Consider the following 286,970-nt stretch of genomic DNA (forward strand, 5'->3'; position numbering starts at 1 on the left):
CTGTGCTGCCATGTTCTCTTAAGAGGAAATAGGCATCTCCTCGCCACCCTTCTAAACAAGTCATACTTCTTCAGTCTTTTTTCTCACTTAATGATGATTTGGTAATCCAGTGTGTTCAATTAGCGGCTAATAGTTCATACGCACCCTCTTAATTCTTATAGAGCCCTGTGAAAGCTTTCTCTTTTACATTGCTTTTCCTACAAATTCTGCACATTCATGTCCAGATATCAGGATACAGGATGCTACTTTCTTGGAGACAATGATCAAAACAGAGCCTTCGAAATGCTTATTTCTTCAGAAAATTTGTGCACGCAATTTGTTGATTTGGTAGCTTGGTTGAAATGCACAACCCACTATTTTGTTTTATTAATTTGAGTGTGACGGCCCCTGGGCTCTGCGCTGTGGCAGACACACTCGAATTAAGCTACCACATTTTACTTTCTAAGCTCATCTGTGTTCTGCTAGTTTACATGTGACTAATTCTCACCTTGAATATGAATTTTACATTCTAGCGATACATCTTTAAATTAAAAAGAAATAAAGGATTGTTTGAATATTCATGGAAGCCATACCATTTGGAAGCTAACAAATTCACGGGAATTAATCAAGTTTAAATGTTTCCCAGTGGCGTGCACGTGTATGAAAACCTGAAGAGGAAAATTCACTGTTGGAGGGCAGTGAAACACACAAAGGGAAGTCTCTTTCATCTCTAATGGCTGAAGGACGGCGGTGAAATCCAGCAGAGACATAGCCCATTTCTCACTCAGAATTACCTCGGGCCATGGCGGTATCTAAGTGACACCTCGCTGCCTGACAGGTTTTCCACTCATCTCATTGACAGCTCCAGCCCCCAGAAGAGTGACTCACACACGCACACGCACATTTTATCGGCAGGGAAGAAATCGATGGCTGTCGCTGACAGCACAGAGCACTTGGCGCTGCATATCAGCTACAGCCATCTTTCACATGTTTAAATGAATCCAGCAGAATGCACGCACTGTATCTTTGATTCACCCTTAATCAGAGCAGCAATTAATTACCCCCCAATTAAATCTGGAGCAATCTGTGTTTAATTCGATAGCAGATCTGAATTAATTACCATCATTGCTTCCCTCTACAGCTGAGGTGAAATGGAATATCTTAATGAAATTCACCCCCCGGTGCACAGGCTGCTCTTCTCAACGCACACAAGAATGTGCAAACGAATGCTCATGCAACAGCAAACATACCATATGCATGCACCTGGTGATTGTGAGCTTATTCAGAGTCTGAATCACTTCTGGACTGAATCAGAGTCAGAGTGGAATTTTATAGGACAGGATGGTGAACAAAGGGGAAAAAATGAAGCAGCAACATCCTGAAGAATCAAGTCAGTTTTTCTCTGTTTTGTAGCCAGTCTTTCATTATTAACACCGTCAGTTATATACATGGTAAGCGTGGTTTAAGAATGGAAGGATTAAACATTTTGAAGGGAGTGCTGTTGTTTTTTTAAATATGCCAGTGCCCCCTTTAACCCTCAGATGGGCATGTACATGCTTTCTTAAACACACTTCCTAGGTGAATGACTCCTTTTTCCACCAGCTTCTTGTTTATTTTCTAGCCATGTCCTTATGCAGGGTCAGTAAATGACACAATACAGCATGAAGGTCAGTGACCATGTTACAGGAGATATTCTCACTGTGTTTTCCTTCAGCCTCACTCAGACCCAACAATGTTTGAGCACTGCTTTAACAAGGACATATGGAATTTGTGGCTGGGATCATAGAGGGTTGTAGAAGGTACTGATGGAGGCAACAGCCGCCCCTACGTACAATTTTGATCGTGGCTCAAGAGTTGGCAGTTTGTCTTGTAATCGGAAGGTTGCCGGTTCGAGGCGCGGTCGTTGTGTCCTTGGGCAAGACACTTCACCCGTTGCCTACTGGTGTTAGTCAGAGGGCCCGGTGGCGCCAGTGTCCGGCAGCCTCGCCTCTGTCAGTGCGCTCCAGGGTGGCTGTGGCTACAATATAGCTGCCATCACCAATGTGTGGATGACTGAATGTAGTGTAAAGCACTTTGGGGTCCTTAGGGACTAAGTAAAGCGCTATATAAATACAGGCCATTTACCAATTTCTGTAGAAATACAGAGGCTGTGGAGTCACTTTAGACAGGAAAGAATTGTGACTGTACCCTTTCCTGCTGAGGATAAAAGCCAGATATTAGTGTATGTTAGCAGGGTTTTGTTGTTCGGCGAGCCTCAAAATTGCTATAGTCGCTGGAACGGTTCAGGCTTTAACGTTAGTCTAAGCTAAGAAGGAACTTAATTTAAAGTGAAATTATCCAATCATATGGGAACTATTGTTCCCTAAATGTAAAGAAACATGCAGTGTAGTGCTGGGCAGTTAAAACAAGCAAACATTCCTGTGGCGTTTTAGTTTACACTCACAACAATAAAGTCTGCTTAAATAAAAGTTGATTGCAGGCAAGACAGGACAAGTTTATTTATAATAGCACCTTTCAAACACCGCAGTCATTCAAGGAGCTTTACAAGATAAAATGAAAACACAAAAACAAGAAGCACTCCAGGAGCGCAAACCTCCGCCCAGGCAGCTCATTCTTACTTTTGAGGGATAGTATTATTTTTTTCTATATAAATATTATGTAGGAGTAGATAATGAATAAAAGGTACTGATAAATAAATAAGTGGACATAAATAACTTGAGTGTATTATAAAATGTTGTACTACAGTATGTTTCTAACTAACTAGGCACCTCGTGCTCTTTCTCTCGACACATTTTTGGAAAAAAATATGTGAAATCAGGTAAAATGTGACTCGTTATTTGGATGCAAACTATAATGTGACATTTAGAATCCCCATATACCTGCATCATTGCCTAAATGTTGCCAGTACAAACAATACAACATGGTTTTAAATAGCTTTATATAGCATTATTATCACTTTGACCTTCAGAACAGTCTGGTGACCGTGACGGAGAGCTCAGCGGTCAAATGTGATATATGTTAAATCTTTATATGGTGTTTTCCAGGTGTTGGTTATACTCACTACACTTGTAAGAGTCATAATTTCAAAGTTATACAACTTTTTTGTTGATTTTCAACCAAAAGCTATTATGTTATTGTTGACCTGAAAGACTGTGTATGTGGATGTGAGCCAACTGTTAATGTAAACATGAGGTATCGTATTTACAGACAGAATAAGGACGTGCATGCAGGCAGAAGCTACCAGAAACACCTGGTGTAGGAAATAAAAGAAGAAAAAAAGAAAAAAAAAGGCAGAAATAATAGAAATAACACAGCTCATCTAAAATACACTTCTTGGTGACCATTTGTGTAATTACAGCAACTTTTAACAACATAAAAATGTCTTGCTACAGTGTTACAAGGCTACTTGTTGCCATGTTTTGATTTAGTATTCATTAAGTTTGAATCCTGACTTTGAATAACAATAGACTTGACAAGAATCATATTTGTATTTGCTGTAAACTCATTCCTTCTTTCTATATTATTGTGAGTAAGGTTGAAAAAATTGGCACACGACTCTTTGCATTCCTTTGAAAAACCTGTACATCCTTGTCTCCTAATTAATTAAGGAGCTAAGTAGCACAGAGCTGCTGCTAATCAAATGCACTTGATTATCTGATCATCAGCGAGTGTGGCCATTTCTATTAAAGCAGATGATTTGAGAGTTTTCTCGTTTGGAGCATTTGGGTTCATGCTACATCTACCCGGCAAATTCACCCCAATTTTAGACCACACAATGTTTAGAGAAAACCCAAGAACTACATCTCATACTCCACAGGCTTCAGTTAGCATGCTAAATGTTAAATGTTCAGGACAGTACATTTAGAAAAAGACTGAACAAATATGCCTTGTAGGAAGGGCTGCCAAAAGAAAGTCTGAACATGGCAGCATGTTTTAGGTTTGCAAACAACCACAAAACTTCTAGAATAAGGTCCTTTTGGACAGACGAGACCAAAGAAGCGATATCTGACCCAAACCAAATACAGCATATTAGCACAAAATGATACCAACTGTCGAGCACGGTGGTGTAGGAGGGATGATCTGAGCTTGTTTTACAGTCACAGGGTACCTTACAGTCACTCAGTCAACCACGAACATCTCTGTACACAAACGTGGAGTCAAATGTGAGGCTGTCTTACTGTCAAAGTTTGAGAGAGCTATGCATAAGTGAATGCCTGCAAATTTCAATGAATGGAAGTAATGATTTAACCCTTGTGTTGTCCTCGGGATTCCCATATACTTGTTTGCCATTCACCTAGGGGTCATTTTTGACCCGAGGACAACACAAGGGATGTGGGCCAAAATTCATCCACGGTGATGTGAGAGGCTGATAAGGTCACACAGAAAAGAATGACTTCAAGTTATTTCAGCTAAAGGTAGTCTTACAAGCGACAGGCTATTGAATCAGCTGTTGACACTTCATTTGCCTTTGTTTAGTTGTTGTTGTGCCACTTTTACAGCTCTTTCTTGCGTCATAAATGAATAAAAAAATATAAAATATATGTGTTCAAGGAAAGCAGGTATAAACCAGCATCCACAACAACATTTCATATCAGAAAATCTCAATATGAACTGTGGCTCTAGTATCCTCACCTACTCGTGTACTGTAGTTTTTGATTAACCTTCCAGGCTTCTTTCTTCTTTTTACACATTATCATTTTACAAAGCACAAAGACTGTAAGTAATGGGTTACACACACACATCCCGTTTTTAACCCATGCTAGGTGTGGCATGAGGTGTCTCAGAGTTTGCGGGAAGCATGCCGTGACTAATAGACTGTGACTGTGTCATTGTGGCCATCCGTGAAATAGTGGCTCAACCTGTGGCTGAGACAGGATGAACTGTTGCATAGTAACCAGGATAATTTTATTCAGTGAAAGAAACGTCTTTAAATTCCTGAAGTTTGTGAGTTTCACCGTAAAGGTTCTCGCTTACTGAATACTGACCTCAGGCTTCAGCAACACGCACTAGGTTATTGAAAAAGAGGATTTAGTGTCTGTTTAAAAGCCATGTTGAATCATGCTGTGATTCACAGTTTATTCTTTATTCTATTAGTTTGCTCTGCATCATACAGAACAATACAGTGGTAGGCACAGGACAGGAGTGGTCTGCGCTGGCCGTCCCACAGAACATTTACAGCCTTGGGTGGAGGCGTTTATCACCTAATAAAACTGCACGGATTCCTTTTCAATTAAAGATTAACCTCTGTGTTATCAAAGGCTAATCCCAATACTTGAAGCCTCTAAATCAGGTTATTCTGTGATGCTATTTTTTAGTATGTTTTCTCCAATGGAAAAAATAAAAATGCAGGCGTGACCAAATATTTTTCATAAGGTAATAAAAGCTCCTCGTATAATATTACAAGATCCAGCTGTGGTCACATTAAGGATGTATGACAGAAACAGGAAAGATATTCCGTTTTTAATAAAATGCCAAGACCCATATGGTCCAACCCTGAATAACTATGTTGTGAAACACAGCAGTGCTGTATGCAGCTCAGGGTTTGACTCATCCTGTAATAAAAATACCACATCTGCTTTCTTAAAGCTGCCCGACAACTCTATCTGTGCTTTCTCACCACCACTGTCAAGGGTTGCAGGATTAGGACCCAAATGCAGACTCTGACAGACAGAATAACTAAAAGCGAGTCCTTTATTAAAGCTGGTGAAAAATCCACAGAATACAAAAGTCCACAGGCAAAGGAAACCAGAATTTAAAACAGACAGACCACAGTGGATGGAAAACAGATGCTCTGTCAAGAAGTAAAAGGAAAGAGAGGGCTTAAATACTCTGGCTGACAGAGCTGAAAGTGAGCTTATTAAGAGCTAATTAAGTAAAATGACAAAGGAAGTGAAACTAGACACTAAATACAACTCTACAAGGGAACAAGGTTACCTTCACTCAGGGAACACTGGAAGACAAACAGGCAGCATCTAAAGGAATATCATGGAAATCAACTTAAAGCAGCAAAGCTTTAAGTTGAATAAAGAACTCATAAAGACCTCAAACAAGGAAACTACAAATTCAAAACTCCGCATGGCAACAACTGCTTCCTCACTGCAAATGTGTCGATGTACCACCCTCTCATCTATTTAATTCATTTCAGTTATTTTATTTATATACCCCAACAATCAGGTGACCCCCCTCTGAGGGAGCACTTGGTAACAGTGGGAAGAAAAAACTCTCTTTTAACAGGAAGAAATCTCAGGAGCAACCAGGCTCAGAAAAAGAGAGTAAAGAACATCCTTTATATTGTCTGATTTCATGAGAAACATCATTTGAGAGTTTTATTCAGCAGAACTTGAAAGTAGAGAAAACTCTGTGATTTCTGGGGTCAGAGAGTAAAGCGGTCGGTGGCCATTTTCCCATAAACTTTCACACAATTGTTTTGAAAGCAGAGGAGTTGCCCCCTGCTGGCGATTAGAAAGATTACAGGTTTAAGGCACCTCCACATCACACCCAGAAGTGATGTCGATTTTGTGTATATATATATATATATATATATATATATATATATATAGCTTCTAAAAAATTTTTAACTATTACTATTTTTTTTCCTGCTGGCCACAAGATAAAAAAATGATTTTGACTTTTTTTTTTGTCAATTTACTTAACAAGGATGAAACTTTGTGATGCTTGCTCCACAATCCTCAATCTGAACGGTATAAACAACTCAAGCATAAGAATTATAACTGTATACTTTTATTGTGGGTGTTTGTCAAGGAATGAATGATCACAAGCTGCACTGCTTTGATTGGCACAAATACTGCTGGTGGTGATGCCCACTAAACATAATCATGTTAATCGTTTTTATGACTACAAACTCGAGCAAGTGTCACATCTGCAGCCACATCCGCTTGTTTTGGCGTTTGACTGCACACCTTCACTTTTCCTAGTCACACATTTGCTGCTAACTGTTCATTGCTGCAGTCTAGTTGCACGGCACTTCCCAAATGTCATCTGTCAGTCAAACTAAATGTGTGCACTGTGACATTTTCCTTTCTTTGGATTTTCTTTGGAGAAGGTACGAACTTCTCAAGTCGCTGGATTTTTTTTGTTTTTCTTTGCCTCCGGCACCGATCAAGGCTTATGTTTATCCAGCCTTTTTTGTGTGTTTGCGTTTCCACTTATGATTTTCCTATTTCGTTGCTGTGAATAGCTGCAGAGTTGCAAAGTGAGCGCCTTTATTCGCTGCTCCTGAAGTCCTTCTTGATATGCAGATATTTCCGCTTCCATTGACAAGTCTCCAGGTTTGGAAGGACAGCAGGTTATGGTGAGAGGTAATGATGTGGAAAGCCGTGCTGGAGGAAGTGGCGAGGGCGAGAGGGGGCCGTGACAGCTGTCACGCAGTAACAAACGCCTCCCTCTGTGAATGGACACTCAGAGATGAGGAGTGGGTGGGGGTGGGTGAGGAGGATGGGGTGGTGTGTGCGTTGGGGTTGGGGTAGGGGGGCTCCTTCACTGCACAGCTGCCACAGACCTGTCACTCAGGATGTTATCTCGCCCCCTCCTCTGGTCTGGATAATGGGCTTCTGGTCAGTGTGGGCATTAGCCACACATCTCTGCAGTGACTCCTGGACACCAGCCATTACTTCTCAGTGATGCCCCTCAAAAGCTGTTTAAGTTACCATGAATCATACTTCCTGAAAGAACTTCTCAGTCCTTACTAACGAGTGAATAATTTATAACCGCACAGTGGTCCATTTGTCTTGACTTTAGGTTCACAAGGACAGCTAATAGTAGACTGACTGAATTCAATCAATACAATCAATGCATGCAGTGGCGCAGTTGCACCCAATTAAATGAAAGTCTTCACAGCAAACCACAGGTCTTTCATCAGCCAGTGGATGGTTCTGAGTAGGTCCAACACTGCCACCCAGTGGTACCACAGGGACAACTGACAGGTTCAATATTTAACTCGATCAGTCAACTTCAAAAGCACATGAGCACACCGTGCACAGCACTAAATATGAGTTTAGTGTGATAATTAGCGCGACATTAAAACCAGCTCACAGCACTGGCCTCGCCGTCACAGCACAGTTCTGCTGGGAAATGTTGGGTCTTGGCGTTACTTTGACACGTACCACGCAGTTCAAATACCTTCATAGCACCGCCACAGAAGTGGCACTCTCCAGCTCCCACCAGTGTGTCCCACCACAAAAACCCAAAGGTGTTTGAAATACTTAGATCCCAATCTTCAGAAGCCAATCTGCAAATTACAGGAGAGCAAAAAACCCACTGCCTGCCTGATGCTGATGCTTTGCTTTACTTGGATATCAAACCTGAGACTTTCCTCACCAGATGTGTTATCTGCAGGAATATTGTTCACTTTGAACTAACCCTTTTTTGAGTTTTGCACGTGCAAGACATCCACGTAACAGTCCAGTCTTTAGATTAACGACTATAGTCAACTCACATGGTAAATAGAAGGAGCTGTGTACACTGACTCTGACTCAAGTCAAATATGTGAATAAGAGCTTTCACAGGGCACTCTGCAGTCATCTAAAATAATAAGTACACCAAATGATTCAGCAGCTTGTGGAACAACATTAGCACCAATAACATGAAGCATTAGTTTTCTGAATGACTTTATTAATATTTTACATCATTGTAGAGGAGTCTCGGCGCACTCTTCTTTACAGTTTTGCTTCTGTTCAGTGATGTTGGTGGAAATTCGTTTATGCACAGCTCTCTACAGGTGCAGCCACTGCAACACTTTCACTCCTTTGAGCTATTCTGCTCTAGATTTGCTGCTGTGCCTGGGATCAGTGTTGTGCTATGTGACCAGTTACTAAAAGATGCTGTTTTTTTTCTCTCCTTTTAATTCAGTGCTCATTTTAAAGTTGAGTCCTTCAACGTGTGGAGGGGTAACAAAATAGGAGAAAAAGTAAACACTTGGTGAAACATCACTTTAGTATCATAACACTAAAAAGCCAAATTTTACTTTCACTAAAGGCCTTCAGCATGATATATATATATAAAAAAGCCTTTCACAGCGTCCACTCACAAGTAGCAGCAGACATAAATATGTGTTGAAATCTGCACTGCTCAAGAAATTGAAGGAACATTATTTAATCAGAATTTAGCATTAGGTCGGTTAAACTTCTGGGATATTGATCTGGAGCTGCTTTGGTGTTAGTGAAATTATTAACAGGTGCAGAAGAGGGACCACAGTGAGACAACCTCAAAACAGAAATGGTTTCACAGGTGGAGTTTACTGACATTTATTTCTCTCTTCATCTTTTCTGTTTGTTTCTCCAGTTTTGCTTTTGGATAGATTCCTGGACCCTGCAGAGGTTGCACAGCTGGTCCATGGAAGGCCATGGAAGGTCTTTAACCCATCAGCAGGACTCGTATCTGCTCCTTTGTGCAAGGACGAACAGGATGAGCCCTGCCAGAGCTACAAAATGACCTCCAGCAGGTCACTGGTGTGAATGTTTCTGACCAAACAATCAAAAAGAGACTTCACGAGGATGGCCTGAGGGCTATCCTCACTGCCCAGCACCGTAGAGCCCAGCTGGCATTTGCAATAGAATACCAGCATCAGCAGGTCCATCACCGCTGTGCTGTGCTTTTCACAGATGAGATCAGGTTCACCCTGAGCACGTGCGACAGACGTGAAGGGGTCTGGAGAAGCCGAAGATAATGTTAGAACATCACGGTTCATTGTTGGGTCAGAGAGACACACAGACCTCTGAAGGTTACGATGAACTAGTCCGCTGGATCATTTTTTCACTTTAAATTCAGCCCTCTCTCAGTTGATCACTTCCATTCCCATCAAATGATGTGGCATCTTTTGTTCCTAGCACAATATCCATATCAGAATAGTTGTCCAGCGTGATTCCCCCCCAAAAGAGATCTGATGTGTTTACAAAGTGTTCCTTTAATAATTTTGAGCAAACAACATTTTAAAGAAAGCTGATATACTGTGTAATGTTTAAATAAAACAATAGTGAGGTTATTCACAACTCTTTCACACAATATATAACTGGAAAAAAGTGAAAAAACTGGGACATTATATTCGACAAGGGCTCAATGATGCTCTTGTTTTTAAAGTAGGTTTATCAGTTGTTCCCTGATTTCAGCTGCTCTTGAAGTCCTCCGTTTTTGATATTGTTCACATCATAATGTGACAAATATATATGAATAATGACAGGTTTGCACTGCAATCCAGATTAGCACCTGAGGTCGTGCTGTTCAGAATGCCCGAGGGCCTGAAGATCACAGCTGTTAGTTAAATGTTCAGCCTCGTCTCTTGCATACAGAGACGGCTCTGTTTAAAGGTTGGATTACAAATATCATCAGTGTAGGAAGATAATCAGACCTCATGTGGATTCGTGCTCTTTTCCCCTATATAGCCTGCTTAACAGTGAACGACAGAATCATTTGGAATCGGGGGGAATTCTCCCACACCTTGTAGAGAGCCTTGATCTCTACCGCCATCTGCTGGGAGTAGACAAGAATGCAAGCATCAGCTTTGTTTTAAGCCTGTGTACCTCTTGCCTTACCTTTCCCGATTCTGTGGTAATATAATGGACAGTTTCAGCTCCTCCTCTCAATGCCCAGTTGTGCAACGAGGGGCAGCCCAAAGTACATTTGCAATTTCCATTTCTGCTGAATAGTTTACATTAGCAACCTTTTCACACAAGCAACTCCCAAAATGTCCTTGGAAAGCAAACACCTGTTGGTCACAGCGTGGAAGTGTGATCTTTTCCAGTTGGGCCGAGGCCACCGGTTGATGTCAATTAAGCCCCGCTCTGCCGGGACATTTACATAAGGCTCTGGAGAGCAGCACAGAGCATGGTTTGTTTCCCGTTTTGGCAGCAGCCGTTTCCTAGGAACACACAGGCCTGTTTTCAGCACCTTCAGGAGCTTTGTGTTTGACAAGCAGCATAAAAAAAGGGCCTAATCCCAGCGGTTTATATTTAGTACAGTTGTCTCATTACAAGTCTGAATCACGGGGTTGTTTGCTTGACATATTGCCAATTTTAGTTTGAATTAATGCTGGAATGAGTAAGAAAGGTGAACTTGGCCCTGAGAGCAACCCCCTCGGTGTTTTGGATGGGCTGCTGTTGCTAAACGGCAGTTGTTTTAGTGAGGTGAATGGCCCCGAGCCTGTGACGCAGAAGTACTTATGAGTAGACACTATTTAGGGAGGGGAGAAAAGCATGCCTCTAACACGGCAGTTTTGTGACGTAAGCCATCATCACAATTATGATGTTACGAGTAAAAGCGAGGCGTGAGATGACACCGTGAAACTTACTACGTGACATATTTCGCCCTGTTGAGGAATATCAAAGATCTGGTTTGGCAAGTGCTTCCACCTTGGCCAGGAGAAGAGAAGAGATTCAGTTTCATGTTTGATCTTTCATCAAGGGTAAAAAGATCACTCGAAAATATTTATTGGTTTCTTCAATAACAAATGGTTCCCGAAGGCTCGTGCAGAGAGATCGCCTGGAAAATGATCATTTAAAGCCCCATTATGTCCATTTGGGCCAAACATACAAAGACAATGCTGTGATATCATCCTGTGGTGAACATGTTGGTAAACCTTTTATTGCCTCATAACTTCAGCTCGTTATGCACTCTCCTTTGAGCTCTGTTTTGGTCTCCTCCAGTTCCTAAAGAGCATGTCTGGTTGTTGCTAGCAGTTTTGGGAACTACTGCGAGGTCACTTGGAACTATTTACTTCAAAGACATTTTGTTTTGTTTTTTCCAGTTTCCAGCTAATAGATGATGAAATAACTGGTAAGTGGTTGATAATGCAATTCCACTTCTTGTTTTTGTCTCACTTTCTTGTAATCACTTTTCACAGCCTTGATGTATCTTAGCACGTGGCGGCACGGCGGTGCTGTGGTTAGCACTGTTACCTCACAGTTTGAATCCACCATCAGGACGGCAGCCTTTCTGTCTGGAGACTGCCTTGGCTCTCCCTGGGTACTCCAGCTTCTCACTACAGTCCAGAGACATGCAGTTAGTGGGGTTAGATTGACTGGCGTTTCTAATTTGGCTGTAGGGGTAAAATGTTGTTTTTGTGTGTTAGCCCAGCGACACCCTGCCTCTTTATGATGCTGAACTGGATAAACAGAATGAAATGGGTGGACTGACATTCCTCTGCTGTATGGAGGACCCCTATATTTCCATAGTTTTGACCACTTAACCTATACTTGGGTCTAGACCAATCACAGTAAGGCTACATCACCTTGAGTTCCTTTGGCTCTAAGTGTGGAGTCCTTGTTCTAACTCTCTGCAGTTAGTGTACACTTTGATAATCAAAACTTTGCCACTGCTGCAGATGAAATGCAGATGTCATGAGTACAAAGAGAGAAATAAAACAGGAAGCAAAACCAAAACAACAGGATGAAGGACACAAAAACGTCCTGCAGAGTGGAGACTACACTATGTTCACTGATTGCTACAAGCAGCACCTTTCAAATAGCACAAATAGTTTGAACCTCTGCTAATATGAAATATTATGTTTCGATTTTAAAGCTCTAAAAAGTTTATATCTCAGGACTCTTTTTTATCTGCTTTTCTGCCCTGAAGTAGCTACAAACCTTCTAATACAGCTGCATCTTTTCAGAATATATCTATCTAGTTTGAAGCTACATATTTAGAATCCAGAGCAATGTGCCAGAGCAGGGAGACGTATATCAATCAGTCCCGCTTTAAACTAAAAATGATTTAGGCCATCGTTCAGGCCTCTTTCAGAAAATAACTGACCTTTGTCCCAGCAGAATAACATGCTCCAAATTAATTGCTTAGGGAAGATAAATTGGTATGGGGCGATATTATAATGCACCCACTGGGAGCTCCAAAATAGGCTTCCTCGCAGTGGGATCCACTCTGGCCAAGAGGAGGTGGAGAAATATGCCAGGGCACAGTCCAGGCAGGATATAAAAAAACCAGAAGAAAAATAAATTGAAAAAGCTAATTTTATGTACTGACCCAACTGAAATAATGTGAGAGGGTTACTTGAAGCCACCCCCAGCTAGCTTTTCTGCCCTGTATGTTCTTATGTTCAGAACGTGGCCGTGTTTTCCCCACATTTCAGTCTATTCACTTACTCACACTTGGCTTTACAAGTGAGGATGTACAGGATGAAATGAGGGGACACAAATAAAACAAATGATATAAGCTTTCAGATGCTCCCTTATTCACAGGGGGTCACCACAGCGGGTAGCTCCGCATGTTTGATTTGGCAGATTCTCACGCCAGATGACCTTTCTGACACAACTGGGAGGAAGATCCAAGAATCTGCTTAATATCATGTTTTCTATTTTAATTATATGTACTTTCCCCAGTAAACATTCACTGGCCATTTCATTAGGTATACCTATTCAACTTCTTGTTATTGCAAATCTCCAATCAGCCCATTACAAAGCAAATCAAGTCATGTAGAGATGGTCAAGAGAAGCTGCTGAAGTTCAAACGAGTATCAGAATGCTGATTTAAGTGACTTTGAGCGTGCCATGTTTGTTGGTAACAGATGGGCTGGTGTGAGTATTTCAGGAACTGCTGATCTGGTGGGATTTTCCCACACAAACATCTCTAGAGTTTGCAGAGAATAATCAAAAAATATCCCATGAGCAGCAGTTTTCTGGGTGAAAATAACAACAATAACTCAAATAAGCAGCCAAACCACGCAGAAGAGCATCTCATAATGCACAACATGTCCAGCCTTTAAGCACATGGCCTACAGCAGCAGAAGACCACATACTGCTCCTGTCAGCTAAGAACAGGAAACTCGGGCTACAACTCGCGCAGACACATCAAAATTGGACATGAAAAGATTGAAACGTGGTTGCCTGGTTTGATGAGTCTTGATGATGTCAGGGATATTTTCTTCGACCACTTTGGGCCCCTTTCTAGGGCTAGGCATCACTTAAACACCACAGCCTACCTGTGTATTACTGTTGACCATGTCTATCTCTATATGACCACGCTGTACTCATCTTTTTATACCTGCTTCCAGCAAGTTAATGCACCATATCTCAAAACTTAGGTTATCCCAAACTGGTCTCTTGAACCTGACAATGAGTTCACAGCTCCACAGTCACCAGATTTCTGCTAAAGCAATCAAATAAAGCTCCTGTGGGAGATGGACATCATGGATGTGTGCTGTCACATTATGCTATCACATCAATATGGAGCAAAATCTTAAGGAATGTTTCCAACACATTATTGAATCTACATCACAAAGATTTAAGGCAGTTGTAAAGTCAAAAGGAGGTCCAATCCAGTACTAGCAACCTAATACTTACACACCTAATGAATTAGTACATATTGGGATAGGGTGCAAAGCTGTATGGAACAAAAACATGATGACACAATACAATTAAATGCTAAACTTTCTTTTCTACATAATAACTGTCAAAGAGTTAAATGATAGAATCCATCAGTAGGGTCTTTTGTCCCCTTGGGTAACTTTTTTCATTATGCATGTAACTGAATCCATTGTGCATTTTAGAAATATCAATTATTGCAATTTTAAAGCTGCTTTGATCAGTGTTTTTACATTGTTGCTGTATTTTTTCCCTCTCTCTGTGCCCTTAATACTTATTTTCAGCAGCACGCAGCTATTTACACTGAAACGTCTGACAAACTCACTCTACTTTACCTACCCAGCACCACACAGCAGCCTGACAAAGTTAGGTAGTGAATGCAATCCATTAAAACATCATTTATTTATTTTGCTCCAGTCACAGACTACACCAAAGAGGAGTCAGTGTAGTCTTGTTGCTCTCTGATTTAAACTCTTATTGATCTGGATACAAGAGGCAAAGCAAAAAAAGATCCTATATATCCTGTCTGTGGTTAAATTATTTGTTATTTAAGTACAGCTTACACACTGTTTACTATCCTAGAATAACAGATAATCAGTTGCCGTTTGACCCTGATGTTAAACTGGAACTCTTTTGGCTTGTCAAGTGGCCAAACCAGGTGAGATGAACTGGAAAGGTTGGAATTCATAGTTTGTTTTGTCTATGATGACACACAATAAAAAATACACAGAACATATACTTATGTCTGCCCATTAAAGCAGAGAATTTCCAGATGAGGAAGGAACGTGGATTCTAGGGATTTCACAACCATGTTTTGTTTAGTACATCAAAAAGGTAGTATGCACAGTATGCAGTATATTTTTATGATGAGTTTCAGTGTGTTTTCAATAGAAGAGGTTCAGGTAATAGAGTTACATTTTTAGTTTTGATTTTTTTTTTTTTTTCAGTTCCTTGTTGAAGAGCTGAGCGTAAAAGTGAAGTTCTTGATTTCCCGGTAGTGTTCAAAAGTCTCAGGCAACCACTAATTCTTGGTTTTACTTGGAAAATGGAAAAACATGTGCAAAAACATTAATTAGACATAAATGTGCAGACCTACATATAATTAGAGTAAATAGGGCAAAAACAATCTTTCAGCTTCAGCCAGCATCTGCTATATGGTCACTAATATTCTTCAACATAACCTGAACTCTCTTAGATACACTTTCTTGTTCATATTTTTAATCTTTAGGAATAGTTCTACAGGCTTCTTGAAGAACTTTTAAAGTTTTTCTTTGGATTTTGGCTTCCTTTTTTTCTATTCTCTGTCAAGATGATCCCACACTGCTTCAGTAATGTTGGGGTCTGGGCTCTGGGGAGGCCAGTCCATGACTGATAGTATTCTATTGTGTGTGTTTTTTTATCCATTTCTGATGAGGCTTCAATAAACTGATCAATTGCATTAAAATAAATAAATTGGGTGGTTATTACATTTACAAGAGTCTAACTTAATTAAATTAATTAAATCACCTACGATCTGCATGAAATTCAACAACTCAATTTATTGTTATTGAGATGACGTGATAAAATGCCATAAGAGTGGTTAGTTGCCTGGACACGTGAAATTCACAAGATCACACGAGATTTCAAACCACAGGAAAATCAGCTCGTGGTGCGGTGGTTATCTCTGTTACCTGACAGCAAGAAGGGCCTGAGCATCAGGTAGTATGAATAGTATGCATAGTAGGCCCCAACCTGATGCACCATCAGGCCGGGGCCTTTCTGTGTGGAGTTTGCATGTTCTCCCTGTGTTTGAGTGGGTTCTCTCCTTGTACTCCAGCTTTCTTCTGTTTCTTCAGTTTGGATTCGGGAGACAGACACTATCTCTACTTTTAAGATTCGGCTTAAAACTTTCCTTTTTGCTAAAGCACATAGTTAGTTCTGGACCAGGTGACCCTGAATCCTCCCTTAGTTATGCTGCAATAGACGTAGGCTGCTGAGTTTTTCCTTTCCAGTCACCTTTCTCACTCACTATGTGTTAACAGACCTCTCTGCATTGAATCATATCTGTTATTAACCTCTGTCTCTCTTCCACAGCATGTCTTTATCCTGTCTTCCTTCTCTCACCCCAACCGGTCGCAGCAGATGGCCCCGCCCCTCCCTGAGCCTGGTTCTGCTGGAGGTTTCTTCCTGTTAAAAGGGAGTTTTTCCTTCCCACTGTCGCCAAAGTGCTTGCTCATAGGGGGTCATATGATTGTTGGGTTTTTCTCTGTATTGTATTGTATTGTATTGTATTGTATCTTTATTTGTTTCAGACATATAAAACAAAAAACAATATATACACACTACATATATTTTCATTTACAGATACGAATATATATGTAGATATACACACACACACGTATGTGTTCAGATAAACAAAAAATATATAATGAAATAAAACAAAATCGTCTGACATAATGTAACAATGTTTGGTCTGAAAAGGAGTAGGAAGAAGTATGAACATACTTATTAATTCCTACCCCTGCTCAACATCTTATTGATCCCACATAATTCACATAATGTATCTATTATTGTACGATCTACTGTACAATATAAAGCGACTTTTGTTGTGACTTGGCGCTATATAAATAAAATTGAATTGAATTCTGCAGTCCAAAGGCAGATAGTGGGGTTAGGTCAGACTTTAGAGGTGTAGGTGTACCCTGCCTCTCAGCCCATGACATCCCCCCATAACCCTGATAAAGATAGGAGATGGAGTGACAACTATGTGAAAGTTGTTATAAATTAAACATTTATGTTAGACTTAACTCTTTAAATCAACTCTTTATATGAACTTCAAATAATCATGGAAAAGATTAATAAATGGTTTTCTATCAGCATTTTTGTTGGACTAATGTAATTTGCATGGGTTGGATCACCTCAGTTAAATTAACTAGTAAATAAGTTGAATCATCATTAATTCATTAATTAAGTTGGTCCAACTCCAAGTACATTAAGTATCAGGTGCATGCCTTGGGTCCTATGTGGTTGCTGGATTTCTTCCTATTAGTTAAGGATTTCTTAAGGCATACGGATTCTGCACAGTACTTCACGTTCATATGCTCATCTATGGCCACAAGTTCTGGACAGGGACCAAAAGAATGTAAGCAGCAGAAATGAGCTTCCTCTGGGCTCTTCTGTAGAAACGGGGTGAAGAGTTTGGTCCTTCTGAAGGCAATCAGAGTAGAACGACTACTTCTCCGCATCAGAAAGAGCCAGCTGAGGTGGTTCAAGCATCTGGACACCTTAGAGGCCAAGGACAGAGTCAAAAAAATATGTGAGAAGTTGATGAGAAAACAAACTTCCTTGTAAAGCAGATGAAGGGATATTAATTTTTGCAAACTCTCCCCAATAAATGTCATTACTCCCAATAAATGTACTTACAATTATTGAGTACAATCAAACATTTGGTGACAGATATTCTTAAAAGTTGGCAGCAGTGTGTTCAGTGTTTTGTTTTTTAATTTTTCACTCATTTGAGTTTTTCAAATACTTTTGCATAAAGCTTACAGGCTTAGTTATAACATGTAAATGAACTTTATCCCCAGTCAATACAAATTATGGTTCGGTAAATGAAACATATAACAGGCTTGTTCAAACAACCTGAGAGCCCTGTAGTCAGATGTTTTATGCAAATCATATGGAAATATATCAGAGAGACATAAACTGTCCCAGGAATGAGTCAGAGATAACGCCGCATACACACTCAATCTCTGCGTCCCTCTCTGTCTCTGGCACAAAACACCACACAGACACCCCCCCACCCCCACCCACCCCCACCCACCCACCAAATGAAACAGCTTTCTCATGCTAAATTCCCATAGTCACAAAGCAGACTCTCTTGGGATACATACATACAGTGTGCATGACTGCTTTCAAAGTCCACTGGAGACAAAACGTCATGTTGATTGAGTGTTAATCCATTATTACAAGGCCAAATCCCTGCTCCTTTAGAGACATGTAAAAAAACACTGATTATTTCCAGGTTTGCCTATTTTTAGATAAGTGAATTGAAGCCGCAGAGAGCTCAGGGTCAAAGTGCGCATACTTGCTTGCAGTCTGGAATTCCAACATAATTTTTTCCATTACCCAGAGCGCAGAAGGAGGGGCTTTTGGCCGGCGCGTAGAACTTCTTTATCAGCAACGGGCAAAACACACGCACACAAATTTTTATTAACCCCTCCTTACATTCTCCCCTTGGGGTAAACCTGCCTGGAGCTAACGTGGTGTAGTATTTACTGACCCTCGTGGAACACATTACCTGTGCTGTTATCTTTGTGCACACAGATCTCCACACATATTTGTTCTGTTATTTTTATGCCCATTTCTACTCGTTGACTAGCTGTGAGAAAACTGCTGCAAACTTTAGCAGAAATAGTCCGATAGAGCATGATGACAACTGGCTCTTTCATGTATTAGCAGAAATACTTTTGAAGGGACGGTCTTCTGAAAGATGCTCCATGGCTTACTGGTTAACATATTCCCCTTACATGTGAAAGATCCCTGATTAAATACAGGGAGGAGATGTAAACCCAGACTTAAGGAGTCACAAGCTAGCGTAACCAAGCGCCAGTCCCAGGCCCACACAAATGGGAGGGTTGCAGTGGGAAGGCCATCTGGTGTAAAATGTAATGATCCCTTGGGAAATAAGAGAGCAGCTGAAAGTACCGTCACTTTTTTCACAACATAATTTAGTCCCTTACAACCCACTAAAGAAAGAAATTTAAGTGTTGTGGCTACAGTGAGTCTACTATAAAAACATTTATTGGTAGAAATGGAGCCTCTGGTGCTACAAGTCTGACTCTGCAAATGTATGAGATTTCCCTCAGCCTTTACATCTCTCCGGCTCCTGGGAACAAAATGAGCCTGCTCTTTGCATGTGCAGTGTGTTAGCAACAGCAGATGCTGGTTTGTGACCTGAGTACAGTTTGTATTTTGTTTACTCTTGTCCTTTCATGCATTTAAAATGAAAGTGACGTTCATATTTCCACACTTTGGAAGTTAGAATGAGGAAGGTAGCAACACTTACCAGCTTTTGAGGGTTTTGGGTTTTTTTTTTTTTTGCTACTCTTGAATTTAATAATAAAACTGAATCCTTAGTGTAATGGAATTATGGGGGGGGGAGCCTTTCAACTATAAACAGTATAAAGCATGGACATACTTACTGTTATGTCATCCACTTGTCACCATCTTGGTTTTAAAAAGCTGGATGTGCCAAAAAGGGCTAGGTCTGACTGTGAAACCCGCTCACTCACTGGCTAACAATCACAAATTGTTACCGATGATCATACCGTGGATAATTCTCGTTTAACAAGGAGGATTATACGTGGCTGATACCATAAACTGAGCAGGAAAGTGTTCATCGAGGTCAAGTTAGGAAGCCATTTTCCCATATATCTCTGTGGAGGTTCCTCAAATGATGCCACATGCACACTCCTCGACTCACTAGGGAAAAATATGTAAGTCCCAAAGGGTTGGCGAATGGTTGCTGGAGATTTTGGTGTTGCTGGGTGAAATCAGTCGCAAAGATGGTGCATCAAAAACCTTCACGTGTTTGTGTTGTTCCTTAGCAGACTGCTGTGGTTGCTGCAACTACTTGTTAACCATTATACCAAAACATGAAAAAGTGCAAGTCAACATCTTTGATGCTACTATGGGCAACTTTGGCAATCTGTTAGCAATCAAAGCAATCATAAGGAGGTTTCTGCCAACCTGTTGGGAAATACACATTTTTTTTCCTCACATTTTCCTTTCTTTCCTCAGTGGTTTCCAGATGGTTGTGGACCAATCTCCAGCCCTTTAACGTGTCAAAAATGGCAGACAAGTTAACATTATGTGATTAACAGTTATGTGATTGCAAAACCTCAATAGGATTGGTCGTTTTTTTTGGAACTACTGCTATCGCCAACCAGAGAAGTGGCCACTTCTGCATTGGAATTTATTTTTCCAGCCTGAAAGCTATGTCCATCTGTCTATAATTGTGATGCATCAATGCTAGCATGTTCTGGCTGGCTAGTATGTCAGTGGTGACCTCACAGGCTAATGTAATTTGCTAGTTCCACAAAAATCAAAAAGCTTCTTATAGCATTGGCCTAATTTGTCATATCATAATAAACCTGCTTAGCTCTGCTTGTAGGAAGATTTTCACTTAATTTTCTTGTTCTACAGCTTTCTACCTTGGTTTGTCTCCTTTTTTCTTTTTTTTCTACCTATTAAGGGAGCCACTAACTTTTTAAAAAAAAAAGCTTTGTGTTCTTTAAGGCTTCCCCTGATAAAAAAACTATTAACTTTCAGTCAACCAAGCCGAGCCTTACGTCTTCTAAACACATACTGGAGAAAAAATGTGAACTTTATGATAAACATTAGCCAGTCAGACTGTGAATGTTCCAGCAGTCGACATAGTTTAAATGCCCAAAATGCTACTTAGCTGTCTGCAGTAGTGTGGTTATATTTTTGTGCAAAAGTTCGGATTGTTTTCAAGGGTGCTCTGAGCCATTATTTTTAATTAAAGCCGTGTGAACACACACACACACACACACACACACACACACACACACACACACACACACACACACACACACACACACACACACACACACACACACACTTCAGAATACGCACACACACAATAATACTGGTACTAATTTCTTCCTTTTGAATGTTATCATTATCCTTCTGTGTGTCTGAATGACTGATTATGGTTATTTTGTGGCATATCATGTTCACGAATACAGAACATGGCGAGACTCCATAAAAATAAACATACAATCATGCAAGTAAATGACAACAGGGGAATCGCAAAAGCACACACACGACAGAGACACACACACATACACACACACCCACGCACTCTCCCATGCCAAACACAGCTGTGAGCTCTCTCGTTTTGGCAATAACCTCTCTCCTCTCTTTTAAAGACCATTAGTGATCCGTGACCACGGTCCCCCTTCCCAAACACACAGCCACACTAGCTTGATGCTGTTAACATAATAACTTATGAGCCATCCTTTCATCATTTGAGGATTGCCCCAGTTCCCTTGTGTTATCTCTGCACAGCTAGATGCTCAGTAATTGCAATCAGATGCAACATAGCATTGTATGTGATTTTTTAGCTTACTCAGTGAGGTTAGATCTTACTCTACTTCTTCTTAGAGAACAGGAGCTCATTGAGCTGTTATCCAGCATGTCATGTGCCTGCTCTAAGCTGTTGACCTCAAACTACCTTTGAGTAGGGTGGGCTATTTATGGTCCTGGGCTCCCTCAAACCCATCAGGGGAGATCACATCATGCTGCGTGAAAAGAAAGCGTGTAATTAATACATGATGATCTGTGAGTGATGCAAAGGAGTCTGCTTTCTGTGTTTCTGCCAGATGTTTCAGAAGCTAAAAGGTGACAGAAAGAATTTCTCTGTCTCCAATTTTGGATGATGAATTGAGCTGCCAGCCTGGTGCATGCAAACAAGCGTGCACGACCCTGTCATCTACACTAATTTTGTTTGACTTTTGCTGACTTGAATTGGGGGGTGCTTTTCAACCCAAAGTAGCAGTCATAAGTGACTTTTCAGGAGAGCTAATGCTGTATGAATCCCAATATGTGGTCAACAAACATTTTTTTTGTGATTCCAGGGAGGAAAAAAGCAAACTAATATAAACTGTTCTCATTCGCAAAAATCTGTTATATGTGGGTTTGGCTGTGTGTCTAGGACCCCTTGGCAAAAGGGTGATACACACTTATCTGGTCGGCAGTCTGTTAATGTGAAATTTTCCAAACTCTTTCTGCCAAAACCCAAATACGAAATCTTTAGATCAAAGAGTGAGTATCCGCATTTGGCAAGGGTTGTCTCTGTTTGTGGAAAGATCACACACACAATGGAAAGAGTAATTATAGTTTCAATTGTGTAGCACAACATGTTAGAACATGACAGGTTAGAAAAAAATTTGGTGCCTGACTGTGGCTGCTAGCAGAGCAGAGTACACTTAATGTTGGATGTTTAATTACAGTCAAGCAAACTACAAATAACAGTTATTTAGATTGTTTACTAAAATCATTCATTTTAATGGTCTTGATTTCAGCTTCGAGACCAGCTTTCAGTCATTTACTATACAAGAAACCATGCTCCATATGCTCAGCTTAGAGACCTATGATCAAAGATAATCATCATCATCATTGTCATCTCCTTCTTCTTTTAGCTGCTCTCTTTAGGTACAGGTATAAACATACCTGTACAGATATAGGTATTTAAACTCATCCGCTTGCACTACTTCTACTCCTTCCAACTTCACCTTTCCACCTGTCCTCTTCTCATTCATATACATGTGTTGCTGCTTCTAATGATTTTCATTAGTCTTCTCTCCACTGTATACCTCCACCTGCTCCATGCTCTCACTACAGATCACTATGTCATCTGCAAACATCATAGCTGAGAGACTCCTGCCAGACCTCATCTCTCAACCAGCACATCGCCACTGCTAAGGTTGAAGACAACCACAAATGTTGATATTAGCAATGAATAACTATAGCATTATTTTAGCATAATTTTTAGAGTGACTATATTTAAATGAGACGGTGGAGTGATTAGTTATCAAATTAGCATAGATAATCTGATTAAAAATGCTCCAAAGGACATCACGGCACAAACATGGTCAAGAGTTCAGTAACTTGGTTTAATTTGCGTTTTTGCCCTCTAGTGGCCAAAAATCTCTCAAAGTTACTTTAAACTTATTTATAGCTATGAGTATATTATTGCCACCCAACAGTTAAAATTTAAATTCTGTTAGATTGCCAGGTTGTGTGTTCTTGTTGTCCAACTCTTAGTTTATTAGGCATCGCAAACTCTTTTTAGAGAGTAAACTGCCAGCAGCTGTTTCAAACAGGCTTGACTGGCCTCATGAACCAGTGCAACTCTAGCCTGTGAAACTGTGATGAACTAAGTAGGCTATATGTTTGCAAATGTGCCAATAAAGTTTTTTTTAATGATATTATGATATAGCAACTAAAAAAATAACTCTGCAGATTAGAAGTAGCAATGAAAATTCCAACAATATACTGCATGTTAATGGCTCTGTTAGTTACATGTTAGTTACACCTGGTTTGTGGTTTGAGAGTAGCCTGACATGCCTGAACCTTCCTCATCCTCTCTGCCAAAAAGGAAATGCATGCCTAGTTCAGGATGATTGGAGTCAAATGTTACATCACCAGTCAGGGAGCTGTATGGTAAGATCATTGAAAAAGCAGTTTCTCAACAGCTCAGTTACTTCTTAAAACAGAATAACTGCTGCCTTCCAGTCAGGTTTTAGACAGAACCACAGCACTGAAACCACTCTGACCAAAGTGTTTAATGACATATGTCTGAATACAGACAGTGGAAAAATGTCAGTCTTAGTTTTGCTGGATCTCAGTGCAGCATTTGATACAGTTGACCACAACATATTACTCAAACGACTGGAGAACTGGGAAGGTCTTTCAGGAACTGTACTAAACTGGTTCAAAACATACTTAGAAAACAGGAAATACTTTGTATCAATACATAACTTCACATCTGAGCAGACAAGTATCACATGTGGAGTTCCCCAAGGTTCCATCTTGGGACCCCTTCTGTTTAACATTTACATGCTCCCACTTTCACAGATTATAAAGAACAACAAAATAAACTATCATAGCTATGCAGATGACACACAAATATATATCACAATGTCTTGTTGTGGGCAGTCTGAGGTACACCTGTGCACTACTCATGATGTCAGATCAGCATCCTGATGTGGCACACCTGTGAGGTGGGATGGATTATCTCAATATAGCAGATGTGCCCACTACCACACATTTGGACTGATTTGTGACCACTGTTTGGGAGGGATGGTTATATTGTGTATCTGGAATGAATTTTAGGTCTCTACGTCCATCCCATGGGGAATGGGAGCAGTAACAAAGGTGTTGCATTTATATTTTTGTTGAGTGTACATTAGTGACCTCCTGACCCAGTACGAACCTTCCAGATCCCTCAGGTCATCTGGATCCGTTTTTTTATCAGTTCCCAGAGTCAGAACCAGACACGGAGAAGCCGCATTCAGCTTTTATGCTCCATATATCTGGAACAAACTCCCAGAAAGCCTCAGGTGAGCTGAAACACTCAGTTTATTTAAATCCAGGTTGAAGACTCCCCTATTCTCAGCTGTATTTGAATAAAGCACCAAATCCACACTTTTAAGCTTAAATTTCAAAACGTATATTTTAACTACTGATTTTATCTAGTGTTCTGATTTTATCTACTGTTTTTTTTAAATCAATTTTAAATCATGCTTTTTATTGTTTTTGATTTTTAATGTCTCTGTAAAGCACTTTGAATCACCTTGTTGTTGAACTGTGCTATATAAATAAACTTGCCTTGCCTTGCCTTGCCTATGGTTGGGCATGTCTCTGCAACATGCTGCACTTCATGGGAAACCAATTTTCTTTTTTTAAATTAACAGAATATGGCTATTTCCATTGTAAATATTTCCATTGTAATATATTTTGTTAATTTTGTTTCCAATGAACTGCAACAAGTTGCAGAGAAAGAGTGATGTAACATCTGACTGCAATCATCCTGAACTACGCATAAATTTCCTTTTGACAGAGATGTAAGGAACAACAATGGTTAAAAAAAGAAACAAAACAAAAAGGGAGTTTTTCTAAATTGCAGTAAATTATACAAAAAGCATATCAGGACAAAGTCAGAAAGACAAACAGTCGCTCAGAGATAGACCAGTTTAGTCCGATAATGGGTGCAGTGACGTTAGAAGGCAGAGCGGTAGTGTTTTCTGTGCGCTGGCCCTTTAAAACGCGCCGTGTTTTCATTGGTAAGGTGACGTCAGAGCACTGAAGGACTCCAGCCTATCCTCTCTAAACAGTGAAGGCAATGGTCCTGGCAAAGCGTCCTACCTTAGGAGGGAGACTTTTACACTGCACAAAAGCCAGGGAAACACTCGTCGCTGGAATGAACCAGAGCCCTCCTGCACTCGCCGTGGATTAAAACCGAAACTTTTACGATGGCTCTGAACGTGAAAAAGTAGCGCGAGAAACAGCACGCTAAACCGCCACCGCCGCCACCACCACCAACGGACCTTCTACTGCAAAGCAACTCCTAGTAGATGTACGGCCACTGCTGAAAAATATGCTCCAGCCAAGCAACCTCAACCCGGGCTCCAGTCGCAAATTCGCAGTGTTTTAACCAGTTTCGTGAGACATTCACGGGCCTCTTCTTCACGTTGTTGTTGTTGTTGTTTTTTAAAGGTTCTTACCTTTAAAGTCCGCTATACAAGTCCACAACCCACCTGAGAGAGAGAGAGAGAAATAAGAGAGAGAGAATTATGGCAGGGAAGCTGACAGCAGCGCAAGGCACAGGAATACTGCTGGTGACAGCCAACGTTGGATCCCTGTTCGAGGATGTGAGTTTCCCCATTGATAAACACAGTCTGTCAATGCTGTCTCTTCACGCCAATGCTTAGTTCTAGCTTCGTTATTTCTCCCGCCACACGGTCAACTCCGTGTCTTTTATCATGCTAAATAATATCAAAGCTGGTCACGACTCGTGTATGTGTCAAGTCGCGTGCGGTAGCTTAAACAGCTACTGTACCGTTATACCGGGGGCCCTCTGACAACCTTAAAAACACACCGTACACCCGTCTGTCTTTACGGGTTACGTGTTCAACATATGCAGTGACCCACTTTTTCTCTCATGTTTCTTGGGTTGGTTTCTTGCCTGCTGTGTATGCACGGCGGGAGGAAGATAACCCGTAGCTTGTTATTACTGTAGTATTGCCACTGACTGTAACTTGAGCTAATCAGGGATGCAGTAGCTGTTTACTATTTGAAGACTCACCCTCTAGGCTGATGTGAAGCAGTCTGTGTGCATCACAGTCAGTAAAAACCAAACATGCATCCTGTCTGTATCAGAACTGTATTTTTTATTATTATTTTTTAGTTGATGTGATACAGAGTGTATAAAATAGTCGTTATTCAGCTTTTAAAAAAACAAGTGCAGCAGCAACTGATGTTTTGCTCCTTTTCTCCATTCATGTCAAATGTGTCCTGCAGCCAGTGTTATGAATAACAGAGATGTTAGGAGAGCAGGCAGCATTCAGATATCCACTCTTGACAGTGCCACATGCACATGTCAAGACAGCAGAGACGTCTTATGTCTAAAATAGGTGTGTCAGGCCTTATTAGGCGTGCCAGTTGAAGTTGTTGAATGACATCTGTTTTGTCATTATTATGTAATTATCTTTCACTTGGTCTACGAAAGTAGTCTGGTACCTGCTGGCACCAAGTTGAGGGGCAAACACTTTTCTGTCACTTTCAGTGTTGTGTCAGCACTGAGTACCCCCTCTTCTTCTTCTCTCACTCTTGTGAAGTGCCGATCCACAACATAAGGAAAGAGTTATCTCTCTGACTGGAGTAAGCCTATAAATAGCCTGCCACCACTCACAAGCACCAAGCTTTGGGTGTCCTGTGCTATTTTTCTGGCTTTTTTTCCTTACTAAACTCTGAATTGAAATGTAATATCCATGTTTCCTGCTTTGAGTGGGTGTGCAGGTCATGCATAAGGCAATCTAGTCTCTGATGTGTTTGCATCCTTATGATGAATATGTGGGCTGAATGAAGTCTTTGTTAACTGCTTTTAATACCGTTTCCACTTTTAGTCTGTTTTAAATTGCGCGCTAGGAAATGCAGCCTGACACTAATTCGCCAAGATGCAATATAAACTGTGTCAGGCCTTCAGAATATGCATGTATAGTACGATATCATCTAACTGAGTCTTGTCTTGAAATGGCAGATATTCTTTTTCGACCTTGCACTGCTACTGTAATGTTGCAAACATTACAAATATAAACCCATCACTAACAGATGTAACATGCAGTTGTGGTGTGATTTTAGCACGTAGAGCTAATCTGCAAGTATTGGTTGATACGCTGATTGTTTTTCTTTTCTTTTGGTAGACTAAAATTATAGGTGAAAGGCTTAAAAATAAGAACTAGATGACCGTGGATAGTTGACAAGATTTGCTCAGTAAGGTGAGCTGATGGCAGCTGTTAGATCACGTCCTATTACGCCTGTGGGGAACCATATGGAAGGAAGCCTATGTCGCATTATTTTATTAGTCTTTCTGTCTAGTGCACAGTGGAGATGATCAAGGCAAAAACCCATATATGTGTAGTTACTATTATCATCATTATCGTTATTATTACTGTTATATTGTTATTATTGCCGTTAAGACAAATGTGCACCCTAGAAACCTCAATGTTTTATGTTCTTGTACATAAAGACAAACACACCTAAAAATTTATATTCTGTCATCGATTCAGATCAGTTTGTTCCTATGGCCCAATCACATGTGATGGTTCAAAAGGGCTTGACGGGCACATATATATAGACATACACATATTTTTAAAAAAAGGAGGGAAATCATGTCCTGAACTAGAAAAATGGTTTCTGACACTTACAGGCAGTTCGCGCGAGAAAAAAGTGGGGCTAAATAATAGAAACACAAAAAACAGTATAAAGCAGTACCTGCTATAAGCCTAATTTTTATTGTAAACAAACCGGTGTTGCTGTAATGCTGCTAACATTATGTTATATGGTCATCAGTCATTTTCAGACATCAACTTTTGGCCAGTGCAGTCTTTCTCACATGCATCACAGAAGGAAACGGTCCACTTCAGCCATGCTCGCAGTACTGGAAATGCTCTGTGCGGTTTAGGCGAGGAAGTTGCCCGAGTAGGGGTGCAGGATGCAGTGCTATAGCCCGCTCGCTAGCGGTGAATGCTGTACTATTTGCTGTACCTGTATTATTCGCATATTGGTACAATGTGACTTCACATTTTTTACTTGGGGAGCCGGCAGGCTGAATATCTACTATGATCCACTCCGACTGCAGGTAATATTTCAGTCCTTGTGTGCACCTCTGTGCTGTCTGCAGTGCATGTGTGAAAACAGCTCGAAACACCTGCCTACAGCCGCAGTCCCATTGCCAAGACTTCAAATGAATTTGAATCATTTTGATCTTGACATTTTACATCGAACAGGAACTTAAAAGTGTTTGGCTTTTTTTCAAAGCATCTAACAGTATTCATTTGGGTCTCGCAGTTTAAACCCATTCTCGTGGTCCATGCGATTAAAACCAGTGTTTTCTTGGTCAGCCTCGGTGTGTAATTAAGCTGATGCGATAACTGTAGTTATCAGTTATTGTTTGATAAGCATTACAGAATCGTCCTCGAGCTCAAGCCATTCGCTGTCGGCCTTGTGAACCATGCTCAGTGAATCCAATTATGGGAGCAAACACTGGTTTGTCCTGTGTTTAAAACGACCATCAAGGTTTACCCTTCATCTGTCTTTTGTTTTCTCACACGCTCGCTTTTGTGGCTCTAAGGAAGCATCCCTCCCCCCGTGGTCTGTTTGCCCTTTGACTTTTGTTGTGAATTGACCCCAGCACCACATACAACAGGACTCTGAAGTCTTTCTTCTTATTATTTATGTCCATTCAGTCCCGTGCTGATCCCTGTCCCGTGTCTGTTTCAGTCAGGTATTTTTTTCATTAGCATCGTAAAGCAGTAAAGTAAAGAGCCGTATTGAGGTTTCTGCCACTGCAGCTCAAATGCTGGCTTCCTGTGTAACAAATTTTCTTAATTTATCTCAACCATATATTGATACATGTTGAACTTGAGCATATTAAACTACTACCAGAAAAGGAAGCTATCATTACCGTATACGGGACCTGTTCTCTCCGGGCTAGGTTTTTATAAACTCTTCCCTTCCTGAAGCCACAGTGTGAAAACACAGTAGGTGTCCCATGGGTCCTGCTGGATTCCTGAGCCACCCTGTTTTGCATAATTAAGCACAGATGGAGATTAATGATCCCACTGAAGTGTAAGCTTGGTGAAGACAGGATAAAGGGGGAAAATAAATGAACTAATTGGTAATTGGTTTTCTAATTCAGGTGGAACAAGTCAAACTGTAGAAGATGCTGTAGCTGCACTAGTTTGGACCAATTCACACTTTATGCTTTTCTCTTTGCACCTTAGAAATAGGTGCCATTGTGTCTGAAAGGGTTGATGATTGGTTAGAATTAGTTAAGTGCCGGAGCTGAGCTCAATTATCATTGGGTAATCATGTTCAGAAAACCCTGGAGTGTTTAGTCTCTGTCTGTTAAAGGGGGACACTGTGCTGGCCAGACTTTGTTGCCATCAAATTATCCCGCTGTGACCTAGAGCTGGGCGATAGAACGATAACGATATGTATCGCGATATAACTTTTACTCGATAGAGAAATTAAGCTATCGCGATAGACCTCGCCGCTCTTGTCCTCTTAAAATAAAAAATAAAAAAAATAAAATAAAAAAAAGGTCAGCCAATCCAAACTAAGTAGCGCAGAGCCGAACCAATCACAGCCGCAGCGTCACGTCGCGTGACTTGTTACGTACAGCACAAGTGCCAAGCCGCACGTGTGTTTGTTTGGGAAGCAGCCAGCGCGTAATGGAGGAAATGAGTGTGCCGACTAGAAAAATCAACCGAGCGTGACCGAAGAGAAAACAGATGACGGTTCCAATGCCGGAGAGATTGTCGAACGGAAGAGCCATAGAAGTTCCGTAGTGTGAAGGTATTTCGGCTATTTCAAGTCTGACAAAAACAGAGTAGCGTGCACTGTAAATTGTGCCGAAAGCAAGTCTGGAAATACAATAAACTGGTGCATGCGTCACACTGTGCGCCACGTTATTGTTTCGGTGAAATGAATTTCTACAATACTGTTAATTCTACTCTCTGCAGTGTTTAAATGCTTACATATACACACAGTTACTGTCCCTCCACACACACGACTCTGTTCTGCTTCTATGCCGCAGCTTTGTTTACTTTTTCCCACCGAGGCTTCTAGACTTCTGATTGGCCAACATTTCTGCACGGTTAGGAATCTAGCGCCACCTGCTGCTTTGGCATGTTCATAGCAGCGTTTTTCTTCATTTCTGCCTTTACGTGTGGACGGGATTATTTTTTAAAACGAAAACGGAAAATCTCCGTTTTCAAAAATACCCGTGTACGTGTGGATGTAGCCTCAGTCTCTGACTGGAAGAGCTAATTCGTCATTCGGCTTTTGTCAGACTAAAGTAACTGTTAAAACTGTTTGAAAAGCTCAGCTATACAACAAGGAGAGATTGAGAATTTCCTTTTAGTTCTCAGTTTATTTGATATTGACAAAAGTTAGTCAGTTTTCTCTGTTATTCTGTAACACAAACTAAGATTTATTTTTAGAATTAATAATTTCTAAGTGGAATTGACAATTTAGTCTGTTTCGTTTGTTCTATTTTGAAACTTAAACGCTTTAGCGGCTGCCTTTTGTGTAGTTTGCAATATTTGCCTTTATTTATCTGAAAAAGTCTCATGTTCCTTAAGTACATCTACCCTGTTGAACTTATTATGGGAAATAAATATTTAAATAAAAACAAGCTGCTGATTATTTCACATTTTACTTGTGAGCAACGGCACATTTAAATCTTACAAATATAGTTATTTGGCTTATATCGTGATAGATATCGTTATCGCCTGAAATGAAAAAAACATATCGTGATATGAAAAAATCTCATATCGCCCAGCTCTACTGTGACCTCTCACAGCCCTGGTTTTTAATTTTTTCAGAGGGCAGACTTTTACTCCCTGTTGGGTAAAAGAAAAAATAACAGCAGCAAACTATTTCCAGAACATAACTCAGGGTTTTTTTTCTGGCTCAGAATATACTTTTGGAGGATAACTGCACGTGTAGACATGATCGATCCCAATTGTTGCCATTTTAACCCCTTATGACATTAAAACAAATTATGTGTAGGGGAAGTCTAAGGAATAAAATACATGCACTTATTTTGCAGGGAAAAATTTGGGATTAAATGGGTTAAGCACTGAATTTTTTTCCCTTTATTTTTGGCCATTTGATAAACCAAAATAAATGCTACGCTTGGGTAAGTAAGCCAGTATAAAACATGGTTTGAGCTTCTATTTCAGTAGTTCTGCCCAAATATGCATTAGACATGAAGAGTGCTACATAATATCACAAAAATGCAGTTGTTGAGCAATTTTCACAACCACAATATAGGCACAAACAGCTTTAACTTTGAAGACAATCTATATGAATTTACGGTTTGCGTCACACTTTTAAAAATTTAATCTACTTCTGGGCTAACATTATAAATTACAGGCAGCTGTGGAGGTCTTTAGGAGGCTATTGGAGCAGCAACGTCTTTGCACCCAACAGCCAGAAACCTCCAGGAACCACTGGCAACCATTTGGGGAGGTCGGGGTGGTCGTATCATTTCCCATTTGGTGGACAACTCAACGTGTTTCAAGATGGAGGATTGTCTGCAGTACAAAACTGCACACTCAATGGCATCACTAGTCGTTAGCCAATGAGCATGCAGTTTCAGGGTCAAGCCTGCCTCTCAATAAAGAATAGCTAAGTTTGTCTTTCCTAAAAAGAAATAACAGCAGCAGTCCACTTTTATCAGTGTTTTAGTGAAAAAATCCAATATTATGTCCTAATATAATATTTGGACATTAGCTGAACAGGGCTGTCTTTCTGTAATCTTTGTTGCTTTGGATGTTTCAATTTGACCTACAGCTCAACAGGAGCCCGATCGCCTCCTGTGTAGACACTGACTGGGGCTTCGAGGCTGCTGCTCAGCTAACGCGCTCCTCCTGCCACGCCTTCTGTGTTGACATGGTGTGTAATCGTGCTGCTTAAAAAAGTGAGAGAATGAAAAGGTTTCCGTTACGGTTCGGAGGAAACAATGTAGGTGTGACTTGAGTGTCCTTATCCAGTATTTAATCTCTGGTTTAAACTGAAAGTAATAGTAACTGAGAGATCATATCATGACTTCTGAAGATTTGTCCTTGGAGAGCTCCCTGTGATTACGCTAAATGATTAAAATCTGACAAACAGATGCCCATTTTTCAGCTACCTTACATGTAGGGCAGAGTTGTTACTGTACTTTACTACTACTACTATTGGCTCATCTTACTGTAGTTTTCATTCAGTTGAAATCCGCTCTGTTTTTGATGACATATACATCTTTTGTTTACTCAGCCAATATAACCATATGGTGAAGCAATAAATTACTATGAATGTCCCCTTTTGTGGGTTCTGTCTTCCAACTTCTTTTCCATCTCGTCTCTTGTTTCTCTCTGTATCTGTCCTGTCCACTGACAGACAGCTCATTAGCTCAGGCTTTCACAGCTTGGATCCCACTGAGCTGGCATATTTACACCACTAAAAATGGAACAGAGCAGGAAAAAAAAAGCACCTGCCTCAAACCAAGAGGCTAGCTGCCAGTATTTTCAGTAACTATTACATCAAATGTCTGGTGTGGTGAGGAAGTATTTTTTGTTGTTACCCCACGCAACCTCTGCGTCTCATTAGAGGTGAGAAGCAAAGTGGTTAAAAATGCATTTTTCCTTCTGAACAAGTGATGATTTTGCTGCAGCCCACATAGACCCTGGAAGCTAAATATAGCTGCCAGTCACATGGCAGATGCTAGTGAATTCCCAAACTGAATAATGTAGTTGTGCGTTCATGGTGTGTATTTATAGTGTTGGCAATAGTAGTGCGAATGTGTGATCCCAGACGTGATGCAGTGTTGATAAGAGATGGAAGAGGAGGAAACTTAACGATGTAGGATGGGGGGTTTTCTTCTTAATATCGGATCCTTTTTGGTGTAACCCGTGTTTTACCGAGGAGCTCAACGGCCCAGGACTGTGACTAAATACTTAAGCTGACTGCTTTATTTTTTCGCGTTTCTTCCGCTGCCAAAGTCTGTCCCAGTGTGTTGCTGCAGGAGTGGAAAGGTTTATGAAAGAAAGATCAGATGATGCTATTTTGGTGTTCTCCCTGCGCTAACCCTGCTCCATCCTGTCATAACGTGGAATTAGAATTTCAAAAAGGAAAAGATGTTGGAAGGAAGGCTGAAAGATGGCACCAAAAGGGAACAGCAGCCCAGACTTTCAAGTACCACATTTCTCTTATAGCACCAGTCATTGGTAAATGTGCATCTTAATATTAGTTATAGAGCATCCATTGTTGTTGTTGTTAAAACTTTACGATGAGAGTGCAATTTCTTCTTTTCAGTGCTACTATAAGAAACATACTTTTTTGGGAGGTGCAAAAGCAGATGCTTTTGTTGCAAATTACTCTTTGGTGGTACTGACAATGTATAAGGGTTTCGTGAGCCTGGTATCAGCAGAAAACCTCAATGCAATAAATGAGTGTTTTGCATGTTGTGAAATTTTACGCAATATTTGCATTAAAGCCTCATTTCAGAAGTGGAAAAAGTTGCTGCACCACAGACTGAAAAGGTATATCAGACATGCACGTTTGCCTCCTGCAAACTCTCCAGCCTGACCTGTTGAGGTCTGATCACTCGGACCACATTAAGAGGTGGTCTGAGCAACATATGGCCACATTCTTTCAGCACTGTGTGCTCGCTCACTCAGCTGACGTCTCACCTGCTAGTGAAAATCAGTGTATTTGTTTTTTATGCTAAGGCAAGAAAAACTAAGGCTCTTTAAGTGGATTGGGCTGCTTTTGTGGTTTAATAGGCCTGGATTGGACTCTGGACAGGTTGCTACTGAGTTAAGAAGGTACGGATGGAATTTCAGGAATCTGGCATTTGTTTTTTTTTTGCTAGAAAGAGCAATGTATTCCACAAGTTTGGAACAGGGAAGTAAGATGTGGACACCCATTCTGATGCCAGCGAACCTGTCGCTGTCCGCACGTTATCAGATCAGCTGAGGCGCGTGTGAATTTCTGGTATGAGCGCTAATAAACGATATGCTCATTTTGGTTTCCTTTGCACAGCCAGTCAATGCCAAGATGGAATGTTTGCCAGTCTCACCGCCTTGTTTCAACCTATCACTGTTACAGTGGGAACAATAAGGGAGTTGTGATCTGATTTTTTTTGTGTGTTATTCTTTGATGCACAGTTTTAATGGTTTCTTTTATTTTTGGTGCTTTGTTTGAATTTATTTTTGGAAACCACAAGATTTAATTAAAACCACTTTGGTGTGGTTTTTGGGGGGGTAGGGGTGTTGTGGAATTTCCACTAGTTCATGCATTTATTACTTCCAGGCTGGACTACTGTAATTCATTATTATCAGGATGTCCAAAAAACTCACTGAAAAGCCTTCAGCTAATCCAAAATGCTGCAGCAAGAGTCCTGACAGGGACTAGAAAGAGAGAGCATATTTCTCCTGTTTTGGCTTCCCTTCATTGGCTTCCTGTTAAATCCAGAATTGAATTCAAAATCCTGCTCCTCACATACAAGGTCTTAAATAATCAGGCCCCATCTTATCTTAATGACCTTGTAGTACCATATCACCCTATTAGAGCGCTCCGCTCTCGCTCTGCAGGCCTACTTGTTGTTCCTAGAGTATTTAAAAGTAGAATGGGAGGGAGAGCCTTCAGTTTTCAGGCCCCTCTTCTGTGGAACCAGCTTCCAGTTTGGATTCGGGAGACAGACACTATCTCTACTTTTAAGATTAGGCTTAAAACTTTCCTTTTTTCTAAAGCATATAGTTAGGGCTGGACCAGGTGACCCTGAATCCTCCCTTTGTTATGCTGCAATAGATGTAGGCTGCCGGGGGATTCCCATGATGCATTGAGTTTTTCCTTTCCAGTCACCTTTCTCACTCACTATGTATTAATAGACCTCTCTGCATTGAATCATATCTGTTATTAACCTCTGTCTCTCTTCCACAGCATGTCTTTATCCTGTCTTCCTTCTCTCACCCCAACCGGTCGCAGCAGATGGCCGCCCCTCCCTGAGCCTGGTTCTGCCGGAGGTTTCTTCCTGTTAAAAGGGAGTTTTTCCTTCCCACTGTCGCCAAAGTGCTTGCTCATAGGGGGTCATATGATTGTTGGGTTTTTCTCTGTATCTATGAAGCGCCTTGAGGCGACTTTTGTTGTGATTTGGCGCTATATAAATAAAATTGAATTGAATTGAATTGAATTGAATTGAATCCACTGATCCCCTGAAAAGTCTTAAATGTGGTGAAAGTAAAATATCTTATTAGTAGCATTGCAGTCTTCAGTTTTATTTCGGGTGCCTTCTCTGCTTTTAGAAAGAGGTTTGAGACAAAGATGACCATATTTGGGAGATTCGCTGCTGCTGATGTCATGCGGCTTAAACAGTAGAAAAAACTCCCAGAAACCAGTCTGAAGCCTGAGTTTTGGATCACAGGGAGTTCTTGGCCATATGCAGATGTCATTATTTGAAGCTTTGCCTGTTTAATAAAAACCCTAAACACTATAACCACATATGACAGAAATTAATGCGTCTAAAGCAACAGTTTTGAACAATTAAATAAACCAGCTAGTCAGTAAATCTGCCCCAAACTCTGTATGAAAGTTCAGATGAAATTCTGACTGTGTCATATTGAATTTACTTCTTCAGCTAAATAATAAGCTAGATAGTGCTTATTTTTAGTTTTCAGATAATAAAGTCTTCTTTTTGCTGTTTAATACCAGGTTTGGGTACCTGAGCAGGCAAGTCAGTTCAGGCCCAAATCAGTAAAAGTACATATGATCGTGTTGCTCATGTGGGGAACATGCTGTTTCCACCTAGTTTGCCTGAACAACAGGCAAACTAGACAGTAGAGTTTATATTGGGGTTCTCTTGGGGGAAAGGATGCACTCACAGTCACAGCCATATATATGAATCCAGATACAGGCTCTCGGTAACACATACCAGGAGACAGGGATTTTACAGTGGCTTGAGATGGCCACTTTTTTTTCTCCTTGAGGTCATTGACCCTACTCTGGAGGATTTGATAATGGTTTTGTGAAAAGACCTGGACAAAGAATGGCCAGGTCCCACTGGGCCCAGATAAGGGATAAGGGTGGGAGTGTTGATGCGGTGCAAAGGAAGTTTGGGTTTACTCCAAGAAACATAATTATCCCAGCTGGGAAAGCAAGTGAGGGGACAGCTCCCCACCCAGCCCCTTGATGAGTCTAAAGACTCATTCATAAGATTCCCAGAAGATACAAGAGTGATGGCTCATGAAACTCCACTCAGGATTACAGTAGGTTATGTGCAATGGGAGGAAAAAAGATCAATAATGTCAGATCCCAAGAACAGGAGACTTTCGATTTAGTGCAAAATTTCTATCAAGTCACTGTGCAAGTCTTATTTTTGCTGACCTGAGCCAACAGGTTTATATTAACCACAAGGTAAAAAGTAAACCAAATTTAGAGAGGTTCATATTAGCTAACTAGTTTATGATATTTACATGGTGAGATAACCGGGTTCTTTTAGCAAGCTGGGTTAGAGGGTTGGTAAGCTGGGTCATGTCCCACATAAAGTGTCCAGATGTGCTTCTTCTGCACATATTGACATTTTTCTGCAAAAGTAGTTTGATAAATAGTTTGGTTTTTAGCTGAGTTGGCGTGTTAAACTGTGGGTTAGATGACAGAAGGCATTTTATAACTACTACTAACTATTACTACAACTACTGCTCGCTTAATAGACAAAACAGAATGATCAGTGATGGAAAAAATTTGTTGTAGCATTAGTTCATTTTCCAAAGCAGCTCCGTGTCCAGACTTGTCTGCCTGTCGAGATATTGTATCAGAGGATATACGTTGCATATTTAGATAGTAACTCTGAGGTTTCTTTCTTTCTTCCTGTAAGTGAAGGTCGTTGCCCAATAATAGAGATACTAAAAGCTGGCACTGATTGCAGGTTTTGTATAATGTTGCATGGTAAAGTGGTAAAGTTAGTTGCTAATCTGCGGTATGATATTCTGTTCAGCGTCAACCTTAATAGTGCGTTTATCCAATTGAAAGAACATCTCACATTCCTTTATTGACAACTTGTGATGCAGATACAGCAGCTTTGGCTTTATTTGTTCAGACTTTGAGATAGCTGTCTCTGAGAAGCAACACAAAGAAGATGAATTGTCCTTGTGCAGATTGAAGTTTGAATGCTAAATCACAGGGGCTGACAACTGTGAACTAACTGACACCTTTAATAAGAGCTTGACTACAAAAAATGGATAAAAAAAGTAGTCTGTTTTGATGTTTTCTGTGGAGTTAATGAAAACGTGTTTGCATCATTTTGACAAGGCCAGTGCTGGCGTGCAAGAAGGCCAACAAATGAGAGTAGGAAATGCAGTCCAAGTAAGGTGTTGTGCGAAAGTCATCTGCCACCTCGTATTTCTGTACGCTGTGTTAGACAAGTGGGAAATAGGTGCAGCAGATTATTGAAACTTGTGCAGATTATTAAGATTATTAGTTATTTTTCCCATTCTTTGTCAAGATGATCCCAGATTGCTTCAATAATGTTGAGGTCCAGGCTCTGGGGAGGCCAGTCGATGGCTGATAGTGTTCCATTGTATGTTTTTGTATCCTTTTACTACATTGGCAATGTGTTTGGAGTTATTGTCTGAAAAAATCAAGCTGCTGCCAGTTAGGTGCTTTTCACATTGAATTGCATGGGGGATCAAACTGTGAAGGTACTGCATGCAAACTTCTTTCTATTTTTTAAGGACATAACATACTGCTCATCTGCTGTAGATAGTTTCTAGATCCCACATTCCTTTTGTTGTCCTCCACTTGTCCAGTTTCCTCAAGTATTTCAAGGACACACTGTACATCATGCTGAGACGTGCCAAGTTTTTGGCTAAAAACTCTCTGGGAATCAATTGTTGGTAGAAAAATACTATTTTATGCCTGTCAAACTGTGTTATTCTTTGGCATTTTTCATAATTTCAGATAAAGAAATGGAAGCAAATAGTAAATAGTAATAGTGACACTTTCTAGTAACAAAGCGCCTAAAGTTGTCTTTTATGCATATGGACACACTGGTTCTTCCCTTAAATTAGGTGTCTTTTTTATATTTGAATTATTCATAGGCCAGTGTTAAGTGGCATAAAAAACAAAGACACTAAGAAAACATTCTTCTGATAAAAGCAACCAGCAAAACTGAAAGACTCTCAGAAAGCCTGGAGGTCTGGCAGTGAGGGGGACACAAGACTTTTGCACAGTACTGTATATAATACATAAAGTACCAATATGATGATTTCTTAGAAAGCTCATAGATGTTGAGCATCTCCTTGTTTTGCATGTGATATTAGACATCAAACTTTTAACATCAGCACACGTGGGTTTCAGTGGAACCTCTTTCTCACCTGCTGTCTGTAAGTTGATAAAGGTGTTGCACACAGGGGATTCTGTCCATGCACCACGTGAACGGTTTCTTTTTTCTGTTGATGTGGTCGGAAAGTTCACAGCTCCTTGCTGACTCGCCGACCGTGCGCATTGTGTAGCAAACTGGGATCTTCTACACTCGATAAACATAAACCCAGAGCCAGGATTTTCTCAACATTTGTATTTGTGCACTAAAAATGTAGCAGAGTTTGCTGTAAGAGGTTTATGTTTCCAACAGCTTGCTGTGAACATGTTGGTGTTTATACCTGGAGTTGTGCGTGCAGTTTATGTTCAGTATTTTAGCTCGCGTCAGTGGTGTTTATCAAAGGAATTTGGCTGACTTTCATCTTGTAAACCCAAAGAGTGTGTTTTAAAGAGCTTGCTTAGCAACAGCAGGCCTTCTGTCCACTTATGCTTTTATCTATGATCCACATCCACTTCACTCACATGAAACTTTTACACTTACTGTTTGTTATAGTCAAACACTCACAGCAACACATGCTCACGTGTTTCTCTTCCCTGCTGCGTTTTCTCTAGGCTGTCGCGTCTGCTGAGGGAGACATACAAACTGAATGATTACAGAAGTGTTCATACCTCTTTTGTCACCACAGAAGCCAAGCGTCTTGAATAAAAGAGCTGTGGTAAAGGCTGAAAGGCAGGACCTGGAGTTTAGTCTGTCCTCCCCTGCCCTGCCCCACATCACCAGAAGCTGTAGGGTTAGGTTTAGAAATGGGATGCATGAAAATTGTGTGTTGGTCACAGAAAAGCTTTGCAGTGGATTCTTTTTTTTTTACATACCCTGTCTGATTATATGTTAGGGTTAGTAGTACTTCATTTTGATTTTCATTTTTTAAACAAAAATTATGTTAATTGAACTCTGTTTTTGTCATTACAACTTCTAATGTCTTCAAAGACAATTATGTCCTTGCCTCATCTTGTAATTTAACTGCAGCAAGCTGCAAAATTAAGGCCTGTATCGTGTGTTGTTTAAATGATTTCAAAGGTCAGTTGAATGTGTTGACTCTTTATAAGCCACAGCAGGATAGTCAGTCGGCCTGCAATAAAACATCAAGGAGTGAATGACTGTTGCCTGTCGTGACGATGATGGTGATAACCAAACTGTGAAGCTGCGGCTGCTAAAATTGGTTTGAAGGAGGTTGCTGCTGCACACACTGATGAGTAAAAAGTAGGTTAAACGTTGTGATGTGAAAGATATTTGTAGTTCACTTTATTAGAAGTTAGCTGACGTTTTTTTAAAATTAGGATTTCTTTATCTACTCATTTTGTTTTGTTTTTTTGATGGCATCTTTGCCATCAAGATAGGTGAGATCAATACCCCATCTCGTATTTTTGATATAAATATAAAGTTAGGACTGGAAACTAGAGGAAACTGTCAATATGTATATATAAAGACAGCCCTCTTGCCTGGGTGAAGGGATATTTAAACAGAAGGCCCCTTCAGAAAGCCACATGGGCATGATCATCAAAATCAGAGTTTATTTTATATTGAATAAATACCCGAATTCAGACTTCCCCATTTTGGACGACCACAGCTCCTGTGAGCTCAGGGTATTGTCACATGAACTATTTCTCAGCTCAAAGCCGATATCCTGAGCCAAAAGCATAACTGTAGCCATAAACTGCAGAAAAAGACAGTGGATTGGAGTATCTCCTACCGAAATGCCGGCACCTTTTGTCAGGCGGGGTGGCGTGGACACCCAGCTTTGTGAACACGATAACTCAAGAACAAGAGAATGTAGGACTTTTAATTTGATACCATAGATGCATCGGCTAAAAATCTCAGGCGAGCGTTGGTGGTTTGATCCCTGGCTGCTCAAGTCTGCAGTTTGCATGCATAAGTATCCTTAGGAACATGCAGAACCCCAAGTTGCTCACTTGTGTCTACATGCCTCACCAGCTGGGTTGTGCTTCTTCTCACTCGCTCTATGCCCTACAGAGACCTCTCCACTCACCATTTCCCTTTATCCTTTCCCCCCCATATACAACCAAGTGCACATTCCCAGCAGGACAGCTGTTTATTTAACCCAAAGCCTTTGATGGGAGAGCTCATTGTCTCTGATCCATGTACAGTTCGTGGGTGAATATTTCCCTGTTAAGGCCATTGTTTTTTTTTCTCCTATGGTACAAGTACAAACTTGTCTGGCCTGCTCAAGTCATTAAGCGGGGCCTGGTACTAACTATGCTTATGACCGTACTCTTCCTCCAGACTCTTAGTTCTTAAGGATTTCCTGCTCTGGAGACATACTGTAATGCAGAGCACCTGGATGCTGTTACTGTATGCTGTGCTTTCTATAAATATCAGCTATGATTAGGTCACACACATACATTTGAATGAAAATGCCTGTTCATGCATGAGTCAGAGTATTGCGTCAGTTAAAAGTGGATCTTCTGCCACTCACAACTGTGTCTGGTTTGCCTCAACAACTTGCTTGGCCATAATGGAACACTGCCTCCCAGTGAACATCAGTATCTGGCTGCTTGACATCCTCTGCTTCCCATTTAAGGCAAGACAAGAAGTACACTGATAGCACAATAATACACAGTGACGCTAATATGCACTCGTTACTTACTCTCCATCTCTACTGACGTAGCTTCTTTTACATTTCATCTTTCAAACAGGTTTATCTTTGCATCATTTGACTCTGGACGTTTGAAGACACGGCACAATGAAATATATAGCTTTTGTGGTTTTTGCCTGGTCAGTTGTCGTGCTGCATCCAGAACCTTCATGTTATTTCCTTCCCTCACATGTAAATTGAGAGCCAGCTGCAGAGGAGGATGGCATTGAGCGTTACTCCTCGGAAAGCTGCTGTGGTGTCGGGAGCTTGGCGTCTGCTTTAATTACTGCATCATTAGTCCTCCCACTCTCAGCCTCACTTCTGCAGGAAAAAAGAAGACCCTCAATTACTGTAGACCTGCATGCATTATTTGTTGACATTAGTGAACGTCACAATATTACTGTATATATAAAACTCAGACATTCTTTGTCCAGAAAATACTGATAGATAAACTAATAGATTATTAGATCATCTATTTGTTAATTATTATTTGGTTATTGTTGTTTTTTGTTTTTGTTTTTATCTCCAAACAGCATTACAGTCTGTTATAATCAGTTTTCTGTCTGTCTAATGGCTGTTAATGTATAGGGATGTTTAAAACAAAGTCTTCTCTTCTTTTTAGATTTCTTTGCATTGCAGTCACTGTTGCCACTGTGACTGATACAGAATCCTGATTTTTTTTTTTTTGTATTGATCAGTAATCCTTTTGTACAGAAAGGTGCAAATAATTGGATCATGGGGTATTTACAGAGTAGTTAGCAACTTAAAGGTAAGAGACAGTCCCAGCTGCCGCAGGGTGAGAGGTGGGGTGCAACCAGGGCAGGTCCCCAGTTTGTGGCAGGGCTAATGCAGAGAGAGAGACAACCATCCACATTCACATTTACACCTATGACAAATTTAGAATAACCAGTTAAGAGAGCATGCAAACTCCACACAGAAAGTCTAAACTAATCTGTTATTTCACTACATGTTACTGTCAAATGTTACTGCCAGATGAACTACTTTAACTGATTTATGAGCCCAGCAGTGTTACCTATCTCAGGTCTAAGAAAGGTTATTCACACTGTGGAATTCAGACATTACATTAGTTATATTATTTATTCCCGTGCTTTTCTTTTTCATGAGGTTTTCACACAGTAATAGTCATCCTAAAGCAATAATGAAATAACATTAGATGTGACACAGGATGCAGCATTTATCACACTAATAGTGGTCACACAGCTGAAAGCAGGATCATCTGCAGCTCTGTGCTGATGTTTCTGAGCTGTGAAGGACTAAGCTGGAGTGTGACCACTCCCTGCAGATTTCCCCTTTGTTTCAAAAAATGGTCACGGGGGCTTTGCCAGTTTTCCATGTGTGCCTGTTTGTGTTGCTTTTGTGTGTGTGTGGTCCCCCCGCACTGCCTTATCACTCCCGGCCTTTCCACAGGGTTATCACTTGGTCTTCCACTACCGACAGTAAAGTTTCCACTGCGGACAGCTTGAACAATACAGACCCTCCCTCATCTCCCCACCACATCTGCTCTCCTCTGGAAGATATATATAGACCTCGGCAACCACAAACATATCTTTGTCTGAGACATCCTATTATTATTTCTTGTCTTGAGTCTCGAATGTCACAAAGATTTCCTCCTGCAGCAACAACGGGGGAGAAGTTAATAAAGAAGTAAAAACAATCAAGCAAGGATTAAAGTCTTATTGGACTCTAAATAAAGCTGCTTGTGCAGTTTTTATGGCAGTTCTCTCTGTGATGCATTTTAAATTGAGCTTTATTTCAGTAGCAGCATTTGGATCTACACCTCTGCTTTATCAGAGCGCCATCACCTGCTTCAGTGGGCTTCACTGATAGAAGAAAGATTTGCCACTGGAACATTAAAGAGGTGTTTGTAACATGGATGTGAGCAGCACTGAATTGACAGGTCACAGATTAAAAAAAAAAGACTAGACAGTCACACACATACTTATGTGAAGGGTTCTCCTGGCTGTTTGCCTGCTGCCTGTCAACACTTGCTGGCTTGTAGACAGGCATCTCTCAGGCTCTACGGGCAGGCCAGGTCTTAGGTGCCAGTTCACGTAGCAGCTGAACAGATGGTACCGTCTCCACCTTGCCTGCTTCACGGATTTTTATTACCCAATTTGGCCAGCAAGAGGCTGGTTAGAAAGGGAGACAAATGCCTACTAAAAAAGGAATACATTTATTCACCTGCTAATGCTGCTCATTTAGATTTTATGGGTATGTGCTTTAGCTATAGCACAGGTGGAAACCTTTTTAAATCTTGTAAATAAAACTTTGAATGTATGTTTCTTTCCAAAGTCTGCTCAGCGTATCAGTTGGGATACTGAAAAACATTCCACTGATGGCAGAAAAAGAAGAAAAAACACTGCTCGTATCATATAAACTGTCCAATGGATATAAAATTGTCTAACACAGAAGAGCGCACGGGTTTACAAGGGCTGGCATCAGTTTGGTGATTTTGTCTTGTAACACGTTGTTAAAACACTTTCCCTGGCTTGCTCTGCATGTGGCCTATCATTCTGATCTTTATATGTGCAGCAGCTCTAGAACAATAATATTTTACAGGCAGTGTGCTTTGACCTTTACACCTCTAGCTTAGTTCTGTGTCTAGTTAAAGTCGTTTCTCGCACTCGTCATTATCTGCGTAACTAGCTGATGTTATTGGCAGAGTGTAGCTGCAGTCACACAGTTGAATTTTGGCCTAATAAAGCACCTGTGTTGATACTGTAGCTCTATCTAGGCTATATGGTTTTAAGGACACAGTTTTGGGGCAACAGTGCTCACAGAGAAATGAGCAGAGAGATTTTTAAGCTCCTCCGCCCTGCTGTCATGAATAGCAGCATCTCTAGTCACCAGCAGACCTTTGTTTACTCACTGACTCTTTTATTACCCTAAAACAGGCATCGGGCTACTTTAAGACCATAGTTTTGTACTGGTCTGTTAGTGCCACCGTCACTCTGAGAGGCAAGATTTACTTAACAACCTTCAAGGAGTGCAAACAAAAGTTGTTGTTTGATTTTTTTTTGGACATTCTGTTATATTAATAATAAGTTGATTAGTCATACAGGTAAGTTGATAATGATGAGAGGAGCAGTATAAGAGACGTGAAAGAAACTTGTTTTTTGCATTTCATGCCCGCGCAAATGTATCTGCAGACACTAACAATGAGAGGTGACAGCCAAAGACAGTGTCTTATCTGATTGGCTGCTGACAGAGGTAAAGTAGTGCCTTGAAGGGACACTTAAGAAGATAGCTTCCCGGGAATGGTGATCTGCTTCGCACCCTTACTGTCCAGCCTATTTTCTAGTTCCAGCTTTGCAGCTAGGAAAGTGAGCACCAGCAGCTCTATATCAAGTGACTGTGCAACTGCACCGCCTTCTGCCGTGGCAGATTAACACCGACGCTTTATCCTAGTCGATGACTGTTCCAGTGTAACTGGAAAAGTGTAACCAGTGTAACTGGAACAGTGGTTAACTGCATCTGTTTGAATGTGAATGTATAAAAAGTAGACATTAGACATATTCTGAGAAATTCAATGACGTGACCTCCTGGTAGAGGTTATAGGGCTGCCTCTCTTTTGGAGAAGATAATTGTCCTCTACAGCAGCGGTCCCCAACCTTTTTTGCGCCACGGACCGGTTTATGCCCGACAATATTTTCACGGACCGGCCTTTAAGGTGTCGCGGATAAATACAACAAAATAAAACTAGTACCGGTACCGAAAAAAAGAAGATTTATTCATAACACACATGAAAAGACCCAGGAAAACGATAAAAACGATAACAAAATAACGCTGAAAACCGATAAAAACCCTGAAAACCATACATTTCACACCTGAGCCTCAACTCTCGCGGCCCGGTACCAAACGAGTCACGGACCGGTACCGGTCCGAGGCCCGGGGGTTGGGGACCACTGCTCTACAATAAATAAAGTAAATAAAGTGTGCGTGTTAGTCCCCATAGGGAAATAGTTCCTCTGCATTTAACCCATTCACCCAGTGAGGCAGTGGGCAGCCACCAGTGCAGCGCCCGGGGAGCAGTGTGTAGGGACGGTACCTTGCTCAGGGGTACCTCAGGGTAGCCGTTCAGTGGAGTCGAACCCCCGACCTTCCGATCATGGGGCCACCACTCTACCTACTGAGCTATCCCTGCCCCTGATATTTTGGGGCAAGTGTTGTTGGCATGAATTTTTAAGGCGTTAAATACTCACATATAAATATACTTGATAATATTCTTATGATGTACTGTATTCTAATATTTAATAAGTTCTAACACTTAATTCAATCTTCTTCACCTTGTTTGAACTGAAGCCATTAGTAGAAATTAAACCAGATTAATTAAGTGTCACACTAGAGGAGCGGGGCCATAGCTATTCTTACTGTTCTCTAGCACCTAATGTTATTGTGATTAGTGTGCGCTTAGTCATTCATTGATTGTGTTAAGAGCTTCATTTTTGCTCACTGCACTGCAGCGGGGGTGAAATGACACTTGGCTGTAGGGTCAGTGTGAGAAACAGTCTAAAAATATTGGCTCTATAGCCTAAACCCTCCAATATCAGAGATTAAGGGGGCTTCTGTGCGTGTATGTGTGTGCACATAGGCACATCTAGTGTGTTTTTTTTTGTGTGTGTGCCTTAAACTCACGTCCACTGAGGTGAAATGCACGTGGTCAGTTTTAGTCACATAATGTCCTGTGTATGTGACTCAGTGGAGATCTTTGCCACAGGCTGTGTGAGGTGGCTAAAACGGTTTTATTTTGTTAGCGATAACAGTCCTTGTGTCTAGCCAAAAGCTATTTGTGAGTTTGTATGAACTTGGCATCTGGAGCACAGAGATTACATGGAACTTTGTCTCTCAATTCCTGTTTACACATCTCTCATGATGACCAGTGTACACTCCTCATCCTGTCTGACTGTGCACACATTTTCATCTCATATTAATATATGTCTGCATTCTGCTGGAAGGCCACCAGAGAATGATGGGACCGAGCGCTAGACATGATTAGATATATTAGATGACGAATGGGACCAGGCTTAGGTAAACAGGAAACCGAGTGGTTGAATCTGTAAAACTGATGAGGTGTTTTGTGCTGTCTGATGGGCGATGCAGCCTGAAAAGCAACAGGGGCAACACAGAACGCCTTGAAATGGTGAATCATTTTAAAGATAGGAATAGAAATGAGCCAGGTCAGGATGCAGGTTTTGCAGCCTGCTGTTCCTGGGAACTTGTTTGCCATTGTTCAGGTGAACATTGTTGTCTTTGCATGTTCACATCACAGCTCCCACTCATCTATACGATCCAGGAATATGTGTGTCATGGTCATACTTTTCTTGGAAAGCGAACATTTCTAAATAGTATGCAAAATGTGAGTACTCTTAATTAGGGATGGGTATCGTTTAGGTTTTATCCGATACCGGTGCCAAATTGGTACTTTTGAAACGGTGCCGGTGCTCAAACGGTGCTCAAACCGGTGCTTAAAGAATGGAGAACACAAAATTGGTCCAAAAACCTCTCATGTTCAGCTGTTTTTTGTAAAAAGATAACAATGTTAGCCTTTTCTGCAGCTATGGGGCATATATGGTATCACTCTTGGCTGGAAGCAGTGCTTAAACAATGGAAAAAACACAAACTTTGTCCTAAACCTCTCATGTTTAACTGTTTTCCACTTTTTCTTTGGTCATTTTAGCCTTTTTGTCCAGGGTGAAGGGAGTATCTGCCATCAAACAAGAGGACAGCCGCATGTAGCTATGATGATGTTTGCTAGTTCACCTTACGTGCATTAATGTAATAACGTGGTTAGCCTACTCAACGTAAATTACACACGAACATTAAGCTACTCACGCAGAGAAGAACGGCTGCTGCTGCATCATCATCCTCATCATTTCTGCTACACTGGCAGGGCTAGGGGCCAGGACTCTCCTCTTCGTGTTTTTGGGGGTAGTAGATGCGCTCGGTGTGAGGTCTCGCAGCAAGCTATCAAATACGGCGCATTTCTGGGCTTTTAAAAAAAACCGCTATGCGTCGCCAGGTGTTTCATCGGATTCTTGGTGTTACCTCCTTTGACAGTATCACAGTATCAGCTTAAAGCACTTGTTGCTGCTGAGTTTACATATTTTGCTGTGAAGTACAGCCAGACTTTTGACCGCTTCGCCTTGGACATTTTTAATCTGTAACTCTGCTTTAAAAGAACGTACGTACCAGGCTACTACTATCCTCGGAAACGTAAAATGATTGGCTAGAATCTAAAGTGTATCACAGCTCAGGAAAAAAAGGCACCGAAATAAAGCACCGAAATGTGCGCTGCTTTTCGGTCTGGTTACTACCGTTTATGTCAGAACCGGTGCCATCATGGCACCGGACACCGGTACCCATCCCTACTCTTAATACTCTTGGGATTAGAGTAAATTGGATTGAAAGAAAATGTAGTGTAGAAAACAGCAGTTATTTGTATTCAGATTTTACAGGAAATACTGGCTTGAGTCTTGTTCTGAAGGCTGTGATAGTGGCACAGCTCTGTTAACAGTATTGTTGGTTGAGTGTTTTCCTATATATAGATTTTGGTGTGGAGCTCAGGCATATTAATGCCCACCAAACTCTATTTGGCTGTTGCAGCAGTGTTTTACATACATTGATTTTTTTTTGTCATGGTACCCCTCAATATCTTCTTTAAAGCTACTGATTTTGGTTTTTTACTATTTGAAATGTTATATTTTAAGTTGATTGCGGAACACCGATTTCACTCAGAACCTCATTATCCTTTTCTCACTCCTTAAAACAGCTCCTTCTGTCTGAACACGATATGTGAATAACAGGAAGGATTGGAGGCTTTATAGACTGATTCTGTCAGCTACGTTAGAACATATATTAGAATACTGATACATTTAGCAAATAGCTAAATAAATATATCCACACACATGCACCCCGTCTACCAGTAGCTGGTGTTTTGTGCCTCTGGTATACTTGCCAATTCCTTTCTGTGCCCCACTCATGTATGTGCCGGTCCATGTTAGCCACCATGATGCCTGACAGGAGCTTCCATGTGGTACTGAGGCAGGTTATTAGCCGGTAGTTGGTTGGTGAACCTTCAGAGGGTCTTTGTCGACTGTCCGGCCTCCGGTTAGCCATTGTGGGTGTCCCTCATCGACTGGCAGCTGGTTCATTTGTACTGCCAGACACTCACGGAGTGCAGTCAGGTTCTTCAGCCAGTAGGCGTGAAGACAACACCATGTCGGGGGCCTGGTGCCTTCCTGGTGGAACACTGAGCTACTAGTTGTTTCGTCGTTAATCTGGATGCTGGTATGCTAAACCAAATATAAACAGTACCGTGGAAATGCCTATGTGAGGCTCTCATTGTAACTCTAGTGCAGATACAATGTTGCAGGTGAAAGCAGACCTACAGATTGTAATGTAGGCTATTCCAGCAAGACAGCACCAGACAATGCTTAACCTTGTTCATATACAGTACATTATATGATTAAGCCAATGTTAAATTTTCACTGTAATTACAGATATATACTAAACAACTTATTAGTATTCATAATGTCACTATTGTTTTTTTCCAGCTTCCAGCTCAGGTTTGGTAGGCCACTGGGTTTGCAGTACACTGAAAAAGCTTAACAGAGATGGAGATAAGTTTATATTTTTACAGTTGACCTTGTGTCAAAACTCAAGCCACGTGTGAGTTGACTCTGCATGTAAAAATGTGTGTGAAAAGCCCAAATGAGCGAGGCCTTACATTCTTCTGCACAACAGTGCCCTTGCTTTCATGGCAGGACTTTTCTTCATCACGAGAGTTTCGTAACTGGGCAAAGATGCTTACCTTCTCTTTTCTTACTTTCCCATCTCATCCTGTTTTTCAAATGACCTCTAAAAAAGTTATTAAGTCCTCAAGCTGCCACATGTATGACACACTTAAAATATTCTTTTCAATGTAGGCTAACCTCATGACTTTCCCAACATCTCCTCTGTCATGTCAGTTCAGAAGAAAGTTTTGAAATTGAATTATGAAACAAATTGTGTCATATAAACTGTTACCACTAATTTCCAACAAAAAAAGAAGAAGAAATAATAAAGTGAATTTTATGAACCTTCCTTGCAGGCACCTCACCCAGGGATGGGCTTAGATAAATAACAGATCATGTGTTTTGAGTGTATCCAACTGAGGGCCCATAAGAGGGGGGATCCCTCTAGGGTGTCAGCAGTTCACTCTGTGATGTTGAAGGCGAATGGAAACCTCTTAAAATATCAACGGGAGGGGCCACAGAGAATATGAAATTCAGGAAGTCAGAAGAGGTGAAACTAAAGGAGAATACAGTTCAATTACAGGGCAGTGGAGAACACTGTTATTCACCACCACCCATATCCTAACACAGGTTTCAGAAACATGCGTTTCAGCTCTGTTAACAGATGGTCAAACATCTTTAACAAGTGTGTCGTGTGTCCAAAATCATTGTCTGGCCTGGGTTTTAACCACTGAGAACTGTTGTGGTGTTTCTGACGCGTGACTCATTCACTGGGTCTGGTTGAGGTCTGGGCCCAGGCGCTGTGTTGTGGAAACCCAGATCCCTCTCTGCTGTTTATTTTGGAAGTTTGGTTTTCTGGCACCGGGTGAAGATCAGTGCCCAGAGGAGCTGCTTAAATGAGAGGACTGCTCGGGAGGTACAGTCTTCATTTGGACATATTTTGGACTTGTTTTTTGTCGAAAGAGCGGGGGAGAGTCTGCTGTGTCCCATTTTGGGCTTTGCCTGACGAACTGTGATGGATTTAACCTATTTTTGTATGACACGGATCTCCATGTTGATCTTTCTGCTCTAGATAGTATACAGTGACAGAAAGGATTGTTGTGGGCGTCTGAGACATTTTAATGGGGTCCTGGTGGAAATGGAAAATGACCCTTCCGAGCTCCCCTCTCTTGCCAGTTGCTCACTCTTTTTCCCTCCCCTTCCTTTTTTCCCTTTCCTCACTCTCTCTCGCTCTCTCTGTCTCTCTCTCTCACACACTCCCAGCAGGAAGAACCCAATTATAGAGATATCGGGCCCATGCTGAAAACGTGATAGCCTGTGAAATGTCTTCGGCGTCACACAGAGACAATGTTTGTCCTGCCCCAGTGCAAACAGGATGCTGCGTGCAGGAGAGCGCCACGAGATAAGAACAGAGAGGGAAACGCTAAGAAAAAAAAGAAAAGAAAAAAAAAGGCAACCCAAGAAGGCAGAGGACAGCATTTGCAGTAAGGAAAAAAAACAGCTATGAGACAGGTGATCCGGAGATGGTCTGACCCGGCAGAGGCAGAAGAAGAGAGCAGCAGTACAGTTACAGTATCAGCGGAAAAGGGCAAATCTTGTACAGGAAGTAGAAGTGTATAGCCCGCCACCTGAAGGAAACGCAATTTGTACTATAGACATTGTTTTCTCTCTCTCCTCCTCCACCTACTCCTAACCATTTCCTGTTGCTTCCCTTCTAGAGACGTTTACATAATGACTTCACTTAACAACAAAATCATTGGTTAATTTGTGTGACACCTCAGAATGTGATCACACGCTCTGCACACAGCCCGCTGACAGGGTCGTGCCTGTTCTAATTGTAATCGCATGCTATCCTCACACAGAAATGGATTACAGGACCATTATGTCCTCTTTTCTCCCCTCTAAGCCAGAGATTATAATCACATTCCTGGTGCTTATCTGCTGAGCCGTTTTTTTTTGCCATAAAACTGACATAAAGATACTAATTCAGGATTAAAATGTGGGTCGTGGCATTTTCAGGGCAGGAGTTTAAAAAATAGTTTTATTTCTTGTCACAATTTTACTGGTTTGAGTTTGTATTTCCAGCAGCCAAAGCCTCCAAATACTCTGGAGATATGCTGAGCTGTAACTTGGGTAGATAATCTTTAATTTTATTTGTTTGATTAGGAATCTTGTGGATGTTTAAAGAAGACTTCATGTGCAATAAACTACTGTGCTACACCCTGGCAATGCAGTGTACATAAACACGCACAGGTCAAATTATCGATCTTGCTTACAAGGGATGAAATGACATCTGTATTTAGCTAATACAGAGTTATCGGTCTAAAGAAACTAAAGGGTTTGATGAGGTAGTGCTGTGCTGTGGCATTTGTCTGTCTTTTAATTTTTCATTTTTTTTCAGCTCTCAGCGTCAACACCAAAATTCTCTCTTTAGTTAGTTTCACTGAATCAATAGCAGTAATGGTTCCCGACACCCAGGCACAACGTCCAGGATCGATATCCAAATCGATCTTTGACTTTTACCCTTTTCACATGAACATGTGCACACAGCTGGAAGACAGAAAAAAGGGGAAAAAAGCACTCTCCTTCCTCATCAAACATTTATGCACGGATGCCTCTAGAGGTAGCAACCATGCGAGTGACTTTTCAAAGATCAGGAAAGTAGAGCGGGTTTCTTTTTCATGATGAATCTGTGACAGCCTAATTCTTGCCATCTCTCTTTCTTCCGTTGCTGAATTATGCATGTATTTCTAAGTATGGCCTTTTTTTGCAGACTGGATTCTTGTTGTTTAAAGTGCACTATAGATCTCATCAGTTCTTTGATATGCTTTGAATTATGATAGACAGAAATGAGAAATGGTGTAGTTACATTCCATGCTTACTGGTGTCTTTGTTCGTTAATATTAAATGATAAACTTGGACCTCTTAATAATGGTGATCGCCCTGGGTAATCGAAAGGTGGCTTTGGGCTGTGTCTTCAGACGTCTGCAGATAAGGTAAAGCCAGCTGTGGTAGTGTGCCAGTGTTTGAGGTTGAGCTTTAACCTTCTGAGGTCTGTTAACCCTAACCTCAAACTCCAACCCTAACCCAAATTTTTTTTGGTGACAAGGAAAAGGTACTTCTATGGAAAGAAAATAAATAGATTTTCATTCATGTCAAGTTAGTGTTTTTCTTTGCTACCTTTTTACCAAGACATTTTTCAAAAAAGAACAAAAATGACATGATAGCATTGGTTATGGTTAAATTTAATGATAAGTTAGTGCTCAGAGGGTTAAAAGTCTTAGTCGGTCCAACTAATGTTTCTAGTGTTATATGCTGAACTATTAATCGCCTGTGGACAGTTACATTGTCATTCAATGTTGACAGAGTGGTGATGAGTCAAAAATGAGTGATTAAATATTTTTCTGCTAAAAAAGGTAAACAACAGCAAAAATAATAAAGAAAAACAAAAGAAAACAACAACAACATTATCATGTTAAACATTTAAATTGGCCCAGAATATCGACAGGTAAACTCCACGTCTGAATCCTAAAGATACCGGACCTACAGTGACAGCATGGAGAAGTGGTGCAAACTATAAGATCTGTCCGTGAGTGACTGCGTGTCACCACTTCCTGCTTTTTTTTTCTTCTTCCCCAGCTGACCAATCAAAAGTCAGTCAAGTAATATCTCTTTTGTTGACGAAGTGAGCAGTCATTGCAACCCTACACATTTGCCTCCTTAATTTTTGAGATTTCGTCAGAGCGTAAATTCCAGCCTGACCAGGCAAACGCGTAATTCGATCATGATTAGTGTGTCCCCAGTGGCACAGTTCTGGATTTTTAAGGCTGTCAGGGATTTCCTGCTCCTGGTCACACGTGTCTGTATCTAAAATAAGCACTCCTGGAAGTTAATACTTATGCAACTGTTGGAGCTTTCAGGAAAAAAAAGCACGATGAAGCTGACACGTTTTCTCCAGATGTCTTCATTAGAATCCCGATGAATGTGGTGCTGGAGCTCTGACCTTTCAAGGCTTTTCTTCATAAAAACACATGAAGTTGTGCCAAAAACCTCAGTTCGACTGAACTCTGACCTCGAAATGCTGAAATAACTTTTCTAAGATGACAAGTTAGTGTTCTTCACATCAACATTTTATGAATAATGGCAGTGTAGTGGAATAATAAATAAGCAGAGAATCAAGAGGAGTGGATATGTTTCGTATGCGGCATTTTAAAGACTCCAAAACGATCTTGGGAAAAAGTTATTTTTGGAACAGCGGCATGATAATGTGCATCATAAATATTCTGAATGTATATATTTCCCTGATAATGTGACTTATTATGGAGTTTAGCTACCTTCTGTACTCCTTCTGTTGAATTACTCCAGCAGGAACTCTGCCTTAGCTTTTAAATCCAGTGGAATTAATTTTTTGTACCTCAAACAATAAGAATTCCTTCCAGTTCGAACTTAGTGACTTCAGCACTCCATTGTTTGTCCAGAAATACTCAACTCAGTACGTTTATTTCATCCCCTTCCTTCAAACAATAGCCTTTTGCTTGAGGCTATTGTTTGAGGGGAGAAGATATTCTACTTAGAGAGACAGTAACCAGGCCTGTGCCGTGTTTTATTAGATCTATCAATTATTGATGCCATGTGGAACGTTGTTTGATTCTCCAGGAAAGTGTCTGGTGCTTGTTAAAGTTTTTATTTCTTTTCCAGAGAGGTTACTTTCAGATGTGGATGCTTTCTAGCACGACCACAGCCTCGCCCTACTAACGAGTTCTCTCTCGGAAAAGGAAATATTAGACCTTCTCTTATAGACCCTGGAGCAGCTGATGTGGATATTTGACCTATTTGAATTAGAATCACTGTCATTTTGCTTTATGAACTAATTTAGTTGCGGTGGTTTTATTATTATTTTTTATTGGTTTTGTGACGTTTAAAAAGTCTGGAAAAAGATTCTGAAAGAACGAAATGTCGTTAACGGTGGAATCAGTCCTCTGTCATTCCCATTGGGAGGAATTTTGCTGTGAAAGACAGATTTCCTATGTAGTGTGTCATTTACTTTACACTTAAAATAAGAAAAGTCAACACATTTTGCTCATTTGCAGTGTATTGTTTGTATTATATTAGGGTCCTGTGTTATTGTAGGGTCTTCACCTTACAATATAAAGCACCTAAACGCGAGGTTGTTGTGGTTTGGCGCTATATTGATAAAACTGAATTGAATTGTAATATATCATTGTTTTCGGCTCTATTAGAATAGCTTTGGATGATTCATAGTTCAAAAATATATAAATATGAAAAGAAATCATGTGATATAACTAAACACGCCCCGTTCAGTTTTCTTCTTCTTAGTACCGTGTGTTTGTTGGTGAAACTGAATCATTCTGAATCTGTTTGTGCGATCTGTATACTATCCCCACACTGCCACGTCCCCACTTCTCTGCATCAGGAATGTTTACCTCAAGGTGAAATGGAGAAAGTGGTGACGATGTTGTAAGAGAGCAGCCATTTTTTTTACACTGTAAGTTATATAAAAATATATATAGGACTAACAGACCTTAAGAAAAAAAGAAGAAGACAAGTAGAGGACAAGAAGCAGCTGATCTGTCAGCAAAACAATGAGAAACTTAAAGCATTTATTGAAACCTTCTCTATCATCTGTGGGATGAAAGAGATGACATCCAAGAAGGATGGAAGTCATTTCTAATGAATGGTTAGAATATGGTTTAAAAGAAAAGATGAAGCCTGTACTTTTTTAGTTAAATAACATGGAAAGTATTTTGTGTACTTTGCATGTTATTTAAGTCCTGAATCTCCTCATTTGAAATATAAACCATGTTTGATATGATCATCCACCACTGGAGCAGTATATATATATGAGAGAAAATAACGAAAAGCCTGTAAATAACAGATTTTAGCCTTGTATGAAAATAACATGCTGACCTTTGTTTCTCAGTATATGCACGGAACGCCAGGGCTAACCCTTAGGCGCACCTTGGCTGTGATGTAAAAAGCTTCTTATCTTTATAGGTAATGGCGTTTTTATTTTTTATTAGGTCCAAAGAAAGCTAAACATATGGCACACCACCCAAGATTAAAGCAGTCAAAGATTTAAAGTCCAGAAAAAGTAGTTGGTGGGAGTTTATTGTTCATTGTTATTCTTTATGAGGTCAGTATCAGATGCTGTTTGAGCATCAGTCGCTTTCAGCTCTAATCACTGGTGGCTGAAAGTGAAGAAGCCAAAGAGATAACACAGCAGGCCTTCATCGTGTGGATAGTCTTTATCTTTGCTCGCTGGTGACTCGAAATTACAGTGCAGTGGGTCTGGGTAGCATCTAAAGCAGCAGACACGCCCTTCCTCCCTCTCTGTGATCACTAACTGTATTTCCCTGTTATTCTGCCACACTTCTTTTATAAACAAGCACACACATAGAAACAGGCTTTCCTGGAACACATTTTATGAGTCATAGATTCCCTTGGGCTGTTAAGATCATTGTGGAAAGAAATAAAAGCTTATGCACTCAGCTAAAATGGCCTAACATAATTGTTTTGTATCGCTAACAACTATTAGAAAGCTATACTGTATTTCCACTTTAGGCTGGCATGAAGGATGGGTTTAAAGAGAGCGCGCTCAGACTCGGTGTTGTGCTTTATGCTTCCATGGTGAAGGAAACCAGTTTAACATATTTAATATAATCTGAAATATTCGTTTTGAACTTTGAGTTTTCTTTATCTTTGGCTTCCATGTTAGCCTAACGTGTTTGTGCACAAGTATTGAGACAAAAATATTGTTTAGTTTACTAAAATGTTGGGAAAATATGAATTTCTGGGACAATACTGAGAACTGATTGAGTACCAGTAGTGTGTTAATTGACTGAATGACTTTAGACTGTGAAATGGCCAGTCTAAGCACACAGCCAAGATTTAAGGAGAAAACTGCAAACTGTTTACACTCCACCTCTCACGTTAGTGGGAGAGTGACAGATAAATTCTGTTTGGAGTGTCACTGTAAGTGGCTTCTTGACAAGCTGGTTATTATAAGGGTTTTTTTGTGTGTGTGATAAACAAGCCAAACCTTCAAACACATATGATTACTTTGGCTGTATAAACGCAGAAATAAAAAACATTTCTATAATAATTATTTTGAAATAGGAAGGTTCATCTTATTACCCACACTGTCGCCACAGCAGAAAGAAGCATTTGATTTGGCAGATTTAACATCAGATACCTTTCCTGATGCAACCCTGCCATTTACCAAGAACTGGGAGGAGCTCTAGGAGTAAATTAACTTGTGACCCGCTGCGGGTGGGTTTGGGTATCCTCTTTGTACCGAACCAGGGAGCATTTGCAAACAAGGCAAACAGGTTAACTATGAATCCACCAAAAGCATTTATTATGATAGTTGTGTATAATGTCGCTTTGGTTGCTTTTTATTCTTGGGATGTCTTTGTTTTAAATAATCCTGAGGTGGTTTAATTTATTAAAGACACATTGCAAAGCTTGTGTAATTAATTCTTGTAATTTGTGATTATAGAACCAAAGCGTATTCAAATTACAACCTATAAGTATATAATTGAATCTTTAATATGACACTGACCAACCTTTCAAGTGGATACAAGTATGAATCACACACTTGACACAATGCTGAATCACACAGCTCTTTCATTTGTGTTTTCTTGGGAAAATTACAGTTCATTCAAGGTTATTGTTTGTCACTTCTCAATAAAGAGGTATTCAAGTGGCATCCAGTAGCTGCATAGATCACATTGTTCAAGGGAGTTTACTGTATGTGTTGAGTAACACATGGCAGAGGTGTGAGTGGGAGAGCTCACACTATTTAGATCGTAGCAGAGCTCTGTCAGATTTCCTTCTGCTGCACCTGAGAGTTATACAGCAAAAAGCTTTTTTCAGGGCAATTAAAATGTCCTTGATTTTTTTTTCTTCCTCTTTACAGTGAAGACTAAATCATTTATTAAAGGAAATGGAAAGCTAATATGGTTCATATGGTATAAGGTCCATGCTGTAGTCTGCATTGCATGCAGAGATTTTACACATGTTACAGGCCTTCGATGGGGTCTGTTTTTAAACTGTTTTTTTTAACAGAAAAGCAGAGACAGGAGACATCAGTTGCGTTCGGTCTGCAGGCTCTTCCTCGTCTCATTTATTAACAGAGTTTAACAACGTCCTTTTCTTTTCATTTAGACACACACATTTCGCTTTTAACACCACAAACATTCAATTAGGTCCATAGCTCAAACCTTTTTGGTTACCTTGCACTCTCACAAGAATAAACTTACAAAATAATCATTGTATATGAACGTCCTTATTTACAATAAATCTGTAACCAATTTTGCTGCTGTTCAGCATCAAAAACATTTCTGTGCAGCACCACTAACACTGCAATTAACCCGCTTATGTCACCTTTATACTTTTCTTATACTTTAACAGATTCAAACAATATATTACATTTGTAACCAATAAACAAAAATATTCTTCCATTGCTCACAAACAGTTCACAATCATCCACAAACAGTATACATCAGACTATTTACATTTGACACATAAGAACTGGGTAGGTCCTAATCAACTGTAACTTCCAATAATGCCAGGATAAAAGAAGTGTCTAAGAGCTCCATTTGTCACAAAATAAAACAGGTAATAAGACCAGCTGCCTATTTAGACTACGAGTGAAATGGCGGCTGCCATTACAAATGGCGGTATAGTTAGCTTTCTCTCAATCGGTGAAAACACACTCTCTCACAACATTTGCGGTCTTTAAACTAAGACAGAAAAAGGTTTCTTGCCTTTATATGTACATTGCGGTGAGCAAACTTGAACTACTGACCTGTTTTTTTAACAGAAAAGCAGAGACAGGAGACATCAGTTGCGTTCGGTCTGCAGGCTCTTCCTCGTCTGAGGCAGAGACGCGTTGCAACGGCCTATCGCACTCACCACTATCTCCCCCTTGTGGCAATGCCACGCAATTACATTGTCCATAACGCTAAATGAAAAGTGCAATACCACCATAAAATCAGGTCTTTTACATCAAAAACAATTCACAAGAAAATTACAATTGTGACCATACACTTGTGGGCGTCACACACACACCTACGTCTGAGTGTTTGCTGTGCAGTCACACTCAGCAGACTGTATTCTTCAACCTAGGTGTGTGTGCTGTTGAATGGTATTGTTACTGTGCGCTATGCTCTCAGGCAGTGGGGAAAAGACTTTCCAACCACATGGTGGTTGCCCTGAGTGCTGTAATTTCCTGTTTTCTAATGACATTTGATCTAGACAAATCCCAGCTGATTATAATGTCGATTCACACTAAAATGGGTGGATGTGTGTACATTTGCATCAATACTCTAATAGCAGTTTACGTATCCTTAACTAAGGTTGCAGAAGTCACCCTCATCATCTCATCTTCCCCCCCCCCACAAATACAATAAAATATGCTTTCTCCAGAATATTTTCATAGCAGTGATGAAATTATTCAGTCATCCTCTGTATTGGATTGTTTCTATTTAGGGTCAAGGTGGGCTGGAATTTATCCAGAAGAAAATAGAGTTTAATGACAGCTTAAGATCAAATAACAACTAAACAGAAACAAACATCATAGTGCCAGTGAATGCTTTCTAAATGAAAAAGATAATCAGACAAAACTTTCAGAAATATAAAAGTAGAGCTCTTAGTCAAGCTTTTGTTCTCAGTGCAAGTCATCGTGAAAATCCAGTGCAGATAAATCAATGAAATAAAATTAAATTTTTTAAGAGATGAAGGGGAAAAGCCACTCAGGATCTAATCTTCATTTATTTTAAAGGTCAGTGTACAGGTGGGACACCAGACACATCTGATTAAAAAACATATGTTTTAGATTTTTCTCCAAAATAAGGTTTTTAAAAGCTTCTAAAAGCGTCATCCACGAATGTCCAAACTTTAAGGGACAAGAGAGGCAAAACCCCCCTGAAATAAGTCCAGTTGTTCTTCATTATGAATGTCATCATATCAGAAATTACGATTCTCAAGACCTGAAAAAAAAAAGATTCTCCCATGTATGTAAATATAAACTCTTTCATAAAAAATATTTGAAATAACTGACATGGGTAAGCTGAAGTTTAAAATGTGAACGTGTTGTTTTAGTGTGTGTTGACGACGCACACTTAAATGTTAGGATGGTTGTTTAGTAACCTGTGAACGTTACTAATTTGTTATATAAGCGTAAACATTTATATAACACCAACCATTGCAAGCGTTTAAGCCTACTGAGCATAGCTGACTTCACAACGGCATTGCCGGCTGTCTCCAACACAATTCTGATGTGTTTCAGGATAACAATGCAAAGTACTACCGTAACGACTCTTACTGGCTTTCTTATCAATGAGTTGTGGTTGAAACTACTGTAAATATCTTCCATATGTAGTTTTTCCTGTGCTTGTGGGTGGCCTTCTTTTTCTTTTTCCATCCCCGTTCTTCATACTAGTCTCCATCCCAGGGTGCAAAAGATGCAAAAGACATGGATGGTGCAGATAATGCCTGCATATCTGTCAAATGTCACATCAGCACATAAGATGGCTTATTCCGATGTATCGTGTTTTAGAAATTTGAGATTTCACTCTTGATTTTGCTCCCTCCTATTCTACAGTGTTTTAACTGCAGTCAGTAAGAGAGCTGATACGTCCAGAAGTTTATGTTTGTGTGACAACACTGAGTTGCACGTGAATTTGCCTTTAGCAAATTATCCGTAAATGTAGCTTAAATTTGCACATTTGGGTGAAACCTTGCCTTTAGAGAGAGAAAGAAGAGAGTTCAAGTGGAAACGCAGCACAGTCAAAGCCATTCATAGTGTTGTGCTTGTTTGTACACAAGAATGACGCAAATAAAGTAGCTGTGTGATCTGAAAAGAATTGAAGAGTTCAGATTCTGCATGCGTCATCAATTAATCAATTATGAGCAGCCCGGCGCTGATACAAAACGCCAGTTGAGGCTGACGCGTTTCCTTCCTCTGTACCTGCACTGTACTTCCATACCTTCTCATCTCAAAGGATGAAGGCGTCTCTCTAGAGCCGGCCCACGATCTAATTTAACATTTCAGTGTGGGTTTGCTCTAATTAGTTCCATAATGAGCTTCTTTGATGTGGTGTCATATAAAATACTGAGGGGACACGCCTTTGCGTCATCGGGCCTCCACAGAGCTCCCACGAAGGAGAGTTGTTCGGGAGTGTGACATCGCCTGCAGACTGTTGAAGGATGCGAGGCCAGCCAATCGGCAGATTCCCCTGCTGATTCTCGCTCTGCTTCCTCAGATCCCCTCGATCAGTCAAGGGCCTCCATCTAGCAGGGTATTTTTAGTGAGCGGCCTGCTCCCCTGAAAGCCAATAACCTCCTTTTAAGCAGCCTGTCAACACTTGCATACAAGCTGCCAATGCACAACGAGCTTTGCCACAAGGGTTGGAAAAAACAAGGCTTTGACGTGAGAGGCCTCTCTTCTTGCCCACTGATGCACATCTTAACTTTCTGTGGTTATTAATTGGGTCATTTGCTTTGGATAGAAGGAAATGAAACCCTGTTCCTAGGAACTTACGCATGCTGTAGTTCATTTAGGTAATAAGACATATCAAAGTGGAGAATTGATTCTCTTTGAAGAGCATTTGTTTCTGTGAGCTGCGGTTGTTTGCTGCAGCCTTCCTGGTAGTAAAATCTGTCACTGATTTATTCATTCATTTATTTTGCATGGCAAATTAGGTGGTTATAATCTGCAAAAAAGGGATCCATTCCTTCTTATCATTGACTCATTCATGGTTTGTTAACTCAAATGGGACACGGATGGTTGATTGCGCCCTTGAAAATGTCAATTTTATGAAAGACAGTTCTGGAAAAACCCCGTGAGAATGGCAGGCGACTGTATCTTAGACCAGAGGATTTCAGAAAAAGTACTGATTTGCTACAATGGAGCATCTGCACTGTAAAAGCTTGTTTCTGCATTTCAGTTGTGCAGTTTTTGTATTTTATGGGATTGCAAGAGACAGAATGAGACACCGAGGTTTCGTTGGTAGATCCTACACATCCCTTGTTGCACTTCAGTAGCATCTCTGCCTAGAGCTTCCCTGCATGGTCGATTCCCACGTATTTGCAGCTCTGAGCTTGAAGCACATGGAGGAAAGAAGCTGATAATCAGGTTGACAGAGCTCTTTCAGAGCCTCACAGACTGCTATACAGCTGGATGAGTGGTGTTCCTGACAATTTTCTTTATACTGTACACAAACACACTTGATTATCTTATCTTAGGACTATCTTTCTTATAGTGTTAAGTTTTTTCAATAGTTGTGACCACATAACACCTAATTTGACCACTGCACACTAGTAATAATTTGGATTTTTTTATGTTACCAATCCATTAACAATACAGTGTAAAATGTCTTTTTATTTTAAAACAGCAGTTTCATCATCAAGTCAGCAGACATATTCATATATAAGAATGAATCCTGAATAGAAATTTAAGGGAGACCACCATCTTTGTTCTGCCTCTCCTCCTAAAAAGACCAATCAACAGAGAAACATCAAACGTACTGGCCAATAGTCTTATTCCATTGATGCATGCGCATGGTAAATGTTGATGACTGTTGCATCTGTATTGTGGCTATACTTTATATCATGATAAAGTTATAGGTAAGTGTACTTGGTTTACGGTATCCTAACATAAATTAGCATGCTGATTGTTCAGTGCTGTGAAGGTAAGAAGCAGAGACGCTGTTTGTGCCAGCACTCTGGGGTGAGCGTTAAGGAAGCTGTAATGTTGTGAAACTCTGTGCTTGTGTTGTAAAAGCTTGACTTTTAGATGAAAGTTTAGGAAGTAAGCTATACATGCGGTTTCTTGGTTTCCACTGAACTTAAAGTGAATTACGACTGTTGCCGTAATGTAGCAGGGCAAAGGTAATGTCTTGGTCAGTGATGAGGCCCTCAAACTGATGGTCATTTAGACCTCTGGCTTGGGCAGATAACTGCTCTCATTAAGGGAGTGTTGTTGCAAAACGAAGTGAAAAGTAGACCCTTTTAGTGAATCGTTTTTGACTGACAGTCCATATATTTAGTTGAGGTTTATGTGTATTTGTGTTACAAGCAAAGCTGTAAAGAGTCATACTGTTCCTTGGTTTGTAAGTTGTACCTCCCGTGTTTTTTTTTTTCTGTGGTAGACCTGTGCGTGTCTGGTATTAGTGCCAGGTGTAACCAAGCAACCGTTGCTTTTTTAAGACTCCTCATCTTCGCTCTCTTCTTTTCAATTACATAGGTTGCAAGCAACAGAGAGAAGATCCTTTTTTTTAATTGCTGTTTTCTTCCCCCCATGCCAGTCTGGTTGTAGAAAGTCAGAGCCTATTGGGGATGGCAACTGTTGAGAAGGATGAGGCAGGAAATAACAGACAGCTGAGCCACGAGCTTGGCCAAACTTAGTATTCAGTAGGCCTTAATGAAAATAATAACACTGTGGCTGAAAATGAGGCCAAGAGAAAACATCACAGGGATTACTGGGAGTGTAAAGAGTGGGCTGTGAAGGAGGAAACTCATGTGGTGACCATGTGTTCCCAGCAGATCACCATGGGGGTCTAACTGGACCGGCCTTGACGTAATTTCCCCACAGTTGCAGTTTAAACAGCCTGCTTTTATATGGAGCTGTGCTGGTTAATTCTAGCCAAAGAATGCGTGTGTGTCTGTGTGTGTGTGTGTGTGTGTGTGTACGGGCATGTTTCAGGTGACGATCCCCAAGATTCTGTAGAAGACTGAAGGCCGTGACCTTTGCTACAACAGCAGAGCTTCATGTTACCGTTTTAACAAATCCATAAGTACCAATGCAAGAGCGGTGTGGCCACAGTCAATGTATATATTACATGCTGATGACATTCCTGCTAGTATACTGTAAGTCTTTGTCAGCATGATTTAGAGTGAGTTAGCCTCCCCTCTGATTAACCACTTCCTGTGAGTAGAGATCACCACACTTTACCCTTCAATTTCTGCAAAACGATACACCTTGCAGCTTTTGGTAGAGAAATGCAAGCATTTTATTTTAGTTTTATTTTTTAGTGCAGCCGCCCTTTTTATTTATTTAGGTCAGCATCACTTCAGTGGAAACACGCACTCACCAAAAAACATCTGGTGGGGTCTAGTCATGCCGATACTTTTGCTTTTGTCTTGCTTGTGCAGTCTGAGTTTGTTTTCTGATTGCTGTATCCTGTTTTATTCACTCCAGTTCAGTGTTATTTCTAATAGTGTCGTTTCACTTCAGTAGTAAAGCAAAGAGTTTGCAGTATTATTAAGACAAACCCAGTGATTTTTTTTTGAAGATACACTGTGTAGAAAAGACAAAAAAGCATGAAGAAACATCTAAAAGAGCTAGGAGGTTCATGAAGGTCAGCTTTGTGCTTCTTCCATTTTGGGTAAGGGTATAAGAAGAGCACAAACACTATAAAAAAGCCCAAACAATGTGACATGAATTAGGGAACGTCCATTAGCAGTCTGGCCCCAGCTTTTCAGCATCTCATAGAGAGCAAGTGTCCAAATTTGTAATGTTTCACATAAGTTTGTAGAAGTGCTTTCATTACTTTACATGTCAGTGATTTCAATTTAATTTATTTAGGAATGTCATTGTGTCAACAGTGAAAGGACGAAGACGTCAACAGTTCTGTAGTTTGGGCGGTAATTTGTCTTGTCTCTTCACTTTTCAGATGTCAGCGTGACACCACATTTCCTATCAGCATGCCCAGCCAGAGTGCTTTGCATGGTATTTGTTCAATTCAAAGATTGGTTATTTGCAATCTGCAAATATCTTGTCACAAGATACTCAGCCTACAGCCAGTGCCCAAAAGAAGTACTGTGATAGTGTCCTACTTTAAAGAAGAAGCGATAGGCCTCAAGTTTTTAGATTTCATATCGAAATGAAAAGGAAAATGAGGGTACACCCGGTCATACTGAAAGTCCCCTTTCTGTTTTTTTTTTTTTTTATCTGTACCACTCGAGTGCAAACGGCGTTCATGTGATGAAGTAGAGAAGATTTAGCCCAATCTTTTGTCATGGCTCCAACGCAGTTTTGCTCCATTATCACTTATATCACTCAACAGTTTTAGCTGTTGACAAACCTATGAAAAAGTAAAACACTGTTAAACAGTGATTTCCACTTAAAACCCAGGCAGAGTCTCTTAGTTCCCCACGCTGTCTGAAAAGTAGGCCATCGACTGAGAAAACAGAGGCATGGGCAAAAAACACAGAGGAGGTGGAGAGAACTAAGCTAGTGAAAGCACCAGTGGAAGAAGAGGTGGTGTACATGGAGGAGAGGCTGGGGATGGAGTGGGTTTATTTTTACCTCTTTGCCTGTATAGCCCCACGTTCTAATTAACTGCAAATTAACTTTTGATACAAGGAGGGCGGACGGCAGAGTGCCGAGGCTACAGATATAGACTCAGTTTGTCCTCCCTTTCCTTTTACTATTAGCCCACTTTCTCTCCAGGGCTCGGGCCTCCGAGGAACTACCGGTCCTCCTCTGAGCTGTCCTTGCAAGGCAGACATCTGTTCCCCAGAACCACCACACATCTCTGCTGCACATCAGAGTGCTCTAGAAAACCTCTGGATGGATATCTACATGACCGAGCGCTTGTTGCTGGTTGATCTAGGACTTATATTTCCCAAATAAGATGCCTTCAAATTCCTTTATAAATCAGGTGGCGGTACCTTTGTATTGCCTTATTACCATGGTGACCCCTACGTGCAAAGTCCTCACTCAGAAAGATTTTTTAGAGAGATTAAATTCACCGCCGATGCATTCTCTTTGTTACTGAGTGTCTGAGCGATATGAGTGTGAACACAGGAAACCTTTGAAATTGCAGTAAGTGCAGCTAACAGTGGTCCTGTGAGAAACAACCAATGGAAAGAGCCAAAAATATCAGCACGTATCATCAAGAGCTGTCATGTTACTGCATGACGCCGTCACCTAAGGGCACTGAGATCTGAACTTGAGAAAAAGGTTTTAATCCTCACAGCAGCCTTAAGATGGTAAGCTGGCAAATAATTTGAACCTTTCTGTTCGTCTGTGGCTGTCTCTGCCTTGCTCTCTTTTTCTCTTCCTCCATCCATGTGACTAATGACAAGGTCCACTGCTCATGTCCTTATATAGACCTATGCTCTGTCTGATCTGGCTGAGGCCAGGATGATGGTGCACATACACACACACTTAGTAAGTTCTGAGACATTTAGGTGCCCTTGGAAATGTCATCAGGGATACGCGTTTGATCCAGTAATTAGTCAGTTAGTACTTTGCAAGTGTATTGCTTGCTTAAATATTCAGGAAATCATACCATTTCTGGAGTGAACTATTTGCTTGCATTGCGTTATTGGTTTTGTTTCTCAAAGTTTGAGCCCAGTCACACAAGCCCAAGAGACTGGTCGATGTCTGCCTGGCAACCACCGGTCTCTAGGGAAAAATAATTATTTCTGACCGCTTGCTGCGGTTGTTAGCAATTGCTGTGAAATTGATTACTAACTCCCAGTCATGCAGGCCTAAGCACCAGTTAGTGACCCCGTGGTGACCACGGTTGCTACGAAAAAATGTGTATTCCCCCACTGGTTGGTGGTTTGCGGAGGTTGCTGGGAGTCTCAAGGTGAAATTGGTTATTAACAGGTATACAGTGGTGCATCAAAAACCTTCCTGTGGTTGCTGAGGTCGCCCGATAAGATGCCAGCTTGTTTGCTTGAGACTGATGGCCTTCAGTGTAAAAATTGGTAAAGAATAACTTTGCTTTGAAGGTGAACATTCTCTGTTTCACTGCTGCTCTGAGGTCAGTTAGTAAATGTTTGCAGACAAGTCTGCATCTTCCATGCAAACGAAGGGTGATCGCATCAATCTGTCATGAACCACAACTTGTATGGAGGTCCAGCACCTTTTTTGGTTGATCTTGCAGCCACTCACCAACTGGTGTTGGTAATACAGAGATTGCAATACAGAGGTTGCTAGGGGTTGCTGACAGGTCTCTAAGCCTATGTGACTGATGGCTTAGATGAGGAAGTTAATGTCTCTCTTACGATGGCTGTGTAAAATAGCTAAACAAGTTAGTTAGCTTAGCTTGGAACCTGTAAGCAAGTCTTCAGTGCCTTTCTGGAAGCGGTTTGCCAAGTTGAAGACTCGTATGTTCAATTCAGTTATTTTAAAGCATTATTTGAATGAAACTTAACCTCACTGTTCCCTGGGAACCTTCATGTCACAAGTCTACTCCTACCATCATCTTTGCTGTTGCAGAATTCTCTTTCAGGAATCTTTCAGTGTCGTGTTTCTCATATAATGTGTCTGCAATAGCTAGACTAAGTTTAGCTATTTGCTATCAATACCTCTGCAGTCCTGTTTATACAAAGGTTGTTAATTTGTGGTTTTCTGACGGCTTCTTGGCAGGTAACAGTCAGAGTTACAGTGAAGTTGCCGGGAAATCTTCACGTTAGCCGAAGATGTTGTTTATCTAAGTACTGGATGAATGGGATAAACTGTTAGGCTGAAAATATTTACCTCGCACCCCACAAAGTGACTCGTTCACACAGTTGTATCTATATCAATTAAACAAACACTGTTAGAGACTAGCTAGCCTTAATGCTAAGCGGAAGATCTTCTAAACTATAGTAGCCTTTTTGTTGAACTATTATCTAAAACAAAAAGATGTCACTGTGCTGCTGTTTTGGGAAGTTGGCATTGGTGTGTCTTGATTTTTAGTAAGAACAAAGTTAAGAGAAGCTGTATTATTTTATTTTTTTTCGCCCGGTAACAGCATGTAGATATGATTTCAGTTATTCACATATAAACCTCTCTCCGAGCCCTCATGCCATCCAAGCTCACATCACCTACTTCTGTAATATGTTAGGGCTTTGTTACAGATACCAACGGAGCCATCAGATCTCTTGTGTATTCTTATTATAGACTAGTCTTGTTAGGAAAAACTCCTCAACATCACACACACACACACACAGCCGTTCATCAGACCTAGTTATCGACATAGGGAGATCTCTCCATAAATGGTAGACTGCCCAGGGCCCTGTTTCTGTTTCCACTGCACAAACCAAATGAAGTCCAGGTCTGCGAATAGCCTTTTAAAGTGGAAGACAGAGAGAATGACAGATAGAGGCAGAGCAAAGGGAGGTGAGAAAAAGAAGAAGCGCGAGAGGTTTGTCGATGATCTGTCAGGATTTTTGACCCTGAGAGAAAGATGCTGTAAGTAGATTAAAGCAGGGTCCTCTCAGTGCATGCACTACATCTTTTACACATATAATAAATTTGGTGTTGGGGATCTTTCCACGCCTGTAAAAGAAAAACTTTTAGTTTATAGTTAAGACAACAGAAGTAAGCAGTTGATTATTGACACGGATACTCTGGTTTGTTTCAGTGTAACCTTTATGGTGAAAGAGCTGGGGTTTGATTGGATATTAGTAAATCCAAATCAAGTGATAAATCTGCTCATTCAACGTGTGCATCATTGAGTTTAGATATGAAATCTTCGGATTTCATAACATGTACATACTTGAATACAAATATGTAAATATAAAGCATAAGTTAATGTCATTGTGAAATGCGGCATACTCATGATGAGTACTCGACTCATCTTTACCTTATTTTTCATGTGCGATTGTATTGCAGTCATTTCACCTTGTTGGTTGATGTACTACATACATAGTCTGCTTGTGGTTTGTCTGTGACCCGCAACACTGCACTGTCTTTGAAAACATCCTCAGAAGAGCACATTGAGTTTATTTAAACTCAGCTGACCTGTAGTATTTTGTATTTAACTGGGGAAGGAAACGATAAAAAAGGTCAAAGGTTTGGCAAGATGCTTTAGGAAAATGCTGAGCAGGAACCAGATCCAAAAGGGAAGGGCTCTTCTCATCTAGTGCACAGACAAGTGAAACGACACCAACTAGTATTATTGTTATTTTGAGATAAAGTATTACGCATTTAGCGTTGGTATTAAAGTATTATGTTGCTAACTCTTTGTCTTTTTTTCTGTTTCCAGCTTGAAAATCTACAGAAGACATGGCTGAGGGAGTTTTACCAGGTAAGAGAAATCAAATATTTGATGCATTTAATCCACTGAGTAACTCGGGCTTAACCGTTGACTGTTGGAAACACCATCAGCATGCCTACAGGTTTCAGAGTGCCCCACATGGCCTAAACCCTCCCGTACAATAATGAGTTAAACTCATAAATAAAACAGACTAGTTCACAAAAGGTCTTTTTCTCCCCTAAAAACACACAAAGTGGATTACAGTATAGCAAAACAGCCGACGCACTGTTACCATCACGTGTGTTTCTATAGCTTCAAGTGCTCTCATGTGACAATCACCATAAACTTTAAGGATAGTCTGGGATTTTTCTCTTAAGCTGAAGCTATAGATCAAGTCAAATGAAGTCATGTGCTTCGCATGGCTGCTGTCTAGAAATCTAGCTTTAATCTGCTTTAACTGATGATACTATTTTATCTTTATCAAAAGTTTCAATGAACCTTTAAACCTCTTTTTTTAAATCGTACAGGGTAAAGTTAGTTTAAGCTCTAGGGTTATTTTCACTCTCTAATTGTATTGTTTTTTTTCGCGCTCAGTCATGTTTCATATCTTACCTTTTCATCTACATAGGAACCCCTGACTAACCACAACTCTTTCCACTGGGTTAAGGGAAATGAGGCAGCTAGACCTCTTAGCTGCTGTCTGAAAGAGAGCAGAGAGGGACACATGCAGTTTCGCTGTTACCATAATTCTGCAAACAATCAATGTATTTTACACATCAAAAGGGTAAAAATAATGCTCAAATACATTTTCCAATCTCTTTTTATTAAAGCGCTAAATATATGCTCATACAGGGCAGTAAACTTTCCAGACTTATGATTCAGACGAGCAGTTTTTAGCTTTAGTTAGGCTAGTGCCTCTTTGAAATCTGGGATGGAGTTCTTGTAAAATATCCAGATTTCCAAGTGGAAGAAAGCTAACCTAAGTAAGGTGTTAGGTAGGGTTTTCCACCAGAGTTCTTCTACATGCTGAATGTTGGAACGGATTCCTTAAATGTTGCCAAAAGCAAACACAATAGAAAGATCAGCTCATTTGTGTACAACACAAAAATACAAAGATTGGCTCATCGCTCTGAGAAATGTGATTTCCTGACAGATTGGAGGGACATGTTACAAACATTTCAGTCTCTGTTGGACCAAGCATAATTTGAGAGGGATACAAGATACCTTTGCTATTGAATTTCTTTTGTATATAATTAATCTGTGTGGAAACATCACACAGGATGTTCTCTCATTTGTAGTGCAATGTGTAACATGATTGTGAGCCTTTCTACCAAACCTGCCCTCATAAATATTTTAAAAAAAGCATAAGAATATAGCATCTTTGGAAATATAAATAATAAATAATAATAATATTGAAAAATATATATCCTTATACTCGGAGAGAGAAGATTTCACGCTTGAGAAAATAAAATGATGGTATCAAGCAATCAAAGTCAGATCTGGTGAAACTTGATTAATGTACAGACACGATGAGACAAAATGAAAGTTAGATAGAAACTAAAGAAGACAAATAACAAAAACAAAAACCCCACCCTGAATCACTTCTAGGAAGAAAGTGAAGAGGATGATACAGAGAATTGAAATAGATCAATTTCCATATTTATCAGCAGGGATGGCCGTAATTGAGCAATTCTTGTAATGTTACTCAACACTGCTTTCAGGCTGAATGGCCCATAATGATTTGTGCTCCGACCACGGGGGTGCTACAGCCATCAATATCTGTAATCTGATGCAGTACCAATGTGTGAGGTGTCCAGCAGGTGAGGCCAAGGATCCTGCCATGCCTGTGTAGAGGTCAATTAAGTGTACAACACAAAAATGGACAAAGCTCTGATTGTATAGGTGAGAAAAAGTTTAGTTTTTCCTAATGGGTAGAAGGTGATGTGAGGTTACTCGTCAGTAGGAGCAGTTTTCCAGTCGCCTACAATGACTGCGTGTGAAACAGACGTTCATTTTTCATGAAACCAAATTCCTGCACTGCGAGTTTACTCGTGGATGAATGAACAGCTGTACACTGGTATGATGACTTTGGAAAATGTTCTCTTTGAGCTCTTTGAGGCCTTTGAGTTTTAAGATTTCAAGATTTTCTTTTTACTACTTTTTAAAAAAGTGTTTAGAAAACACTGTCAGCACTTATAAGAGAATATAGGTGTATTGAACAATGCTATTGAAGTAAGTAATCGAACTCAGGCTGCTTCACTTCTTTACACTGATAAGAAGGATCTTTATTCCAGGACGTTGCATTATCTTGTTTGTCTACACCACATTCATAATAGAAGCCTTAACAGGAACTTGGTACATAACCACTGTGACCCCACCCATTTGCTTGAAGACTAGCATTTTTAATGCCTAGATTTTAACACTGTAGTGGTCACTGTTGAGGTTATTTGGAGTTAGAATATAGATGAGGGTGGAGTTAATAGTCAATGCTAATAAACTTTGTAATGCTATAGTCAGTTGCACATTGCGTACTTGTGATCAACTTGTGCAACAACTTGTGATCTTGTGATGAAGTGAAGTAGTTGTTTCGAAGACAGGGGACCGGGTCTGTGACCACTTGCAGTCAGTTTCTGTCTTCAAAGCGTCTTTTGTGTGTTAAGCTGGTGATAAAACGGCATTAAGATGGAAACAGTTTGAGATTTAATGGGGTCAAGCTAACAGTTACACGCAATGTTTTTGTGATAATGGGATGATTAACTGTGATAAATGAGCAAAAATGTAAAATCTGAAATAAAGAGACAAGACAGAACCTCCTACAACTCATAAATTGAGCATTCATAAATTCTGTTGCTGCAGGACGGCTCTGCAGCCTTGCTTGTAAATTGAAACATAACCAAAATATATCCAATTGAGTCAAGTCCCCTGTTGCAAAGAGACGCTTTGTGCTCATTGAGTCAGATTGATTGGAACATGTTCCAGTCATTGACCAATCTGCCTGACTGATTTCAGTCAACCCATGTTCAATTGCGATTGTCTGGAGATGCGGATGCCTGTTATTTTGTGCTATGGTAGCATACAGTTTAAATACTGTAATGTTCTTGGGTGGCCTGGTAGTAAAGTTAACCACATAGCAATGTAGGTTTTTTCTTTGTCACATAATTGTATTTGCTCCAAAAGACAATGACACCACAGATCCAGTTTGAACTAGTTGATGTTATAGCTCAACACAGACTCAGCTAAATTATAAATTTGATACAATTTAAACAAGTGAGAAGTTATAAAAGACAAGAGCTAGTTTTATGTGGCAGGCTTTGGGGACTGACTCGCTTTCAGTCAATCTCTCGCAGTGCTTCTGCTTTGGCTTAGTATTTTAGCCACTGAAGGTTGCTCTTTCTTGCTGCAGGTAGGTGCCATTAACTTCCAACACCAAAACAGTGAAGCTGCTGGCTCTTTGTGTCCGCTTTTATAGCAGAGATGACTTCTATCCCAAAAATGTCATCCTCGGTTTCTGTGCAAAGAACACACACATATGCAGGCAGTATATACTGGATTTCCCTGCAAGGTTCTGCAGTGGAAAGTGGCCTAATGTGGTATTTTTTAAGATATTTTTTGCATGCTGATAAATAAATGAAGAGAACTTGATTTTCTGCATGATGGATGGATGTTTTGACTAAGCTCTTTACTATGCTGGTTGGCTCCTTTTGCATACATTTTCATATATTTAAGCATAAAATGTCACTCAACTCATCAGCTTCTCTTTTGTTTTATTTTCCTTCCACTTTGTGTGTGCGTGTGTGTGTGGAAAGAGAAACAGTGTGGATGGGAGTAGCCCTAAAAGTGGTTAGTTCAAACTGAGTCAATAAATGACACTTCAAACATGCGTAAGAAAAACACACACGTCTTATTTACTATTCTTACGAAGCACTGGTTCCTTGCTATAAATATTCCAGACTCACCCAGTGGACACACACCTACACATTCACACGCGCGCGCACACACACACACCTACACATTCACATGCACGCACGCACACACACGCACACAGACGCGCACACACGCACACTTTATTGTTCTCCTTCAAACAAGTATACCGTTTGTTGCATATGCAGAAACTGTTACAAGGACATGGGGGCATGAAAATAATAGCGAGGGTTTGTAACTATGCTTTGCATCGGGCTCCATAAATATGGATCTTATTTCAGTGTATCAGCAGTGCAATGATAGCAGTTGGGGACTTCCTTGTGTACAAGGAAAATCTCATCAAACAGACTGAATGTGATGCAAGAGTAGTAACCAAGAGGCAAAGAATAGTATTCCTGATTAGGTTTACGGGTATATTTGTAAGACCATGTCACCTGAAATCAACAGAAGGACCTTCCTCATGACTTCCATAGCAGAAATAAAAATACCAAAAAACACGAAAACAAAACCAAAGCTATGTTTGGTGTATTGTGCCTTAGCTATTGCAATTCCATTGAAGTTATAGCCCCAATCTAAGATTTTGTAACCCTGTACTGTAGACCAGCGGTCCCCAACCTTTTTTGCGCCACGGACCGGTTCATGCCCGACAATATTTTCACGGACCGGCCTTTAAGGTGTCGCAGATAAATACAACAAAATAAAACTAGTACCGGTACTGAAAAAAAGAAGATTTATTCATAACACACGTGAAAAGACCCAGGAAAATCGAGTAAACGATAAAAACGATAACAAAATAACGCTGAAAACCGATAAAAACCCTGAAAACCACACATTTCACACCTGAGCCTCAACTCTCGCGGCCTGGTACCAAACGACTCACTGACCGGTACCGGTCCGAGGCCCGGAGGTTGGGGACCGCTGCTGTAGACAATAGTCAAAGTCATATCATTTGATGTTGTTTTTTTTCCTACTGCCTCTCTTTTATGGCTATAGTTGTGGTAATAAATAACCAAACTTGGAGCACATCCATTTTTTTATTACTTGTTCAATCGGGATATGAGTCAGATGGCACTAGATCTATCCTGGCTACCATAGGGTGAGATGAGGGGTACATCCGGGGCAGGCCACAGTTTAGGAATGGCATTTCCAACAGAAAATACGATTTGATACTGCTTGTAGTTGCAAGCCACCTCAAATCATTCTCAGATGACTGTATATGTTATGCAGGCTTGTGGCATAAGTTTACCTAAAGCAGTTAACACCGGGACACATTATTATTTATTTCTACAAGAAGCTTCACACAGATTTTTTTTCATCATGGCTTTGAATGTCTGTACTGTGTTGTACTAAGCAAACAGGAAAAAAAAAATTAAAATAAATATATGCCAGGCAACCAGGATACCAGGCCCTGCTGCTGCAGTGTCATGTTTTTGATAAACAAAATAGAAGCACGAGCATGAAACGTATCCTCAACCCTTCAGACATCTAAAGTAAGAAACAGGACAATGAAAACAATGAAACCAAAACCAAATTGAATAGTTTCAGGCAATTAATTTATGACTTAACCGGCTCTGAACCTGAAAATTATTTTGAATATCTGAGTTCCCTTTTAGTTGATTCACTTGGTACAACACATAAGTAAGGGATATCACGCCCCCACGTCTCCTGGCTGAAGAAACCTCTTTATTCACGCCTTCAAGGCGGATGAGCTGCGATGACTTGCACATGGCCCCCCTGCACATCAGAGGCTACGTCCACACTAATACGTTTTTCGTTTGAAAACGCATCTTTTTCTCTCCGTTTTGGTTTTCCGTCTGCATTTTCGGTCATGGAAAACAGAGGTTTTTGAAAATGCTCTCCAAAGTTGGTAAATTTAAAAACGTCGTTTTCGCGTCACAGTGTGGACTGCGAAAATGGAGGCTTTTGAAAACGATGATGCATTTTAGTCGTATGATGCATTAATGTGACCAATTCAACTAAGATTGTGGACGGCATTGTACAGCAGTTGTCTTGGTTGCTCTCTATTTTGACAGCCCTTTAAAAGATTAATATCAGTTTGTATATGCTCCAGATAAAACTCGGCACTTTTCCTTGACATGTTGCTGCCACGTTTCAAAGAGCCGGAAAGTAAATTGTGTTACGTTTCACGCATGTGCAGTACAGGAACATAGCGTATTCAGTGTGGATAAAAACGATAGTGTGGACGCGGAGTGTTTTTAGATGAAAATACCGTTTTCAAAATTATCCGGATTAGTGTAGACGTAGCCAGAGTCTGTCATCACAGGCATCCCTTAGTTAGCACGCTTTTCACCTCTCAAAAAAATCCCCTGGTAAGTTGGGTTAGTTAGCTGCTACTAGTTAGCTGCTGCTTGTTAGCTTTGTTGTCTGCTTCTGTAGCTTATCTGCCCCTGTTTATGTTAGCCTCCTCTGTGCAGTTGGTGAGTAGCCTGCCCACGAAGTGCTAATTTCAAGTCTTGCTGTGCAGTCTTTGTGTTTTGGAATGAACACCAAAGCAAAGCAAAGCAAAAATTTTCCAGTTCTGAGGGGCCAGGATGTCCTAGTCAGGATGGACAGTTCAACAGTGGACTCTTACATGCAATCAGGGAGGGACATGCTCCCATCCCCTCTTAAAGCTGTCTTGCTCTCTGCTGTTATGGTGCACTGCTGGTTTTTGGTCTCTAAGAGCCACCCATGTTCCAGGCCATCTGAACCTGGGACTAGACCTTCTCTCCAGGAGTTTTTGTCTGGTGAGAGAATGGAGGTTTCACCCTTTGATAGTGGCCCAGTTTTGGCATCTATTTGGCCCCTGTTCTTCTCCATAGTCGACCACAATGCACCCCTAGGCATGGATGCAGTAGCGCACTAATAGCCAGACGTGCTACTTTATGCATTTCCCCCAAAGGAAAATATATTTTTTGTTCTTTGTTCAACATCGTCTTTCCCTGATTCTAGTGGCCCCTTGGTAGCCAAGTCGTGATATGCGGAGATAATGAGTCTGTTAGCAGCAAGGCCTTGGGAGCTTCCTCTCCACAGGGACCTTCTCTCCCAGGAGAAGAAGTGATTCATTCGTACCTGGATCTGTGGTGCCTTCATTCTTAACTGCTGAGAGGTTTAATTGATAGCTAAGGTGCCCCTGGTGCCATACATTAAAGGAGTTCGCTGGCTAACACCTGTGGTTAGGTCCTGCATGGGACTTGTCTTTGGCTGCTGTCCTTTCTGCTGTGTCTACCACGCACTGACTCGTCCGACTCCAGTTTGGTGGGATCTCTGTGGGATGCGTGTGTGTGTATATATCTATCTATATCTATATATATAGATATAGATATAGATATATATCATACTTATGTGTTGTACCAAGCGAATTGGCTGAAAGGGAACAAACAGTTACATCTATTACTTATGTTCCCTGAAGGAGAGGAACGAATCCAAAGCGAGGTTGCCCTGTCGCACAGCTTAGCTTGTGAAGAGTGGCTATCAAAAAAGGATGACTGTGATGACAGGGGGTATATGTGAAAGCGGGGCTGTGTGGAAGTTATCACAAGTCACCCACTTTAAAGGCGTAAATAGAGGTTTCTTCAGCCGAGACATACAGGGGTTTGATACACTTATCTGTGGCACCCCGTTCCTCTCCTTCAGGGAACAGAAGTTATAGATGTAACTGTTCCAGTTTTGTCAGTTTGTATGATTGCTCTTAATCAATTGAAATTATTCATATGGCACAACAGCTTCTTCTTAATGTAGAAGGTAGAGCAAGTTCCAGAAATCACAAAATACAGGTGAACATGAACTCAGCGGCATTTCCTCTGTAAATTTCTAAATCTTTCTTAACTTAGCTTTGCTATCCCCTGATTTTCACTGTCACCGGCATGCAAAGGTGATTTTTGGATTGCCAGGAATTTTAGATATCATGAGGAAAAAGTGTGTGTGTGTGTGTGTGTGTGTGTGTGTGTGTGTTTGTGTAAAGAGCATGTGCTGGTTATGGCTGTTGAGGAATTCTGTTTGCACTGTGCAACGTGCTTATGTGCGTTAGATGACGATATCATTGTGTGTGTGTGTGTGTGTGTGTGTGTGTGTGTGTGCGCGCGCGAAAAAGCATGCAGGGAGAGAGAGAGCGATGTGCCCCTGTGTGAACCAGGCGGGCCTGTAGCCTCATGCCAGCTCTGTGCTGTTGCCGGCTGACGTCATGGAAAGAAGCACCAGACTCTGAACTTTGCACGGCTGGGAACAGCCAGCAGAAACAGCTAGAGTTAACTACAATCAGCCTCGCTGGGCCAGCTTGCCACAATCCTTCTGGAGCACACATTGCTCTCAGTTGATTTGGTTGCCGTTTGGCCAGAAACTCTGAACCAATTCTCCCTTTTTTCAATGAAAATTGTCAGCAGCTGCAATCGGAAAAAGCACATTGTATGTTTAAAGCTGTTTACAGGCAAGACTCGTGCAGTGCATTCACCTGGCAAGAATCCAAAGCTTGTTTTATACCGAACTTTGGTCTCACATCCACTAAACTTCACTTCTACCACACAGGACCATTTTGTCATCAGGAAAAAACTAAAAACCCTGCAAAAAGCTGCATGGATTGCTGCTTCAAAGCAGCTCAGTGCATTTCACACTCCCTCGACTATTAATAACAAGATTGTAAGGAACAAGTGTTGTCATTTTTTTTAACGACAAATTACACAGTAGAAGCTGTTAAAACTAATAAATCATAAATAATAAATACATAATTTAAAACTGGCCCTTAAGGCTCTAGGTCATTGTTGGTACCAAACTTGTTACCTGCTGTATTTTTATATATGGTCGAAATGATCGCATGCGGGAATTCCTCAAGGAAGAAAAATTATTTTAACGGCACGCCTTGCTTGAAGCTCAAAGGTATGTTTGCCTTTGGTACTGTACTGTCATGCAATTAAAAGTTATTCCTCTCTATGCTTGTGTGATTTGTTTCTCATGTTCTCTATTTAATCTTAGCACTTGACTTATTTATAATGGTTGTGCTGTTTCATACTCAAGCATATTTTGAGCAAAACTTTGTTCAGTTAAGTTTAGTTAAACAAAGACGGTGGCCTTCAGACACCTTATGTGTGAGACAAGTAGAATAAAAGAAGAACTCAAGAGATTTACAGGAATGTACTGCTGAACCGAAAGTTCTAACTCATGTAAAGCTTGAAATAATACAAAGTTTATCATATTACTCATTCACATTTTTTTTATTTGCTTTTTACTTATATGAACATAAGAAGGCACATTTTAGTAAAACCAAAAACATAAAAAGATAATTATTTTAGATTAAAAAAATCTTTATTTGATGGGATCCTAGCTTCCTGATACTGAATTTTATTTTTTATTTTATGGACAGGCAGCGTGAACTCTCGGCACTTGGACTAAGCTGCTGGTTACATTTTATTGGATGCTATAAATCCAAGTGAAGTGGAAAAGGCCGAACTGTTAACTGCTGTACTTGTTTTTTTTTCAGAGGCTTTGCTTCTGATTTTCTTGACTTCTCATGCAACTGAATCAAATCCTTTATTAGGACTTTTGACCCTGTGTCAGGACATCTCAGTTATTTACATGTAGGCAAAGCAGGTTCATTTGCTTGTCCCACTTGTTTGCAATAGGTTGGTGAAAATGGGATCTCTCCATTGCTGGTGCAGTAGTATAAACAGTGCTTTGCATTGCACCGCACTGAATTGAATAATCCCCCAGCTGATTTGCATTGGAAACTTCTATGGCCTGTCACAAGCCAGTGATTGTGTGAGATCCCAGCATCCAGTCTTGTGATCTGTACTTGTACAGTGCTTAAGGGCATCAGATAGTTAATTGATTAAACAGACCAATGTGTGCAATTAAAATAAGTCTCTGAAATCCAATTACCCCATATCGTGGCTATCTCACATGCACTAGATGAGATGGTCTTTTGGTTTAATCTGCTAATAAAAATAACTTAATAACCTAATAACCACCATTACACCCAATGTTTCTCGTTTTGGGTTCTTCCCAGTTAGTGGTTGTGCTGGAATGGGACAGTAAGACAAACAATCCCAGCTGTTTGACAGCGTACAAGCTCCTTTGATCCCTCTGATTGTTTCCCACCTCCAAAAAGGAACCATGAAATAGGACTCAGGCTTTTCTGATTAGTTCTCATAAAAGGCCCTCTATCTCTGTTGATATCTGGTGCATAGTACTTCTTGTGACCTTTTCACACATAAAACACAAAGTTTGCCAAGTGCTTTGGCATAAATATGAATAGCTAGCTAATGTAATGTGTGCTTTTTTGTCTCTAAAGGCAGGATTATGGTTACTTCTGACACATTGGCTCAATTTCATGTCAAGTGATTAGTGCTTAGTAATGTGCTTCTGGTGTCAAGGCCTGCAGTTGTTGCCATACAGCTAAATATGTTAGCAACCATCAGCAATGCAAAATAACTTGTGTATGGCTTTCAGGGTGGCTCGACCAGTGGTGCCTAAACTCTTAGAATACTTCAGAAGCAATAAACTTTTGTTTCGTTCCCCCCATAACTCATTTTTCACTTAACTTGGGTCTTAGTCACACAGACTCAGAGGCCTCCTGGCAAAACATAAAACATTTACTTTGTAGGCAAACAGTCTCTGATTTATGACGTATTCTTCAGTTTCACAACTGCTTAGCATGTAGTTGAACATGATGGCATCTTCCCTGGAAACTTCAGGTGACTCCATCAATCTGCTGGTGACCAATACAATTGCCAAGGACCAACCAGTCTGGAAATACACGTTTTCCTCTTCAGCCGGTAGTTATCATGGGCTCACTGATCGGTCTTTAGGCCTTATTGTGTGACTGGGGCCTTAGTTTGTTTCCCCGTGTAGTCATACACACAGTCATATAATCGTTGTGAGGGCTGGTGAAGTACGAGAGTTGGCTATTCTCAGTCATCCAGCTCATGGTAATCTTGACAGCTTGAAAAAGAAAGCAACTAGACTTTTTCAGGCTAAAGGAGTCCAGCTGCTTTCTTCTTCTCGATATATTATTAAATAAATTAAAATGCTCTGAAAATACTACGAACAAGAGGTCACTCTCATAGAGATTGTTGACAGTTTGCAAATGCCGTCTGACAAATTGCCAGCATGTTTCCTCATTTTAAATGAGTCTGTTAATAAGCACAACTCGAGAACAGACTCCGCTGGCTTCTAGCTGGTTAGATTTCTGAGTGCAGATCTCAAAGTCAAATGTGAATTTCTTTTATATGTAAATTTATGTCTATGTAGGCAGTAACAGAGAAGTGATTTCTGACAATTTATCAAATACTGTATTATCAGAAAGAGACTGCATTTAATTGCTGATATATATCCAATTGATAATAAATTGATATCATTCTGAGGTCAGACTGACTCAGTTTTATGTTTTTTGACAAAACAACGAAACAATAACTGAAGTGAGATAACTTTATCTTGTGAGATAAAATAGATATTAACAGCTTAACATTGAGGACTTAATTTACAGTTGAAAAAAGGTGATAAATGACAATATGTGTTACAACCTAGGACCATTGTTTTTGATTGACAGCTATTATGTGTCTCAAAATACTCAAAATTACAATGAGAAAAAAACCCTTACTTGCCAGTTAAATCCTCCGCTCCTGTCAACACATTCATTCATATAATCGGGTTTTAGCAGTGCACACTTTAGCTTTTTGCTTTTTGTTTTTTTGATGCATGCTCATCCCCCCATCAAACTACATCTGTGTTAGGACCATCTTCTGAATACATGTAAAGTATGAGATCGCGACTTTGATCTGACTTTGTTGGTACAGCACATCTCTCCTCGGCTCCCGCTCCAGTTAAACAAATATGTCATTTAGACGCCCGGGTGCGTCCTCGGAGTTCAGATGGTGTCATGGAGCGTTCGAGAGAGAGAGGATATGAGGACACACCTTCATATCAAACACATCAGCGTCTTGACACCATTGTGAGTTTGAAAAATGGTCCCATATGGGAGCTCTCTGTTGGTAGTGTCAATGTGGCCAAACAGGCTTTTCTCACCCTTGCCTCAGCAGATGTCACTGGAGGCAGTCCTCTCCTCTCCACTATCGTTACGCACCATAAAATCTTTTGTCATAGATTCAGTACGCAGCTTGTCAACACATCGGTCACTGCTCGACTCTCAAACGTCAACTGAATAACTATCTAATTATATCTAATTAGAAGCTAGTCCGAAGGTTTCTTTTTTTCTTTTGCAAACTAAGGTCATCAGTCAATGCTGTTTGGCTCTGGCCTGATAGCACTGGTGAGCCTGATAATGATATTACTACACGGATTCTGTCTGATTGCTCGCCTAGACCAGAATTTACAGTGTGGAAAGATAAATAGAAAACGGCACAGGCGCGTCAGTGTGCGTGCACCATTTTCCAGCCTGACATTAGTTGTAAGCTCCTTGAGAGTGTGACCTTTTCCATCTTGAGTTGATAGGTGCACTAATCTTTCCAGCTTTGGGGCCTCTGCAGGTCCCCGCTCCTGGGTCATCGAGCTAAGTGACAAGCCATAGGTTGATGGAAAATCCATAGCATTACTGCCATACATTACTTTTATTTGATTGGGCCTGTAGTGAGCATAATGCAATGCTGAGGTGGGGGCGGGAGCTGGTGAAGTAGCGTGGCTCCATTGGGGTCCAGGGATCATTTGTAGCCCCCACCACTCACCGGGCTGCGACAATGATGTATAGCTCGCGCCTGACATCCATAGGGGCGACCCTGTGAGTGCTTGTGAGTGCTGTAAATCACTCGCTGGTATTGATTTTCCATTAGAAGTCAGCCACTCTGAGCACCTCTGACAGGGTGCTCACAAACACCTCCCAATGTGTAATAGGAGGTCATGTGACTCAGGGGGAGATAGCTTCCAGGAAGTGTTTGTTGCTCACAGCCGTATAATAAAAATCATCCCTTTTTCCTGTTTCCTGGAGTCTTGCCCAAACTCTAATAAGCATCTGATATATCGCTGGAGCGGTGCAGTTGTTATTGGTACACTGAGTGAGGTGTCAGCACTAATGGCGATGTGTGAGCGTCTGTCACACCCTGCTGTACATACATAGAGATCTGCAGGCCCATCTCTGGTTGTAGATGAAGAGGGGCCAGCGTTACGCGTGTGGAACAAGCTCACTAAGTGCCTTCTGCCTAAATTAGCAAGGCACTTTGTCTTGTGTAAATATAGTAGCATGTCAAAGAGTCGCGTTAGGAAGAATTGTAGAGGCCCAGGTGCCAAGTCAATATAGGTTTTTACGCTTGGATAAATGATTCAAATTTAGCTTTGTTTATTGTGTGAAAATGGGCGTGCTGCAGTTATTGTTGTGGATGTACTCCACTTAAAAAATAAAATGAAGTGAAACACAACTGTTTGTCCTGTTTGCTCTCTTTTCACCTGTGCTTTTTTTCTGTCTTGTGTTTCAGACAGTACAGTCACATAAGCCTCACTTCTTGGCACTGCATTGTCAGGAGGTGGGTGGGAAGAATTTCGAGGAGTCCATGTCACACGTGGATAATTTTGTGAAGTAAGTGTTGTGCTCATAAGTTTGTCTGATAGTTTTTTGTAGTGCTATAGACCGTGCAACACCCCCTGCAAAATTTTAGCCATTTAGGTCATATCTCAACTTTTTTTGCGCTAGTTTGAACTTTCTTTTTTGCTTATATATGACCTGGTGTGTTCTGTCCCTCAGAGAGCTGTTGTCCAGCGATGCCTTGAAGGAATACAGCAGAGCCCGCGTCTACCTCGATGAGAACTACAGATCCCAGGAGCATTTCACAGTGAGTGGCGTTTGATAGATTGTATCGGCTGCTGTGTGGATTTACCCCAGTTGTGAAAGTGTCTCCTGCCTCATTTCCATCTCTGCCATCCCCTCTCTGTCGTTCCTTGTTTTTCTGGTGGTTGCCCTCTGTTCCCCTCTTTCTACCTCACTTATTCTCTAAAGTGGTCGAATGATGTGTATCAATGAAAGAGGTGCAGGAAATGTTGAGTTAGTATAAACATGGTAATGTAGAAACTTTAACAAAGCTGATAAGCACTTATACTTATTAAACAGAAGGAGTAAGAAATATTCTTGGTTAATTTTTGCTGTTGTAGCTGTTTTAAAAAAAGATCTTCTACTTTTCAGCCACAATATCGATCGTATTAAAAAAAAATCTTGATTTCAGTGGGTGGCATTTGATGGCGGTAAGCAAACACTGCTAACTTAGGGTGTAATGTTTTCTTGCATCAGTGCAGAAGTTGATGCGAGTCAGTCAACGCAGCTTAAAAGGTAGTGAGTGCTTTGACTGTTCACTTTATTTTCATTGGCTCTCTTGCATGAATTACATGCTAGTGATGATTGGATTTCACCGGGATTATGCTAAATGCTAAATATACAATATTGAGTTTCCTTGCTAGGAGGCAAAGTGCCATTCCTGTGCACTCCTTCAGATGTACATGTATGATAAATACACAGAAAAAGAAGGATTGTTTGTTATAAGCTTACATCTGTTGTGATAGGGATGGCTAACTAGCTCAATCATTTGGTCTGAATCAATTTTTATTGCTCAACATGAAGATTTGGTACTGGATTTAATCATCTTTAATGCACTTAGGATGTGTAGCCACAGAACAGGGCCAACGCAGCGGGATAGAGAACCATTCACACTCACATTCACACCTACAGCGATTTAGAGTCACCGGTTAACCTAACCTGTGCATGGCTGGAGTACCTGGAGAGAGCTCACTTAAGCACAGGGAGAATCATGCAAACTTCACACAGAGCGAGGCCCCAGACCTCAGACTAGTTGTATCAAAGTAGAACTCCATTAGCAGACAGTTTGTACCCTAAAAATGATGAAAAAATTTCTTATTAACTTAGCTTGAAGCTTAAAAGTTCAATTCAGCTTTATTTATACAGCACCACATCACAACAATAGTCGTCTCAAGGCGCTTTATATTGTAAGGTAGAGCCTACAATAATAGTAGATACAGAGAAAAGTGCAGAGGTCTATTAACACATAGTGAATGAGAAAGGTGACTGAAGTAGAAACACATAATGCATCATGGGAATCCCCCAGCAGCATACACCTATTGCAGCATAACTAAAGGAGAATTCAGGGCCACTTGATCGAGCCCTAACTATATGCTAACAATTCAGCATATATATAAAATTATATGCTTTGATCCACACAACCCCACCACTGCCACCACCTGCTCTTTACACATTTCACATGAATTCTAATGCTATCAAGAACATTTGATACGTGCCAGTGCAGAAGCAATTTTGTGATAGGTGACTGAAATGGCACCACAATATCCTCCTAAAATAGGACACTGTGGTGGTATTTTAGTCTGTGGTTGGCATTGCTCTGTTTGTTTTCTGTAGATAGAACATGAACTAAAAAGCTGTCGCACACCATGTAATTGTTACATATGAGCTGAGTCTGTGGAAACGGACAACCGCATTACCTGGTTTTGGTTTGATATGAGTGCATAAATGAAAGATGGAGTGACGCAGCAGCAGCTGTGACACAGCTTTGCACCTGCGTTCCCACAGCCAAGTGTCACCTAATGTGATACATGACACTCACGTTGTTAGCTGCTCACATTGTAGGAGCCGACTTGCTCAGTTTTCCTAACACCTGCAGTAAACGCAGATGACCACAAGATGGCAGTAGAGATCTGGAACTCAGCTGAGCTGAGGCTGGAAGTGCTTGGGGATTGTTTCAGTACTGATTAGTAAATCATAGATTCCTAAACGTGAGCTGGGATTTATAAACAAAGCATATTTCAATTAAAAAAGAAAAAAAAAGTGGAGAAATTGTCCTGTTTCGTACATGTTTATGACCTTAAAATCGACACTTATAAAATCATTTTTCTTCTCAATGACTCTTTCCATACCTCCTCCTGCTAAACAGCTTCTGTGCCCTCTAGGTGGAGCCAAATGCTCAATTGTAACACCAGCAGCAGAGGATTGAGTGCTGCTCTCTCTCCACATAGAAGCATGTTTTATGTTGTAGCGTTATGGCTGATAGTGACCAGGCTGCAGGTGCATCAGATGATGATCTCCGCGTTCCCAGGAGATTATGTAGATAGACTATAAAATAACATATGGATGTTGTCCAGTTATGGACCGTGCCCCCAGACCCAGTTTGTCTGTGATCGCTGCCTGCGTCTATCTTGGATCTCCTCAGCACTTTGTGCGTTATCGCCACGCTACACTGCACCTCCACAAACGCTCATAAATCACAGCACCCACTGAGTCACATTTGCTCTTTTCAAAAAAATATTACAAACACTGGCCTTTCCCAAATCTAATTATCTGCCATTTCACATAAGCGCCGCTAATATCCCAGCATTATGATCTGTTTATTTAATGGTGTTTGTCTATGGATTAACCTTTTTTTCTTTTCTTTTTTTCCACCATTTTTTATATTTTAATTTTCCTCAAATACAGACGGCAGCTTGTGCTCGTCTTTGTGAGTCAGTCAGCGGAAAGAGAAACATCTGATGTGCTTTCGATGATGTTGATATTGAAATCCTGGCAACAGTAAATATGAATAGACTCTCCAGTCTTTCTCACACAGGGCTTGCCATTTAGCTCTGATGACATCACCTCTATTTGTTTTCTCAGTCTTCGATCTTTTTTTTTTTTTGTTCCCTCCTCCCTGTGCTCTGGGGATAATTGTTTGTTGTCTGCCCCGCTTGTCAATTTTCAGATAATGTAAGTGGGAACACATTTCTGGGTCCTGAGATTCCACTCGGTGTGAGTGTGTGCTGCTGTGTTTCCTGCATGCATCCGTGTATGTGTATGCATATATGTTTGTGTTGGTGTTTTTTGGGACGAGACGAGTGACTGTTTTGGATGATTTGTGTTGTAGTGTTACAGGTGTATGTTAAAGGCCAACGTGTGTGTGTGTGTGTTTGAGAGTGAATGCAAAGGGGAATGCAATTTATAAATGCGTTGACATGAATGCATGGAGCCCTATAATAAGACGGTCAATTTATTTCCTTGCAGTGATTGATTTATTGCAACTTGATGATTCATCTAATGCCTAAATCAAGAAAATATGATATAAAATTTGTCTTTTCTTCCCAGTTTTTAGCTATTTTTTGCAAACAATCTGTACTTTTGCTTTTTTAAATGAAATATTTCAATATGCTCCTTTGAATAATGGATGGATTTTTTCCAGTAAATAAGTAGAATATTAAATTGTAATAATTCAAGTCATAAGCATGAACACAACTGATGAAATGTAAAGAAATATAAAGCTAAAAAAGAAATGTTAACCCCCCCCCCCCAAAAAAAAAAAAAAATTTTAAACATATAAATAATGACAAGTAATGCAAAAATAAAAAATGTCGAAGCCTAATTTAGTTTTTTATAGGAAAGACTTGGCTTTTTTCATTTTCATAATTTATTAGAATTATTTAGATTCCAGTCCTCACATCTCTTAAAGCATCTTTCCAATAATTGCTAGATAATAGCACCGTGTAATACCTGCATGTCAAATCTGAAAAATCTGAACAATGAGAAGCCGGGCGAGCTGGTAGCTCCTCCTCTCCTCCCAGAGGAAGGTGGCGGTACCTTGACTGACATGTTCCCCCCTACGGCTGAGCCCCGGCCTGGTGTTTTACAGCCCCGTTAAGGTATACAGCAGGTAAAATGTCAATTAGGAAGGCCCGCCCTGATAACTCAACTCCCAATCCACTTGTTCTTGGCCATTAATATTTATCGTAGGCCTGGCCCTGGAGCTGCAGCCCATGTCATCTGGAGTGACGTGCGCTGATGCTGATGCTGCTGCGTCCCGACACACACTTTGCTCTGGTGTCTCTGCAGCTAGCACAGAAAGGACACCTACCGCAGTCACACAAGCCTAATCAAGCTGTCCACACAGAGCAGGCACACGGCGCCTCCTCAGCCCTCAGTTGTTCCGGGGCATTTTAATGGGAAATTAAAGGCTTCTCTCATGTCTGTGGTCTGCAGGACAGGAATGAGAGCAGAGAGTAGAGGATAAATCAGGCCTCGTGCTTTGACAGGAGACCGCTGTCTCTTTTTATGTTTTGTGTTAGCACTTTGTCCTGCTTTGTTTTTCCCTTGGATTTGTGTCCTTGAACGTGAAGATGAGACAAATCTGCTGTGCTTGCTTGATTTGATCAAGTGTATCAAGTTGATACAAACTGCAAATGGTGACCCAGCAGAGGCAACATTTAGCATGAATCTTAAATCGTTTGTATTTGACTGAATTTTTATTATGATTGCATTAAGCATCTTAGTTTGTTTGGAATAATGGAGCAGAAGTTGTGTTTGTGGCTTCAGAATGAGTCTTATAACCACCAAGGTTGAGTCCTCTCTCAGGTAAGCCAGGATTCTGACAAAAATACATTTACAGTAGAGCCCAGCTTTGCTAAGTAGGACAGGATGACAGTAGAAGCCTTGGGTCAAACTAATTTGTATGAAATCTAATTTCATATGTATATTGCATTTGAAGCTGGGCAGCACGGTGCAGTTGTTAGCACTGTCACGTCATGTAAGAAAGCTTCTGGGGTTTTAATCTGCTAGTCGAATTTGCGGGGGCGGTTTTCTGTGTCTGCTCAAATTTCCTCCGGCCATCCATGCTTGTTAGGTTGATTGGGGATTCTAAATCGGCTGTACGAGTGAGTTTGTGTTTGCATATCCGTCTGTCTCTTTGACTTTGTCCTAAGACGGACTAACGACCTGTCTGCGTTTTACCCCACACAGACAGGAGTAGACTCCAGCACAGTGCAAACCTCTGTTGAGGCACAAAGCCACTGCAGTACGGAGTGTATGCCCAGAGGAGAAATACTGGGTGTAACTAAGTTAAGCGAATATGATTTATGAACGGAAAATAAACAAGCAACAGTTTGTTGATGCTATCGTGCAGACCTTTATTTGTCTGAAATTCAACTGGAATTTGCTGCTAATTAATGAAAATGCATATGGGTGGGTGGGGAAGGAGGCCAGAAGCTCTTTTAACATTTGAAGATGGGCGGGCGAGGTGAGGTTTCCAGAGCCACTCTACAGGTGGGTGAGGCTCTCATGAATGGATGGATGAATTTGAAGTAAAAATGAAAATGTGCCGTGAAGAAAAAAGATGAAAAAAAGGAAGCAGATAAAGAAGAAATACAAAAACAATATGAATAGATTATTGGAATTTAAAAGTGTATATTGTAACACTTTTCTGTGTTTTGCATTTGTGAAACCTGATAGTGCTTTTTGGGGGATGTTTTATTGATAGATAATGGTAAGTTTGGTATGACATGGAAGTCAAATCTAACATTAAATCTAATTTGACCACCAAAGATACAAATACAAAATTGCCTCAGAGTCTCAGCTCAGTCAGTCTGTGTTTTGGGGCAGGCTCAACTAGATCCTGTTGCAAAGGGAATAAAAAGACTACTGCAAAAAGTGGATTGTGAAACCGGAGCCTCATTATTTAAGTAAAGGAAAGCAAGAGTCCCAGTTTTATGCAGAGAAACCCCACCTGAAGCAAAGCATTAACGCCTTTATTTCCTGACTTCCTGAAGTTGCATTCAGATTCCTGGTTCATCTTCCTGCAGAGGTGATTCCCATGATGCATGCTGTAATGCAATCATCAGTCCCTCTCTCCTAAGGCAGGAATTTATGAACGCTTAGTGTCCGTCTGTGCTGACAGGGCTTCAGTTTCACTGTGTTTAAACCATTGCCCAGAAATCCATGTCACTCACATTTATTGCCTTCCTCTTTTTCCCTTCTTAAAAAAAACAACGACTTGATCCTATACCCCACCCCCCGCTTTTTTATGAGGACACAAACTCGGTTGCATATAGAGATTATATACTTTCCAGTTAAAGTGGGGTCACAGAGGAAGGGTCTCCATGTAGAGTCTGTTGGTTTTGCACACAGAGGTTAACTAGCTCCAGCATCTACCCTCCTCCTCCTCCTGCTCTGCCTCCCAGCTCTGTGTTTAAAAACGCCACAGCGGGCACATAAGCAGGTTAAAATATTGCAAACTAAATCTAAGAGAGCTCTTATTTCAATATGGTGAGAAGTACGGCACCGACTGAGGCCACTTGAATGGAGTAGATGTCAGCTCGGTAATATCGCCGGGCCATAACTCTCCATGGCCATCACTCATACTCTCGTGGGCAGACATAAGTGCACACACTCACACACACACACACACACACACACACACACACACACACACACACACACACACACACACACACACACACATGCAGAGGCAGATAAACACAGTGCAAGCATGCACGTAGGAGAAAATAAAAAAGCACACACACTTTGGACATGCCTTGAGCGACAATCAATGAATCTGCCATCACAGGTGAATTATGATTCCTCGGGAGCGGGCCTTCTCTATGTGAAAATATTTTGACTGAAAATGTAGATATAATTAATGGATTGTGTAAAGAAGCGGAGAAATTGATGCATTTATTACAAGAAGGGAAATCTGTGGGGCAGTTGAGCCTTTACCCTCCCGGATTGCTGCGGCACCGCTCTCTCTCTCACACACACACACACACACTCTCTCTGATAAAGCCGAGCATCTGGCCGAGGAGAGTAAATCAGTTGAGGTGGCCGTGTTGTTGTCCTGTGGCGGAGGGTGGCATGTCGTTGTGGTGGTGGTGGTGAGGTGTCTCCAGCCTCAGATAATGATGTGATTCCAGCATGAGGCGGGCTGGGTGTACCTCACCGCCGTCCATTATGATGTGCAGCCCCGCAGCCACCGAGGGGGCAGAGTGAAGGTGAGCCTGTCATATCGATCTTTTTAGTGCTAAAATATGAGCCACTTTACTCTGCTCCCCAGCGCAGTGATGTGAAAAATAATAACTCGGACCCAAATTAAAAATATTGATCGCTTAGGTGGTGTTGAGAGCAAATAAACACCCTCTGAAGGATTTTTATCCCCCCACTCCTCTCCCACCACCTTTCCCCTCCTCCCCTCCTTCCCTCCTATCCCTGTCTTGTCCAGGGAAAGGGCCGGGTTAGAGATGGAGGGGGTGGTGGGGGCTCGCTGGACTGTAAAAACATCACTGCGTCTTGTTGTTGGTTGTCTTCATAACACCCACCTCGCAGACTCTCAGCGCTCTTTATTGTTCCCGGACACAAATCAGCAGCAAACATGTTTTCAGATACTCCCTAACGCTGATTGATCGAGTTTTGACTCCATAATCTGGCATTAGCTCGGCTTCATTCAGGTATCTTCCCCCCCGCCGGCCCGCCACCCCAACCACCCCCGCGAGTCGTAATTTTTTGCACATCCCAGCTTGACTTTTTTATTCCTTCTCCGCCGTTAACAGATGAGCTGACACGGGGCCATCAAACGGGTGGGAAAACAATTGCCACAAGGTTAATTTTATTGCCTGCTCCATGCATTTGTGAGCAGGCGGGAGGTGTCCTCTGCCCGGGTCCTGATGAATGGCTGCGCCGAGCGGGCAGGAATGAAAATGAGAGGGGAGAGGCCAGGCGCGGGGGAGCCAGAGTCCCTGCCGCTCCTACCTGAAATTGAAATTTTTTTTTTCTGACATGCTCAGAATTGGTATTCTGATATATAAGAGAGGCGACGTTCCATTTAGTTTGATGATGAAAGCCGTCATGTGTCCCACTCAATCGCTTTTTACGACTTCTACTTTGCCTCGTACATCCGAAGAAGGTTAATATCCGCACACCCTAAATGGCGGATGTCAGATTGTCCGGAGTCTGTAGGAAAATAAACTACTTAGTGTGTCTAAATGCTGTTGTAATACTTGGCCGCAGCACTATTGATTGTCTACAAGGACGTTTGTTGTGTTTTGGGCCCGAAGCGGGATGAATAGATATTTGATGGAGCGTGGAGAGCGAGGCCGCACCAGCATCTGCATCTTTCTGCTGTGTCAGTGGGGATGAGAGCCAGGGCGTTGGGGAGAATCACATGCTGCCTGTTGACATCAGTGAGAGGGAGCGGGGCCTGGAGCTGGCGATATCTCCTCTTCCCCACTTGAGCCGGGTCCTCTTGCTGAAAGCTCACTTCTGTCTGCTGGCTTCAGGCCCTCACTCAGCGTGTGTGTACGTTTCAGCTGTTGCTCATATAGGGCCATCTCCAGGCAGTGCTTTGTCCATACATATCGATTCTTCCTCCTCCACCAGCTATAGTTGCTCCATTTGCATGGCCCGGCTGACCCAAGCCGTCAGTGGCCATTATATCCCCATTAGCTAATCTCTCAGCTTTGATTTCCATAATCCTCTCTCTATTGAAAGCCCTCACAGCTCTCACAGACCCACTCTCTGAGGAGGAAGAAAACAGACCCCCACTCAGCCCACACACTCCATTCTTCACTAACATGCATCACACACTCAAAGCCAGCATTCGTATACTTGGCGTAACCGATGATGCCCCATTATGCTGTGTTATTCACTTATAATGCTACATTTTGGCAACAGCGGAAGTATTAAGATCAAAAACCACAATTTTTACTTATGAGTGCATTCTTTAACACTTACACTATAATAATAATTATTATTCACCCTGTTAGCTTAGGATGATAATCCTTTTAGAAAAACGAACTGACGTTTTTGATGTTTTAAATGTGTGTTTTTGTCCCCTGATAGCCACACATTCTGATAGGGTTAGTGTTAGGGGTACTATTATTGTGTATTATTGTGTAAATAATCAATGTGGAGTTAATTTAGGCAGTTTTATTTGTATTTTTATTTGTATATTTAATCTAAGTATAGACACAAATCTAAAAATTTGGCATGCAGTGTAAATAAAAGCAATGATTTGCAGATCTCATAAACCAATAGTTTATTCACAAAAGAACATATACACTGATATGTTTTAATATTTTATGAAATATATTAGCTTATTTTGAATTTGATGGCAGCAACACGCCATGCAACGTTGAGATGGAGTCACCAAAAGACTGGAAAAATAAGTGGTACAAAACAGAAACAGCTGGAGGAACACTTTGCAACTGGCAGCAGTTCAGGAACATGATTGGGAGGATAAAGAGCATCTTAGAGAGGCTTCTCAGGGGTAAAGATGGGCAGAGGTTCACCAATCTGCAGAAAAACTGACTGCATATTGTGGAACAATTTCAGAATAATGTGCCTCAACATAAAGCCACTGTGAATATTTCATAATTTACAATAAATAATTGGTTGATTCTGGGAATTCTAGAAATGTCCGTGTGCGAGGGGATGAGGCCGAAAATTTCTAGGCTTGACTTTCCTGACATGTTTATTTTCTGAAAACAGCCCATAGGTCTTTCAATATTCTAATAGGCTTGTGAGGCTTGTATAGCCAAAAATGTGGCAGCGAGTGTGAAGCTTTCCTTTCAAACCTTTTTAAAAATGGATTATAAAGACGCCTTTTGTGCTCATTTTTAACTCTATATTTGTATTTTTGGACTCAGCTGGAGTAGTTTTGCCTGACTCACAGCTCAAAATAATCCATATTCACCTTGGTGCAGCCTCTCAGTTGATTCGCAGTTTTAAAAAAGCTGTTTTTGCTCCCTTCTCTCTCCATTTAAGCCAAACTTCCTCTGACACATACAGTGAAGTTACAGCGATAGATTTAATGCTCTAGTTAGCTATCAGCCTCACCTCTCCTCATATCCATCCCAGGAGCATCTGCTCCTTTTTTCAAAGAAGAAACATCCAGTGTGCCAGGCCAGACTGACCTTAATCACCCTCAGTGGAGTTCTCTTGGAGCGATTGGTTACATTGATCAAAGAGGACCTACTACCTCAAACCCACACTCTACCCTTGACACCCCCCCTCCTCACCAAATGAGCTGATAATTAATAACGGCTGGCTCTGCTAACACCAGTCAACAGACAGCATGATGGATCGGACATCTTGGATGCAAACCAATACAAAGCCAAGCTTTTCTCCATCCCTCTTGAAAGCCCCCGGGTGTCCTTTTTCCCCCTCCAGCATGATCAGGGATGCATAGTGTCACCCACCTTGCTAATTAAATCCTCACAGGTCGCTGGTGTTTTTCAGCAGGGAGGCTTTCTATCTAGTAACTATTGGCACGTATTTAATAATTCATGGAGTTAGATCATCTGAGGACACGGTGTAGGACTTGTGCTGTACTGTTGCAAACTTTGTGGTCGCAATTCATTTCATTTTACCTAATTCGCAGGAAATTAGCTATGATTTTTCAGCATTCGATTTCCACTAAATGGTGATCACGACGGATAAAGATGACGCAAATTAATAACAACTAGCTCTGAGAAAACTCTTATCATCCATCTGAAGGAATCGCACCACTGCGGGACATTTGCTGCCAAATAACAGCAGCTTCAAGCAGTTTCATCCTCCCAGCTGTCACTGAGGTGGTTCAGCCACAGTGACAGCCGCTCCGCAGAGTCACTCTGTCTCATGACAGCTGTTTGTGGGTTTGTTTGTTTGTTTGTTTTTGCATCTTTTTGCTGAATGAGCTGAGCAGTGACAAACGTATCCATGACCGATGTACGCCCCCGTGCTAAAGGCTTCCTTTTAATCACCTCCTCTTGTTTTGTCAACACGTGATGTGGCAGCCACTAATTGTGAGATATAGGTATTTTGTCGGGGGGATGATTATGTTAGCCGCTTCATTAGCCCGAGTTCACAGCGCGTGACTTTTGCATCCTTTTGGAATAAGTATAAGTATAAGTTGTATAAGTTAAGGGATATGATGAAAAGGAAGAGACACAAGGTGGAAGGTGGAGCTCATATTTTTAGGCCCTATCAGAGCAAAGTGATAGCTGGACTTAGAGGTATGGCAGTTGGGCCCAGTGTGGCCCCTAACCAGTGCAATTGGATGTAATTGGTGGATCTGGTCTTAAGAGGGAGTGGAGGGTCGGCGGCTGTGGGCTGTGAGTCTGTCATAATAACAACCAACAATGTGATCATTTCATTTCCTTTTCACTTACACATCACCTCACTGCACATGGAACAGGCCACAGAAGCACACACACACACACTCAGGGACAAGGTTAACGTTGGGCCCCATTTATTTCACTCCAACAATGACTCTAAATAGCCTTTCAAAAGCGGAGTGAGGAGGGAGACAAAAATAATCCAATCACACAATTACTGCGAGGCTTCATTCTATAGTTAAGTGCATTTTTATTGTGTAACGTTTCGTTTTTTCCTCCCACCCCTCCCACAGTCTCTATTTTTCCTGCCTCGCTCAGCAAGCGTTCTCTCCCTGCCACTTCTCATCTAATATGGCCATAATTGGGTTTGGTTGCACAAATCAGATTTCAGCAATTGGGTTATCCTCCTCTGAAATTGGAGAGATCTGTGGGCCGGCATGGGTTGAGAGTTAATGCGCTTTTGTTAAGCCCTCCTTTTGGTGGCCGTGGCGGCAACACTGGACTGTGCCACTTAAAGCGGGCTACCTGTCACTGCGGACACTGCTCCGAATTTAGCCTCCCCCCCCCCCCCCCCCCTCCCAAAAAAAAAAAAAAATCCCACTTCCCCCCTTGATATAGATGCACCATTTATCCACATCCCTCATCCTCTGCTTCTCTTCAGGCAAATAATGACATTTGAATCGAGCATTAACAGGCTTAATTACTTTAAAATTGTCATTTTAATTTACACTGATATAGTATTGATCACACAAGCAGAGATTAAGGCCCTCAGTGGAGCGGTTGATGTGGAATTAAACAGGGCCGGGTCCTCCTGGGGCCCGCCTGGCCTGTCCTGCCGCAGCCAGAAGAGGAATGACATCCTCCCTCTAATGAACTGGCAGCATGCGCAGACATGAATTTCAGGCCCCGCTGGAGAAGGAGGGAAATAATGGGGTTTGGGGAGCCATGGCGGGTTATTCATTCACTGCCATGCACCAATTCTCCTGTGATTCATCCCCAGACCCCCCAGACCCCCACTGCCTGTTTGCCTGCCACATTCAGCTCGCCTGACCTTTCTTCTGCCTAAGTATATATATATATCCCTTCTGTCCTTTGGGATCACCTACTCCCCCTACCAGGTGTCATGTATAGACGGAGAAAGGAGCACGGGGAGGCATTAGAGTGGTAGAGGGAGCCGGGTTGAGACACCTGCAGCGAGCCACCAACACCCCTCTCTCTTCGGTGGAAGTGGCGGTCCGTGATCCTCCTTCACATCCTCACTCGCTCACTGGCCTGCCTGACGACGACGACGCTGTCACTGGGAATTGATCTCCTCACTTGAGCCCGGTGTCACGCACAGCTGGTTAATATCAGGGAGAGAAATCGTTACATTAAACTCAAGCAATTTCTCTCCGGTTTGGAGAAAGCCTGCGGCTCCCGTGGCAAGGACCCTGTTGTGGAGTAATTAAAGCAGAAGGAACAACCTCTTGACACTTTCCTCCAATCAACACACTTAAACAGTCACATTGCACACAAGTGCTTTTAATGACGGGCTCTTAGAGCGAGTGGCAGAGAAGAACAAAGCTGACAGTATTTCAATGCATTAGCTGTGCTTGGCATGAGACAGCTCCTCTAAAATGAGTGTACTTTTTACCCACTTTCTTTTCACTTGAATGTGTGCAGAAGGCAAATGTATAAATCAAGTTTTTAAATGCGCTAATAGAGATGAAAGATTTAAGTCAATTTCAGTTCAGTTTCATTTAGATGGCACCAAATCACAACGATAGTTGCATCAAGCCTCTTTATATCGTAATCTAAAGACCCTACAATAACAATCAGACGGCCTTCTATGAGCTTTTAACAGGAAGAGACTTCCAGCAGTGGAAGTGAATAATAATAAAAGAATAAAAAAGTTAAACAATGTGAAGAATAGAGCACAGCATCGGAGGTGCTGTCTCAAACTATGGCTGCTTGCAAACAAAAGCTTTAACATTTATGAGCTATTCCCTCTGTGACATGGATCTAATAAAGTTATGTCTCCTCCTCCTGTGTCTGTCTCCATGCTACCCCTTAGCTCGGTCGTGATTACAATTGGAGGACACATTGTGAAAACAAGGCTTCTGCTGGCACAGCTGAACTAGATTTTCTTCTTTGTTGGTGTCCCAAACATTTGTTCTGGCTGTACTATCGACTCAATCAGCGCATCCCTTCACGCTGCCTTCCTGTTGTTTAGTTTGTAGGTGTAGGTCATAGTAGCAGTCACAATTGGATGGTGAGATTAGCTTTTGCAGGTCAACTTTGTAGCTGTCTGATTGTTCAACACAGGACTGCTGTGTTTCAAGCCACAGCCAAAGATGATCCCATCACTCAAGTCAGCTTTTGTCTCAAAGTGTGCTGTGAATAATTGCCCTTGGTTTCATGTGCTTATTCATAGTCGGGTTATCAACTACAGTAGAGTGCTTTTGTAGTGCCTGTAGATTGGAGGGGCAAGCACTGACTTGAAAGCTAAACAGCTGCTGCTACTCAGTGAGGCCAGCAATGAGAAGAATCAGCCTATTTTATTAGAATATTTTTATTGCTTTAGATTGCCGTAGAACACCTCTTCAGAAGCCGTTATATTGCTCGCCACAAAAAAACACCCGTCTTTTAAATAAAAATGTAATTTTACCTCCCAGAATTCAGGAGTTGCTGGTGGCCGATGCTGATTAGCGCAGCTCGGCCTGTGTTGTGTTCTCTCCCGATTGTCTCTAACTTTGTTGTTGTCCTCCACTGTGTGCATGTCTGCAACTGTACAAATGACTTACGGAAACAGGTACATGTCATGAAATCAGCCAGCGATGGCTTTTTGGCAAAGGTGAAAACAGAACTTAAGGCTTTGCTTGGCGTTGAGCCATTTTGACTGCCAGCATTTTCTAAAACAGCATGAAAGGTCCAGTGCAGATTTTTAAAAAAAGCTGGGGGGGGGGGGGGGGAGATGTTTTTGAGGTCCTCGATTGATTGCATTAGCTGCACCTAGATATCATGAGGTGGAAGCCATCTTGACGATGAAGGCTAAACAAAACAACAACCTCTCCTCTCTCTCAGCTGACAACTCCCAGTGACGGATATCGAGACGTCTCCAATACACGTAATGGACTTGGCAAGACCTGAGGTGGCTGGACTCGGGTCTTCTACTGCACTTTGTCATCCAATCACCTTATTCTAATGCTATTGCATTGTTTAGTCAACCAGCCGTCCATTTACATCAACCCATAACCACACAGCCACACCACAGGAGCACTTAATAGAATTAGCAGGTATTGTGCAGCACATTTTAAACACATAGACCATTTTAAACACGCACACACGCCAACGCACTCACGCACACTCAGTCACTCCCTGGGCTCATGATCCCCTGTTTGCCGTCAGAGTAATGGCATCCCAAGCTCTGCATTCAGTGTTTGCCTCTCACCTTTAACTTGCCATAACTCTATACTTTCCCCACTGCGGACAGTTTATTCACTTCTTTTAAATGTCTAGCCAATATTGTTGTCATGTTTATGTTATGTACTACTTATTAATAGCTCGTAAGGCACATTTGTTGCATTATTAAATCATTTTTCACTCGCTCTTCATTAGGAAACAGGAAGCCGAAGCTCTCGGCTGAAACAGCCGGTTAATTATAGGCCTCATAACTTCCTAATCTGGTTTTAGGGAATGTTTGCGACTCTGTTCAGCTAGCCAGCACATAAATAGACAAAAATGAAACGGCCACATGGCTGGGAATTTGCAGTCATATGCCCTCTTTTTCCCTTGACTGAGTGCTTTATTTTCCTCTTCAAACCTCAACACTCCACTGCCATCTTTGCAGACAAATTGCTCTCATATGCTTCTCCCTTATGATTAACAGGGAACAAATTCACATCAAATAACCCCTGTATTGTCTTTAAGCCTCATTTTCTAATGACATTACATAGGGCATGTGTAAGTTTATTTGGAGTGACTCATCTATGGGCTGAGGGGAAATGAGCAATCCCTTTGCCGCCGCCCCCCCCCCCCCCCCCACCCCTCTGTTGAACTGTTACCTATAAAAACAGCTGTACGCGCTCAGTCAGAGGGTGTTTCCTGCTCGGTGTAATAACAAGGCCCTTTCTCCTTGTCCCATTCCTTGGCCGATTGATTTTTGTTAGGAAAATTAATGCAGTCGCGCTAAGGCTGTGGAGGTCAGAGGGAGACGGGCTTGAACAGATGAGGGGCGGTGCTGGGTAAACAGAAAGGAAGGAAACAGCTAGGGGACCCCCAGACTCTGTCTGATGAAACTTACTGTGCATTTAACGAAGGCGGAGCATGCAGTCGCTTATGATGTATTGCCTCTGTCCTGTTTTATGCACACACCAAAATAAATCTCTTATGACTGAGCAAGCAAATATACATGCCCATTTATTGACTGGGCTCACTCATCCCGTGTTGTTTGGTTTTCTTGGTCTTGTTTTATGTTGTGTGTGATTCTCTTTATTGCCTTGACACAAGCTTAAAGGCAAAGATAGATCCTTTACACTTTATGAGATTCCTTTAAAAACTTGAGTCACGACAGTCGACTTCTCGCAGTCAGCAGACCCTTTCATTTCATGCAACTCCTTAAAGATTAGATGCTTAGATGCTTTGTTTGTGTGTCCCCCCCCCCCTAAAAGTAACACAATCATCCCAATGAATAGACATACCTCTGTTTGACCCCATAACATATCCAAGTGGTGCCTTTTATAAAGGCATAAAGCAAAGCATAACCATGTTTCAGTGAATAATGTTTCCCAAGTGGGAACCAATCTAACACAAAGGGTGCCCCAGTCAGCTGGCTCCCTGCACAAGTTCAAGCCACAATAGCACCCTGTGTGCACCATGCTGTAGATAATTAGCTACTCATTAAAGAGCCCTCTTATTAGATTGGATGTTATGCTCTTTCAGTTAAATTCGAGCTCTTAGTTTTAACAGCCTAATTACATTTCTGAAAAGACGAGAAAAAGAAAAAAGACTTTTCAAAGCAGTCTCTGGCTGAATAGAAGTGATGCTTTTCTGCGAATTCAGAGATCCAAATCTTCTCTTCTTTGACTGTGAGATTGTAGATTTGAGATATTAGGAGCATAAATCTGTAGGAGAAGCTAAATGTGTAATTGTACAATGTATTTAATAGTTTGCTTTTAGCTGATATTCTGTACCCTCTTTATTGGCTGTACAAAGACTTCTGTTTGCTGAAACAGCTGGCTAATCATCAAAAACCCTTGGTTAGCAAAATGCTGTGCATGCACTGTGTCTCAATTCATGGATCTCTTTTGGTAAACTTGTGTATTTTCACAAGTCAAATTCAACAAGCTACTTGTATCTGATGAGATACAAATATAGTAAAAAAAAAAAAAACATTTTTTTTTTTTAGACTTACCTATTCTTAACGTAGCCGTTCACACCAACCGTGTAATTTCGCTAGATGTAATTGTGCCATTTCGTTTTTGGATCTAGGAAAAAAATTTCCTCCCATTTTTTTTTTTTGCAAATAAACAGATCTGACCATCAGACTGCTGCATTTGGCAACAACTGTACTTGTAACTCAGAATTTGTACTGAATATATAATCATATGGAAATAATAAAATGTGTATGATACATGTGTGATCCCAACTCTGCCAACAAGAACTCAAACTGCCCCACCGACGTCCTGAAATATGTACAAAGGCAGTCACCACCTTTAACTTTAACTGAATCTCCATTTCTTTCTTCTGTTGTTTAGACACACTAGGACACCAACTCATCATCACTTGATGTTGTAAAGACCTTGAAAAGATCCCACTGAAGAAGTATAGAGTCCAAGTTCTGAAACTAGTTGGATTAAACTAGATTTCTTTAGTTCTAATGCAGAGGCAATCTTTTCCAGGCTGTTATACAACGATGCACTTAAAATAGCATAAAATGCATCTGCAACTCCTTGTAGGTGCACTGCTACAATCTGGAGGTGGCTGTAGCTCAAGAATTAGAGCAGTCCTCTACTAATCAGAAGGTTGTTGGTTCGATCCTTACATACCAAAACATCAAGCTACTGAATGCAGAGTTCGTCGGAGTGGGAATGTTCGATAGAGAGAAAAAAGTACTTGTATGAACATGTGTATGTGAATGGGTAAATGCTCTGAATGCTCAAGTTCTATGAGAATTAAACAATTTAAAGCTACATCTTTATGGTGTCACCTGCAAAACCACAGGCATGTTAATGTAACAGATGTAGTGTACACAGTGTATTAAGCTCCGCTTCTATGCGACATGAAGATCAACAATACATTACCACCTGGTCATCTGTCGAGCACTCAAAGGGGGAGACCCAGGAGACCTGCTGCAGACCTGCTCGGGCCCCTCCAAATCCTCTTTTCTCCTCACATTTCTGTGGGTGTGATATTTACAGGAGAGCAGGCGAGGGTTTGCTGCCACTCTCGCCCCTGGCACAGGACCTCTGCTCCCTCGCAACTTAAAGCTGTCTTTTAAGAGAGGCCATAGGAACAGCCGGATGCTGTGATTGTACGGATAAAAAAGAAACATCTGCGTAAGAAAAGTCCCCCTTTTTTTATTTATTATTATAATAATACAATAAGAGGGGAAAAAAACGCATGACATAATTTCTTGTTATCTAAGAAGCTAAGGCTGCATTTACATTTGCTTTTCATGCAGCGTCCATGTGCTCTTAGGGGCGATGCACTGGAGTATAACTAAGCTAGCATGCAGGATATCCAACCATTTAAATCAAGCCTCTGGGAATTTTACATAACACATCATTGGAGAGCATTGGTTTTTACATAAAGACAAAGAAGGCCACAAAGAGCCACCGGACGGGCGTCTTAGCCTGAGACGAGCTGCTGCGTGTGTTTTTGCAGACTCCTCTAAAGCTTCACGGTCCTGTGGTCACTGTTGTGCGGCGAGAACGCCTCTGCTCATACTCAGACAGCACACAGACAGAAAGCTGCTTATTTTTTTTATACATCCCAGGGGGAAAAAATGATTTTTCTGAGCACGACCTCAAAACTGAACCCTTTGCTCTGATGGGGTGACTACCCGATCCCGAGCGTTGCGGAAGCGCTCTTGAGTCTTCGCGCCTTAGGAAATACTGTAGGCTGCCATCGATTGTCCCTGTGCAGCAGGAGCTGTCATATTTTATAGATGTTTCATGGGATCGCTCATGATCTAGACGATGTTGCCTTCATTTAGAAAGAGTTGTGTTTGTACTAAGGGAGGAGGAAGGGCTCTTGATGCAGAGAAATGGGGACCTTCGTGATAAGTTCTTCTCACAAGTGACAAAGTAGTGCCACTAAGATGCAGCAAACGAATATATTTCATTATGGGGCTCTGGAATAGAGCTGTTTCTCATTGGGCAGCCAAGGATGCCACTTTATCATTACAAGGCCACATGAGCGAGCCACAGGCAGCGTGGGACAGAATCAAAGCTGCCACTGGACACAAGCTGACTGATTACTTTTCCAGCTCACATCACAGCTCTGACAGCTATCCCAGCATCCTCAGGGACAGTTGAGTTTGCTCAATACTGATTATTTGATGTCAAAAGTTGCGCCCACTCTGGCCCAGATGTTGACATACTCTATATGTGTTAGAGTTCAGCTCAGATTTTAGCATTGGGTCACTATCAGCCCAGGAACCAGTGATCTAGTCATAGAAGCAAGGTGGAGGTGTATCTTTTTAAAAAACAGCACAAAAATATAAATTGTTATCAGTTCCCACTGTTCATCTGTCAGAATTTTCTACGACTTTACCTGTGGTAAATTTAGTTGATTGGACATGATTTGGATCCATAGTGTACATTGTAATGAATTGTCCGTGAACCTCAGAGACAGGATTGTATTGAGGTGGTATAAAGATGAATGCAGCAATTTACATCCTTGATGTTAACCTGCTCCAGAGCACTCTGCACCTGGGGACGAAGGTTAATCTTCCAACAACCCTAAGCACACAGAAGATTACAGAAGAAGAGTGGTTGCAGGACAACTCTGTGAATGTCCTTGAATAGCCCAGCCAGAGACCAGACTTGAACCTGACTGAACATTTCTGCAAAGATTTGAAAATGGCTGTGCACCGATGCTCCCCATCCAACCTGCTGTTTGAGGTTCTGCAAAGAAGAATGGGAGAAAGTGCCCAAAAACAGGTGTGCTAAGCTTGCAGCATCATACTCAAAAAGACTTGCGCATGTAATTGCTGCCAAAGGTGCTTTACAGAAAAGGCTGCAAATACTTATTTACATTTTTATAGTTTAGTTTTTTAGTATTTTCAATACATTTCCAAGAAAGTCAAACAAACTTTTTTGAGGTGAAAAATGAATTTAATCCATTTTGGAATAAGGCTGTAACATGAAAAAATGTGGAGCAAGTGAAGCACTGTGAATACTTTCTGCACGCACTGTGTGTGTGCGTGTGTGTGTGTGTGCGTGTGTGTGTGTGTGTGTGTGTGTGTAAACTTTTCAAACTTCCTTCCAGTCTTAATATAACTCCAGTGTTCAGTTACAATTATATTGCTTCCAGTCATCCTACAGCCTGTGTGATCCTAATTTAATCAGTTCTTTCACAAATGAGTCCTCATGAATAGGCACAATATTGAATCAGATAAAAATATAGATTGATGAACAGTCCATGACAACATTAGCAGCCTTTCCAAAACGCGGGGTAGAGGAAAAAAAAATCAATGGGCTCAAAGACCTGTCATTTGCATGGGCCTCTTCCCCTAATGGGAATACTTTTTATAGACGGGGAATTACAAGTTGAAATATTCTTTTTGATTATTGGACATCCATAGCCAAATATGATTTACATTAATGAGCATAAGTATATTAAAGACGTTGTATCCCCAGCATGCGAAACAATTGAATAATGGCTCTGGCAACCAAGCGGTGGCTTGAGAAAATAGAGAGGAGGTAATGTCACTTTAATTACTAATGGATAGCCTAATCCAGACTTTGATTTTTCATCTTTAGCAACAATCTAATAAGGCAAATATTCATCATCTTCATATCCCATTTTGAAATGAGGATTTTGTCGAGCACGGACAACACGGTTATTTAGAGAAAGTGGCCGTTTACGCCGGCCTCTTAGATCAACGGTTTATTTAAAGTTGATTTTCCTGTGAGGAAAGAAGAACGGTCCTTTCATGCCCAATTGCAGTTGTCTGAAACACTTAGAGTTGAGAAGTTGATCTTGTTAGGAGGAATAGACGTTGTATGATTCCCCTTTAGATCAAAATAATAATTGTCCCACACATTGCTCTCCGGTGTTCGTCAAAGAATACGCGTTCCATCCCGTGTTAGTAGTAGTTGGGCTTAAATCTAGATTAAATTGTGCACTGTAGCGTTTTGACGTGAGATCATTAATGTTATATATTTAGACACCAATCTTATCATTGTGTTATATAAATCATGGGGCTAGGTGACCTGAAAAGTGCTTTGATAAACTGCTCTTTTCAAAAGCACATCTTTTCTTTTTTTCTTTTTTTTTCGAGGAATCTTAAATGCTTTGATAAATTTAGGCAAATTATAATATACAGCTCTCAATAGATGTTTTTTAATGTCATTTTGATTATAATCTAATGTACTGCCTCTCCGCTGAATCATCTTACCTCAGAAACATTTATTTATAAATTCATTACACAAGTCCTGACCATGACTATGAAGGACACGCATATGGTTCTGAAAAATGAAAGCAAATCAGAAGCGCCGTAGACCTGCAACCTTTTAGTGGTCAGCAGGGGAAAAAGCCTGCAAATCTCTGACCTCAGGAAACACTTGTTTATGGAGTTAGTTCATAACTATGAACGCTCGGTTTCCACAAATAGTGAAAATGCACTGCCCGAGGCTTTAAAATGAGTCGTTGAGGTCAGCGTGGAAACTTCCATCTTTTATATACAGTCTGTGATCACTACGTGTGGGTTGGTTGGACTGGTGGCCAACTCTGTCAGCATATTTATAAAACATTTGTGTTAAATTTGTTTTTGTAAATGACTTAACGTTGCCACTTACTTACTTTTCCTTTTGTACTATGTGGTGTTATGAGACGGACTTGTCTTCTTTTTTCTTTATTGTGATAACGTGGAGTAGATAGAAGTTAGAGTAAAAACAGTTGTCCAGTCTGTCAGCGATGTGTGACCCGACAGTGCAGAAATGTGTATTCGCTAGCAAAGGTGTGTGCCTATTTGTTTTAGTCACTTTTGGTTTTTTTGTTTTGTTTTGTTGTTTTTTTTGGTTTCTTTGAACAAAACTTCATTTGCGTATTTACATTTGAGAGATAACATCGAGGATTTTGTGCAGGCTGAGCAGACATTTCATAAATTGGTTTGTGAAATACACCTACTGTTCTGCAAATGTTAACGGAGTTTTGAAAGTAGCTGAAAAAAAGCCTCTCCTTTATATTACTGTAGACTGTGATACTGCATACAAGGCTGTGGGAGCTTCTTGAAACAGTAACAGTGTATAACAAATCACTGAATTAAGATGAAATGAAATTACAAACTGTATATTGTTCCCCATGTTCCTTTTTTTCCCCATTTCCTGTCTGTCTTTTATGAGTCAAAGTCAAACGTGGAACATATATATATATATATATATATATATATATATATATATATATATATATATATATATATATATATATATATATATATCATTGCAATAGATTTATATTCGTGTTGAATTCGTTAAATGACCCGTGATTAATTATAACTGTGTAGTCTGAACTAGTGTGACCAATTGCTTTTTTTTCATTGGTCCCAGGGCAGCAAAGCTTTTGCAAATAAGCCCAGATTCCTTTAAGCTAAACTGATTAAACAATATTTAATCACACTGCTGTTTTCAGTCTGAAGTGATTCTAACAGAAGCTGACATGCAGTGTAAATATCCCCTGGCATAGGGCCAATCTTAAAATTGTGTTTTGCACTGAAATTATGGATAAAGAATTTGCTAGAGGGATTATAATGAAATCGAGGCAATTTTGGATTGCTTCTGAATTTGGAGACAAATTTAAAACAGAATGGCCAAAATCAACGCAGCACAGGCAGAGATATCCTGGCTTTAGACGGAATTTAGAATGTGTGGTGCACCAGATACATCCTACATTTCCCATAATGCAACTCAGTAGTGTCTTTATTAGAATCCCTATTAGTTTTAAATGCATGCATTGGTTTGTAACTCCAATTCATCAGCAGAAATAACCCTGTCTAGGCTATTTGCTTCTATGTGTTTTGATTTGGAGACTTTGTCAGGCTACATAAAGTCAACTTAAAGGTGAAACAGGCTTAAATCTGTGGTGGCCCTAATGTCTCCCCCCCCCCAAAAAAAAAGAAAAAGAAAAAAAAACTACATACAATACAGTTTTATTTCTATAGGACATTTAAAAACCAGAAAGGCGCACCAAAGTGCTTCACAATAATAGAGAGAATCAACATAAATCAATTAACAACAGTACAGATCGGGCACTAGCACTAGCATAGACAGAAGGTAATAGACCGGAAGAGTTAAGTAAAACAGTTATCGAACCTCAATTCAACAGGAAGGTCAGTTCATGAATACAAAATATCAACTAAGAAGTTAAAAACCAGCAATAAAATGAATTATAAGTTTAATAAGGGTATTAACCGTACGGGAAAACCAGGTTAAATAAGTAAGCTTTCAATCTTGATTTGAAGGATTGGATAGAGTCTGAGGCACGAATAGAAGCAGGGAGGCTATCCCAAAGTTTAGGTGCAGCTGAAGCAAAGGCACGATCGCCTCTGGTCTTCAGCCTAAGCTTAGGTTGGGCCAGGAGTAACTGACCTGATGATCTTAATGCTCAGCAAGGAGTGTACAGATTGAGATCAGTGAGATAACTGGGCGCAGTATTATTCAGAATTTTAAAAGCAAGTAGCAAAATTTTAAACTCAATGCGATATTTGATTGGTAACCAATGTAAATCGACAGGAGCTGGAGTGATAGAATCAAATTTTCTAGCTCCGGTAAGAAGGTGAGCCGCAGCATCCTGAACAAGCTACATAAAAAAAACATTAAAAAACACGCTAATAGAAACACAAAATGACATCAACACTTTGTTTCCTGTAGTGTGAAATGTTGTGTCCTGCACCTTTTGGGCAACTGGATAAACTGGAGTCCACAATGCAAATTAAAAAAAGCACAAAGTTGGTTGTTAAGTTTCCTGCTTTTGATCCCGCGCCTCATTTGCAAGGCGTACCTGCATCAAGCAGCGAAAAAATGCCCTCACCGTGGCTCCATTTAATTTTCTTTAACCATGAATTTATGCTCGCTCTTCTGCCATGCAAAAGACGGTTTTGCCCAACCTCATTAAGAGGTCACCAGCGGCTCAGGCCCCACAGGTGTAATCCCATTTACTTTGATCCTCAGTTTTTATGTCCTCGTTAAAAGCTGCTGAAGTAGCAACACGGTATTAGTAAATACGCAGCTGGAATATATATGAGCATTAATCATTCTCTCTATTGAACAGGCCACTGCTACCTTTACTGGAAACTGGGGAGAGGGCAGAAATGACGCTTTCAAATTCAGACGTTTTCCTTTAATTAGAAGTGCACCGAGGTATTTTTTTGTTTTTTTTCAATAAGTTTTAGAGCATGCATTGGATCAAAATGTGCATCATTTCTTTCTTATTGTTTTATCAGAAGACATTTATTCAAACCACTCTGTATAAAAACAAAAGCAAGGTGCTATTACTGTGTGTATCGAACATTTTTTAACAAAGTTATCAAAGTCTTCCATCAGGATTATGCTGAACCAGCCAATGGTGTGGTCTGGAGCACAAAAAAACAAAAAAACAAAAACGCAGCATTATAAAGTAGCTCTTTTAAAGTCTGAGTCATATCATGTAGACGCGTATTCACTTTTCTTTTTTTGTTGAATGTCATTGCTGTGATGGTTTTATTGCTTTAGACCCCTATGCCGGGCAGGTTAGAGGAGCGACTGCACGACTGATGAGCGTGGCAGGAAATTGGCAGATGGAAGCATCCATTTCACCGCTAATTAGGGGGTCCAGAAGCCCGCCGACTGACAGGGTTCAACCGGGCAATGTAGTGCCTGCCAGCTCCCATCCCGTGCGCTTTATAAAACGCTCTTTAATTCCCCGGCACAATATCATTAACTTTGTAAGTGGATGAACACAATGGACAAGCAATTTAATTAACTTCTACCATTGAATGTTGGAGGGGAGACTAAATGAAATTAATGCACAATATTTCCCAGGGAGGCAGCCAACCTTGGGAGTGGGTCTGGATTGTTGGCAGGTCAGGCACTGCCGTGGGTTTGGCCAATTATGCCTTGTTTAGACCCATCCATAATACTTTCTTCAAAAGAAAATAAAATCAGTGGTTTCGAGATCAATCATGAGCGTGTGTCGCTCTGCATTCTGGGAGATTTTAGAATAATGAAGTGGAAGCCCGGAAACACTCTGCCAAAAGCTTTGAGTCAACAGCGCTAAAATACAGGTATCATAACTGATCCGTGCAGAGCCGGGGGGGCTTACTTGAAGTAGACGATCAATAAATGCCTGAAATTGGGAAATACAGGAAAAGGAATACGGCGATATGTCCGGCGCCGTCACGTCACATGTCGTGTTGGAGGATGAAGCCTGTTATTATTTTGATCACCCAAACTTTTGCTTAAATAGGTCAAATATGAGCTTTGTTATTAGTCTAATGTGTCTTAGTGAAATTGAAGTAAACTTGTAACAGGTTTATGCTCTAGTTTAGGAATTCAATGTTTCAAATAGATTACAGTACCTACAGTTAGAGATCTGCCGTCTTACTTTTACTTTTATTTTACTTCAAATAACTTGGTTTACAAATAAAACTCTGTTTTAGGCCGTCTTTATATTACACACTACTAGTGTGCTTTGGTTGGCATATTTTAATAGTGCTGTCCAAAATGGAGTATAAAGTCCTCACTATGCACCTGTGACACTTTTACTGTAACCGTGTTTCACTGCTGTGCTACTTTTATTCTTTATCCTGCTACTGTAACACAAAAATTTCCTTGTGGGATTAGTAAACTGCCTTCTTACCTACATACCTACCCAACGAACCATTCAGTCGTTTTTCACAACTGAAGTTTTGTTTGAAACCGCAGATCACAGCTGCGCGCGAGAATGCTAATTATCCAAAAACCTGCCCAGCGAACGAATGTCCCCATTACTCATTATTATCCTCATTACTTACTGTAGCTGTATAAGCAGTCGAAATGAGTTTCAGGTGCACTGCCAGAATCTGAATCAAAGATCTGTGGTTCCTCTTTTAATTCTAAGGGATCAATACTGGTCCTGCTTTGCCCTGTAAACCAATTTTCTAGCAGAGCTCGCACATGATTTCCTTCCCAGGAGAAGCAGAAGAGCATTAAGGGAGAGTAAGCTTAACTTAAATCTTAATTACTGTAAAATAAGTAAATAAATTTACATTAACGTGCTTCCTCTAAGTATGTCTGTGAACACCCTAATTCCTTGCCTGCGTCCCTTACCTATGGTCCCCAGCACACACATCCCAGAGACAAGGGCTTCTTCAGGACGTGACGGATGGCTCCAACACTCGAGCCGCTTTCAAATCACAGGAAGTGACAGAGGAAGTTTTAATGAGAGTTTTGTCTGTGTATCCAGTCAGGCCTTCCAGGCAGCTGATGAATAATAGACACTGTGGCTCAATACTCTGAATACTCAATCAATGGCACTGGGAGAGGGCCTTGGCAAAACACATATGGCAGCCTGGGGTGGGCGGCGGGCTGAGGAGGGGTAGAAAATACTTCTCCATCTGTATCTCCAGGCTGAAAAAAAAAGAAAAAGCAAGCCACCTCTATTGATGCCTCTCACTTTTGTGCCAGGGTGTTTTCTTCGCCGGCGATGACAAACAGGCTGTTTGTGCGGTATTGGAGGTTTGTGCAGAGAGGCTCCTGTGAAGGTGCTCTTTTAGTTCTGGATCCTGCATATCAATGGGTCCCTCGCTGGGATGTGGAGGGCGGATCTTGAAAAAGTCAATTCCTAAATCCAGTAGCTGTTAGAGCACACAGCATGCAGTTCTATTGTCTACTAATGGATTTGCCTTTTGCACTTTGATTCAGTGTGCTTACAGTTTAGCCATGTATAAATGTTAGAGTTTAGTGATTAATAGGGATATCATGTACCTATTAGTCAGAGCTTATGTCTCTGCTTCCTTCTCTGAGCTGTGTGGGGCTAGCATGTGTGCCTGATGTATTGCAACACCATTTCTTCATGACAGCATATCTGATTGACCTTTCCGATAAGACTGTGTGTGTATGTGCGTGTGTGTGTGTGTGTGTGTACACATTTGTGAGTTGTTTTTGGGGGTTATGATTCTGCGTGCAGGTTTGTGTGGACGTGTGGCATCACTCGTGATTTGTCAGATGCGGGGGGCTCCAGGGATTTCTGAGCAATGAGATATAAACTGGAAAACAGCCCATTCTTGTCTGTGCTCTCCAGAAGGCAAAATGCCACGGAAAACTCTGAGGAGATATTTCTCTGCAGGTGGCTGGAACAAGCTTGTAGTCCACAGACAGATAACCCTCATTACAGGGCAAGTGTCATCACTTTATAGGATTATTATGCTCTAATCAAAGGCAGTATTATTTTCACCTTCATAATAATTTCGCACTCGCATAGTTATTTTAAGGGAGTGTTTTAAGGGAACACAAGCATTCGGGTTACGATACAACCAAACCAAACAAGTTTTATTAACCAAGCTTACTTAAAATTGTTGCCACATGGTTTTCTGTGGATTGACTAATGGATTAATAGGTCAGTCACTTCAGCCCTCACACGCACCCAGTCCTCCTTTGCACTGAGGAATTCCAACAAGCACACTAACACTCTGTTTTTCCTCCTAATAAAATGGTTTAGTGCCTTGGCGTAACTTGTGGCTTGTTTATAACCTCTGTCATGGCCTTGATGTTGTTATGTTCCCACAATTCATAAATTCTTCAAGTATTTATGGTGCAATCTTATCAGTGAAGGAATGACTCCCAAATTACAAAAACAAGACTTTACTTGTGAGAAGCTGCATTTTAAGCTTGAAATAGGCCAGAATTACAACTGCAGTCTAAAATGAGACCGAGTGAACTGCAGTGTTACAGAAAAAAATGGCACTGGAATACCAAAGAAACCAAAGAAAAGATTAAAAACTATAAAAATGTGCTATAAAGACTTCGGTTTATAGACTGTATCCAAAAGATAGCATGCATGTACGTAGTTAGCTTCTAGACTGCACTGACTGAATTATCAGCAGGCTAATGTGAGCTGTTTGTTCATATCTTGGGACATTTGTAATGCCTGAAAACTAACAATGAAAACAGTAAAGAGTATATGGGAGAAACCTTCAACCATGATATGAATGTCGACGTTACATCGTTTGTCCACCAGAGGGCACACGATTTCCTTCTTGGCAACACATGTTTGGAATACCACATAGTCAGGCGGAGTGTAAAAAAACAAATTTCACATTCAACTTGATTCTGAAAAATGCACGACACAAATTTTTTTGCTTCGATTCTTCGTTTAAACTTTGTCGTCGCCATGTAAACGCGTACGTTTCACCCACATTTACTCTTAAAGCAGACGCCTGGAAGCACGCCTGTGAGTAAAAAGTTCCCGGGCAGGCCTCGGTGTTTACACAAAAAGACTGAGAGCACAACAGCAGCAATGATGACGATGTTGTCATAATTTAACATGGAGCCAGAAGTTATGTTCCCCATTTAATGTGAAATGATACAAAATTTGATTTTAGCTAATATCTAATAATATTAAAAAAATAAAATAAAGGTTGGACTCATTCATTTCATTATTATTATAACCTTAATTAAAATTTACATCATCAGAATGTTATTCAGTGTGTAACCACCACATGGTCCTTTAAAGGCTTACAAAAACACACTCGTTCACTAGCACACAGTAAAATACTATCAGAACTATTTTTGCCTCCCGTTAACGTCTAAAGCCTTCCAAGAAGACAGAGTAAAGGTAATGTTTTTGTGTCTTAGTTGAGATTGCCTACTTTATTGTATTTGAAACTAATGTAATTAAGATTCTATACTTATTTTTGAACATTTTTATTTTTATTTCAAAATGGCATGCACAATGCTGTATGCGGTTTAAGACATTGCAATGTCTAGAAAGGAAATCAATGAGCAGTTAATTTTAAAAGACCTGCAATTTTTCTCTTTTGAACATTTATTATGGCACATTAATAAAGCAAAACTCAACATTACTCAGTTGATGGAAGAATCAATAGAATTAAAATAATCTTAAAAATCCTACGTTGTTCCAGCTCTAAAGCTAAAGCTTCAGTGACAGCATTTGGCCACCACTATGTTGTTGTTGTTCTTGTGTGTGTGTGTGCGTGTGTGTGTGTGTGTGTGTGTTTTTACAAGTCAGAACTGACCACATGTGAACGAGTGGAGTTGTCAGCTGTCATGTGTTGTGGAGAAAAACCCTGGATACAGACCGGGGACCACCACAGGCAGCTAATGATACCAGGCCTGGTCAGGAAGCTGCATGCATGAAAGCTTTAACAAAATCCAAATGTGTCAATTACTTTAAAATAATCCCCCATTTTTAAACCATTTTTTGTATTGGGATGTAATTATACTTATTAGTGCAAGCTATTGGGAGTCTATGGGCCAGTTTCAAATGATCCATCAGGAAATGAAGTTTTTGGCACTGCGCCTTGGTTGTTCAGCCCTAGAGACCTTTGGCATTAAAAAAACAAAAAACACAAGGGCCCAAAGAGCAGTAAATCCAGCCTTTTACAAACAGTCCTCATCCACAGATGTGAATCACTGACTTCTATTGCCACAAGAAGCAGTAATGCACAATAAACACTTAATTGCATCACCTGCTTTCTAATTAACACCCGTACTGCTCGCGTGTTCTCATCGTCGTCCTCTACAAACCCACGAGCTGCACTACAGTGTCCGAGAGGCAGCAGAGCATTACCCTCTGAAGCTATACAGCGATGACACCGGAGTGTGTATGTGTCAGCTCTCCTGGGGACTGGCCCACTCTCCCTTAGCACAGATTGGAGGTGAGACCTTGAAGAAAAATTATTACTTTTATGTTTGCTTTATGGCTCATTTTTCACATTAAACACAGAAAATCTATTCAGAGGTCACAGAATTCCTGCTTCTCTTCACGAGCCAAAACTAATTTTTGCAGCCCTCGGTATCGATAAAGCATTCAGCGGAGCAAAGTATGCAGGCTATGTACTGCCGCTCTCAAGTCTCTATTTTCCACCAGCCAGTCTATTGGGACTTGTTCAGGCCGTATCTGCTGGGTGGCGGGTCGGTAGGGGGGGGTTCTGGAAATGTCAACCGCACACGTGCACGGAGAGAGCGCGAGCCCAGCCGCCGTGGTGTCAGTGCGCCCTTATCTGTGAGTGGTGCAGCCAATAGGACTTGTGATAAGAGATAGCATTGCCAGATCGAGTCATAAAACCCCAGCTTTTATGGCGCGGTTATTGTCTTTCTGTCTACAATTATAGTGATTACTCATTTCCCCCTTACCTCCCCCTGCGGACCTCATGGTGCACTTAATAGACTGCATTTTACTAATGGAAAATTAAGTAGCCGCTGTGGCAGTGGGGTTTATAAATATGTAAAATATACTTTTAATTATTTCAAGTGAATCTGGCAGCTAATCAATAAAGAGGGACGTGACAAACATACGTTTGACACAGGCCATTGTAAAGCTACTGGTAAAAGATAAGCATGGCCTGTCAGCGCAGTCCAGCCCTAATGAATATTTTGAGCCTGTCATGTAAAGAGACAAATGGATTAATTGCGCCCTGCTAATATAATAGCTTCTTCATGGAGAGTGCGGGAGAGAGGCAGGCAGGCAGAGGAGAGGAGAGGGAGCCCAGCAGCTGCTGCTGGGATCTGAACCCCAGTGTCAGATGAATATTTATTAGGGTTGAGGGTTAAGTAGATTTTTGCGATTACACGGATAGCCACTTAAGCATAGTTGTTTATAATTTATTTGATAATTGATTCATGCGGGTTTGTTTGATGTCATATTAATTTTATATCTGGTAGTCACAGGTGCTGGGGGCAAGTGGAGGTATCAGCCTCAGCTTTTTTTTTTAAAGAAAATAAAGTTTAGATTATTATTATTATAAAATCTTTATTATAAAGTTTATTTTTTACTTTTATGTTTGGATGAGCTCCACAAAATGATTAATTACTAATTATTTATTTAACCCTTTAACACCAAGTGTGTCGTATTTGAGTTTTTGTGAGGTTTTGGGACCTCTACCACATCAATGTGTGTGTGTTTATCCTGAAAAACAAAAATGCCAAATGTAGCAAAAATGATACAAATGGAAACACATATATGCACATTTTTTAACTTGTCAGAAGTTTAAAAAAATCTAATTTTCTAATAATTATTTTTGGTTCAGGCTTCAAAATCAGAGACGCTGCCCATCACCGTTCCCCTGAAATAATTAAGTTTTGGGTTTTTTAATAAAATATTATAGTAGAAAATGCTCTGCTTGAACAGATGACGAACACGAGTCTATTTTATTCAGTTTTGCCTGGTAACAAAGTTACACCCTGAATGACTTGCTAACATTTTTGTCTATTAATTTTCAGTTAATCTAGCAGTAAGAGACACTTTGACCTGGTGGTAAATAGAACAAAAAATGCAGCTGCAAATTAATTTGTAATAAAAATAAAAAAGGAAAATTCCTCTTCTTTTGTAAAAGGAAATATATCACAATAATACGGCATAATGGTCTTTTCACTCCTCTACTCTGTGAAATATTCACACAAACAGCAGCAGTTAGCATAGTGGCACCATTTTGACAAATGGCACCTTTATGCCTCCCTGGCCCTGCTTTCCTATCCATCTCTGTGTCCAGGCCCGTTGTTGGCACTTTAAGGTGAAAGAGAACATAAAGACAAGTGAGCACAAATAAGTGTAGGGGGGCCTTCCTGGAAGCTGTCCTCTCGCAATGGGAAGCTGCGACCTTGAGTCCTGCCTTCGCCCAACGCTGTCCCCTCTCATATGCACCCCCCCACCCCCTCCTCCTTTTTGCCTCCGTCTGAGCAGGAGAGGGATTGACGGCAGTGGTTCGGGTCACCAAGCGCGGTTCTCATCAATTAAATGTGCGACAGTGTTTTCTGTCGGCTGAACTTATATGTCAAGGAGATGGGCAGGACCTCGTGTTTGTGCTTTTGACAAATCAGCAAATGTTTAATCTCAAGATGTGCTGGGCGCTCATAAATAATGCAGAGGCCAGGCCGGGCCCGAACTCTCTCCCAGCGTGTTGGAAAGAGTGCGGAAAAAACGGGAAAAGATCATGCATTGAGCCCCCCCCCCTCGCTTCTGATTTCTTCTCCTTCTTCCTTCCGTCACATCCACCATTACTCATCTATCATTTCCTGTACATTCGCTCTTATCTTTCTCACTCTTTTGCAATAGTTTTCTCCCTCTACTCACTTACGTTTTAATCTGGTTGCTCTGGTCTTCATAGCTGAAGCTCCGCTCCGCTCTCTGGCTCTGTTTTGAAGGAAAAGGAGACTCGGAATTATCCTAAATCAAAGGTCTGCTATCTCAAAGACACAGGGGATTGAGCTCGAGCTTTGCCTCGATTTGCCCTAAATGTAAAGAGGCCAACAGAAAAGCAGTGTAGCGGACTGTGAACCGCATCAAATCCCCCTCTGCACCACTCTCACTTCTTCCCACAGACTTTGATTGGCTCGTCCACCGACTGGGAAAGTTTCCTGATTGTTCACAGGGAAAATTAAGATTTTAAGCCTATTGAAGTTGATCTTTGCTCATTGAAAAGTCCATCTGAATGTGTCCTTTGAAAGCTCAAATTGTTGACTCGTCACGTTAGAAGACTCCAGAATAGGGTGCACAGAGGCCGCGCTGCGAGCGTACTGTACCGAGAGCACGGTGCACCTGTTGTTGTGTAGCCGGATGGGGTGTGTGTAGTGTTTGTGCAGTGTGCTGTGGAGTGTGGAAGATCTGTGCTGGCTTTGCTTTCAGCGCAGTTTATTAGGCATTTTCACATCAGGTCAGTCCTTTAAACACTGACGGTGTGAAAAGCTTTTGAAGGACTTTTAGCTCCTGACAAAACAAAAAGTTGATAAATAAATGTCTTTAAAAAAGTCTTCTTCTCTTGCAGGCTCTTGGAAGTTTATACTTTATCCACGACTCTTTGAAAAACATCCAACAGTTTGATTTCAAAGGTGAGCCTCACCCCACCTCTCTCCATCACATGACACACATACATCATGACCACTATCCTCTCTTCATTCCCCTTTATCACATTCCTGCATATCACATGCGACCGTTTGCAGGCTATTCCTGCTTCCATCAAAAGCAGTAGGCTGTGATGGGCTTTGAGGATAATGTAAAGGGAGCGGGACAGAATGGTAATGCTTATAAATATTAGGATTTAATTCATACGATTTCGGGCCTACAGTAATGGTGTGCAGCAGGTTATTGGACAGCTATGGCCGTCTCATCAGCCTGCGGTGTCAGAGGGCCCAGGGGGCCGGTGACCACGCTAATTAAAGAGGGGATATAGATGTGGAGCCGCCTCGCTTCCTATTAGACCCAAGTCAGCATTAGCACCAGTTACCCCAGTGAAGGACAGGGCGAAGGAAGGGGAGGGGTCACAAGAGAGAGCAGAGGCGCATTCATGTACCCATGTGCACACACATTAAGATTTGATTTAAAATCACAGCACCGGGCATCTGCAGATGTTAGTACATTAGCAGCTAATCGGGCATAATTTGTTTTAGCAGTCTCCATGTTTTTAAGAGTCAGTTTGCAATTTTAGTTTGAGCACGAAATGCAAATAATAAAATCTTCTGATCTCTGAGCTGGTGGCCTGTCCAGTTGGGCTGGGACTGTTTTAGCCACATGCAAACTTTCAGACAAATTTTCTGAAACTTAGCAGAAGATTTCAAGTGAAGTGTCATACATTTAGGCATTATATTTTTTCTATTAAAATATTTTCCATTAAGGAATTCCAAACAGATTAAAATCCCCCTAACCCTGGGTGGTGTAGAAGTGGAGGAGGGTGAAGAGGAGCCTGTTATTCCCATATCCAGTGCTACGTTTTTATACTTTCACTCTCCTAAAGTTGCCTTGCGTCATAGTAAGGCCTTAACTGGGCTTAGGAGAGGGGTCATCATCATCTGCCTGAAAGAAGTCACTTTAGCTGACTTTAAGTCGCAAACTAAAGATTTTAAACAGCTGTTGTGTGCCTGTGGTGACCACGAAACCTTCTATGACCCCATACAGAGCCAAGAGTTTTAAAAAACCCTGTGAAACAGAGTATTCAGAGCAGTGTAAAGATTGAATTTCTACATAAACTGACATTGTTATTGTAAACTTTGACTATTTTTAACATCAACATCTTTTAGTATAAGTGTACACACGGCCTATGACAGAATATAATGAAAATTCAGGGACTGCAGTGTTTTAAATCTACAGCATTTAATCCACTACAGTGATCCAATAATATCAAAGACAGGCATTTACTCACTTTACATCTCAGTCTGTCCTCCTCGTCCGAGTGCAGGCGTTCCTCATTCTGACCAGCAGGTGGGGCAGTTGTCTGATGAAGCTGAAATAGCTTTAAGAATCAGTCTAATTAGAAGATTAAGACTCACACTTCACTCACACAGTGTTAAAAAAAAGAACCTTCTGTGGTTGTAACAGTGTGTGTTTTTCTCCCCGTTCTTCTCCCTTCATCACTGTCAACCTCGCTTCCTCTTCAGCCAAGAAATTTAGAAAGGTGGTCGGGAAGGAAACCTGCTCAGAGACACTAGAAAGCACACCCACACTGGAGAAGGCGAAGTTTCCACAGGACTACTTTCCCGAGGTGGGTTTTGTAATAAACACACACGATTGGCTGACAGCCTTCTCCCGAGATGCCGGCTGACAGATGTTTTATTTACAGTGGAAGGTTATGTGTGCTCAAAATGTGTATTTCTTGATGTATGAAATCCCACTTATTGTTATGTACTGTATATACATCAATTTGTTGCATTTTTAATGCATATCCAATACAGACCTGAATATTCATATATTTAGTTTGCTTATTTCCTTTGCAGTTTTTATAGCTTTTTGTTTTTCCAGTCAGATTTCTCCCCTACTTCAGGGAAACCCAGTTGACTGATCTAAAGACAAATCAGCACAAAGAATTCAAAGAGAAAAAGTCCTTGTTGTGTTTCCCGTGTCCCGTGGAGCAGTTCCCTGCTCACGCCGCCTGTGTTCAGTTTTCTGGTTTCGATGTGCGGTGCGCCGTCAGACGGGAGCTGGGCGCCGAGCATATCTGTGCTGATATAGTAATAAAGAGCACGACCGCCCGTGTGTCATCCCCGCACTCCCCACTCATCTGTCAACCATGCTCCGACGGCCGCCTCCGCAAATATATGCAAAACAGATGGATACGGCCCCCTTCACACACTTCCCCCCAATTTCCGTCTCTTTCACACACTGCAGGACCCCCCCCCCCCCCCCCCACTCCCTCCAACCCCCTTCAACCCACCCACCTATCTGCCTACCCTTAGCCACCCTAGACACACACACATACTTACATACCTAAACAACTTCAGTTTTTTTCTCTGTCCCGTTCCAGAGATGATCTAAAACCAATTACACTGATTGAGGCGCAAAGCCATTTAAAATGATTGCAGCGAAGCATTGTTCTGCATTTAACAGGACAAGCAAAGAAAACCGGCACAACAGAGCTGGCACGGCGTATGCTGAGAAGGATGATGGGAGTGATGTAGAGAGAAAAGAAGTGTGTGTGTATGCATGCGTATGTGCCGTGTAGGTAGGTGTGTGCGTGTGTCTGTGGCGGGGGGGGAGTGTACAGATGAGAAAAGTTTTGCCTGGTGATTTATGCCTCTTTCCCGGCTGGGATATGAATCTGGGATGATGCTCCAGAGAGCAGCACTCCAGATAATGTTAGCCCATTTAAAAAGAGCAGATTTGTGTAGTCTATCAGGGTCGCAGAGTATTTTTTTTTCTCCCCCCTGTCCCCCCCTCCGTGCCTGCCTCCCTCCTCCGGCCCCTCCGTAGTGAGAAATTGGTTGTTATCATAGATCACAGATACTGCTCAAACCTCTTATGAAAGATGAATTAATTTCACTAATGCTTTAATGCAAAGCTCTCACGAGGGAGGCAGACTGGTGATAACCCCTGCCTCGTCCCCGCTTCCTCCGCTCGTGATTTATGCCCTCTTTTAGTAGATGAAACCGCCTAGATTTGCCATCCATCTGCAGCTTTGAGGAATCCTATTACACGGGGATCTTGGACCGGACAGGACGCCACACACAGGGAGTCCAAAACCAGTTGCTTCGGTCCTTTTTTTGGGGGGGGGGGGATAACGATAGGTGTGTGTGGAGTAGGTCTTGTGAGAGATGTGGGAGTGCATCATTAAAAGTCATCAAAAAGGACACAGGGGGCAGGTGTCTCGAATCCTCTGGGGAAGGTGTTCGAGTGACAGCACGCCGCTCAGGTTGGCCGCAGAGACAGATGTGCGCTTTCCTCAGCTTGTGGCTTACCTTTACCGTCCCCCATTAATAATGTGTCACAGCTGGTGACATCATGGCGGGAGTGTGGAGTGTTTGTGTTAGTTTAAAGCAAAATGCCATTCATGGCATCCCACCCATGAATCCATCTCTACATTCAGGGTTCTGTGTGAGAGGCACTGCGGCTAGTTTTCTTCCTTTCTTCCAGTCATTAAAGAAAAAAGTTAAAATGACAAAAACATAAAGCAGAAAACAACATATATAAAATTTAATATCATTTTTCATTTTGTATAATTTTTTTGTCACTAATTAATCAACTTACTTCTTCAATCTGATCTACGCCATTATAAAAAAAATAATAAGTAGTAAGTGTGTGAATAAATGATACAATTATATAATAGTTGATCTGTCTCTGATGCTCAGTGCTAGAGGCTTTGATTATACCCTTTTAGAGGGTGTTTGTTTTAAGCTGCTTTTGCAGCCATATCATTTTAACACCTTGATGTGATATGCCTGCAGCCCACGTATAGTTTAGCTTGTCCTCAAAAACCTAAGGCATGCAATTTCGATTGCTTTTTATAGAGCTGAAATTGCACAAGCATTTTTACACAAGCAGACCAAGCAGAGCCAATAGCCAGAAAAGTGGCTCAGACCTCACGGAGTTGATATCCAGCCCAACATTGTCTTTTTTTTCCTCGATAATCTTACTTATTACTCACTTAACCTAAATCACGCCCTGCTTTCAGCTCTGAAAGGCATCATAAAGTTCTGAAGTTACTCACTTTCACACTTTCTGTTCGATTCCCATTTAAGTGGCGGCCTCTCCATATGCAAAGCGTCGTTTCTTTCCGGAAATCCCGCCCTGAATTATAGCTGTGTTTGTGCGTTGGGGGGAGTGAAGCGGGGACGTTAATTGAAATGCTGAATAAGAAGGAAGTGGACAAAATTGCAGATGCTATTTCTTCCAAAAGGTCGCGGTGATGGATTTGGCGGCTTGTCCCCCCCTCCCCCGTTATTCCGTCAATCTCCTTGCCCCCCTCCCCCCGGTGGGATTCATGTATTTATTTGTGTGGTGCGGTAATACACGCCTCCAAAAACCATTGCATCATAAGGATTTGTCATTGCCTTATATAAATAAAGTATACGACCCAGACCTTAATGTGCCCTTGCTATTGATTGTTTTACACAACAGTAAAGAGAAGGGGGTGAAAAAAGAGAAAGGATGAAAATAGGCGGCAGGCTGTAGATCAATATCCGTATGAGTTTGTATTTGTTGTTTGGCACCGTGAGCGTGTCCATTAAAGCGCTGACTTTTCATACCCTTTTAGTGCCCCCTGTAGCACGCTGCGATACGGGGCTGCGATTACTTTCAAGTTCTGCCCTCGCTGAAAGTTAACTTGCTTCTCTCCTTATGATTTAAACGCCACGCGTGATTCATAGATGTGATGTGTACGTTAAGGAGATGAAGTCATTTAAACTGGCATTGCCTGTAAAACGCTCTGTGGCATTTATCACCAGACAAGACACCTGTGACACAGATGCTGTTCTCTGTGACAGGCGTGATCCATGAGACTGCAAGGAGCTCATAAACGAGGGGCTAATGCCGAAATGAGAGCCAAATTGAAGCTTTTTTCACTTTTTACATGTTTTTGGGACATAGATAGCAGTGCTTTGCGATCCTACAAATATTTGGTATCAATCCAATACCAAGTAAATACAGTGCAAGTGTTCCAGACACTGATACTTTTAACCTATAAAGGCAGCTTATGTAGGGAAGAGCAGCGTGTCATGATTCATGAGAAGAATCATCACCAGTTTGCGAAATTCTGAAGACATACTAATGACCAGTAAATCACTGCGATTTGTATTTTTTGCAATAATTAGTTAAAAGAACAAAATGTATCTTCCTGCATTTTTTAAATTTCAGTGTTTTTACTGCTGCATGTGGCGAAAGAGAGCAACTCCCTCTGTAGTTCTGGTGCAGCTTTATCAAAGCATACACACTCGTACACAATGTCTTCATGTACTGTCCTGTCATGTAAACCGGCCCTCTGCCATTGGATACCCCCCACCCCGCGCCGTATGATGGAATAAAGATAAATGTGACTGTCTACAGGGGCTCAAATCAATCAGCGTTTGTGTGTATTACTTATTACTCACAGTGCATTTCTGTCATGAGGCTTTTGTGTCACCCCCTCCGCTCTCTGTCCTGCACTCTTCTTTGCCCCGCCTTCTTTCTGAACATAACCCGACATAGTATTATTTACTGGGGGGGCTGAAGTATAAGAAAGGTCAAAAAAATCAAAGGGGACTGACCGGGAAGCAGTGGCAGGAGGGTGTTTTAGGTAGTACTGTGTGTGTGTGTGTGTGTGTGTGTGTGTGTGTGTGTGTGTGTGTGTGTGTGTGTGTGTGTGTGTGTGTGTGTGTGTGTGTGCTGACTGTGTCACATGTGACATTTTATATCAGCATATTTTTCCATGGTCGTAGTTTTGAGTGAATCCCACACTTTCTCTTCCACCCCCACTGTTTATTTTTTTTTCTGTTCGTGCGTTCGCACAAACAGTTTGTCTGTACTCTGCCGAGCATCCACAGATGTGACCCCCACCCCACCTCTCCCCACCCCACCGTCGTAGCCACCGTTCATCACTGTCACGGGCGGAGACGCCATCGTTGACCTGTGGAAGGTCGGCCAATGTCACCGCGAGCCTCGCGACCTTTTGCGGTCGCCCTTCGACTCCCACTATCAACCTCCCCTTCAGTGGCTACAGCAGCCATATCTGATATTTAATATTTTCACATGCGACCTGTTCTGCAAGCATGTCTTTAATAAAGGGGAAAAAAGAACTCTTAGTAAAACTCTTAAACTTTTAGGAAAAGCATTTTTGTGTTTGTGTGTGTGTGTGGAGGAGACAGGGAGGCGTGATGATGATGATGATGTCTCAGCACATGATTAAATGGGGGCCGGACAGCATCTGTGTCATCATCTCCGCTCCAATATCAGCTGTCGCAGCCAAAGCGTGATGTCATCATGTCAGCCCATAGGCCGAGCACCGTTTTCTTCTTCCGCGCTCTGATTGATTTTGTGAGATAATCACTTCACTCGGACTCCTGCTACAAAAAAATCACTCGTATTGTGTGAAATAAAGAGATGATGATTTTATTATTATTATTATTTTAAACTTTGCAGTGATGCTTTTAAAGCATGCACTCTGATAGTTGTCTATGTTCGCGCCCTCGTGCGCGTCGTGAGTGTGTTTATAAGCGAGCGATGGAGCAGGGGGTCAATCAGTCATATGTGGAGGAAATGGGGCAATCTGGGGCCGGGTGTCAAGAAAGTGATGGATTTTAATGCTGCGATTGTAGTTAATGGCTCTTTAAATTAAATCGAGATTAAACGTCTCTGGCGGCAGTCAGTGCTCGTACGGGTCCTGAGCAAGTCCACCCTCCACCCCCACCGCCACCGCCACCTCTCGCTCTTCATCTTGTCCCTACTCATCCTCTCATACTCTTAATACTTTCTTTCCTCAACTTTACATTGATAAACATTTGCAGCATGTTAATGGATTTAACGTGCAACAAACTAATGTGTTATTCAGAGTGCATTTTTGTGTGTGACTACATAAGCCTTATTGCTTCTGTTTGCTTCTGTTTATCTTTTTAATATAGTCATTAAGTTAAAAAATATAGGTATATTTTGAAGTGCGAGGCCAATCGGTTTTGCTACAGCATGATCATATCATATCTGTTTACATATGCTCCTCTCAAAGTCACAATTTCGGGGGACAGCAAGTTATAATTGGGTCCATACATCCTGCCAAGGCACTATGGATTAATTCAAGTATGCTAATGTAATTCAATTTGATACAGTTAATCTTATACTAATGCAGATTGAAGGATGTGAGGCGCAATCAAATACCTCTTAGGCTTTTAATTTGCATCTGAGCTTTTTAAATAAAATTAGTCAATTTGTAATTATGTGACCTGGCCCGTAATTAGTTTATTTATCACTGCAGTTAACTCCCCATTAGGGGTATCACACACAGAGAGAGAGAGGCAGGAAAAAAGAGAGAGGTTATGAGAAAGAGGCTTATTTATTCAGAATGAGAACACTCGCAACATCAATTTGTCTCTCATTTAATAACCAGCTTCATGGTGAATCATGTGCTGTTTGAAAAAGATCATGTGCTGTTTGATCATGTGCTGTTTGAGAAAGATGCAGCTGCACAGTGGATGTCTGCACTGCAGCTGTCACCTGGTGTCTCCCAGCATCTTTTTCCATAGAGCTACTCGCGCCACCGTTCTCTGGTCGTTCTCACTTAAAATGATGAATCTAGATAGAAACGTATGCTTCGTGTTACTTTCTGCCGCGATGTCTTCTTCACCGTTCGACCAAAAACTTCAGCTGGTTAGGATGGTCAAAATCCATTTTTCTGCTTCTTGTAAAAACTTCCTTGACCAGCTCACTCAATAAAAGCCTGTCAGGATCACTGAGTGTTCAGGCTGAGGTGAGCTAGGTTAAAACCCACCTCGCGCTGCCAGCTTCTTAAAGAGCTTTCCTAAATGTAGACGTTTCAACATTAACTGAGTGTAAAAACAGACTGATAGCATTTCACTTTCTTTCTTTTATGGCGTTGAATGTTTCAGGTTGACTGACCAAGTCCTCCATATTCATAAGAATGTTGATGTACAATATAAGTATGAATCTTCATGTGGTTGTTTTTTTGGTTAGTTTTAATAAAGCATGTTGAATCTTGTTTGCATTGAACATGCAGTGCTTTGATTTTAATTTTGTAGGCAGTGGATTCTGACTGAAGCCATTTATTCATATTTATTAGGGTTGGGGGGGGAAAAATATAGACAGAATAGTGTTGCAATATTTTCTGTTGCAATATTGTGTCGATAAGGGAACACCAAATATCGATATTTTATTACATAAATTAAAATACTTTGTAAAATACTGAACATTCTGAAATAATGTTAGCCGAGCAAACTTACATTAAAATGACTCAAACAAAAACCATCAAATGCTGAATTCTGGGAGCCAGAATTGTGATATAACATTAATATAACATAAAAGTTATAAATCAGTTTCTAACTTTTATGCAATGTGTTTTTGAGACTGTTCATTTCTTTCTAAGTGAGCAAACTCAAAAATTCAGGATTGAATCAAATCATAATTTCCTCCACTGTAATTGCCAACTTGACCCCATTCAATCACAGACTGATCTCAGACTGACTCCACCTTTAGTCCTAATGTTTTTCTGAAAATGATTGTTCAAATCTGGAAAAGGTTGCCAAGCAGGTATGAAATGGATTGACTGGTATACACAGGTGAAAGACAATGGCCATTTATTATTGGCTTAATTTAATGTTTTGGCTTGTCAAGCTCTTTTTTCCTGTTTTCTGAATTTTACTTATAACAAAGCATCAATTTGTTTTTATTTGAAAACTGATGATGGAAAACTTAAACACATAAAAAAAGGTATAACTATGGTAACAGTATAGTATATGGTCCCAGTTAAAATGATTCGGAGATCTGACTAAGATGCCTCTCGGGTGAGATGTTCTGGGCATGTCTACAAGGAGAAGGAAAGATCATATCTCTCGGCTGGCCTGGGAACGCCTTGCTGTTCTCGGGTGAGCTCGAGGGGGTGGCTCGGGAAAGGGAGGTGCTCAGGCTGTTGCCCCCAGTGACCCAGCCCCAGATTATTGGAAGAGGATGGATGGATGGATGGATGGATGTTCCTAGTGAAATGTAGTGGAATGTTTGCTACAATACACTTACGTTCCGCCACTGTTCATCCATTAACTCTGATGTTTAAATGTGTATTTATAGAGTCATTAACAGCCCGTTTCCATACAGTAACTTAGGCAGTTTAATTGCCTTAAAAGCTCACAATTCAGGAATTTTTTAATGAAATGTGTCTGTCTGTCCAAATTGAACTGCAGAGTTTCGAGCAGTGGTGAAAAATGCAAACCAGAAATTCTGCTCCCAGATGATGGACATTGCCACTTGACTGTGAAACATTTGACTCTATAGCTTTCATTTGTCTCGTGGTAAATCCTCGCCACTGTCAATTGTCATGCTAAATTGAGTCTCTCTGTTCTGCAGTGCAAGTGGTCCAGAAAGGGATTCATCAGAACTCGATGGGCCATGGCTGACTGGTGAGTTTTATTAATAGGTCCCCACAATGACACATCCCACCTCATCACTGTTCAACCTTGAATCATTACAAGTGTATCGCTGTGATTAGAGATGAATATCTAGCCACGTCAGTCACGTCTGACTTCACCCTGGAGCTGCAGGGAGTCTCTGTGAGGTTATCATAGACAGCGCACCCAGACGGAGAGAGCGACTCACATAGCCAAATCCTCTCCGGACAGCGCGCTGCAGAAGTAAGCAGGGATTCGATTAGACGTAATCACGTTACTCGAGCAGTTGCGTATGACAGATGACAAAAAACATTACATGCAATTGAACCTGTACGGGATGAATACCATCGCTGCTTCCAGCGTGCAGAGCTAGGGAATGGGGGGAGGAGTAGGTGGCTGAGGGGTGGAAGATGGGGATTGTAATCTAATAGAGGGATGACATGAGAACTAAAGAGCTGAAACGGTAAGCATTTAATAGGAGCGTGACGTTTGACAAGAGCGGCAAAGAGAGAGAGGCTGGTGAAGAATGGGAGATCAGATCGGACACAGTCAAAGCTACAGATGTATTCATTTGTTCAGGATGTCACTGCAGAATAAAGCCCGTGGGATAAGATCAATTCCTCTGAGTTGCCCTGCCAAGCCCCATGCTAACAAAAAAACCACCCAGATAGGATCTGCAGGGAGGTGTTCATCGCTGTCTTGTTTTTCTCTGAGAGAACAAAATGAAAGATGGCAGATTAGAGTTTGTGGCTGTATTCTTATGCATATGTGTGCTAGAAACATCAGTGATCGCTCACAATGTGACCTTTCTCCATCAGTGCCTTTGATCTGGTCAACATCCACCTTTTCCATGATGCTTCCAACCTTGTGGCCTGGGAGAAAAGCCCATCAGAGTACTCTGGGACCAGGCAGAAGGCACTGGCCTACGTTTTAGACAGGTACAGTAGATGTTGGTCACCAGCTTTTTTACTTTAGTCTTAGATCAAATTCTGCAGATATCAAGGTAGATTTACTCTATTTATAACCCAACATTTATGTTTCTGTAAAGCAGGAAGACGTATGATATCCACACATTTTTTAGATAATCTGCAAAACAAGTTCCTTCATTATACACGATGTTTACACTCTTTATCTGTAAAACTGAGATGGACTACAAAGATTTAAGAAATGTTTTTTTTTAACTAATAAAGTCTTTTTTTCCTGAACAACAGAAATTGCATATCTGCATTGAGGTAGCAGCTGATAGTCACAAATCCCATTTCTCTGTTGCATGGCAAAAACCTGTATTGATATTGTAATCAAGGCTTAGACTGAGCAAGAGAGGTGTGGAGAAGGTTTTTGGTGGGATTCAATCTTAGACCAGTGGGATTACATCTGTCTGTGGAAATAGGGCTTCTCACTATACGGTCTGTGAACTCCCAAGTCTCCTTTATCTGTTCTTTTTTTGTCCCTCACTCTAAATCTTTCTTACTTTCCAGCATTTTCTGTTATTTTACTTTAGTTTTTGGTAGTGTAATCTTACACTTACCTCTGTCGTTTTTCTACCAGCAGAGAAAATGAAGCAAGCATTTGTCAGTACACCATTTGTGAACACTGCTTTGGTCCTGAGAAATAAATATATAAAATATACTGTGACATGTAATATCATCACTGGCATTACAACAAAAGTCCTGGCTAACTGAACAGAACTGAATATCCCCCCGACACACACATCAAGAGAAAATACCCTTTCCTGCATTTCCTCAAAAGACCACACGAGACTAATCTAGAAGGAGTCATTCTCCATAGACTGCTGTGTTAACTTTAAAGTGGATAAACATGCCTAATTTTTCACTTGATTAGAACTAATACAATGTACACACTGTACGCTGTATTAAGGCTTAAAGTTATGTATTATTAGGGGCACGGCTGCTTTGAGTGACAGGTGGTATCACCTCTGCTAATCTGAGTCATTGAACTGAATATTTTAGCTGTGTTTGCAGTCTTGGTGACTTTTGGAACATTTTTTGTTTAACTGTCCTTTTTGGTGACTGAATTTATATGATTATTTTACTCATTTGGAACTGATTAGCATGTATTTATGTCTGTGTGATGCTCTAATATAAACTACCCCTTTGCTAACCTATGCTGTTAGCATTAGGTTATAATTTAGCAATCTGCCCTGTTGTCAAAATGTAGTCACTGCAAAAAGTAAGATGGCAGCCGTCCATATCGCAGGATAATGCTAACTCACCGTGTCAAAATGAAAGTTAGCAAAGCAGTGGGTTACTCTGTCCATCTTTTAACTACAGACTATGTTGGCCAAACAGGATGTAGTACTTTTAGCTGCTGTCTTATTGCTCAGGACCTGCTGGGCAATAAGACAGAGGCACATCTGCAAACTTTCCATTTAACTGGGTTTCAGTTAAATTTAATGTCATTTTTCCTACTGCAGTTGTCTGTGACCGCCTGGCCTTTTGCTGGATGTTCATTTCTATTTCTATACTGGACATCGTATTATATAGCAGGCACATTGCCATGTCATTTATACAGTGGTGGCTCTAACACGAGCGAGGCTACGTTAGTTTAACGGTTTTAATTATTCTAGCTGGAGTTTTCATGGTCATGGTACGGGTTTCTACCCTCTGATCTAAGTGAAGTCCGCGTCTGTACAAACAGACCATGATTTCCATTCATAGGCTACGCTAATGTAATTTATGGGACATGCATTTGCAGCACTGTGGGATGATGGAGTGCACAGTGGTAGCCCTGCTCCGTACCTGGCCATGCTAACACAGAATAAAAGGCTAATACCCACCAGGCAGCAGGTGACCTCTCATTCAGCTTGCATAAGAATGCACGACACGCCTCCCCACCTCCTCCACTTTGGATAACTACATGCATAAATATATCGGTGGCATACATTACAAACAGGCTTTCTGATGGGCCTGAATTACGAGGCACTTAATAAATTCTTCTCTGCAAGGTCATATTTTACCTTTACTTCATTTTTGATTTGATGAAAGAATGTGCTGCCTTTAATGGACAGGGAAGTGGCAGTGTTTCAGCAGCTTTTGCAGTTTTTTATTACATCTTAATGCACCTGGATTTACCGACATAATCACGTTTCCAAAGCACCTCTGTTTCTGCTCTGTTGTGTTTGATAGTGTTTCCTCTACTTTCATTGTGCTATTTCCCCCCAGTTGATTTATTTTGAAAGGGCCTCCTGTAAACACACCTAAACAGCAGCGAGAGTCTTAGCTGGGTGGCTGAAGGGATTGAATAGAAACTGTGCTGGCGTGAGTGGCAGTTTCCACGCTCCCTCCTTCTAATTCCCCTTGTGTTGGAGGATGGTAACCTTGTTGTTACTTCTGGGCCATATCATTTAAAGGTTCTTCTTTCGGCAGGGGTGGGGATGAGGGGTGAGTGGTGTGAGGCAAGGTGGTGGTGGTGGTGATGAGGAGGTCGCTATATGTTCCAGCTCCCCTGGTATTCCTTGCTAGCGATACAGGGGTGGGATATTGATGTGGGGGGGCCATCGCGCCTCACTCACTCACTTTAGGGTGAAGCCTTCGGGCGCAGATCCGGAGCACCGGAGTGAGAAAAAGCTAGCAGTGCAGAGGGAAGGGAGGAGGAGCACAAAGGGTGCCTGGGCTCTGTAAAGGGCAGTGAATAATGGGTCGGTCCTTTCACAGAGGCTGCTAACCTTTTGGCAGCCACCAGCAAACTCCATTCTCCTCCGTCGATCTGGGAGGACAATGTGCCCGGGCCGGGCTTTGAATGAAGCGCTACCACCAACAGTGTTCCCATTCAGTGGCTGGTTGGGAACCATCTTTTTGGCTATTGTCCTAACTCTGACTCCTACCCCCAGAAGCGGAGCAGGAAAAGGAACGGGGAATATCTAAAGCCAGAGTTCCCCCTCCCTCTCTCTTCTCTCTCCTCTCTGGGCTCTAATCTCTCATTGCGGGATGGGATAAGATTGGGGAGGGTTGGAGCTGCTGAACACACCACCAGCTGAGATCCTCACAGCAGTCTACACTGGAGCCTGCACGCACGGCAGCGCTGCGGGGACAGAGCTCTGCTGCCGAGCATCAAACTTCAGCCTGCACCTTATCTGGAGCTCATGCCTAATAATGCAGCTTACAGCCCATTGAGAACACATCTGATAAGCCTTTTCCTCTGTGGCCCTTTTAACTGCTAAATAGTGTTTATCTCCAAAGTGCTTCAAGGCCTCGGGGGAACAATGCTGAGAAGGAACAACGTTTAGCCAGCCAGACCTCACTATTGAGTCACATCAGAAAGAAAAAAAGGGGAAAAAAAGCACAGTTCCATAGCCTGGGCTGATGTGAGGGCCGCTTCCATGGGAGAACAGCAAAGGCTCTGCTTGAAACGTACCCTCGCTCCCTTTCCTGCCCTTTGAAAGTGCCCATGTGTGTTCCAAGCTGCATGAAGTGACACTCGGGTACGCTTGATGTGGAAAGTTCATTGTTTCCCATTTATGTTATGGTTGAGTTGTTTGTGTGCGCACAAGCAGTTTTTTAAAGAGTAGTTTAACTGGGCATTTTCATAATGTTAAATGAACTCCCATTAGCTGCTAGATTGTACAGATATCAGCTTATTAGCATTTTCCTTCCAAAGACAGGCTGATGTAATGACAGGAACTTCTCTAGAGGGTGGAAATCTTTTCTGCTAAATGACCAATGTGAAATGATAGCATGAGATAAAACCAACAGGTTTTTTTTCCTTTGCAGTTAAAAAAAACCCTCCTTTGTGTATTGGAGTTTGTTTCTGTTTCCAAGCCCCATTCAGAGTGGCTGGTCCGGTTCAGGGGAGAACAGTTTTACATTACAACTGTGAAATCCAGGCATAAAGGCTTGCTTTGTGGTGCCCTATTATTTCCACACAAATATAGTCCATTGTCAGAGTGCTGAAGTTAATTTGATCAACATTGGGGACATTTAACTGTTTTGTTCGCTGAAAAGACTTGTTTCATGCTCATTTTCGGGCCATTCAAAAGCAATGATTGGCAGAAAAATAATGTTGCCGTTAACAATTCAAAGCAATTAGTTTCCCATGGGGAGGCAGTGGGCCGCACTGGCCACCACACAGCGATGCTTTGTCATTTTATGGAGGGTCATCAGTCAACTGTCAGCGCGACTCAAAAAGCCCTCCAATCTAAATGTTTCCCTTTAGGCTTTTCCCAGAACAACGGTCTGAAAGAGCAGAGAAAGGCCGGCTAGTTTCCAGCCAATAGACATGTTGAGCTGCAAGAGGGAGGACTGGATAATTGCAGGGGGGATCCTCCTTAAAGCCAGAATGAATTTATTAAAGAGAGTGGTTGGTGTGTGTGCGTGCGTGTGTGTGTTGTCATGCTGATCATGGTTTCCAGTACAACTCCTGTGTCATAAACATGTGTAGTACAATTAATTTTTTTTCTACTGAGTCTACATGTGATCTATAATGACTTTTCCCACTGATTGTGTTTGTTTATAGACCTGAGTGTGTAGTGCCACTGTGTGACTCTGTGCTGCCTTCTCACCCTGGGAGGCCTGCAGGAGCAGAGGTTAATCTTCTCCACTGTCTCTCTGCTCACAGTGGACCTGTTTCTCTCTCTCCCATATACTCACTCACTCACTCACTCACTCACTCACTCACTATGCACTTCTAGTTTACCATAACAATAACTACCTTAACCTACACCTAACTTTACCTGTACCTTTACTCAATGTGTTATTTGTCCTTTTCAGGCTAACAGTATCCATAATGTGGAATTCCCTAACACATCGGAATTTGCTGATTTGCTGCTTCTCTGTTATTTGTAGACACATGGTCATTTTAACCTGTCTTCAGCCCTCCCTCCCTCCTCGGCATTATGTTTGGCATTATATTCTGTAGTAGTCTTGGGTTTTCTGTAGAAAAGTATAGTCACAAAGTAAAGTTTGATTAGATTTCTGATTTGGGTGAAATATTCACCAATGCAATATAAATCAAAAAGATGTGGCCTGTCTAAAAATAGACCCAAATAACTATGTAGTAATGCACAACTATATATGCAAGGTTTAACATCGCCATTTTGCTCGTATTTGACCATATTTGGGATGGCGCGGAAAGTTATCAGCTCATTGGGTTTGCAGAGTGCATCCATGAACTTGCTTGTGCACATCACACAGCATCACAACGGGATGTTCAAACAAATTTTAAAGTAAGCTTTTGGGGTCCAGGTAGTTTTCCAGTCCGCATAAACTTTACATAAACTTTTCTTGCCCACTCCTGGCTATATCTCAGAAGTTCGCTGTCTTCTGTACTTCAGGATGTCTTGACGCTGTTGACTTGAACAGACCTATTCCCTAACTTCTGTGTGACCGCTGAAACACCCTTTCACCCCCTTTCACCCCCTCAGCACCTTATCTTTCCTGCATGGTGTTCTTGTTGGGGTGGTAGTTACTAAGGAGATGGGCTGCTAACAAGGGAACGAGGGTAAGGCTGTCCTGAGGTGTCAAAGGTCCTGTCACGGGTCACTCTTGGCTTATTCAGAAAGACGTCACCAGCAGATTCTTCACAATGTTAACATTCTCTCAATTTCTCAACATTTACTTACAATGGATGACGGTGCTCGGCCTGGCTATTGTGTGCAAAGTTGAATCTGACTGGCCAACTTATGGTAAGTCACCTTGTCAATATAATCATGACATGGCCCCCACTTGCACCCTCATAATCTCATATTGGGTGTCCGTTATGGCTGAGTTTAGCTGTCAATCACCGTGTGTAATCTGGAGTCAGTGAAACTGAGGCTGGTGTAAAGGAGAAACAATCCAATGTAGGTAAGCTTTTCATCGGGTATCATGGTGTGTGTGTGTGCTGTTTGTGAGATTGAGCTTCTGATAGAGTCTTTCATGCAGGAATGCTTTCAGTCTTGAGCACATGTTTTTTTGTATTTTTTTCCTGATACCATGGTTTTTGTGAGAGTTAGACGCAGAGAAAAAGTCTAGCGGTGGCTTTGTGCTGGCGGTTTAAGGAGCCTGGGAGCAGAGTCTGGGGCCATGTTGTAAATTAGCGTTTGACCCCGGCCTTTGTGTAGCCCCAAGGAAGGCCTGATGAAGGCCCCAGCCCAAACCTCAGCGAGAACGGGCCGTGTGAAGAGGCTCTTTCAGGGGTGTCACTGCGCGATGAATTGGCCAGGAGAAAGCATGTTTATAGACTGTGTAAAGGAGTGTGTCTTTGTGGGAGAATGTCACCGACACTGTTACAGTTTGTCTGAATGAACTGTGATGACGAGACTAATGGGGCCCCCCACCCAGGGTGAGGGTCAGTCAGATCCCCATCCAGCCTCCACCCCACCCCCAAAAGTCCAGGACCCCCCACCCTCAGGACCCTTTCACGCCCAGTAGCTGTAGCTAATGTTGCAATTCTTGGTCCGTCCCCACAAAGGCCAAGAAAAAAGTCAACTTTCACACCACTGAGTCACCATGAGTGCTTTAGGAAATGATCGTGTAAACAGAGTGTTACCTTCTGACCTGTGGCTGATACCTTGGAGCAGCAGACAAAACAGCCCGGCCGCGGGTATTAGACATGGCTGTTAGTGGGAGAAAGACCTCAAGCTCTGGAGAAACACACATTTCCTCCTCTCTCAGTTTAGCCACTCTTTCTTAAGGGTGACTGCCTCACTTTTAACCTCATCTTTCCTGTTCATCACTTAATCTGTTCTTTATTTCTTTATCTTTTTTAACATGTCATTGCCTGATTGGTATATATCTGTTTGGATAGTGTTCGCTACTCACAAAAGCACATGCGGTAAATTCTCCATTAGGGCAAAGAATGTAGAAGTTCCCACGCCTATAAGCGCCGCATGACGTCTGTGTTCAGCCACTTTACTGCCCTCCGTTTTGGTCAACAGTATAAACTGACCACTAAGCCTGTTTGGATAGAGCTCAGTCTCTTAGCACCAGTGTGTGAGGTCATTAATGGCATCAATCCCAGTTTGGGTTTATTAAAGAGCTACTCCACACAAAGGATGTGCAACTTAAAAAACTGTGCTTAACAATCAAAGAAGAAGAAAAGAAGAAGAATGAAATCCAGGCAAATTAAAAAGTAATGCAGCCAGTGAGACTTTCATAGTGGTTTCGGGTAACTTCAGAACAGGAAATTCTAGGATTAGTCAGCTTTAAATGTTAAATATCAACTGCCTTTGGGGTCAATGAAATGCCAAATAGCTAGCTTCTGGCAAAAGACTGAGCAGCACTATCAGCAATCAGTAAAAGTATTAACATTTGTGCGTGTCATGAGGAGTCTATCTAACTGTCAAAATGTGCAGAGGCCATTGGTTTAAGTCTCTGAAATTAGTGCCTTTAAACTTATTGTTCGTGCCCAATTGTAGCACAGTTACAAAAAGATAGAGAAGAGCCCGACTGATATGTTGTTGAAGGTCAATATATTGACCAATAGTCATTTGGGCATTTACAACGGTTGATAAATAAAAACTGAAAAGTAAAGAAGATCTTCTCTCACCCCAACCGGTCGCAGCAGATGGCCCCGCCCCTCCCTGAGCCTGCTTCTGCCGGAGGTTTCTTCCTGTTAAAAGGGAGTTTTTCCTTCCCACTGTCGCCAAAGCGCTTGCTCATAGGGGGTCATATGATCGTTGGGTTTTTCTTTCTTTGTATTATTGTAGGGTCTACCTTACAATACAAAGCATCTTGAAGCGACTGTTGTTGTGATTTGGCGCTGTATAAATAAAACTGAATTGAATTGAAAATCTTGTGATCTTCCAGGGCAGAAAGGGAGAATACCTGGTGTTTGATCAGGGGCTGCTATAAAAGTGGTCGGGGGATCCCGTGTCCTTGCACTGATTGGATGTATTGGACAGATGGTGGTAGTGGAGCTTCCGTGATTGGTTACGCCAGAGGGTCTCCACATAATGAGACACAGAGAACACCTTTCAGTCATGTTATGAGTTCTAATGTTACAGAGTTTGTCCACCAGAGAAATGCCACAAACGCAACAACCAGCTGTCACTCACTTATCCTGAGTGACAGCTGGCGGCCGACTCCTGACACGCACTCGCAAATGTGATCATATCTCCCTAATCCTGGCACGTTTACACTGGTTACCAGTACATCGTAGAATCGACTTCAAGATTTTGTTAATTGTAAATCTCTGAATGGATTAGCTCCATCTTATCTCTCGGACCTTTTAACAAAAAATAATCCAAGTAGAGCCCTTAGGTCTGCAGATAAGTTGCTTCTGACTATCCCCAGAACTAGACGGAAAAACAGAGGTGACCGAGCTTTTGCAATCGCTGCACCCAAACTCTGGAACAGTCTACCCCTTCACATTAGGCCTTTGCCAGCACTCGACATTTTTAAAACCCAGTTGAAAACACTGACTAGAATGAATGACTAGTCTTTTATAGTAATTACTATGTATGTTTGCTATTTTATCTCTACTATATACAGCACTTTGGTTCAACCTGTATTTAAATGTGCATATAATTTTTTTTTTTTTTTGATTTTGATATCCTCTGCACAGGCCGGCAGAGGATAAATGAGTAATCCACAACCTGTCGCGATAATAAAATAAGATTATTGTTAAACTGCGTTAGAGAGGTCGGCAGATATTTTAGATCACCAAATATCGGTATTGATATTGGTCTTATCAGTTGAGCTCGACATAAGATGTTACATAAACCTTTTATTGGTTTAACCTGCCCGTGCTTGCTTTAGAAAGTAAACTTTAGACATTAGGATAGAGAGCAGCAGTCAGTTATACTCAGAAAAATAATAGTTAGGTATAGTAAACATCAGTGACTTAGTGAAAACATGGAGGGTAGACATTTTGAGCAGTGTGCTTTTACACATTACACGTTAAAAGGACTGATCATTTTGGCTTATTTATGGGCACCATAACCTTATTTTGACACATAAATTAAAGGGTTTCGGGTGACTTACAGCCTTTCGAAGGTTACCTCTAGTGTTTTTTTTGGTTTATGTAAGCTATGTTTATTACTTTCAGTGCAGAGAACCTAAAAATGTTTGGAGAAATGTGCAGACAAACCATTGAGAAAATGTGGGCTCTGTATAGCCGGCAATTCACCAGCCAGCCTTGTTTAAAGAGATGCTGGTTATTCGGGCATCAGCTTAAAAGAAAATATATGGAGACCAAGTGCCATTTCCACTGCTCCACACTGCTGTGTGCAGTTTCTGCTTAATATAAGGGAATGTCAAACTGCATACTCTCTATTTAATATAATAGCTGTGTTCCCCCGCCTCCTTACTTCAGTCACCTTCGCCTCGCCACCACACAGAAAAGAAGTGGCTGTGCTTTACGACAGCCGGGCAGACCGAGACCCGGCGCTAAGAAAAGCCTTCTTCTCTCTTTACGGCCTCATAAATATATTGTTATCTGTGCCTGGGAAGTCCACGGTGAGATTTATCCGTGCGATTAGTGGGGATAGCGAGCCAAGCATCCTGAATCATTAATTACACAAGAGCTTTAATTTCCTATCTCTGCTCTGTAGAAGAGACACTTTTAAGTAGGTGATGAGGCGTAGGACTTAATTATATGTCGCTTAGGTGCATTATTTTTTTTTTAAGCACTGGGATGCTGGCGGTGTGGTGAAGTTCTGGAGATTTGGAAGCGGTCCACATCAGAGAGGATCTGCAAATCCATAGACTGTATATGCTTAAGGTTTAAAGAAGCAGGGTATTTAGTGCATTAAAACATCAGCCAGCAATAAACTCTGGTGGATTTTGAAGACCTTTAAAAGGCATCGGCAGAGCAATTTCACTTGGTCTAACTAAAACAGAACATGGCAGAATATGTAGGTGCATTAGCCCGCTGGGTACGGGACCAGCAGGTTTATTTGTCTTGAAACCTTCAGTGTAGGAAAACCATTTTTTTATCAAATTTATATTAACAGGTACAAAAAAACACTGAGCAAAATGAGAAGAAAGATTAAAAGGAAGTTAAGTAGAATCTCTTAATTCATTCAGATTTTCATTTGTTGAGAATTCAATTATGGTAAATGGTAAATGGCCTGTATTTATATAGCGCTTTACTAGTCCCTAAGGACCCCAAAGCGCTTTACATATCCAGTTATCCACCCATTCACACACACATTCACACACTGGTGATGGCAAGCTACGTTGCGTTTTGAAACATAAAACACCAAAGTCTACATGATAGGGATTGTTTAAAAAGCACATAGAAATGAGATAAAACCCTTTCCACCGTGGCAAACAAATCCAAGCCGAGGTCCAGGCTTACAGGTGCCCACTTGCACTCACAGTACTACATATATCAGTGACAGAGACGTATAAGAAAATTCTGGCAAGCAAAAATCAGTGCCATAAATCACACAAGAATAAGTTATGTTGATGACGTAGCACATTTCTCTCTCTGTCTCACTGTCTGCAGTTTCTCCTTTCTGCCATCTTAACGTTTAATAAATTCATGCCTGGTTTTCCGCTTCAGCTACATGCACATTCTTTTAACTCTGTTATCAAATCAGCCTCGTGTGAAAAAACGAAGACCTCTGGTTTTATACGAGTCTGTCCCAGATGTGTGCATCATAAGAAAATGCTGCTCCGCTGTGCTTTTTGTGCCTTAGCACCAAATCAGAAAATGCGCTTTGGCTCTAAACCTCTCAGCGCTTAATAAGTTAACAGGGTTGAGTCTGGTTTACTCACACGTTGATTAGTTCAGCAAAGTGAATTTTCTTTGCCATCAAAGCAGATTGTCAAAGGAAACGGTCACACTTGATTCATTTAATTGTGGCGTCACCTGAGAATGACTGTTTTCAAGCTGAAAGCAGCGTTTACTCGAAGCCCTTGCATGTATCCAAAGGTGAACTGGACTTAGGTCATTTAATAGCAGCGTATCAGTCAGGAGTTGAAAATCCTGCAAATGGATCACTAGATATTTTTTAAAAGACAAATGCAGCAATTTCATAGAATTTTCTTCTTCATTCTCCTTCATACTAAAAATGAGGCTTCAGATAAAATGTTTCTACTGTTTTCTGCCTGCTGAGTGCTGCAAAAGTGCTGAAAGCTTGGATCAGATCACAAAAAATTTTAATTGAAGTGATCAGACCACCAGGGGGTGCTGAGGCCCTCATGAACTTAACAGCCTGAGTCAAAGGAACTGATAACCTTTGACACCTGATGGTGATGAATGTCAGATTTTTTCTATTATTTATGTTTTTGTGTGTGTGTGGTGTTAATGTTTTGCAGGATCACGGACCAGCGGTATGAGAAGCTGCCATTTTTTGTCTTCGGTGACTTTAACTTCAGGTTGGACTCTAAGAAAGTTATTGAGGTGAGTAGGGTTATCTGTATACATTATCTGGGCGTTATGGGGATGTAATGGCACAACAGAGAGCTAATGACACACTGTACACACGTGCGGTTACGTGCTATCAAATCCATAGTGATACAGCATCGTGCCATAAAGCCTTTGTGTGTGTGACTGTGTTTGTGAGGGTGACCGCAGTATAGTAAAAGTGGTTTTAGAGCCTCACTGTCTCTTTAGAGTTATGACTCATTAAACGCTTCACTGTGGCCGGCCCAGCTGTGTTTGCCGACCGAGCCTCGGAGTGCATTGTTATGTTATGGTGCCATTCACAGCTCTTTCTCCTCTCCCTTCCTCCCTGGCTCCTTCCCTCCCCTCTTTCTTCGTCCTCCTCCTCCTCCTCCTTCCTTCTTTTGGTGCAAACGTAGCCATGGCTAAGGTCGTCGTTTAGTATTCTCCTTGGGGAGATGAGGAAATTATAGAAGACATTGCAGACAGCGTTGTGGTAACAGAGTAGGGGAGACACTTGTTAGCGGGTCTTCTCCCTCCTCTCCAGCACAATGGTCCACGAATCAGTGGGCCTGCTCAAGGTGTGAGCATTGTTCATTTCAACCCTATTCAGAGGAGAGGGAAGAGGAGGGGAGGCTTTCTGAATGGAGGGCTTGAATGCTTAAATGAGTTAGGAAGGACTTAACTTTGTGTGGCACAGAAAAAAACTTTTTTTTGTAGTTTAGCCATCCAGGCACTAGGTGGGGCAGTAAATCACCGCCTCTTCTGTGGCAGCCAGCTAAGTGGGATGGACATCACATGTTTTTACTCAGCGATCTATCGCGGGCATTGATTAATGGCCTCAAAGTTTATGCAGTACATTTGATTTTGGTGCTGTAATTGGATCACATTAAGCCGCTGGTCATGTGAGCATGCGTTGCTTTGGAGATAATAAATAAACGAACAGAATCCACAGCAGCAGATGTACAAACACACTGAGGCTATTCAGAAGTCAGCTTCTGCAATTACATGTCACCTGGCACACATTTAGGATGCCACATTGATTTTCTGTCAACGATGGGCTGTTTTAAATCTTATCATCTCTGCGGAAAAAAAGACAGTGTTCCAGGCATTCAGATATGAAGGGAAACTGTATTTTCAATGCCAGTACTGGCAGGGAATATGGCTGCATTAAGCTGAAAGGAAAGCATCCAATAAAGTCAGATGAGATGATTCAGAGTCTGTGTTTATCCTCTGCAGCTAATTATAGATAACTCTCTCCTCATGTTTCCTGTCTTGTCCAAGCTGCTCTGTGGTCGGTAAACTCTCCACCTCTCTGTGTCTGCATTGCTGTGAAATGCTGTTTGAGTGCAGTAAGGGGTCGTGACCCCTTTTCCAGGGATGTGTCAGGCTTGCATCGGTGTGTGCCCCATTTCTGCCCCCCTTTCCCCTCCATAGAACTCCTTTCTTATGCACCTTGGCCCCATTCACTTACACAGTCACATCCAATGCGAATACACACACACACACACACACACACACACACACACACACACACACACACACACACACACACACACACACACACACACACACACACACACACCAATTTGTTAGACCTAATGACTGATTGATTCGCCCTGTTCCCAATGGGAAGTTGGAGCACTAGGCCGGCGTATAAACTGCACCCAAACTCACCTTTCCTCCAGCTTAATGAGGGTTCCTCAAACAAGCCGAACATTTAATGGGGACCAAAAAAAGCTGATGATGTCATCTGACCGAAATGTGATCCGGTGATCAACCTGTCTGATTTAACGGCGACCTGCGTGTTAGCCGTAGAGAGGGCTGTGATGTCACCAATATAAACAAATGGGTTGCAACCTCTGCGCAGGGTGTAACTCACAGCCGGGAGGCCGTTTTAAGCCCTTTAATGACAATTAATGTCAACAGGACAATTAGTGCACATCTACTGAAGTGCTTAACTGTAGATGGGCTGCTAGCGGATCGATCGTCCATACTTATCCTAAGATTGATTCAGGCACAGGGAGGCTGGCGCTCTTTCTCCCTGTCTAAGAATCTCATTTTTTTGCTTTTCTCGCTCTTCGTTCTCTTTTTTTCAATCGATAGAAACAGGCTGGGCGAAAACAAAATAGCCAAACTGATGAATAGATACTTGTGTGTACTTTTGCTGTGTTAAGTGGATGAAATATTTGCAAAATTGAACTACTTGGCTTTTTGATTTGCTGTGCATTGGGGACAGCTCTCAAAACACCCAGAGGGCTCCCTAGGCCTCACTTTGAGAATCACTGGATCAGAAAATACTCTAGTACATTTCTCTACAGCTGCACGCTACACCACTCCTCTTCTTCTCTGTCTCTTGTCCATTGTGGGGGACTAGACTGTGGACAACATCTAGCCACTCCCATGTCACCCATCCTGCCTTGTGGGAGGGCAGATGGGACAGGGAGTATTTTAGGATGTATCCGTGTGTGCACAGAGAAGGAGGTGGGTTCGGAAGGCAGTGGGTTTGTCATTGTCACAGGGCAAATTCCAGGTGGCAAATTCCTGGCATGCTTGCGCGGCAGGATCAGTAACCAAAGGCCTGCGGCTGCCCCCCTCCTGCCCACCCTGGGCAACCCCATTAATTGTGTCCGACAGAGGGAATTGGTTTCAATTGACCCCCATTCAGCGGCCCTTTGACTCGCAGACAAAAGACACAGCCACGTGGAGACTAATGCTCAGGCTGAGCAGCATGGAGGTGGTCCATGCCCCGCCAACCTTCTCTCTCCTCTCCCATGGGTGTGATCATGATTTGGCTTGATCATGCTTTGCATCAGTGCTGATAAAACAAAGAAGTACAAAGGAGACGTTTTGAATCAGTCCATTTATATCCCTTATCAAGCGCTCATGTTCAAGGCACATTCAGGACATTCATGATAAGCGGTGTAAAGATAGAGCATGCTATTAAAACACGGCTGCATATCAATCTCTAACTTCCTTTAGGGAGTCTGAGTCTCATGTTTTTGAAGGAATGCCCTGAAACCTGTTAGACCAACGTTACCCCCAAAGGCTGTGTTTGGTCTTCTTCATTCACAATCGAGGCCAGATACTACCGCTCACTGCAGGTGACTGTTAGGCTTAAAATAAACCAAAAAAGTAAAATTCTGTGAGTGAAACAGGCTGCTAACAGTCCATTTAATTTATTTATTTTTTTCAAAGATGTTTCAATACTGACAGTCGGGTCTAACTGACCACCTTTGTAAATTTCAGTGCACCTTAGTATCCAGCGATAATCTTGACTGGCAAAAAGAATTTTGTGTAAGTTAGACAGAACAACTCATTTAATGATAAATTAAGCCAAAAAATTTTCAGTCGTTATTCAGTTAACAGCTTTGTTGCTAAAATGTTTAATTGAAACGATGCCGTAATTGCTCAGAGCCCAAGGGGACATGCCAGGAAACACCCTGATCTCCAGTGGTTGTTCAACCAGCAGTTAATGTTTATAATTAAATGTTAATTTGTTAAATACAGAAACGATTAATATTTAATAGGTGAGGATCTGGACTGAAATTTCCAGTTAAGGACTGAAATGGCGTAAGGATTCCCTGTATGCACATTGTTATTGTAAAATAGCAGTCATTGAAAGACAGCTAATATAAAGTCCCACACAAACCATTAGTCACTGTGTTTTAAGTAACGCTCAGGTGACAACAGTCAACCTGTACCTGTACACTTAATCTTATTATTGAAATCTGCTGCCATCCTTTCACCCTACAGCTGCTTCCAGGCTGGGCTCTCAGTTAAGAAGCCAGATCATATAACCTTTGTCGAACCGTGCACACCTACACTGAACATCTTTTTCTCCAAGGTTTCCACGCTTCAGTCAGAAGGTGGTAAAAGATGGCGTGTATTAAAGAGTATATGCGTGTCCCTCGAGGTGGCCCGTGGCTGTGAATCAACAGTGTCGATGACAGGCTCAGGGCTCTGTGCCTGGACTCCTAGTATATTTAAAATCCCTCCTAATTAAACTTAATAGAATGTAAATTTAATATCTGCAGAGATTGTGTGCTGCTGGCCAGCCCGCTCCAATTTAAGGATTGATAGAGGCCAGCGTGGAGGTTAATTGCTGACTTGATCTACTGTCCCCGTGACATGGTGCGGGGCTGTTTTAATTGGGCCTGATCTGCTGCTACATGGACAGATTTCATTAGACTAGCTGGCCTCTCATTGACTGGAGAGATACACTAAGAATAGCACCCCCTGTCTGCACCTGCAGGAAGTGGAGAGGGCTGGATTGGGCATCAATCTTCCTTCCTTTGTCCTGTGTCCTTTCTCTCGCTTGAGCAGCATGAAATTAAAGGTGGGGCCCTAGACTAGCCCCACTCCTAATGAATGCTGTAAAATGCCTAGTAATGACAGAGCAGCGTGATAGATCATTCATTTTTCACACAGTGCAATCACTCAGTGCACATGCTCGTGACTATGGGAGCAGAATTACAACCAAACATGTTTTTTTTGGACATCACTTTTCTCATGAATGTCATGTTTTCTTATTGAGCATGTGGGTGCAAGGACCTCAGTCATTTCCAATCTACAGCCACCTTATTTATTCCTTTTTGATAATGCAATATGAATATTACAGTGGTTGTTGTTCAGACAGTGGAAAGAAACAACGCGTATATTATCTGGAGTGTCTAACTAAAACCAGCAGCAGTTCATCAGGTCCATTGTCCGGGCTGCTGAACCTAACCCTGGTAAATAATTTGCGCTAGTAAAGGCTAAACAATTTTTCCCTTTTTAGCCTGACTTTGACTAGCATGTGTGTATCAGGCCAGCTATAAATCAAAAGGCAGCCAGTGTAATTAAGTGTACACTACATTAGTCAGGCTAATTAATTTTGGGGGCCATCCATCCATTAACCAGCGGGCCAGCACTGATTGGGCCTCTGTTCTGTGGAACCCCCGACACTGGGGACTGCGACCTTCCTTGGCTGCCCTCATCTTTCCAGATACACTCATGCATTGATACCCAGAGACACAGATGTATACACAGTCATATATGTACCAAGTCTTCTGGAATTTGCCTAAAAATCTTCCTGCACCTAGAAGGGCACTTAGAGAGCACATTTTGAGCCAAGGCCATTACCCCGTCTTGCAATTTTAAAGAGCAGCCCAGCGCTGAAATTTAATGGCTCTTTTTTTCCACCTCTCTATAGTGTTTAATCAAATTCAGACTGGATGTTTTCGCAACTCTAGCTGATAAACAGTTGGATGCCAAAATGAGCACGACACAGATCACATACCTTTGCCTTTGCTCGTGTGGAGGAATGACCGCTTTCAGAATTCTCGAGGACGGCGTTGCTAGCAAGAGGAGGCATTGGAGTGCTGTGTTTGACTATTTTATTGCTAGGCCAGATTGTATTGACAAATCCCTTCCAATGGTCGTGGTAATCTACTAAATCAATACACTTTTTCCATGAAAGACTACCCACCTGACATTGTCTTAATTGTCCTGATGCAGTAAACCTCATTCATTTACTGCACCGTGCAAGTCAAAATAGAGTTATTAGCACCTACTGTTTGACCTACGCCTGTTTATGGCCCCAGTGGTTAGACATTAGGGGTGGGGGAAAAAATCGATACTGTGTAGTATCGTGATATTTTGTTTGCTAATAATGTATCGATACAGGGACAGCAGAAATCGATATTTTGTTACAAAAAAAAGTTTTTGTGGACTCTGACTTCAGAGCATGTTGATCCTTTTTCTGAGCAAGAATCCTGACATTCCTTCACTGTCCAAATGTGTTTAACTTTTTTTTTGGCAGCAATAAACATGACAGTTTACTTATTTTAATTTAAGACATGTTTTATTTTAATTAAGTTTAAAACTTTTTTATTTAATGTAAAATTATATTTTGTTTTAATTTACTTTCAAATTCTTCAGTTGCTGAATGGGCTGCATAGGTTTCAGAAACTGCTTAGTTCAGAATAGCTATAATTGTACCAGATGGTTGCATTCAGTTAAGTTGGACTAGACTGTAATACAAACTGTTCAGTTTGTCAACAATAAAACTGACTGAAATGAGAGAAAGTCTGAGTGCGAGACTTTGATATTAGATAAAATGAATATTGATAAAGTTTACCTTTATGTACAGAATCTGAATATCGCAAAATATTTTTAAAAATTGCAATAATATCGTATCGTGCGTTAAGTATTGTGATAATAATGTATCGTGGGATGTATGGTGATTCCCACCCCTATTAGACATGTGGAGATATTTCCTTACAATACAATAACGGCATATTATCTGGCTTAGAAGAGTCCAATCTATCACAATGAGTGCCCATTATATCACTGATAACCCATCTGGATATAGAGGGAGACTATTCCCTCTAGACAACAGAGCCTGTTCTCTCTCCCTCTTCTCTCTGTTTGCTTTTGATGCTAATGAATACAGCGGCGAAGACACGGAGGAGAAAAAACGAGTTCAGCTACGAGGGCGCAAACTTGAGAGATGCAGCTTTGATGGCAACGCTGTCCATATAATTAAAACCCTGGCAAATGAAGAACAAGCAGTGGCTTCTGTTGGTCCTGCTCATTAACAACAGGCCGTTTGAGCCTGGCGCCAGCCATTGTGTACTTGGGGGAAGGTGGGGAGGGGCGCTGTCACTGGCAGCTGGGAACGCCATGCCAACAACGGTGGGATGGCGTGACAAACCGAGCCAAGGATGAGCGCAGAGCCTGGCACCAACGGGGCCCGGGATGGGACGCCGTCTTGCTGGCCCCTGGGGTTGGTCTCGGTCAGGGCTGTAACCTGAGTTACCCCACAGCCCCGCACTACTGCTGTCTTCTCCAGCTGGAGCCACTGTTTAGATGTCTCTTTTTTTTGTACTTCAAACCTATTCTATTAAGCAGCTGAGTGACAGATTCATCGGCAGTATATTTGAGTTATGAGTTTTCCCCCCCTTGAGTTGACCATTACTCAGTTAATCTGTTGATTACATTCTCTTTAACTGACTTAATGTCTATTTTTTAAGATGTAAAAAAAGGAGGAACTTACATCTTTTAATTGGTTAATACTAGGGATTCTACATATTGGTATCGGTCCGATACTGACCTAAATTACTGGATTGGATATCAGAGAGAAATAAAAAATGTAATCCGATCCATTAAATATTACAAAAGTACCTCACAAAACTTGCGACATGGCGTAACCCAGCTCATGACCTTAGCACTTCGGAGCAGTATGCGTCACGTCATAGAGCGGCTGTGGCGACCTCTCGGCGGTCTGGTTGAGCATTTGGAGCCTCGCTACCAAACCGGCATTTCATCTCCGAGAGAGCTATCCCAGAGAAGTAAAGCATATATGTAAGTTCATCTCTGAATGTTTGTAAAGCATTCCCACGTTAAGCTTAACAACCGATATAATGAGCGACTGCCTCTTCTCTCCCCCTCCCTCTCCTGTTGCTACTTCAAATTGAAACTGATCAATGATCAGCTGATCGGCTTTTCTGTCGCGAGTCCCGTCTCTCTTGTTTGTTTATCACCCACTTTGCGCCAGAAAGAGGAAACCAGGCTGAACAACAGCAGCACGTTTAAGCTTGATAAGCTGTTGTTAGAATTTATTTAGCTGGTAACTGTGCAGGGGCGGATCTAGCAAAGTTTTGCCAGGGAAAGGGGGGATACAAAGAAATACTTTTCTTTCTTATTCTCCAGCTTTTAATAAATAATTATCTGAATCTTACAACCAAAGTTTTCATCTGATGTAAAATATATAGAAGTCCATTACTGTATATAGAAACTGTTAAGTCTAATATACCCTAGTAAGCTATACTACTTTTTCCTTTGGGAAGGTACCATCTGTGCAGTCTGCAATTCTGTTGAAGAAAGATGTTGAATCTATTTCATTATTGTTGAAAAATAATTGATTCCTGTGCATTTGTTTTACACGTGCATTAAATTAAAGTCGATTATGTCGATTAAGCATCACAAGGCAAAGGGTGGGGGGTGGTTTCCTATTTTTTTTGCTGGGAGTTGGCAACCCTATTAGCTGGGTTGTTTAATATTTCCACTAAGTTCTCTTTAAAATAGCAGAATAGGGAGGATGGTGCAGGTTTATGTCTATTAGATTGATCAGTGTTGCTGATCTGTGAAATATTTTGGGTGCAGTGTATTTTTTGCATACAGATATAACAGAATAGCTTTAGTGTTTTGGTTTTTAAAACTTGAGTATGAACTTATACAAAATTCAGCAAGATATTTAATAAAAAACTGTTTTATTGATTATATATATATGGGATTCATATCGGTATCAGCAGAGATCCAAATTTATGATATCGGTATCGGACATAAAAAAGTGTTATCGTGCCATCTCTAGTTAATACTCAGCTAATCAACAAATGAAAATCGCGCCGTAAGGTGATGCACCTTTGAAGATTCCTTTAAAGGTTCTAGAGAGATGGCTCTTTACTATTGGTTCATATCATGCCACAGTGTAACACCCACAGTGCACCTGATAAGTTTTATACAAACAATATAGATACTATAAATTGATTTAGTGATCAATCAGGTCTGTCTGTGAATACCAGTGGACTCAATGCATGACTTAAAAACATTTAATCCATTGTTTTGTCTAAGCAACATAAGAGCTCTATAAATCATGAATAATCAACTTTGGCTTCCACCACAGTCTTTCTTTATGTTTTGCTTTATTGATGGTTTGTCTCATCTTCTGTTAGTCAGTATGGACACCCGGCTTTGAAAAATAACCCAGGGAGGAACGACAACAGCTAACAGTGATGCTGTTATTTAGTCCAGATGAAATGTGGCATAAACTGTGAAGGATAGGGATCTCTTTGTGCCTGGTACATAGTGTCCGACTTGTATGATGTCAGTCTATTTTTGACTAATGCAGTCCTCAGCGTTTGTAAAACAGAGCACAATAATAGTTTTTTCTCTGTCCCTCTGAAGGATTGAGTGGCACATGTCGTGGCTGCGGGCTGTGCACAAACATGCACACATGCAGCATTTGAATCATAACGCATATAAGCACAAGAAGCAGTCTTTATGAGAATAGCGGCACGTCGCAAGTCAGACATGATTCCTTTTTCAAATCAGGGAACTATTTAACTCGTGGCGTTTGCGAGCTTGGGCTCATTCCACTGCAAACTTTGAAAAGCGATGACAAAGAATAAACATTCCCCTGTTGTTAAGGAAGCCGGCAAACCTGCAAGGATTATTTAAACAAGTTGGCCGACAGGATTCCCAGTGTGAATCTTTACTGTCAGCACCAGAGTGATGTTACTCGACAATGGCTCATTGTAACACAGCTGTAAACCCGGTGTTGGCACCACGGGCTTTTAAACAACTCTGCCCACTGACATTAAAAGTCACCGGGCTCCATTCACATCCACACACAAATATCCCATCATATTTAAGAGGGCCCATTAAGGGCCACATTGAGAATTCATGGCCCTTTCTCTCACTCTCCCTTGTGATTTATCGGTGGCGAACATATTGCCAGGCCCTTTCAGAAGGAGTGGCTCAAGTTTTTGTCTTAGAGGAGGCCCAAAACAATGCATCTCAGGCACATTTCTCCGACAGGGCCGGGGGCCGGGGCTGTCCTAACATCTGTTTGTGTCCAGAGCCAGGCGGGCCCGGAGCACAGCGTGCCTCGGTGGCCCCCTTCTCCTCTCCTTGGGGGTCTTTGTTCCCGATTTCATGCTATCAGAGCGGCAGCATGTTTTCCTGCGCAGAGCTGTCACTGATATAAAAGGCCCTGAGTGGGGTCACATCAAGAGGGATGGGCATGAAAAATTGGTAAAATGTATCACAAAGCCCACCCACTAGATGGTTGCCTAGCGCCCTGTGGTGGGGGATGTCAAGACCCCTCCGCCTCCTCCTCTGTTACCTTCCCTTTTCCCCTTTCCTTTGCTGAATTACACCTCTCCCTCTCTCTCACCCTGGTGGACAAGCACATCATTTAGATGAAATGGTGCAAACAAATTAACGGGTGGTGCTTCAAATAAGTCTGCGTTCTTTGTGTGTGATGAGGGTTTACTGGGGTCCTACCAGTAGGAAGGAAGCTGGTCACCTGCCGGCCCGCCTGACTGAAAAAGCCATCAAATGCTCTCTCAGAACAAGAACAACTCATTTGTTACACGTATGAAGATATGTTTTTAACATTTGATGAAGTCTGTGTTTAATTTGCTTCTTCAAAAGTTGTGGAAGAGTCTCCATGATTGCAGCGCGTCTCGTTTACAGTGCTAACCACGCTCCGGCCTCTTTCGAAGAGTACAGAATTACTCTCTCATTAATTGTTAGGACCTGATTTTATCGAATACCAGAGTAATGAACTCAACATACTCTGTATGCTTATTGGACCGTCACTAATCACCAATCAGTGATTGGGCCTTCGATATTCCCTAATTGACTCGGCAACGACAAATCACCTCGCTGTCTGTTTCCTTTAATTGATTCCTGCGGTTTAGAGCTGCTGCAGGAGCAGGTAAATTAAATGAGAGAGCAATGTTTTCAGGTGCTTAGTAAGTGCTTATACTCTATCAATAGCGCTGCTGCCGCCTATATTTTAATGCGCTACAATGATTGCTTCACGGTTGGATGTGAATTTGTTTTCTCATTAACAGGATAAATGCCGTCTTTAGGTCCGAGGTGTTAAGAAGAAGTCGTGAATGGCCGTGGCGCTGCCGGCTACTCCTTCACATCACAAAGCTCCCTTTTTTTGGGAGGAATTGTAATAAGTGCAGCTAACATTCAAATGAATGGCTATTGAGCAATTTAAGCATGCACGGCTTTATTGAGAGGTTAAGAGAAGCCGGTACGTTAAACAGTCTTGCAGACATCTGCCGCGGTTGGTTTCAAAGTGCTGACTAAAAGTGGCAGGGGAGGTTTCTCAGATTAAATCTCTCATTAGGTTTTCTTTGTACAGGTGGCAGTAATGTGTCAAGAGTCCGGGCCTGAGACAATGCCCTCCTCTTACTGGGACTAATATGGCTCTGGAGAGCCCAGCCTCCTTTTACTGCCACTACTTTACACAGAGACACAGTCACAATGAAGCATCTGGTGGCCTTTTCCTGTGTAGAAAGCTTTTCTGCGGCTATTGTGTCAGCAGCAAGTGTGCATGTGCGAGAGAAAGAGACAGAGAGATCACGAGGCTTAGTGCGTTTCTGCAGCTCGAGCCGACTTGTCGCAGCAACTGTCCGTTTCTCTTTAAAAACTTAACTCGAATAGATGATTTCTGAATAACTCCCCTCAGCTCCAAGCTTGGGTGGGTGGCCAAGTGCGTGCTCGTGCATCTGTGTGTGTATGCGTGAGTAAAAAGAGGAAAAAAAAAAACAACCCAGTAGTTGGAGGTCACAGGGGTCAAAGTGATGAATTTTTATAGGCCTGTTCCTTGTGTTTCAGCCCTGTCCCTTTCTCTGCGCGCTGCACTGCCTCTCAAAGACAACCATGCAGGGCAATTTGTCCTGCGGGGCCCTGCAGAATGGGCCAGCAGAGAAGTTAAATACCAGGGGTGAACACACACACACACACACACACACACACACACACACACACACAAAACATACACATACATTGAGTTTCTCTCTCACACAACCCTCCGTCCTGTTGTCCCGAATGATTTGTGGCCTGTCCATTATCAATTCCAGGGGGACAAATGCTTTTGGTGGGTTTCTGAAGGTAAAGCCAGAATGGCAGCCCTCATTGTGCCATTGTTTTTAGAGAAGTTTCCCAGATGTTATAATGCACAAGATAAATAGGGCACATTATCACTACCTCGCACGCCCTCTTACCTCTTACCAAGCTCTTTTTTTTCTTTTTCTTTTTTAGCAAGGGCGTGGCAGGTTAGAGGACCTCCTACAACGCGCACACTGCCATTGGCCATCAACATCAGCTCTCACCGCTGCTCACTGAGTTCATGGAAAGGAGTGAGAGTTCTGTGTGTCTCACTTGGTGTCAGGGGAGGACACAGGCCAGGTTTACTGGGGTCAGCCGCCGACCAAGTGGGTCACACAGACTAACTTTGCGTTCACGCTGAATCCCCTTACCACTGTATATATGTGTGTGTGTGTGTGTCAGTGATGAATCCACTGTGTTTGGAGACATTAAATTAGCCAGTCACAGGGAGAGCGGAGTGGATAACTCTGGCTTGTGTCCAGTCAGATGAGGTGGGGAGGGGTCACAGCTGATTTACTGGCTCTCCTGTGTAATAGCTGGCAGGAAAGCATGGCCGAATTTGTTGTCTGCTACTTTGGATGCCACCTTCTCCCCTCGTTCGTGCAGATGTCGCAATCGCGTGCGCAGGATGAGCGTGATGAACGACGGCGAGTGGAATAAAAGCGATCGGAGTGCCGAGCAATTCGCGCTGAACCTGCCACCCCGGCTGGCACACCTTAACTCAGCTGGCAGCTTGGCTTTGCGTGGCAGCTAGAAAATAATGGTGCATTCTGACAATGCCAGTGCTCCCGCTGACACAGAGGGGAGCCCCCGTCCCCTGCCTCTAGTAATGAAGAATGAATACTTAGCTCATTGTCCACTCATCCTCTTGTCTCTTTCTGCACACGCTCTCATACTTTCTTTAATAATCACTGGGCTTCTGTGGGAGGGGGGGGGGGGGGGGGGGGGGTGTCCATCACATAGGTTGGGACATGCAGTTTACATGAAATAAAAGCATATAATAAACTACATGCCTTGAATATGAAATTAATTTTCCAGCGTTGCCTTTCATTTATTTTGTTTTGAGCAATAAAAAGGTAAAACATAAAGGTTAGTTAATGTTAAAAAAAATCAAGAGATACTTTTATTGTATTTAATATCTGAAATCTTGTTCGTCTTTTAAACCTGAGCGGTGTGATTTTCATTGAATGCTCCCTTCTGTTTGTGCGTCCCATTAGCCTTTTTCCTCTTCTAAATGTTGACTTGTGAAACAAACCTTTGCACATTGTCAAGACTGCTATGCTGCCCTGAGAGGGTTTCTTAGTGTTTAAGCTGGGAACGGTGGATCATGTCCATCTGTTGGCAGCACCAAACACAGAAGGCTTGAATGCTAGTTTGTGTGTGTGTGTGTGTGTGTGTGTGTGTGTGTGTGTGTGTGTGTGTGTGTGTGTGTGTGTGTGCGTCTTCGGTCTTTGAAGTGGGACAGATTGCTTTAACCTCTCTTCTAAGGAGAGCAGCTGGAATAGAGAGCTCCTTTAAGCAGCCGCTTCCTCCTTCGACAGTCATGAGATTATCCTCCATTGATACACAAAGCCAGCACCTTCCTCCGCCTCTCATCCCAGCCCCCCAACCCCACCCGGCCCCTCTGGCCCTGGACAAACACACAGTGCTGACCTGTGACCCATAATGCAGAGACGCAATGCCAAGTCACTTTGCAGGATCTGTTAAAGAGGCCACAGCAGTGAAGACATCCACACTGTCCTTTGGACTACAGCGTTGTACGCTGACAGCTGTCTGTTAATATTTTCCCTTTGCCAGACTTCTTCTTCTTCCCACAGACTAATTGGCATATATCAAATGAGAAGCCAATTGCAGAATTATGGTAATGTCATTTAGGATGGTCAGTGAGGCAGTTTCTACATTTAATGTGCTTAGGAAGCTGCGGCTTTGAAGGGAGATATCTGTTCAAAGATTCTGCCCAAGCACCTGGGCTCTGTTGGCAGCGGGAAAGACACAGCACCACACTGATATAGCCTTAAGTGACAGCATGGGCTTCTCATTTTCCCCCAGACATCCTCAGTGTCTGGTGTGCGGATCTTATGACAGAGCCACTGGGATGAGCGGGCGCGTCTTAAATGAGTGGGATGTTTGACGCAGAAGATGACAGTAGGGGAGCTGTGATCAATCCAGTGCAATCAACCACCACCAACGGCAATGATTACTCAGTCGTTAAACATAGGAATGGATCGATTGTTAACATGCGCAGATGTCCAGAGCTGGGATACCTTAAGGTCCGTCTGCACCGGTTGCTATTTGTGTAAAATACCTGTTATTTTTCCAACGGGCTAAACACAGAGTCTGCATCTGGAATCATTTGTTTGCTTTAAGTTAAAGTGGTTTCCTTTCTTCAGGTAGCTAAAGTGTAATCATTCTGGGAAAAGACATTTTTTCCCACCAGAAAAAGCATTAGCTAATTGTCTTTTTTTTCTAATTGAACCCTCCCAGCAGTGACACTCTTGGCACACAATATAGACCTACAAGAATACAAAACCTCAGTTATCTCACTGAGAATTACATCATTCTGTTCTTCTCCTAGCTGAAACCTATATGTATCATCTTCTGTCTGTCCATATCTACATACATTTAACTGTGCCGGCGATTCAAGTATCGCTTAACGGATTATTGAAATCATTTGAACATGAATGGAGTGGCTATTTCTGTCCTTTAAATATTGATGCTTATTGTGCCAGCGAGCAGTGTAAGCTTCTGGCTTCAGTTGTAACTGTGAAGTGGCCAGGGATTTCTGCTTGACTGATTTTTGGATTTGCAAAGCAAGGCGACAGAAGGGCACCCACTTGGAAGAATTACTGGAGTCCGATGTTTGTAGAAACCCAAAAAACGTTAGGGTGCTTTTAATAGCCCTAATTTTAAAAAAAAATGCAAAATTCACCACATCTCACAATCTTCTTGAAGATTTCTAAGAGTTTTTGCTGATGATATCTTAAAATTATTATTATTTTAAATCAGTTATGTATTATATTACAGTACTGTTACATTTAGCAGTAATCAAACACCCCCAAATGACCTTCTTCAATTGTCTTTGCTAGCTGTGGCTACAATGACTTTTTGACAGGGAAAGTATCTCTTGCCCTTCTCACTAGCTCCTTCTTTGGCCTATTCATTGCACAAAGCTGCTTAAGCACACTTAAGCGCATTAGCATTTGGCTGCCAGGGGACCATATTGACCCTGCATTTGGAAGGCCTAAATGAGTGAAAGATGGAGCGATTTGTTAGGGCTTTAGAAAGTTGCTTTTGGGGGAGTGGGGGTAAGCATGAAGGAATGGGGCTGAGGCGGTGGAACGGGGGTTCGAGGAGTTGTTCCACTTTCTCTCAGGGCATGGTGTTTGTTCTAATCTGGTGTGCCATTTCTTCATGGCCGAAGCAGGACTGATTTGTGACATTTCGGTCTAAAGGGCCTTTTTCTGCTCGCTATATTGGCTTGACCCGATTATCAGATCTGTGCTTTGAATTTGAATCAGGTCACTGGCTCTCTGCTGTGTGGTATGGGAACCACTGGCTAAGGGATTTCCTCATTCAACTGTCTTCAAACACAGATGGCCGAATGTTTAACTAATTGTTAAGAGAGTCCACAAAGAAGAATTTAACCATGCACACAGTCCATGGGGTCAGTACATAGACCCAGATAAAGAGAGGGGACAGTGAGGTGGCTGTTTGTGGGTTGGCTCTTTATAAGTCATTCAAATACACCACAGTGTTTAACGAATGGTGTTGAGGTATACTGAGAAACTAGTGTGTGCTGTATATTAACGTGCCAGTAACTGTAAACTAGAAATTATATCATAGATGGTTTGCATGTTAGTGACATCAAATGAATAAACATTCCAATAATCCTCTATCCTGTTGCTTTCTTATGTCCAGAAACTCTGCTCTGATGCCACCATGCAGACAATCAGAACCGACAACAATGAAATTCACAAGCTAGTATTTCAAGAAACTGATAATGACCGAAAGGTGAGTTCTTCTGCTTTGAAGCATCATTTCATCAACGCTTACAAAAAAAAAAACCCCAAACAAAAAAACAAATACAGTCCTTTTGTGGGACTGTGTATTCACTGACTAACCCAGGGGTGGGCAATCTCAGTCCACGAGGGCCGGTGTCCCTGCAGGTTTTAGATGTGTCCTCGAACCAACACAGCTGATTTAAATGGCTAAATTAGCTCCTCAACATGTCCTGAAGTTCTCCAGAGGCCTGGTAACGAACTAATCATGTGATTCAGGAGTGTTGACCCAAGGTGAGATCTAAAACCTGCAGGGACATCGGCCCTCGTGGACTGAGATTGCCCACCCCTGGACTAACCCAATGTAGGCTGGTCCAATCCTTCCACCCACAGGGGGCGACACCTCTGTTTGCACAAAGTCAGATTGTATGAAACTCTGTCGATGAACTACGTAGACACTGTCCTGATGAGTTTATGGTCTCATTCTTTAGTTTAAAGTCTTACTGGTATGACATGATGTTCATTATTTCATAGCAGGTTATGGTTTAGGGCGAGCCTACCTCGTGATCCAGTTCTAAAACACCAAGTTGTTAAGGGCCTAAATATTCAGTTCAGGAGATGTCAACGTCACCGTGTCCATCATTTATATACAGTCTACCGTTGGAAGCAGGTATAAGTTAAGGATTAAATGTAATCATAGCCAACACATTACAGTGTTTGCTGTTTTAAAGGTCAAGACTGTGAGACTGCTCACTGTTGGTCAGTGTGTCAAACTTCATTGCTTTTATCCTACTGATATTAAGGTATTAATATAGGTCTAACCCTTTTGTTAGTAAGTAAATGACAATATTCGAATACCATATTTAATGTAAAAAATTGTAGGTTTTGACCTGTGTAATGAAACTTCAAATACTGCTTATTTTCTGCTTTGATACACCTGACCCCGGGGTGCCAAGGTCAGTGTAAAGCCTCGATGAGACACGTGTAGAGATAACAGTGCTGTCTGCTGCTGCAGCTCAATGCTGTTCATTAGTTCTCTAATTACTGAGTGAAGTTCACATTAGTATTGCTATTAATCAGAGTGCAATTTCTCTCTTTCCACTGATTCAGGTTATTCTTCAAATTGAAAAGAAGCTTTTTAATTATGTCAACCAGGAAGTATTCCGGGAAGACAATGGGACCTCAGTAAGTCACTCCTTTAACTTTTATATAATCATCTACTTTCTCACCTCTCATCTTATCTATTACGAGTTTAATTTCCTTGATCAACTGTCATATACATTCTTTTTTCACTGTGTAATGACCGCCACTGACTGACTGTGAAATCAACAAAGCAAAAGAACAAGTTCAAAATGACTCCTCATGTCTGCACAGTAGCACAGAAAGGTTAAAATAATTAGGTTGCAGCTGCTGACCTGAGTGGTGCAGATGCCCTCACATACCTAACAAACAAACACTCTTTTTCCCCAGTCAAGAGGCCAAATGTAGAGAATAACTTTTAAGCAGCACTCAGTGCAGACGAGACGTGTTCAGCGTCTGCAGAAGAAAAACAGCAGAGGAACGCACTTCCACTTTTATATGGTTGTATATTACATTAAGTAGTTCAAAGTTGGACCTTGTTAAAAAACATGAATGACAAACACACACACACACACAGCAGAATTGGCAGTGAAGCGGCAGAGTTTATTAACCTTGTTAAGTTAAAGTTTTGGGTAATAAATCAGCGTTATCATTTATGAACTTGCACTGGGTTTGTATCACAAGGACAGTGTGGTTTAATGTGAGCTCGTTATTACTGCTAATTCAATTCATGCCTTTTTAAGTGAAGTTGTATGATTTTGCACATGTCTCTTGTCACATTGAGAAATATATATATATTTTAAATCCATGTAATTATATTGATTTTCTTGGGCCGTCCGGGGTTTATTCATATGCCGCATGATAATGTTGATTTTCCTGCTCTGTGCGTTTATAAGTCACGTGACGTGCATCTCACTGAGCTGAAAAAAAGCGCCCACTTGATTTTCCATTAGCCGTGTTTGCGTGTCAATAAATTAAATGAAGCCACTGAATATTTTCAATTGTTTAGAGTGGCCTAACGCAGCCAAACAGATGGTTCAAAGTAAGCTGGCATATTTTGGAATTGGAATTGTGGGGAAAAAAAGTATTTTCAGTTACTTTCCTTAACTTCCAAAATTTACTGAGTTCAGCATTATCTTTTATGTGACATTTGTTTGGCTTCAAGCAAGCTCAGTGCCTCCAAAACACGTGTCTTTCTGTTTTTCTTCTTTCTTCTTCAACTGCTGAGATACAGTATATCCTATTATGGACTTATTTTAAACATTTTTACTGTAAATGCATATTAAGGTAGCCAAATAATCCAGAAACTAGAAAATAAACATTCTTGCTTATAAGGTAAAATGTAGAAGACTGCGAGTCTTCAGTAAGGAAAGTCGATGTGGATGTCTGATTGCATGCTGTCCAGTAAAGCATGATTGAATCTGACCAGCAGAAATGTCCCCTAACTGCGAAACAGTAGCTGTGGGGAGGCTGAGGTACCCCACCCTCCCTTCACCTTCATTTCCTTCTCCCTTCCTCCCTCTCTCTCTGCCTCCTCACCAAGCCAGACAAGATGGATGACATAATGGGGGCATCAGAGATAATCTGATGGTCATGGTCTAGTTAAACACACCGTGTTATGATCCTTATAAAACAAACTACCTTTCCAAAAGGATAAATGTCCCTCCTTACACTCCTCCACTGGGGAAGGGGGGGAAAGAAAAAAAATCCATTGCATCCTTCATCAACTGCAAGACTTGTACCAGCTTGACAGAAATTTAATTCGAGGCAGCTCTTGAAAATAATTATTGTATTTTGAGAGGAGTAATCATTGGCCGGGACATGATTGAATGTGTCCATGCCTATTGACTTTTGCTATGATTAATAGGTTTGTTTAGTCGATATTCCCATCGAAATTGTATAATTAATTATCCCCGGCGCTGTCACGGCAGGACGATGGAGAGCCCTGATGAGTATTTGGGAAGATTAAATTTTCTGGGCGCTCATGGCGTCAAGGGGCACCATGGGGCCTTGCTCCGGTGGAAAGATGGGAGGAGCGTGGTGTGTGTGTTTGTGAGGCTGTGCAAGCATCCATGGTGCACACTCGTGCAGTTTCTGCCTTTCCTGGAAGACACGCACAAACACACACAGGGCAAGTCTCCCTCCTCCACTCCCATTGATTTTGTTTCAGTATCTCTTTATTGTAACTTTATCAGCGTGTGTCGGCAGATTGGGGGGGGACCAGGAGAGGGGAGGAGGGTGCGTTTGTGTACTAGCTTTAGCAAGTGATGAACCTTTCTGTCTGGCGTGCCTCTCCTTGTCATGCTGGCAGCGTAGTCTTCAGCATTACTCAAAAGCCCGGAGACATTTTAAACATGAGAGGGACATAAAAAAAAAACCCTAAAGAACAAATGCTGCCTCAGCCCGAAGTTCTTTCATATTTCACCTGTCAGAGCACTTAAGTGGCAATACAGAAGCCATGCTAAATGAAATCTGACCTTTATATAAATTGATGCTACAATGAGTATTTCTTTTAATTTAACTCGCCTTTCTTCTGAACGCTTTAGGAAAGTATTGACGGCTTACTTAGGCTTATCAGAATATATGGCTCTAAGAGACAGTGGGCCCAAGCTGCCGTTGAATTTTTTTACGTTTTTTATTTTTTTATTTTATTTTATCAGAATAATTGTGAAGTTAAATCCAGCCTTGGTCGGCCCATCTCAGCTCCCAATCAGCCATCCCCGGCCGGCGTCGCTGACGGTTTATCGGTTTTCTGCACAAAATAATGAAGATCCCATAAAAAAAGCGGGGAAAATACAGCCCCTGCAATGAAAGCCAAGTGTGAGGTGTAAAAATCAAATTAAATGACCTTTCACCCCAACATTTATTGATGAGTTTTAACAGCAGCAGGTGTTGTCACGGGGGATATTTGACGATGCGTAAATCAAAGCACAATTACAGTTGGTGGATGAGCGGGCAGCATGCTGAGAGGAACACTCGGAGGCCCAAGATGCCCTTTCGCCCTCTTTGTACCCCTCTCGGCTTCCTGCCTCTTAGCTATCAACGCCAGTCTGATTTAAGAGCGCGGCGATTATCCAAGCACAGTCAGAAATTTGAGCCCATGACAAGGTAGTTTTTATCCGGACACTTCTTCATCTTTTCCCCCTCCTTAGCATTGCCAGAGTGGCATCATCTCACGCCACCTCCTCCACAACTCCCACAAGGTCATTTCTGGTTTACAAACTCCTGCTGGCTTTATAATGTCACGAGGCCTTGAACTGATATCAGATGCTTTCTTCTTCTTCTTCTTCTGCTTCTTTTTTTAAAGCACTGACCTAACACAGCACCAGAGCATTCTGCTTAATTGACCCGGGATGAAATGTAGTGTGAAATTTGTGACTGCAGGGTTTTCCATTCACCTGGGTGAATTACTCAACATTCACTTAAGGCACACGAACACACACACACTACTTGAATACACACAGCCATATGTTGCTTATCCCCTGTTATTTAAACTGTCACACTCTATCAGTCTGAGCTGCTTTACCTCAAACATTATCACACCTGTGAATGCACAGATACTTCGCACTATAACTCACAATACTGTCACTATATGTTTCCTGCAATAACAGCGATACACAAAACTTTCTGAAATACATCAAGATGTTTAACAGAGGAAGCAAAATAGCCTTAAAGGGAAAAAATATGGGATATATGTTGTGTGCATATTTTCTTTTTTTTTCTTTTGAATAATGTGCCTCTTCAGTCACACATTCACAGTTCACATACAAGGTCTTGAATAATCAGGCCCCGCCTTGTCTTAAAAACCTTATAATAACGTATCATCCCAATAGAGCACTTCACTCTCAGACTGCTGACTTACTTGTTGGGCTTAGGACAGTAAAAGGGCAGAGAGAGCCTTTAACTTCCAAGTTTCTCTTCCCTGGAACCAGCTTCCAGTTTGGATTCAGGAAACAGACACCCTCACCCCTAACCGGTCGCAGCAGATGGCTGCCCCTCCCTGAGCCTGGTTCTGCAGAAGGTTTCTTCCTGCTAAAAGGGAGTTTTTCCTTCCCGCAGTCGTCTGATTATTTGGGTTTTCTTTCTGTTGGATGTTTGTCTTATAATATAAAGCACCTTGAGGTGACTGTTGTTGTTATTTGGCACTATATATATAACTATGTTGTCAATAGAGATCAATTCTAATAAATATTAGCGTCTAAACGCTAGTTTAACGCTACAGAGTTATTCTACTCTAAACTTTGAGGGAAGACACTGAAACAAATACCAGAGGGACTGAGGAAAACTGTTGACTGATACAAGATGTGCTAAATTCATTGGAGGCTTATACCCACCTTATATAACACTCATACAGAGGCTTCAAAACAGTGATTGAGTATTCCAACGCTCTCTGTTACACCAGTATGAGAATGTAATGCTAAATATACATTGGTTCACTTATCTTTACAACATCTTTTTTAATCTCTCAATTAGTAGTAATGCTTTCGATCAGCCTGAAGAGCCCCGTATTGGTCAGATGTGAAAAAAACAGCACTGAAAGAAGCCATCAGTGGCTGGATGGTGAGATGGTTGTGTACAGTGGAGCGTGGGGTTGCATCCCCTGCTCTGCCATCCCTCATCCACAGTGTGTGAGTCTCTCCTGTGACCCCGGCAGTGTGAGTTTGATGAATGCAGCACATCTGCCCTCCTGAACCGCTGAGACTCTGTCTGCGAGGCCCCCTCTGCCTCAAGTAATGGCCACTGTTCTACACCACTGACACGTAATCACACAAACACTGCAGAGCATCATCGTGAAGGAACACACCGACGGGCTTATTTATTTATTTTTTGTGTAAGTGCGTACTCAGCGTTGATGTGAAGACAACGCTTAGACGGTTATACACGTATGTATAAATATGTCAGCGCACACGGAGAACAGCAGTTACCTTCTTCTAATATCATAACGCCGACATGACACCGTCTCCACTTTGCGAGGACGTCCTTCCAAATAACAGCGATGACGTGGTGCTCATGGGTAATATTTGGATATTTCATCGTGTAGCCATCAACATATTGCTGCATGTAATACACCGACGTAATGTCATTAATGTTAAGCTGTCACACTCATACTATTGCGGGTGATGTCTTCATCGGGCCATCATTGTAGCATGGTGTTTGAAACGTGTACAATAGCCTAATTTACTACTAAACAAACACGACTCGCCTCCGTCTGCACGTCTTCCTGTTTGAAAGGAAAGGGCGGGACCTGCGAGCGGTCCTCCGGGAGGGTGTTGCTGGGAAACGTCGCTGTCAGTCTCTCAGGAAGGCAGTCATGCAGGTGCCCTAGCTACCTGTTCATCTCGCAGATAATTAATGTGTACAAGGAGCCGCTAATTGCACTTTTCACTAATGATTTATGGGTTTTGTGAAAGGGGGGAAATTGGGGGAAGTGTGTGTGTACACTCTAGTGAGTGAGTACAGCTGGGTGAGGAGACATGATTGATGAAGAGTGTGTGGATGCACTGTCAGTGTGGAAAGTTATACCCCCCCACCCCTGTAGGAAAGAGCTAGTGACACACACACACACACACACACTGGTCAGCTGCTGTCGATACCTGCCAGCATGGGGTATGTGGACTTCATTGAATAAGGCCAAAGATGTGAGCCTCATTCTCCGTCTTTATCACCTTGTGTTGGTTTTCTTGAGAGACTTGCTTTTTTGTACATTGTATATCATGTAAATCTTGCATTTGACAAAGACTTTGTTGCATTTTTAATATGATTTGAATATGATCTGCTACCTTGTCCACGTCTCCCCTCTGGCTTATTCAGTTCAGTTCAGTTCAGTTTTATTTATATAGCACAGAATCACAACAGCCACCTCAAGGTGCTTTTTTCTTATAAGGAAAAGAGGTAAAGTCAAAACTCCCACAATTAGATGACCCTGTATGAGCAAGCACTTGGAAAAAGTGGGGAGAAAAAACTCCCTTTTAACAGGAAGATACCCCCATACTTTCCTTCAACAGTAGTAGGGTTCAGTCATTATCAGAAATCAAATTAAAGTCAGTCCAAAGACATGCATGATGTCTTATCATGTGTCTGTTTGTTGGATCCATATTTTAATATAAACTTTGATCTGGTCAGTTTTTGAGATAAGAATATATTTTTGAGAGCAGCTTTTTGATTAATACCCCATCAGTGAGAAAATAACTGAAATGGTATATGTAGTTGTTTTATTGACGCCTCTGTCTTTTTGTTTTGCTTTCCACAGCTTTTAGAGTTTGATAAAGAGCTGTCAGTGTTCAAAGAACGTCTGCATGAACAAGAGATCGGTTTCCCGCCAAGGTATGGAGCCATTACATGTATTACACAATGGTTTGTTTGATGCATTTATGTTTACAGTACAGAGATCTACCCGTGTAGAGCCACACAGGTTATGTGGCTCTTTATCCAGCTCATTGACAGTTTGTGAATGTATGGTAAACCCTGGACGCTAACCAAAAACCGAAATTAAATGCCACTATAATTGTAACTGGGTCAAAATGACCTGTTGAGAATTGACAAGAAAACAGCCCTTGGTTCGTCAGCAGCACAGAGGAAGTTATTTCGATCTAACTTTCACTTTGTGAGAAAATTCTTATCTAATTTTTGCGTCATAACTTTTGCACTGTCCACTTCCTGCTGTGACAAAACAAATTTCCCACGTGTGGGACTAATAAAGGTTATCTTATCTTATCTTATCTTATCTTATCTTATCTTATTCAAAGCTTCTTGAAAAAAATCAGGACTCAAAGAACTGGTTATAAATAAACAGACGAAGTAAAAGCTTACTAGACTGTGGAACCCCCCAAAATATCTTTTTCTAATGTGCTACAAAATCTCTTAGAGGTTTTACCTGGTTTGTTTGTAATTTAAAAGAAAAATTATCAAAATAAAGAGGTATCGATTTATCCTTCAGTGTATCTGAAAAAATTCCAAACTTCACAAGCAAAAAAGAAAAGTGCTAAAAGAGCGAATCCTGAGGTTTAAGTTCTTACATTTCGATAAATGCAACGATTATGCTGCTCAGATATGCGCCTTAAAGACTCGTTATTAATATGTAAAATTATAAGTAGCCAATCACGCGCTTATTGTCCAAAACGGTTTAATGAAAGCTGTTGGATGTGTGTTTGATTGGTATCAGTTGTTAAGTCTGATTGCGTACGTTTCTAAAAAGCTCCCATGTGTCTCTGCTGGTACGTCCGTGTGTGTGTGTGTGTGTGTGTGTGTGTGTGTGTGTGTGTGTGTGTGTGTGTCGCTGTACGAACACTATGGACAGCATTGATAATTCCGTCTCACTGGGACTTGGGGGAGATTGGAGCGGGTGTTCTCCTCTCCTCTTCCTCAAACAAATGCATTTGCAATTAGCCCTTTCAGAGGAGAGGGAGGGCAAACACGCGGACGGCGCGGAAATATGTTTCGGGAGCAGCGCGTTAATGGCGCTTGACCTTTGCCGTCGGTTGTGACTCAATCAGCGCAGATAATGAAACGCTGTAATCAAACAATAATTACTTGATAAACTGCTCTGGTGGCAGGCGCAGGGCGGCTGGGGATTTTAGCGTGTGTGTGAGTGTGTGTGTGTGTGTGTGTGTGTGTGTGTGTGTGTGTGTGTGTGTGTGTGTGTGTGTGTGAGAGAGAGAGAGAGGTCTCGAGATACATGGAACCGTGTGTGTGTGTGTGTATGCGCGCACATACATGTATAAAAGTGAGAGCTGGAGACTGAGTGTGTGTGTCAAGGTTCTGCCAGTCCCTGTTTTTTAAATGACTCTGTGTCTTAATCAGGGACCCCATTTACATCACTTTGCATAAGTGACAGTAGGATTTATTGTCCTTTTACACTGGCTGACTTTTGCACCTATCCATATAATACTGAATCATCTCTCCACAGGGAGGAATGAATGTGCTGCTGTGAACGAATACAAATGATTTCCACATACTTGAGGTGATGATGAATCAAATATATGAAAGCCAGGAGCAGCATATGAAATTTGATTTGATCTACTCTGTGTGTGCGACAAACCACATCATTGTCAGTCATGTAATGGGTAGCAGTGGCCTAGTTAAACTTAAACAACCCCCTCCAGCAGTTTTCTCCTTCACATCCACACACTCACATCTATCTATCTATATAGATAGATACTGGTACCCCTCCCCCTGTCAGGTCTGCCTTGTGTTCCTTGAGCAATCAAGCCCCAACGATTGTTCTCCATCACATAGCCTGCTCCGGACCGGCCCCTCACCATCTGTGAGGTTATTACTCTTTTTAATGCAGGCCATCAGAACACAGCCTCACCGACACACACGCATGCACGCACACGTCTCACTTTGGTTCAGATCTATAAATCAATACTAGTCACAAACATTTAATCTGCAAGTTAATTCTGTCCGCTGTCCAGCGCCGGATAAGAAGTTGTCACAAAATGAGAGATGCTGTCAAGAGTGAACTAAGCATTGGCTAACAAAAGGCCGTGATGCACACTGTAAGTGGCACAATGTTGATGACTGTGTGCACACGTGAATACTCCCCCTCTGCGACGCTGCGGAGGCTTCGAGCAGTAAAATGCATATCTCTTTACCTTCAAGAAGTCATCCATCAAAGTTGGCCGTGACACGTCTAAGTACTCGGGCACCCGGGTGAGGAATTTGCCCGGGCCTTGCCACAGTTGGACCTGGAGCCAGTCGGCCGCTGTGCACCGACAGACTGCAGGACAACTCGCGCAGTCACACACAGGAACGCATGTATGCTTAGCAGTTTTCCTATCCAGTGATTTGAGAGAGAAAAGATGAGTCTATTAATCAGAAACCATTCATTTATTTAGACACAGTTTTTCCATCAGGCATAATATATGAGACTTGCAACCAGCCATTAAGCCATTATCTTTGCACTGGCTGCAGCATGGCCAGTAATGAAAATAATGTGAAGTTTTGCTATAGATTACGGTAGTTTTGATTTCATATTTGAAATGGCATAACTAAGGTAATATGCCCTAAAACATACTAAGGCACCAGTAACTTATTCATGTATTTTGATTGATTTGGAGGGAAAGCTTTTAGTACTCCTCTGATCTGATTTCTTTGCTGTTCTTTTTGCACGAGATCGATGCAAAAATTGAATCGGGAGCCCAGCTTCTGGAAGAAATGCAGTGGACGGTGAGGGAGCAGAGGGAGGATGTATTCTGCCTGTAACGTGGTTACCTAGAATGGGCTTTGAGGGAGATTTTGAGTGACATCAGACCAGCGCCACAACTCTATCAGTGGACAAATCATGAGTGATTTCAGAGCAAGAAGATGGGGTGGATGCTGATGGGTGGAAAGATGTGGAAAAGCCAGGAGTAGAAACAAAACTAGCCGCTGCTCCACGTGTTTGTAAAGAAAGAGAAAGGTGCCAAAGAGGAGATATTTTCCTGTAGATGACACTTGGATGCCAGTGATGTGTAGTTAAAGCTGCTAAAACCCTACAGGATTCTCTTCATGCTTAGAAGGGAAACACAGCATTAAAATTTAGTTAATGTCTCTCATCTTGGAGGACAATACTTATCTTGCTACAATGAAACTGTTTAGCGCTGCAATGAAATTATTAAAACCTTTAACTGAATTTTTTTATGACCTGGCAGCAGGTTCATTTTACAAGCACTCTTTAAACGAGATTTGCGCTAGAGAGAAAATTCAACTGGTTCCTGAAAGATGAGAATTATTTCTGTAATTTTGAAGTCAAAATTACCAGTTTTACCAAATTCTGATATTTAACAGGTACATTTTAACCTGATGCAGCACTTTGTACCATATTTTTATTCTTGGACTCTCCCAGAGAGGCTTTCCGTGATTCACATGTCACGATAATCCTTGCTTTTCTTAAACTTGGTTTTAGTCCATCCTCCTCGGTAAAGTTCTGTCTCTGAGAAAACATTTTACCTTCTCTCCTTTTAAGCTATCATCCTGGCTGTCCCTTGTGGACATATGGTTTGAACTGCACGTCAGTGCCTGAAATGAACACATTAACGATATTTGCTCTTTTTGACTTTATACGGAACCAAAGAAAAGCTGTGTGAAACTGGGTCACAGTAGTGAACTGACATTGCTATTGCTAGAATAATCCTGCTACCATTGCTATGAAGAAATAGCCACATTAATAAACTGAATCAATAAAAGACTAATAACCCAAGAAATATATATAAGAGCAGACTGATCCTTTCTCACTGTCCAACTGGAACTGTGTTTAAGTGTGTGTATAAAGACAGCAGGGTGAAGGTCTTTCAGGGAACATGATGGCTCCACTCTTGTGTGCTTATGTTTGTCAAGTCTAGACACTGACAGCAGCAGAGGAGCAGAGCGTGGCCTTGAGGTCAGGAAGTGATGTCTGTTAGGAGGCAGAAACCTGTAAACGGTTGCGTTTGTGCTGTTTGGGAAGCACTCTGGGAGCCCTCCTGGCACGTCACCATTTATTTTCTAAAGCTGCAGGGCTGAGAGGACAAGCCAAAAAAGTGACTTGCCTGCTGGGAAACTCGACAACATTTACATGGTCCTGAAAGAGGAAGGTTGGGAGGTGGTTGGAAAGCTGATGCCAGGCAGAATGGCTTTGCCCTTCAGATGAGAGAAGATTTTAGTCAAGTGACACAAATGGCTACCTGCCAGCTCTTCAATAACTGCTAATAAGAGCATGAGTGAATTGTCAGAGCAGTGGAGAATTTCTGGAGACTTGTTTTGAGCTCATAGGAAGCGCTCACACACAGATGGCTCTTCTGCATACAGTAACCGTCCTTGTTCTGTGGACAGCTCTCTTCACTCTAAACCCCTGCTCCCTGAAAGCCTGCACGAATGATCTCACCCTCTGCATGTGAATTTTAATTGTGCATTAGTCCTATAGCCCTTCTGTTTGCTTCATATATGAAGGAGTCTTGTTGTTCCCTGCTCTGTGAACAGCCATGCTATAGAGGAGCAGTCCCACGTGACCGCATGTGAAGAGCACCACACATGCAGTTTAGCGCCAGTGTTTGGTTAAAGCGTTGCCCCCGAGCCGCCGTAAGTGTGCTGCTCATGTTGCCCGAGCCCTGCCACAGGATCCGGCGTTACACGCTGATCTGCTGAACACGAACATTGTTTTACAACCAGCAGCGCATCCATCATTCTAACTACTAGAGAGCCATCGCAAACGATGAGGGGCCGCTGTGGCGATAATAGCCGAAGATTGTCCGCCGTCATGTATCGCTGCCTCTTGTCTGAGACGATGCCACTGAGAAGAGGCCTTTGTTAAAAACAATCGTACACAGCGAGGATTAAATGGATGCCATCTGTGTCTTCTTGTCTTCATTTAGAACAGCTAAAGGCACAACGTGTCATAGCCGAGCCCCGGCAGGCTGTGAGCCATGAGCTACTGATGGCATTTCGCTCTGTTTGTACTGCACTATGCCAATGTTGTGCCTGCGAGCCTCCCAGCTCTACAAACCGAAGCAAACATTCAGCTTTATTGATAGCGTTTGGCTGATCTTTTTGAATTTCTGCGTGTGTATGTGTGTGTTGTGTTTTGCCAGGCCTCCCCTGACAACGGCAAACAAACATAGCTGTAGAGGCAGCGAGTCGTTCGAAGCCCGCAGTTTCAGACTTTTTTTAGCCAATCCCAGCTCGACAGCGGCCACACCAGCATTCTGCAAAGCTCTTTAGTGTTCGTGACCTCAGGTCGCTGATACGATGACTCTTATCTCTGACTTCCTGCCCTACCTGTATTCTCAAATTTATATTGCCCTCATCAAATACTGGGTAAGTGAATAGTGCACTGTTTGTCCTGTCACTTATTTGTCATTATGAAGAGCAATAGCTTTTTATGTGAAGAGAAGAAAATGAGACAAGGAAGTCTTGCCTGGGAACAATTACAGAGTGTCTGCTCCAGGCAAAACCGGTTGTTAAAGTTGCCTACAACCTCAATTTTACAGACAATATTTTTCTTTTAAAATGATAATTGGAGTTTGGTTTATTGTCGTAATGTTTGAAAAAGATGTAACAGTTCAGCGTTGTATAAATAAAGTGTGTGTAGTTGCTTGTATAATACAGTAATGTGTGTCATTGCTGCCTCTCCCTCTGCTGGGAGAGGCTGATTGACACTGTAGGTAGGGCCGGTGTTCACCTCTCCAGCATTTACTGTTGCAAGACAAACAAGCTGACACCAGCCACAACACATGTGAGTAATGTGCCAGCAGCAAAGTCAAACATTAAACCCCAACCCAAGCGTGAATGAATGAGCTCTCGATGACTGCTAGCGGGTCTCGATATGCGACCGTTTGCACATGCATCATCTGTAAAGTGGTCAGCAACACAGGAGAGCGTGTTAACGAGCAGGGAAACTGTGTTCTTACCTCAACTTTACACAAGTGAGAGAAGATGTCTTAGAATAGGGCCTGACCGATGAATCAGCTGATATTAGCCATTTGCCGATGGGTGTCGGCATTTATAATAGCAGGTAAATGAGAATTAAAAAGTAAACCCGTTGGGAGCTGTGTGACTTTTGTGGCATTCCTAAAGATGTGTTTGGAGCAACACACAACAACAACCAGCTGCAGCAGAGTCAGGCAGATTATTTTTAAACCGCATTGTCATATTATCTTAATAATGACTCATACACATTCATGCATAAGAAATGGTAATGAAATCTGTTTGAGTTTGGTGTGACTGAAAAAGATATTTCAGATTTTTAAATCACCAGATATCAGTATTGGTCTTTAGAGTCCTTTATCAGTGAAGCTATCAAAGACCTTTTCTTCCTCACTTTTTCAGTGACAGTGTTTACATTTGATAGTGTGCATAGTATAGTATGTGCATATCTTAGACAGGCCATTTGAGCTTTGACTATACTTATGGTTAGAGAGTAGTTGTTAAAAACAGTATTAGAAAAAAGTGTACTTGCAACATCAGGTCATGTAAGTTATCTTTTTTATTTTACTGTTGTTACATTTCATGTAAACCCACTATATACCCAAAACATGGAGAGTTAGTGAGCCTTATAGCTTTTGGACTTTTAGAGGTTTAAAGATAATGAATTACTCAGTTTTGTCACAATTTATTATTTTGATTCGATTTATTATTGTTTCAGTATCAAGCAAACTGTGGTCATTGCATACTGAATGTGAGCTCCATAGACTATGAAGCTTTGAATTTAGAGAATGTTTATTAGTTAACTGATCAAAGATGAAGTCGTTCTCTTTGAAGTGATGAAAAATTCTGAAAAGAGTTTCGAAATATTCACAAGTGGCCGATGTTTAGATGGGCAGCCAAGCCAAGTAAATCCTGTTTGTGTCAGCCACTCTATCTGACTGTCAACAGCTGATTGTGCATTCAATAAAGTTTTGACCTGACTCGAGGTCCTTCATGAATTTTCCAGTTTTCCATTTTATATGTAGTCTAACAGTATTAGCACAAAGAACAGTTGGTAAAGCAGTGCCAGTGTTCATTTTGAATCTTTAGTGTGCGAATGTGTGGAATCCTTAAAGTGTACCCCCCCTTCCCAGTTGTTGTTATCAGTTTAGTTCATTAATTAGAGCAGTTAGTCTTGCTGGGGCCAGTAAAGGTGGGATATGAGTTGGCGTCCTCCAGCCCACACACCCTCTCGGACCGTTTACCTTCCCCGATAACTTTGTGAGCTCACTAATCGGACACATTAATCACATCGGCCCCAGCGCGCCGTTCGACTGTTTGCCGTTGCATTAAGACTTGTTATCTCTATTGGAGCCAGTGGAGGGTGTGGTAAAACGGAAAGGGGAACAGCCCAATACCTGCTCACACCAGGCCAGAGAATGGCCCTTTGATGGCCACTGTGGAGTATTTTTAATTAGTTTTTCCAACGTCTGGCTGTCGTCAGAAATAACTGAATGATAGTTTTTGTTGTTGAAGCGCTCAGGAAGTTTGCTATCAAGAGGGAGTTCATTGTTTGAAGGAGGTAAGGGGGAAAACTTGATTTTCTCTCAATCTCTTTAACACTAAAGTGACCCCAAGCTTGTTAGTCAATAAAGCTATAACAGAGTCCCTGATAGGCTGATTGTTCACAGGCTGTTTAAGGCCGGCAGCCGTCCCTCATGAAGCTGCAGCATTCAGGCCACCCTGAAGTCGAGCAGCTCTCCAATCTCTTTGAAGACTTTGCTCTTTTCCACCCTCACTTTGCCTCTTTCTGACTGATCCGTCTTTATCCCCTCTCTTCTGCCTCCCTGTCTATCTCTGTTTCACTCATCCTATTCTTCATGCTCTCTTTTATCCCTGGATCACTTCTTTAGCCCTTTGATTAGCATACCAAAACCCCTATGCATTTCCCCTATGGTTTAAGGGCTATTAATGCTAATTGGAGGCTGGGAACTTCTTTAAGTAGCTCTCTGCAGGTCTGTTTGTACACCTGGTGGGGAGCTCCGTGTGTGTGTGTGTGTGTGTGTGTGTGTGTGTGTGTGTGTGTGTGTGTGTGTGTGTGTGTGTGTGTGTGTGTGTGTGTGTGTGTGTGTGTGTGTGTGTGTGTGTGTCAGATGAGCCCACTTCACGCCCCAAGATTAGCCTCCTACACAAAGACACCCAAACACACTTTTATCATATAAACAGTCAGTCTATTGCTGGTATTCTGTTTCTGATCATGTACACAACTGCTGATTAAAGTAATAAATGTATCACAGTAAAAAATATAACCAATGTTATTTCATCATTTTTCATCATGTCTGTAGTGGATAGTGTAATGTTAATGTGCACCTTCCTCATTTTATGATGGACACACATGGCAAATTAATAACTGCAATATAACCGTCATGATAGAGAAACAAACCCCCCCAAACATGTTTCACTGACTAATCTCCAATAAAACTAATGCAGTCCAATTAATGAATAACTTTCTTAACAGCGCTCATTTTTCATGTATTTTCACTGGCCTGATGTTAAGAAACAAAACTAAATATGAACAGAACAATGTAGCTATCAATAAATCAATCAAGTCAGTTGGAAATACTATATAAAGAATTCTATAGCATATGGTAAACAGTCAGCAATAAACTATAAAAACAGTCAAACACAATCCATTAAAAACTATACAGGGAAAATAATACAGATAGCTGAACCAGACAGTCAACAAGAGGAGGGAGCAACTTTCACATACTCGATCATTAGCATCCTCCAGCTTGATCTAAAAACTCTATATTTGGATAATTTCACTGTTTATATCAGCACAATATGTTTTCAAGCTTTCTTCATCCTCATATCATGACTAATATTATGATCCAGTTTTTTATGTTTGAAGAATTTCTGTCACGTGTCATTGTTATTTAAAATGTAATGGTCTGCAACAGCACCTCATTCAGGATGGTAGTAGTGGTCGGTTGGGCCACACTTTTGATGCAGACATAAATTGTGAAAATGCATGTTTACTAAGTTTCGTACAGACATTAAGGTCCTGATCAGTCCCTTTTGCACACTTCTGTGTAACACCATAGTCACTGTTTTTATTTCTCCTTTCTAAAACTGCGCATTTTGTTATGATATTACTGGAGTTTCCTGGATGAATTCTATTTTTCCCCAATGGGTGGAAGGGTGTTAATGAATAACCAATAATACAACAGTGTTGCAACATGATGTCCATGATAATAGAGGTATCTCAATGCAGCAGTTATCCAGTACTTTGCACTACATTGCAATGTTTTTACAATACATTGCAATACCTGTGTAGCTTAAATTAATGAGCTATCTGATTCGTGTTCACTCGCTCTCATTTACTTTGCCCCTTCGAGTTTCTTTTTCATTAGGCCTCGGTCACATACAGAGACTTGTTGGCGACCTACTGCCAACCTCCGGTCACTAGAGTGTATCCCCCAGCCGGTTGGCAAGGGGTTGCAGGAGGTTACTGGGTGTTGATGAGTGAGAACAGCTGCAAAGAGAGCGCTGCACCAAAAGCCTTCTTGTGATTGCTTTGATCGCTAGCAGATTTCAGTGGTTTGCATGCAAGATGCCCACATGTCTGCAAATAGTTGCTGAGTAACCACTGAGTACTAATGAAACTTTAAAAAGTCCAACACAAACTTGAAGCTTATATATTAAAAGTGAAAATGTAACTAATTAAAAAGGTGCAGCTTTTACTTTGAAGGCAGATGGTCTCCATTTCTGGTTTGTGTTGCGCTCTTGACAGTTTTACCACAGCTTGACAAATGCAACTTTAAAATCAGGCAGCATTATTATATTTTATTTATTTACTTTTTTCATAACAGTGAAACAAAAACACTACTTGTAGTCCCATCCAAAATGCACTGCTTGGATCAGGTGAAGTCGAAACGAAATTATTTATATTGGAACTGGTGTAACACTAGCAGCTCTGTCAGTGGTGGTAACAGCTGTAACTGCAGAAGCATGAACCCACGTGATGATTTGAATGACCAAACATTGAAAGAAACCACAACCAGGTACGTTTTCTGCCTCAGCACAAAGTCCAATTAAGCTATCAGAGCTTGGCAAGTGTGATGAATGGAAAGCCTGGTGTGTGTGTGTGTCTGTGTGTTTATTTTATCATTAGGGTATCACCATCCTCAGAGAAGGGCTATTTTCTATTATGCAGTTAGCACGTATAGCACTGAAGGAGCAAATTGGATTGGTATTACAGTATGTACGCCCGGCGCTACATCCTGATGAGCGCCGACAAACAAATTGGATTGGTGGTGTGTAAATCTGAAGCAGTTTGATGAGCCGAAGGGGCAAATTGAATTCTCAACAATGTAAATCTGTATCAGCTCAATGGCTCCCCACCCATTCGGAGCCCTGCCGCCACTTAAATCATGCGATTGTTCCCTGCTGTTCCAAGATACAATCTCTCTTAGCCATTTGCTGCAGCACCTAATCTGTTTTTGATGACCGTGTAGGGATGTAGCTATACATATGGGCAACTGAATCTCCCCCACGCTCATTCTTTCTTTTCATTTCCCCCTCTCTCTCTCGCTCAAACACACACACAAACACGAGCCCTACAGTTGGCAGAGAAAGATTGCTTTGATTGAGCCATCCATGTGTGTTGATTCAAGAGATTACTCAGATGATTGGTCATACTAATGGACCTCCTGTTTTCTTGGGAAAACATTTTGATCTCTCTCTGTGAGATAACATCTCATATTTATTACTCCTCCAAGCCCTGTTGATTCACACGAATCATATTTATTGCTTTCCTTATTGGCTTTTTTTGTGCAACACTTTTCTATAAAATAAAATACGACACAGTTACCCTGTATAAAATATAGTCAAATGCAAAATACGATGGCAAATCATTCATGTTCCCTGGTTTTAACTAATGTTGCAACGCATCATGTCTTGATGGAGAAGTGTTATTGTTATTAATTTGATGCCACTAATGCATTTTAATAGAGCACGGGAGAAACAGGAGATGAGAAAAGCTTAAAAAACAATGAATTTATACATGTTATGCTATTTTTTTTAAAAAGCAGTCTAGAGACATTTTATCTTTAAGATGTAAAAAAATATATAAACGACATCCAAAGTGTGGTCAGACCAATCAAAATACTGCATTTCTAATGCATGATTTAACCTCGGGTTACAGATGAGAGGGACCATCCAACCTGTGAGGTTTAGAAGCATCTGTGATGAGGGGAAGCAAGCATAAGTGCACATAACAAGGCACCATTAATGCTAAACAATATATGCATGTGTTGCTTGAATGCCAAAGTGGCACAGTTATCAAAAACACCTTATAAATATGCATAAATGAATGTTTGCCGTTTTTACAGATCATTCTGCTTGTGTGTTTCTTCAGTTATCCGTACAGTGAAGACAGCAGTCAGGGGAAGCAGTACATGAATACCAGATGCCCCGCCTGGTGTGACCGAATCCTGATGTCTCCCTCTGCCAGAGACATGTTGCTAAAGGTGAGCCTCTATTTCTACTCAAACCTCACCACTCTCCCCTCAGCTAAAGAGCAAGTGTCTTTATTAATGCCTCACTCTGCTCCTACAACTCCATCATCCTTGATCTGCATGCCCCTCCTCTCCTTTGGCACTTCACAGATGGAAGGATGAGGTGTCTGTAAATATTAATTAGCAATGATAAGCCATGGGTCCACCCAGACAGTATATATATCCAAACACTGGAGTTCCAGTGGGTCCCGTCTTCCTCATTGAGCGGCAGATCTGTCTTTTTACTCGCAGAGCTGAAGCCTGCCAGTCCCTGTTCGGCTTCAGATCCATCCCATTATTAACGCCAGCCAATCTGCCACCTCTGGAATCTCAGCCAATAAAACCCAGCTTTGTCTTTAGAGGCCTGACCCTTTTGAGCGCTGGAACACACGGGCTTTCATCTGTTAATGTGTGTGAAAGAGATGCAGCAGTGTATTGTACAGTACCAGTCCACAGTGGGGGGGTTACTCAGGAAGTTTGGCTTCTTTTCTTCTTTTGTCCACAACAAATGAGAAAATTCCTTCCTGAGCTTTATTCTTTACTGACTGAAGCATCACAAGGACCCCGCTCCCATCGCTGTGTTACCATAGATTGTAAATTACAGAGACTGCAGAGGCTTAAAATATGGTAGCATGCGGTTTGTTTTTACCCACTTAAAGTGTCAGAATTATATAAGAGGGGATCCACGCGCACAAACAGCTGGTTCGCTGTTTGCTTTTCTTCCCCTCAAGCACCGGTTAATTGTTTGTAATGCAGGGACAGAGTGGAACAGTTAGTGTGTTCACAGATTGGCTGATGATTCACTGAGCGCACACTCTCTGGCTCCGAGCATTACAGATTGTTGAGACATGGGCCCGTAAACAGCCCGGCGTGCGGCGTCATCTATCATGGCACGGTCGGTTAACTTGCCATCATGTTATTTTCTGCTTGCCGAGCCCTAACACGCCAAAGGTTGCCCGCTGGCTGTGCGGCACAGCACCGGCTCCGGGAGCGGCGGTAATGAATGTTTAGCCGAGCGAGCGCTCCCTCTCTGCCGGAGGGCCCCGGGTAATTTGTTTATCTGTCTAAAGATTATGCAGCCCGAAAATCCACAATTTTATGCTGCCTTTGTAAATTATCAAGTGTGTGTTTGATGAATGTGTCTCAGGCTGCAGGAGGCAGCGGCACAGGAGCCGGCTGCCAGACAAATAGAGAGGAGGCAGCGCGTGGCCCGCTAGGAAAGGTAGTGAGGTGTAGGCACACGGCGTGCTGACCCGGCTCCGCTGCAGGATTGGTCTGAAGTTAATTTGGATTTGGCTTTATGGTTCATTCTCCGGCTCTCTGTCTCTTTCTTCTAAAGTGTCAGTGCCGCTCTCCACATCACAACCGGTGGCACACACCAACCTCTGTGTGTGTGTAAGTGGGGGCTGGTGGCTGTTTAAAAAGTCTTTAGTTCAACCAGACAAGTGTGATTTATACTCCAGTCTGCGGATTTATGTGCGAGTGGCTTCTTTGTGTGCAGGCAGTGATATTGAAACACGGTTCTCTCAGATAAGCACTTAGATTACACTGAGAGTGTATTAGGCCGTGAGGCAAATGTCCACTTTGTAAATTGCTCCTGCTTTTCATTTTTCTTCACGCGAGCTTAAAGTTAAAACTCAAAGCTCGAGGTGCGTTCAGCCACAGCTCAGTGCCGCTGCTCTCTGAGAATCGGGGTAACTATAATCAGAAGGAAGAAGTCCGACGTCGAAAAAGGACGTCGGGCTACAATTAGGTTTTTTTCTTCGTTTTCTTTGCCTGCTGTGATTCATTTTTGTGCCTGTAAATTAGCTTAATTTTACTAATAGCTGTGCCTGAACTAAGCATAAACTATTTAACATCCCCTAATTTACTTAGTAGTTATATCGAGCATTTATTTAAAATTTATCTTCATTACGTCCCATTCAATTGGAGAACTCATTGGGTAGCCTGCCTACTCGCCTTCTGGGGGCCACCTCTAATATTTTGGGGGTTCTGGAGGAGGCAGCATATCTTAATTAGCCAAGGCTTTCTATTCTGTCCACCCAATGCTGGTAAATTAAAAAAACAAAAACAGATCCATTTACCTCCATGCAACCAAAACCAGCTCCAAAGCGACTGATCGGATCACAGCAGAATTGCGTCCCTTTTCCAACAGACTCTGCATTATTCATATTCTAATGTGGGCTTTTTAACATCACATCACTCCCTAATATCAGCATTTCTCAAGCTGAATGACTAAGTGTCTCTCTGTTAGTGAACAACAGCAGTGCTGATATTATTAAGATTTTTCTGGCACCTAAACAAACACAACATTTTTAATCACGTGTCGATTGCGTAAAACAGCCCCTGTAGGACCTGATAAACTTTTACAAATTTCTAATAACTGATGAAGGAGGAATCTTCCTTTATCTGTCTGCACTTCAGAAACCGAGGACTGTAGTCACGCATCTTCTAAGGGAGGTTTTTCTTTGTCCTTTTTTCCAGCACACGTGGAACTTAGATGACGGGTGTAAGCTTAGTTCTGGTTTCCTAATGTGTAGGAGAGAAGCTCCTCAGTTGAAATTTACTGTTGAAACTGTTTTGTCCAGACGTTGCCTATTTCACTTTTCCAGCTGACTTTTATTTTGAAACCAGCTACATGATCCTCCTAATTGTGTTTAATGAAGCTGCTCCAGTTCATTCAATACCACGACACTAACATGTAGTGATTGTCCTGTGTAAGTGCGACCCCAACATTTAGATCGCACCACGTTTGATTTTGTGTCTCTGCAGCCTGAAAATGAAGAGAAGTCTATAGTCTATGATAACATTGGGCCCAATGTCTGCATGGGGGACCACAAGGTAACACAACCTCACTCACTGTGTGCGATTGTTCTGTGATGTGTTGAATATGCTGCTCTGGAGAAGCTGTGACCTGTGTGTCTGCAGTGTAAAACCAGTGTGTTAAAAATATTCTACTTCAGTTTGTACAAATATTTTACTTCAATACTTTCATTTTGAAGTTTTCTTCCTTTTTGGGGTTAATGTGACTGATTAACTTGAACTATTTAGTTGATAAAATCCTGTTTATATATAAGTAATAACTTTCTTTTCAATTCATGCTTTAAAGAAGAGAATGATAGAGTTACAATGCTTTTGTTTAATTTTTAAAAAGGAAGAAAGAAAGAAAGTTAAGTCATAATTGTGTACTTATTTAAGTTCAGTTAAATTAATCCAGTGCGAGAGGTAAATGAAGCCTAAGTGAGCAAAGCATGCATCACATACTGTTATTATTATCATTCTGAAAACCTTTAACTTTAGGGTTCATCACCTTAAATAAATAAAAGCATTCGGTTGAAGTTTGTTGAGTTCTTCGGGTTGTCACAGTGAAATATGCTCCAAGTGTGAAGCTGATCAGTCTGCAGAGGCTTTTTTCTGACGTCACGTCTAATAGAATCTCTGCATTTGTCTTTATTTGATTACATGTGTTAGAAACCCAATCACCAATCCCTAGTTCATTTATATAACCTGTACAGTTAACAGCTTATCTTATTATTACTGAAGTCTGCAGAGTTTAAGTATAAAACTGGCATGAATTTCACTAGAACAATAAAACAAACTCTAATAATGATCCTGAATTTTCTCCTACTGTTAACTTTATTAAGCTATTACTGTATTTGTCAGGAAAATTCTGCAGAAAGTAGGAAAGTGGAAAAGATTTTTCCCATAAGGTCAGCTGTAGGGCTGAAGTCTGTGTAGTGTCAGACAGCAGGTCTTCCACTGAAAGAGAGGCGCCTTAAACCAGGTCTTTCATCACTACGCGGTGTGACACGGACGCTGTTGTGTGTGTGCGAGGTGACCTGAGCACAGCGGCAGACACTCCACCGTCCCTTACCTCCAAACCACACAACGCCGCTAAAGTCACAGCTGCCTATGTTTAAAAAATGTCCAGTGTAGTTAGCACACAGGCCCCAAAATGCTCCCGGACTGGTATGTGAGTTTAACCTGCATGTCAGAGGTGCTCACAGGGGTGGGTTGGTCGTTTCGTGGGGTGGAGGAGGAGGGTGGGGTGTGTGTGTGTGGTGTGCTTCTTCCAGAGAAGTATGGAGTTTTCTTACCGTGGTTTCTCTCTGTCCCCCCCTCACCAGCCTGTCTTCCTGTCCTTCCGAATAACAGCGGGGGCAGGTAAACCTAATGCAAATAAGCACAAGTGTTGTGTGGTGCAGTGATGTCGTGGTAAATATCATTCTTTTTCTTTATCACAATTCTTCCCATTGTTGCTATTGTTCACTTTGATTTGCTTGACTGTTTTTTTCATGACTTTTGCACAAGTGGCAGGCGTGCCTGCTTGAGGAGTTTTATTGTGAAATAAAACAGCATCGGTGCAGAAATCACAGTCACGCGAGATTGCTTAAAATGCTTCTCTTTTTTAAGAAAATCTCGTGCTGCAGCTCATGTTTGACCTTTTTAAGAATCATCAGATTTGTTTGATTAAAAAATCACTTTGGGTGTTGGAGGAGTAAAACTTTTTCCCACCCCGTCCCTCTCCCCTTCTTTTATTCCTCCGCAGGGAAGTGTTGCCAAAGGGGGGAGAACATATTCCGTGAAGCGCCTCTGTGAGAACACCCGAGAAACAAACAGGACACCGCACACACAGCGCACACACACGCACACACACGCACACACACGCACAAAAACACACCCACACACACACTTTGCACAAGCATACACTGAAGAACCTAGACAGACTTTGTTTCAGCAGTGCTGACCAGTTGCAGTAATCCAGACGCCTCATCCATACGAAAACCCCGACCCGGTTTCTTCCCACGAAACACTCGCCGAGATCTGGACGAGCCACCCGAGGGCCCGGCTTCCAGACGAGATACACATCGCTGACCTCATCGTTGCCATGCAACCCTCCCCCATTCCCCAGAGAAAAGGACAACCAGACGGACGGACGGACGGACAACTCTCTTCCATGCCACAGCCTCATTGCCAAAACTCTAATTGAACACAGTCCTACTACATCCTTTTAGACACCGTACTTGGCATTTTTAGGTATGCCTCTATGTATAGAAGCTACTTTCCATACAGTATGTAAGGTGTTTTAAAAAACAAAAAAGAAAAGTGCAATGCAAAAAAAAGTTGTGTATCTATATTGTTAGGTTTATTTGTACATCGGACAGTATAACATAGACTCGTTGATGGTTTTAGTGCCGTTCTCTTCTCTGACCAAACTTTGCGGTCCCTTTGTTGGAATAGATAGAACTTCTAAGTTTATTTCAACAGTTTCTATATAAATACATATATATATTGTTTTTTTTTTCTCTTTTGTTTCATTTTGGTTTTTTGAGTTGTTCTTGTCGTTGTGTGCACAACACACAGCCATGCCTGACACATCAGTTGAGTCTTGTTTTATATACTGTACTTTTTAAAGAGATAATTTATAATTCTTACCAAAATGTTTATGCTGGAGTGCGTGCGCAGACACAGCGCGGCCGTGTCGGTGTTCCCACAGCCACGCTGACCTTTGAATAAGTCCGTACAACAAGAGAGGAGTGATTTATTGCCTATCCAAGAATGTTTTAAGCAGTGCCATAGACCATGCAGGTGTGTGTATATATATATATGTATATATATATATGTATATATATATATGTATATATACATATACACATACATATATATTTAAAAAGATAATGTTTCATATATAGCACTCTCACATTATGTCATTCTTATTCTTACTCTAACTTATTTCTATAATATTATGGTTCTGAATGTGATATTTTAGGTAGGTTTGGGTGTCCTTAAAATGTAAACTGTCTTTTTTTGTTTTTTGTCTATTTTTGTTACTGCATTATGGTGCCAAGTATCCTAAACAGGAATGAAGTGTGTCAGAAATACTTAAGATAAATGAGAGAAACTCTAAAAGCAGGGGAGGGGCGTGGGGCAGAGCAGGGAGTCTTGCTATTTGTAATTGTTCAGTATGTAGCCTTCAGCAGCCTCCTTTGCAAATAATTGGAGCATTAGAGGTGATGGGAGACTTCTTTCTTTTTTTTATCATCATCGATTTCATGTACTACACTACAGGTTTCAGACTCAGTGAAGCCATCAGATTGATCCTCCCTTATTATTATTATTTTTTCTCCATCTAAATCAAACACCAAGTGGAACTGTTTTTGTGCCTGCTGCAGAATTTATGTCATCTTTTGTGATTTGGTCCATAAGACAGAATGTTTATAAAAGTTAAAAAAAAAAAAACTAAACAAAAAAAGTAAATGAAACCCTGCTTGTTTTTGTTCCAGCTGCTCGTTGTGAGTATACTGTAGGATTATAAGCTGCAGTTATTATTTTTTCCCTTCACTCCATCCTATAAAAGCAGATAGAGATTTTATTCCAGCCCCCTTTCAGGACGGCCTGGCCTCTACTGTAGGTGATGCAGTTCTCAAAAGCAATAAAACCCATTAGAGCTCAATGCCTATTCTGTCCTCATTCTTTCTCGTTTTTACTTCCTGGTAGACAACTTATTTTTTAATAACACAGAGAGAGCTCCACATTAACTATTCGAATACGGGCTTCCACCTCGTGTGCAGTGTTATTGATTTGGTCTCACTTTTTGCGCACTAGTGCCCAACAATACATTTTGTACGCAACTTTTCAGATAAAGAAAAAAAAATTGCGTCAAGTGAAATACGCAATGCAATTTGACCCACGTGTATGAGTCCTCGCTGCCTTTAACTGAGGCCTAAAACACATTTAAATGTCCACGTTAAACAATTCCGAGTATAAAAATGAGAAAAATGTTACATTTTATTATTATTTAACAAATATATAGAAATATATTGAAATACATAATTAAGCTTGAAACGTTTGGGGTCTTTTTAATATCAGCCTGTTCCCGCGGCCTCAGTTTAAAGAAGGATAACTTTTCCTTAAATCCGTCTTTTATGATGGCAGCTGTTCACTTCATGCACGGATTATCAAAAAGTCCAAGGTGGGATTTGAGTTTAATGAGCGCTCATTTGTGATTGGCTGAACTCTCCCATTGATTTGCCTACATAGAACTACCTCGGGTGTAGTTCCGCATTTCAGACAGAGGGGGAGCACTTCAAGTCTCAAGTATTAAATACAAGAACTCTGAACACCAAACAGTATAAAACCGCAATTAAGCTTTTTCTGAGATAAAGTAATAATAATAAAGGCTAAGGATCACTTTCTCTCCAAGAGCAACGTAAAGATTGAACAAAGAGTTAATTAATCTCCATTTATAAGATGGAAAATAAAACCTCCAGCATTGAAAGAGATGATTTATTGTTGGTCATTTATATGTGTTAGAAATCGATGTTTTACCTTTTTGTAATAATCATAATAATTATAATAACGCTTCATAATTTATGGAGGGAATTGTTTTTAAGTAAATAAATGATGATCCCACATAAATTGCACTTTTTGAAGAAAAAAAAAATTAAATATTTTAAAAGACTCGTTTTTCCCTTACGCGCCACTCTTGTATAAAATATATAAACTTAATAATAACAACATCAGTTAACCCGCTTTCGGTGTCATTGCTGCCAATAAGGAAATTCACTTATCGATAGTCATGAATTTCTCTTTAATTTATATTAAGCCCATACATTAAATCAAAACCCAAAAGAAAACAAAAAGAAAAAAAAGCTTGTTAAATAATTTATTCATAATACAAAGGGGGTTTACTTTTTTCTTTTTCTTCCTATAACCTTCCGGAAGCGATAATACTCTTTAGATCCAACTTAAAACGATGCTCCGGTTCTCTGCTCGGCTGCGTGATGAGGTAAAACAGAAACTCTGTCAAACTAAATAAAAGTGATGTTAAAAAACAAGCTGTGTGGTTTTTCTTGGTTTGTTTGTTTACAGTCATTATTTACAGCATTTAGCATTTTATACAATAGTGTTTCTGTAATGAAATGTAGAGTTCAATAAAACGTGACTTTACTCAGCAGGAAGAAAAAAAAATAAAAAGCGGTATCGGAGGGAGTGATGAGCCCAATGCTGCCACGTTTCCGCTGCTCAAATCATAACTTACTCAGTAAAAATATATATATACACAATCTCACATACATGTTCATCTGCAGGCTACAGCACAAAAATCAGTCACTCGTCTCAAACCTGCCCTCTTCAAACAGTTTAGTCTGTTGCCTTTTAGGACAGTGGATACCCTGGTTAAACTGAGCTTTAGAAGCGTCACAGGCCCCGTTTGCACCTGCCATTTAAAACATGCGCCCGGGATCTGGATCAGTGTGGGCTACTAAAATAAACAAAAACAAAACAAACAAAAAAAATCTGTTAATACGTGTAAAATAAAAAACAAATTTTTTAAAAAGTGTGCAATCTCTTCAGATGAACGTATGAATACCGAAATGTATTAAAACATTTAGAGGTCACATTAGGAGCTGAAACCGTGACGTAACGTGACAAGCTGTAAAAATAATGCAACAAGTGCAATGACTTAAAGTGTAAACGTTTTGAGCTCAGCACTGATCCAAAGTAGGGTTGTTTTTTTTAAAGAATATTTTCTTTACATTTACACCTGTTAAAACTCTGCCTGTATGCGTAAAAACTCATTTGCGTCTCCAGGACAGTTTCCGTTCCCAGCATCAGTGTCCTTTCAGCTGCATAAACATGTCCTCATCAGTCTTTCTCAAGTCCAGGAGGAAACACAGTTATAGCTCCGCATACAGCAGCTTCTGGGTGAGTTTGGATGCAACCATGTGCGTCTCCGCTTGGCCACCTTTTCGTTTTTTCCCGCGCGTCTGGACGCAGGCTTGGGAGTTTTACGCATTTTTCTATCTCTGCTTGAGGGTGTGTGGGGGGGTGGGGGAATAAAGGTGATCCCTTAAGAGGCATGTTGGAAATGTCAGGTGGAGATGGGCTCGGAAAGAGTGCGACAAGTCTTCGTGGGGACCCCTTTTCTGGGTCCCTCCCAGGCTGTGGGGATCACAAGGTGTCCGAGCTGTTACTGCAGGGGCTGATCAGCGCCAGGTTGGTAGCCTTGTGCTTTTTCAAGAGTCTCGTGATTTTTTCGTCGTCTGAATTTGGGTCCAGGGGTTTGTTGTACTCGTCGTCCTCCTCGTTGTCAGAGCTCTCCTTCATTTTCTCCGTCTCGGAGTCGTGCTTCTTCTTAGCAGAGGCCATTTCCGCTGCGTGCCTCTTCCGCCATTTGGTTCTTCTGTTCTGAAACCAAACCTGATGAGAAGAGAGGGAAGAAAAAAAAATAAAAATAAAATAAAATAAATAAAGACACACAGATGCTCAACAGGTCCAGCACCAGTAACAGAAGCAGGAAATCAGGGAGGTCCAAACAGTTATTTATCCACAAGAGAAACAAACAAGCAATAAAAACCCCATTAATAATAAATAATAATAATAACAATAATAAAAGAAGACGAAGAAGAAGCTGCTTCTACAATTATTTTTAATTACTTTTTAATCCATTAATTTATTTGTGTCCAATCAAAAATAATAAAACAAAAACAGTAACCGATTAAAATGTAGATAAAAATAAGCTTCTTCTGCTTTTCATAATAATAAAAATAATGTTACTGTAGCACAGTCAGTTTCAAAAGTCTGGGGATAAAACATTTCCCATTATTATTATTATTATTATTATTATAATCATCATCAATTTATTTTATTTTATTTTTTTTTTAATGAAGCTGTAGCATGTGGAAATAACCCTACACTTTCCGGCCTTGTAGCCGAATCTTCCCCAATTAAAGAAATCAAAGCGCAGATCAGCCTCAATTTATTTATTTATTTTATTCCCCACATGCTTCTCAGCCCTGAGCAGGCACGGTTTAGCGGTCTTTACCTTGACTTGACTCTCGGTCATTCCTAAAGAGTAGGCCAGCCGGGCTCTCTCCGGGCCGGCCAGGTATTTTGTCTGCTCGAAAGTTTTTTCCAGTGCAAAGATTTGCTGTCCTGAAAACGTCGGCCTGGAGTGTTTCTTCTTCCCGTCCTTGTCCACCATCATGTTAGCCTGAGCTGAGGAGAGATGCAAAATGTGTGGTTATATTAAGATATATTAAATTTATAGTTGGATAGTAAAACAAACAAACATTGGATCAGTAAGTGTGATGCTCCTGGATGTGTCAGACCCAACTCTTCGTGATTACAGTTTTAATGCCACTGTGATGTTCATTCAGCGCCCTGTGTGGAAGTCTCAGTGTCTTTTCTGGTACTCTGACGTGGCTGTATAACAACACTGACCCTGTGGCACAGCATTCATAACGTGCAAACCTGTGTTACATTTGTTGTCGTGATTGTGTGAAACGCAGGGCAGGTGTACTTCTTGTAAGTTGGGGTTGTTTTCTCCCAAACGGGCCTCTTATTAACCAAAATAACCTCTGAATTCCAAAGAAAACATCACAGGGGAATGTCGGCTTCTCCCAAATGTAAACTATTCATTATATGTATAAAAAAGGCAGCCCAGAGGCACGCTCAGACGGGACTTACTAGGACAAGGAACCCGAGGGTCCCTCCACGGAGAGCCTTGCATCACCCCGGGCCAGAAGATGGGTGCCCGCCCCGGTAGCTCGGCCAGTGGCTTCGGATACCGCGACACCGCCGGGCTGAAGTACATCCCCGCCGCTGCTGCGGCCGCGGTAGTTGCCAGGCCGTTTATCCGCGGAAATCCGGACAACAGCTGCCCGGCGGTGGTAATTGGTCTCCCCAGGATGTCGCTTATTCCGTGCGGGGTCCCCCCGGAGAACTGAGAGTTGAGGTTGGACAGCGGGGGCGCCTTGAAGCCCGCCGGGCTCTGCTGCAGCGCGTACGGGAACAGGGACGTCTTCATCTCGGTCATGTTGTGCAACGCCGCCAGCGGGGTGCTGCCCAGTACGAAAGCACTCTGCCGGTTAGCCTCCATCTGCCCGACCGCTAACATCTGTGAACATGAACCGCCAAACTCGCTGGGACAGAAACTGGAAGGAAACTAGCGGGAGTAGTAAAGGCGAGTAAATGCAGGCGCACAGCGGACTGCTGGGATTCAGGAGCCTGGCCACTTCTGCCGCCTTTTCCAAAGTATCCTGGGCCCGGAGGAAGACTCTTGAAATGTTAGAAAAAACTTGAACGAAAGCGAAGTTCTCTCTCGGGAGTGAAGAGCTCGGCAAAAACTCCAAAACGCCTCTCCGCGTGTTTATTTTGCTCGGAGTCTGTCAGCTGGGAGGAGGCAGCATGCGTCCGCCTCAGGAATCCTCGCGGAAATCGGACGATCTGATGATGGTTTTGATGGGAACCATTAAAAGGCTCGGCTCGCCTTTTCATAAATTCACTCGCTCTATGCTGGGAGTGAAGCGGGAGTCGCTGATAACAGCGCAGCCACCTGCACGAGCGTTATTCCCATTGGACAAGGCTGAGTGAGACGGCGCCCTGATTGGAGGAGACATAAACCCCGCTGCTGGACGGATGCTGCCTTAACGTGCTGTCGGAAATAAGACTGTTCCCCCCACTCCAGTAAAGATGCATATCAACGGTGCCTATTAGGACTGAGTGGATTTGTTTTTGATAGATGGAGATGCATGTTGGTGATACATTTCAGAGCAAGTCGGCAACAGAAAAGTCTGGCAGCGTAGCATATTGTTTCATTAATAATGATAACACTTTAATACTGCTGGCATAGAAATGATCGTTTTTTGGTTTTTTGTTGTTTTGTTTTTTTAAAAAGGCGCTTTTTAAAAAAACAGTATTTTCTGGTTTTACATTAGAGAGACGAGGCCTGAGGGGTTTTTTGTTTGTTTTTGTGTGTGCAGAAGCTAAACGTTGCTTAACATAGTGTAAAGCTGAATTAAGGATTTATTATTGTGGAAACCATCGTGTCAGAGGAACCTTGAATGCACCAACAGCCCCACTCCATTAAGATATTTGGTGGTGCTGTTAATGATGCGTCCTGCGCTGTGGAAATCATTGTTTCCACGCACTGCAACACTCACTCACTTACATTAAAACCAGTTAGCGCAGAGTACGGGAGGAGGTTAAAGTAGAAACGGAAACCGGACGAAGACTTCTTTGGGTAATTTCAGTGAAACGATTGTAATAATAAATATAATAATAAAAGTAATAATAATAATAATAATAATAATAAGTTCCACCCTTCGCTCGCAAAATTAGTTTTTATGAAGATTAAATTTATTTTTCTTGATATTTTTCCGTTATTTATAAATGGTTTTTTCTTCTTTCACTTTTGCACAAAAGTATCAATTTTGATACCGATTCCGACAAAGGCTACTTTAGTAAATGACATCGAATAAATTATTAGTATTATTTTTTTATTAAAAAATACAACTTGTAATTCGACTAAAATATTTATCTATTTATTTATTTTATTAAATATGACGTGTTTGGGGTAACTCGAAGCAAAGTAGCTGTCGCTGGCCTTTTATATGAACCATCAAACAGCAGAAGCTCATTAAAGCACAGCCTGTTTTTATTTATTTTATAAGAGTGAGATAATTTGGTGTTTTTCAACACAAACTGCGTTATTACGGTGAAAGTGTGCGAGAAAAACGCGCCGGGCTCCAGTCATCACTCTGAGTGCTGTAATATTTTATGGAGATGTGAGAAGGTTGTAAGAGTGAAATATGGCCACGTTAGCATTTGAAAGGCCTCAGCAAATGCACACTGCTGCTCATTTGCTCACCGGGGGAAGGACTGAGGATTTTAAAAGCTTTTTCTTTTTTTCGTCTTCTCTGTATTTTTTTTTTTTGCTGAAGCTCGAGGTGATTCATGATTTTGGCTGTATTTCTTCAAGCTGGATGCAGTGCATGAACGTCTAATTCTATAAAGAACGTCTCTATTTCTAGATTAAATATATATATCTATATCTATATAGATATATATATCTTTAAAAAAGGATGACTGTGAAATATTAGGGGTTAAAAAAAACCCTGATCAGATCCTGTATATAAGTTCTAAGAAGCCGACAGGGAGACGCTGGGGCCTTCTTAGTTTTACTAAAACGCCAGTAAGTTAAAATGAAGCAGTTAGCGGCTGACCCGGGGGGAGATCAATGACGGAAAGATTGGCACTTTGTCCAGTTCATCTGCAGCCAAAGGCGGCAGCTGCCAAACAGCCAGTCACCGTAAAACCATAACGGCAATTTAAGATAATGAATTATTTGAATTTTTATCTCCTAAATTTACAGGTAATTTAGAGTTGAAACTCTTAAACTCAGATTTGTTACTGTCCTCACTAAACCGATGAAGAAGAAAAAAACTGGACTGTGAGCCAGCTACACCTGCACATTATTATTATTATTATTATTATTATTATTATTATTATTATTATTATTATTATTATTATTATTATTATTATTATTATAAATGCTGTAGTTTTGCAGTCAAACGTGGACCTGTTGCTCGCTGCACATGAACATAAGCCTGACTACATTCCTGTGTTTTTCAGTAACGGGTCGTTGGCCCGCTGATGGCGCGTAGTTTGCCTCAGGCTTTTGTCCCACCGTGGAAGGGAAACGGGCTAATAAACAGCGTAAAGATAATCTTATCTGAGTGTAGCCTCGACACAAATGGGAAGTGACAGAGCAGTGACAGGGAGCAGATGCTGGGACACAAAGACGCTTGTTGGAGGATGTGGATCCGCGCAGTTACCGGTGCCTTCTCTGTCTCTCTGTGCTTTAAACATCCAAACACGTGCATGCCTTCCCAAGTACATAATATTCAAAAGTCTAAATAAATAAATATTTTATTTAAAAAAAATATTACTTAAGAAAAAAACCCTAATGTTAGAAAACTAATGAGCACGCTCGTATCTTCTGTTCTGTTGCCTTTAAAAGCACCGTGTCTAAACAGTCTGTGGAAAGGACAAGTGGACAATAAAGAGCCGGGACAGCCCTTTCAAACCTGATTACGTTTAAAGTCAGCCACATGAGAGCAGCGTGAGCGCCTGCATAATCTGGCCAGCAGCGCCCTCTAGTGGCTCGTACGGGAAAACTAGTTCAGTGTGCACACACGTTTCGGTGTGGTGCTCAGTGTCTCCTTCAGTGTTTGTGGCTAAACTAACAAACAAATACAATTAAATGCACAAACATACAAACATACACTGTTGTCCATGGAGAAAATGCATACATGACCTTTTGGTTTTATATCGGTCCAGGTGAATGTGTTTCTATTAGCCAGCTAACTACTTCTGTGAACATTGATGATATTATTATTATTATTATTATTATTATTATTATTAATAATAATAATAATAATAATAATAATAATAATAATAATAATAATAATAATAATAATAATAATAATAAATAATAATAATCAGTTTCTTGAGATCTCTGCAGGGCGAGGCCTGTCTTTTCTCCACATGCCCTGCAGAGGTATGTCGTGGTGGCTAAATGCAATACCTTTACTGCGGGCAGGGTCATGACAGAAAAGGGGATGAGAGCTTATCAAAAGGGGTTATGCAACATATTTATTCCAAAGAAAGGCCAACAGAGTAGTAAAGGAAAAAGGTACACTAATAAGAGAAGAAGAAGAAGAAGAAGAAGAAGAAAAGAGCACAAAGCAATAATCAGTTAGGAAGGCAATTATAGAAATTAAAACGAAGAATGTATTTGAATTGAAACTTCACCCTGATTTTACTTTATTGTTCATTAACTTTTGTCATTTCACAGCAGTCACAGAGCTGAGTATTTTAAACTTCCACACTTATCCTCTAATTCCCCTTTTCTTCATTTCTGGCCATTGTGCTGCTGTAACAAGTGAATTTCCCCAGTGTGGGATTAAACAAAGTCTGTTCTGTCACCGCCATTGTTCTATACATACACTGTGTGTATGTATAGAACAATGGCATCTATGGTTAAAGTAACACCATTAAAGAAACACATATTTCAACATATTTATGCTGCAGTTTGTTCACCTACATGCTTTGGAGAGCTCCACTTTCATTCATTGTTATGCTTTCCAAAGAATTTTGAAGGTGATTTTTATTGAATGAGAGCAGTGCTCCCTTTTAATGAAACCTTCAATAGATCACACTTTAAACGACTCTGTAAAACCATTTGTCCTTTACTGACATCAATTACAAAACCAGTTTTTATACTCTGTAATTCTTTAAGTCTGGACTATGGCAGCATGAGTGCATGAGTGTTCACCACAGGAGGCAGTGTAGCTGACGGATCCTGCAGTCACAAAATTCAAACCACTGACACTGATCATCTCATCACACACACACACACACACACACACACACACACACACACACACACACACACACACACACACACACACACACACACACACACACACTGCAAAACAGCTGCTCAGGAGTGACCCAGACTTCCACCTTCCCATACCCTAATCTGAGGCCCCAATCCCCAGGAAACCCAGAGTGGTCCTGTGCTCCTAACCCGACAGTTTGGAGCAGTTTTGTTGGAAGACAGGCGACCTGCAGGTGAAGTGGCTCTAAGGTTGCTCCTGAGGTGTAAATCAGCAATACTACATCAATATTCATTGAACTCAACTCTAACTTAAACTCTGAGTATTCCAGTAATCACTGAATTGCAGTAACTGTAATTTAACAGTGATCACGGTTTGTCACCCACCCTAATCTGCATGCTCGCCTTTTTCAAGAGCCTGTATTAAACTGAGTGAACACATCTCCTGCCTATTGTAGCTGAGGATGAAGTAGTACAATACAATACAACTTTATTTATATAGCACATTTAAAAACCAACGGTATACCAAAGTGCTTCACAATAAAACAGCAGGTTAAAACATGAATACTATAAGACCATTATGGCACTAATTACACAAGAATAAAAGTGAATATCAAATCAAACTTGCTAAAAACACACAGGTTTTAAGTAGAATATATATAGAAAGATAAAATTGGAATTATCCATCCATTCGCTTCCGCTTTTCAGGATGGCGGGGGGCGCTGGAGCCTATCCCAGCTGTTATAGGGCGAGAGGCGGGGTACACCCTGGACAGGTCGCCAGTCTGTCGCAGGGCCAACACACAGACAACCATTCGCGCTCACATTCACACCTATGGGCAGTTTGGATTAATCATTTAGCCTATCCCCATAAACTATGTCTTTGGACTGTGGGAGGAAGCCGGAGTACCCGGAGGGAACCCACGCAAACACGGGGGGAACATGAAAACTCCACCCAGAAAGTCCCCGGCCTGATGGTAGAATTGAACTCAGGACCTTCTTGCTGTGCGGCAACAGTGCTAACCACCGTACCGTGAAAAGGACAAGCGGAAGCGAATGGATGGATTGAAAATTGGAATTAAGTATAAAATACAGGCGTTAACTAAGCGGGAAAGAAAGATTAAATAAGTGCGTTTTTAATCGTTATTTAAACAATTGGATGGAGTCAGACGCGCTAATGGGAAGGTTGTGCCACAGGTTAGGTGCAACCAGGGCAAACGCACGGTCACCTCTGGTCTTAAGCCGAGATCTAGGCCGGGACCTCTGACCACCACCAGTAGGCAGCGGATGAAGTGTCTTGCCCAAGGACACAACGACTGAGACTGACCGAGCCGGGGCCTCAAACCGGCAACCTTCCGATTACAAAGCGAACTCCCAACTGTTGAGTCACAATCACCCCAAGGAAGACTACCGCCTCCTTATAACCTGAATCTGAGTATTCATCACTGCACATCTGCTTCTGTACTGCTAGTGTTTTTCATGCTTTTCCCAGGATAAAGGTGAACAGTGAAGCCTGTGTTTGGCTGGTCGAAATATCCTATGCAAGAGAGATTTACACTGGCCATTACAATTTCATCAATATTTAAAAATGTAAAGAAAAAAGATGTGTGCTCAGCGTAAAACTTATTAGTAACACCTCCTCTCTCGAGTGACGCACTAGATGAAGCCTATGAACCCAGTAATGCCACTAGATGGCGACCTGTATCCAGAAGAAGGTCAAGGAAATCCTTCTACATCTTCAGAAGATGGTTATCAGGCTGAGGTCAGACAATCATAGAGAAAAAATTGTGAATGAATGTTTTTGTGCAGGAAACACAAATCTGGCTGAAGAATTTCAACAATGATGGTTTTGATCTATCAGATAAACTCAATGATGAGACTTACTGCGATAAAGTGTTTATGAAGGAGAGCATGAGAAACAGTCATTGCATTATGTGTTACGAGTCTGACGTGTATATGATGTAACACAGGAAGCCTATACAAGGTTACAGCAAATAATATTTCAGATTTACCAGACTGAAATCAGACTAATGAGTAGTATGACAAGAAACAAACATTTATAGACTATTTACCATTATTTAATAGCACGTTAGAGTAACTTAATTCACATGTAGAGGATTTAAGTTTGCACATATCACGCAAAGGATTTCTAAATATACAATAACACCTTTCACAGCAAAAATCTGATTCTTAATCCCCACAGCACTCCAAGCTCACAAACGTCTTTTGTTATTTTCTGTGGTAGGAAGTCTCCTCAGAGCACACTTCTATCAAAGTTTAACTGAAGCGCACTTATTTGGAAAGTCCTTAGATGCATGGGCTTACCGTATGTCCAGCCAGTTCTCATGAACACAACAGTCCTATGCATTTATTTAATTCTAAACGTTGCATGCGTCAAGGTTTTTTTCCCCACAGTATCTGAAGTACAGCGCGGTCATATGTGGCAAGTTTGTTTCCATGTTATGTGTCCTTTTGTAAAAGCAGAGAGTGGATGGATGCTGCACTACAGCATAGATCAGGGAGCAATAACTTGGGGGGACTTGAGGGAAATGAAAAGCGCTCAGTGGTGCAGGCTGGCTTTGACTAACTGTAGCAACATTGTTCTTGGCTAAATTCTCTGGCATCCTATTTGCTTATCCTAGGAGGAGCTGGAGAGTAGTGAAATACCCTGGAATAACAGATACTTAAGGATTTTCTAAGCTCATCCATTTAAGTTTCACATAAATGCCTCAGTGAATGCTGGTTGAAAAAACAAACCCACTACACAGTAAGTTTACTGCTCTGTGTTTGCACCAAGGACGATCATCTAGACACAACATGCCTTCGATTTTGGTCGTGTGGAAAGTGAATGTGTCTCATGTTCTTTTATATAACTGTACACGCAAGGACCTTAAAAACAATCTTAAGGATCTAAGAGTGCCCATGTACTTGAGGGGAAATTATTTGTACACTTGTTCATAGTGTTCATATACTAGAAACTAGAAAAATTTGTGGCAATCTTTTGCTTGATTTAGCCTTCAAATAAAGTTTGAAAACAGACTTTGGAATTCATATTAAAGATTGATGCACTTGCAGGCCATTATTATGTCTCTGTGCTGAAGGATGTGTGCAGTCTTGTGGTTCGGAGCACTGACAAAGCCTCCAATTGTTTGAACTTTCTGCAAAATTAAAGATCTATTGAAAATATTCCTGTTCCTGTAGGAGCTACAGACTGTATATAAAAGATGGGCTCACTCACTGTGATGTCATGTATTTGTTTGTTTTTGTGGACTTTTGTTTTAGAGTTGTGTTTGAAAACAACAACAACAAAAAACACCAGCAAGCTATTTAACTAGAAAGCCGTGTCACCATTCATAGTAATGGGAGGCTAATTTTAGCCAACAAAAAACAGACTTAACACAAGCAACGCTACGAGGAAGATAAAATATTGTTGTTCTAACCAGCTGGTACTGCTGTTCATATGTTTTGATATAATGTATGGCATTTTTAAAATGAGGGTGGAAACTGAGTTGCTTTTGAAGTCATTTTTGAGACTGTATTGAGGAAACATGGCCGTTGCCACGTGTTCACACTATGGCTAATTACTGAATTCTTTTTCTTTGAGAATAACTTGCAGGCATTTCTCTATTGTTCAGTTTTTGGGTCTTGCCATCATCAACTTATGAGCTCTTTTTGGTGAAAGAGGGCACTTTAGTTTTTCATTTATATGCATCAAAGTGTAAAAAGTCAAGGGGAAGAGCTGACTCAATCTAAAGTCTAATCTTAAAGTCCTTTCACCCCATTTTTTCAACCACACAGGTGTTTCACTTATGCTGCCTAACTTCCTAACCACACTTTAACCTAACTAAATAGCTAGTTAGCAAGAAAGACCACCACCAACAACAAATACACAGACTTTTATAGAGACGTATCACGGTAGCTGAGACAGAAAAAAGCAGATTAACTCTGACTATGAGTGAAAATTTACTGCAAATTTCTGTCCCCGCAATGCGAGTTATAGGCGTACAGTCAAAAGGGATTATGGAGGTCAATATCGAGATATCAAGATATAGATCATATCTAATTATGTCTGTGGTAAGCAATGGGGAGCTACATCGGCTATTACAAGTACAAGGTTTTAAGTCTCTATGTAGGATTTTACAAATGCATAAGGACAGTATGCTAAACTGTAATGTAACTTTGTTCAGTGTTCAAATTAGTTGCTGCAGAGAGTGTTTTAGTCACAGGTAGGAAACAGCCAAGGAGGTGCTGGGCTACAGTCTCAGCTTGCTATGCTAGATGGAGTACATTTAATACATGGACTCAGTAACAGTCACTGATGCTAATGTCAGACTAACTGGGATATAATCATCTTCCAAAGCTATTATAGTGTTGCAATGACCATACATCTAGTGAAGGCTTAGCATTTATTTGGAGCTGTGATTCTGGCCCCCTAATAACAATATATATAAATATTCACCCTTCTTTTGGTTACATTAGATTCTCCATCACTACCTTTAGCTAAATGCTCATATAAAGATATATGTATATATGTATAATCCCTATGCATATATCAGGTTTCTTTGGGTGTCTAGTTATGGTACAAAGATGTTTAAATTGATTGAATTCAGTTTTTATTGCAGTATAAACATTAATAGACATAACGATTAGACTTGTGGCTCTGGGTTTATTCTCATCTGCTCATGCTGAGCATTTCTATACTGAACAGGATGGTGATTCAGGAATGACCTGAACAATGAAAAGACTGTATAGCGGGAGCGGCAGCAGGAGGGAAAAACATTGACTTCTAATTTCCTGTTTGGTTAAGCAACTGTGATTAAAACTAACCCACTTAAATGTAAATAGAGCTACGAGGCAGCACGATTTAGACAGAACAGCGAGCCCCCCCCCCCCCAAAGGTGTCTGGATTCAGGGTGTTTTGATGTAGTTTTTCTTTTTTCTTTCTTTCTCTTTTTTATTGTTGAGAACTGGAACGAAATATCTGTTGATCATCAAACCTTAACCTTTTGCTAAAATGTTAATGCCTTGAAAGAAAAAAACATGGTTTAGAGTATTCTCAAAGTTCATTTGTCTGTGATTTCCAAGAAATGATGTCTGTGTCCTTTTGGTGAGTCACAGCGTTCCAATAAACCCAGTGGGGAAGAAAAACATTTCTGATGATAATTTTATTGATCTGAAGGAAATTAGCTGGGTGATCTTTTTTTTTTTAAAGCATTAGGAGTGAAACCATCCAGAGAGCCATTTCTACACTAACACCTGAGCACGCCCAGTCTCGATTAGGACGGGTAAGTATTTGGATAGAAGACATACTTGGAATACCAAGTGCTGAGAGCTTGAAAGAGAGAGCATCCTACTATATTAGCTTCTCTTTATTGGCTCCAGAATTTAATTTAAAAACTTCACATACAAGGTTCTGAATAATCAGGCCCAATCTTAACCATCTCGTAGTATCATATCACCCCAACAGAGCAGTTTGTTGTAGTTGTTTTAGTTTGTCCTATGATGTTTAAAAGTATAATGGGAGGCCTTCTTCTTTTAGGCCCAACTTCTGTGGAATCAGCTTCCAGTTTGGATTCAGGAGACAAACACTCTCTCTACTTTTAAGATTAGGCTTAAAATGGTCTTTTTTGATGAGCTTATAGTTAGGGCTGGATCAGGTGACCCTGAAACCTCCTGTAGTTAAGCTGGAATAGGCAAAAGCTGCTGGGGGCTTCCTATGATGCACTGTTTCTCTTTCACTCACCTCTTCTCACCAGTTATGTGTTTATACACCTCTCTGCATGTGTAGTCATTGTTAATCTCCACAGTGTGACTTTGCCCTGTTTTCCTCCCCTCACCTCGAACACGTTACAGCAGATGGCTGCACCTCCCTGAGCCTGGTTCTGCTGGAGGTTTCTTTCTGATAAAATTTTTTTTTCATTCCCGCTGTCGCCAAATACATGTTCATAGTAGGTTGTGTGACTGTTGGGGTTTTGAACTGTATGTATGAGACTATGATTCAGTCATGAAGTTGGGCTTCCTTGCAATTTTTTTCCATATTTGTGTACTTGATAATAACATAATTTTTATTATGTTGCACAAGAAAATATGAAGTTGGTGTTTTTTCTTAAACATTAACTGCAGACAGTGTTGGGAAATGCAGATCATTCTCACAGACTGTAAATAGTGTGACGAAATGATTTAGGTGATGGTGCTATGCAAGGAGAGCATGCAAGAGGCAGAACATGTGATACCCACTCACCAGACAATTGCTTCTAACATGGGTGCACTTGAACAGGAGAAGGCATTTGACCGCATCCCTCAAGGCATCCTCTGGCGGGTGCTTCAGGAGTATGGGGTCCCTGACTCATTGTTACTGGCCATTAGGTCCCCATTTTCCTGAATGATAGCTACCACCACTCAGACAAACTGCCATCAGCACTGATATAAGCGAATGAGGAGGGAGAAGAAGAAGTCAAAACTGGAAGCGAAGAAATGACAGAATTTCTTTTCAAACACATTTTTCTTCTTCTTCTGTATAATCTGTGACGTGCTGAGCTGTTGCACTGATAAAACATTAAGCTGGCAGTGAAAACTGAGACACGTGTGTCTACACGATGATGGCGACACGTCATAAAAACTGAGAGGTGCACAACCGCCCGCATGACACGAAAGCGCAGCTTGCACCAGCAGATATGACATCACTTGATAACACGATGATCACTCATCATCATGAGTGAAGGGAAAGTAGAGCACGAGATTGATAGATGGATTGGTGCAGGACCGGCAGTGATTCAGACCAGACCGTTGTGGTAAAGAGGGAGGAGAGCATGAAAGCAAATCTGTCGATTTGCCACCAGCTCTGCGCAGTGATCGAAAAAACAAGTTTCTGGATACCAGCAGTGAAAATGATCTTCCTCCAAATGGTGGAGGCTCTCCTTTAGAGGTAATTTGGGTAGGGCTCAGAATAGAGCTCAAGAAAGAGCTGCTACTTCCGTACTTTGAAAGGAGCTAGTTGAGGTTATCTGGTGTTTTGGGCGTGTCCCCCCCAGGACAAGACCCTGATGGAGATCCAGGACATTCTGGAGAGACTACATGTATCAGCTGGATTGTGAATGCCTAGGTCTGGAAGAGCTAGAGGAGAGGGCTGGGGAGCGGGAGGTCTGGGCATCTCTGCTTAAAGTGTTGTGCTCTTGACATGGGCAAGTGGCATGCATGGGTGGATGGAAGGATGGAGCACTCGGACAGTAAGCAGGGTTTGTAATATGAGGCTGACTGGTATAAAACAACTGGCAGGTGAAGTGATCCATATTTCCCCGTTCCTAGTGCAGTTAGGATCTTCATGAGGCACCTGAACCAGCCCCACCACATCACACAACCAGCAGGTACGACACTCTCCATGTGTGCATGCTCCAGTGTGGTGTCACATGTGAACTTGGCCAAATAAAGTCATTTCATAAAATAAAACAATCATTGTGTAGTTATTTCTCCATATGTATTTGAAAAAACAGGTATGATTCAAGTTATGAAGCCCGAAGGTGAAGGCGACACACCCAGAATATACCGTGCAGTGTGTTGTGCTCTCATAATAACCAGTGTCAACAGTCTGATTAATGTAATGCCTCTTGTTAGGCAAATATCAAGGGCACAGGCTGGGCTGCTTAGCAGAGCCGGAGCGCCTGCAGGGTCATGCTGATTGATCGCACCGACACCCAAAGGTCAGCGCTGCTAGGGTTCTTCAGCCTCTGACGCAGCCTGAAGGTCTCAGTGGCCACTGCTGTTTTGATTTTCTCTACATTCTCAAAAGTGTTTAGCATTTTTGTTTCTTGGCTCTTGAGGACATTTGTCAGGGAGTGTCGATGTCTGCTCTCCTTGGCAGGAGGCCATTGTGCTTTGGCTGCTGTACTGATGACAGAGAAAATAAGAAGCGAGAGAATTAAAGGCATATGAAGGATAAGGAGTTTAACCGGATTAAGAAAAATGAGTGGCCGGGGCCTGGCAGCATTGCCCAAGCTTTTGTTTCTGGCTCAGGATTTACAATTACCTAGACAGCAGGGATATTTTACGAGCAATGCCCGCTGCTTAGAGAACTGACCCCTAATGAGCGAGTTGTTGGAGTTAAATTTTAATCAGTGATTTTAAGTAGCTCGTAAAGGCTCTATTCTTCTGTTAAAGAAGCATTAGTGTCTTTGCTTTTGATCGATCTGTAGGAAGGAAGCAAGGCAGCAGCCATGCTGGGGTGACGGCAGCCCCTTGGGAGTTCGTTTTGTTAGAACATCTCTGCAGGCAGCTCGACAGCTCATTTGGTCCTTAATAGAGATGAACTGGTGGGGACAGTCAGAGGGAGAGGGAGACGCCACTTGCTCCAGGTAGGAGTGCTGAGCAAAGAAGAGGGACGCGGCTGCAGGTTGCCTATCACCGCCACCGTCATTAATTAGAGCCATCACAACATGTCACAGCACTGTACAGTACTGTAGAAAACTGCTGCTTGGGAAGCAGTTTTCATGTCGGCCTTCAAATGAAGACACATTAGCTGTCAGGATGTCTCTCTTTCAACTCTGTGGATATCTGTGTGGTTAAAGGTTGCTGTGCTCTGCAAACGAGCGTCGTCAACAATACATAAAACCAATGCGAGCAGCATTTGTGCTAATTGTTGGACTTGTTAATGCAGTGAGCTTTCACACTCTAATGCAGTAGGTTGATAATGGAAGAAGCCCCAAAATGGTGCTGCGAAATCTGCAATAATGGTCAATGTGTAATGGCAACCTGTCACTGGGAGGCTCTTTCTCCATGCTGTCATCACCATTTAGCTCAGGCGGATATCTCATTGTAGGCTCTGACTTTAAACGAACAGAAGGACGAACAGGAGATGGGCTGGATTGTGTAGAAAACGGGGACTGTAATTAGACCACGACCGTGTCGGTCATGTAAGCATCCGCAACCACAGAGGGGGTAACAAATGAAGGTATTGTTCGCCTACAACCATTCAGACCAATTACTGGCCTCAGCTCTTACTTGCAGAATTGATCTGAGAACTAAATTGGGATTAGATGGCAACCACACAGTGACCCGGCTTCCTTTCAGCCTCTTGTATGGCAGTGAATTATTTTTCAGTGAGTTCAGCTGTGAGCTGTCAGTAAGCCATTCAGATCTGAGGGGAAAAAAAAAAAAGTACACTCAACTAAAATAATCCCTTCACTTCAATATTTAATAGGAGTCTGATGTTACCAATGGAGGTGCAGCTCAGAGCATGCATAGAGAATACACAGAAGCTAACGCAATAACAAAAATCATTTAAAAAAGAAGCTGTCAGCAAATTATCGATCACAGATACAGAGCATGCTGCGTTCTTTCAAAATTTAGATTTTTCACTGTTTCTTGTTCAAAACCTCAAAAGCAGATTCACCTCCTAGTTTTTGCCATTCGTGTAAATTCAACCAGAATGCAGACAAAGTGAAAATCCACGATAAACGCATTTCTGTGTAACCGCTTCTATTGAATTGTTGTTTGTCTTTGATGCATTCAGACCAAGACTTCTTCAGGTGGGTTGGTTTTTAGCGTTAATTAGTTGTCAGAGTTTTTTATCTTTAAGAAGCTTGTGGTGGTGCGTGCTTTGTGGCGTGGCTGCATGGGAGGCTGACACACCGGAGCTCAATCAGGTCATCACGCCTCCCCTGTATATGGTTGTTGTCGTGTATGGTTTGTAGCTGGAAAGCTGCAACCAAGTGTCCTAAGAACCAGATAACCGAATACAATGTGTTGAAAGAGCCAGCTATGTGGTCGGGTCCATCTGTCATTCGTGTGCCACAGTGGTGCCAAAACACAGGATCGTGGCATGGTATAACCATGACTGGGCACCAACCCGAATGGTGGCCAAGCTTGTGGCTACGCGGAAGAAGCTGGTGGCTGTGTTTTGCAACAACTGCACCGGACGCAGCTGTTAGTGAGTCTGGCAGCTCGGGTTGATTCCTGGCAGATACCACCGCTGGCCCCACCAGTGTCCCTCAACTAAATCGGGGAGTGAGGGAACCCGAGGGACCCGATCATCTTGAGATGGAGGTTAGCACACAGGAGGGACCTGCTCTGTGATTTGGAGGTTGTTGTGCCATCAGGGGTCAGTGCGCCATTTGGTCCTACCAGCTGACCACCTGCTAAGCTGCCCGTGAGCCTTGGGTACGTCCACACCTGCTGCACCGCTGCCACTTTCCATGCAGTCAAAGTGAAACATCGAAAGTGAACCTGGTTCCTACCCGAAACTACAGTCCTGAGCTCTGTGTAGTGTGTTAAAAAAATGAGGTCGTGAATACAACTAGTCAAAATGAGCTTTCTCCAAAGGGTGCCTGGCTTTTGCCTCAGAGAGAGGTTTGGTCATTGTGGAGGGGCTCAGAGTAGAGCCGCTTCTCCTCCACACTGAAAGGATCCAGTTGAGGCGGTTCAGGCAGCTCATTAGGATGGGTCAGGTGTTTCCAGTAGGTCCTATCATTAGGAGCACCTCTATAAAAGCAGAAGTTTTAGCAGTTTGCTGGTCTGAGGCATTTAGGTGTGTGTTAACACAGTGACATAATCTTCCCAGGAGTGTACATCCCAGCAAATTCACCGCAAGGCCGGATCTGTAATGCTCAGAGAAACCTGCAAAATTGGTTTCCATCAGTAATGGCCTAAAGATTTTTAAGAGTTTTGTCCTGTGAGCATTAATACACGACTTTGTATCAGAGACCAAGTGCGGGAGAGGAAGAACTCTTGTAATTTAATAAAGTTGATTTTAGAGGGTTTATGAAGAAATAGATTTATTGTTGTAATATGTATTGATTACACCACAGAGTTTATGTTGCCAGTAAAGAGTAGCAGTAGAGGTTTGAATATAATCATGTTCATCTTACCTAATGAATGGAATAGTCCAGAGGAGAAATCGTTTGGTTAAGTGGACTATTTACGCAGAAGAACTCAGGTGGAGAGAGGTTCAGGTCAGTGTAGCTGTGAGCAGTTTGACCTTAATTTCTGTTGATTTAAGTTCAGTTATGTTTATTTGAACTGAGTTAATTTGGAGTTGATATTTGTAAATATTGTTTGGGTCACAAAATGGTGAATAAATCACTTGATACACTGGACCGCATCAGTCTCCTGCACTTCTTTGACCACTTAAGTCAAGTCCTACCACGATCAAGTTACCATACGTAAAGCTATATGTGAATTTCTCTCAGACTGTTAAACTACACCAACTACACCACCAGCTGAAAGGAGAAAGCCTAAAACTGATTTATGCACATTTAAACAATAATTGAATTAAACACTTAATTGTAATCTTAATGATTGAGCTCTAATAGTCTGTTTACACAGCTGGCATGTTTGCCAGCTTTTCTTCCTGCCATCAAAGAGGCTAAACTTCACTAATGTAGTAGCTCTTTTCCCCACTTACTGAGCAAAATGTTAAGAGCAAGCAGATGTTTATGCTACACTTTTAATACTAAGTGACTGTGCAGTGCTTTTTCTGTTTTCTTTGCAAAAATCAGTCACTCTGATGCCACCACTCTTATCCATGTTTGCAACTGGTCAGGCGATGCCACCGCTTTCATGGGAACATGCTCATAGCTAGATTGAGTTAAGCCTGGGTTAACTTATTGAGCTGATAACCAGCTTTGTGTGTCTGCTTATCCTGATTGCTGATGTTAGGGTAAGTGAAGCCAGCTAACAGAAAGGTATCCTGGGTATGTTGAACTCATTTTCTAGTACAGGCCCCAAAGCAGCTGGAAGTTTCTTATAGATTTCCCCCCCCCCATGTTTTTCAGCATTTTCCAGTGATGCTCTAAAACATGTTTCTTACCCTCGCTTTAAGTTTGCTTTTATCACATTCACAGTATGCCCTTTTAAACCCAAGACCAACACAGGGCTGAGAATCCTGGAGTGGGGGTAGTGCAGAAACACATCAGTGAGTTCATTTTGATTCAGATTATCTCTCTCATAAAGTGGAATTTACTCCAAGCCTGAGTAAACCTATGCCAGGGCAGGACAATTACATACAGTGAGGCACACAGAGAATAACGTGACTCACTATTATGACAGTATCTTTGGTAATCTGCAGTGTAAGCGTTGGAAACCACAGCAATAAGCAGAGGCTCTGTGACTAAGGCAGTGCGATGGTAACAAGAGTCACAAAATCCAGCTTTTTGGCACTGATAATGTACCACAGACTGGGAAGTGCTGAAGCCCCCACTGTATAAACACTGTCTGTACGTCACATTATTATTTAGGTACATGCCTGATGTAACGGTCTTAGCAGCTGAGAAGTTAAACTCGACTGTGTTTGTAGCTGTAGTGTCACATACAATAGTTGATATCATAGAGCTGAATGTCTCTGTGTTTGTTCTGGGATAATTTTCATGCATGTCAAGTTTTTTGCTCGTTGATTTTGTACTGAGATTGTGTTTTTACTTTCACTGTTTCTTTGATATTTGTATGCCTCTGTGCCAGCGACAGGTTGCCCATCAGTCCATCCAGTCTTTCCATTTGTCTGTTTCACTCATCCAAACAACAGTTTGGTCGTTAACTAACCACAACATGCATGCCTCTGGACTATGGGAGGGATCCACAGTACCAAGAGGAAACCCATGCAAGCACGTACTGTGAGGTGAATTTGGTGGTGAAAGGTGGATCTCTTAAAACGACTTAAGAAATAACACCATAACTTTTCATATTGATGACTGAATTGGCGAAGTCTTTACTCCAGATGTGGAGCAGATGTAATCCAAGATGGATGTAAAGAAACAATATAGCCACACGGCAGTAATTACTTTTTGCATGTATTTGTGTTAGTTGTCAGATTACGCATATTTGCTCACTTGTGACTTAACTTCTGATGGCAACTCCCTGAAAAGCACTGAGCGCAATGGGCCAATAACTCCCCTGGGAAGCCCATGCTTGCCTCCCAGCTGCAGAGGGATACATTTCAGAAGGGTTAACGTGGCTAAAACAAAGAGCTGTGACGGTTCGTGAGGAAGAAGAAAAGAAAGTGCATATGAGTGCATAGTAGTGGAGTCGGCCTATTGAAAGCCAATAAGCTCATTAAAACTTCTTTCTTTGCCTTTGCCAGGATGTCACAAATTGATGTGTTGGACGGTTTCATGAGTGCCAAACACCAGGTGGTGTTCTAAATTTCTGACCTCCACAGAGCTTCAGGTGGACAATTCTGTTCAAATTAGTTTAGTTTTGTTGTTTTTTTTTCATGCTAGAAGCATTCGCATAAGAGTGGATTTGAGAGAAAGTTGCAGAAAGCAACTTTTTGCAGAACCTCGAAAAGGACGTTGAATAACTACAATTCTATTACACTAGGCAGATATTAAGCAGTAGGCTGGGATTCATAATAAGATTAGTGCATCAGGCATCACAAACATTAAGGTAAAGCAATATGAAAGTACAGTAGTAATAGATTACAAGGAGTCACATCAGCTTTCGGGACTTTTTACCAGAGTACAACATGTGTTGCAGGTTTCTTTTGTGAAAGTGCTTCTAGAAGAAACTGTTGACACTTGGTAGTCGTGTTAATTCATTGAGATGATCACTGCAGCACAAAAACAACATTAACCTAAGATGTTAAACATTCTGTAATTTTGCCTAAGAATAAGCTTATGGTTTAAAAGTCCCCCTGCCATACCTGTATTATGGTAATATCAACTATAACCCTTTGAAAGTGACAGAAATGAGGATATTAAAAATCTGTTTTGCATTGGGTAAACACTCAGCAGTGCTGCACCATCATGCAGCTGAGGGGAACTGTCGGTGGGGAATACTCCTCCCTGAGCAACATTGTTAACACTGTCTTCCTGCTGCAGAAGACAAACCAACACATGAGGAAAGTCACCAAGCTGCCCCTCTGTTTTTCCCTTTTTCACTGGATGTTAATTCTGAGAGCCTGTTACAACCAGTCACAATGAAACTCCTGTTAACTCCTGTCATTTTGTCTCTCCTATGACACCTGTCAGGTCTGTCTTAACAAGCAGCTGGGTTGATACTGAGATGCAGAATCATACCGCCTGTTAGCCCTGCTTTAATATCGTACAGATTTGGGATTTATATTGAATTTCCTATCCGAGTGCCCCGTTGTTGGGAGCCTTGGACATGTTTCAGTTGCTCCTCTGGGGCTGCTGCTCATGGCCCATTTACTGATTCACTCCAGGAGAGCTGTCACCATGAGAGGAGAGAGTCACTTCTACTCCTCTGAGCTCATGAATTCACATGAGGCTGCTGTGCCTGCCTCTGCTTAAGAAACACTGACTTTTAGGGAGTGTTTCCACAGAGCTCCAACTTCAAATCTCACAGACTCAGCAGAGAATTGGAAATCTTTGACACACTGACAATAAACATGTCAGTAAATGCTTTTCATCACGAAATATGAAATTCAAAACATAGTTGATCATTAACAGACGATTTCAAAATCCATAATGTGGAAGTTCAAAGACAAATGAACTTTTAAATTTTAAATGTTTATTAGGCAGCTTTATATTGGTTCAGTATTAGTTCATACCAGTTGTGTGTGGTGACTTCTACATAAAGGCAAGCAGAGGTGATGATTCTCCCTGTAACTGTAATTTTTCATCTTAATGAAAAAAATGTGCATCACTATTTTCTAAAATTCATGGATAACAACAATAATTATGGTTTAGCTTAACAAATATTATCTTGATTAAAGAGCTTCCACATACTGGTGGATTAAACATTACAGAGAAAAAAAGATTTTGGTAATTACCAAATGTAATGTTAATTTAGGCGAAATATGTTATTTCACAGAGATGCGATCATGAAAGTGCTGGATCATCAAGGCTTTCCCTGCTAACGTGGTAAAGTAGTTATTAAAAACTCCTTCACATTACACTCTTAGCCAAGGTGGTTAATAAGATGAAACTCATTTGTTATGATTAGAAATTAGATAGTTCTTGCTAATACTAACTCTCACAAAGCTTTTACACAGTTGAGATATAAACTCATCTCAGAGCAGTGAAAGCAGAGCCAGCTGGAGCTTGTCCTATCAGTCTCCCATTAAAAACCAGATGTTTATCACAATACACATGTGCAAACAACCAGAAAAGCTGTCTGCCTTTCAACTTGAAATGCTCCAGCTGCTGTTAGTAGTACACAGACAGACCCATGAAATTGAGATGTACTGCAGATTCCAAGGGATTTGAAGGCGTGCAGAGTTAAACCTGCCTCCAGAGAAAATAACCAACTGTGGCCACAAGATGGCAGTAATTTTAACAATGGATACAAACAGGCCAGAAGCTTTATGACTTGCTTGTCTAGTGACTGAGCTTGTCACTAGACAAGCACGGCTTGCTTTGATTGCTCTGACAGAGTGCTACTGATCCACACAGAGAAGAGCATATGGCTGAGAGATGAACTCATCTGAGCTAGTTAATCCATCGGCAAGGTGTTAAAGGTGGTTTGGCTGCCAAAACCAATAGCTCATCCTGAGAATAAATAAATAAATAAATACACGCACATACAAGTGGCTAACAATAACAAATGCTGCACCACAAATGGCACATATCTTCTGGATGACCCCTCCATACCTTTGGAGCAAATCCAGAAAAAACAGTTTGAATGAAAGTTATATATATATATATATATATATATATATATATATATCAATATCAAAATATTCATGTTACAGGTCTGTAGGTGTGCATGCATGTTCATGTACTCAGCACTGCATTTCTGCCTTTGGGTATATCAAAACCTGCCAGCCAGTTAAATTGGTAGACTTCCTGTTGTCTTCTCCAGACAATGCTGTAACCTTCAGTACACTTTCAGGCACAAAGAACTGTGGGTAATTTATATAATTCAAAGGGCCACTGGGGCTCTGTTTTCCAACTGTAACATGTAAACAGACCAAAAGGGGTCAGTTTTAAGGCATGGATCAACACTATGTGTTTATATATGTGTTCATAAACATTGCACAACTTATTGCTGTTTCTGTCTTTTTATAAGGATTTAGATTCTGACGGTAGTGCTGTATTTTTCATATGTTGTCCAACAGGTTAATAGGTTTATTCTGCTTCATTAGTCTGAAAATTCCAAGAAGCGCGTGTGTGTCTAAAGAGGAATTAAGCCATAGTTGAGTTACGCACATGGCTGAGATGAGAGCAGCCCCTGACATATTTTTCTAGAGGATATCCACTTGACTGGCTCATTAGTCTTCAAGCTGTTCACTTTAGCTCCAAACTTGGATACTCGCCCATCTACAGGACTGCTGATGTATCTGTGCTATCCTACAGTGGTTTTACAGAAGACTGATTTTTTAAACCATCCCTCTTTTTACTATATGCAAACTTTATAGCATGGCTGACGATAAAAGAAAACTTTATTCTGATACCAGGTTCATGCTTTGTCTGTGGTTGCACCTTCCTGGTTTCTTTTGCTTAACACTTTCCTTTGTCTGCCTCCTGTGCTTTTATTCCCCCCCCCCATTGAGTCCCTGATCATTTCCAGCTTTGTCATATCTTCTCCCGCCTGGCTTTCCCTCTTTGTATCTGTACAGTGCGCTATTCCCCACCATCATTGTGTTCCCCTGTGTCTGGGAGACTTCACCTCTGGTTCATTGTATAATGAATAATTGTATTATTTAGATTCCTGTTCTGTTTAAGTTCCATAGTGTTTTTTAGTGTTTGTGTGTGTGTGTGTCCAATAATGTGAATTTTTTCACATTATTGGATTTTTTCCAATAAAGACTCATTTGTTATTTACCTTGCCTCTGTGTCCTGGATTTGCGTCCTTCTTCACCATCATGACACGTAATCCTCTACACTCACCTACACCTTACTAGGACCTCATTTTGTCTTCAAAATTGACTTACTTCTCTAGGAAAGATCCAGCAAAGTGCTGGAAAAATTTCTCAGGTCCATTTTGCTGCAAACATTCGCCTGCATCCACGATGCGACTCTCCTGTTCCACCACATCTCAAAGATTGAGACCTGGTGACTGCAGAAGACATCTGAGTACAGTAATCTCATTGTCTTGTTCAAGAAACCAGTTTGAGATTATTTGAGCGACCACCAGAATTATCACTTAATTCTGGTGGTAGAAGATGTGTACACTGTGGACATAAAGTAATGAAAACAGGACCAATCTCTGGTAGACTGTGGTGTTTAAATGATGCTCAGCTGGTACTAAAGGGGCCAAAAAGTGTTCCAAGATAAATTCCACCACACTGGTTACGTCGCCACTACTAGTCTGCATTGATTATGCAGGTAGGAAGGATTTCATGCTTTCATATTGCTTATGCTAAATTCTCACCCGGCCATCTGGATGTTGCCCCAAAACGGTTGGAAAAAGACAATCTTAAAAAGACAAGTCTTTCTAATCCTCTATTACACATTTACACTTTTGGTGAGCCCTATAGTCTCCATTTCTTATTCTTAGCTGACACTGCCGCTGTAGCTTCAAGGTTTGATGTGTTCTGCGTTCTTCTGCGTTCTACATATCTTGGCTATAACGAGTAGTTATTTGAGTGTTGACTGTTGACTTCCTATTAGTTTGAAGCAGTGTGGCCATTCTGCTTTGACCTCCATCATCAACAGTAGATTTTTCTCTTTCTCAGACCATTCTTTATAAACCCCTAGGGTTAGTTGTGGTGGAAAATGACAGTAGATCAGCAGCACCTGAAGCCTCAGATCATGTTCAAAAGCACTAAAATCCCCTTTCTTCTGCATCGTGTTGCTCGGTTTGAACTATTGCAGGTCATCTTGACTAAGTCTACGTGCCTAAATACACTGAGTTGCTGCCATGTTATTGGCAGGTGTACAGTGGCCCTGAGAGGCCAAACGGACTGCAATTTAAGAAAACACCAGCAATAAGAAAAACGCTGCAAAAGCACACACAACACAACGGAAATAGGAAAAACAAAAACAGAAATAGAAAAAAACAAAAACTGAAATAAGAAAAAACAGATTTCCAAAAGCACAAGGGAAGTGTTTCTGGGGGGACAATAACCTGATGGACCAGTCGCAGGTACCAAAACATGCTAGGTAAGTGTATTTTAATCTCATGATTCATATAATAGTGATGACGAATTTTTCATCTTTTCTTTCCTCACAAAACCGATAGATCTTCCACTTCTTTTAAGTGTCTCCCAGCGCAATTCTTAGCATATTTTGGTTCCCGCAACTGGTCCGTTGGGTTATTGTCTCCCCAGAAAGACTTCCCTTGTGCTTTTGGAAATCTGTTTTTTCCTATTTCTGTTTTCGTTTTTCCTATTTCCCTTGTGTTTTGTGTGCTTTTGCAGCATTTTTCCTTTTGCTGGTGTTTTCTTAAGTTGCAGTTTGGCCTCTCAGGGCCACTGTACAAGTGTCCCTTATGAAGTATACATGTTAGATTCGCTCCCTGTTTGATTCAGATTCAGAAGCACCAAAAGGACTTATTTTAAACTTTAAAGTCATGCCAGGAAAACTTTTTTGTCTTTTTTGTCTTATATGGTGACAAGTTGAGAGGCGGATGTTGTCCATGACCTGCTGGCTCGCCACAGGAGCACGTTCAGTGAGAGACTGAGATTACCAAAAAGCATCACTGAATGACACAGGAAATCATTCCTGCCCGTGGCCATCTCCCTGTACAACTCCTCCATCTAATACACTGTAAACACTGTTTTGCACACGCTCGACAGTAAAATAACAAATGACATAGTTCACAGGTTGGAGTTAAATGTCAGTCATATATACTTCACCTCTGTAATACTCTTGATATTTATAATTGAGCGATTTGTATATATTAGTGCTATTTCTTACATTTGTAAACTTTGTAACATATTGTATTATTTAATAAGGTGGTGAAACCAGCATGAATTTTACACACATATTCACCTAATCATTAACAGTTCATTTTAAAACATAACTTTGAAATAATGGGCTGCAGGCTTGCTGCTATCAAAAGCTTTCAAACAGTGTTGCCTGCAACAAAAATTCAAAATTAATGTGTCTTTTTAAAAAAAATTTTAAATTTTAAATTTTCTTTTTTAGGATAGATTATGGAAAAAACCCTCAAACACACATTTCTGGTGTGAAAAACAGCACATTGTTAGCTCGCCTTTGCAGGAGCCAATTCCAATTCTGCCCATTCTACATGCAACACGAAGAAGCTGAACGCCCAGCACATATTTTGTTGCAGAACTGACCTTGTGTTATTTGAACAACCTTAACAAAGTGGGTTGTGTAATACTGATGAAGGAAGTGAAGAACATCACGTCTATCTGGTCCCCATGTGGCTGCAGAGCGATGAAGGGGGGAGGGCGGTGTTTTTTCGAGGTGACACATGGTTTTTCTCAGCACAGACAGATCAACATCTCCTTGGCCCTCATGAGTCTCTAGGCGAACAGCTGAGACTGGCTTCCTATCAGGGATTCTGTCTTCGCCCCTTCCTCACTGACATGATTTGCATTAGATGTAAAATTCACAACACGGCTCATTAGGGGAAAACTAAAATTTGTAACCTTGGAATAACAATGCTCCAGGTGCATTTTGGTGTAGCGTTAGCGGGATATTAGCCCTTAAAGAATTTCTATTAATCTGGGAGGTTTCAGTGGAGGCTGTGTCTTAGCATCAATGTTCTTGTGATGTTTCTGCCACTGTTTCTCTTTAGTGGGGACTTTAAAGTAGTTTGCAATCAAAAATGTGTTGAAATAATGAACAAAAAAAAAGAAAAATCTATCCCGTTACATTAAACCCAAATTTGTGTGTGTGTGCCAGATATCAACACAAACACTTATCAGGAACATTGGGAAGCATTTACCAGAAGAATATTGTATTATAACTCAATGCTATTCAGTTAACCTGCCATTAGCTTTAACGTTGTCCTGTTCCACTGCAAATGTGTAACAATGACCAAATTTGTGAATGGAACCAGGAAATGTGACCAAAGTAAGCAATCTTTTTAGTTTCCCTGTCAGATTTCGGTACGTTTTTCAGACCATTTCAGTCAGCTTTAGAAAGAAGAGTTATCACATTTGGCATTAAGATCACCATATGCCTGTTTATGAAGCAGACATTCATGTTCTTTCATTTGGCAGGGCAGGGAGGTGGGGAGGGTTATGTGGTGGTCAGCTTTCCTGGAAGTGTCTGCAGTCTGAGACATGCATCAGAGGCATCCAGTCTGGATTTCCAGCGGCGCTGAAGGTCCCATCAGACAGCCAGCTGCTCCATCACACTCTTCACCTCGGGCCACGCTCATTTAGCAACACTGAAACGCTCCACACAGCTACATGCAGAGCTTACATTCATCAAATCAGTGTTTTCACCTTTCCTGTCCGGCTCAGGCTGGACCACAGTCAGATGGTTAAAAAGAAAAAAAAGCCTTTCAGTTTTTGTTTTTAATGTAAATGATTTAGTATTAATGAAATGATGAATGTTTAGTAAAATGATGACATCCATATCTGTATGCTAAATGCTATCACTGTTAAATCTGTCAGAGAAAGTCCTTCACTTTAAAAAAGCAAAGACCTACAAAGAGCATCTTTTCAAAGAAGCGCTTGAAAAGTGGTCCAATAGTAGCTTGGCCACTTTCCATTGTAAGGTGATTGCCTGGTTTTAGGCAGCCTATCTCCAAATAGTTGCGGTCTGATGTGGACTGCATGCAATCACCGTTACACAGACTGGCGAAGGTTTGCAAGTAAGTGATAATTTCAGTAAGTTTTATTTTATAAATGCAAAGAGATTTCCAACAGGTCGCAATCAATCTGAGTCCATCTGTGCCAAGGAGCTCAACTCAGGTGCAACGTAACTCTTTGCTGGAAGGGACTTAACGCAACTGATTGCCAACTGGTTGTATTCTGGTTATATTCATATATAAAAGCAAGGTTACTGAGCAACCATGTCGTCTTAGAGTTGAATCACTGTCTTCCAAGTATGTCACAATTTATGGAGGGGTTTTCTGAATTTCTCTTTCAAATCTATGAGGTTCTGTTTGGACTCCAAGAAGAGCTTCAACATGCAACAAGAAGAAATGGGAGTGAGACAAAACATTTTTTGAGCATGCAATTTATTGAAAACAACACTTAAACTGAAACAGGCTGTTTTACAGCTGATCAAACGTTTAGGACCACATGCCTTTGAAAGGCCAAATCTCTGCAAAAATGTGGATTCAATGTCATAATAACAGTTCTGCTGTAGATTAGCATGTAGCATATACCTGCTCAATACCAAAGGAGCCTAACCAGAAGGAAGACATGAATAGCTTTTTCCTCATAATAGGAACTGATCCGACATTTAAGAACTTGCCCCTGGAGAGTAGTTTGGAAAGGTCAGGCCAACCAGTTGAGGCCCGTTCATGTGAGTGTCACATTACACCAAATGAACAGCATAATGCTGTGCTTTCTGATACAACATGGTGCTAAAAGGTTACAACAAATGAACTGTTCAACACCAAAGCCATTATCTGTGGGATCGCAAAGGTTGCTGCAGCTTCATGAGAGTCCTGCACATTGTGAGCATATGCAGTGATCATTCAGCATTGTGTACAATTACAAAAGAGCAATTAGCATTTATATAGGTTCCAAGTGTGGCATACGGACATTATTAAGATAACTACATGTGGGGTAAAGGCTGAGGTCTGATTACCACCGACATATTTGGCTTACAGACAATGTTCAGTTAAGTCCTACTCTTCCATTATATCCCTTCCCCTACAGACTAAATAACTTTTTTTGGTCAACATTGAATTTCAATAGTTAAATGAGTAAAATCGATGTGAAATGAGGGAAATCTTTTTGTTTTTAACTCTCACAGCTTTTTATTTCTTATGCATGAAAGAAATTGCTGAGGTTGTGATCTTTTCCTGCTCAGCCAGTAAACTAATGGGTATAAATGCCAGTCCATTTACCTTACCCGAGTCTTTCTCGAAAAGCGCTGACAATTATCATTCGACTCCTGATGGGGGGTTGTCTGGGCCTTTCATGTGACAGATAAGGGAGCGGGCAAATAAACTGGGAGACAGACACGTAATGCCATTTGGCAGACTGGAATATGAAGAAAGGTCCCAGGATGAGCATCATCAAAAGAAGCCACCAAAATCTTTTTTTTTCTTTTTTAATTTTCTCACCTACTCAGATCACGCACATGCACACGCAGGGAGGATCATGTCTATTTGATCTCTAAAAGGTCCGGAGTGGAAAATTAGCTGATGCTGAAAGTGCAGAAATGATATTGACGCTGTCATAGGTCATCTATGCGTCGCGTACTGCTCGCCTACCTAACAGATGTTTAAGCAAAAGGAAACAAATCAGAGTGAGGAATATAAAACTATGATGATTTTGAACAATTCATCTCACTGTGAACTTGGAGTTAAAGTGTAAGCTGTTATCATGACTCATTCCTCTGACGTTGGTCTTTGTCACGCTATGTTACACATACGTCAAATGAGAGGCGAGCCAGTGTTGTAGAAATCCTGAAATCATTACTCTGAATACAACCCACCGGTAGTTCTGGGTAATATTTTCTATAAAAATGTACATTTAAAGATCAGGTCAGTGGAGACCATTAAAAATGTTTCAATATGCAATGACAACCAATAAATAAATAATTCGTCACAGGCAAATCCAGCAGCTTTCAGGTTCAGCTTCCAAACCTGCTCTGACCCTGCAGGGCATAAACGTGGGACCTTCTGTCCCCAATGCTTCTCCATTGAAGACGAAATCTTCTCATGTGGGAGGAAGTCCTTATTATAAGCTGATTATTTTGTTTCTTCTTCTGTAATCTCAACAGCCTCCATTGTGTAGTTCTAGAAACGTGACTTTTCACTTGTTGACGTCTATTGTCTTGAACCACAGCCTGCGCCTTCTTTCCCCCCCCTCAGTTTGTTAGTAATGATCTGGCTTTTAGCTGAAAGCTTATGTGTAACTGTTTAGGTCGTCCAACCTCTGGAAAAGCAACTTATTCTTGTAGCCTCCAGATTGCTTCTTTCTAGGTAAACATAGCTGAGATGAAATGTTTGAGGCTTTTGGTTCCTCAAATCCTTTTCTTCTGAACCCTTTCCTTTGGCTCCTGGTTGAACTCAGCTACTAAGACCTCCTGCATCTTCCAGTTTCTTGAAAACATTTTTATCCTTTTTTGCTTTTTTAATCCTTTGTGGACCCATTTCCTCCGTCCGAAGTTATTGTTGATTTCTCTATGTCCTGCTTTTTTTTTTATTTTTTATTTTTAGCTTGATGCATCCTTTTTTCCTGTGTAGGAGCCATATGAGTAGTTAGTTTTTTGGATTAAGAGGGTTGGTTTAAATGCACACACTGTCTTGGTGCACGGGTGTGGGGCATGATTCATGGGTGTTATATGATACATGTGGTTGCACTCACTTGTTCACCACACCTGATGTTGATGAGCTGAAAGGTAGGGTGAGCATGAGGGGAAACTTTCTGTTGACCACAGCTTGAGTCATTTTGACCACAACCTGATGTATAGTTTAATGCACTAATTGATGCCATAGTCAGATGTTGTAGTTTGGCATGGTGTACTGTTTTGCGAGTTGCATTCATGCAGTCTGTGCATTTGTGTCATGTTTGATCCCATGTACTGATTTGTATAGTGGACACTACAATGTGGAATAAAAGGAGCAAATAGTACAGAAGTGCATCTCATGTGTTTATTGTTGTGCGTCATCAGCGTCCTCATGTTTAGGCTGCCGAGGCCGTTGGTTGGAGGAGCCGCAACAACCTCCCTGAGTTCTGGAGAATAGAAGGCCACTTTCTCTTCAGTTATCTGGTGATTGCTCAGGGCTTCACTATGATCTTGCTCTGATATGATTAAGAAGTTGGCCTAAAGTGGGTTTACATGGATTTTGTTATTACAGTCTAAAATTTGGAGGTAAAATAACTCAAGAGGATGCTGATTCAATTTTGGGGATCGCCATCGTATATCCTATCCTATCTGCTTTTTACTTCTGAGGGGTAAAAGCTGGGTCAAGGGCCCAGGACCAAGACAAGGTCTCTGTAGGCTCTTAATAAGGCCTTCACAGCTTCCCATGTTTTAACCAGTAAAGACTGGTGATAATTTTCAATCTGGAGTAGAAAAACAACTTTTTGTACCTTTTATTGAAGGGAAAACCTTTAAAACATCTGAACAAAAACAAAAAAAAACAAACCAGAATTTAGATGATAAAATAATTTTTAAGCACTTACTTTTCATAAAAAAAAAAAATCAAACAACATTTATCAACAGTAATTATCCCATTAAGTTTGTTGCATGGTGTTCTATAACTGTGTTAAACAATTTTAAACACAAATAGGAAATGGAAGTAAACATCAAACTGTCAGAGAGTACACAACCACAAACATCTACTAGTTCTAGGTGGTGACAGGAGTTTGGTTAGGAAAACTTATTTGGTGCTTTTCCACCCCGTGGTGCAAAAACAAACTATTTGGATCACAATGGCAATGCTGGAACAGCCATGTAGGAAAAAGGTAGCACGGCTTGGCACTGGCTGTCAGCTAAAAAGCAAACAGAGTAACAAAGTTAATCAATATGATTTAAGCTTATAACTTAATCAATGTTGCATTTGCTCTCCATTTGCCCAGCCCAGTATGTCCAGTATACATGCAAACTCCTCCAAAGCTGCTTAGAAAAGAAACCCGCTACATGACCTAAATGTTAGATGGAGACATGATGATATGATAAATGCACAAAAACGTACCAAGCAGCAGCACACATGCAAGCATATGGACATTTTCCCGAGGGTGATGACAGCAAGAATAAATTTCTGCCGAGTCTTTGAGGTTATATGATCTATAAGGTCACCAAAAAGCACACATTACTCATGGTACAGTTTTTTCTTTCATCATTTTATTATCTTTTGTGGATTTTTCTCACATCATCAATCTTTCGGGGACTGTATTTTTAGCTATTACTGAAGTCTGTTAGCAAGTCTTTGCTTTTTAAGAGAGAAAAGAGAGGCTGCCGCCCTTTCTGCCATTTTTGTTTGCTTTTGAAATTCACTGAATTAAAAAAAGATTACTTGTAATTCCTGTATAGTGCATTTATATCCCAATAAATTAAATGTGAACACATTCAATTTTGGGGATCGCCATGGTATACCCTATCCTATCTGCTTTTTACTTCTGAGGGGTAAAAGCTGGGTCACAGTCGTGTTAATTCTGAGAGCAATTGTTGATTTAGTTGAAACCACAGTCTTCTGACTAAAACATCATTTAGTTTTAGTCTAATTTTAGTCAACTAAATATCATAAGATAACAGGAGACTAAAGCTAAATTTTAATTAGTTCACTACAATACGAAGTGTAAAAGTTTGTTGCACACGGTTTATATTCCTTGACATCAAACATCAAATGTATCCATACTTTTTAATCCAGTCTTCCTCCCAGGCATCGACATTTCGTGTGTTTTCATGAGGACCGTTTTTATTAGTCTATGAAAGTGTTGATTAATTAATAATTAATTAATTTCATATTAGTTTTCGTTCACATGAATTTGTTTTTATTTAGTTATCATTTTGTTTTCCTAAGAAGAAAAGTTTGATGAAACTATGATGAAAATGAGTAGCGAACGACATTAAGACTGAACACAATGTTTCCAAATGGAATCATTTCCTGAAACAACTTTTTTATTTTTGCTTTCTGTGTTCAACTTGCTTGATCACTATATTTATGTCACCTTCTTTAAACTAGGTATGGGAGCAGAAGGAGAAAACCACCAGTAAGCTAGCAAAGCTTAAATTTTTGCTTACAATATTCTAACCTCTGTCGTTTGCCTCTACAAAGACATCATTTGCTTTAGAGATTACCGATATGGTCTGCTGCATTACTGTGTGCTGCAGCCCATCCACAAAGGTACCAACTTTATCATATTTATTTATATTGATACCAGTGCAGTATAGACTCATACAAAGTGTTTGGAAGGAAAAACATCTGTACTTCTTTAAGTTGCTTGAAGACGTTTCACCTCTCATCCGAAAGGCTTCTGCAGTTGTTGAGCGTGTAATTCCCTGCTTCCTGACATGTATTGTTTTTACATTGGGGTGTTAAATAGTCACTGTGCCCCGTTACCTGCCAGCAGGCGTGACTGCCTAAACATGAGGCCAAGAGCATTTTCCATTTTATGCCCACTTTCTTCTCTTTCATCTTTGCAGACACGATTATTTTTAACCTCTGGGTGGTCTTGGGTCGATTTGTGCCATTTTTCATTGTTCATTTACACGCCATTTGCACTGTGTTGAATGGAATATAGCGAAAGTCTGCAAAAAAAAGTTCGGTCACATTTACTGTTAAAATTTCAGTATGACTTCCGGAAATTAGCTTCAGTGGCTAAGCTACAGACAAACTTACACTATCGGTCCTAGTGGTCGATTTGTGCCCCATTGAAACCCATTATAAACGCTATTTTTCACGGCAAAAAAATTACGGTCAAATCGATCGTGATCGGTTATGTTTCCGTTTCCGTTTGCAGTACTGGCCTTAGAGTTGTAATTTTTTTATTTGTCCACCGGGTGGCGCCCTTGCTCCACATTTGACCCCGGGCTGGAAAACAGCGGGCTGCTTAAACAGACCTGCGGGAAACGAAGCCTCATTTCCGGCGTGCAGCAGCGGCTTCGCCCGCTGATCGGGCGGGACCATTTTCGGCCCCTAGGACCGTTTGAGGGTGCTTTTTTTTTTAATCAACAGGAAATGACGTATTTGTTGTGACGTGGTACCGGACGTGTGTGTTGGAAAAAGGGGTTCGACGCAACATGCCCCGGTCATCGTCGGGAGTTAACCCGGGAGGATGCACTGATTTCGGCCTAGAGGAGGAGCATTTGCCGCCTGGAGACCATTTTCTGGTCCTGAAAAAAAAAAAAAAGGCGATCGAAATGAAGGTTGGTGCCAATCTTTAGTCCATCTAAAGGCCTAATTATAATAACAATCAAATATTACTTCAAATGTTTTTTTTAAAAAATATTTCGTTTTGTTTTGGGGGGCTAAAAAAAACGGTGCGCTCATGTAATTAAACTGCGATTAAAAGGGTTAAAATCCGCGAAATGTAATTAAAACTTGACATGAATATTTCAAGGAGAAGTAGGTCTAAAAGATTGGCTAATTTAAAGTGGAAAAAAATATTAATATATACATTTTTTACAGCGCTTTTTAGGGCGTGGTCGATTTGTGGCTCTAAGCCCGATAGTGTATGCATTTTTCTAGGACCCCCCAGAGGTTAAACTCAATCACACATCCTACTGGGTCAGATGTTTTGGCTCTATAATTGTTGGTGTCTCTGAAGAGGCGAGTCTTGACTAAACAAAGTAATTTTTCAATTTTTAGTTGAACTTCCGAAGGCTGACTCAAAGGCAAGAACACCAAAATTAATTTATCAGAAAAGTTGTCTACAGCATTGCATTGGACAAAGACTACTCTGTCCAATGCAAAACCTTAACAATTATCTGGTTAAGACTTGTGTCAAAAAATTAGTTTATAGGACTGCATTCTTGGAAAAATGGAGGCATGTCAGGAGTCTTTCAATCATGGCTCCTAAGGATTCATTTGTTTGATAGTGTAGTGTGACTTCTGTTAGAGAGTCATATGTCAAAGCGCTTGACCAACATGCTATGTGGCACATGGGAATTAATACGACTAAATAACCTCCTCTTTATCGCCAATAAAACCTGACTATGTGTCAAACATCAAAAGAATCTAATATGTTTACGAGTTATGTAACACCAAGTAGTAATAAATCTATGAACAAAAGAGACCAGTGATAAGTTTATTGGTATCCATCTTCTCATTTTGTTCACAGTTACTGGCATCACTTGTTTACCTATAATTTTCATGCGCTATGAAAGCCTTGTTGAAAGAAGCTTTGTTATCACTTTACTATGTCTCTCTCTGTACGACTGCCAGAAACCTCAACAGCACTGAAAGCAAAGCCACATTGTTCCGTGAAGCAATAAAGTGGTTTTTATTGTGCAAATCTGATCTGAAGGCTCACTATAAAAACTGCAATTTTCTGCAGCAGTCGCTGTCTTTTATGAATTCTGTAATTCATATCGGATACCATACAGAAAAGGGAAGAGCTGGTATTTTTCATAACAAATTAGGCCAAAATGCATTAGGATGTTGAACAATATATCGAGGTTTCCTGAATCCAAGCTCAAGGTTTCTAATAAAGATGTATTAGGAAACACTAAAGCTAAGACTCGCTAAAACAGATGACCACATCTCATGCTTTGAGTCCTGTGGTACTCTCATAGCCAGCATGTACTGAGTATTCATTTTGGGTGATATGAAGACCACCGATTTGGTTCAAAGCCAGACTTCAGATACCAGTAACAAACCTTTTCTTTCAGCCTGTGAATGTATGGAACGTGGTCACACTGCTGTTTCGCTGTTCACTAGTCTTCACCTCAAAACAGGTGTCTGTGAAAAGAAAAGGGAATGGTGATTGAGAGAAAATAAGGAATGCTATTAAGGGGAACTAATGCAAATGTGTATGCAAAATCCAGAATTAAGGGGGGCACTAAGAAGTGACTGTATGATGTGATTACTCACCTGTTCTCTCCAAGGTGTTTGGGCAAATGCTTCCCCTGGGGTCCAGACACCATTTAAAGGTTCCGGGAGCGACTGTGGGTTAAGAGAGTGTGGTGAATCTTGTTGTGCTTGGGTTTCTGGGTTTTTATAATATTGGGTTTGGTGTAAAATTAAAGTGTGAAATATTTAAAACGTGAAGTGTATTTCTGTATTTTTTTTATTCAAATTGATATATTGTATACTGTGGTGGAAGGTTGGGATTTAAGAATTTACCTGAGAGTGGAAGAATGGTTTAGTCTGTGACAGCTGAACATATTCAAGGCTGCCAGTTGTCATTAGAGAGGGTGGATTGTGCTGTGAAGAAGCTCGACGAGTGAATTGTTTGTAAGGAGAGCTGTATGGCAAATAAATACTTTTTGTTCCACTACACTTGCCTTGGTCCATCTCACTGTGTTTCCAGCTGCTAAGGGCCGCCCTGTTACAGGGACTCTCAAGGGAATATCAGTGGTACTAAAGGTAGCTGTAGATAATGTTACATCTGTGAGATGATTATGAGTATTTTTTTGTCTAATGGTTAAATTTTTATTTGTGAAGAAGTTCATGAATTCATTACTAGCTAACGTTAAAGGAATGGTCGGCTCAACAGAGCTCTGACTTTTTGTCAGCCTGGCTACAGAGAAACCTGGGGTTGTTCTTGTTTTCTTCAATCAGTGATGAACAGTAAGATGTTCTAGCTTTATGTAGGGCGTTCTTATAAAGCAGCAAACTATTTCTCCAGGCTAAATGATGAAATTCTAAATTTGTGATACGCCATTTCCTCTCCAGCTTACAAGTTAATAACTCGTAAACTGGAGATCATTAACAAGATAATCGACCTCTATTTGTGTAGCGTTCAGGTAGCTGCTCTGCTCTGTGTTGGCACAGGCCATTGAAGATGATAACTATGGGTGGATTATATTCTGAAACTTAGTTACAGCACTTTCAGAAAGACATCTACTGTGATGAAATCTGCTTCCCACTGCTCTGCAGTCAACTAAATTTAAATATTATTAGGAAATGATCAGACAGGAGAGGGTTTTCATGAAACACTGTTAAATGTTCAGTTTCTATGCCATATGATAAAATAAGATCTAGAGCATTAATTAATGGCACCACTCTGTGTTAACTAATAAACAGAGTGGTTTATCACACAAAGAGAGTGGAAAGAGGTGATTGAAGATGAAACATTCACTGCTTCATGAGCAGCCTAGGATTCGGTGTGCAGGCCTAATGATTAGGCTCTATCTAAATGGAAAGATTTAAGCTTACTCTTAAAAATAGAGAGGGTGTTCATCTGCTGAATCCAAACTGGGAGCTTACATGTTCCACAGAGGAGGGGCCTGAAAACTGAAGCGTCTGTGTCCCATTCTAAGTTTAAATATCCTGTGAACCACAAGGAAACCAGCAGTCTGAGAGTGAAGAGCTCTACTGGGGTGATACAGCACTATGAGGGAGAAATATGTTCTCTCTGTCTAGTCCCTGTCAGTACTCTCACCGCAGCATTTTGGATTAACTGAGCTTTTGGAACAAGCTGATAATAATAAACTACAAAGTCCAACCTAAAAGTAATAAATGCATGAACTAGTTTTTCAGCATCAATTTCAGAAAGGCTGTTTCTATTTTTAGAGATATTGAACAAGTGCAAGAATGCAGTCCTACATATTTGTTTTATATTGCCATCGAAACAAAAGTGAAAAAGTGCATCAGTCATGAAGTTAAATCCAAAAACAGGTATGTGTCATGACTCTCTATTTATTTAGTTCTTGTTCGGTTGTAAAACTTTTATTACCACCATAGTTATAACTGCTCATAGATGCTTTCGATGTGACAATGCAGTGAAATGAACCTTGACTGTCAGCATCTGCCACCTACACAGATTTTCTAAGTCTGTGTATGATCTCAAATATTTGACGTGGACGCTCCTGGAACGGAATGAAACTGTTAGTGAAAGATAAAATGTTTTCTTTACACGGCTTTGGTGTTTACTGCATACATCCACATGCTACGAAATCAAAGTACACAAAAATGCCTTTTTATTTTTTTTGGCCCAACTTCTGATAACCAGACAGTTGCGTGAGAGAACTTTAAAATACACCAACTATGCTTGTTGAATACACAATTCTTAAAAGCAGTGCGTGGGTTTTTCATGGATGTGTGTTATATATAGTCTAGTATTCAAATTCAGATCAAACATTTCAGATGAGACTTAAACGGTGAGTCGACTGTAGATTTAAAAAGCTGCAGAGAATTCACTGGTTTTAGAATTGTTTGGTAAATTCTTCTACAATAAGCCTGAATAGTATAAAACGTGTTGTCTGCACACTGCCAAGTGATCTAGAGTACAGGCAGTAGAATAACGTAGGTTATTTTAGGACCCTTTTACCCCATGCTCACGAGAAACAGCCGTACATCAAATCCAGTCAATATTTTAAAAATGAATGCTTTTGTGATGCCTTTGAATTTGATGAGATCCTAATAAGGAAAGCCTGTTTTATGTGCTTTTAAGTTGTTCAGATGTGCACTGTCGCATAGTTGGTGTCAGTCATATCAGGCAGAAATGTACAAAAGCACAAACTGCACCATCAAAATAAACAAATATAATACACTCACTCATGATCCAGAAATTTCTTATAAGGGGTTATAGAAATCAACTGCAGCCACCCTACAGCTGCAAAATATTTCAAAAGTTTTTAGAACCTGCAATTATCTCTTTGAACAAACATGTGATTTATACATTTTTTTGAACATTTAAAATATTAAATGACAGTCCCACACTCCTACAAAGTCAGACATCGTTAACATTTCCACATTGCAATAGAAAACTAGTTGAATTTCACAGTATTATCAGTAAAAGTATGTAGAAAACTTTTTTAAATGTCTTTTTTTTTTGTCACAAAAATGAATAAAATTCTATTATCATTCTATTTATGCAACTTTCATGCTGGAGCAAATATGACAAGCAGCCATTATGCCATTATAGAGTGACCATCTAACTTTTTCAGTTCTGTCCTGGTGATTCCCCCCACCACCCTTGGGCTTGGACTCCTATCCGGTGCCACAGAAGACTGGTACACATGTAACAGAGCCAAGACATGAATTTGTGCTGTCAGTTGCCTAAAAAGGAGAAACATCAGTGCTGGAAAAAAATAAGCATGAGCCAGAGGAATGTTACATGTCATCCTGCTGTCATACTGATTATATCATTGACATTTACACCACTGAATTACACTGATAGGTTCGTAGGTGTTCATGCAGAAGTATATGTCAGGTGCAATAGAAAATCACTGCTGGAGCTAAATGATGTTGTATTTGAAGAAACTGTGGAAAGCATTTTAGCAAAAGATGAACTAAGTGAATCTGATCTTTTGCCTCTCTTGAGCAAAAGCACAAGGTTGAGCTCGGCAGTGGAGCTTTAAAACACCTGCCAAACAAAAGCAGTCATACAGAGGTCTGGACAGTTAGAGCAGGCAATAAATCCTCATTTACGTGATGGTCACTGAGGTGTGACAAGCTGGCTTCCACAAGAGGGAACTAGATCAAAGACTGGGCTGAGATGGAGACAGCGGGAAGGTGATTCACCTCAGAGGAAAAAGTTCTGTGCAGGCTTGACCTTCAGGTTCTGGCTCTAAGTTAACATGAAAGTGGAACCTGAAATATAGATGACATGTTTGTTTGACTGGGAATGAATTTGGAGCTAATCTTTAACTCCTAATCCTTTTGAAACTCTTGATCCTTTTGAACCTTCATGCCGTGCCTCGGACTGAATTGTATCATCACTGAATTACACAAACTTAAAGTCAGGAGCAGTTTTATTTAGCGCTGCATGCACCTTTCTTGTGGTGTTATTTTCTATAACCTTTGAGCAACTAATAATGTCTCACACTGTGTAGGAATTATATATGAGGCGGTTTCTCTGTATGCACAGCTTTCAATAGCGCTGGATGTTTGACTTTCTTGCTTGAAAGAAAATGTTTTGGATAGCTGCAGTTAAGTTACACAGGCAGTCTTCTCAGTAAGAAATTCTCCTCTTACCCCTAAACAGCCAATATGATGTAAAAATGCTCTTGAAGAGACACTTTCCACTAAGTAACAGTGAAGCTGTTTCTAACTAATCATTTAGAATACACAACCTTCACTAAGCCTCTAATTTTTTAAAAGAGCTTTAAAAATCCTCTGAGACAAGTTTGTACTTTAGCCTCTCGTCTGATGAGAGATTCAAACTGCAAAGCCTGATGTGCAATTTTCATACATTTCATAAATGTATGAAAACAACTCTGACCTGCTGGAGCAGGGACACCGGTTCTCTCCAGTGGCACTAACTGTTGAACGGTCCATCCAATGAATGTTCACTTAGTTTGAGATTTCAAATGTGTATGTCAGTGCTTGTTCCTGTGGCTGGATATATAAAAATATTAAGGTGGTGGCACTTTACATTCAGAGGTAAAGACCTGATCACCTTCACGCAGTGGTCTTAATGTTATTGCTGACTGGCATACAGTCAATCAGCCTTCTGATTTCTTTAAAAAGCAGTGGTTTATCAGCATAAGTACAACCTTCCTTGCTTTCAGACTGTTCTCTGCACAAGCATTTTCCCTCAGATTATAAAGGGTGGTTTGGAGCATAACAGGCTGTCTTGTAAAATGTTCGCCTTTATAAGATTAATGGATGACTGGGTTGGTAATTATCCAGGTGTGTTCCAGTTTGACACCATCATGTTGTGTGACTTGAACTTTTAATTGCATATTTACTTATAACAGAGAGCTTTGTTGTGATCAATGTGCAGCACACACGAATTTTTAAATTTGTGTGCCATAAATGATGGATTCCTGTAGATGTGAGTAAAGACTAATTATCCAGGTTAATTTAACACGTATCGCTCAAGGACTTCAATATGCATGTGAATTTTAGAGAGTTTAAAGGTGAACGTTTATAGTTAATTTAGACGAATACATCAGGTCCATTGCGACCAATCACTCCGCTGCGGTGCCTAATTATGCATCACTAATAAATTGCGCACTGAAAAGGCGAAAATCACCAGATCTCTACGTGTCCTTTCGAAATGCACCTAAAATAGCCACACATTAGATGTAGCCTATTAATCATGCATGGTAGTAATTACTGGCTCGTGTGTAAAAGTGTTGGATGGCAGCTATGCGCTCCCGGGTTCATCCGGAGTACGCGCCAAGCCTGGAGACTGGACTGTGATCAGTGTCCGGAGCTTGAACAGAAGCGCGCACGGAGAGGGCGTCCTGGAGGACAGCAGCGATGCCGGAGCCGCCTATATAAGAGCCGCCAAGATGCCCCCGATCATTCGTCCACTCGCGCTTTTTCAAGACATCTCCCCTGACCGCAGCGCACAGCTCGCGCTCTGCTCCGCTCTCACATGCAGACTGACACTTTCCAGCAGCGGCGCACAATCACGCCCAAGCGCGTTTAGTGGATTTCTCCGTCCTGCGCTTCGCCATGCGCGGCGGCCAGCGCGGATTTCAACATCTGAACTTTTGGAAAGAGGAGTCCCGGAGCGCACAGCGTGCTCAGCTCAAGCGGCGCGTTTCCAAGTGACTGCAGAGCGCGCCTGTCTGGCACAGACTCCACGTTAAGTTGTGAGTATGAGAAGAGGAGACCGAGGTTAGGGTTAGCGAGCAGCCAGCGGACTCTCCGGACACGGACAATGGAAACCTTCAGCGTGTCAGTGAACGGCGTGTCCTACACCGTGGCACCTGAACTCTCCACCCCCGATGATCCCTTTAACGGACCCATCAAGAACATCGCGCCCTGGAACTTCACCATCCTGGCCGTTCTCATGTTTGTGGTCAGCTCGCTGTCTTTAACCGAAAATTTCCTGGTCATGTTTGTCACTTTCAAGTTCAAACAACTGAGGCAGCCCCTGAATTACATTATAGTTAATCTGGCCATCGCCGACTTTCTAGTCTCCCTCACCGGTGGAGTAATAAGTTTCCTGACTAACGCCAGGGGTTATTTCTTCCTCGGGAAGTGGGCTTGCGTCCTGGAGGGCTTTGCAGTTACTTTTTTCGGTAGGTTAACACTTTCCCCCATCCTGTTACTGTAATGGCAGAGATGAATGAAGCTCCACGTTCCATAGCTGTAGCTGTCAGAGTGGCTCCTTTTACTGCAAAAAAGAGCTGCTGTGCGTGCGAGTAAAACAACTCCACGTGGTGTTATTCGACTTTGTCACTAAACGCTTGTTAATAAATTAGGGCATCTAGAAGCCATGTCAAATAAAGAATCAATCCCTCTAACTGACAGAACATTCCAGCCTCAGGAACTTTGCTTGCTTTCCTTGGACAAGATTCAAACGATGAAAGCACTACTTTCTTACAGTGACAGGAGAAATGTTGAAATAATAAATGCATTCTGGCATCCATCAATGTGTAGACTGATTTTAAATGTTTATTTATTTAAACAGCTCAAGACTAATATTTAAAAATCCATTCTATCTGACACACACCCTTTAAACCTCAGTTGTAACCAAGACACCAAAAGCACAAGGATCGGGATGATAGACATTTCTGGCCAAAGTAAAACTATAACTCCAAAATCAATGTCAGTCTCACTGTTAACTTGAAGTTTGATTCTTTTGAGGGCTGTTTTATAAACTGTGCATTATGTTTAAACTGAACCTGGATAGTATTTGCTTCCTGCTGCTGTGTGAGTCCAGAGTGTAAAGCAGTATTTAAAGCGATCCTGGTACAGAAGCCTTCTCACACACTTTTGTACATGACTTGCTTTAAGTAGGTTACCAGTGCTGTGACCACCAATAACCAAGTAGGTGGGTTGGAATGGCATGCAGAGGTTCCCATGCTGTGTGGGATCATGGGCATCTGGTGAGACACCTGCAGTACATAAAGTCTGAATACTTAATCATTTTATGCAAAGCCTTCTTAGATTTGTGACATGGTTTCAGAGAGGAATGGCACATGAAGTAAAAGGATGATTTTGTCTAAGTCTGTAAAACTGACAGTCTGTCAACAGGAAATATTAATTTATAATGAATTTATATTTTCATGCAACTTAATGAGAATATTATCAAATTACTGTCACGTGTGGTGCTTTAATGAGCCAGCTTATTGCAGTACTGTATATGCTCTTTACCAGAACTGCATTATGCAGTGCATTAGTTGATGGCATCTGTACCCAGAGCTTACACACAGACAGTGATGTTAAATAACTCCAGAAATCAATGTATTGATCTCTATTTGCTCCATGATTATAACGTGTTGTGTGGGCTATTTGTGGGGACAAATTGCTGTAATGCGCTGCATTGCAACCCTGTCGCGTACAGTTATTACTGAATAACAAACAAATGACTTGTGTGGCCATGTGCTGGAAGGCTGAACAGATTTTGATCCTAAGCTGCAAAGTCTAGATGATAACTGAAGAAGCTGCGCTGATACATGATCAATAACCCGCTGAAGTGAAGCGCACATCTTCCATAGGCTCATGGTGAAAAGCCACTCGAATGTTTTTGCTTTAACAGCACTTTTAAGTGATTAACTGCAGTGTCATTGCTATTATTCGTGTGTGCGTGTAAAAGGGTGTGGGTAAATATGAAAGTCATTACATTAGGTGAGCTTCTCCCCTCGAACAGGGTGGATGCTCCAATTAATATTCTACTCAGGGGGAGAATGTTTTCTGTTTGTGTCTATTTTTAGGTCTTTGTACTGCCCCTGTGCTGTACAGATAAATACATTAAATCTTAATGGGTAAAAACTGAATTCTTCTAGAAAAACCCTCCTTTGATGTTCAGTTATCAGAACTTTAAAAGCTATAAAACCACCGTCGGGAGTAATGGTATGAATGTATTTGGGAACCTATATACCAGAGGCTTTTGTTTAAATGTGTGATAATTGAACACCTTCGTTTATGCCCCTGTCTTTAGTTCTCCCCAGTGACACTAGCAGAAATACACATGAAGAATCTCACTGTGGAGAGATAAGCAATTAGCTCTTCTATGAGAGAGACTTATTACCACAATTAAATACTGCCTTTTTAAAACAAAGCTCATTAGGGGATAACCTAATGTACCCATCTCAAATCATTAAACTATATCAGCACCAGGGCAGCTGCTTTTACCCAGACCTCGTGCAAATCTGGGATGTTGCTGTGTATCACTGGTAAATGTCCCACTTGGCTCAACCACATTGACCTCCTGCTGTTTCCCTAAGGGATCGTGGCCCTCTGGTCCCTGGCTGTCCTGTCCTTTGAAAGGTTCTTTGTGATCTGCCGACCTCTGGGTAACATCCGACTGCAAGCAAAGCACGCGATCCTGGGTCTTGTGTTCGTTTGGTCCTTCTCCTTCATCTGGACCTTCCCTCCAGTGCTGGGATGGAACAGATACACTGTAAGCAAGATTGGGACCACCTGTGAGCCCGACTGGTGAGAAATGAGCACTTCTCACACACAAATCCCATTTAGAAAAAAAGCCAAACTTATTTCCTCAATACCCAAAAAGTATTTCAATGCTAGAGGTTTTTGCTTTGGGGCAAATAACCCTGTTGTATACTTAAGAAAGCAGGGTTTGATTGACCTTAACAGAAAATTATGATTTGAGTTGAACTTTAATTCTTAAGACCGTTTTTCCTTACTCACATCATGCACCAATTCAAAATCAATGGCTGTATTTGGTTAAATATAAACAACTGTTGGTTTGTGAATCATTTTTTTTGACCACTTGGTGGCGTCATAAGAAACTCTCAAACCATAGCATGCAATCCAAAATAGTGATGTCGCTGGTTGGATCATGAAACCTCCACATTAGTGTTTAGGTTGCTATGATGATATTTGTTTTTCTTTTAATCCAGAATTGACCATTTTTTAATGAGATGGTAGAGTGCTAAGCTAATTGTTAGTGCTAATAAGTTTACTTGGTTAGCAAGTATTATGCCTTAGCTTTATGAATGCAAAAAAACAAATAAACCAAGAAACAAACAATATAGTTTTTGCTCTGTTTTGGTTCTGAGGGAAATATCTTGAGATGTAAATGAATATGTGACTGTTTGGTGTTGGGCAGATAAGGTGTAGCGTGTTTCTCCAAACTGAATGAAGTTCAGTGTGGTACTGAGGCAGTTGGTCATTTAACCCAAGCAAGTTTACAAGGGCTATAATACTCAAAGACAATGATGAAGGGTCATTGAATGTGAGTATGTCCCTAAGATTGTCTTTACATGTACTTAAGTCACCTGATGAGGTGCAACATGTTGATGGCAGAATTTAAATGAATTAATGTTACTGGATTTTAGGTGTTTATGAACCTCACTGGTTCAACGTTAACCTTAAACAATGTGTTTTACATAGAAACGGAGCAGCCATTCTTCCCTCAACCCTGTCACTCAGCTCTATGTCGCTCTTTCAGCCATGTTAGCTTGCTGTGTCCTAATTTTTGTTATAAAAAAAAAAGAGGTCTCCTCTAACCTCGGCCCTCAGGGCGTCATCTGGGTAGTGCTATTTAGCTGCTTTGATCAAAGGCGTGCAGATATGGGCTGAGAGTTTGCCCGAAGCCCCGTTGGAGAACCACTGCTTAGAAGAAGCGCCAGGAGAACAAATTGTCCACACAATGCAATTAAGACATCACCTTATGGAGATACCAACCACATATATAATCCCCTACATTTCTGGCTGCACACGGTGTGAGCTGTGTCAGAAAATATTTGGTTAACAGCAGGAGCAGGTGTGTGAGCTTCAGTTGCAACATGCACAGCCTGATAAATTTTAAAAGCCTCATTTATGTGCATCTTTTTATATGCATATATGTATATATGCAAATATTCAGTGCTGGAAGCGTTGGCTTTTGAAGGACTCGCATGTTGCCACAGAACTGTCGGCAGGTAGCTGCACCCTGCACGGAGTCTACTAACTTTATCCTACTGACTTTCTTTGAAATCCCCTCTACTGCTCAGGTGTTCTGTAGGATATTTAGTACAAAGATACATGCAGAGGTGGGAGGTTGTCAGCTCAAATCCCTGGGCTTGATCAGAAGATCTGCATGTATGGCACATATTATTCACCCTCTACCATACGCTCATTACAAACTATCATGTATACTGTTTTGGAGGTTTGCCTATTGCTCTGTTTCCTTGTCAACTAGAGACACTAGCATATTGTAAATATGTGAGTACAGCATTGTGCAATGTCATCTACATGTCAAATCATTCAAAACTCTATCACCTTGCAGTACAACATAACATTAAGGAGGATACATTTAAGTTTAGGTAGTTTAAGTAGGATGTGGTTGGAGGTTGAATTTTCATGAGCTTGTTTTCCTTGTTTTTAATATATTTATGCACAATATGGCTACAGCAGAAGCCCAAGTCAGCAGATGATAGCTGATGGTTTCCCAGACTGCATCTTTCTTTCACAAATCTAAATTACACAAATCTCATATATTAGTTTCAAATACTCCATATGTTCCCCTTTTATTATCAGCGACTCAGTCTTCAGCATGGACGATACCAGTGTTGGCTAAATTTATGGAAAGATGATTTTTTTTAGAGAATGCTGAAGTTCTTCTTCCAGGATTCTGGAGCTGTCGCTAACTCACAAGCATTTTTGGTTTCCCACTGCTGCAACTTAAGTTTGTGAATGTGAGAGCTCAAGAACGAAGCAGTGTAGGAGTTTCAAATTGATTGAATGAGAATAACTTGAGAATAAGGTGATGTAAGATGTTGAATTTCATACCATAGGTGCATGAACTATAGGCTGAAGAGTACTTTTTGCATCTGCAGCCGTTATCCAGACAGAGTGGGACACAGGCGGGTCCAAAACTAAGAAAGTTCTGATGGTCACAGGTCAACCTTTTAATTATGTTCATGCTCTCAGCCACATATATTCTCAGTTTAATTTGAATAATCAGAGGTTTGTGTGTCGGTGATCACAGTGTATTTTATAGGAATTAGGGCTTCTTTCTAATAAAATATTTGTTATTTTATTGTTTTTTAAAAACCTGTCACACAAAACATGAAACATGAAAAGTTTATTTTTCCTTCTTCCATTTTCATAGCACACATTTTTTAACAAAAAACCCCAAAACGAGAATGTTTCATTATAGTATATAGTCCAGTTACTTCTGTCTAGCTTCATGCAAAAACTTGGGTGTTTTAAACTTATATTTTATGGTCTGAGCAATAATGTAATGTTTCTGTAACAGATTGGATTGAAATATCATTCTTTCAACAGGAAATATTAATTTATAATGATTTTCTCTGGCAGGCATGCTGTTGGAGAAAAAGCACACCAGCTGGTGGTGGAAAGCAAGATCCTGAGTTGCTGACATTTTTGAGTTGTCAGCAACAGTGCAGGAATTCACCTGATTAAAAATGACTCTTGGAGGTGATTTCAATGCTGTCTGTTTATATGCAGAAGTGACTAGGTAATTGAATTGTAAGCTAATTTGGCCCACTGAACAGTAGATGGCACTAATGAGGAAAATGTCCTGCCCCTCAGAGGGTTGAATACATGCATATTGCTACAGTTTCAGGATTCCAGTGAGTTGCTGTCACAGGTCCGAGGATTTCTGTACAAATCTACCAATTTCCTACAACTCTTCTGTCCTCTAAACACAACTTCAGTGTTTGATATTTAGCACCATGGATTCCATAAATGAATGAGGTGTGAAATGTTGCATTGCAAATCTCCAACTGAACCACACTTCAAACCCCACCCTCTGGTGTTTTGAGCCACAGAAATTTGTGTCAGCTGTGAAATTACCCTTTTGAACTGAAGCTCAAATGAGGTGCAGAAGTATTTTTTTTAAATTTTGTTTTCTTTGAAAAACCTCAAAATGACATTTTGTTCTGAATTTAGATCGGAATTCAACTCAATTTTATTTATACAGCATCAAATCACAACAACAGTCATCTCAAGATGCTTTATATCGTAAGGTAGACCCTACAATATTACATATATAGAGAAACCCAACAATCATATGACCCTCTATGAGCAAGCACTTTGGCAACAGTGGGAAGGAAAAACGCCCTTTTAACAGGAAGAAACCTCCGGAAGAACCAGGGAAGGGCGGCCATCTGCTGCGACCAGTTGGGGTTGCTGCAGATGGCCTTATTTAGATTTAATTCTCGCAGGGAGTCACAGGTAGACACAGTGACATTAATTTAAAATGGAGTCAAACTTTTTTTTCTGTTCATCTCTGAACAGGTATTCAACCAACATCACAGATCACAGCTACATCCTTACTTTCTTCGTCACCTGTTTCATTTTGCCTCTCGGGGTGATTTTCTTCTGCTATGGGAAGCTCCTACGGAAGCTCAGGAAGGTCAGTTCTTACACACACACACACACACACACACACACACACACACACACACACACACACACACACACACACACACACACACACACACACTATCATTTTTACAGTTTTACAAAATTACAGAAAAGTTAAGAAGGAGAGCTCAGAAGGAAGGATGACAGAAACCAGACTTCAGCGCTGTACTGATGTCATCATTGTGACTCAGTATATTACTAGTTAAGATGTTTCTTAATTTGGAGCTTTTATTACAGGGAATATCAGGTACTGGATGACTGCTCATTGCAGCTGACAGTACTATTACTCATCTCTCAAATAAGCGTCAGGTTATAATGGCTGTTGTCCACCTACACGGAAATGACTGGATATTACTGATCAGCTGATGGACATGTACAGTTATGTAAAAAAGAAAGTTTTCACACAACTCTGAGAAACTAAGCACAATCTTACGGCTTCTGTAGGAATTCAGAGGGGAAGTAGCAGTCAGATGCCTGTGGTCAATTATTAATTTGATTAGCAGTTATTGTGTGACTGCCTCTATAAAAGTTAAAGTTCTGGCAGTTTGCTGGTCTGGAGCACCAGTGCTGCAATCTTTCCAGGAGCGGACATCCCAGCAAATGCATGACTGCATACATTTTTATGTTGCTGTCAGGTATCACATGGTCGTCTGGCCACTGCCAGGAAACCAGAGCGCCAAGTGACCCGCATGGTGGTGGTGATGATCGTGGCATTCATGGTGGGTTGGACACCATACGCAGTCTTCTCCATATTGGTCACAGCACATCCAACTATTGAACTGGATCCAAGACTGGCTTCTATCCCAGCCTTCTTCTCCAAGACAGCTGCCGTTTACAATCCAATCATCTATGTTTTCATGAACAAACAGGTAAGTAGACATTTTTAGAGCCACTGCATCATAGTTTCACTTTAGTCACACTAAGTGTTGCTTTACTTTAGTCTGGCCATTCCTTCCTGGAGACACATTACTGCTTGTGTCACATGAAAGCTGTTGAACTATAGAGGTGGGTTTATTCTGTTGTTTTGTAGTGTCGGCCTGTTTCTCAGTGCACGGTGAATGACTGAAGTATAAAATCCACAGTGCACAACTGTCTGCTTAAAAAAAGGTGTGAGGCTTACCACTGTAAAATGGCTGCTGCTGACATTTCTTCATGTCATTTACTTAATTTTTTATTTTACTCTGTGCTCTCTTGCTCTGTTCTCAGTGTAAGGGACTAATACCTGGATTTTCACTGCAGCTTTTGAAAGAACTAATAAAGGGAGATTTTTTTGACACATAATGTATAGACTTTAAACACCCATCATGTGTTTTATTCCCTTGATGGCATAAACCATTTTCTATATAAGACACTCGTTCTTTATGCAAAGCATTTAATAAATATTGGTAGTTGATGCTTGCTTCCAAATACCACCATATTTAAAGCACTATTTAAATGTCTTAATTAATTTCTCATTGTCCATGGAACTACAGGGCATTTTATATTTCTTTCATTTCTGAATAGAAAGAAGGGAAGAAGAGATTTAAATAATTATTTATAATAATTAACAGAATGTATATCACTTTCCTGTAACTTTCCCAGTGTACAAAGTGCAATGCAGTGTCATGTCTCCTTTCACAGGTCCCTCATTTGCATATTGTGTAATTGACCATTTTTATTATTTTCTGTTAGGATTATTTACATTGCTGCAGTGAAATATGACCATTAGAATTGACTACATAACATTTTTCATACATGTGCTTGTCAAAGGGCCTAGATCAGACTATTGCCTGTAGTCTGTTGCATGTCGTCCATCTCCATCAGATTGCCCCACTTTGCTGTTTAAGTAGGTCAGCCAGACCCACTGAATGTAAATAACACCTAGCCGGCAGGTCTAAACACCCAACTGCTAATGCTCATAACAATCAAGTGACCTCTACTGCTTGATATTTTTCCCTCTCTGTCTCTCTGTTGGTTACATAACAAGATGAGGTAAAGTAGAGGCTGGAGGTGACTTGATGCATGACTACTGCAATATATCCCTGTAGTTCTAGAGGAAGACCACCTCCAGTTACATTAAACCTCAAAAAGCTAAAAGGTGAAAAAAAACTTTCTACATTCATAGAGCACCATAGCTGTCATGACTGTGTTGTGTGGAAGGCAGGAGGAGGACTCTCAAACGGAAAGGTAAACTCAAAGCCGAAGCTTTACTTGCTGAGAAAACAACAAATACAACAAACTAAACTGGAAACTAGAAACTCAGACTAGAAAACAAGAAAACAAACCAGGAACAGGACCCAGCAACAGACAGAGACAAACACAGGGCTTAAATATACAAGCAGGACAACACGAGGATGGGGGACATCCAGCTGGGACAAATGAGGCCTAACAAGAGAAGGGGAAGCAAAACTAGTTACACTGCACACAGGACACGGACTATCAAAATAAAACAGGAAGCATGACGTTCATAAAGACGCAGACTAGACACTGAGATGTGGAAATGGACTCGGGAACAGAGGAAACATGAAGCACAGAGACAAGGGAGGCACAGAAATAGAACAGAAAAAACAGAAACCAGGAACTATAAGTGCAATACAAACAGAAAACAGTAATTCAAAGAGTACAAGTTAAACAAAAAACACTGGGGCACTAGACCCAGTGCCATGACAATAGTATAATTGGAATTTATTTCAATTCATGCTTTAAACAGGCTTTACTCTCTCAATGTTAGTTTAATTATTGAGGATCTAAAAAAGCAAAATAACCCCCCCCCCCCCAAAAAAACCCCGTCCTAATCTTGACGGTTCTGGAGAGTACTACAATGTACATTTTGTCCACAGGATCTTGATCTCTATTCAGGAAATCAAATTCTTTCATCCAACTCCCTCTGCCATTGACTCAGTTTAGTAAAAATCAAATCAAGAAAGCACAAGTACCAGCTAAAGTACAAGGGAGTACCTTAGCCAGGCATACCGGAGAACTGATAGCTTGCATTTTGAAAGATAAAGTGCATAATTGGAAAGGTGGTCTCTAAGGTAACAGATGACCAGAAGCATGTGATACAGCATATTTACTTTTCTTGTGTAATAATAAGTCCACAGGTACAACTTGGCGAACCAGAAGAGCTGCAAGACCAGAAAGGATTCTTAGACCATAAAAATATAAGAAAACAAAAATGAGTCCAACAGCCAGCAATAAGAAAAAAGAAGGTTTTGTTGAAGTTGCACAGCTCAGTTTAGTTAAAGATTGAATTAATTCACAGTATTTTCAGTTAAAAAGTTCTTATAAATATAAATATGTCCTGCTTGCCCATGACCTCAGTTTGTCACCAGAACAAATTGGTGTAGTCAGAGTTTCAGCTTTCCAAACCTTAGGGTGTTCTTAAACTTTAAAGAAGGTGGAAGTATCTGCTATAAAGAACTAATGTGTTTCAGGCCAATCGTTTTGCCATTAAAGAGATCTTTTATGACCTGTTTCTCTATGTGGGAGTGCTTTAAAGTTACTGTTTTATTGGAGGAAAGCTTTATACAACCATTATATATATAAAAAGCTACAACATATTTTAGGTCACAGGAGGAATCGCTATTGAATGCAGCACTGCCATAACGGCAGCCTTGTGCTTTTTCATGACATCGGAGGATAGCAGAGGTGTTGCTCTCACACTCTGAACAGCACTGCTGCTTTGAGGGGGGCAGTTAGGAGGCTTGCACCATTAAATTAGATAGGTCACCGAGGGTTGGGAATGATTTTTTCTCCTCAAGACTACACAGAGTGGGAAGCGGAAAAAGGGATCAGGGATTTTTAGTGTTGATGGAATGTGAAATCAATGATTGAAATCAATGACTGCTAAAAAATGGCTGTATTCTTAAAGGTAACACTGGTGTCAGTTCCACTGCTGTTGTGTCTTTCTGAGCAGGTGCACGCCTCCCAGCCACCGTCAGAATCAGCTGAATCAGCGTAACAGAACAAGCAGTAGTAACCTAGCTGTAAATGGGTTTTCAATACAGTGAAGCAACATGAAACTTCTGAATTTAAACCTAAACTGCTGTCAAGCTTTTAAATGCCACTGGAGCACATTTGATTCTTGGGTGGATGAGAGGCAGAAGAAGAACCCCAAATTACTGTCATGATTTGCACAAGGCTATTTTTTTTTTTTTACCACAGGATCCCCATGTTCTGTGAGACATCTCCCAAATTATAAGAAGTCCTGAGGAGATACTTGTCCTGCACCTTATGGGCATAAGGTGCAAAAACCTTACATTTTTCAATTCACATCTAGTTGACCGTGCATACAGCTACAGTTTCCCCTTTTTTCTCTGTTACATAACTGTACACATCATGACTGGTTAAATGTCTCCAGGTGAGACAGGAAGAACTCCATCTCTTCTCTCTTCATGGATTTTCCATCTGGCATTTCTTTCTGCAGAACTGCATCTGAGTAATGGTGGCACATTGACAGCTGTCAGCACATCACTAATGAGGAAGCTTTACCTCACCTGCCTCGTCGAGCGCTGACAAGATACCAGCCTGTGTTTATGTTCGTGAGAAATGGAGCCCTCAGACACAAATGCAATCTCTTTAGAGGGGTTCACATAAGTAAACCACTTTAATATTGTGGACACCTTGTAGAGCTGATCTTCTTCATGGTCACCTCTGTACAGTCAAACTTCATGATATACAGTTATAGTCACTCTGGTTCCCTGCTTTGGTCATAGGAACAAGCAGTTTGCTCTTAGCATCAGAATCAGATACTTTTCAGCTCTGTTTTTCTTTGCTTGTTTTCTCTTTTTTCTTTCTCAACAGGTGATCCAGGTGATTGACATATGTATTTTTTGTCTGTTTGTTTTGTTGGTTTTTGGTTTTTGCCCTTTATCACTGTCCCTCTTCCCCGCTCTTTTTCTTTCCCTCTTTCTTTCTCCCTTTTCTTTTCCCCAGTCAAGTCTGTCCCGTGTTCAGCAAATGAAAATAAAATAAACAATTAAAGCAAAGGTGAATCAAATAGACCAATACGGCAAGGCTGGGACGGTCCATTTGGTAAAGTAAATCCGTTGGGCATCTTTCTTTGCCTTTAGACAATAATTTTGATGGCAAAAGAACCAAACGGGACAGGCAAAGAAAAAAAAAAATCAGATACTTTTTTAATACCTAAGAAAATTATGGTAAATGGACTGATTCTTAAATAGCGCTTTTCTACTCTCCCGGAGTACTCCAAGCGCTCTATACAACATGCCTCATTCACCCATTCACACCCACTCATACAAGCACTTCTAAACTCAAGTGCAAACTAAACTACATTTACACACATTCATACTCCGATGAATGCATCGGAGAGCAACTTGGGGTTAGTATCTTGCCCAAGGATATTTGGCATGCAGACTGGGGAAGCCAAGGATCGAACCACCAACCTTCCGATTACTAGCCACAGGTGGTAGAGCAGATCTCTTTAGACCAACTGTCAATAAGAATAGTAACAGACTGAACTAAATTAAACAATTTATTACAAAGTTTACAAATGATAAGAAATACCTTCAATACATATAATTACCTTAATTATAAATATCCAGAATTTAACAGAGATGAAATATATGTGATTGACATTTTACTCTAACCTGTACATATTTGTTATTTCTTATTTTCAGTGTAGCGCATGTGCAAAAAGGTGTAACTATTGCACAGTGTGCATTAGATGGATGAGTTGTACAGGCAGAAATGACTTCCTGTGTCATTCAGTGGTGCATTTGAGTAATCTCACTGAGCGTGCTCCTGTGATTGGCCAGCACATCATGGAGTGAGTGGGAGGTATTGTCCAGCATTGTCCGTATGTTGGACAACATCCGCCTCTCCGACATCACCTTAGGGGAGTCCAGCTCCATCCCTACAACATTACTGGCTTCGCAGATCAGTTTATTGAGTGCTTTAGTCCTACCAAAGGAAATAAATATAAATGATCTTAGTTGCAGAGATGCATTGACTTGTGATTTTGATTACTGTTTAGATCATTTGTAAGGAACAGGAGAAAAAAAAGAGTCTGCAAAGGCAGTGTGCAATATTGTACATGTGTGCATATAGCCTCAACTAATTTCCATCACCAGTCTAGTTGGTCATAAACATGTATAGCTGATAAAGGAATGTTAAAAAAACAGCTCTCCCCAGCAAGTTGAGTAATCTGCATTTTGCTCTGGACTATTGCCCTGGATCTGTATATGTAAATACTGCATTAGTTACTGCTGTTCATTGTGTCTGTCAGTGTGGTCCTGTTATTGCTCGTGGGTAGCATTACTTCCAAATGCATGTCTGTCTTGTACCAGATCCAGTCGTGTGAGAGATACTCTGAACACACTGTGTAACAAACACTTTAATAAAATGTTATTTGTATCAAACACACCAGCAATTAACCGTGACATTTGTTCGTTCAGCAGCAAATTCAGAATCAGATAAGTCAAATAACAGAGGTGGTTACAGTAAGTGTGGCTGAAAGTAAACATTAGCGTTTGGCTAACAGTAGCTAATAAGTTATTTAAACAGGGCATTTCATCATTACATGATATTTCAATGTGAACATGGCATAAGAGGTTCTAATCTGTTATCTTGCTCTGTGTTCAGTTCAGGAAGTGTCTTATCCAGCACTTCACCGGCATGGGGACGATCCCTGATAGCAACCTGAATCAGACCTCTGATCGACCTGGAATCACTGCCGAGAGTCACACGGGAGAGATGTCAGCCATTGCTGCCCACATCCCCGTGGGCAGCACCACGTCACCCAGATCGGACTTCAGATCTGATTCTCCAACCGACTGCGGTTCATTTGCTCAGCTTCCCATTCCAGAGAACAAAGTCTGCCCAATGTAACACTAGGCTTTACCCCGATAGGTGTTCTCTTTCCCTGAGCGTGAATAGACACCCTTCTGTAGACGCCCCACCCTCACCCTGTGTTTCAAGGACAATTAAGGGTTAGCAAAAAGTAAGAAACTTTATGGTCCAGAGTATTCTGGTAGATGTTCAGTTTATTATTGGAAAAAAAAGACTTGGGGGAAAGAACTGTAGAGACTGAACTGCTCAGAGCTTTACCCTGTAGATATCCTATAAATATTTGCTCACCAGTGCTCCTCTGTCCCGTTATTCAAGAATGTCTTGGATGTTCTCTTGACCATCACGGCACAATGGAGGGCACTTGATTCAACGCGATTCATTCATATCCCAATGAAAAAAAAGGGACTGCAAAACCCACAGACCTTGACATCCGTTAGTTGAGGGCTAGCCAGTGTGTTTCAAATATCACAATGCACCCAGCCTTTCATCTTGTCCTCGCCTTCTCCTTTGAAGCCCCATGATGGTGTCTGCAGAGAAAGCGTGTTTTTCTATGCTGTTTCAGTATTTGCTTTGGCAGCAATTTTCATTCATCTCTGTCCGTCAAAAGGACGGAGCAGTCTGCTGAATTTGAATTTTTTTTTTTTGTGTCCCGCGTAAACTAGTTTGGGTCAAAGCTTTTATCTTTTTTGAAGATGGTCAAGAGGGCTTAGAGATGCCAGTCTCCCGTTCCCTCTGTTGCAGATATAGGAGGACAGCATATTAATGAGGTGCCAGCAGTGGATCACCACATACATGCACACACTACAGTCCAATGCTTTGATGTAAGCTCTCTATAGGAACTGTGAAGAAATGCATCAATAATTATCACTAGCAAACAAGTGGGTTTGCTAGTTAGCCATGTATAAAAGCAATGAGTATTCCATCACAAGCACAGTTCAGCAGCAATATTGAAGCTAAATACCATCACTTCAGCACTTCAGCAGTAGCTACAAGTAGATGTAGCAATCAGTGTTACAATATGTCTTCTACTTTGTGGTGCATGTTCATTATTACTGGGTATCTGTCAAAAACACCGTCGTATGCTAAGCAGTGATTCACCAGGTATGGTGTTTGTTTACAACGTGTGTTTCAGTCATGTCTGGCCGGGAGTAAAATCCAGCATTTTTAAGCACCAGTGCATCTGTGTCAAGTTAACTGTGACACCAACAACAGACTATTTTAAAGAGAACTGTCAAATTAGCTTCTGTCCTGTCCTGGAGAAGTTTGTCACAGATTTAATCGCTTCAATGACTGTTACTGCTTTGCTGTCAGGTTCAGAAACTTTAGATACGTGTCTTTGGAACCTAAACCTGCATTAATCAATATGTTTTGTGTCAACAGTGAATAAACTATGTGTGTTGTGAAAGGGTTACTGTTCGAAAAAACACTGAAGACCTGTGTTCTTTTTAGCTCGTTTAGCTTGTAGGTTCATTTTGAAAGCAGCAAACTTTCACTGTGGTTCAATTTTAGAAACGGGTTGCAGATTTCAGAAAAGGTCATTTAACCACCTCTATGCTACCTGGGCAGGAATGTGCAAGACTTCTTTATGAAAATTAATAAAGGAGTCTTATACTTCTGCACCTGTGACATTTTTTATTCATTCCATATTTAGTGATGAGTTGAAAAAATCCTGTAATGGATACAAATTACAGACAATGTGCGTTAAACATGACGTGAAAGAAAAGCAAACAGAACATAACACAGGGGGAAGTTTTGTTCAGATTAGTCCACCCATTAAGAAGAAGACGGGGTACATTCATGCATGCACTACGATCATTATAGCAAAGATTATCTCAGAGAACTTTTCACTAACATCACGCTCATGGATCAGGAATTTTCACGCAAATTTCCCTTGCCTTACATTTCTAATGCTTTAGCTAGTTTAGACCATTTGAGTCAAGTGGAGATGTACACATGTGTATTTAAAAGCCTACTTTTAAACTTGTAATCTGACAAAAAGGAATCTACCAAATGCCTCCACAAGTCATCGCTAAGTCACAAGTACTGTCACCAATTTTGGGGCAAGTCAAATATTAAACAGCAATAAGGACCTCATCAAGAAACCTACAGAAGTGTAGTTACAGTAAAAACTAGTTCTGTATCAGCACAAAGGGAAAGCCCACTAAAGAAGCAATGACCTCTTCTCTAAAACTTGAAAGCCTTAAAGCAGTTTACAACAGCACGCGGGGCTAAAAGAATATTATTCTTTGGAGGTAATTGGTAGGGGTGCAACGATATTCGTATCGATATTGAACCGTTCGATACAGTGCTCGGTTCGGTACGCATATGTATCGAACAATACAACATTTGTAATTTATTTTATCAATTTTCCTTCTGACGATGCTGTCTGTGTTGAGCGCTCAGTGAATCTGTGTTCGACTACTCCGCCTAGGCTGCACTGTCCAGCGCAGATCCACTGAGCGCTCAACACAGACAGCATAGTCAGAAGGAAGAGCGCAGGGCAAGCTAGCGAGAGAGAAGTTAAGCTCTGCTTGCAACAAGCAAATTGAACCTCATTCAGATCTGGCGTTTGGAATTATTTTGGTTTTCATGTGACGTATGACCCTGAAGGTAAGCGAGTCATGGACTAAAGTAAAACAGTATGTTGGATGTGCCATGCAATGCTCAATTACATGGGTGGGAACTAGTATGTTAGCGCAGTTAGCTCGTTAACGTGTTGGCCGTCTAGCCCCATGCACGGAGCGATCGGCGGTAGCTCGTTAACGGAGATTTGCCGTGTTGTGGCGTTAACGTCATTTCAACGAGATTAACCTGAAAGCACTAGTGGGAACACAACGAATATGACTGCACATTTACGCCGACATCATCCTAGTGCAAAGACAAAAACAACAAGCATGCTACTAACTTTAGCCGAGTCATTTAGACAGCTGTTAGCACATGATTCTCCTTATGCTGCTGAGAATATAGCCCAGAAGAAGCGGATAGTATAGCTTTTATTTTGGAAAGAGACATTTCTCTGTAATAAACTCTCTTTTCCAAAGATGAGTGATTCCTCAATCAGATAAAGGGCTTGCAATATCGCTAGCCCGACGTCCCGGAGCTAGCGATTTTTTCAGTCGGGCTACCAAAATCTATCTCTTCCCTGCCCGTCGGGCTATTGTAGGAAGGAAAAATATATGTCAATGCTTTTGCATTCTTTCAGAAATGTAGCTGGGTAATTATGTCATTGGCATCGGTGAGCCACTGTCAATATGTGACATATTGAAATCGCGTTTGAATTTGCGCTTGTTTTTTTGCTTTCACTTTGCAATCGTGCGAACTGTGTATAGAGAGCGACAGCACTGATCTGTGAGTGATGATAATTTGTGCACCAATTCCTCTGACATCGTCTTATCAATCGTTAGCTTACTATGCAAACATGACAAGTGAAATCTCCCGCAGCTTAAACATGTGAGAGGTTGATGCGCAGAGAATCGCTGAGCTTATGTGAGTGCGCGTGTAAAAGCATTTCAGTTCTGCTGAGCCAAATAAGACAGGTCAGGGTGAAGAAGTGACAGCCAAAGAAAAGCTTACCACAAAACGGAGAAGTTATGACAAATCAGACTATAAGGCAAAAAGAAAGTGCAGCTTTATGGTTTCATGGACAAAATAATTTCTGTGGCTGCAATATGACGAGCTAAATAACCAGGGCTGCACATAAGTGGTCCGCAGGTGCGCATTCGCTGTCAAAATAAAAAACACGCACAAGGGTTAGGGTTAAATTTAAAAACTGTACTTTTGAGTTAAAATATATATTTAGAATTTTAATAAATGACAAATTAAAAATGCATGAACATTTTTTGTATCGAAAAAATATCGAACCGTGACACCAAAGTATCGAACCGAACCGAACCGTGAATTTTGTGTATCGTTGCACCCCTAGTAATTGGAGCTGAGCCCCCCTGAAAATTTGAATCTAGAATCGCCCCTGGATCGGCCGTTAATGACAATGCAGCATCAACCGCTCAGCAGCTCCGCTACCATCGATGGTAGTCAAAAATCCCAACTTTGTGTTTAAGTGTCAACACTCACTGTTACCAGTCAGGACCCTTAAGCATTCTTTTAACGTTTCTCTAAGTCGTGCCACTACTGACACACATACACAAGCTTCAGCAGCAGTGGATACAGCAGATGTATATCGTGGCTTCACCTTGAAGATCCGACAGGATATAAATCAAACAAACCTGCCAGTGTTACATTTTGGTGAAAAGGATTACAGACTGCACTGAATGCTGATGAAGGGAAGGGATACTTCCAACGTTGTAGATGGGTTAAAGCACCTGTTTCTCACCTCTTTACAGTGAGTTGTGTAATACTTATCAGGCATGGCAAGACTTGTTCAGCTGTTTGTTTTTTGTCTCATGAGTACTATTGTATATGTCATTAGATGCACTGTGGTTGTAAAAATGTGTGTATTAAAGTATATATCTATTTTTTAAAAAGCCATAATCTAGTGTTGATTATTTTTTGCCCTGATAAAAATAATCCTAAAAATGTGAACTACTCTGGGGGTGTGATTAACAGCTTTGGATAAGATGCATTTCCTGTTTTTTAATTAACACCACAGACTTAGAGCACAGAGATCCTTCCCCACATGTGATGCATCCCCCAAAAATGCAGTTGAGAACCATCAGCTACAAAGAAAAAGTAAAACATGAATTAAGCATCATATCAGGAAATATAAACAGACTATCCTCTGAGGTCTTTAATACTTTCAGAATACTTTGTTTGGTTTTTGTTTTAAGGCTCTAAAAAAGATAATTATCACAGATGATGAGCTTCATGGGGTTGATGAGACAATAAGATAATACAAAACAGGAATCCAGAATTCAAGCACTTAAAGTACGTCGAGACGACTATAATGACTCAGATGGCCGATTGCAGAGGAAGACACAGGTGGAAACGGCAAAGCTGAACACAATCAAGGCACAATTAAAAATAATAATAATAATATAGGAAGCAAAAAGAAGACAGACTGAGTCCACCATTGAATAACAGCGGAAAACAAATCATGTTGAAAAAAAAGAAGAATGTTGCAGAACACTGTTGATCTGGTGACCTGATCATGACCTGATCAAGCAACACTAAGCAGAAAAACAACACAGATTCTCTCGAACTCATAATTACACATTAAATGCAACTTGTGTTCATGTCTGACTCTCTCACAGTCCAATAAAGGAGACATGGAAATTACTTACGTACAAATTGCAGTGATCATGTGACACATAGTTTGCACTTCTGTAAGTTTACAGCTGGACAAGTTGCAGGTAAAATTTATTCCTGCAGCGGACAGTCTCACTTAAAGCGCACGGTCAAGAGAACAGCCTAGTAAAAACATCATGCTTCCAGATGATTTGTGTGTGTAACCTCGTCATATTTTTGGAATATTATAGTTTTCACTTCCCTAGCCTGATTTGCAGGGTGAGCAAAGCCAGTTAACAAAAAAGATATTCTGAGTATGATAAAGTTGCTTCATACCGTGTCTAAGAAACGAAGGGAACACCAGAAAATTATGAACACGAAATAATATCAGCAAAATCACAACAGGGACCAACACTCCACAAATACCTAACATGGAGCCATGACTTCTCACTGGTTATTCTCTCTTTGGCTTATTTTTTGGAGGTTATGCACACTCTCTCCCTCATCACACAGATTACAACTGACAGTAAACAGTACAAACTTGCAAACTGCCTTTCAGATGGATGTAACACTCTAATAAAATCTGCTATTTAACAGTCAGTAGGTTCGACTAAAATAATGAGCGAGCTTGATGTTTTCTGTGGTTGGATTAATTCTTTGTATTGGCACAGGGATGTGCACATAATTCTGAGTAAGCTCAACCAGTTACATATTATAACACATAATCCATCAAGTCCAAGCACACAAAACCAGAATGCATGGCACATTTTACAGACTAGCAGGAACATTACGGCTTGGCTTTCAGTAACAAACGGCATCTTCTTGAGCTTCAAGGAAGAAAAAGGTCTAGTGAGAATTATTATTGTTATTTGACTATCTGGGCAGAATAATTGGTACTTGTGGTGTGTTTTTAATTTACACTCTACTGAGCTTTTTTGTACACTCTCCCCTTTTCAGGCTGTAATGGATGGAGAGGATGGAGGATAGAGAAACACAGTGTGTACATAGTTCTTCAGTCTGAGATCTAAATAGCACAACATAAAGCTACACAAAGAGTCAAAAGGGTCTCTCATGTTAGAAAGAAGGTTTTCTGTCTTCCTTCTCTTTCTATCTTACCTGTCTTCTAAATGGTTGCTTACAAGGTCCTGTCTGCTTTCCACGCAGAAGAAATCAATATTTGGAGCACATGCATGTTGTAAAACCTGAGCAACACATCACAGACTGTATAAACTAACTTATCAGGAAGCAGCGGGAATTTGTTCAGACCCCATTATGGTGCATTCATTGGGACATGTCCTTAATATTTTAAAATACTCTCAAAGACTAACACATGCCAGATCCATATGTGTAGATTAAACGGTGTGATCTGTAATTCATGAGCCGGCAGGAACCTCCACCCCCTCCATCATCTCCTCCCTCTTCTCTGTGCTCTCCTGGTCTGCAACCAGTGCAGACCCAGACGGTGGCAAACAAATGACCCCCCTACTTCATGTAATGGGGGATATTTGTGCAACATTTAATTTATCACAGACACAGTGACTCAGTCCTCCAAGCTGGGAACAGTTATTGTAAATTCACACAGTCCATAAATTGTTTTACAAGGTATAGACTGAATGAGAGCACAAAGAAAAATCTGAATGTTTGGTGACATTAATACAGAAAATTTCATTGAAAAGACTTTATTATTTCAGGTTTTGAGCCCTCATGCAAATGTAAATACATACGACTGTTGCATTTAGTTTTAAACTTTGATATACTTACATTAAGCTACATACTGCAAAAAGAATCATATACGTAACATTATTATTCATTCATGTGTTTACATGAAACTTGCTGCTGGAAGTGATTTTTTGATTACTGGTAAATACTGTTTATGGGGCAAACAACTTGTTCTGAAGGATGTCTGGGAACTTCCTTAGAACCATGTCAAGTGGTCTGAGCATCTGACTAGGATACCTCCTGGTGAGGTGTTTCGGGCACCTCCAACTAGGAGGCCCAGGATCGACCCAGGACAAAGCACCTGCTTTAATAATACCTCAGTATCCCACCAGAAAAGTGAAGGAGTGTCTCTGGTACAACCCAGACCCCTCTACAAGATTTTAAAATTTCCATTATTACCAAACACATAATGCAGAACAACTGTTTTGTACTTTAAGTCTCGCTTCTTTAAAAAAAAATGTTGTTTATATGGAAAACAGAATATGGAAATATTAAATCCGTATCCGTATGATCAAACCAAGACAACCAACCAAGGAGAAGAGAATTGCAGAGCAGTGCAAAGTTGAGGAAGAAGGTAGTTGAGAGTCAGTGCCCTGCTCAAGGGTCTGTGTTGAGTATTAGCACTTTCCTCTACTCACTTGAAACTGTCGGTCCATGCTTTGAAGGAACAGTGACGCCAGTGACTTCATATCTATCATGCAGTAGAAGCAGTAAATATTTACAGAGACTGTCAAACCACAGTTGACAGCTGAGATGAAAGTGTTAGTGCAGCCAAAGACAAAAAAAGAAGAGGATGGCACAAAACAAAGTAAAAATAATGTATATGTGCAGTTTTACAGCAGCCTTGTTGCTGGTGTACACACTCAGTGGATGCCAACCTAATCTCTAATGAATATATCAGTCAAAAACGGTGCCACAATGAAAAGTATAAATTTAATTAATGTGTCTAATTAATCATTTTCATCCTCTGACAAAGCTTAGCCTACTTATGGTTATGCTGTGCGGTGCATTCATCAAGCTCGGCTTATTTTGCTTTTGTTGGAGTTTCAGGTGGTCTTGCCCTGTTGATGCCAGCTGACAAAAGTATTATTACATTCAGCTAGTAGAAAGATTACAGACACTTCCTGCTCTCACTGATTCACACAAACCAGAAATCCTCCTCCTTCCCCTTTTTCTCTTCACAACTGAAATCATAGTTGTGAGACTCCTGAGTACAGAGTATTAGTGTACCAATTCTAAGCTTCCCCAAAGTATGTTGATGGATATAACTAGTATGACATACACACTGTCCAAGCAAAGTAAAAAGATGATCAGGTAAAAATGTCAACATCTTTAATAACCTTATGTGTTCTGTTTCATGAGGCTCAAACACAAAGAGTCTCTTCACTCACATAACACTTCACATATAGGGAACTTTTTACCCTTCTTATAAATCACTATAAGTGCCTTTACTTTCAGCTAGTCAAAACACTCACAGGTGCCATCCATCATTGTGTACATATAGAGAGCAGAATGAAGGTAAGGGCTTAGACAGCACTCTGAAGCCATCAGTCTTTTCTGTTGAAGAAGATGAGACATAATATTGACTTACAAAAAGAGCAGTTCTACAGTAAACTTTTAAGTTTGTAATACTACTACAAACTACTACTACTTAAGACTGGTAACTTAGATCATGCACAGTTAAGCCCATTTAGCATTTGTAGTGGTGGCTCTGTGCACCACCAGCGCCACTGTGGGCTTTAAATCAGTGATTGAAATGCAGAATTCCAGCTTCAAATCAAGGAGTTTATTTTAACAGCCACGTTCAATACACAATCCCCAGAGGATCAAAAATACAAGTCATAAAGAGGAAATCAATGATTACAGTATTTCATTTTATTTTTAACACATAGCTAAGAAATACTGAATAGTTGTTCAGTGAGAAAAATAACAACAAGTGCACTTATTTATCTGGACATAGCCCTGCAGAGTCCACCTAGCACTCTTGAATGAACTCTCCATCAGAAAACGGTTTACTGCCTTTTTTAAGAGTTTGTGGGATATGACACAACATATTTGCAAAAGTACTCCGACGTTTTTGGAGATGTTTGTTACCCACCAAGTTGATAGCTAGCCGGGGGTTCAAGGGTCACTAGAGCCGGCCAGAGCAGTGGATTCCCAGCACATCGTTTTCAGACCCCTGCGGTCTTTCGCTACTCAGGTTAAACATGATATATAAGTCACTTAGATGACTTAAAAATGTTATTGTTTGGCTTTTTTCAGTGTTTTATTTGTCCCTGAGTAAATCGGTTTGACTGAGATTAAAGATTAGATTAGATTTGATGGTCGAGAATTTACGCCAGTGTCCTGTTATATTTTAGATAGCAAGAAGCAGATAGGTGAGTTTATTAAACTCCACCGAGACAGCGGTGACGCAAATCTGAAAGCTAGACCATCCCATTTCACAGCCTCGCACTTCCGGCCTTCTCGGTCTTCGAAGGAAGACTCGGCCCACATAAACCAAGAAGGCCGGGTCCTACGAAGGATGCGGCCTAGGTTTTGGGACACAGCTATTATGTAGTGGGCTTCAGATAATGGACCGTTTCTCACGTTCTCTATAATTTTCTCTTCCTATCATTCTGGTACAAGTTTATCTTGGTTCCATTTGCCCAAATATTTTTCTTTAGAATTGTCCAGGCTCTTGACTGTTGTTTGATTGTAGGCTTAACCAAAGAATGAATTCTGTGATCATCCACTTTGGTTGTCTTGTATGGTCTCAGACCTTTTGGTGATGGTGAGCTGACCAGAGTCGTGCACATGGCTGTAAAGGATTCATTATTTTTAAAGTTTGCCAAAATATTTATCACGATGTAAAAAAAAAAAAAAACCCTCTAGAATTTGTGCAAAGTGAGGCAAATAAAAAGATAATATTACTTAAAAATAGAGGAAGTCCAGCATCTGTCTGTGATATTTGAATACATTTTAGATTTTACTCTGTATGAACTCTTGCTAATAGATACCTTGAATTATATGTTGTATGCTTACCTTTCGCTCCACATCTGTGAAATCTACCTCCTGCACAAAGTAGTTGTTTTTTTCACAGTAAAGAATCATGACTTTTTTTATATAAGGTGTCTGATACGAGTCATTTCTGAAGAAGGCTTTAGGTCAGAAGGTCATTCAATGGCTGGCAATGGGAGACACACACACACAGCATATGAGTGGTATCAATGAAAGACGGAGAAAATGTGATCCTTTACTAAGGGCAACATGCTGGAAGCTAACATAATATGACATCTGAACTGAAAACAAATCAGGAGAGTGGGCAGCAACAAAGGATTGTTAGGATTAATCAGCAGGACAGCAGTGAGCAGGGTCATGGGTGAAGATGGGGAGCATGACTGAATCTCTAGCACATATCATAGCATCCTAGAAGATGGAGCTAATTAGTCAGTTTATGTGTGCGTGCCAAAAAGGGGGAAAAAAGGAAAACTCTTTTTTTCAGTAATAATTTCGTCACTTTGACGAAGACAAATCCTGTCATCACATTTATTCTGTCTACGGATGATATAAGACAAGTACCATCAAATTTCTGACAGAGCAGAAGTTATGGATTCCTAGATACTTAACAGGATTAAGACTAAAAGGAATTTCAGACTGTAAGTTGCTGTAGTAAGTAGCACTAAGTGGCAAAGCCAGTATATCTATAGGCTAATACATAAATTGTAATTGTATAACCTGAAAAGAAGCCAAGACTCTAGAATGTATACACAATTAACAGTCCATCTTATACATATAGAAGTAGATCATCTGCATAAAAGGGACAGTTCAATTCAATTCAGTTTTATTTATACAGCGCCAAATCACAACAAAAGTCGCCTCAAGGCGCTTTATATTGTAAGGTAGACCCTACAATAATACATACAGAGAAAAACCCAACAATCAAATGACCCTCTATGAACAAGCACTTTGGCAACAGTGGGAAGGAAAAACTCCCTTTTAACAGGAAGAAACCTCCAGCAGAACCAGGCTCAAGGAGGGGCGGGGCCATCTGCTGCGACCGGTTGGGGTGAGAGAAGGAAGACAGGATAAAAGACATGCTGTGGAAGAGAGACAGAGATTAATAACAAGTGTGATTCAATGCAGAGAGGTCTATTAACACATAGTGAGTGAGAAAGGTGACTGAAAAGGAAAAACTCAATGCATCATTGGAATCCAGCAGCCTACGCCTATTGCAGCATAACTAAGGGAGGACTCAGGGTCACCTGGTCCAGCCCTAACTATATGCTTTAGCAAAAAGGAAAGTTTTAAGCCTAATCTTAAAAGTAGAGATAGTGTCTGTCTCCTGAATCCAAACTGGAAGCTGTTTCCACAGAAGAGGGGCCTGAAAACTGAAGGCTCTGCCTCCCATTCGACTTTTAAATACACTAGGAACAACAAGTAGGCCTACAGAGCGAGAGCGAAGTGCTCTAATAGGGTGATATGGTACTACAAGGTCATTAAGATAAGATGGGGCCTGATTATTTAAGACCTTGTATGTGAGGAGCAGGATTTTGAATTCAATTCTGGACTTAACAGGAAGTCAATGAAGGGAAGCCAAAACAGGAGAAATCTGCTCTCTCTTTCTAGTCCCTGTCAGGACTCTTGCTGCAGCATTTTGGATTAGCTGAAGGCTTTTCAGGGAGTTTTTAGGACTTCATGATAATAATGAATTGCAGTAGTCCAGCCTGGAAGTAATAAATGCATGAACTAGTTTTTCAGCATCACTCTGAGACAGGATAGTTCTAATTTTAGAGATGTTGCGCAAATGGAAGAAAGCAGTCCTACATATTTGTTTAATATGTGCATTGAAGGACATGTCCTGGTCAAAAATCACTCTTGACCAGCAAATAACACATCACAATGCAACTTTGATTTGCTGTTTGAGTGTCAGCTTTGGTGGCCAAGAAAATCCCCCAAATCTTAGATGTAGGATCTGGTATCAGGTCCATGTCTCATAATCTCACATCATGTATTGGTACTGACAAGATACTTAGGCAACCTAGCTACAATTATGTGTTCAGTTGGGGCATATCTTTTATTAAAATTAGGGAGGAAAACACTTCTGAGGCAAAATCCATACAGTTTAGACAAGGCTGCAAAGCTGGAAGCTAATCAATAGAATCAATCAGCTGGTTAATGATTTTGAACAGATTATGACGTTTCTTTGTGGAGCATGGAAGCTTCGGGAAGTAATTTGTATGTTTCCTGACTAATACATGCCTCCCCTTTAACAATGAGCTGACATTTATGGGCTTTGTGGATGCCATCGTGTTCTCAGCAGGAACCCAAATTTTTCACTGAGCAATTCAAGTATGAAGACAATAGCCTGAGCAGGTGATTTAGGATCACTTTGCTCCTTGTTGTTTCACACACACCCTCCAAACAGAATAACAGGACAAATTGCATTGGCTCTTCTGCTATTTATTCTTTTTCCTGTTTATTCCACTGTGACTCTTAAAGGGCAAAAGGGAGTGCTCAGTTGAATGGACCAGAAGCTATTTTATGATTGCCAACATCAAACTCAAGCCTGTTTAGGTGCCTATGATGTTACGTTTGTGCCGTAGGTGTGTGTTTCCTCAGTATACTCTGCACAACAAATCATTCACTGCCAGCTCAATGAGGCTACATCTTGCTCATGTGTCGAGGGGGACATTATTCACAAAGTGGCCAAACTGCTGAAACGAGAGGTGGCAATGTCAGAGACTGAAAAAGCCATCAGACAGGAGAGGGTCATAGACAGCAACGTGAGCAAAGAGCTTACAGGATAAGTGTTTGCTGCTCTGTACAAATGTATTAAATAAAGAAGCTGAAGCTCCTGTTTTAGGAGCTTTAGTCCAAAAGCATTAAAGTTGAAGTGTTAATTGGTCAAAGGGCATCACCATCACAAACATCCACACTGCATGGAGAAGGGCCAAAACCGGTATTTAAGAACAGCAGCATGCCCTGAATGGATAATCCCTCACACCAGGTAATAGGCGGGTACAGTTCATTCTTTTGTAGGTGGTTGCTCTATATGTACAAAAATCACGTCATTTTTTAAAAATTAGCAAATCAAAGTGTCAACACTGTAACAACGTAGAATAGCTGGCCAGCCATGTAACATTCAGGTCAGCAGGATTATTTTGGATTTGTACACAATGTAATGTACAGCAACCCATTTACCTTATAGGAACTTCTCTGTTTTACAAAAAGATAAAAAACAATACAAATATTTAAATAAAAATACTTAATTATATATATAATGTCTCAGGTGCCAACCACTGAAGAGACCAGCTAGCCAAAGTTCAGCAAAGCTCACCTCTATATATGAATACTGTCATAATACCAGTGCAGGAGCATGGGCTCCGTAGCAAAGGGAATTCACAAACTAGCAAAAATTTAAATTTTTTTCAGGGAAGAAGAGGATTTGACCATTTGACCAGAGGAGTGCCCAAGAGAAGATGGTGGGTTAGTGCAGAGCTGAAGGTGAGCGTTTCATGTGTGTTGTTAATAGTGTCGTTGATTTCCTTACTTGGGATTTTCCTTAATTTGCAGATCAGGAGGTTTGTCAGGGTATTTCCAGGGTTTGGAAGCTCTGGAGAGCGGCCAGGCAGGTAAGTGCAAGTCTGGTGAGAATGACCAGGGCTGAGCTGGTCTTTAAATCCAGGGAAGTGAATGGAGACGAGGGGCAGGATTGATGGCTGAACCAGTGACCCAACAGGACAGCTCAATACCCACTCCTGAGAGAAAAAAGAATCATAAAAACAACACTATCTCATTTTGGAAAATAAACAGTGTAGTGCATTACATTAACAGCTGCTGCCGTCAGCTTCTCAGAGCAAGTTTGTGCTTGTAACACCACAGTCATTCTCCACACGCACAATATGTTCATCAATATTCATAAGATGTTTGCAAAGGCCATTGACAGTATATGAGAGTAGTAGAAGGACAATGAGACAAAGATTGTTTTTAATTGTTTTCTTTTTACTACATAGGCTGTGTGGACAAGTATGCTTTTGAAATGATGCCTATCCAGTTTTACACACTCACCCCCTGAGATCAGAAGACTCATCAAAATGAGCATGAAGCCATAAAAGAATAAGGGCACTCAGAGAGTGCATCCTTCAAGGCCAATGCCCTAGTTTGCATTTTTAAAGAAAGCAACCCAGATTCTCAACAGATTTTAATGGGTTCTTCCTTTGCTTATGTCCATCGCACCATCAGTTTGTTAGCTTTTCTTTAATGTGCCCGACAAATAGATGGACAGAGAAAAAGACACAGCAAATTAAGAGCAATGATTTTTCTGTAAAAATCTGTTCAAGTAAGTAGTTAACATTGAACGTAAGTGCAAAATGTACTTCATAAATGTGTGTTTCACAGGCTGTAGTGTGTGACACAGTGGGAGTGAGAGACATGAAGAGAATAACGTGAAAATGAGAGGTTCTAATCAGGGTTTGAATCGCAAATGCCGCATGAAAAGAAAAAAAAATAGCAAAAGACACGTTTCTGAAACACAGACACTGTTTTTGCTGTATAAAGACAAACAGTGATAACATGCTTTGGTTGAAACATTAATTCCGAGAATTTAAATGAATGAATAAGTGCATTTAATTCATTTCACTACAGTAAAGAGTTATTTCTGGAAGAGGATTAAGGCCACCAGAAAAACAAAACGTGGGCACATCTTTATTTTTCTTCTTTTCCAGAATTCTGAGAAAAAAGTCAGATTTCTGGAATTCAAACCTTTTTCTCAAAATCCTGACTTTAATCTCAGAATTCCAACTTTAATCTCAGAATTCTGATTTTTTTCTCAGAATCCTGTCTTTAATCTCAGAATTCAAACTTTATTCTGAGAGTTCCAACTTTAATCTCAGAATTCCGACTTTTTCTCACAATTCTGAGTTTAATCTCTGAATTCTGACTTTTTTCTGTGAATTCAAACTTTTTTCTCAGAATCCTGACTTTAATCTCAGAATCCCAACTTTAATCTCAGAATTCTGACTTTTTTCTGTGAATTCAAACTTTTTTTTATCAGAAAAAAGTTTCCTTTATCAGAATCCTGAAAAGGATATGGCAGAAATGTGACTAGACTGAGCAACATTAATTTTACTCTTCAGATAGTATGCATGAATATTTTATATTTTATAGGAATATTGTACTCATGTGAATGTTTGCATTTACAGTCTCATACTTAGACAGTTATATGTCACAGAGAATATACACCCACCACAACACCCATAAAATAAGATGGCATTGCTCCCCGTCGGCCTTCTTGACAACAAAAATTAGATCAGGAATAATAATGCTGTTATACAAATCTATTAATTCTTTTGACTATAGGAAAGAGTCTGCATTTATTTAATTGCTTTCATCTGTCTTAAGGATGTACTGTAGCATCATAGCACAGGATGCATTGGTTGATTGCATTGCACTAATCTGAATTAAAATCCACTGAGAAGTCTTGCAACCAGTGAAGAAGGAAAAACCAGTCTCATTTAATTTGCCAATAAGAGTAACGATTCATGTGACAATTGTGTCACATATGACCTTGAACTTGATCTTGAGTACAGCTTGGATGAGGAGATGTTAGGTATTCACTGTGTACATGTTTCACTCAATTCTGATCAACACTGTAGGACACTTCTTTATTGCATAAGCTCATTGGTCCTTCAGCTGGATGAACAAGTAACGTTTCTGAGTCCATGCATCTTTTTTAAATTCTTGTTTGCTTTGTACCTGTTGCTTTCCTATGTATTAGTGACAGTTATCTGCTTGCATATTTAGTACTTGCTTTGGTCCTATTTCTATTATCCTCCTCCTATACTCTATCTTTGTCAGGGTTCCTGGGTCGGTGACCCAGTATTTTCAGTTCACGTTCACTGTTTATCTTCTGCCTGTTCCACTTCCTGTTTTATTGTGTTAGCCTTGGTCCATGTGCATTATGTTCCGTCCTCTTCCCGTTTATCATTAGTTCATTATGTTCAGCTGTGTACTCACCAGGTTCTAATCTCTCATCACTCAGCCTGTGTATTTATGTCCCTCAGTTCAACCAGTCCAATGTCGTGTCATTGATGTTATTGTGATGTTGTCTCTCCGTCTGTATGTTCCGTTAGTCAGTCAGTGCTTCAGTCAGTCGTCCAGCCAGCCATTTTCTCCCTTTGTTCTGTTCATCCACTCCTTATAATAAATCGTCACCTACCTGCGAGTCCTGCGTTTGGGTTCCTTCTTCCTCGCCTCCACCCAACCGCTGACAGAATGACACGACCCGTGCCACGAAGACACGTTTGGAACCTAGCGGACTCGGACCTCTACGAGCGGCAGGAGGTAGCGCTCTCCTTGTGGGCGGAAAAGCTCAAGGAGAGACAGCGGCTCTTCGCGGAGCGAGAGCACGTCTTCGAGGGCACTCGCTTGGCTCTGGGCGGGCCTCGGAGACGCCGCGTTCCCCCACCTGCTGCCTCACCTGTACCGGAGCATTTGCCGTGGAGAGTGGATGTTCCACGCCGCGCTTCGGCCACTCCCTCTCTCGCCACTCCGCTCCTCGCTCCCACACCCGCCGCCTCATCCGCCGGACCTCCACCATCGCCGCGGCACAACGGCTACGCCTCCCACCTCGGCTCAACGGAGGCTACCGCGCCAGAGGCTCTGCTGTTTTCCCCGGCCGCTTCCGCTTCCCAGAGAAAGCGGCGCACACGCCGCCATAGAACGGACTACTTTCAGCCACTCCCGATGGTGAGCTCCAGTGACTGTTTTTCGCACTCACCATCTGATTATTCACTTAAAACGCACAATAAACCCATCTCTCATTCATGGGATGTTTCCCTCCTGGAGGATTCTGTGGACTGGGAAGATTTGTTCTGCTCTGCTCCCCCAAAGACTGTAAATAGTGGTGGCAGAAAAATCAGAACAATCTCCAATAAACCTGCCAGTAACACACACACCGTCACTATTTCCACACCCAGTATTCAGCCATTTCCCACCAGCACAGGGGCCCAGTCTACGCCCACACCAGTGCCAGCTCCCAGGAGGAGGGCAGCTGCGACCCGGTCTACCTCCACACCCGCTTCTGTTTCTCAGGTGGGGGTGACTGGTGTCCAGCCACCTTCCGTGCCCGTCCCAGCGCCCAGGTTGAGGGCAACCAGAACCCAGCTTGACCTCCCTGGAGGCTTGGAGGAGCTAACCGGTCCACCTGCTACTTCACCACTTCATCCACCTCCTGACCCAGCCTTTCACGCCCTTGCACTATCCCTAGTTAGATTAGCTGAACTGTCCCCTGCCCAGGCACCAGCCTTACGAGCCCAAGCCGTAATTTTATCTCCGTCACTAGCTCAATCTGTAGCTCAGCCAGCAGCCACGCCTGCCTCTGTTCCTCCCTTAGCATCTCCACTCCAGTCAGTTCCCTCACCTGCTGTTCAGCTTTCCCTCCAGTCAGTTCCCTCACCTGCTGTTCAGCTTTCCCTCCAGTCAGTTCCCTCACCTGCTGTTCAGCTTTCCCTCCAGTCAGTTCCCTCACCTGCTGTCCAGTCTCCTCCTGTCCTCCAGTCACCTCCTGTAGCTCAGTCCCCTCCTGTCCTCCAGTCACCTCCTGTAGCTCAGTCCCCTCCTGTCCTCCAGTCACCTCCTGTAGCTCAGTCCCCTCCTGTCCTCCAGTCACCTCCTGTAGCTCAGTCCCCTGTCCAGTCAGTCCAGTCGCCCCCTGTTTCCCAGTCGCCGGTCTACCATCCTGTTCAGTTCCCGGACCTGCAGCCACAGCACCCAGAGCCAGCTGTGAGCCTTCCTGCTTCTCAGCCAGGGGTTTCCGCGCCCGCTGGCCCGGCCGCTCCTCAGCCAGAGGCCTCCGCGCCCGCTGGCCCGGCCTGTCTCCAGCCAGAGGCCTCCGCGCCTACTGGCCCTGCCTGCCTCCTGCCAGAGGCCTCCGCGCCTACTGGCCCTGCCTGCCTCCTGCCAGAGGCCTCCGCGCCTGCTTCGCCCGGTCCGGCCTCTGCCTCAGCTGCACCCACGCCCGGTCCGGCCTCTGCATCAGCTGCACCCACGCCCGGTCCGGCCTCTGCATCAGCTGCACCCACGCCCGGGCTGGCGTCGGCCTCTGCTTCTGCTCCGCCTGGTCCGGCTCCAGAGTCTTCGTCCTCGTCTGGCCCAGCCTCAGCGTCTTCGTCCTCGTCTGGCCCAGCCTCAGCGTCTTCGGCTTTTGTTTCGCCTGCTGCAGCTCCAGAGTCTTCGGCTTTTGTTTCGCCTGCTGCAGCTCCAGCCTGTGCGTCGCCTGGTCCGGCCCCGCCGTCGCCTGGTCCTGCCTCGTCTGGTCCTGTGCCCACCAGGCCATGGCCAGCACGCCTAACACTGGAGAGCCGCCGCTGCCTTCCGCGCGGTCGGCCCCCTGAACTGCTCCGTCGTCTCCTTCGCCGCCGCCGTTGCCTTCCGCACGGCCGGCCCCCGGACCGCCTTCGCCTGAGTGGCCGCCGTTGCCTTCCGCACGGCCGGCCCCCGGACCAGTGCTGTCGCCGTTGCCTTCCGCACGGTCGGCCCCCGGACCAGTGCTGTTGCCGTCCGCACGGTCGGCCCCCTGAATTGTCTCGTCTCGGCCACGGGCCGCGTGGACGCCCACCTGCACTGTCTCGTCTCGGCCACGGGCCACGGGGGCGCCCACCTGAAACTGTCTCGGTGTGGACTCCGTCCCTCCGTCCTGGGCCCCCTCCGCCCGCCCTGTTTTGGTTTTTTTTCTTTCTCTTTTGGCCGTCGGGTGCCGGCCTTTAGAGGGGGGGTACTGTCAGGGTTCCTGGGTCGGTGACCCAGTATTTTCAGTTCACGTTCACTGTTTATCTTCTGCCTGTTCCACTTCCTGTTTTATTGTGTTAGCCTTGGTCCATGTGCATTATGTTCCGTCCTCTTCCCGTTTATCATTAGTTCATTATGTTCAGCTGTGTACTCACCAGGTTCTAATCTCTCATCACTCAGCCTGTGTATTTATGTCCCTCAGTTCAACCAGTCCAATGTCGTGTCATTGATGTTATTGTGATGTTGTCTCTCCGTCTGTATGTTCCGTTAGTCAGTCAGTGCTTCAGTCAGTCGTCCAGCCAGCCATTTTCTCCCTTTGTTCTGTTCATCCACTCCTTATAATAAATCGTCACCTACCTGCGAGTCCTGCGTTTGGGTTCCTTCTTCCTCGCCTCCACCCAACCGCTGACAATCTTACTTGTTAAGCACCTTGGCATACCCTTGGTTTTTAAGTGTGCTTTATAAATAAAGTTTATTATTATTTATTTATTATGCATCAAAGTGGTCCAGTCTGACAGATGCAACAAAGGCCCTCTGTAAGGATGTACCACAGGCAGGGTTCAATGATCCATTAAAATGTTCTCTTGCACATTACCACTGAGTGCAATCCTTTAGTTTGGTTTTTAGAATGAAAACTGTATAAAAGCTTTCATGCAAATTAGTTCTTTATATAAGGAGCTGATCACCCAGTGTTGCATTTTGTTCTTCAATGACATGTTAAGAAACTTATTAAAACTGAACTGGAGACTGAACTTGGACTTTTCTTCTCTCGTGTTAGTGAATTGAGGATTTAAAAAAATAAGAAAATTAAAAAGTTAATTTCATGTTAAGCAAAAAGTCAGTCTCAAAGCAAGCATACAGATGTCTACAATTTATTATTCACACCTTGTGAATCAGCCTTTTGTAATCTTCTATTTTTAGATGAGCTAAGTAGCACAGAGCTAAATAGTTTCTGCTTAGCTTAATGACAGGGGTTCGTGATCGTTCTGCACCTCCAGCTAATGAACAATTAAAACTGATAGTATATACCATCAAATTACTTAATTTTTTATGTTCTTCAGTACACTGCTAATATTAGTATCTAGCTAGCGTAAATTGTGTTTTCAGTTGTAGTTTCAATCGCAAGTTTTCAATTTCAGCGATATCAGGAACCACATAAGCTGTTTCTGTGCAGACACACAGTGTGAATGCAACCTAATGTACAGTTGCTGTGTTTTATAAACTCACTTTAACCCCTGGTTAGCAGTCATATGTAAAGTTTAAGGATGGCTGCTGTAGTGTTGTAGGTGGACCATCCAGTGCATTTGTAGTCTGAACACTTTTTTTTAGAACCACTATAGTCCTTTAGTGTGAATATGGTTGATAGCTTATTTTACTACGGGTTGCATTTGTTAATAGCTAAAGATCTGAGTGGAAATCTGGTTGCTGCATTTGTGTGGGTAACTTCAGGCATCACATTGATGAATGAGAAAAGAGGAGCTACGGTAGAGGTGGGTTGCAAAACAGCTTGCAGATGTAAATTAAGTGTGGGTAGGCGAAAGCAGATTAAATAATGTGCCCTATATGAGATTTGCCAGTTGGATGTGTAACGATGTCAGTTGAGGTCAGTGCCAACTTCCACACAGCTCCAGGCCGTCCTTGCATTCTCCTCTAATGCCTCATCAGTTACTATCCACAGAACAGAACAGTGAATATCTTTTGTTTCACACCACCTCAAGAAAACAGAGTAAAGAGACGGTTGTGCATGAAAATCCTGGACAATTAGCACTTTCACAAAATGCTTGGTTACCAATAGTCATGCCATGTTGCTAAGATGGACTTTTTCCTATTCTGATGAGCGCATTTTCAAAATATTCATATTTACATGCAATATTAACAGAACAGTGTTTTCAAGTCATCCTGGGAATATTTGCCAATTATATAATTCTACTGAGGAAAGCGGCTGTTGAAAACAACACAAGTGTATGAATGTTGTCAGCTTAACAAGATGAGTCATTTGTCAGGGCTTCTGCTCTTTAAAGGGCCCAGTCTAATTGCTGGTGTATAAATATTCCTCAGCATCAGTCTTTTTTCCTCAAGATGAAAAAGGACATTAGGGCTTTCTATTTCCCCCCACACTTTTCTTCCCATCATTAATTGATAAGATGTCATCATTTTGTCAAGGCTTCAGTGTTAATATTTTATCTCAGCAGGAGAAAAAAAAGCAAAAGCAGAAGATTGTGAATTCTGATGAAATGGACCTGAATGAAAAGACTCCGTGTTGTTGGTGCCTTTTGGGTGATTCAGAGGGAGACTAAAAATAAATCTAAATGTCAGTGATAGATTTTAGCTGGAGTAGGTAATGGATTTAAATACTTGCTAAATTGGGCTCTAAAATAATTAGTCTTGACAGATTAGAATATTCTCTTTCACCTGCTCGGAGATGAGTCACTTTGGCACAGTAGTCTACTTGGTTAATTACACTTTTCTTTCAGTGCGTTTGTAAATCATCTAATCAATTTGCAGACATGCAGGTATTGCAAAATCAATTCTATTGATTATGTTAAAGTTGATATAAACTGGAGCTGTCAGAAAAGCTTTAATTCTTTCATTACACGTTATGGCATTCATAATTATTATCTGAATTGAATCTGCTCAGGTTTCCTGTCATCCACCAGGCACCAGTGTAAGATGGTCAAAGAGGGCCCTGCCTATCGCGGTGTATCATAACATTCATTCTACTGCCTTCCTTCGCTCCTTTCCAGCATCTTACATTTGTGTTAGCTTTAGCTAATTAAAGTAGATTAGCAAGCGGTGGCCTCACAGTGTCGCTGCCATAACATGTTATAATGTTAGTGGTCAATGGAAGAACCAGAACTAAAAGAGCTAAAAGAGATGAGGCAGATGACACCTAAATAAAATGATTACTGTTAGATTTTTTCCTGTTTCTTCATGACATGACCCTCACGTACTGTATATATAGCTTTTAGGCAACTTCTTTTGTGCTCTACATGTCCAGTCTCCTATATTTTCTAAGTACACCTAGCACACCATGCTAGTATTTTAAAGGTTTCAATGCTTTTCCATTTTTTCATTGGAAAAGCTTGTTGGGAATTACCTTGTTGGTGCCAAAATACAATTTTTGTCACGGTCCGGGGCAGCGGCCGTGTGAAGAGTGGAAAGGAGGACTCAGATGCAGCACTTACTCAGATGTGAAGGTGATTTATTGACAATACTGAACATAAAGTGGAGATGGCAAAACAGAACTAAGGACGAACTAAACTGGGAGAAACTACACAAAGGGAGTGGCAAACCTGAACATGAAGGGAGAACAGCAGGGAGAGCACGCAGGGGATTCACCGGGTATGAACACAGACGACGCGACGAGGAGCAGAGGAAATCACACACTATAAGTACACAAAGAGACACTGGGAAATCACACACAGGTGGGGGAAACAGCTGGACCTGATTAACCTGACGAGACAGGGGAACACTAACACCAGGGACCAACAGAGGGAGCACAAACCCAGAACCCAGTGTCTAAAATCCCAAACACAAACCATCCCAAAACAGCCATGAATAATAATGAAAGTAATAACAATAAAGAACATAAACATAAAGTCACTGAGTCATGGTCGCAGGACCATGACAGTACCCCCCCCTCAAGGGCTGGCCCCCGACAGCCACAGAAACACACCACCAGATCCGGGCGGGCGGCAGGGGGCCCAGGACGGAGGGACCGGGCCAAGACCAAAGACGGAGGCCCCAGAGTCCCAAACAAATGTTCACAAAAAAAAAACCTCACAGGGGAGCAGAGTCCAAAACACAGTTCAGGAGGCCGGCCACGAAGAAGGCCGTGGAGGCGCACAAAAGGTTCAGGAGGCCGGCCGTGCGGAAGGCAACGGCGGCCGCTCAGGCGAAGAGGGTCCGGGGGCCGGCCGTGCGGAAGGCAACGGCGGCCGCTCAGGTGATGGCGGTCCGGGGGCCGGCCGTGCGGAAGGCAACGGCGGCCGCTCAGGTGACGAGGGTCCGGGGGCCGGCCGTGCGGAAGGCAACGGCGGCCGCTCAGGTGATGAGGGTCCGGGGGCCGGCCGTGCGGAAGGCAACGGCGGCCGCTCAGGCGATGGCGGTCCGGGGGCCGGCCGTGCGGAAGGCAACGGCGGCCGCTCAGGCGATGGCGGTCCGGGGGCCGGCCGTGCGGAAGGCAACGGCGGCCAGTCAGGCGACGGCGCCCGGCCAGTAGCCTAGCCAGCGGTCTAGAAAACGGCCGTTCAGCTCCAGACCCAAACGAGGCTGGGCCAGGCGAGGCTGAAGGCACGGAAGCCGGGGCCGCAGCGGGCGAAGATGCTGAAGACGCTGCTGCAGGCGATGGTGCGGATGCTGAAGACGCTGCTGCAGGCGATGGTGCGGATGCTGCAGACACGAAGGCTGGACCAGACGAAGATGCAGACACGAAGGCTGGACCAGACGAAGATGCAGACACGAAGGCTGGACCAGACGAGGATGCAGACACGAAGGCTGGACCAGACGAGGATGAAGCTGGGCCGGGCGAGGACGAAGCTGTAGCCGAAGCCGGGCCGGGCGAGGCTGAAGCAGAAGCTGAAGCTGGACCAGGCGAGGATGAAGTTGGACCAGGCGAGGATGAAGCTGGGCCAGGCGAGGATGACGCCGGGCCAGGCGAGGATGAAGCCGGGCCAGGCGAGGACGAAGCCGTAGCCGAAGCCGGGCCGGGCGAGGCTGAAGCAGAAGCTGAAGCTGGGCCAGGCGTGGATGAAACCGGGCCAGGCGTGGATGAAACTGGGCCAGGCGAGGATGAAGCCGGGCCAGGCGATGAAGAAGCTGTAGCTGAAGCCGGGCCGGGCGAGGACGAAGCTGTAGCTGAAGCTGGGCCAGGCGAAGCTGACGCTGTAGCTGAAGCTGGGCCACGTGAGGATGAAGCTGGACCAGAATCAGGCGAGGCTGAAGCCGAGGATGAAGCCGGACCAGGCGTGGATGAAACCGGGTCAGGCGTGGATGAAACCGGGCCAGGCGTGGATGAAACCGGGCCAGGCGAGGATGAAGCCGGGCCAGGCGATGAAGAAGCTGTAGCTGAAGCCGGGCCGGGCGAGGACGAAGCTGTAGCTGAAGCTGGGCCAGGCGAAGCTGACGCTGTAGCTGAAGCTGGGCCAGGTGAGGATGAAGCTGGACCAGAATCAGGCGAGGCTGAAGCCGAGGATGAAGCCGGACCAGGCGTGGATGAAACCGGGCCAGGCGTGGATGAAACCGGGCCAGGCGTGGATGAAACCGGGCCAGGCGAGGATGAAGCCGGGCCAGGCGATGAAGAAGCTGTAGCTGAAGCCGGGCCGGGCGAGGACGAAGCTGTAGCTGAAGCTGGGCCAGGCGAAGCTGACGCTGTAGCTGAAGCTGGGCCACGTGAGGATGAAGCTGGACCAGAATCAGGTGAGGCTGAAGCCGAGGATGAAGCCGGACCAGGCGTGGATGAAACCGGGCCAGGCGTGGATGAAACCGGGCCAGGCGAGGATGAAGCCGGACCAGGCGATGATGAAGCTTTAGCCGAAGCTGGGCCAGGCGAAGCTGACGCTGAAGCTGAAGCTGAAGCTGAAGCTGAAGCTGAAGCTGGGCCAGGTGAGGATGAAGCTGGACCAGAATCAGGCGAGGCTGAAGCCGAGGATGAAGCCGGACCAGGCGTGGATGAAACCGGGCCAGGCGTGGATGAAACCTGGGCCAGGCGTGGATGAAACCGGGCCAGGCGATGAAGAAGCTGTAGCTGAAGCCGGGCCGGGCGAGGACGAAGCTGTAGCTGAAGCTGGGCCAGGCGAAGCTGACGCTGTAGCTGAAGCTGGGCCACGTGAGGATGAAGCTGGACCAGAATCAGGCGAGGCTGAAGCCGAGGATAAAGCCGGACCAGGCGTGGATGAAACCGGGACAGGCGTGGATGAAACCCGGCCATGCGAGGATGAAGCCGGACCAGGCGATGATGAAGCTGTAGCCGAAGCTGGGCCAGGCGAAGCTGACGCTGAAGCTGAAGCTGAAGCTGAAGCTGAAGCTGGGCCAGGTGAGGATGAAGCTGGACCAGAACCAGGTGAGGCTGAAGCTTCAGGCTGAGGCGTGGCAGTAGCAGGTGGTAGCGCTGCAGGTGATGATACTGCAGGAGGCGGCGCTGCAGCCACAGGTGGAGAAGCAGCCACAGGTGGCCGGACGGGATCCTCGGGCCCCCCAGCCGACGTGGCAGTCAGTGTGGCATGAGGCTGGACGGGCTCCTCGGGCCCCCCAGCAGGCGAAACAGGAGGCTGGACGGGCTCCTCGGGCCCCCCAGCAGGCGAAACAGGAGGCTGGACGGGCTCCTCGGGCCCCCCAGCGAAAACAGCCGCAGAACCAGTGGGCACCGGGGCCCCCGGCACACATGAAACAAAACCAGTAGGCACGTGGGCCTCTGGCACACATGAAACAAAACCAGTAGGCACGTGGGCCTCTGGCACATATGAAACAAAACCAGTAGGCACGTGGGCCTCTGGCACATATGAAACAAAACCAGTAGGCACGTGGGCCTCCGGCACACATAAGGAGGGCTGCAGCTGCGCAGAGCACTGACCCTGCTCAGGCAGTGACAGCCCGGTGCAGTTCACAGCTGGCATCTTGGCCTCCAGGGGTCCAGAGTAAGCTGAGGGCAGAAACCCAGCCTCTGGGGAAGCCCCGGAGTGAGCAATAGTCTCTAATGTAGCCAGCTTTTGAGGAACAGATCCGTAGTGAAACAGTTTGTCTCCCTGCTCAGAAACAGCGGTGGAAAAACAGTGTGAAAATTGTGGCTTAAGGGAGGCTAATGGTTGAGCTACAGACTGGGAAGCTTGTGGCTGGACACAGAACTGAGCCGGAGAATGGCAATAAAGTCCTGGCTCAGAAGGAGCGGCAGAGACACAGTCTGTCAGTTTTGCAGCGGGTTTGTACACGCCCACTTGGGAAGGATCCGTTACCACGAAGGTAGGTAAGCGATCCATACAGTCTCCCATCCCGCTCTGAATAGCCCCAGAAAACAAAGTCCCGGAAACTGGGGAAAGCAATGCATCCCGCTGACTCACCGCATCGGGCTGCTCGAAAGTGAATGCAGACGGGGGGTGTAGTCCAAGGTCCAAAAGGAGAAACTCCCGCTCCCACGGACATAGCGAGCCTAGAAGCCATGGGAGACCGGTCACCAGACGCTGTAGCCGCCTCTCTATAGCGCGCTGGGACTCCCCGCCCGGGTTTTCCAGCCACAGGTCAATAAGCTCCTGTGTGGCATCGATTAGATTCTCCCGTAGCTCCTTGGACGGGTTAAGCGCTGCTGGGTCCATGTTGTGGTCGCGTCGTACTGTCACGGTCCGGGGCAGCGGCCGTGTGAAGAGTGGAAAGGAGGACTCAGATGCAGCACTTACTCAGATGTGAAGGTGATTTATTGACAATACTGAACATAAAGTGGAGATGGCAAAACAGAACTAAGGACGAACTAAACTGGGAGAAACTACACAAAGGGAGTGGCAAACCTGAACATGAAGGGAGAACAGCAGGGAGAGCACGCAGGGGATTCACCGGGTATGAACACAGACGACGCGACGAGGAGCAGAGGAAATCACACACTATAAGTACACAAAGAGACACTGGGAAATCACACACAGGTGGGGGAAACAGCTGGACCTGATTAACCTGACGAGACAGGGGAACACTAACACCAGGGACCAACAGAGGGAGCACAAACCTAGAACCCAGTGTCTAAAATCCCAAACACAAACCATCCCAAAACAGCCATGAATAATAATGAAAGTAATAACAATAAAGAACATAAACATAAAGTCACTGAGTCATGGTCGCAGGACCATGACAATTTTATGCCTGTCAAACTCTGCTATCGTTATTCTCATACTACAGAAATGCAAAGAATTTTATGTGTTTTTGCAAAGGTTGCTAGTAACAAAGTGCCTAAAGATACAAATTAGGTCTAAAATGAGTATTAAAACTGTTTTATTTGTGTTTTCATGTGAAAACACAAATCAACTGACTGGAAAATAAAGGAATATATTAAATAAAATAAATCAAGGAGGACACCATTTCATCGCCTTTTCATTATTTTCATTTCTCATCTCTCCTACTAAACTTGATTTAGACAAAACCAAATCCAATAAGCTAAATGTGATTAGGCACAGAACAGCCGTGTACCTACTGAGCAGCCCTCTTCATTGTCAGCATGCTGGAAATAACTCAGTCCCAAATGACCTCCTTTTCTTTGCTAGGACCTTATAAATATCCATGTAAAAATGTAAATGTAAAAAGGGAACCATTCCAACTTCCCCTCGGATGGAGTGAACACCTTGCTTGGGGTGTATATTAAATTGAGGGAGCAGGGTGCTCAGGGGTTGTTATAGTTCTGTTTGATTGTCTCCATCTATTGGGTCCGCTCTCCATTTCAAGGTGTACAACTCTCAAGCAGCTGCATAACCTTTGTCCTTGAATGTATAATGCCCACGGCTGTATGAATATATCTTTGCAAATATGAGTTTTACCACACACAAACACACACACGGATATTTTTGCGCAGGTTGGTAAAGGTGTGAACTGCTGTGCATCTGGATGTTTCCTGATCTGCAATTTTTTTTCAACCCTAACTGTTTAGTTAGAAATATTATATCTCAAACATCACAGGTGAGTGGTTTTAGACACCTTTTAGCCACATATTACACAAGGCACACTGAGTAATTTCAGACAGAGGAGCTCAGGCAAACTTGCACACTTCTGTTCACTTACGGAACTCGTAAGTGAACAGAAAATTCTTGTCCCACCTTATAACCCTGTGGTTATAGAGGACTTTGGAAAAAGCAAACATAGTGTACAAATTCAAAAAACACAGCACAATCAATAACTCTGCATAGGTTCATATTTTATTCACCTTGCGCTTTGAATTGCCAATATCATAGACAAAGAGGAAAACAACTTTCTGACAAGTGGAGCCACACACTGTCACCGCAAGTGCCTTGTAACCAAGTCCCCCAAATCCCCTCAGATCACGGTGTGATGTATTGCTGTCTCGAACACTTCAAGGATCGTTTCCAGCTTTTTCTGCAGCTGTTTGGAGTTTTCCCAGGACCTCGGCATATGATCCACAGATCCATCCGTCTGGCTAGTTGCTGCACCTCAGTTGAAGTGTGTGACAAGTGGAAATGTTGTGACCTTCAAAGAACCCACACTTTACCCTTGGCTTAGTTGTGTTACACAGCACCCAAGCACTGTACAACAGAATTAATATGTGGGTGCAAAAAAGGACCAGAAGTGACCATATTGGGACAAGGAGATGTGGTTTATAATGATCAATTAATGCTAGCAGATGTAGCCATCATACTGCCTCCATATATACTAACCAGTGCTAAGTAAAATACATTAATAGAATTTCCCTCACCAAAGCTGCAACAGAGAGTTCTTGCACCTACCGTACACCACAGCAGGCTGATATACAATCATAATCATTTGGATAAGTATTAGGGGTGCAACGATACTCGTATCGATATTGAACCGTTCAATACAGTGCTTTCGGTTCGGTATGCATATGTATCGAACAATACAAAATTTGTAATTTATTTTATCAACTTTCCTTCTGACGATGCTGTCTGTGTTGAGCGCTCAGTGAATCTGCGTTCGACTACTCCGCCTAGGCTGCACTGCCGAGCGCAGATCCACTGAGCGCTCAACACAGGCTGTATCCCAATTCAGGGTCTGCAGCATTAAAGTACGCATTTCAAGGCCGATTACGTCACAGCGGCGCGCCGAAGGCTGTCCCAATTCAAAGGCTGCTCGAAATGCGGCCCTGAAATGCGTCCTTCATTTCCCTGAATTTTAAGGCTGTGGCAGTGTAGACTTCGTGGTCCCATATATCCCACAATTCATAGCGCGGCAGTCGGTGTGGAGAATTCTGCCGCAGACGGCAGAAGCGGAGCTGCCGAAGAGTAAACTGTGAAAAGTAAGTACTGAATATTATGTCACTTATTTATGTGCAAATGTTTAATAAGGAAGAACATTAAACATTACTGTTGGCCACATGTCGGCAAAGTTATGTGACATTAGTGACGTTTGTACTAACTTGGTTTTAAAGCATTTACTTTAAAATATACTCCGTTCAATAGCTGAGCTTAATCTTACAGAGAATGATCAAAGCTCATGTAGAAACAAACAAACAAATGAACAAAAGATTTTCTCCTTCATTTCTGTAAAACAAAGCTATGACACGTTTCCAGTGGTTAGTATCATGGTTGCTAGGCAACCTGGGCAGCGCAACGGAGGCTTTTTTTTTTTAAACTTTATTGACAAACAACAGTACCACCGCAACGGAGGCTAGACCGTCCCATTACACAAGCCTCGCACTTCCGGCCTTAGCGGTCTTTGAGTACGCGGCCCTTGAGGATCGTTGAGGCTGCGTACTTTAAGGCTGCAGACCCTGAATTGGGATACAGCCAATGCTGGATGTGCCACGCAATGCTCAATTACATGGGTGGGAACTAGTATGTTAGCGCAGTTAGCTCGTTAACGTGTTGGCCATCTAGCCCCACGCAAAGGGCGATCAGGGGTAGCTCGTTAACGGAGATTTTCCGTGTTGTGGCGTTAAGGTCATTTCAACGAGATTAACGCTGACAGCACTAGTGGGAACACAACGAATATGACTGCACATTTATGCCGACATCATCCTAGTGCAAAGACAAGTGGAAGCAGACAAAAACAACAAACATGCATGCTACACACTTTACCCGAGTCATTTAGACAGCCGTTAGCACATGATTCTCCTTATGGGGACATGATATGTTTAATATTGTGGCGAGCTCAGACAAGGTGGAGACGGAGGTGTCGTTTGGTCTTGCTTCCCGTGAGCTAGCCAGGGAGCACAGCCGTTTATTGACATCTGCAGAAGAACACTGCCGCTAGCTAACTGCTCAGCGCGGCAACCGCACAACAACAACAACACACAGGGCGCCCTCTGACCCCGGAAGGACACACCGTTGCAGCGAGAGGGCGTCACCCGTCACTATGGCAACATAAACAAAACATAACTGTACAAACAGAACCCCGAACAGCCCTGACCCGCTACAATATGCTGCTGAGAATATAGCCCAGAAGAAGCGTATAGTATAGCTTTTATTTTGGAAAGCGAGACGCTGACAGCACTAGTGGGAACACAACGAATATGACTGCACATTTACGCCGACATCATCCTAGTGCAAAGACAAGTGGAAGCAGACAAAAACAACAAGCATGCATGCTACAAACTTTACCCGAGTCATTTAGACAGCCGTTAGCACATGATTCTCCTTATGGGGACCTGATATGTTTAATATGCTGCTGAGAATATAGCCCAGAAGAAGCGTATAGTATAGCTTTTATTTTGGAAAGAGCCATTTCTCTGTAATAAACTCTCTTTTCCAAAGATGAGTGATTCCTCAATCAGATACAGGGCTTCCAAAATCGCTAGCCCGACGTCCCGGGGCTAGCGATTTTTCCAGTCGGGCTACCAAAATCTATCTCTGCCCTGCCCGTCGGCCTATCGTAGGAAGGAAAAATATATGTCAATGCTTTTGCATTCTTTCGGAAATGTAGCTGGGTAATTATGTCATTGGCATCGGTGAGCCACTGTCAATATGTGACATATTGAAATCGCGTTTGAATTTGGGCTTGTTTTTTGCTTTCACTTTGCAATCGCGGGAACTGTGTATAGAGAGCGACAGCACTGATTGGTGAGTGATGATAATTTGTGCACCAATTCCTCTGACATCGTCTTATCAATCGTTAGCTTACACTGCAAACATGACAAGTGAAATCTCCCGCAGCAAGCTTAAACATGTGAGAGGTTGATCGCGCAGAGAATCGCTGACCGTTATGTGTGTGTGTGTGTAAAAGCAGCAGGATATATATTTTAGTTCTGCTGAGCCAAATAAGAGACGTCAGGGTGAAGAAGTGACAGCCAAAGAAAAGCTTACCACAAAACGGAAAAGTTATGACAAATCAGACTATAAGGCAAAAAGAAAGTGCAGCTTTATGGTTTCATGGACAAAAGAATTTCTGTGGCTGCAATATGACGAGCTAAATAACCAGGGCTGCACATAAGTGGTCCGCAGGTGCGCATTCACTGTCAAAATAAAAAACGCGCACAAGATATGAAGTTGCAACGCGTGTTTGCATACATAAGATTTTCTGGAGGAGGACAGACATTTGTTTAAAACTCACTCAAAAAAAAGTAACGTATCACAGATTACTTGTTACTTTTTGTAAAAGTAACACAGTAGAAAATAATTTGTTACACTACTCACTAATTTACTTTCGTGTTGCTACACAAGGTTTACAATGTAAACCTTAGGCTGCAGTACCACACACTGACAAAAATCCATATCCTAATGGGGACAAACATACATCTTTTAGGGTTTATGTAATAACAGCGGGAAAGCCTGGTTTGAGACCAGGGGCTATTATAAGGGGGTGGGGGACCCCGTGTCTTTGACGTGATTGGTCTCTCTTGGACAGACTTGGTGCTAGTGGAGCTTCCATGACTGGTCCTCGCAGACAGTCGCACAGTGACATACCGTGTTAGGTTTAAAATAGAACCAACAACACAAGGCAAAGTTGAAAACTAGTCCAAAGAGACTTCAGAGTGATCGCCACAGTGATTCCATTGTAGAAACAACAAGCATCAACAGTTACAAAAGTATAAATTCATAAAACGAAATAAAGGCAATCTTGGACCGGTGGGTCTTTTTAAAGGTATCAAAAGTGTTCATAGATGTTGAATCTGATACGTCACGGAAGTGGGGAGGACTCAGGTGCAGACCGGGTTTCTCAGTTCAGTACAGGTTTTAGTTACAACAGGTGTAATATATATACATGGTGGGGGGAAATCCAAAGATCCAAAAGGGAAATCTGGGAAAAGGGAAGGCTCTCTCATACTCGGCTCCACTTCACAATTCCACACACCAATTCACTCATTCACGAACTTGGGAACGCGCAGTTTTCTGTTGTCTTTAGCTTAGACGTGGCCTGATCTGCAGGTAATAAAAAACAACTCTGTACGAGATAGCCAGTATACTTATCAAAACTGAATGCACCCAATTTTCTCACTGTGGAGAGAACTGAAGATGAAATGGGTCCAAGACTTTCAATTACCAGGACAGATGAATTGCCTATACTCTGAGAGAAATGTACATTTGAGTATTATCTGTTAGAGAGAGTTAAAACCTCTGTAATCACGCTTCTTTAAATTTTAAGAAATCAAAGGCAATCAAGTTTGAAATTGGTCTAAAATTCTGAGGGAGGGAAAATTTGGCTTTTTTTTTTTCTTTTTTTTTTTTTACAAGAGGTTGGCAAACTAACTGCCTGTTTAAAATAGGAAGGGACAAAAGCCAGAAGTTCAAGACTTATTCTTTACAGCCCAGTAGTGCAAATGATCTTTTTGAACAGTGAGGTTGGTAAAATGTTGAAAACAATGCTACCATGCAAGCCTGACTGCTTATCACTGCATATACTTTTGAACATCTAAAATGAAGATAACACTGTAAATATTGTTGTTTTTTTTACCTTTATGCTTTGTGTGAACTAAAGTGTGTTGCTTATGAAATCCATGAAGTGCTACAGAGAAAATTACATTTTATTTATGTAATTAACACATTTTGAACTCTTAAAGAAATATAACAAAAGGAAAGACACCCAGCTGAACTAAAATGATCCAGCAAACAAAAACTGTTGTGAGCCGCCACCCTTATATCGCCTTATATCGGGCTTTTGGAGCCTTGATCGGACTTTTAAAAAACAACTGGATAAAAAAGCACTATGCTGCTAAAAAATGAAAAATGGATATTTGCAAAATTCTGCCTAAATATGTATTTTACCTGGTTAATGTGTGTGGCGGGGCGTGGTCTGCAGTGCCGCTGTATGGGAGTCGGACGCACCTGAGCGGCACCCGCAATCACACCTCGCCGCCTTAAAGTCTGTGCTCTCTCTGCTGTTGTGTTGTCGGACTCGTCCGAATACGAGTCAGATAAAGATATTTATTTACAATGAACAATCTTACAGAAGAAGCCCCAGCCGTCTTCTGCTTCTTCTTCTACTTCTTCTTTTTATCTCCAGAAACCAGGACTGTGATTGTGTGGTTAGTTTGGAAAATCCCCTGAAACAACCTCTTGAAAAACAACCTCTTCTTCTTCTTAAAAAACTGGTGAGTAAGCCCATAGAGTACAAAGTTTTAGTTAGGTATCCGAGCAAGAGAGCTAAGGACCTTTTTTCATAAACTTCTATACAGCTGAAAGTCTTTCTGCAAGTACAGCCATTGTTACCTGTTACCAGAGGTGTAGTTCTTTGTGTTTAAGTATCTTAATTTTTTTTTTTACAACCATACAGTCTGTGTTTGCATGTTGGAATGACTAAACAAGGAGAATCACAGTGACCGTAATGATCAATCTGTAACAGAGCTCGGGGCCTGACTAATAAACTCTAAAGGGAGTAATATTGATAAACCCCTTTAATTATAAGACGTTGTTCTACAACAATACAGTCATGGCTCCAGTGCTCCTGTATTGTTACATCTATATTTGAGCCTTGTTGTAAATAATGACAGTGTATATTTCTCTTGAGATCTCAGAGCATGTGATTCAGAGTTTGTGAATGACAACTCTCTTACTCTCCATACTGACTCTGAGGAGTAGAAGTAACAGGCCTTCATGCTGTCTTATAATACTTGAATCGATCCTACCTTAGGTTTCAAGCATTCTGCTTTGCTTAAAAAGCAATAATGTAAATATGTTTAATGTTCTGGCTTATTAAACGCAAACATCTGTTGTAGTTTCTTTGTAATAAGCAGGAGAACAGAGCTGCAAAATGCAAATGAACTTTGTCACTGATTGGCCTCTAACCAGCCAAAGATTCAGCCTCTCCTGCAGTAAGTAGCACCAAGCAGCTCACTTGGATACAGAATAATTCGAAGTTTGGAAAGAAGAACAATTTTAAAGCAAGCATGATGTAATTAGCACTTCTTTGAGCAACAATTTCACAGATCTGGACTGTTTTATAAAAAAAACCAAAAAAACCCACACCATTATAATTTGTTATACAGTAAAATTAATTCATCTTTTTTTATTTTTTTTATCCCAAAATAACATGTTGGAACATACTGGAATATTTAATGCCTATCATTAGAAATAAACCACTACAAAATTCCCTGGGGGTGGATACCTACATTCTGAGTACTTCAAACTAGGGGTGGGTTTTTATAATCGATTCATCGATTAAAATCGATTCTGGCTTGAATAATGTAAAATCGATTCATTAAAATCCTGAATCGATTTTTTTAATATAAATTTATTTTGCCCGAAATGCCAGAATCTCTGGTGACATCTCACAAAATTTCAAGAACCACCAAACAGTTAAGACAGTAAATGAGAGCAGGTACATGGATTCTGCACATAGACTTAAACACACAGCGCCCCGCGGATCAGAATCAGATGTCGCCTTTCTCACAGTCGGGGCTGAAAGCCGACAGCTCGCTGATTCTGATCTGTCGGCGGGTCCGCGCTTTGTGTTCACGCCCTTAATGAGCCGATTCTAAAGCTGTTAGTTTGATCTCTCTCCAAACAATATTGACCGAACCAGCAGCAGAAGAAGATCCAAACGCTTCACATAAACATCGTCATGAATTCACTCTGACTTTTACTGTTTTGCTTCCACCGCGATGCACAGCTCTCTCTCTCTCTCTCTCTCTGTACTTCAAGAACAGTTTCCCTTTCTTCATTATTCGCTTGCTTGTTACGCACACGTCTACTGTTGTTTACAGCGCTGTCAGCCGCTGTTTTTTTCCCTTTTACATTCTTCCGAAAAGAAAACCTCATTTCTGCTGCTGAACAAATTTAAACTTTTTAAAATTATTCAAAATGCAAAACGCTTAGCCGTGTCTCTAATAAAACCGCTGTAACGTCAGAGGTAATGTTCATATGGTTTTCTTTCGTTTTTGATGTACTGCAGAATATTTTTATAAAATCCCAGGCCAGGAAAATCACCTTCATGTTTTTCTGTGTTTTATCTTCAGCTACTTTGACACAAAAGCATCTGCTGTGACGCTCACACCTTTGATAAAGTCTTGCGTGTGTCAGCTTCCTTTTTATTGATACAAAAATATGTAAATGTACTGATCTGAATTATAATATTTCTGACTGTCAAAATTTCCCAGATTTAAATCGAATTAAATCGAATTAAATCGAATCGTGGATCGAATCGATTCGGGACCTTGTGAATCGGAATTGAATCGATTCTAGAAATCAGTGAAGATACCCAGCCCTACTTCAAACCTCTAACCCGCTCACCTACACTGTTGATACTGGACTGCTTAATTTTGTCGACTGTGTCAACACAGTGTTTTCAGTTTTGGACCTGTTGTCGTTGTTTAGTTTTCCCATATGTTTCCTGTTTTATTGTTTTAGTCTTTTGTACATGTGCACTAGATTTAGCTTAATTACTCTGTGTCATTACTTAGATTTATTCCAGCTGTGTTCTTACCTGTTTCCAATCCTCTTCACCATCCAGTCTGTTTAAGCCCTCAGTTTCTCTCAGTTTCTTGTCTCCTCCCTGTTTGTGTTTCCTGTCATTCAGTCATTTATGTTCAGCTCTCTCAGTTCAGTCCATCCAGTCTTTATAATAAACATAGCACACTTTCTCAGCTGTCCTGCATTTGGGTGACAATTTTTAGAGTGAATACTCTAAATAACATTAGCCACAATGTATCAGTATTACCTAAAAGTACAACTAATCACATCTAGTTCTCTATGCATTTGTACAATAATAATGGTCAGCTTATTTCAAGACAACCTTAGTTTTATGCAGTGTTATCTTTTAGTAGTACTTAAAGTTCTAAAGTTAGCTGCTGAGCTACTGTTAGCTACTCTGTCAGAAAACATCACTTTGTTACACTCCTTTTTCTGCCTTGTTACCCAACTCTTACCATTTTAATACACAGCTGCAATAGAAAGTGCGACCAAGAGTTCAAACTTTTATCAGGGCCTTAGACCCCATGTATGTTCTCCTTAGTAGTAGTAAATAAATAAAAATAAAGCTTTTACACTGTAAAATCTAATTAGTTCCCATAACTTGAAAAAATTATCCAAACTCGTTGCATCAAAAAACGAATAAAGCTTACTTAAGAGAGGTAAGTTAGGGCAAGTTATTCATTCCGAAAATCCTAAATAAAAAATTGATTCCCAGCACACAAACTTCGTATTTGCTAAATTAGGCTAAGCTGGAAGGCTCTTCAAAGGGAGCGGAGCCAAAAGAGGTGAATCGTTGAAAAGAGTTGGACTTCCCATCACTAACACATAGTCAGTCCAGCAAACTGAGGAGAAGTGGTTTGAAAATGAAATCAACATTTAAAGGTGAATATTTATTTTCCCAGTGTTTCAGTTTTAAATGTAATTATTTACCAGTTTCTTTGATTACAAACAGAGCATTAGAAAAATCTGATGAGATGACTTAAAAGTAAAAAAAGGTTTTACTAGTCACTGCTGTAAAAAGATGCTGTCAAAAGAAGAAAACTTACAGTCTAAAAAAAATTAGATGTCAAACTCTGACAGTCTTAGCTGGGTGGCCACAGTGGGGGGGCGTGGCCTTTCTTCTGATGTAGGAGTCTTGGCTGAGGCTCCCTCCTTGTGTGGAATATACACCCGAAACCTTACTATGTTTGCGCTTCCTTCACTGCTGCCTTATAAAAGTCGAGCTGCACTGCGTGATGCAGGTAAATGTCTGTCAGACTTTCTTTATAAATCACAGTTAATTTGTATTTTTATGACCAGTCTAGCGTGCACCCTGCAGGTAAGCATCTGTAGAACATTACAGAAGGGAAAAAAAAAGCCCTAATGCCACTCTGATGAATGGAAAGCAGCACAGAGATACACATGGCACATATGGTGTCTCATCAGCAAGAATATTCCTACAACCATTAAGATTTACACGCTTACACCAGCAATCAAGGGATCAAATGGATAAAAAGGGAGGGAGACACACAGTGGAGTACTGGAGTTGGTGGGGAATACTTAACAAAATGAGGAAGCAATCGTCCCACTGGGCGCAGAAGCCCACTTCCAGTAAATGAAATTCTTCTACTTGACTAAGTAGCTATTTTACTATGCTAATGAGAGTCCAGGACATTCTGTTAAACTCAGCCTTCTCAATCAGAAACATAATTTCCTAAACACAACCACAGTGAAGTGTGAAAACACAAGGTGAGCAATCAGAAGGTTGCTGATGGAAGCAATCAGACCACAGATGAACTTATCTAATGTGACTGCATGGGACGATAGCCCATAGCATACAGTATCAGATACGGGTCTGCAGAAAGAACATAAAGAAGTTTATGAATATAAAAGCTATGCCACAGTCTTTATTGCTAGATTGCATCTCTGTAGTATATAAAACCGCCCTGTGCTCATGCATAGTAGGAACTGTTTCCAATTTTGTTTAATGTTTGATTGTGATTATAGACTGGAAATGCTCTTTTCCCATGAAATGAAATTCTCTGACTCACTTGTGTATGAGCACTCCTGACTCCTAACACTAATTCCAGGTCTTTCAAGTCTCCTGACTGCTTTAGACGGTTCTGGTTGAGACATGATAGATGTGACAGCGATAATGTGTTATGTTTCTCTCCTTGTTTGTCATTTTGCACTTTCCGACTTTAATTTGGCACCTGTGCGTAGATCAGGAACAAACAGCATGTAGAACAATTCCACCGGTCCTGCACAACAAAGATCAACTTTGCCACATAATCAGTGTCCCTACTAAGACATGAAAATGAGTGTGTGTGTGGTGAGCACCAACAGGAGGCATATTCTCTCACCTGCTCCAGCTCTGGCTGGCATCGGCTCATCCTCCCCATGGCTACAGTGCAACTACCCCCTCTTCATCAGGTCGTCAGCTACATTAGTGGTAAATAGTGCATGGTTCTGTGTGTTATTTGATTATTACACATGCACTTATCATACACCTCCTCTCTCATCTTAGATCACATCCGGTGTGTCCGCCTTCCTCCTTTCCAGCTATTCTCTGTTGAACATTCCCACTGGTCTGGAAAACTCCCCAGCAAAGATGCTCATGTCCCGACACCTCTGCCCTGTGCCTCCATTCACCTGCCCAACATATTCTTGGGTTTTGTAATAAACACCGTGAAATTTTCTTGCTTGCTCTCAAGATTAAAGCATCTGTCTCAGCAGTTCTGTTTCGGTCCACTATTTCTGGCGAAAATCATGAAACAGGGTGAGGTGCTGAATTATCAGCTAATGCACCAAGAAAGCTTGGTTAGAAATGTTATTATAAGCTGGTCAACAGTTTAACATTTTTGCATGGGGACACATGAGGATTTACTCACTTTTCAAACCAGCCTCAAGCGACCACTTGATAAATTACAGGGCAGTTCTTTTGCTCTTGTTGCACTGGCTTAATTTTTGAGTTTGTTTATTCTACCTAACACCCTGAAACTCTAAGTCATCATCACCAATGACTCTAACCCTAACCCTGTGCAATAAGAATATGCAATTCTTAGCAATCAGGAAACAAATTAAATGATCATTTTAATGGACACATATCAAAAACTAATCCCCAAAGACTCTGTTTTGCCTTTCTTCAAAGTGCAGAATTACACTGTGGTCAGGGTTATCACCTTTGATGACTGAGAACTCAGAGGATTAAAGAAGATTTCATTTGGAATAAAAGAGCAAAATGTATCACAAAAATGTGTGGTGGGGCTGAGGGAGTACAGTAAGCAGATGGCTGATGTAGACAGCCTGGGTGGACAGGAGATGGACAGCCTGGATAAGATGAAGATGTTGAGGAGGAGGGAAGCACGATGGGTGGCTTGAAAGTCACAGTGACAGATGATTATGAATTTAAAGGACAGGGGGTAGGGGCCTGATTGGTTCAGAGAACGTGGGAAGACAGATTATTGGATAAAAATAGTTACACTGACATTTTGAATGAGGTGAATTTGACAGCGAGGAAAAACAGAAGCGATGAAGAAAAACAGAGTGTTAATAATGGACCATTTCACTGAGAAGAACAGAAACCGAACATGAGAGATCTACCTTTATTGAACTCATAGAGAAACTTTAAATTAACTCATTTCCTTATGTTATAATATTACATAAATATTATACTTTTTAAAATGGAAAGCAGATGTATAATACAACAACATCGATGGTTAGCATTTTTAGAGGGTTAGGGTTACCCTCAGGTTTTGAATAAGAGCTAAATCTTGCCTAATTTTCCATAAAATTTAAAGGAGCATAAAGGTGAATAAATAAACCGATTACACTAGAAAATATAAAGGGTGGTTAGTACTGTTGCCTCCCAGCAAGAAGGTCCTGAGTTTGACTCCACCATCCGGTTTAGGGTCTTTCTGTGTGGAGTTTGCTCTGGGTTTGTTCTCTGGGTATCTGGATATTATCGTAGGGACATCACATGGAATTCAGAGATTTGCTGATTGTAAACTGTGTTAGCTGTGGTAAAAAACAGGCTTCTGCCATAACAAACACCCCACTCTCCTTTATTAATATTAAATGTGATGCTGTTTTATCACAATCTGCACCTAGCTCGTGAGCCACAATGCTAAACATTTTATGAAAGGGTTCAGATCCCTTTTGCATGATTCTCTTTGAACACAATTTTAGGAATGGAGCTTGAATCTTTATGAGTAATGTTGTAACCCTAACCTCTTTAAAAATAAACCATGCCATTTTAATGAGTACATAACCTATTTTTCAAAATATAGGGATGGAAACAATGGAGCTTGGCAACTTGGCAAAAATATGGATCTTTTGGTTACGTTATCATCACATGACACATCAATATTGCAAACAAGGGACTCTGTAAATATAGGACAGTCACCATGACACAGCACATAGATGATAAAACTACCTGTGGCGAGGAGTGGAACAGCAAGTAAACTCCTTTTTGTTGTTTGGACATTGTTGCTTATTTAACCTTGAGCTCAAACTGGGCTCTGACAGCCTTGAAAGTATCAAAGAAGGCTATCAGTTGTTTCCTTGAATATTGAGTAAGACAACGCAGGGTCTTAGTCACATCGTCCATGAATCGACTTGCTCAGTGAAGTTAATTCACTTTATTATTTTTAGAATCACACTAGTGATTGGCTGAGATATGGAGCAGCAGTTGTTGATTAGTTATCAGACAGGCCTGTCAATGGAAATGTCAACAAATGTCTCCACAAAAAAGTGCAGATATTCAGGATGTCTAGAGGAGAGTTGGAGCATTAAAATGACATCTTAAATGACCTTTAGTGCAGCGGTCCCCAACCCCCGGGCCTCGGACCGGTACCGGTCCGTGAGTTGTTTGGTACCGGGCCGCGGGAGTTGAGGCTCAGGTGTGAAATGTATGGTTTTCAGGGTTTTTAATCGGTTTTCAGCGTTATTTTGTTATCATTTTTATCATTAACTCTGTTTTCCTGGGTCTTTTCACGTGTGTTATGAATAAATCTTCTTTTTTTCGGTACCGGTACTAGTTTTATTTTGTTGTATTTATCCGCGACACCTTAAAGGCCGGTCCGTGAAAATATTGTCGGGCATGAACTGGTCCGTCGCGCAAAAAAGGTTGGGGACCGCTGCTTTAGTGTATTCAGTGGTCTAATCCCAACAGCTCCAGGATGTAGTTTGGAGGGTCACAAAGAAAAATAGATTTTATTATTATGCTGTGACAATAAAACAATGTCCCCCATAACTTTCAGCGCTGTTATGGAGAATGTAAATTCTGCACGTATTTAATTAATTTTTAGTATATTCAAAATGATAGTGTGTTTAATAAGGACAGTTAAAAAACTGGAAAAGGGAAGAGGAAGGTGAGATCAAAACGGGACAAAGGATACTAATATGAGAAAGAATAAGATCATTTCAGTAAGTCAGTAAGTATATACATTTTTCTTATCTTTAGCATCCAACCTTTTCTGCTCCCCCCTGTCTATCCTTTGAAAACAGCTAATATATCTCAGATGTGTTATAGCAGACTGCAGACAAAAGGTCAAAGAAAGTCAGGTCTGCTCTGCATGGCAGGAGCAATAAAAGACTGGAAAAATGGTGTAACTCTAAAGAAAAGCACCTGGTGGAACATCCTACATCTAATTAATTTAATTTACAACACGTCAGTAACTGACCGTGTATGAAAAGAGCCTCCCAGAGAGGCTGAGTCTTTCAGACATACTGATGTGGAGGGATTAACTACCAAAAATACTGAACTATTTACCCACTAAACCTTTTGCAAAGAACAAAAATATCACTAAAAGATTGAGAAATCTCTACATGCAAGGACACTGAAAGACTCACTACAAGGCTGCATGGGGTGAGGGTCATTTCAGAAACAAAACACTGTCATTTGTTTAAAGTCTAATGTGCAAATAGAAATATTCAAATGCAGGAATATCCTGTGGTCTGTCAAAATCTGATATTACTTCTAGAAATCATACAAAGGTAAAGAGGAAGGAGCCATCAGTACGGTGTACATTTTAGGACATCGTCAGGTCCCAAGAAAAAAGTTGTCAGGTATCAGACAAAAAATTGTCAGGTCTCAGTTCTCAAGAAAAAAGTTGTCAGGTATCAGACAAAAAAATGTCAGGTTGTCAGGTATCAGACAAAAAATTGTCAGGTCTCAGTTGTCAAGAAAAAAGTTGTCAGGTATCAGACAAAAAATTGTCAGGTCTCAGTTGTCAAGAAAAAAGTTGTCAGGTATCAGACAAAAAAATGTCAGGTCTCAGTTCTCAAGAAAAAAGTTGTCAGGTATCAGCCAAAAAATTGTCAGGTCTCAGTTCTCAAGAAAAAAGTTGTCAGGTATCAGACAAAAAAATGTCAGGTCTCAGTTCTCAAGAAAAAAGTTGTCAGGTATCAGACAAAAAATTGTCAGGTCTCAGTTGTCAAGAAAAAAGTTGTCAGGTATCAGACCAAAAAATTGTCTGGTCACAGTTCTCAAGAAAAAAGTTGTCAGGTATCAGACAAAAAAATGTCAGGTCTCAGTTCTCAAGAAAAAAGTTGTCAGGTATCAGACAAAAAAATGTCAGGTCTCAGTTCTCAAGAAAAAAGTTGTCAGGTATCAGACAAAAAAATGTCAGGTCTCAGTTGTCAGGAAAAAAGTTGTCAGGTATCAGACAAAAAAATGTCAGGTCTCAGTTGTCAGGAAAAAAGTTGTCAGGTATCAGACAAAAAATGTCAGGTCTCAGTTGTCAAGAAAAAAGTTGTCAGGTATCAGCCAAAAAAATGTCAGGTCTCAGTTCTCAAGAAAAAAGTTGTCAGTTATCAGACAAAAATTGTCTGGTCACAGTTCTCAAGAAAAAAGTTGTCAGGTATCAGAGAAAAAAATGTCAGGTCTCAGTTCTCAAGAAAAAAGTTGTCAGGTATCAGCCAAAAAATTGTCAGGTCTCAGTTCTCAAGAAAAAAGTTGTCAGGTATCAGACCAAAAAATTGTCTGGTCACAGTTCTCAAGAAAAAAGTTGTCAGGTATCAGAGAAAAAAATGTCAGGTCTCAGTTGTCAAGAAAAAAGTTGTCAGTTATCAGACAAAAAATTGTCAGGTCTCAGTTCTCAAGAAAAAAGTTGTCAGGTATCAGAACACAAGGTACCAGAGAGAAAATCTTCCTGCAGGTGGCGGTGTTGTCATGTCCCACCCTGTGTTGCCAACTTAGCGAATTTGTCGCTATATTTAGCGAGTTTTCAGACCACCTTAGCGACTTTTTTTCTGAAACGCGACTAGCGACAAATCTGGCGACTTTTTCTGGCGTTATTAGAGACTTATTTATGACGACTTTTTGACGTGAAAGCGCGTATCGCTCTTACTCTCAATAAGCAGCGGGTGCTGCGGTGGGCACCTCGCCCGTGCCAAAGCGCTCACAGGCGGAGGATAGTCCTCCCCCAGCTGCTATCGGGGCAGGGCTCCCGCACTGACTGTAACGCAGTCAGTTCTTCTTTTACTGTTATGTTGTTTTGTGGACCACAAAGTTTAAAACTACACACACACACACACACACACACACACACACACACACACACACACACACACACACACACAATAACTCCACCAGAGTGCCTGTTTCGGGTCGCTTTTGGCGGTCCAAGCCCGGATAAAGGAGCAGGGTTGGAATTGTGACATTAAAAAAAACAATAGTTGCTAAAAGAAATTTAATTTGTAGTTCTAAATAAATTCTAAATGCATTTAAGACGTTTTTTACTGACTTTATGTCTCTTCCACGATGTTACATTACATTAGCATGACCAATTATGCAAATTAGGCGATGACATCATTTAGCGACTTCTAGCGACTTTTAGGACAACCAATAGCGATTTTCCTTACTGAGGAGTTGGCAACACTGGTCCCACCCGAATTGATTTCCAAATACGTCATCAACGTGTGACAGTGGGAGAGCGTAAGGTCATTGACCTCACCGGAGTTTTACTGCGGTTCAGGCTCCTAACGACACAAGGGCTGTATCCCAATTCAGGGTCTGCAGCCTTAAAGTGCGCAGCCTTAACGGTCCACAAGGGCCGCGTACTTAAAGGCCGGAGGTGAGAGGCTTGTGAAATGGGACGGTCTAGCCTCCGTCGCGCTGCCCTGGATGCCTATTAACCATGACACTAACAGCTGGAAACGTTTCATACAGCTTTGTTTGACAGAAATGAAGGAGAAAATCTTTTGTTCATTTGTTTGTTTGTTTGTTTGTTTGTACATGAGCTTTGATTTGATAAGTATCTGAGGCTGACTGTGAAATCATGATTATTGGGCTTCACTTCTGTACTGAACAGTCATTTAAGATTACCTAGTAAATAACAATTAGCTAATGTTGTTCATGAGACTAAAGTCATCTCACTTTGGTAATGTAAATATAATATGGCCAATATTAAAGTTATAATTTCAATCATTATTAGTTACTTCAGCAGTGAATGAACTCTGTTTCAAATACTGAGCTTCAGTAAAGATTCAAGCTGCATTTATTTATATTATTTATATTTCCTGTCACCTTAAATCTTCACTCAAAGACAGGTTTCTTTGACACAGTATATATAACTGTGTTATATATATGAGAGACATACATTTGGTTGACATTTGGCCAACAGTAATTTTTTAATGTTCTTCGTTATTAAACATTCGCACATAAATAAGTAACATAATATTCAGTACTTACTTTTAAAAGTTTACTCTTCGGCCGCCCCTCTTTGGCCGTTTTTTTCCCCGGCAAAATTATCCAAACCCACCGCCGCGCTATGCATTCTGGGATATTTTGGGCCACGAAGTATACACCGCCACATCTTTAAAATTCAATGAAATGAAGGACGCATTTGAGGACCGCATTTCGAGCAGCCTTTGAATTGGGACAGCCTTCGTCGTGTCGCTGTGACGTAATTGGCCTTAAAATGCGGCCTTTAAGGCTGCAGATGCTGAATTGGGATACAGCCAAGGTAAGTTTAACTTTGGTCGTCCCCTGAGCAAAGTGAGACTCATTTTTTAGGGTTCGTGGAGATGAGTGTGAAGATCCAAACAATCCCTGTCAGTGATGGAGAAGCTTTGATGAAAATATTTGGTAAAAAGTTCACCAGCATGAAGGAAATGAAGTTTCAAACTTTCCTTAGGAGGAGCCCAGCACGCCTGCTAAAAGAATAGTAAGTGTGGCGATGTGGATGCTTGCAGCGACTGCTGTATAGAGGCCATCCTGCTACACATGAAACACATCAGAGTCATAATTGTTATTTTAGTCACGTGTTTGTTTATTATTCTTATTGTTTGATCTGGGACTGTTTGCAGACATCTCAGAGAGAGGAGACACCAGCATCTGAACAGAGACTCAAACCAGCAACCTGCAGCTCCTTGCTTGGCTGCTCCAGTTTTCTCCTCACTCATGTTGCCCACCAGTGATTTCTAGCTGCCCACCCACACAGCAGGCTAGAATATGCGCTGAGCCTCAGCACCCGATACTTGGACATGTTTTCTTTATTAAATAATGAACCAGACCCCAAAAAGTAAACATCTGTTATTGCTAGGCAACGGGAGCAGCATTTGGTGATGTAGCACCTGACATTCCTGACCATGTGGGCGGAGCATGCATGAAATGGAATGTTTAGTAGAACTGTGCAACACAAGCACTTAGTTACAGCATGTTTCATTGTATCCAGACACAGCTAGAGACACATCTACAGCAGCATCTCTGTGCAGGACAAACGACAGTTGACGAAGAAAACATCGAAAACTTCACTTCACTCCTCTACAATACGTTGGTTCCTTTGTTTAAAAGGCCAAAATGAATCGAGGGAGAACGAGAAGAGGATCGGCGAGTGCTTCACCTCACAATTCAGTACAGCTGATTAACCTGCAAGAAGAATTTCAAATGATACAGGCTGAAAATGTCAAATTAAAAGAAGAGGCAGAAAAATCAAGAGGAGAAGCTAAAAATTCAAAGTTTGAAACTGAAGTAGTATTGCAGGAATTACTGCATGTGGGTCTCAAACTTAAAGGAGAGAAAATGGGAAAACAACAGGCAGAAAACGAGAATGAAAACATGAAGAAAGAACTGTTGGAAGCTCAAAAAGCATTGGAGGAAGAGAAAAGCACAGCACAAGAAGCCAAAAATAAATATCAAACTGCAAAGAAGGAGGCAGGAAATGTGATACAGGAATTACAGGAGGTGCAGGAAGCTTTTGAAGAGGGAAAAAGGAAAATGCAGTTGGCGACACAAGAAGCTGCAAATGTAATGGCTGAAGCTGAAACACTAAGGAAGGAATTACTGTATGTAAAGCAACAACTTGAAGAAGAGAAAAAACGTAAACATGAGGCAGAAAATGAGATTGAAAATTTGAAGAAAGAATTGTTGGAAGCTCAAAAAGTGTTGGAGGAAGAGAAAATTAAAATACAGGAAGCAAAGAAAGAAATGGAAGATACAAAGAGTTACACTCAAAACATGAAGAAGGAACTGATGAAAATGCAAGAAGAACTTGCAGAAGAGAAAATTGAGGTGAAGGTATTCAAGGAAGAAATGACGGTGACCACGAAAGACTGCAAAGACGCACTTAAAGAAATACGAAAGCACAAAAAGGAAGCTAAAGAGCTCCTCAAACAGAAAGTGAAACTGGCCAAACAGCAGCTAAAAGAAAAATTTAAAGATGCCGAGGAGCAGCTCAACAAAACCTTAAAAGAACTGAAGGCAAAAGAAAAAGAAAAGAAAGCCGAGGACAGGAGGGGATTCTGGAGCAGACTGCTGAGAAAGAACTGACCCAGCAGCATCAATAGTTTCTTCCTCCTTCCCCCTCTCTCCACCTTTCTTTCACCCCATCCTTCTTCTTGGGACGTTTGTTTGTTTTTTAAAAACTCTAATCTAAATACATGTACTGAAATACACAAATAAAATTGCCATAACTTGACCTCATGTTGCCTGCTTCTTTTCTTGTGTGTCTGTGGATGTCAAACAGTAACACACTTTCTGCTCTGTGTCTTTAATTGTAAATAAATGCAATATGTTTTCATTTTAAAATGCATTGCAAAAAACTTCTGCTCTAAATCTTTTTTTTTTAGCAAAAAGCTTTTTTTTTTGCCTGTTGTGGACGTTTCCCATTTAAATAAAGCCTGCAGACGAGCGGTGAGCGGTAGCTAACATTCTTTAATCAAATTCAAATTCAAATTCAAATTCAAATTTTATTTGTCACACACACACAACCATACACAGTATGACATGGGGGTGAAATGCTTGTAGCTGTACAATGCCCGACCATTAAATGACAGAAGAAACGTTTTACAATATTTACAATTTACTACAAAAATTTACAAATTAACTTAGGAATTTACAGTAAAGAATGTGCAAATAGCAGAAGAGATTATAAAGATAAGGATTATAAATTATAGGAATTATAGGATTATAGGAAATGTGTGGTGGTGCGTGTGGTGACGTGTGTGAGAGTCCAGTCTTATAGTGACGTGTTTGGGAGAGTCCAGTCCTACACCTGGTTCAGGCCCCGAATAGCCTGGGGGAAGAAGCTCCTCTTCATTCTCTCTGTTTTGGCCTTAAGGGAGCGGAAGCGCTTCCCAGACCTCAACAGTGAGAAGAGTCCATTGTTGGGATGGGAGAGGTCCATCATAATCTTCCTAGCTTTGGACTTGCACCGCTTGGTGTAGATGGACAGCAGGTCAGGGAGCTCTGATTGAATGATGCGTTCTGCCGAGCGCACCACCCTTTGCAGATCTCGTCTGTCCTGCTTGGTGCTGTTCCCAAACCAGGTGCAGATGTTTGACGTCAGGACGCTCTCGATGGTGCAGGAGTAGAAGTTCTTGAGCACCTTCAGTGGCAGATGGAAGTCTCTAAGTCTTCTGAGGAAGAAGAGACGCTGACGGGCTTTCTTAACCAGGGTGTTGATGTGACAGGACCATGACAGGTCCTGAGTGATGTGGACACCCAGGTATCGGAAACTGTCCACTCTCTCCACTGGCGTGCCACTGATGATGAGGGGTTTGTAATTCCTCGCCTGCTTTGTAGTGAAGTCCACGATCAGCTCCTTAGTCTTGCTGATGTTTAGGAGGAGGTTATTCTCCTGGCACCAGGTCTCCAGGTTCCTAATCTCCTCCAGGTAGGCCGTCTCGATGTTGTCGGAGATGAGGCCCACAACAGCAGTGTCGTCAGCAAACTTGACAATGGAGGTGGTGTCGGATGTGGCTACACAGTCATAAGTGTACAGTGAGTACAGCAGGGGGCTTAAAACACAGCCCTGAGGCACTCCAGTGCTGAGTGAGATGGAGGGGGAGACTTGTTTTCCCACCCTCACTGATTCGGGTCTGTCTGTGAGGAAGTTGAGGATCCACTGACACAGTGATGAGCTGAGTCCTAGATCTGTCAACTTGGTGAAAAGCTTAGAGGGAATTATTGTGTTGAATGCTGAACTGTAGTCCACGAACAGCATCCTAACATAATTCCCTCTGCCAGTGTCCAGGTGACTCAGGGATGTGTGGAGCAGGTGAGATATGGCATCGTCTGTGGAACGATTAGTCCGGTAAGCAAACTGAAGTGAGTCGAAACACACAAAGAACAGACAACCAGGCTTGATGAAGTCCCTGCATGACCGCGGGACAGACGGTCAGCAGAGTCTCCCTGAGCCTAGCATGGCTCTCAGTTAAATACCTTCTCCAGGAACAAAAGGCAGTACACAGCTGTTTCACACCTTAACACTAGAATTACTGAGCCTTTTTTTCCCTGGTGCGAGTCCCTACTACTAGATTTACTAGCCCTGCGTAAATTTGCGTAAATTCCACTGGCACTGCGTTGTCTTTACAGTCCCTGGCACAGCAGCTGCAGCAGCTTCAGCAGCCTGCGTCTGTGCTAATATTTCCTTGTGCTACATGAATCGGCAACGAAGTTCCTGAGCTAGAAGACTCAGAAACAATCTTCTTTTGCCTGTCCACCCTGTACATGCCTTGTACAAAATGTAGGCATTCACCGCCGCCAGGTCCAGCATATTGTAGAAAACCGCTACTGACCACCTGCGTGCTGCTGCTCTTATGGAATACATCCGCACAAGTTGAGTAAGTTCACGCCAGACTTTATTCACCGTGCCCCATAACGGCGTTTTGCGCTGCAGCAGTCTGTGCGACAGTGACAGTGAAGTAAAGAAATTGTCTGTTGTGACGTTTCTCCCATCATCCAAAAACGGCTCCATCAGTTTCATGACCACGTTCTCTGCCAGCCTCTCTCCCTTCTGACGACTGGGGTCTTTTCCCAAATAAGGAGATGCACTGCAGACATATTTGGTGTCCAAGGCCGTGGCCATCCAGAACTTGATCCCAAATTTGTCTGGCTTGGTTGCGATATACTGTGTGAATGGACAACGAACCTCTGTAGGGAACAGCTGTTCATCTATGGTCATGTGTTCTCCTGGAGTGAAACTCTTAGCACAGTTCTTGTTGAAGCGTGTCCAGATGTCGGAGATCACTGCAAAATTGTTTTCACCCGTTCTGCCCGCGTGTCCTTGTCATCAAATCGAAGGTGTTGCATAATTGAAATGAATCTATCTAGGGGCATTGTCTCTTTGATTACTGGCACCAGAAATCTTTCTGACCAGCAATCCACAATGGCACCAACAGGACACATGATTGTTCTTACAAACAGGATTGAAATGAATGCCATCAGTTCATGAACTGACAAATTCCAGTCCGGCTCTGTTCTGTGGGCTTGATGGACCGTACACTCCCTGATGGTCTGCAGCATTCCCACGTCTAACAGGCAAAGGAAGCTTTGGAGCACACTTGTAATCTTACGCTGTCAGAAGATAAACAAATAGAGAATGGTAAATTTACATGGACCTCACTCTAAATGGGTTTATATAAATATCATATGTAATATGGCAGTGACAAACCTTAGCAGACTCTGTGGGTCCAGCTTGTGCAGTGAAGCACGAGCGATTTGCTACTGCACTGGGCATTCCAATGTCCAATGTTTTTTCTTGAGAACTGAGACCTGACAATTTTTTGTCTGATACCTGACAACTTTTTTCTTGAGAACTGAGACCTGACAATTTTTTGTCTGATACCTGACAACTTTTTTCCTGACAACTGAGACCTGACAATTTTTTGTCTGATACCTGACAACTTTTTTCTTGAGAACTGAGACCTGACAATTTTTTGTCTGATACCTGAAAATTTTTTTCTTGAGACCTGACAATGTCCTAAAATGTACACCGTACATCAGGCTTTTCAGTACCCTACCTCAAAAGCCAGCATTGTTTGCTAAAGCATATAGCTAGGGCTGGATCAGGTGACCCTGAATTCAATTCAATTTTATTTATATAGCGCCAAATCACAACAAAAGTCGCCTCAAGGCGCTTCATCCTCCCTTAGTTATGCTGCAAAAGGTTTAGGCTGCTGGAGGATTCCCATGATGCACTGAGTGTTTCTTCTTCACTCACCTTTGTCACTCACTATTTGTTTACACACCTCTCTGCATTGAATCAGTACTTAATATTAATCTCTGCTTTTGTCTTTTGTCCTGTCTTCCTCTCTTCACCTCAGCTGGTTGCGGCAGATGGCCCTTCCCTGAGCCTAGTTCTGCTGGAGGGTTCTTCCAGTTAAAAGGGAGTTTTTCTTTCCCACTGTCGCCAAAGTGCTCGTTCATAGGCGGCCATGTAATTGTTGGGGTTTTTTATTTTATTTTTGTATGGCCTTCGCCTTACAATATAAAGCGCCTTGAGCCAACTGTTGTTTGGTGTTGAAAATCAGTAAAATGTGAGTAAGAAAGGGAAAGTAATTCAGTAAGTAAATAGGTAGGTACTTCACTGGTCCCACATGTGTTACAGCAGGATAAAGAGTAAACATATTTCATGAAGCGCATATATATATATATATATATATATATATATATATATATATATATATATATATATATATATATATATATATATATATATAAAAAGAATAAAAATAGGAATAAGAACAAAAAAGAGCTGAACTTTTGACCCCAATTGAGGTAAAAAGACCAAATGAGATGTTACACTGCAGCATGTCATACATGTCATGTCCCTGACATCCTGCTTGTCTTGCTGGCATCAAATTTAAAGTGAGGATATACATTTTTAAGCAAACAAACAAAAAATCTTAATAAAGGAATGTGGAAAACAGCTTAAATTGCAGTGTGCTTTTTTTTGCATTTCACACCCGACTCTTGCATTTAGTTTTGTGTTGAGTAAAGGTGTGCCATTTCCATGCTTATCATGCAATATGGAATATGGAATACTGCCTCAGCAGTTCTACTCATTCAAGGTGAAGATAATCTGAGAAAATGTCACAGAATAGAAAACTGTCACTGCTGCCAGGGCGTGCTCCCTTTTTCTCTCCATCTGCAAATCTGAATTATTTAAATACTGTCATCATATTCTACTTTATTATTTTAGTTACTGGAAACATGAGCTTTTAATTACAGCCTTACTTGACACCTTATAATGAAATCAATTACAATTATAACACATATTCTCTACAGTATGCATAACAGATAAATTATCTATACTATTATCATTTTCTACTTAAATTTGGCTTTCTCTTTCCATCTCACTTACATTTCATCAAGTCCCCGTGGATCTGCACTTTCTGAGGCGTGATATGAGGCTCGTCACGTAACCTTCTACTCACCCCCTCTTCAGATGCCAAGCTGTTATTGAATCCGTAGCACAGCAATGTCCTTGAAATGTAATCTCACACATAAAGAAGAAGAGCTTATTCAGCCACATCTGAAACTCGACCTACTGTGCACCGCATCTCAACATTAAACTGGTGGAACTCACAGAGAACACGAGTGCTCAGTGAGCAAGCTTCAATCCTGGCTTCCTTGATATGATTACAACATCTAATCACATTTTTTTTAGACAGGATAATATGATTATTTCTATGGAGCCAAATGTAGTGGGGGATTATTGGTAATAAAATGATGCTGGATTACCGGGTGCGTTTTGCCTCCCTGTTGAAATAGCAACAAATCTGCAGTCTCTTGTTCTGGATGGAATTTAGATAAAGAGCGCCTGAAAACTTCAAAGCCAAGATCAAACAAAAACTTTTACTTATGTGTTCCAAGGATCATAGAGAGGAACGGTCCACAATATTAAATTCTCTAAGGCTTACTTTGAGTCAGCAGGCAGGAAACCTTAGTGCTCAACTCCACAGGTTTCTGAGGCAGGGCCACTGAAGCTGTTTTGTTATGTGGAAAACTATAACTATGTAGCTATGGCACTAATGGTGGACTATTTGGATTAAACCCCCAAACTACCAGTGAGTCAGCTTTCTGAAGTTAGTTTTGAGATTTTAGTCCATAAAACTGTGTTAGACTTTTATGGTTATCACTCATTTTATTCTAGACCTGAGCACTGTATGCCTCTGTCCACATCCATGCTTTGGCTATGCCAGAGGCCATTAATGAAATGCAGATTCAAACTAGAATTAATTTACATCATGCAATTTGCCTCATTTCAGCCACCAAGCACTTTTGGAAAAACTTCCCAGAGAATGTCTGGGTTTTTTTTGGTTTTTTTGCAGTTCTGTGTCGAATCACAATACAATTTTGTCTTTATTTCGAAGGCAACTGCGTCTTTTTTTTTTAAACATCTATGCATCTGCAAGCAAATGCAGCTTCTCTTTAAATGTGTTGGTATTGGTGTTTACAAGAGATGTGAGTCTGCTAACCTCGAAAGATGTCAGCTCACACTAAGAAAAAAAGACAAATTGATGGCAAATGTGAGTTTTGATCAGGAGATGGAGTTCTACATAAGTGTTGTTTACTGAAGTCACAGTTAAAGCTGCATTTATTTGTGGAGAGCAGATTTCTGTGTTCAATTTGAATCGCTATTACCAGACTAAACACATAGATAAATGCGCGGAAGAGAAGAACTTGACTGATACAGAGCAGTGACCAACATCTGATTCTCTGATGTGGATTTTAAAGAGTATTTGGTGCGCTAACATACCCTGAAAAAATGTCACAACATAACTGAGCTGTGATGTCCATGACCCAGCCCAATTACTCATCTTGGCACATGGGACAATTCAAGAGTGGGACAAACTGGTCGGCATTACAAATGTGACAGGGAAAAATGTTGGATTTCTGAAGTGGATGCAAGATAAAGTGCTACAGTATTTCTGAGTCTCAGTCAGCTCAAAATTGTGAGATGTACTGTAACTCAAAATAACTAATCTACAGATGCAGTCTGACTGAAGCGCCAAAAAAGATGAACAGAAACAGATAAATGATGCAGGAAGGACTGCAACCATCGGCAGTTCAAGCTTACTTGTTGATAAGTGGATGCCGTTTTACTCTCTGTCCATGACCTTGTACCAACTGCCAGACACAGAACATCTTTCAACTAGCCCACGGTTAAACAAACATGTGCACCTCATTCCTCCACATCTGTGCACCTTCCTCACATACAGTGGGGCAAGAACCTGGGAGGCAGCAGTTCACTTCTTGCTCTCACTTATTTTTAGAAAAGTTCTGAAGAAATTAAATAGCAAGTATATATATAGTTTTTCAGCAGCACCATTACTACTACTACTACTACTACTATTGCTGTAGGGATGGCAGTCATCCTTTTGTTTGATGTAAGGCTGGAAACACACAATGATAGTCCTTAGGGGATCATTCTTATGCATTTACAGCAGCCTTCATCAACCCTCACCTGCTGGTTTATGTTATTCTCTAATTAACCTGCAAAGCTTGTGCTATCCCTGCTCATCGAAGCTGTTCGGTCTATTTTATGCTAAGTTGCACATAATAAATATGCTAAAGCAAGATGCATATGGTAAACATCATAATGTTGGCATTTAACTAAAAGCATTACAGTGCCTAGCATAAACAGATACAGATTTGACATTGTTGATGGGCTAAGTGTTGCGCTACGAGTTGATAAAAATATAAAAATTATTTCATAAGCATGTTGTGTTCTAAATGTTAATTTAGAAATACATTGACAGTTATTATTATAGATGGCAGATATGAGGTTTATTTTAATATAACAGCAGTGAGGACAGTGTTTAATGGATATAATGGTTATACACAGTTATATAACAATCCCAGCAGCTCCAGGGTGTACTAATTTTCATTTTCAATAAATTATATTTAAAATCATTAAGCATAATATCATGTCTTGGGTAAATATTGATATTGTGTGATAGCTTCTCCAAAACCAAGTGCTGTAAAATCTAATACTCTCCCTCCTGCCTGAAACATTAATTAAAGACTAAAATGCATTCATTAATATCAGAAAGGCTATTTACACATTTAAATACAGCTGTAATTCAAAATTCAGCATAAACACATATAAGTGAATTGATCTGATTTTCTGACTATTTGGGAGCTCCTTTATAGGTTTGAATGCTACCCGTAAATAGGTAAATGCAGCAGTTTATCTAAATTATTACATGTTTTTCTTTGATGTAATTGCTTTTGCCAAATCAAGAAATGCAACTACTGTTTGACTGAGTTTGGTTTCTCTATGGAGAGGTGAAGGCCATTTAAGGGCCTTATTTAACAGGACATATTTCATAAAATATTCAGAACCCTTCACTTCAGATCAAGGTTTAAATTGGTATTCTTGCTGTTCAATCTACAGTCGACAACTGATAATGACTAATTTGTTAAACACAAACACGTCTGTAAATTACAAAAGCTTCGTTACAATTCCATCTTTATCTGATTATGAGCATTCAACCTGACTGCAGTCTAGTCCAGTTTTGACAGGACGTTATTTTGAAAGACATAAATTTACAATATAAGGTC

General features: G+C 41.5%; 3 protein-coding genes and 1 long non-coding RNA gene across 7 annotated transcripts; 2 read left to right on the plus strand and 2 right to left on the minus strand.

The window, feature by feature from the left end:
* Positions 1-25,168: 25,168 nt before the first annotated feature.
* Positions 25,169-175,892, plus strand: inpp5a (inositol polyphosphate-5-phosphatase A). 3 transcript variants are annotated; one of them, XM_026190030.1, is made up of 17 exons: positions 25,169-25,449; positions 25,590-25,744; positions 67,881-67,922; positions 81,209-81,309; positions 81,475-81,562; positions 113,797-113,860; positions 115,403-115,506; positions 123,276-123,328; positions 124,135-124,254; positions 135,520-135,604; positions 151,181-151,273; positions 152,371-152,445; positions 158,591-158,664; positions 170,120-170,231; positions 173,031-173,099; positions 174,386-174,422; positions 174,808-175,891. In XM_026190030.1, the coding sequence occupies exons 2-17, from the start codon at positions 25,667-25,669 to the stop codon at positions 174,855-174,857; spliced, it is 1,245 nt and encodes a 414-aa protein (XP_026045815.1). In that variant the 5' UTR covers positions 25,169-25,449; positions 25,590-25,666; the 3' UTR covers positions 174,858-175,891. The 3 variants fall into 3 exon arrangements, with proteins under 3 accessions (XP_026045815.1, XP_026045816.1, XP_026045814.1); XM_026190031.1 differs by having other exon boundaries at positions 25,169-25,744; positions 174,386-174,473; positions 174,808-175,892; XM_026190029.1 differs by having other exon boundaries at positions 25,169-25,744.
* Positions 175,893-178,127: 2,235 nt separating this feature from the next.
* On the minus strand, positions 178,128-181,609 carry nkx6.2 (NK6 homeobox 2). Its single transcript, XM_026190032.1, has 3 exons — positions 180,729-181,609; positions 180,085-180,257; positions 178,128-179,459 (listed from the first exon to the last, which is right to left on the minus strand). Exons 1-3 carry the CDS (start codon positions 181,156-181,158, stop codon positions 179,211-179,213), a joined length of 852 nt encoding a protein of 283 aa, XP_026045817.1. The 5' UTR covers positions 181,159-181,609; the 3' UTR covers positions 178,128-179,210.
* A 27,953-nt stretch (positions 181,610-209,562) lies between these two features.
* On the minus strand, positions 209,563-213,938 carry LOC113035275 (uncharacterized). The gene is made up of 4 exons (XR_003274331.1): positions 213,918-213,938; positions 213,704-213,785; positions 210,078-210,169; positions 209,563-209,874 (listed from the first exon to the last, which is right to left on the minus strand). It is a non-coding gene; the product is annotated as an uncharacterized LOC113035275 (long non-coding RNA).
* Positions 213,939-219,120: 5,182 nt separating this feature from the next.
* On the plus strand, positions 219,121-235,309 carry valopa (vertebrate ancient long opsin a). Of its 2 annotated transcripts, none has more exons than XM_026190893.1 (5): positions 219,121-219,970; positions 222,122-222,332; positions 226,104-226,221; positions 226,868-227,101; positions 232,815-235,309. In XM_026190893.1, exons 1-5 carry the CDS (start codon positions 219,607-219,609, stop codon positions 233,058-233,060), a joined length of 1,173 nt encoding a protein of 390 aa, XP_026046678.1. In that variant the 5' UTR covers positions 219,121-219,606; the 3' UTR covers positions 233,061-235,309. The 2 variants fall into 2 exon arrangements, with proteins under 2 accessions (XP_026046678.1, XP_026046679.1); XM_026190894.1 differs by lacking the exon at positions 232,815-235,309 and adding an exon at positions 228,337-228,805.
* The last annotated feature ends 51,661 nt before the right edge of the window (positions 235,310-286,970 follow it).

This window comes from Astatotilapia calliptera, chromosome 13, assembly GCF_900246225.1.
Source record: "Astatotilapia calliptera chromosome 13, fAstCal1.2, whole genome shotgun sequence".
In the NCBI taxonomy this organism is placed as follows: domain Eukaryota; kingdom Metazoa; phylum Chordata; class Actinopteri; order Cichliformes; family Cichlidae; genus Astatotilapia; species Astatotilapia calliptera.

Excerpts from the sequence above, each read along its gene's own strand:
- nkx6.2 (XM_026190032.1), bottom strand. The coding sequence starts at position 181,158 with ATGTTAGCGGTCGGGCAGATGGAGGCTAACCGGCAGAGTGCTTTCGTA. Across the intron at positions 180,258-180,728 it reads CCCTCGGGTTCCTTGTCCTA|CTCAGGCTAACATGATGGTG; the intron begins GTAAGTCCCGTC and ends ATCTCTCCTCAG. Across the intron at positions 179,460-180,084 it reads TGACCGAGAGTCAAGTCAAG|GTTTGGTTTCAGAACAGAAG; the intron begins GTAAAGACCGCT and ends TCTTCTCATCAG.
- inpp5a (XM_026190029.1), top strand. The coding sequence starts at position 25,667 with ATGGCAGGGAAGCTGACAGCAGCGCAAGGCACAGGAATACTGCTGGTG. Across the intron at positions 170,232-173,030 it reads CCAGAGACATGTTGCTAAAG|CCTGAAAATGAAGAGAAGTC; the intron begins GTGAGCCTCTAT and ends GTGTCTCTGCAG. Across the intron at positions 173,100-174,385 it reads TCTGCATGGGGGACCACAAG|CCTGTCTTCCTGTCCTTCCG; the intron begins GTAACACAACCT and ends CCCCCTCACCAG.
- valopa (XM_026190893.1), top strand. The coding sequence starts at position 219,607 with ATGGAAACCTTCAGCGTGTCAGTGAACGGCGTGTCCTACACCGTGGCA. Across the intron at positions 226,222-226,867 it reads TCCTACGGAAGCTCAGGAAG|GTATCACATGGTCGTCTGGC; the intron begins GTCAGTTCTTAC and ends TGTTGCTGTCAG. Across the intron at positions 227,102-232,814 it reads ATGTTTTCATGAACAAACAG|TTCAGGAAGTGTCTTATCCA; the intron begins GTAAGTAGACAT and ends CTCTGTGTTCAG.